This window comes from Anopheles cruzii, chromosome 2, assembly GCF_943734635.1.
Source record: "Anopheles cruzii chromosome 2, idAnoCruzAS_RS32_06, whole genome shotgun sequence".
Lineage (NCBI taxonomy): Eukaryota > Metazoa > Arthropoda > Insecta > Diptera > Culicidae > Anopheles > Anopheles cruzii.
In genome coordinates, this window is record NC_069144.1 from 23,140,812 (window position 1) to 23,374,917 (window position 234,106).

General features: G+C 45.5%; 17 protein-coding genes across 32 annotated transcripts; 12 read left to right on the forward strand and 5 right to left on the reverse strand.

Moving 5' to 3' along the window:
- Positions 1-1,101: 1,101 nt before the first annotated feature.
- Positions 1,102-8,275, reverse strand: LOC128269209 (huntingtin-interacting protein 1-related protein). Of its 6 annotated transcripts, none has more exons than XM_053006609.1 (13): positions 8,228-8,275; positions 7,391-7,559; positions 6,806-7,227; positions 6,683-6,744; positions 5,884-6,612; positions 5,698-5,807; positions 5,387-5,425; positions 4,465-4,978; positions 3,851-4,146; positions 3,006-3,477; positions 2,323-2,570; positions 1,993-2,246; positions 1,102-1,921 (listed from the first exon to the last, which is right to left on the reverse strand). In XM_053006609.1, the coding sequence occupies exons 2-13, from the start codon at positions 7,421-7,423 to the stop codon at positions 1,531-1,533; spliced, it is 3,570 nt and encodes a 1,189-aa protein (XP_052862569.1). In that variant the 5' UTR covers positions 7,424-7,559; positions 8,228-8,275; the 3' UTR covers positions 1,102-1,530. The 6 variants fall into 6 exon arrangements, with proteins under 6 accessions (XP_052862569.1, XP_052862570.1, XP_052862567.1 ...); XM_053006610.1 differs by having other exon boundaries at positions 3,006-3,396; positions 3,851-4,221; XM_053006607.1 differs by having other exon boundaries at positions 2,323-2,558; positions 3,851-4,221.
- Positions 8,276-13,499: 5,224 nt separating this feature from the next.
- LOC128278692 (myosin-10-like) lies at positions 13,500-18,439 on the forward strand. The gene is made up of 2 exons (XM_053017423.1): positions 13,500-16,175; positions 16,957-18,439. The coding sequence occupies exons 1-2, from the start codon at positions 13,500-13,502 to the stop codon at positions 17,284-17,286; spliced, it is 3,006 nt and encodes a 1,001-aa protein (XP_052873383.1). The 3' UTR covers positions 17,287-18,439.
- Positions 18,440-23,793: 5,354 nt separating this feature from the next.
- LOC128267565 (uncharacterized) lies at positions 23,794-25,074 on the forward strand. The gene is made up of 2 exons (XM_053004430.1): positions 23,794-24,379; positions 24,638-25,074. The coding sequence occupies exons 1-2, from the start codon at positions 24,223-24,225 to the stop codon at positions 24,997-24,999; spliced, it is 519 nt and encodes a 172-aa protein (XP_052860390.1). The 5' UTR covers positions 23,794-24,222; the 3' UTR covers positions 25,000-25,074.
- Positions 25,075-66,577: 41,503 nt separating this feature from the next.
- On the forward strand, positions 66,578-82,348 carry LOC128269414 (coatomer subunit beta'). Of its 2 annotated transcripts, none has more exons than XM_053006871.1 (15): positions 66,578-66,682; positions 75,802-76,153; positions 76,242-76,752; positions 76,837-76,970; positions 78,057-78,156; positions 78,281-78,480; positions 79,059-79,161; positions 79,259-79,406; positions 79,501-79,670; positions 79,739-80,142; positions 80,602-80,758; positions 80,824-81,025; positions 81,105-81,239; positions 81,322-81,552; positions 81,628-82,348. In XM_053006871.1, exons 1-15 carry the CDS (start codon positions 66,578-66,580, stop codon positions 81,664-81,666), a joined length of 2,991 nt encoding a protein of 996 aa, XP_052862831.1. In that variant the 3' UTR covers positions 81,667-82,348. The 2 variants fall into 2 exon arrangements, with proteins under 2 accessions (XP_052862831.1, XP_052862832.1); XM_053006872.1 differs by having other exon boundaries at positions 66,656-66,682; positions 81,325-81,552.
- A 324-nt stretch (positions 82,349-82,672) lies between these two features.
- LOC128267661 (small glutamine-rich tetratricopeptide repeat-containing protein alpha-like) lies at positions 82,673-84,418 on the forward strand. The gene is made up of 5 exons (XM_053004547.1): positions 82,673-82,828; positions 82,898-83,437; positions 83,499-83,628; positions 83,704-83,880; positions 83,952-84,418. The coding sequence occupies exons 1-4, from the start codon at positions 82,826-82,828 to the stop codon at positions 83,823-83,825; spliced, it is 795 nt and encodes a 264-aa protein (XP_052860507.1). The 5' UTR covers positions 82,673-82,825; the 3' UTR covers positions 83,826-83,880; positions 83,952-84,418.
- Positions 84,419-90,604: 6,186 nt separating this feature from the next.
- On the forward strand, positions 90,605-108,230 carry LOC128268917 (RNA polymerase II elongation factor Ell). Its single transcript, XM_053006220.1, has 10 exons — positions 90,605-90,736; positions 99,787-100,064; positions 102,141-102,590; positions 102,703-102,773; positions 102,837-102,993; positions 103,071-103,283; positions 104,491-104,679; positions 105,184-105,358; positions 105,446-105,519; positions 105,610-108,230. Exons 1-10 carry the CDS (start codon positions 90,605-90,607, stop codon positions 105,713-105,715), a joined length of 1,845 nt encoding a protein of 614 aa, XP_052862180.1. The 3' UTR covers positions 105,716-108,230.
- An 8,280-nt stretch (positions 108,231-116,510) lies between these two features.
- On the reverse strand, positions 116,511-118,413 carry LOC128278288 (lipase member H-like). 2 transcript variants are annotated; one of them, XM_053016983.1, is made up of 2 exons: positions 118,272-118,407; positions 116,511-118,208 (listed from the first exon to the last, which is right to left on the reverse strand). In XM_053016983.1, exons 1-2 carry the CDS (start codon positions 118,318-118,320, stop codon positions 117,145-117,147), a joined length of 1,113 nt encoding a protein of 370 aa, XP_052872943.1. In that variant the 5' UTR covers positions 118,321-118,407; the 3' UTR covers positions 116,511-117,144. The 2 variants fall into 2 exon arrangements, with proteins under 2 accessions (XP_052872943.1, XP_052872944.1); XM_053016984.1 differs by having other exon boundaries at positions 116,513-118,205; positions 118,272-118,413.
- A 527-nt stretch (positions 118,414-118,940) lies between these two features.
- On the reverse strand, positions 118,941-123,357 carry LOC128278287 (ornithine aminotransferase, mitochondrial). Of its 3 annotated transcripts, none has more exons than XM_053016979.1 (3): positions 123,022-123,357; positions 120,410-120,698; positions 118,941-120,323 (listed from the first exon to the last, which is right to left on the reverse strand). In XM_053016979.1, the coding sequence occupies exons 1-3, from the start codon at positions 123,179-123,181 to the stop codon at positions 119,339-119,341; spliced, it is 1,434 nt and encodes a 477-aa protein (XP_052872939.1). In that variant the 5' UTR covers positions 123,182-123,357; the 3' UTR covers positions 118,941-119,338. The 3 variants fall into 3 exon arrangements, with proteins under 3 accessions (XP_052872939.1, XP_052872941.1, XP_052872942.1); XM_053016981.1 differs by lacking the exon at positions 123,022-123,357 and adding an exon at positions 121,269-121,450; XM_053016982.1 differs by lacking the exon at positions 123,022-123,357 and adding an exon at positions 121,039-121,134.
- A 2,341-nt stretch (positions 123,358-125,698) lies between these two features.
- Positions 125,699-128,289, forward strand: LOC128278285 (heat shock protein 75 kDa, mitochondrial). 4 transcript variants are annotated; one of them, XM_053016977.1, is made up of 3 exons: positions 125,699-125,912; positions 126,008-127,825; positions 127,908-128,289. In XM_053016977.1, exons 1-3 carry the CDS (start codon positions 125,761-125,763, stop codon positions 128,080-128,082), a joined length of 2,145 nt encoding a protein of 714 aa, XP_052872937.1. In that variant the 5' UTR covers positions 125,699-125,760; the 3' UTR covers positions 128,083-128,289. The 4 variants fall into 4 exon arrangements, with proteins under 4 accessions (XP_052872937.1, XP_052872936.1, XP_052872935.1 ...); XM_053016976.1 differs by having other exon boundaries at positions 125,699-125,881; positions 125,992-127,825; XM_053016975.1 differs by having other exon boundaries at positions 125,761-125,842; positions 125,890-127,825.
- A 2,155-nt stretch (positions 128,290-130,444) lies between these two features.
- On the forward strand, positions 130,445-138,050 carry LOC128268733 (V-type proton ATPase 16 kDa proteolipid subunit c). Its single transcript, XM_053005929.1, has 3 exons — positions 130,445-130,730; positions 133,747-133,936; positions 134,577-138,050. The coding sequence occupies exons 1-3, from the start codon at positions 130,646-130,648 to the stop codon at positions 134,779-134,781; spliced, it is 480 nt and encodes a 159-aa protein (XP_052861889.1). The 5' UTR covers positions 130,445-130,645; the 3' UTR covers positions 134,782-138,050.
- A 787-nt stretch (positions 138,051-138,837) lies between these two features.
- LOC128268123 (guanine nucleotide exchange factor MSS4 homolog) lies at positions 138,838-139,487 on the reverse strand. Its single transcript, XM_053005142.1, has 2 exons — positions 139,260-139,487; positions 138,838-139,174 (listed from the first exon to the last, which is right to left on the reverse strand). The coding sequence occupies exons 1-2, from the start codon at positions 139,398-139,400 to the stop codon at positions 138,926-138,928; spliced, it is 390 nt and encodes a 129-aa protein (XP_052861102.1). The 5' UTR covers positions 139,401-139,487; the 3' UTR covers positions 138,838-138,925.
- Positions 139,488-139,645: 158 nt separating this feature from the next.
- On the forward strand, positions 139,646-141,703 carry LOC128278206 (alpha-sarcoglycan). 2 transcript variants are annotated; one of them, XM_053016881.1, is made up of 5 exons: positions 139,646-140,487; positions 140,550-140,773; positions 140,865-140,927; positions 141,038-141,184; positions 141,252-141,703. In XM_053016881.1, exons 1-5 carry the CDS (start codon positions 139,714-139,716, stop codon positions 141,385-141,387), a joined length of 1,344 nt encoding a protein of 447 aa, XP_052872841.1. In that variant the 5' UTR covers positions 139,646-139,713; the 3' UTR covers positions 141,388-141,703. The 2 variants fall into 2 exon arrangements, with proteins under 2 accessions (XP_052872841.1, XP_052872842.1); XM_053016882.1 differs by lacking the exon at positions 140,865-140,927.
- Positions 141,704-141,899: 196 nt separating this feature from the next.
- Positions 141,900-145,349, forward strand: LOC128278694 (periodic tryptophan protein 2 homolog). Its single transcript, XM_053017424.1, has 7 exons — positions 141,900-141,999; positions 142,064-142,176; positions 142,239-144,050; positions 144,112-144,259; positions 144,330-144,729; positions 144,808-145,024; positions 145,094-145,349. The coding sequence occupies exons 1-7, from the start codon at positions 141,982-141,984 to the stop codon at positions 145,347-145,349; spliced, it is 2,964 nt and encodes a 987-aa protein (XP_052873384.1). The 5' UTR covers positions 141,900-141,981.
- Positions 145,350-147,897: 2,548 nt separating this feature from the next.
- Positions 147,898-168,487, reverse strand: LOC128267656 (glycine receptor subunit alpha-4). The gene is made up of 7 exons (XM_053004541.1): positions 168,408-168,487; positions 158,574-158,650; positions 154,027-154,126; positions 152,478-152,632; positions 148,771-149,067; positions 148,428-148,657; positions 147,898-148,359 (listed from the first exon to the last, which is right to left on the reverse strand). Exons 1-7 carry the CDS (start codon positions 168,485-168,487, stop codon positions 147,898-147,900), a joined length of 1,401 nt encoding a protein of 466 aa, XP_052860501.1.
- A 4,447-nt stretch (positions 168,488-172,934) lies between these two features.
- On the forward strand, positions 172,935-174,936 carry LOC128267889 (uncharacterized). Its single transcript, XM_053004838.1, has 5 exons — positions 172,935-173,048; positions 173,116-174,027; positions 174,096-174,347; positions 174,435-174,578; positions 174,660-174,936. The coding sequence occupies exons 1-5, from the start codon at positions 172,995-172,997 to the stop codon at positions 174,834-174,836; spliced, it is 1,539 nt and encodes a 512-aa protein (XP_052860798.1). The 5' UTR covers positions 172,935-172,994; the 3' UTR covers positions 174,837-174,936.
- A 1,887-nt stretch (positions 174,937-176,823) lies between these two features.
- Positions 176,824-177,346, forward strand: LOC128278695 (uncharacterized; the record flags this gene model as incomplete). The annotated part of the gene is made up of 2 exons (XM_053017425.1): positions 176,824-176,949; positions 177,027-177,346. Coding segments are annotated over 2 exons (318 nt in total), but the record flags the coding sequence as incomplete, so codon positions are not given.
- A 683-nt stretch (positions 177,347-178,029) lies between these two features.
- Positions 178,030-186,439, forward strand: LOC128274989 (retinol dehydrogenase 14). 3 transcript variants are annotated; one of them, XM_053013372.1, is made up of 4 exons: positions 178,030-178,233; positions 182,655-182,804; positions 182,888-183,026; positions 185,465-186,439. In XM_053013372.1, exons 2-4 carry the CDS (start codon positions 182,682-182,684, stop codon positions 186,205-186,207), a joined length of 1,005 nt encoding a protein of 334 aa, XP_052869332.1. In that variant the 5' UTR covers positions 178,030-178,233; positions 182,655-182,681; the 3' UTR covers positions 186,208-186,439. The 3 variants fall into 3 exon arrangements, with proteins under 3 accessions (XP_052869332.1, XP_052869324.1, XP_052869317.1); XM_053013364.1 differs by lacking the exons at positions 178,030-178,233; positions 185,465-186,439 and adding exons at positions 182,323-182,425; positions 183,423-184,150; XM_053013357.1 differs by lacking the exon at positions 178,030-178,233 and adding an exon at positions 182,333-182,425.
- The last annotated feature ends 47,667 nt before the right edge of the window (positions 186,440-234,106 follow it).

A 234,106-nucleotide genomic window follows, 5' to 3' on the forward strand; every position in this document is an offset into this window, starting at 1 on the left:
ATCTTTTATAGTTTTCAATACACCTTCAAACTGGTCATCTCAAATGTGGTTCTTCTGGGACGAGTTTTTTCGTGTGCGCTGAAAGAACGGTCGCTGTTCCCTTCCAGCCGTTACTGGTTAGGGAGAATTGAATAAAAATATCTAACGTCGCCATGCATGGTTTCAAAACCGGTCCGGGACCATTCGCTGCGGCGCTACGTGCTACAAGTTTCAGCTTAGAAATGTAGAACTTTCTCGCATCGGTCACCGACAGGCAACTGATCACTTTCGCTGGATCATCCGATGCGATGGTGGCCTGTTGCTACCAGACGGGTGCCTTAGAAACACAGACCCTGTGCTGCGGTTTCATTGAGAACTGAAACATTGACGCCATCCATGTATTCCGTTGAATAGCTAATGAACTTAAGGGTGATAAGATGATATTCAAGTCGCCAACGCTCAGTTCGATCGAAAGTGATTGAACATCGCCCCTCGGGCAGGTGTTCCTGGCGAGTGGTCGTTCAGTGTTCAACAACTGAAGGACGAGCCCCCGGAATGGTTGCTTTATTTACGCGGTCCGATTATTGTTACCATCGGCACTATTGCGTAGCCAGTAAAACGTTCTCAAACTGGTTCCAGTATGTTGTTGTTTTTAGAACCACTGATTTACTCTCTATCGAAGTACGCCATTAATGCTGCATTCGATGAGTAATCTATTTCTGCCTCTTGTTGAAAAATACACTTGTTTACGATTTTATGCAAATCTTTGTTTCAAAACGTACGTCTGTACGTACCATACAGTCTGTTCAAAGGTCCTGGGCCAGGTGGGGGATTTTAAAACATAAACCATCGACTTTTATGAGCCAAACACTCATTTAACAATATTTTCGTGCATATACATTTCTTTCATTATTCACACTGTTAACTTCATCCTGCAATCAGTATCTCATAAATGCGTATCTAAGGCAAAAATATTTGCTAAGGCACCTACATACAAACCGGATTTTTCGGGACCGGTTTGGGGTCACATTCTTGATGCTCAAACATCGGTGCCAACTAACGGCGTTCGCCAAAAAACTAGAATGCATTTTAAAAACAGCCCCATTTTTCAAAAGTGTGCATATTGCCGTGGCTTTTATTTCTTCATTAAGATGTAATTATGATATATTCTTGACAGCAAACAAACTTTAAAACATGATGCTGCGTAAATAATAAATTAACAGTGACATTCTTACGAATATTCATAGCATTCGCGAGGGCGTACAATGCGGCACATCGAAAACGATTTGTTTCACTTTCAGCAGCGCGGCTGGCTTGCATCTGGTGGGAGCGTTAGATTGTATTCTATTAAAAATCGGTGGTGCGGTAAAAGATGCACCTGACTTTAGTGTTTAATCCAATGAAAGCGAAAACAATTTTAATACAAACTCGATGTTGGAAAATCGTTCTATAGGGAACGAGTAAAAGTTGCTAGCAGCCATCCCTAGACAGTTTCAACCCGTATTTCAGTTTTTTTCTCTTGAAAAAGTAGTAATGTCATTTGGAAGTTTGTTACTCTTCGACCGGTTGGTGGTAGTTTTTCTTTCGGAATGAAGCCAATCGCATGCGCTCAACCTGTAGCGCTTGTTCGAGCTCTAGAACCTTCACTTGAATTTCCATCTCCTTCGTTTTAGCTTGATGCACCGTCAGCGTGCCGAGATCAAGATCCTGCGAGTCTTCTAACCGTTGGCTGCAATCTTTGGCGGTGGCCACAACGATTCCCGTCGCTTGGGTGACGTTCTTGGAAGCCGTACCCAGCGCGGATAAATTGCTGCTGGTGCGCGGTGCCTTCACGCGGCTTGCCACTACAAGCTGAGCAGTACAGGCAGCAATTTCCTGGGCAGCCACCACCAAATCGAGCTGGTGTTTTGCTCCGCCGGCCACCGTTTTATTCGCTGCCGTCCTGTGACGCAAAATAAGGTACCATCCATTAGCGTTGCGCAGTAGTGAAAAGGAGATCCAAAGATGACTTACACCAAGAAGTTGGCCCCTTGGGCGACACTTTTTGCAGCTGAAATTAAGCCCTCCGTCCACTGGTGATTGCGCTTGTAGAACTCCTTCGCCGAAGCAGTGCCCTTGCCTAGCAAAACGATTTCTGACTGCAGCAACCGCGACTTTTGCACCAGCAGTCGAATCGCTTGCATGAGGTTCGTACAAGCGTCGAGGATTTTTTCGTTGACTTCTAATTTTATACCAGAATCGGAAGCACGCGATTTCGATAGCATTTCCTGTGATAAATGACACGATGATTTAAACACGATACTACAACAACAACAGTACCGACCACCAGCCACCATTACTTACCTGTATCTGTGAAGCAGCCTCTTCAATGGCTTTATCCATGCTGGAAAGTTCGGATTCAACCATATCGCCAAGATTTTCGGTGCCATCCGTTTGCTTTCCCAGGTCGACGATCATAGTGGTGACTTGTTCCAGTTTTAGCTTTAAATCCTTCACTCTCTCACTGACCGTGTCAGATTCGCTTGTTTTTTGCAGCGCTTGGAAAAGACTGGTAATTGACAGGCCAAGCTTCTTGATCTCTTCCGCTATGCCTGTTGATTGTGAAATAATAACGAAGGTTTAACAAAGGCTTAAAACTACAAAATTAGTCATTATTTAGAGACACATTGCAACATTACAATACTCACAAGTTAGTTTACCATTCAGAGAAATTTAAAAAAATGATGCAGCAAATAAACAAAATTTAACGCGCACATTAAAATCATCATTGCAACTCAGAAATTAACAATAAATAGTGTCTAATAACAAGCAACTAAGTGAACTTTCATGAGTGATCTTTCAATAGCTTTTTCATTTCTATCGGATATGAAAGTAAAAATCAGTTACGATTCATGATGGCTTATAAAAGAGTTTGAGCTATTATAAGTATTAAATTTAAAAAAAAATAAAACGAAGGACGAAAATATCAAATGAATATTATATACTAAATATGGACATTCGATTAGAATCCACAACGATCGACTTACGTTCACCACTCTCTATGTTTGCTGACCGGTTGCAAATGATCATCCCCTGCACGTGGGCGGACGCCAATAAATGTGCTCCGATGATAACTTTCCGAGCCAACGATTCAACGTTTGTCGAATTGTCCTTCAGATAATTTTCATGGACCATTTTCAGTTTCGTCAGCACCTCCTGCAGCTCCTCGGCGATCATCAAAAAGTAGGTCGGGGTACCGCCGGCACCCGGCATTTCGTTTTCACCGATGGCCCGTACTGTAAGCTTTTCCGATGATTTTATGCAAGCCTCCAGCAGGGCGCGCAAAGCGGTTTCACCAGTAATGCGACTATCGGCCAGGGCAGCCTGAAGCGTACCAACTGTCGCCTGCGCTGCTCGTAACCTCTGTTCCGTTTCTTCCTGTTGGTGTAGTAAATCTTGCAAATCAGATTCAATTGTTTCCTTCTCGGAAAGTGACCGTTCCATATTCGCATCTAGACCCTGGTGGTTGGTGACCGTGGTGGTGTCGGATTTTTATATTTTTCATTCGCGCCGCGCGTGAAAGAATGAGGAAAACAAGAAATTATTATATAGGTTCTTAACTTTGGGCACATTCCCAAAAGGCAGACCGGTTGTTAAGCACATTATCTTATACGTATGCTCCAAGCAATTAGGACAAATGGTGATGAAAGTGATGGCGCTCGAACATAAAAACAACAACCAAGCATAAACAACCACGTTCAAGCAATATGATGGATGATGTTGCTAGTCGAGATGCAAATATGGGAAAAGGTAACCACTGCACGTGAAATGCGAAAACACAAACCACAAGCAAATTGCCTGCATCAGAAAATTAGAACCCGCCCCACTTTACCTGATACTTTTCCTCCAGCTCGCGGTACTTGGCATGTATCTCTTCCAGTTCGTGATCCTTTTGTTCGATCACAGACTTGAGGTCGTGCTCTAGCGACTCGAAATCGGACTGTTTTTGGGTGGACTCCGTTTGTAGCAGCAACAGCTGACTCAACGTTTGCTGTCGCTCGTCGGCAATGGTCGCATTTTTCGTTTCAAGTTTGCCAAGCGTTTCGCTCATCTCTGCCTGCAACGAATCGTAGCGGTTCCGTTCCTCCTGATGGGTACGATTGAATTCCTCCTCCTGCGCTGCTTTCGCTGTTTCCAGATGGGAATATTTTTGTTCCAAAGCACAATTTTCCCCCAGAAGTTGTTCGATACGATCAGATAGTTCTGTAATATTATACAATAGGAAAGACAATTATGGCACCGTTCGAGAGGCAAACATGTTAGCGCTAATAGTTTCAAGAACAAATAGAACCAATGAACGAAAACTTACTGGAAATGTGCCGTAAAGTTTGAAAGGTTCGTGAATGCATGTTAACAACAGAATGTGCAAAATCGGTTAGAAGCAATGGTTGAAAACAACCCAAAACATTCGAATGAACCAACGAACGACAACTGATAAGCGCTTACCTTGTGTTTTCTGCGTATTCTCACAGACACTCTGCTGCAGTGATGCTTCCTCTCTTGCATACTGATCAGTCTTTAGCTCCAGGGCTTCAATTTTGCCAACGCATTCCTGATATTTTAAGGTCAGTTCTTCCTTTTCGCCCTGTATTTCCGCCAGTCGCTCCTCAAGGCCGCCCTTTTCGTTAGACAGTGTTTCGCGATCGTGTTGGAATGTCTGTAGTTCGGTCTCTAGCCGCTCCAGTCCGATACGTAGTTCAGCTATCTCGGCTTGCCGAGCGGCTTCCATTTCATCGTACCGACTCTGTAGCGATTCGCACTTTTGTGTCATGGTTTGTAGCTGTTCCGCGATAGCTTCCTGCTCTTGGCGCGCCTCGACCGAGCTTTGCTGTAGTGCGTTCTGCACCAAGGACTGCTTTTGTTCGAGTTCTTCCAGCTGGCACTGGAGCTCCGATTTAGCTTTGTTAGCTTCGGCTGCCGCGGTAGTAGAAGTAGCCAGTTGCTTGCTTATTTCGCCATGCTAAGTGTGACAGACAGAATAAAAAAACGTTCAACGTACAGATAATGTAGATAAGCTAAACGTATTGACCAAACCAGAAAATCAAGCTTTACTATTTAATGTTACTCGTACTCTTAACAAGGAGGACTAACAAGTATTATGCCTCCGGTGCTTATACAATTTCTCACAACTATCCAAAAGGGAAGCCAAAGAAAATTTGATAACGGAATTAAAACCAATTCAATCCTGTATCGCTAATAACTAACATAATTTCTTTAATTTTATGCTTTGTCGAAAAAATACCAGCCTAGCCAAAACCTACTGCTATGGTAACTGGCAATAATATGACGTACTTATGGAGCAAGTTTTGGCGACTTTAAGAGATGATTCGAAACATGTGTTAAGGCATTCATTGGTAACCTTACTAACCTGCACGTAGCAGTTGATCTTGTATTGATCAACTTTCACCTGCGATCAACAAAGCATGTTTTTCAAAGAAAAGATGGTGAATTTTAAGAACACAGAAGATCAACATAAATTCTTGCATCACAGATCAAATGGAATATGAAAAGATTATACGATCAAAGATGGAACATGTCAGTTTGAGGTTTGTTCCTTTACTTTTGTACTACTGTTGCGCGTCAGGCTCCAAATACATCAGGCACAGTATAAATGTGTACCACAGGAACACGGGCCCTAGACTTATTGTAAAAACTCGTGACAAACAAGTGCTTCCTCACCTGCCGCAGAAGATTTACATGCTCGTCGCGAATTTGCGTGTACATGGTTTTAAGTTTCTGGAACTTCTCCTCACTCGTCTTCGCACGTTCTTCTTCCGCTTGCGCCCGTTCTAAGGATGTAAAACAGGGAATCAGTTGGCAAACATGAAAAGTCTTTCTCGAACGGGATGGTTGGGTGGTACGTACGCTCCAGATTGGGTGCAGTTTGAGCCCGTAGTTCCAACTCTTCCTTCTGGAAGCGTAAATTCATAAGCTCGCCGTGACTTTGCGTTAGCTGAACGTTCAGTGCGGCGACCTCCTCCTCCATACGCGTTTGCACGTCTCTCTGTTCGATAGTGATCGACTTAACGTGATTTGACAATCGATGGGTTTCCGTCTGCAGGTGTCGTATCAAATCGTCGCGCTCCTGGATCAAACGCTCCAGCTCCATTAGCTGCGCCACGGGTACTACCGGTGCAACCGATTGCTGATGGTTGTTATGTTGTGGTAGTTCCGGTATCGGTGGCGCAGCTTCGGCCGTGTCGATCAAATTTTCCACCGCCGGCTCTGGTTCGTTGTCGCATGGGTCGCTGTCAGGCATCACGACAACCGGAGCCTGGTAGTTGCCTAAATCACTTTGCATCTCAAAATTTGGTGGTGCTTCCGGCAGCTTCGGCACGGTTATTAGATTAACGAAGTACTGCAAATTGCGCGATTGGCTGTAGAACATCTTCAGCTGGTGGAACAGTGTACCGAAGCGCTGCCGGTGTCCGGTGAGCAGATCCGAAGGCAGGTTGGCGTGCAGTTTGAACATAATGCGCACCAGCATATCGTACAGCGGATTTGAATCCTGTATGCAAGGGATCAATGGAGCCAGCCGACACTGGCCGGGCGAAGTCATGGAACTGACGCAGAACGTCGTGATAGATTTGAAGACTGCACAAAAATGGGAAAATAGTAGTTTAGTATTACACAACACCGTTTTGGTTTCGCCCACAAAACTCACTGGTTGCTTGTAATGCGACGATATCATCCAAATAATCGAATATTTCGACGGCCAGCTGGAAGCTTGAATGATAGATGTTTGTTAAATCCAAATACCAACAAGTTCTTACGTTCTAGTACTTACTAAATATTGATATCACCTTCGCCGATCTTTTCGAGGTCGCCCGACCGAAGCGAAAGGCCGCCCTTTATTCGGGGATTACGGTCGTGGAACTCCAGCTTTGTAACGAGCAGTTTCGTGTAATGTTTTATGCAGATGCCATAACCATCGTTCAAGTGACCCCACAGTTTTCCAGCCTCCAGTAGCATGCCGCGATGGCGCATCGAATGCTGACAACATAGCTGATGGCCTTCGCGCAGAATTTTATGCAGCAGATGACAGAACTTCCAGGCCACGATCCGATTATCCTGTATCGGTTGCCGGATAGCTATGGCCCAAAACGCGTGCCCACCGTTGCTGTGAAACGTCCCGATGATGGCGGCACGAACATGCTTGACCTTGATGGGCATTTCAACATTGCTGAGAGCTTTGCTAATGCTCATATTCTGCAAGGATGAAGAGGATGCGGAAGGCGAAAAGAAGATATAATTACAAGGTGATCGTTACATCATCCAAATTGGGTTATTGTTTGAAATATAAAAATTTCTTTCTTAATTCGCACACACAACACACAACCAACTTGAGATTAGTGAAACACAACCTACTTACCAGGTTTTGGTATTCTTTGTCCGTTAAAGACATGGCTGCTGTGGACTGTTACGACGCGTTTGCTCTTTGTAAATGAGTATAGTGGCAAATGCCCTTCACTAAAGTGCTTCAGTTATGTACAATTTATGCATTGACAGTTGTGAATGTTCGTGTTCGTATTGAGTGTTTGCTGTGTAATGCCCAAACAAAAATGCAAAGAAAAGTTCAGTCCACCTATATGCAGGTGATGATTATGTATCTGTTGTTGCAAAAAGGTAGAAACCAGCTTAGCGCTTAAAACGAGAAAGAGAGAGAGAAGGAGAGAGTGTGTGTGAAAGACAACAGTAAAATAGTAATGATATGTTAGGTTAGTCGGACCAGTTCCATTTTATACCATAAACGTTTCAAAACTATCAATAACAGACGATACATTAATAAAACAACGATCCTCGTTCACTTGTTAACTATTGGACAATTAAATAACTCTACGCTCAGTGTATTCGCGTGGAAAATTCAAAGGTTCTTAATGGATATTGGAACATAATAATTCAGATTATCAGTATTTTTTCTACTACAAGTATTTCCGAAAGTTGTAAATTTATCAAAAACAAAAAATTTATCTTTATGGTTTGACGGAAGGAAAGGAAGGATGAATTCACTAGCCAAGCTAGCAGATAAGACGTCGACATTGATACACAGCGTTATCATTTGTGTCCATAACTTCAGTTCACACATCTTTCGCAAATCGATAATGTGAGTAATCGGTGATTCACGGTACATGTGTGGTCACGCACTTCGAGCACTAAGTCCTCCGACACTGTAAGAAAATCGAAACACAGTGCACTGGATGGAGTTTACTTTTTCACAGCACCAACTGGCTGCAAATTCGTTTTCAAATTGTTTTCGTTTCCAGACTGTATTCCAGATTGTTAAAACTATAATATTCCGTTGTAGTAGCTTCGATCACAACACACAAACTTGCCACGTCCGAGTATGAGGGTCAAATGATGGGCGCAGATGTAAAGTAGCACCAACGCTGTATTTCTTTGCCCGTAAATTTAATTAGGCATTAAAAACGAACTACCGAGCAACCGATCGATCAAAAAACCAATTCGCATTCGGTGGCTTAAACAAGGTTCCTGGGTGGTTATTTCAACTGCTGACACGACAAATAATATCACATTGTTCCTCTGCTTGATGTCACTGTTTCCCTATTCCGGATCAGCTTTGAAACTCACTGAGGGCAACGAACGTTTTTCAACACGGCCAGAATGGTTACTGAAGACATGAGTTCAGCCAATAGAGGTAGGGTACACACCGGTCCAAGCTCCAGATAAATACTCTATCTAATCAGCTGTTTTGCCATTTTGATAGATAGGAGAAAAAGATTTCATTTTAAAAATAATACATACTTCATGGCTTGAACATTCGCGAGCTTGTCAAAAATTGAATAATTTGTTTGCTCCAACATTTTGTATTCGTCTATCATGTGTTACACGAGTTGTTCAGTAGAATTATTGATCCTCATGAAAACGGATGACCCTACCTTCAACCCATCGTGGAAACATGTTCCGTTACGTGTTAGATAGTAATCAAACGCTTCCACAAACAACGAATATGTTGATTGTACTGAAGGTTTTTTTTTTTTTAATTCGGAATCCGGAATTCGAAACTATGGGCGGAAAAAAGTGAATAAGTTTGTGAGTTTGACTGGCGATTCTAGATTGTACAAAAGATGTAAATGTTACTAAAACAACCATCATCAAGACCAGTTTTGCATTGATTTAAAGCCAATGTTGCAATTGCGCTACATTGGCACACAAGAATCATCCACATCCGATGTCCTTATCGACATGTTAGTTTTGTGTTGAAAACCGAAGCGGTTAGACAAGACTTTGATAGTAAAACCGAAATTTTTTGTTGCAAAGTCGTAATGAATCATTACAAACATTAAAGATATTTCCGATAATTTTAATGGAATGGAAAAATTATGTCACAACATGTAATGCAAAATCATTAATTCATGAACGTATCAAACACATAGTAGCATTTCCAGATACTTGAGAGTGTTTTCCATAGTAGAGACATTCAATCTTTAATAGAATGGACTGCTGAATTCTAAAATGGAGTTAACAGAAACAGAAACGCTGAAGCTACGTTGATATTAAAATCAACATTAATACTTCTGGTTGTAAAACGAACTGCCCAAGCAGCAAAGTGAATCCAACAATGTAGCCAACCCATTCACTTTCGCGTCGAGCACTGAAGCGTGGTTTCGGTTTGGCCACAGAAATAGTAGAGCTTCTACCATACTTCCGTTTCCGTTTTGGTTGCAAAACGCCACTTCGATGTCGGCAAAGTGCTGCGTTTACCTCTACGGCGCAATCGGAAAAGCAAAAGAATGGGTTACATCGACATCAAAATAAATCAAAACTGTCCATGGGTTGTAACGATAGTGCTTTGCCCACGTGTTTCTCTTAAAAAAGCAGCCAGATGTCTCACTCTGAAAAAGAATTCATATGAGGTAAAGCTAAAAAATGTGTTTAGTTTAAGTATAACTGCATTTTAAGAGTTTGCCCCAGCATAATGCGGACGCTACTTTTGTAGTACTCGCTGTACTTTTTAGTAATATAACACTCATATGCACCCGTTACGGCGAAGTAATTTGAAAGCTTGGCGTCAGTGAAGGTATGCACTTTCGAATCTATCTTATTGCTTGGCCTCCTACGACGTTTTGCCAGCGAATGCAGTTTTTCTCCTCTTTCATTCGTTTGCACGAAATTCGCTCGAACGTCGCATAAAACCATGGAAATTGGATCTACTTTTCACGATTTCTCACGTCATGCACATTTTAGCTAGTTTTCACACTTTTCCACGCACCCGCTGAAGCGTGCGGTAGTAAACCAGTGCCGAAGGAGAGCGATCCGATTCACTTTCTTGCCAGCCACCGTTACATTCCCTCACGGAGCTATGTAATGCTCATACAGCTGCGACCGTGGAGGTCTTACATGTTTTCGAATATTCGCAGCAGAAGCGAAAATGCTTGCATTTCTAAACCAACACAAATTATGTTTCTAGTCAAGCTCCGCGGATGTTTCAAACAATGCTGCAAATCGCCCATATCGCGTTTATAATTTGTATTAAAATCACCGATTATAATAAAAAAATTCACAAGGTTTACACAAGCTAAAAAAATGATACAACTAGTACTCTTTGAGCAATACCAACCAGAACCACGATCATTGTAGCATTGCTCGACCAAATGATTCCACCATTATTTTTTTTTATCTTTTAGTGACACTCGCAGGCCTATGAATACTAGTTTTTCCAACAAGCCAACAAAATTATACATTTTTAAACTATTTATTCATAGGTAACAGAGATTTACAGAACTACGCACATCATTCAGGCGCATAGCGCATCGTAACAGAATACAAAATAAGTTACATTGGTTTATGAAGAGTCCAGCACAAATAGTTCATGCACGTTTCCGTTGGTTTCGCATTGCAGGACCGGAAGTAACTTCCTACACGATTAACGTGGGTCAGTAAAGCCGCGTATAAAGAAACTGGATCGAGTTTAAAATGCTCGAATAAGTCCGAAGACGTATATTTTCGACGATATGGTGCTAGCACCCGGCGATATCAGCCTGGGTAAGAAACTATGTTTAAAGTGAGTCACACACTCGGCGTTTCTACACGATGTATCATTACTGCGCCATTAAATGAAGAATGTTTTCTTATGTGTAGCATCGTTTTGTGCATTCACTAGAACGTAGAACATTTATACTGACATTCTTGGATAGTCCATTCCCTAGCAGATGTCGCTTATGAGAACAGTATTCCCATTTCTGTGCAGTTGACTATCATCTGATGGCGGTACAATTGTAATCCACTCCATTTAAAATATTATTTACATAAAATTAGTAGACTATTTGCGACTTTCTGCAGCTGACACCGGTAGGACTCAAGGCAACGGCTCGAGGTAAACAATTTAGGAAACGTAATACTCGATATTCGTCGCACTCTCACACATCTCATACGAGGTTTACAAGCGAGGGATCTGGGAACCAGGATTCTCTGACAAATTTTGTTAACGTAAATTGTACAAGTGCCTGTTAGTTAAGAAAGTCAACGACAGACTGTTAGCAGCGAAGAGTGTATGGCAGCCGTAGGTGAATCGCAACCAAAACTGCGAGAAGTAGAAAACTTTTGGGCCGTACCAGATGTTTGACGAGATTTTCCCGTTCGACTTCGACAGACGACTTCCGGTTTTGCAGTACACGCGGCAACGATAGTGACGCCATACTGCACAGCACTGTATCCGATTACCAGACGGAAGGTCGCTGAACGTGATGCAACGCTATTCGTTGGGTTATTCTAGTCCACGAACACCACTATGGCGAACCCCCGCACAGCAAGCACACGCACGTTAGGGAGCGCGCAGCTATTACGACGATGACGGCGCGACAGACTTATGAATGAAAACTGTCCACCGTGGATCACGGTTTGGATGCCCCGAATTTTAATGGTACACTAGGTGACGTATTTCGAATTGGGAAACACTGGAAAGAACAACAACCGGCCAACCGGCCAACCGTCAACCGTGGGCTTAGGTTGCGGCGTGCGTCCTACACATCGAGAATGTCCAAACGACGATCACGCCAACGTGCGCGCAGCAAGGCCCGATACCCAACTCCAAACCCGAACCGCCGAATACTGCGGTTCACCGCCAGCTGCTGGTGCGCACAGCGGATTATACGCTCTATTCCGACCAACCCCACTGCAAACGGGTGTATGGCTGTGAGTGGCTCAACTGGAACCTCTCATGCACAGAACATGATCGACAGCGGTACCGCCTACCCTCGTAATCACCCTTTCCTTCGCGTCGGTTGCACTGTGTTTAGCAACATCCACCTGAGACGGAATGTGTTTCTCCGAAGACGGGCGCGCAGGCGACGGTGACTAATGCACAGCACTGCAACCGAGTGGCTGCAGCTGGTGCATTCAAAATGGGTGTGTACGACTGCAGCAAGAATTACTTTAGCTGCATTGTGACACACAGTGTAACGTTTGTGATTTGCGCTTGGAGCCTTCTGGACCAATAACTGTGCCTGCGATAGTAGCGATGTCGCTCGGTTGCAAGGAATGTCATAAACAAAGAATATCGCGATGTTTGGAAAACATCTGCCTATTTGGTATGCCTATGTGGGCTGGCACGCAATGGACGGCGTTTGTTATCACACATACCATGAACATGACTACCGGTAGCAATTCACAGAACCTCTTCCATAGTTACCATTCTTAAGCTAAATAGACACTTGTTAAAAGCCACTGAAACGTTATAACAATTTAAAAAGCTGAACACAAAACAACATCGTTTCCTGCGATCGTAGGAACAGGAGAAACTGTCAAAATGTGGTTTCAACTGGCGTTTGGAACTCAATTCGCTGGAAGCAATGAAGATATGAAGGAGAGAGCGAGAGAACGTGAGAAAGAGAGGCACAAACAGATCAGCGACGCCTGGTGGTTGGTGTTGAAAGCTCAGATGAAAACAAAGTGCACCACTACACTACCGACCGAAATATATAGAGCAATACATAAAATGTTGCGAAATGGTTAATTGATATAAAGTCCTCAAACCGTTTTACAAAATGTAGGCCAAGTAAACTAAACTTGATACACAAGCCTTTTTTAAAACATCGATGGTTATAAGACCAGTTCCTGTTCCGCTGCGCTGGTGGTTTTCGTTTACTCAACATGTCAGTTCATTCTACAATGTAATTTTTCAAACCAAACCGAAAAGTTCTACTACAACGAGGGCTGATAATAATGCGATGAGCCTGGTATCGCTTGTTTTCCCTTTCGGTTGACAGCTGCGCAGTGTTTACCTTTTCATTTGCTTGCAACGTCATTAGGCCAGAAGCTGAAGCTTTCTGCACAAAATAAATGCGAGTGAAAGTGACTTTTGCTAAGCGTGATTATACAGTTAAAATAAGGGCAAAATCTGAATTTTCGCTTCTTATCTTGCACTGGACACTGCTCCGTTAAAATGACAATCGAATAGGGTTTGTGAGCAGTGTTTTCTGTTTACTGGTGGTGGTTTACCAGCCGTTCCACAAGATCGTGCTATGTCCGAGGGGGCTGACGATGCCACAGATGAAACCACACAGACAAGAACCGAGCTCACGGAAGCCAAAACCAACGGAGCTCGATCCGGTCAAACATGGCACCAGATGCTTTTGCATCCATCGCCCAGCTCTTCACAGCTCTCGTACGGATCCGACACGGTGCCCACCGAGGCAGGGGCACGCAGTCATCCTACGAGCCCAAGAAACGCGCGCCTTTTCGGGGATCTCGATGAAAGTGCCACGAATTATGACTCTGGCAACTTCTCGCTGTCAGAATCCGGTGGCAAGGAAAAGCTGGCAATCGCGGCCAACAGCCAGGTAGGAACTAACGAGGTTCACCAACGGTTTGTACAACTCAACACCGAACTGTACGAGGCGAAAACAGAGCTGCTGGCATACAAGTACAAGTGGAACGAGATACGCAACGAGATCGAGCTGAGCTGGAGCAAGAAGCTGGATAAGTTGCTGGACGAAAAGAATGAGCTGGTGGAGGAATTGGAGGCGTTACAGAAAGACCTTCAACGTCTCAACGGGCCTCCGGTTCAAGGCGATGCGACCGCTGGTCGAGAACTGTACCACCTACGGTCCGAACTGGAAGACACTAGGTTGCGGCTCGATTGCAAGGAGCAGGCCACCGTAGCGCTGAAGCAAACGATAACAGAGCAACACAGCGAAAATGAGAATCTATCGCTAAGGTTAGCGAGCCTGAAAAAGATGCTCAACGAAGCTCGATCGGAGGTGGACAAGGCTAAGGAGTCGAGACATTGGTTCCGTGAAGAACTGCATCGTTGCCAAATTAAAAATGCCAAACTGAAAGAATTCTATCTAACGTTAGACCATCGGTTGCACAGAGAAGCAACGGGAGCGGATACGCTGGATACGATCACTGCACGAAAAGACGCACCCAATGATTGGGAAACGCAACTTAGAGTCTGCCAACAAGCTAAGGAGCAAGCGGAACAGGAATCAATGGAGCTGGCCAAAGAAATTAAGCTACTGAAAAACACGGCCGACAGTCGGATTGCCGAAGTAACGGAGCGCAAAAAGCAGCTCGAAAAACAAAACATCGAGCTTCTTACGATGATCGAGCAACTCCATGCGTCGCTCGCTGACCACCAGTGGCAACTCGGCAAACTTGCCGAAAAGAAGCAGCAAACTACCGATACAAAATCGAACTACGTCACCGAACTAGAGATACGCCGGTCCGAAATCGAAACACTCAGTGCGCAGCTGGCACGCGAGTGTTTCACCAAACGACAGATAGAGGTCGGTGTGGAGAAACTGAAAGCGCAGGTTAAAGTTTTATCGATAAACTTTGCCACCACCTACCAACGGCTGACTGTGCAGGAATGCGACCTGACGGAATTTCGCACACGTAACAGTGAGTTGCAGGATCGTTGTAATCTGCTGATGAGCGAAAAGCAACGGTTGGAAAGTGAACTAGCCATGTGCAGTCAGCAGCAGCGCACTAGCCAACAGCAGCATACCGAGCTTCTGGATGCGTTCAGGGCGATTCAGTCGAAGAATTTGGAACTGGAACTAAAACTAGGGCAGTGTGTTAGTGGTGATGCGGACGACGAGGAGCCGGCGCCTCTGATCGATGCGACGTTGCTACGAAGCAGTGAGGCAACCATTGGGCGCTTAAGGCAGGACATATCGGAACTGGAACGGAAGTTCACACAACAGTCCGCACCAAACGCAAGTGTGCGACCAGCGGGAAGAAAGCGTCACAAGCTGTGTCCTAAGCATGGCGCGAGCTGTTTAAACAGCGGTGAAAAGGAAGATTCCGAAATGCGGGATCTGTGCGTGTTGCTAAAGGCAATCGAAAGCGATAATCGCCGCCGTTTGCACCGATACGAGGTAAACAATCGTACGTTGTTGAAAACGGTTAAAGAGCATGCCCGCGAACGTAAGTTGGCAGAGAAGCGAACCTCTGAACTGGAACAGGAACACGAAAAATGTTGTCAGTTACGGTGCGAAATGGCATCGTTGCGTGAGCGCTGCTTGCTCCTGGAAGCCGATCTTGAATCGAGCCTGCAAGAAGCGACAGGTTTACGTGCAGGAAAAGATCGTCTCTTCAATCTGCTACAAAATAACTGCTTGCTTATGGCCGATGGCGATGTGTGGGCATCGTTGAAACGAGCGTTCAAGGAGCTGCACAACCTGCAGCACGAGCACAAGGAAAACGGTAGACTTCGGGAGCAGCAGGAGGGCACCTCAAAGAAGATCGCCGAACTTGAGGCATCGGTTGAACACTGGAAGCTGGCAGCAGATACACAATCGAACGACGTAGACGAGTTGCGTTCCGAACTGGCCGTCAAATGCCTGTTGTTGGAAGACGCCCACCGTGCCGTGGAGAGACTGGAAGGCGAAAGTAAGTCACTTCAGCAATCTGCATCCTTGGTTGCTGCGAACGAAGCAAGTATCAACGAGCAGCTGGATGAACTGAACCGACTGGTGCGAATACAAGAAATCCGGTTGGAAACGGCTCACGAGAGGCTGAAACTATACGAAGAATCGGATCGGGTTCTAGCGGCATCGAAGGAGCGGTTTTTTCATGACCTACAATCACTGCAAGACGCGATTCTGCAGGAGCGGCAGGAAAAATGCGAACTCCAGGAGGAAGTGCGAGAGCTTCGCCATAACATGGTGAACGCGGTTGGAAACAATTTACAGGTTCGTTTCTACTTCTGTGTTCTTTTATAACCAAACCACGCTGGCATCATAAATCCAATTTAGTGTAATATCTTTGCCATAGCTAAGCCAACGTCTTCTGCTCACCGCGCTATGGGGAATTTGTATGGGGCAAGTGGACATTGATGGTTTCAGGAAGAATCTACGATTTTTGTTATGGAACATTTTATCTTCAAAACATAAACAAGAAATGTGAAATATGAATATTTCTTTTTTATCATATCAAAGAAGGATCTATTATCCTTCGGGCACTCTGAATCATTCAAATTTGCTGCGCTTCACGCGTAAGAAAAGTTGTCTGAAAAGACCTTTTCATTTTGTTCCATTTTAACATCGTGCTTTTATCCTTCTGAATGTACGCTACTTCAAATTCTACTTCTACTCTACTATGCTACTACTTAGTCAAAAAATAAAAATAATAAACCGGAAGGTTGTTGCCACACGCGGGAAGTGGCTCACCGCAATCTTTTGACTTGGCGGAACTACCTCCCGTTCCAACGCTGGCACAACGCCGTAGGCGACAGTTATCGCGTAAAAATGGCAAGGCTCGCCGTTATGTTTTTCTCCCGCCTATTGTCGAGACCAGAAGAGAAATGTTTCCTGCACCACCCCAAGATATGCGGCAAACTGTGCGCGCGAAAGAGCGTCTCGCCGCTTGAGCTGATAATTTATTAGATTCGGTGCAGCGCGATGCCACCTCGTTTGGGCCATTTCCGTCAGTAACGTTTTATTAATTTTTCACACAATTCTTCATATTTTGCAGAAGTTTCATCTAACGCAGAGCTCCAATGGCATCAGTGGTCAACGGTCGGCCTCCATCGCAAGTCCCGATCCGAAGTCGCTTTCGACGCCATCTCCTTCCAGTTTGGACATCGACCAGCTGCAGGCACTTGTGGAGGAAAGCTCCCGCAAGTGCTACACTCTGCAACCGCTCAACGAAAGTGTATCATCCCTCCGTCAGGAAATGGACAATCTAAACTGCGTATTACAGTCTCGCGGTTTTCCACAGCACCAGCAACCAATTCCACGATTCCCCCCATCGCTCATGCAGGAGCTGAACGACGCTACCAACGGTTATTACGGAAGTAGATGAGTGTAGGGAAGGAGCCATAGTGGTTCGAATTGTTGGACACCGAGTGTGTACTAGGTGTTTGAAAGCCTCTAACGATTTCAATATTCCTTCATTTTGGTGAAATAAGTGTTCCTTACGCACATTCTGTTAGCTTTGCTTTCTAGTCACACTTAAGTATTTTAAATTACCACCCTAACTTCCGCAATGTATGTTTCGTAACACTAACAAACCACTTTGTATGTTGGTTTGGCCTCAATGTTTTATTAGTTACATTTGCTTGATTAATGATATATTTTTCCAAAATCATGCAATCGATATTTTTCGACATTCCGACTAGTGCGTAAAGCAAACTGCTTATTAGATCCGTTTTCGATCGTTAGACTATTTTTCTGGCTTTCAACATGCGTGAAAGCGATGTTAAAGTAGAACTGAGCAGTTTACGCAAGTACGAGAACATATTTGCTGGCGCAGTACGGAATCCTAAATCTTCCCAGTAGTGTTGCGTGTCATCAATTATTCGTCAATCGTAGATTAAGTATGGCAAATATCAAAGCCGATATCTAATGCACACAAAATGCGACAGGAGGTAAAGTTATGAGAATCACCAGAATTTTGAATCATACCATAGTTTGTTATCGGTAAGCTCAAGTACTAACACGTTGTTATTCGTTTGCATAGACGCTAGTGTTCCGTTAGTGGTTGTGTTGTCTTTCCTTATTTTGAAATTAAATACTGCGTTTCGTGTTTGATCATCAATCTTTACAAATAAGTCACATTAAGTTTTATTGTGATACGGTGGTATCGTCCGCATGATGTCGATATAAATTATTTAATTGCTATAAGATGATTTGGCGTTGCTTGGTCTATTAATAATTCAACCTTAATTTTTTTTATATGGCAATCCTAATCACTCTCCTTAATTTCACGGACGTCGAAAGCGAATCAATTGCTGTATTATTCTAGGTATTTTTTTTGTTCAAATTACAAAACTGTGCGAATGCTGCGAAAGTATAAAAAATTAAATGTATTTAAGAACCTCTCAGGCACGCTATTGCATGCGCACTACACAGTCATTTGAGGAAGAGGCCCAAAACAGTTTGACGCGCGTAATGTTTCGCATTGAATTCTTTGCTCAATTGCCAGAAGTGGATGATATAAATAAAGTAAGACGTTGACGCGTTAACGGTGCTGGATTTATTGAACTTATGCTAAGACCAATTAATCGCATAGAATACCACCCCACAAGAAGTTGAAAGCCAAGGTAAGGGAGAAACATTTACCTCTTTTCATGCCACGAGCAACGAGGTGCCACACGTGTGATGTGTGTCAATAGTTGCGGCGATGACGGCAAAGATGGAAATCGTATCGAATAACCTACACCGCGATGGTGTTGCCCATGCCGCGATCGGGCGAATGGGTCCCGCATCATAAAGAAAAATGACAGTACGCTCGTTCGATGGCTGCGGTATAGTGCTGGGCGCCCCGTTGGCCCGATTGAACGAAGGCGTTCGATCGTCACGGCGACAAGCTGTTGTTTCTGCGGCGCTTGTTGAGGTTCTGAGGTTTCGAAGACCCGCTCGATCTGCTTGTCCCTTAGCTGACAGTTGATTGAACGATGAAAGAGATCTTGCCGCCATTGCCGACCGGTCAGACGCAGAAAAGTGATCCCCGCGTGGAGGCAGCTGCCGGGGAGGACACTAATAAAATAAAATACGCACAAGCTGCTCTTGGCCACAGGAAAAAAAATAAATAAATCATCGCCTGAAGCCAGCAATGAAGCGATCGACGGTACTAATTAATGTGTGTCTCGTAATGAATTTATCATAAGTTGACAGATTGTAATGGTTCCGGCGGCACTCGATCACCCGATCGGCCTGTCGAGAGAATGGATTATTTTGTAGCACACGATAGCGAGTCGTGTATAGTCTTTTTCTTAACAAAAATATGAAACTACTCTTTACTTCTTATCACAATCATTAGGCGATTAGCTAATCCTTGTTTGATGTAAATCTATTATTTTGATGCGTTCTTTTTTTTTAAGTCGAAGAAAATCCCGCAGTTTCAACAAATATAGTAAGGCCTTTTCGGACCGGTTGTTAAACATCGCAATCACATTGAACACTACGATTCACTCATTAGAGCACTGACTGGAACGACCCATTTCTTGACCTATCCCACTCGGAATCATGGTCAGTTGATCTTAACCGCTCTCCTTTCACCGATACAGTCGGGCTTCATGTGTATGATTTTGTCTCGGATTGTCTTTATCCTGCTCCAAACTTCGAAACAAACAAACACATCGTCTTATGTGCCTTAAAGTCTTACGGAACGATACTTTGTGTTGAACCGGTTTAAAGTTGAATTTCAGAGCGGAGCATGCTTCTTGCAATTTTTTTTCTTCTTCCTCGAACATGCGCGCGACCTGATCTGTAGAGAACGCTTGTTTCGTACTTTTGGGCACCATCGCGAACTACAATGTTACGAAGCGCCAAGCCCACTCGCAAACCAGATGATTCCGTCGATCGCAGCACCAGTAGCATCAAGTACGCTTGGTGGTGAGGGAACCGTGTAGGACCTCCTGAAGACGAGTCACGCATTTCCTTTCTATTCCAATTTTTCCTTTTCTGCAAATTCCACCCGATGCTGCATTCAATTGTTTTGTTTTTTTTTTGTTTTTTTGTCAACAATGGCCACACCTCGAGAGCACGTGAAGCAATAAAACCCACCGAACGCCACTCTATTCCGGGTGACCTTTCCTCGCATTCCGCATCACTTATTTATGAGTCACCAAGTGGGTGAGTCTTATGAATGCAAATAAGAAATGATGGAAATCAGGGGCGGGCAAACCGCTTCAGCGCCATGCCCCGTTGTTTTTTTCGTGCTTTGCTCTGTTCCCTCCTGTAACTGTAGAAAGACAAAGCCCCAAGAGAGTTGCAGGCTCAGGACACCTATTGTGTCCATTGAAGTCTGGACCTTTCTAGCGGCACCCTTTCACTGTGGTGAACCTTGAACTTCTTGGCATCGATAATCGAACACATTATTGGCAAAGCAGCAGAAGTACCGATTTGTTTTTTCTATCTTTTCTTTGATCTTTAAATTTAATTTCTTCAGATTTTGCCCGTGAGCAGTATTTTTCCGGCCAACCGTGGCAGGTTCCATTATTTACCCTCCCACTCTTTGACACAACGTTAAACGCCGGCCAGAGAATGGTGGGCGAATAAAAAACACACGTCTTGAACAAATGCACACCAAGCGCAGACTTCACGGATTGTATCCTTGAGAAGAGAATATGGGAGTCTCTGGACCGCTTAGTTTCAGCACATCGGACCCATGGTCCCGGGGGACGATTGAACCTTTTCCGGTCACCCGTTATGCTTCTATCGCTTTTGGATCATCCAAAATTTCTCTCCAGGGAGTGCACAAGATTCGACAAATTTCGCACATCAGAACCGCTCGCCATTGCCATCGCATTCCCGGAAGATTGTTGGATACTCTGCGCGAACCGGACCAGTGTTATCCCAGCTTTCGGTCTCTACTGTTATGTAATGACACGCTTAAACGTTCCAATGCTGGCCGTACACCGGTAATGAAAGTAAGCGAAGATGCGTTCGACAACCATCTTCTCGAAGGCCAGTTGGGTTTCCTTTACAGCTCGCATCCAGACGATCGGCGGTGGTGTCTTCATGGCGTTACAGACAATTTGGCAACGTTTGTACCACAACATCTTCTGAGAAACAACGTCGAGGACGACCACGAACTGGACGATCCCCGCTAGGTGCTTCTACGATGTGATTACTTTTCAGTTTAATATGACTGGAAACCCCGAAGGACGAACAGCTTTTAAAGCGCTTTAATCATACCACCGGGGATTAAGACATTTACAGGTTTTTTTTAAAGAAATAATTGTGTTGAGAAAGAAAAGAAAGGAGATAGAAAAATTACGATTTCTTAGAAAAAAATTAAAACCATTTCGAAGCCCTCTAATCAACTATAATAAGATATTTTGTACACTGTTTCGTTTGTATTAAACTTTATGGTTCACAAATTTTTCTTCTACGGACTGATCCGAACTAGAGTGACGTTTAAAAGATTATCTGTGTCGGCGTATACTGAAAAGAGCCGGGGCAAAGTAACAGCGGTTTGATGAAATCCTGCCAAATCGCTTTATCCCTGACCTTGGGCGTAGCTCTGGGCCGTTTGGAAAATCGCTTCTTAGTCTCTGGGGTTCACAGTCCACATCGCGAGAGGGTCGGCAATCACCGGAACGTATTACGATAATTGCCGAACGGGATTACAATGATGGTCCCGGAGCACGCATGCCAGTGCGTGCAGCGCTCCTAGGCCACCAGGGGAGTGTATCTGGCAAGATCTGGTTTCCTACCGGAAGCCAAATTGCCTCAGCCATTAACGTGCCACCCTCGGTGAAGTGAATTCGTATCATATTTCTCGCCGAGCACCAACTGCATTCCGGTGGTCTTACTACCTGTTCCCATAATGGCCAGCGATTCCTGGCTTCCCCAACCCGGCTCAGACGGTGGAATGTAGATTTTGATTTTAGCACTTTAGGAAGCCCCGTCAAGCCTAGTAAGCCACAGCCACATGCAATCCTACGCCATTCGGCAGGAGCATTATCCGGCTTGAGTAAGGACCGAGCGTGACATCACAGCAATTCGTGGGCAATGCGGAAAGTTTCTAAGGATTTAGGAACGGAATATTGCTACTTTCCATTACAACAACGTTCATCAGCTTCATTCGTCATCGACGCAATATTACTTACCACATGTTGTTATTGGAACTCTATATTGTTGGGGGATGTTTCGTTTTGAAGTGTATTTCTAGTAGTGTATATGAGAAAAAAAACAATGGAATCATGGTATAATGGTAACAATGGTGTTACCGTTAAAAGTTTCACATAGAAGGGTTAGTTCTTAGTTTCAAAAAGGGTTTTCCAACATCACTTTCAAATTGTTGCACATCCCGGATGTAAATAAGCTATTCTGGACGTGGAACATTTTGGTCTTGTTATGCATCTCGTTACACAAGTGGCAATGCAGGGCCTGGGAAGCATATCAATAAGTTCTAACCAAAGTGCTCCTAACAAAAGTCGCTTAATAAATATAATGTTTTCAAGATGCGCATGGGAGCATTACTCATCAGATGATCCGAAGTGTTAACATGCTTTTATATTAACACACGCCCAGATACTATCATTTGCACACTACCAGCACAATGACTCACAATGGGCAATGCTCTCCGCTTCACACGGAACCTGCAAAGCACTGCAAATAACGCAACGAACGTTCCACTGGAAAAATTGGTCTGCTGTTAGAGTAATCCAAAATCAAAAGGTTTTTCATATTTCGAGTAAAATTAAGTAATCAGTTGATAGCGTAGTTTCCCTCTAGTTATTGCATATATTTTTTCTTTAAATGCCTTCAGTTTATAGGAAAAAGATCGAAGCTTTAGAACTTTACAAGAGCCAAAAATGCTTTTGAGCGGAAAGCGATTAGGTCGGAGAGTATTCTGAATACGAAAAAACAAAGCACGAGCCTAGTTCTTCAATTGTGAAGAAGGCATTAAAAGAGTTTACATCCTTTATAAATATAAACTTTATCGGCCGATGATGTAACAGTTTCCGTGCATGTTTATCACCGAAAGATTCCACAAACTTCCACTTCCTTTTTCTCCGTGTTTGGTACCCAACTCAAATTCACATTGACAGTTCACGTTCACTTTAGAACTTCAAAAATTACAACAAAATACTACCGATGTTGCAATACAGTTCATATTTTTGTGCGTAATTGTACGAACTTCTTGTCGTATTCTCACGAGGTGAGTAAAAATCGGTTAAAATCTTCTCCCATGTCCTAGTAAACAATTGACCATTGATGGGTAGGAGTTGGTAATTAAATTAGTACAACCCTGGAAGGGCAATTTATCCTAATTGAATCCCATAATCAGATAGACATGGTTTTGGACAATAAAATACACACTTGTTCTTATCAATAGTTTTGTCTAGGGAAAGCATTTGCTCAAATTGAAGTACGACAATCAAAGATAACGGTTTTGTTCACAAAATGGAAGTCTGTGCCGACGTTTTTCCTGAAGACACATTTCACACCACACCGTTGATTTTTTGTACTAATATAGAGCGACGCGAGCGCGATAATGCGAAAGTGACCTGCGTCTGACGGAAGCCCGGCGATGGGTTCCGATTTGCGGTGCCATTACTCTCGGAAGCGCTGGTCTAGCTCTAGAGGGCTTATCAACCGCATTAATGTTGCTTATCTTGGTGTAAACGGTGCCCATTGCGGGATCGAAACGGGTGCGTGACGCGATCGCGAGGCACCGCTCCGCGGCACGGATCCAATGAATTTCCAGTTCCTGTCAGCCCGATGGCCATGACGATCGTCGGGAGCGATCTGCGGCGTCCGATCGTCCAATACATTTCGATAATAGCGTACCCGTTACGGTATCGATGTCGTGCATAAGGATGCCGTCATCAGCCATCATTTTGGCTTACGTTATTTGTGCAAAGTGTTAAACGGTTCGGGCAACGGTGTTAGAACATTTGGAAAGTGCGGCGGGGGTGATAAACAGGCGTACCGTAATTAAGTTAACGAGAACCGGCCTGCCAGCTCAGATGCATCACGGGCGGTACTACCGGTGCGATGATCTACCGGATCTTCTCTGACGTGCGCTTAGTGCTAGTATACCCCGCGACCCGCTCGATGTGGTCGAGGACAGCGATGCCAAACAATTGATGTGATGTTCCCAGGGGTCTGAGGTTAGGCGGTTATTTAAACGGTGGGTTTCGAGCCACTGCTCGGTTCAGTTGATAGGAAGACCACGCCAGCTGCTAGTAGTGCGAGCGTGCTAATAGCGTTTAGTGACCCGAAGGTAGCCATTGGTTGTTCAAAATAATTTAAGAGCAGACAAACTTTTGTGAACCCCAAAATGGAGTCAAAACAGTGTTTGCTGCTGGTGACGGTTATGGTGGTCCTTGCGGTCTGTGGAACCGGTTCCGTTAACGGTGCCGCGCTCGGTCGGGCTCCGCGACAACTGAGCAGTCTTCTAACACTGAGCGGAGAATCGAACGCTAGAATAGAAAATGGTAAGGAAGGATACAAACCTTTGTTTCAGACAGTTGCATTTCACCACACATCATTCAACAAACGGCTCTTACCGAAATTTACAAACCAAACATTGAACAATTGAAAAGTTTGACATCAATGGACGGAAAGGAATCGATAATTAATGTTAATCAATGAGAGTCAGACCCATAGCTCTTGCTGTTGCGTGCTTGTGTTCTAACGTACGTTTTGCTTCGTTTCGTTCTCGTTCAACGTTCCCAATCCCAATCGCAACGCAGGCACCATCATCTGCGACACGCTCAAGTGCCCGCCGGAGTCGTTCAAGTGTGTGATCGTCAAGAACTCGACCAAGGACGACGTGAACAAGATCCAAGTGACGCGCGAATGCCTGGATCCGGCCGGTAAGGCGACGGCGACGACACTTACCACCGAAACGTCCAGCTCCCCGGGTCAGCAGTTCGAGAGCTACGCCGAAATCGATAAGAATGGCAACATTGCATCGTTCGACAACCGCGGCAACACGTACAACCACTCGGGCAGTGGTGACATTCACTCCTATCTCTACGAACAGATAGAGGACCTCCACAAGGCAATACTCGATCAGCTGACCAACGCTGGTAATCCGTTCACGGCTACATAAGGTCTTCGGCTCACAAGGTCCGTAGGTGAACCGTAACAGAGGAGGTCAACAATAAAGGCCCACAGTTTGGTAGTGCCCACAACTGGAGTGTTTTTCAATCTTTCTTCCAAAGAACTGTGCACAATTTGTTTAACGAAAAAAGCCAATGAAGTATTTCCGGCACTCTCCGGCATTTCTCTCTATCGTCTAGTAGAGGCGCTGCTTCAAAGTACTTCACCGCCCATCTATGGTCCGGTAGTTTGCTAGTTTTAATTGGAACACCGTCATGTAGAATACGCAGTGAACCTAATGCTTCTGCCCATCGTGGGAAGGTAATCGTTATTCGTCTGCCTCCTCTCAGTCGTGTTCCAGCGAAACGTCATTGTTTTGCGTGGGTACGGCCGGGGTAAGAAATGTTTCTAGGGACTACGAGCAGCTATGATACGGACAAGTGTGGGAAAATCCACCGTGATTGGGAAGTGGCTATCGAGAGTCGCTGATCGCTGTGTACTAATTAGTGACCCAATAGTTGCATCAAGTGCGAGAAGCACTTACTCGCTATTGATATCGCATAGGATAGGGTTTTACCTGGCAACGGATATCGTTGAATTGTTCTGGACCACAGCACATCGCGTTGTTTGCCGGAGAACGGAGAGCAAAAATTACCATAGCTTGTTACTGCAGAAAGAACAAAATGTGATTGTTACTACAATAATTGAATGATGCAGCAATCAACACCACATAAATCATTCCATTTGTATGGAGATTTGGATGCTGATTTGATCATTTTCTAAAGTAACACTATTCAAATTGCTGTTTACTTGTCATAATTTTATTTATCGTGTACTTGATGTTGGTGTCGGTCGGTTGAAGCTATTCTTTTCAAGACGAAGTGCCATGAAAGTCGTTTGTACAGTAGATGGTAAAGTAATTACTTCATTACAGCGCATTTTGTAAAGACTAAGTGCTGAAGCACTTAAACATGAAGCAAAACAAGCTTTTTATTGCATTCCAGCACGATTGGCATCTGGTTCTAAGTGACAGACACACCGTGAATCATCTATCATCAGAGTGGTCATCAAATCCACGCTCGCTGCCATTCTGGATCATTTCATTGGAAGATGATATCGTGATACGAATCGTTTATAATCACCGTTGGGAATTTTCATTGCAGGTGCCACGGAACACTTCCTATTGCGTGAGCAATATCTGAGATCTTTATCCATTTGACAAGTTTGTTCGATGGATTTTTTATTTATTATGTTACGTCTAGAAATATCTACTGTTTTATGTCATTGTAATGTAATTTTGGTCGAAATAGAACTGCACATTAAAGTTTCATAGTATCATATTATTTAGTTATAAATGTTATTAGTTTACAGCTCATATAAATTCGAAGACAAACTGTAAAGCAAATACTCTTATGCCCATAATGTGGTACTGTTTACAATTTTTTAACCCCCTTATCTGTATTGGCACTAGCTTATTTGTTGAAAACCCAGAAAACGAATGCTTCATTAGATATTGAGTGAGGTTGACAGACAGTAGATTGCTACAAGCCAGACCAGGCTAAATCTTTGCAATCTGATGATTTGTGTTTTGGTCATTCTCGAAGGGGGACCGGTTTTTTTAATGTTCCAAGAAAATTGGCCAACCGCGACTGACACAGAATGAAATGGAGATACTTCATGCGACGGTTGACCACAGAAGCTGGGCACGAAGAACAAGCATATTCAACATTGTTCTTAGGCCGGCAGTGAAATCAATAACTTCCCCTGACGAACCCCGCCAAAAGGATTCGAGTTCCAAACGTGTGTGCACTACCGTGGACGAGATAAGAGACACTAACGCAACCATTCGTTATCCGTTGGAAAGAAAACCAAACCACCACACTCGTTCCGTTGTTCACTTGGAAAACGCATCGTGTTTTGTTCGAACCACACTTTGAAGGGTGCGCCAGCACTTGTCGAGGAAGAAACGAAAACCCTACATCATCCAGTTACCGAGTTTCAGAAACACATCGTCCTTCTCGGCCGACGGTCCAAATGGTTCTGGCGCTCTGGGGTCGTCCGGAGACGGCCATTCGCTGCCGTCTCCCTTATCCTTGGTGCCCGTCTGCCCGTGTGCGATGCTGCGCGCGTATCCTGGAGCCTGTGTGTATCGCCGCCGCTGGTGTGCGTGTGTGGGGGGCGGCCGGCCGGCCAAACCTGTCGTTGCGCTATAGCCGTCCTGCTCGGAGCGAATTGCACGCTCTGGTTGGCTCGCCGGTTCCTGGGCCCGGTCGGAAGGAGCCGCCGGGTGGTGGTAAATGGAGCCGTTGTCGGAAATCTTCCCCTCGGTCGCACGCACACTGGCACACACACACACACACGCGGGGGGGACATATGATTCAAGCGGACCCTGGGGAGCATCAGCTAATGACGATGATAGTCGGAGGGGATACTTCGTTACTGCTAGGGAAGCGCGATGATTGCGCTGACGGCGAGCGGCGAATAAATAAAAAGGGGGAACCACTTTTTTGGTGCTCGCTTTCCGTTTACATAGGGCGGTCAACTCATAATCTTCTCGGTTCCCTTTTTGGCCGGCCTCCGCCTGCTGCGTTATCTGCGGCCAGCTCCTGGATACCTGGTGCCGTGCCGTGCCCACATACCCACATATTTTGCGATCATTTGCGCACACCACGCATCGCGCCGCGATTTTCCGTGCTGCTACACAAACACGTGCGCAAAGACGCCACAGCATAGCACACCCGAGCGGGGCCGACCGACGACGCCGCGACGGCGAGCGATGGACCGGGCCGGACTCAGCCAAACGAATCAAGTCAAATCAAAACAAAAAGCACAGATGAATAGTTCCCTTTTCGACTGCGGATGAGTGCACATCGCTACATGTGTTCCATGCGGCCCCGTACTTCATCGCTGTCATCCGTCGTCGATGGCCGTCGCCTGTCCGCAGAGTCGCCGCTGCTAAACGGAGTGTGAATCGCTGACCACCGGCCACCCGGCTGGAGTGTGTGTGTGTGTGTATGTGGTTGAACTTAGCCCTTTTTGGAGAAAATGCGTTGCACTTAAGCGATAAACACAAAAGCCAAAACAAACTGCTGGGCGAAATTCTGACGCACGCCCCAAAAGCACCCGCGTCGTCACGTGTCAACTCCGCGAGTCGGCGAGTTCTTGAGCTTCGCGCGCATTCTGCGCGACGCTACGAGCCGGCTAAAGAAGTGAAGCTTTTCCGGCCGGTATTCGATCGTATCCATCACTTGCAGTGCTTGTAGTGCACCTTAGGTCTAAGTGTTTCAAAGTTGCGGCTAGCTAACCAGGACGCATGTAGACTCCATTTGTGCCGCAACACCAAAAGATGAATTAAAAACGTCGAAACAGACCAAACGGTTTTTTTCTAGTAAATGGTGCGTAAGGTGCAAAGTTGGTAAAATATTTTTGTAAAGCACATTACAGTTCAAGGACATCAGATCCTCGCTACGACACGAATGGAAGTGCAACAGTGCGTTTGTGTGCGATCGGTGACATAATTTTACGATCTCCATTCTCTCCATACTGTTCAATGTTAACTTCACTTTGATATATAACTGTTAACTATAACGTGAAAAACTTTCAAATAACGGTAGACAGGACATAGCAACCATTGCACTATTATTACGCAGAAAATATCGTAAGAGACATTTATAACGTGTGGTTTAGTGTACCTTTTTGTGAATCTCGCCAGTAGGGTGGGCGATAATAGCGGTAAGTAGCAAATATTTTGTCAAAGTTATTAAAACAAAAATGTCAAGGGTAAAAAAGCCCCGCGTTTTTGTTAGTGCGGATGCTTAATGGGTTTTAGCATTTTTAAGAATATTCGGTTTAAAACATGGACTCTGAACATTTCTTAAATATGTTTTACCTTCTGTTTCCGCGGATCTTTATGGAGTAAATTTGAGTCAGGCAGGCGAGTTCTTCTATAATCACACCCACCTTAGTTGGTGCAGTTCCAGTTCAATGCGGCGTCGGATAGTTCGGCTTAATTTTTCACACTGTCACGCAATGTTGGCTAGATGCGCATCCGCGGAGGTCCGTATGTAAGTTCATTCAGCAAACTGAAATAGTTGAGCAAACCACATTATGACATACCGCAGCGACCGATGGTGTTGGTTTCGATGTGGTTTTTGAATTATTATTTTCATCACTATATCAGCACGAGTTGACCACCGAGTTGGTGGTCAACTCGCATCGGACAAAGACAGCAAGCGGTGAAAAGTCTGCGAAGCTGCGGTCCTTTGGTTCGAGGCTATTTAGCATTCGTTAATACACGCAGGCAACACTTTCAGACGAAATGGGTAATGAAATGCGTTTTACGATGTATCGATGCAGCGGGAAGGAAAGTGCTTTGGGAGGCCGACGAATGGGTGGCTTTTCGCGTGTCGATCGCCTGTAAAATGAACGAGCATTAGGTACAAAATCTGACTGTCGAGATGCGTATAGTCGTTTGCTATTTTAGAATAGGGTATTGAACTCACACGCGACAATGTTAACTTACGAGCTATTACTAACAATATTTTTTTACAATGGCATAATATGCTAGCCGAACTTCCAAACTTCATAGCTCCCAAATTTGAAATCTGCTTAAAAATCTGCTTCGGAATGCTTAAATTATTCCTGACATTCGAGGGATTCATAATGCATTCGCATTATTTAGCAATGTGTCAGTAAAAATTTCATCTCGGATTTCAATTGAATTCAACCAAGTTGAACCAATTCTTCAAACATTCCTTAGAAGACGGCATGTTAAAATATTCGATGTGTACGATTTGATCTATAGTTTTATTTTCGTATACAATTTACCTTTTGTATGTAAGATTTAGTGTTTTTTAAGGCATTATAAAAGAAACAAATCTTTTAAAGCTGTATCCGAAATTATTCCGTGGATTATCCTGTGAAACCGAATTTGACTTACAGAATCAATATCTCGTATTAAATGATTTTAGAAAAATGAACAGCTGAACAGAAACTTGTTTCTTTACATCAATCTAATTCTAATCAATCTGTCAAAAATTCTCTTGATTGTTAGTTGTTTACTCCTTTACTCCATTATTTGTGTAAGCCATTATAAAACTCCAAACACAAATGAAATCTGCACTCATTCTCTGCCTGGTGTTTCTGGAACTGAAACTATACCAAGCTGGTCCATTTATATGAACTTAAGTTCTTTCTCAGTTTTTACAACAAAACAAACCAAACCAGTTTTTTAGTGACTACATAAACCAACAGAATAATGTTTTTGTTTCACAGCCCTGATATCGGCAACATAAGCTTCAGTACTCAAGTTAATGCACTGTCAGGGATCGAATTGACGCTTGTCGCATAGAAAGCGACCGAATTGTCAGTCTACGTTTGACCAAAACACTAAAGGCTATATCGTTCTTTTCTTTCCAATGACGTATTGAGGAAGACGGTTCGCTTATAAGATCTCACTTTACCATTGCTTACAACACATCCATGTCTGAGAAGATACAAAATTCACAGGCATTGCCAGACATAACGAAACAAAATATTGACCATGAGTATATCCTGGCAAGTTCCGTTCCTATTATGTTTATATAGTTGAAAAATTCGTTTTCTATTAAATTAATAAAAAAACGGCTCGTACGAGTAAATAACGAAAAAGCATAAAAGTATTGCAAACGAGATCTCTGCGGATGCTAAAGATTTCCCGCGCTACACAGACCGCGAACGTCATGGAGCCGCCTGGTAGCTTTGAGACACAGCACTTGCACTGAAAGGTTTCTAACAAAATCAACGAAACAAACTAGATTTCGCTTAGCAGCCACAACATGGCGACCGGGGAGCGCCATCAATTTTGTGCCCTAAACGATTCCGGAAAATTATTCCAAAACGCAGCGGGTCCGAATCGCTACGCTGCCATCGTCGTCTGGGGCGTCTAACGATGGTTGGGCGCAATAGATAAAACATATAATTTAATGATAAAGGTTGACAGCGGCTTCATATATAATATTTTACCGCCATCACAACCTCCACCACCACCACCGGCACCGTGCCGGGCTTGTTTATCTTCGCTTTGCCTCGCTTGTGCCACTTTGTTGGCGAACCGTTGTTGGCGTTTGCCGGTTTTGTTTTTGGTGCGCCACGGCAAATGAAACGGACACCGTGTGTGCGCGGGCACATCCGCACGGTCCGCTTGCCCGCGCATGCAAAGGAATCGCCACCGTTCCCGGGATCCATAAATCGCTGTCGCTGAATTATTCGAATTTTTAGTTTTGGTGTGAGTCCCCGGGCCGTGCTTTTCAGGGCGGCCGTCGGATGTGCTCATCCGTTGGATCCCTCGCGGGAAACACTCTGGTGGCAAACCGGGAACGGATGTACTGCAAAACACATCCCTCAAAAGAACCTCCGGCCGACGCTACATAAGTCAAACCGGGCCGGGCCGGGGATGGCGTCCAGTTTGGGCCGGCGGTTTGGCGTGGTTTTTGGCGAAAGTGTTCAAATACGTTACCGTCACCCAGAAGATGCTGGGCCAGGGCGGGGTGTAATAATTTCATCTATTCCATTGTCTCATGAGCACTGTTTGGAACCTTCCACGGGCAGTTTCCGGCCGCAGATGGTGGCAGATCCGCCCGACGGGGGTCCTTTCGGTTGACTTTGGGTTCCGACGGCCGGCCGTTAATAGAATGGGAGTGCGGACGCAGCAGCGGACGTGTCTTGTAGCAACGTCGGGACTTCGCCGGGGCGTTTGTGGTAGACGTGTCGGTAGGAGCTCGATCGTGATGATAGCGGAGCATTTAATTGAAAAGTACGAAATTGTGAGGCATACATTGTACGTTCCACTAACAGACACATACTGACGCTCCCTGTGGTCACGGGAGCCTGATAGTAATTATATAGAATTGTGTTAGAAGCGAGCCCCAAAATCGAATCGTGCATGGAAACGAAATTAGATCTTCACAAACGAGACGTTGACTTTAAAAATATTTTACCATTGCCAATAGAAGAGATCTTTCTTGGAAAGTCCGCTCTTCGACGGCACTCGGCGCCCGCGAGCGATATGGCCATTTTCTGACCGTTTGTTGATTGGCCCGGCACTGTAACAATGCAGCCCACGAGCTTCCGGCATTGTCCTAGAGTGACCTCACGATACTGCGAATGTCCTGAAGCAGGCGGATCGCCTGGTGACGCGCCTATTGTCCTCGCCAAACGGCCGCGTCGAGCCACATATCCTGTGTGAAATTCGTCCTTTTTTCGTGGCCACCACCTTCAGGCGCGGCACCTTTTTGTGGGGTTGGTGCGCCAGCGGAAACCTAGCTCTTGTTTTTCGCTCCACTCCGCTTGGAAAGTTCGCGGAGCTCCAGAGTCGGAGGGTGGTGATTGCATGGCGGGCGTTGGGGTGGGCCCTTTTTCATCTGCCATTGTTTCTGCCATTAACCACGGTCGGCGGAAATGGGGGCGACACCAGTGTCAAAAGCGGGACGTCGGAAGGACTTTGCACGTCGGCCTCCAGTGCTAGGCAAATGATACACGCCAAGTTTGCTATTGAGGAAATACTATGCTACGCAGGAGTGTTTCTTTTTTTCCCGAGAACTCAAACTCGACGTTATGCTGGTTGCGTTATGCTTTTTGGGTGGAAGTATCACATGTGTCAGTTTGGCGGATCAATGCCACATTTGGTCTGGAAAGGGCAGACAACTACAGGACGATCTAAGAAGACTTTGCTGGCTGTTTTGTCTTCCGTCATTCTCATGACATGACCAGCCCACCGGAGCCTGGCGAGGTGAATACGCTGCACGACAGTGAGATAGAAGACGTAAAAGACATGACTGGTACTCATTTCGAGTCTATATATTTCACATCTTCGTTGATCGGCCAACCGATTCGATTACGCTGGAACGTTAATAATGCAACTTTTTGGACCGCAAGTTATCGGAAACGTTCCATCTTCCGAAAAAGTAAGTTTGTTAAGCTTACGATCGTGTTTTGCCGAAGCGTACGCCGCGTTACGAACGAAACAGGTCCTGGCCGCGTCAGCCCGGCCCGAAGAGGTGATAAAATGTGCAATTTTATGCATGCACGGTGCGAAAATCGGAACCATCATCAAAAATTTAAAGTAAAATCTATTTGACGTTTCTCACATGCGAACGCGTGGCGCCAGGCGTTGGGTGTTTCGAAAAATAAATATTTTAACATTTTTCTTTTTCATGCGGTTCCGTTTTCATCATCACCGAAAGCACATTCCGCGCCCGCGTTCACGCTGCTCTTTCCCGTTCGTGTTTGATTTGGTGAGTACCGTGTTTTTGTTTTATTTTGGGAGCATTTCTTGCGCTCGGTGGAAGTCACACTTTTTTGTGTGTGTCCTGCAGCCCAAAATCGAGCCACGTCGAACGCGAAAAGTTCTCTTTCATGCTGGATATATTTAAATATATTTGGCGAGACAATAAAGTTCAACATATTGCTCCTCACGCCGGAAACGCGTGAAGGAAAAACAAAAAGCCCACAATGCAATATTGTACACATTTTCCGTGCCGCACGCTTTTCTTGTACGCCGAAGCCTTCCGTTTTGGTGACATTCGTTCCCGTTTTGCCACCATTATCGGCACCACAATAGTGATTGTAGTGCTTCAAGGTTTGGACCGCCAGGGACCGGTGACAAACGGTCTATTTGCATTTCGACGCGCCCAAACAAACGGTCAGTCGGCTTTTATGGGAAATGATTAATGCCTTATCGGAGTTTTTGGTTCCGCCGACGAACGGTACCGGACTTCGGTTTGCTAGACGAAACCAGCCGGAGCCTCCGGTCAATTATGGGTGTACCTCAATTTGTTCGGGAACCTTGGTGGATCTGTTGAAATAAGCCACCATACTCAAATATTTAGAAGTTTATCCTGGCGATTGACATGGGGAACTTTGAGATAAACTTGTTGGCCTGTAGGCCCTAGGGATAATTAGAGCTTGGCATGCATTGATCAATGTAGTCCGAGCGATACACCACCCGCAAAACCACAACGTTACAGAAAGCAACAGAGAATTAAATTATCTGTGGTGCAGGAACACAGTGTTCGGCGGTTGTTGTGCCAGATAAGAAGTAAGACGCCTGGACTAAGAGACAGGCCAGGCAAGACCAATGTACAATTAATCCGACCATTCGTTTGCATTCATCCGACACCTCAAGTTTAATTTACAGCCAAAGATGCATTGTTAAAGCGGACGGGGCCACGGGAAAAAGAGCCAGCCGGTGGAAGCCGATACAGCAGCACCGGGTATGGTCGGTGTGGGAAAACTTCCTTTACCGTGTGCTGCCGTGGTGTCAATGCCCTGCACCGGACTGTGTGTGTGTGTCGATTCAAGTGGTGACGATTTGCTCCAGTGACACCGACCACGGATCGTAAGGATCGCATCCGGGTGGTATCGATTTTTCCTCACTTCTTTCCGCTCTAAAAACTTCACCCAAAACCATATGACTCCGATCTCGCTCCGAGGGGTGCCGCTGCGTACGCCCCGCACCACACACTGTCCCCGGGTCCCGCATCCTACAACGAATCCGATTCCGCCGAGGAGGCAGTCACTCGCATCAAAATCGTCCTTCGCTCTTCGGTGGTTTATTGGGAAACCGTGTGGAAAAACCAGAAGGGAAGCCACCGGAACCCTTACCGGGCGAAGGTTGGGGCGGAGGGTGGCCTCCGGCAAGCCAGACGGCGGTGTGGCGTTCGTGTTGTCAGTTCGAGTGACAACGCAATCCATCGTTCGGTTCGGTGGCGCTGCGTGGTTCGTGTGAAAGAGAGATAGAAATAGAGAGAGAAAGAGAAAGAGAGAGAGAAAGAGCTGATTGCATTATTCATTAGGTCACTCGATGCGGAACGGACCTGCGCAAACCGAGAACGGCCAGTGTAAAGAAGTGTCAAAAATACAACCAAAACAAAAGCCCAACACGAAACTAATTTCTTCGCTAACACTAACTGGCCAGACGTCGCCAATTGCAGTAAGATCAGCAACGGCCAGGACTGGCCTGCTGGTTGCAGGGCTGAGTCGGAAAATCAGACGCTGGCAGTCACGGGACCAGTTACCCATAGAGTCCCCGATCGACGCTGGCCGCTAAGCAGGAACACTTGTCCAGGAAGTAATCCTGTCGGCAGAGCAACTACCAAAGACACAAACTAGGGACAATCCATAAGCATAGCCCTGTCTGTGTGTGTGTGTGTTCGCGCACACTAAAATGCACAGCACGCGGCACCGGGCACAAACACATAAACTGCTCCGCTCCAGAACCCAACGACGATCGATCGAAAGTAAGAAGCCCTTGTCAGCTGTTGTTGACAGCCCGAAACGGCCACGCGCTTGCCCCGGAACACTGTGGGCCTCGCCTTTGAGGCTAACCTTGCCGTGTCAGGATTATTCCCGGAAAGTGAGGGCCCTTGAGCTGCCAGGGCTCCCAAGGGACGGAGTTCTCCAAGGGCCGATGATTTTTGGGAGCCGTTCTCGGTGTTGGCGCGCGGGCCCAACGGGCGGGATGCTGCCCGATGCCACCCAGTCGCCCGGTCGCCGATCAACGGACCGGTGTTCCGGTTCACGCACCCGGTTCCGATTTGCTTCGATTGCTTTTTGTGTCAAATCAATGCCTCACTGGCGGTTCGTCAGGATTACTCGTTGCTCTTCGTTGTTTAAAGTTCGTCCTGCGAGTGGCTCCGTCACGCCAATTTGCTTACTTTTCGTCGGTTTTTTTTCTTATTTTCTTGTTCTGAAGAGGACAAGTGTAGAGGTGAGCAGTGTAGAAATGTTACTAGTACTTGCTTCAACTATTTACTATTTCATTATTACAAAAACAAAGTCTACTGGCAACGTAGCCCGATTAACATCTAACAGAACTACCTTAGAACAAATAGCGCAACACATCACAACTGGCGAAACGAACACAGAAGTCGAGAAGTGACGAAATAAACTCACAATAAATCCTTTCGTCAGCATTTCGGGAGTAAAAGTTGTTGTGAAAAGTATGGTGATAATAAAGTTGGATATGAAACATTGACATAAAAGTTATTGGTAAATCCAACACAACATGGCCGACACGATCAACTGTATGAGACCTTTCTTAGTTGCGGAATCGATGATGGGACTTAGAAGATTGACGTTGACTGAACTTCTTCATATCCGGCCCGACAACCGCCGAGCGGCCTGCAACAGAAACAATGTTAAACTCAGTGTTGCTTTCTGTAACATTGTGTTTTTGTGGGCTAGGTTGTTGCTCTCGCGCCAACCTCGAGGACTGCGTGACTGCTCTATCAACGGGGGTTAATCGCTTCTCGACTAGTTTGCCACTCAACTAATAGCATGGAATATTATTTAGTACTCAATCAACTTTTTACCAAATGTCTGGGTAATACATATGTTGAACGTTCTATAATTAACTTCATCCCCATCTCAATTGCTAGAAAAATTTCAAATATGCCCATTTATCTCCGCATCACTCCTGAAAAGATTCCGATTCCTGTCTCATTTTTTGAGGGAGAATCGTAAAAACGTCTACCTCCGGCCCATCCTTCCGCAACTACCTCGCGCATTCGGGACCTTCCTTTTTGAGTTTTCTGCAAACTTATATACATTCCCATTACTTACTTGATGAATCGCGGCGCGAGGGCCCTCGTATCTCTCGTACGGCGCTCAAGTGCAAGGTATTTGTTTTTCAATTTGATACTTCAAATCCGCTCAGCGAATCACTTCAAATTGAAACACGTTTACGGTTTTATCAACCTTCATTCGCCGCGGGACTGTCTCCCAGGCGCGGCCATAAGCCGAGCCGAGCTGTCGATTGCGTCCAACGCATCACGCCAGTAATCAACCTACGTTACGCCGGTGAACGGCCTCGAAAACGGTCCGTGGCCCGTGCGGCACTCTAGCAACCGGGCAAAAGTGCCGGATTCGGGAACGCCGGAACGGTCGTCCTCGCCGTGCGGGAAGCAAAGGCCGCTTCGTCCTTCGCTTCAGCCGGTGGCCACCCTCCGTAACGCAAGACTACACATTTGCCGTGAGGCGGAACGAAAAGGCATGCGCGATAGAGTCAAGTGACGGTTTCTGGCCATGGACCCGGCCTGGCCGGGCCTAGCCGGGCCTAGCCGGGCCTAGCCGGGCCAGCCGGGTGTCCCCGTGGAGATATTTTTCCTGTTGGCAAATACCGATTTGATATTTCTCTAGCCGCTTGACGGAGAATGATTCACATTAAAGCCTGGAAAGGCCGACCCAACCCGGACCATCTGGTCGGGGAAGAATGTGCAATAAAAAAGCGTAGAGTAATGCTTTAAGAGCGCCTTTGAAAGATGAATTTGTAACTAAACTACACATTTGTAGTTAAAAGGCACTGTAGAAAGAACAGAAATGGTAAGAAGGTTAATGTCCCTATGTCGATTTGTTACACGCACATTTCTTATATTCTTAACATTTATCAGAAATGGATTAAAGGAACAGCGTTTAGTTTTTAGAACAAGAACAAAACAAGAATTCACGAATTCACGGTTTTTAGTAGCAATCGACGTGCGAATATGTTTTAACACACACGTGAGACACAAATGTACATGTGATGTTCAAAGAAAAGCATGTAGCATTCCGAAGTGATAAGCTTGTCTGACTTGATACCTTTCTCCCTAAAATTAGCAGCAGCAAAGGACATTTATGAAAAATGGATTGGAATAGGCAGCGAAATAGAGAAACGTCTCAGCGTTTCGCTTACTCTTGTCGGTCAGTCACTGATCAGAGCGGGTTTTTGTTTGTTATCAAATTATGTTGATATGCAACCCAACACTCTTGTTAGCACACATTCATTCATCTTGCTCTCCAAAACGACGGCTTTGTGCTCCGGTCGGCCACCAAGAAACCGCAAGGACGCCCAACACCCCGGGAACACAATAATTCGAGTTCGTAACGTCAGATATGCGTCGGGGGGCCGGTAGAGTGGATTTAGTTGGTTGAATTATTTTTCCGTACATAAATCTCGCCGGCCCCACCCGGTCCACCCGGTCGGTGCGGTGGTCATCCTCTCACGACGCTGGCTTCCGGGGCGATGCGGCGGCACCCAGCTCGGCAGCTCGCACAGACACCGGAAACCGGAAAGGAAATCGAAAAACATAAAACCTATTGTGTAGATAAGTTGTTGGATCCAGTGCCGTTTCCGGGCGGCAGTGGTCGAAGATTTGTAACTGCCGCACTGGTGTGGTCCATCCGTGGGGTCCAGGCATCTCCCGTTGTTCGCCCGTTGAGGCCCGTGCATAGAAGATGTGCACATACGTGACTGTGGCTCAAGATCACATGACGCTGACACTTCCTGTTGCCATTCATCGCAAATCTGAACCAGCTGAGTAATGCACGTAGTGCTAACAAACTAAAGTGTGACATAGGCATAGGTATAGCAGGTAAGGGATTGCGTATGGGCAGATTAAACCTTACATATTTGAATCCTGCTTTCAGAGTCAGAGAGAGAATTCGCAGGCGACTGTTCGAGCTGTGTATCATAAATTAAGTCGAAGGCTCATATCAGACTGTCAATCGCCATTTCGGTATCTTAACTATTTACGACCGAAGTGCTGATAATTAATGTCACACGTACGAGTATAGTGTCTCAGAAACAGAGCAAAAAACATTAATTGTTCCGCAATATTCCTATAGTCACCAAGCGGGGACCAGCGGGGACCAGCGGGGGCCAGGTTCGTCGGATATGGAACAAATATCGTCCAGCCGCCTTCGGGAGGAATGCCTTATCGTGAACGGCGATGATGTTGGCGTTACTAACGGCTATTCGGGACGTTTTCCTCTCTCGGCACGCTTCACCTAAAACCCATCAACATCCTTCGACACGCCGTCCGCCAACCGACGTTTGTGCGCCGTGCGATATGGGCGAAAGAATCGCTTCACTGAAATCTTGTTCCAGTCCGTTCCTGCGTTATCGACATCCAGGACGAGGGTTAGCCGTGGAGCACACACAGAGTAACGAACTAACACACACACACACACACTCGGGGTGTGTCTCATGAGAATGATACTATTTGTGTAGGCTCCGCTTCTGAAGGGTTGGGTTCTATTTCTGCGCACAGGAGCATAAGGCCAGCGAGACCGGGTTGATGAAATACTCTTAATAACTTCTGCGATAAAGAAAATTTGCATTCGCAGCGTGCCGCATGATGTAGTCTTCTTACTAGTTCTACACCTCTTATGTCTTTGCATGTTCTTAGGGTCCTTTACGATGGGCCGAAGCTAGGCCGAGAATAGATATTACATTCAGCACTCTTTGGAGCTTTGCAAACGTTCTGGTTTTATTTTCTGCAGGCAAACCTCCATTGGACTGTGTCGAGGTGGAATGGTTACGTATTTTGGTGCACTTTCGAGAGCGTTGCAAAAAGTCTTTTCAATCGCTAGACGGAGCAAGCCTGCGAGGAACTCGTTATCCAGGACCTACTGGTATGGCGTTCGGGGGACATAAAATGGATGCTGGTGTCCGTTTTGTATCGACCTTAGATAAAACGGTTGGCCTTACCGGCCAACGCCATTTCGCTTTCAAACAATTCCGACGCCGACGGGATGTTTCTTGGATGGGTTTCGCATTAAAACACGCAATTACTAGGGACAGTGTTCGTCGTAAAGATTCAACACACACGCGCTGAAACGGATTGTTCTGTGGACGTGATATCTTCACGTTTTTATGGCACGTTTCGACCAAGCTTTCGGTAATAAAAAGTGGATGATCCAAAGTGTAAAAGTTTAATGCCACAGACTTATTTTTATGACAAGCGCATAGATCAATTAAATAAGTTGTTTTTCACAATTGCTGACGGTTGGTTTTGTAATCTTTCTAAGATACACGAACGAACGGTGTGCGATACAATGGCAAGTTGAATATGTTACTTTTTTCGTACTTGATCTCCATATGGATCATTCGTGTTGATCAGAAGAAACCAAAAAGAATGACAGCTTATAAAATGGTAATACATTTTTCGAATTTCGCGCGCCGACACTTGCTTCAAAAACGGGCGCTAAATAACTACTTTCAACTTGCCGACTTGGGCATATTGAACTGGTTTTTGATACAAAAGTGGAATAGAACACACGCACGGTTCTCTTCTTGTAGTCTTCACTTCGTTAAAATATCCTTTATGTTTGAGATCGTAATTCCAATTGAAGCACAAAACAATTCTCACGAACATAATGTTGATCTTCCACAATTACAAGTGACTAATTAAAACATTACTCGACGCTTAACACAAACAAAAACTGCACAGCCCTTTTGTGATGTCTACTTGGCTGCAAAAATGCACGTTTCTACGTAGCATATGACACGGCAACGACTCGTATTCACAACAGTGGCGAGCGTCACATATTTAATGCAATCGTGAAGTGTCGTTGTCGTTGCTGTTATGGTCTTTTCGTTTTCGCGCCAGTCGCGCCAGTGAAAAGGATGCTTCATTTTTGACAAGCCTCACTAATTAGATATCTTGCATACACAGAGACAATCGTCTCGCAATTAACATCCTTTCATAGACGACTTATCACTAAAGCACCATTCAACCTAACGCCAACAGCCCACAGGGGCTTGTTCTTTTCTGGTCTGGCCAGGTTTTGGGAACGGTTTGTGACTGCCATTTTCATTTTTTCAATAAAGGTTCGTAGGCGACAAGGATTTTTAAATTGGAAACCAGAAACGTCCGAGGATTGTCGCTTCTGCGGTGCTTTTCGATATGTTGTTCTTCGTAGTCTTAGGCATGTAATTGTACTATTTTTATTTTGCTTTTTTACTAGTATTAGATTACCGGTTTTCTGTTTCTCTAACAATATTTTCTTCTGTACCATACGACGTTCACTGGATCGCCATTTTTTTTCCTTTTACTATTCACATATTTTTTATTTTCATAAAGCTACGAGAGCGGATCGATAATGCTGCCTGAAACATTCAACAAGCTGGTACGCTAGCTGTTTAGCGTATGTCTGACAACGAAAATGGGAACACGGTGGCCAAGCTCATTACCTTAATGGAGCGTCGTCTGCTACTACAAATGATGAGTGGTTTGATGCTGGGTTGTCTCTGGATAATAAAAAAACCTGCCGTGGCGAAACATACCAATTTGCCAAAATGTAAAAGCTTCTCTCGGGATGTTGATTATTCAAGAATAGACGGATTCCACAGAATCACAAAGTGTGTTTGGCGAGGTCATACTTTTACTCCCATTAATGTGCTCACATGCTCACGCCTTTTTAATGGACGAACAGAGGCCATTTTGATACCAAGCACAGCTGATTAGGACCTTCGTTTCGATGCGAATTGTGGCGAAAGTGTACCTCAATGAGGGGCGGCTTTTCTGCAGTCACTATTTAAATGGTACACCATTATTCACACTCGCGCCTAACACTGACCGCGCTTCATTCCGGTTGGTATCCATGGACCCACCGTAGTGTGTAATTTATTGCTGGTGACGGGTAATTTACCGTTGTTCCATTGCTCCATAGGTAGAAGTAAAATTGTCGAAATGAATTAATCGATGGCTATTAAAATCAATTACGGTTACAAACGTATCGTTTCGGCTGATCCTTTGCCTCACAGTAATACATCACGGTTGTACCGGACGATTCGATTGCCAGATTCAAATTCAATTATACGACACGGGTCCGAGTACAATACAAATTGTGTGAAAATGGCTCTCCTGAGACTTACTGATGGGCTGTAGTACCCAAACCTAAAGACAAAGTACCGCGTTTTCCGTGCTGTAAAATGTTACATGATGGAGTCGTACCATAGCCAGAGCCCTTGTCGTGCACAGAAAACAAATTCTAAAAATCATTAATTATCATTAATAATTAATACATATAACAATTATTATGTTAATAAATTAGAACAATAAAAGCTATAGTCTTAATTTGTAAATCCTTCAACTACGACATTGTACCTCATTCACAGGGTTCAAAATTTACGGTCGTCCATTGGGAAGCACGACCGATGTGCTCTGCTCTCCGGATCTTTTCCGGACTTGGTCCAGCTCGGCCAAGTAGCCATTTTTCAAGAGAAACAATGCTGCCGGGTTCCTATCTTGTCAGGAAAAAGGTCCTTGCAAAAGTAGCAATAGTAGCAGCCGACGCCCATTACTGTTATCGCAAGTTTTCTTCCAAGTTCGCTGCCGAACGCTGCTTCTTTGTTATTTGTTAACATTTTCCAGCCAGCGGCGGCAAAATGGGATATTTTTGATTAAAGTTAGTCATGCGTATAAAATATCAACACAAAATTCTATGGCGCATATCGACCCGGCCGGTCCAGGTTCTCGTTGCCTCAACAGTTCGGCAGGTTTTACGGCCAGCTTTTTATCTTTTCCGATTTTTTTTTCGCTGGGGCATATGTATATATTTTCATTCGCTGTTATGCGCCGTGTCCCGGCGAGAGTCTGATAAAACTCGTTTCCCCAAACAGATGAGCGTTACGGACCGATATTGGTGTATAACCAAAAAGGAAATAGACTGGCAGCTCCCAAACGGGACAGGATGGAACTGTGAGACTGAATATTTCGAGCTACGACATTGATGATGATGATGAAGGCAGAGGAATCAGTGATCCTTTCTGTGTCCCGAGTCAGTGTTTAAAAACTTTCATCGTATATTTATTCACTTTTACTTTTTTTTTTTAAATTGTTGGTAAATACTTTATGTTCAGATAAAATTTCAATGGCCTCCATCATATTTATCTGCAAAATCTTTAGATTTTCAAGGAAAAATGTTAAAAGAGATAAGAAGTGTGTGTTGATCCAAGATTGATTAGCATAAGATACGTATATGTTACTATCTTAAATTTTTCTAACTCATGGCAAGCAATGTCTTTTATTATGTCCAATGAAAGCATTTTTTTTTTAATCAGCTGAGGATCAAAATGCTAACCCCAAAGTATGTTGATCAAGTTTTGCCATCATCTGGCATGCTTGACAGCGGAATACCAGAGAAGCCGTTGTTACTTATTGACCCTTTGAAAAGAGCTGCTAATACTAATTTATTTTTATCCGCAAAGTATTTCAGCAGCAGCCAGGATAGATAGAGGAAATATGATGATTGACACAACATATTTTACTTTTTATGTTACTTTTTCATCGCTCGATATCACTGAATTATCAGTGCACATTGGTCGCGGATTTTCGTCTGTCGTTAATATGACAAAAATCTGGCGTAACTAACGAGAAATAGTACGAGCTTTCTTGACGCTTTCTTCCACATGTAATTTTAATTGGCAATCTTCGATAAAATGCATATCTTAAGTACTCATTAATGTTTGATAGCACAATATCATGTAATGAGCACAGTATTTTACTAAAAGTTCATTCAATCCAACCACCAGTTCGTATCGCTCGAATCGTTAAAAACATTGCTACCAATCACACAATCCTCTACATCCCGTCGGTAACTTTCGGTACGGTCCGGTGGTTGTTACACGGTGGCTTGCGTTGTAATTTTAGTCCAGATACTAACAATGTAGCAACAATGTTAGAGTAAAATTATACAAATCTCTCTGATTGCAAAATACCGTCGGCTTCCGAATAATGTCTCATTAGCATGGCGTTCGCAGAAAATTCGGCCTTTGCCCATTTCCGCGAATAATAGCCTCGAACGCGGAGTTGTTTAAAGTGCGTTACACGACGAGCCGGCCAAAGGGAGTCGATAAAAAGTAATACGTATTGCTGGGTTTGCGAAGCCGACGGGCTCGCCAAAACCCGTTCCGTGCACCCAAAATCATCTGTAGCCGCTGGGGTATGAAAATTTATGTCTAAATCTCTCTGGTGCGGAAGAACGGACTCACGTGGAGTCGCTGAGCCGTTCGATGATCGGGCACAGGCAACCGGCTACCGGCTTGCGCCCAGACCGCGCGCGCCCAGGCTGCCCTTGTCCTTGTGCCCCGTTGCCAGCTCTCGATAGCCGATGTCATCTAGACCGTAAATGGAATAGATTTGGCACAGTCTACTAATCACCGACCCGGGTTACTGAGTGCGGTTCCGGCGAGGGCCGGATGGCCCGTGCACTGTCTCACTCGCTCCGGCCCCAGATGGCCGAATCGATCAAGATGCCTACGAGACCGTCCGCAGCCGCAGTTCGTGTTCTTTTTTCTCTTTTTTCCACTTCAACTTCTTCCTCCATTTTGGGAAACCTTTTCGGGAGTCGAGCGCCGGGTCCCTCCTATGCAACTTAGGCGCTTGCTGATAACACCGGCGATGCTGCCACTGCTACTGATGATGATAATGATGATGATGCTGAAGTAAAACGATGACTCCATGCGCGCGCAGTCCATCGTTCCAGTCTGACTCCCATTTTTCCGACAGACGCGCATCGGGTTACGCCTCAGCGAACCGGAAACAGGAATCGGGACCGCCAGACACGAGTGCACTAATACACCTGCACAGCTCGGCAAGATTGGTGCGCGAGCCAGGACCGGTGTGTGGAAGCGAAACGGAGCCATACAGACCGAGTGAAAGGTCGAGAGCGTTGAGGTAGTATCTGAAGTTCCCGATCCGCCTGTCTATACACCGAGCCCCGTTGGCGACAGTGCGTCCTAGCGCCTGCCAAGCGTTGCGTCAGCTGCCGGAAATCTTCCTCCTCCGTCGGACGCGGCCTCTCGCCCCTGGTGCGCACTGGCAACCGGTGTGTGAAGGACGCCGTTTTTTGCAGGCTCAGGCGGCGGCCCTATTATTGCACGGTTGAGGAAACCATGTGAATCTACTGAAGTTGAAACGGTTGCCGCTCGTGTGAGTTCGGACAAACTCTACGACGGCGACGGCATCTGCCAGGCTGCCAGGCGGCGTTGCCCCTGGTCACAGCGCTACGGCACTAAGTTGGTTTTATAAATGTGTCCTTCGGTAGTGTTCATTTGGCGTTTTTGTTTCTACTAAGCTCGGGGAGCTCATTATCGATACGAAGAATCCGTGCGCCATCCTCATTAGCCAATCGTACGATCGTCTAGAATTATAAACGGTGAAATAATTGAACCAATGGTCGTAAAAAAAGGGTCCTGTGGGCATGCGGATCCAGTGGACGATGCTGGACACAGGAAGTCTAAGTTGGGTTAGTAAGAAGCGAACTGGCCCTTGAAGTTTCGCACAGCATCGGACCGATCGTCACAGTACCCTGAACACGCACGTGGATTTTTGTAATTCGATGGAAGCGATTTGCTATAATTATTCGCCAATTTTTAGGTCACGGTCACAGGTCAGGTAGACCACTGCTATTGCCGGCACGTCCATCGCAATGTTTTTGCAAGGCCATATGACATTCAGTCAAGTAATCATGCCATTCGGTCAGTAATCCGCAGTATGGATCATAGTTGGATAATTACACTGACAGTCGACCGGAATTCTCTGAAACATTATAGAACTAACGAGGAAATGTCTGGAAGTTACTGCAAATAATTCTGAAAGTCAATTCTAAAAAGAGTACATAATCAAGCGCATTTTATCAAATTGTCGGCATCGGCTTTGTCGGACAAGTTTCGAATGTGCCAAATAATCCACTATTAATCCTCAACTTATACAATTACAATTCGGCTGTTACACTTTTAAACAGTTTAGCAACATGGCTTTATGCTTACTAAATTATGTCTGTAGTAACAGCAGACTGGTTTGCAAAAGATTGTCACTGAACCTTCCGCAGACTTCAATTTCAAATATATGCTACCGCATATAAAATTTAAAAACTGGATATAACCCTTTAAATGATATAAATGTTGCTCTACAATGTCAGTATGCGACGGGTATTTGAAGAGCCCTTAAATGGGTTTGGGCAAATCATGTCTACTTGAGGTAGTTTCAATGCCCAAGGCCCAATACATCGATTGTTCGACTGATTTCTGAAAGAACGGAATTACTCCCAAGAATTCTCCAGTAACCTGAAGAATTGCACAACATTAGCTCGGGAAAAGATTTGAAAGATTCGAACGCCGATTTAATGTTGGAGAATCTTTTGCCGACCCAGCTACCCTAGCGAGCGAATCTATTAATTCTGAGCACGCGCCAGCGGAACCGAAAACTGGCCGCATTCCACCAGCCAGGTTCAGTCCAACGCTGACGAGTTGGGCTGAGAAGACCAAGGCGACCTGCGGGCTTCGGTCGACGCTGGACTCGCCACTCGGCTTCCCGACGTCTGGACCCGTTCCGGGGGCGGGCCAGTTGTCTTCACTTTCGAAACGATTCAAACACGAACGCCAACTCCGCCGGCTTCGTTCGACTTTGGCTTGGGTTCCTCCGGTTTCTTTTGCCCCGTTTTGCGGGTTGCGTTTTCCATAACGCGCCGGGAATGCTGGAGCCCCGGACATCGCCCCACGCCAACTGGTGGCGTGAATGGGGGCTGGTGTGAAAGTGGCGTGGAAAATATTTTCCAGCACGCCCATCCGTGCGCAAACGATTCGCCCGGCCCGCGGTCGAGACCGTCGTCCGTCGTCCGTCGTGTGCGTGTCGGAAGCCGGAAGAACCCTGGGCGGGCGGGGAAGGGGCGGCCGTTTTTCACTCTGTCGCGCAACTGGGCCGGATTTTCAGTTCGAGTGCGCCCGACGGCTGTGGTACGTATATTACATAAACATACCATGACAGCTTCCAGCCGAGCGGATCTCCGACGAGGTCCCCGACGAGACGTCCCCAGAAACTCCCAAGTCAGCATGACACGGCCACACGGTGCGAAAGAGAGAGGATGCCGGTGGCGAGCGAAAGAGAGTGAGCTGGTGCGCTGGTGCGCGAAGCGAGGACACTATCCTTGCAACCACCTGGGGAATCCTGCGAGCCGACGACGACGACGATGGTGGGTTCGGGGTCCAGCGGCACCGGCGGGGGCAACACGATGACGTGTTCGTGTGCCGTGGTTCGGATCGCTGCCACATGGACCCAGCCAGCCATACATAAACACACAAACCCGGGACCGCGCCCGGACCGTGCAACATATATCTCCAGATTTTCTATGTGAGTAAGCCCGGAGTTACTCATACAAAAAGAAATTGTTGCGCTTTCACTTTGGCGAGCACCGAGCGGAAACTCATCATGTCCGCAAACCCCCTCGCCGCACGGCCACGGCCGGCGCGCGCGCTCACTGGCATGGATCCTGGAGCCTGTGTCTGAGAGTGTGCGTGTCGTCTCCGTTATCCTTCTCGGCTCGGCACACTCCCACTTTGCTGCGCTGGTTCGGTGGTACTGCGCAGTACTACCACTACTACTAAGACGCGCGAACGTGGTTGTGTGAGTGGTTGGCCTGCGAACAGGACACAAAAACGTGAGCGGCCCATTCATTCAATTTTATCGTTCCGAGGGACGTTGGGCCGGGTTCCGATGTCCGAGTCGCATGTAGATCCACCAGGTCCTGGGAACCACGTTGGGGAAGGAAGTAAACCTCAATGTATACAAACCAATACCACTATCAGCAGGACCACCACAACCACCAGCGCCGGGCGCGTGAGCTGGCCACTTCGTTATGTGCTCGCTGATGTGTGCTGTTTTGAACTGGAACCGCCCATCCGGAAAATAATTTTGTGTTGCTCTCGCACACCCACACACACAGCCAAGGGCACAGGTTGAATCGCTTCGTCTCACTCGGCGCCCCGCGTGGAGCCTGTTCGGAACGCAAAGGTCCGAATGTTGGTTTGGCCCAAGGATTCGCTCTAACGCGTGGCGTGCCTTTCCTGGGCAGGTCAATCGATCCAGCTGGAGAATCCGGTAGCCTAGTCCTTGGGCCGTTCGCACCAGTTTCTACTACATCAGGGGGGCAAGGGTCCCTAAGCCCTTACGGCCACCGCTTCCACAGCACACTGAGATGCCTGCGTTATAGTTCCGAAATGCCGTCGGTACACTTGCGGGCTTCCGGATTGGTTCCGTCCACATTCCACCGTAGTATTGATTAAGGTCACTTGAACGATATGTTTTTGAATGTTTCCAAAAAGCAGTCGGCGACTAGAATGCTGAAAGGAAAATGGGAATTTACCAAAACATGCCCTGGCTAGCCATTTAATTATAGCTAAATGGAAATACAGCGCTGTAACAGGCAAAAAAGCGGATGAAACTTCTTCAGTACAAAACCTGGAGAAGCTGTGGCTGATCTGAAGATTAGTCTGTTGAATTCGAAAGTCAACATGACAAAATGTTAGGAAGTGTTAGAACACTAGGAATTATTAAGAAAGCTCGGAACTTGTTGGAGGCAATCGTAGACTTGTTATGGTGTAAGTTTGAACGTATTCAGAAAGCTTTGAGAAAACTTCTAAACATAATAATATGTTCGGTATCACGTATTTGGATTTTTAATTAGGTCAATTACGTGGTTGTTGCGTGTTGTGGTTTCGAAATTACAGGGCTTGAAATTACAAGGAAATTACACGTTACAGTAACTCAAGTGTCAAACTTTTAGTAACATGTCTGCCATTTTAGAAAATGATTCGTTAAATAACAGAACAACGTGTTGAAACTGTTAAAACTTACTACTTCAGATGGGAGTCATAAAAGATAATTTTGCCAAATTATGGCCGCGGTAATACCCGAAATGTGGGAAAAGGTCATTTAAAATTATCTTATCAGAATCGACTATCATAGATTCCGAGGTAGCAATATCTGAACGATACTGTGTTTCACGAATAGGGGCAAATTTGATTACGGAAATGCACCAAAACTTGCCAAAAACCGGAATAGTACACACATCTTCATCTTCATCTTCCCAAACTCTTCTATAAATGTGGAGGTAGTTTTCCGGAGGCAGCCTTTGGTTTGAGGAAGGGTTTGTTTTCTTCAAACGTCTCACACTGGCACCGACTTCTCGTACCTTACAGGGAAAATCGACACTTCATCAACCAGAAGCCGTGAAAATTCGACACTTAACCACAGCGCGGTGGCCTGCGTTACGTGTGTGACCTCGTTCAAGAAGAAAACTCATTCGGTGTTTTGTTGTCCTTTGTTTTTCCATCATATGCTGCCTCGTTCGCCCGTTTGGTGTTTTTTTTTGTTGGGCTTTGTCCCACCAGCCCATTGTTTGCCTTTCAATGCGTCGACGCTTTTTCTCGCCGACTTTCCGACGGCCTGTTTTAACCCATTCGCGATTGTTTTTCGCGGCGGTTGTTTGCAGCGGTCTGGGCTCACGGGCGCCATTTGCCGGTGGGTGGTGACTTCCGGCTCCAGCGGCGGTGCTGATAGAAAATCCGAAGGGGAAATGAAGCGTAACCAGTGAAGAGTGCCGGTTTTTCCAACTGACATTTATACGCATGACTGAAGCCACAGCCAAATCACGGCGGCAACGACGGCAACGACGACGACGCATGCTGACGGGACCGTTGAGATAGCGCATGCTATCTCGCTCCGGTGCATTCGGGCCCGGACACACAATGAAAATATGAGCAGGCGGCCACAAAACCGGGACGGCATCAAACAATAGACCACACTCCGTACGGTCGAGGCGGAAAAGGTATCGCACCTACCCACGCGAGCCAAAGAAAAGCTCGCGGACAAAGAAATTTCCAGCGAAAAAAGAAGCAAAAAGGAGAGGAATCCAATCGGGACCACTGGACGACCCGCCATTGGTGGAACCGAGCATCCGGGTTTTCCCGGTAGACGGTGGTTTAATTTCCCCACCCACGCCGACGGCACTGCCGGATGCCGCCCCGCCGTATTCTGTATGACAAACACACCGGAATGATAAGAACCGTTACGGTTGGCTGGAAGTATTAGACAAACACGCGCATCGCCGCAAGTATGAGCCAGCTCGGAGGAAATCTAAAATGGCGGACCTGCTGGCATACAGAATAGATTTTACTGCAACCTATTTTTGGTTTTTTTTAAAACATCGCTGCCGCATACACGACACACTCGTTTCCGAGGGACCTTTTCTTACTGTGGATTTGATTTTATTGCGAGCAAAAGACGCGAGATGCTACAATAACAGGTGAAGTAGCAAATTTGATTTCGAAGCAATTGTTAATCCCATGCAAACCTTTAAATTTCTTTCTTAAATTTCAAACCGTCAAAACGATACATAACACTATGACTAAAAAGTAAGGAGAATTTTTATTTTTTGCTTGTTTGTGATCCCGATAAGGACACATGTTTTTATTTCTAAGATGGCATCACTATCACCCGCGCCACGCCATGTACGCCTTTGTGAGTTATAAGCAAATTCCCGTTACTTTTTGGCCTCAATGATGGCGTGTTTTGTTCTTACAATACTTAAAAACCAACGAATTTCCAGTTTGAACATAATTTTGAATGGACAATACAGTTTATGCTCACTACGGCATGGTGTAATAGTGTTATAAAAAGGCTTGAGTAAGACATTGAAAATGTTTAAATATTTTTGCATAAATATCGCAAAATTTTGTCATATGTGTTATTACCCTTAAATTCATTGTGGTCTACTGTGTGTGTGGCTCGTGTCGCGCTTCGTGTCTTATTTGAACCAACGTATGATTGAACAAATCTTCACAATTCACGAGGGTGGTAACAACGATTCATTTATTATACATTAAGATATTATCGACATCATCATCATCATCATCATCGTCATCATCGTCGCTGTCGTCGCTGTCGTCGAACGATTTATCCTTTCTCGTGTTTCGTAGCATTAATTCATCCCCCTTCAGTTCTAGTTTGCCAGCAGTTCTGCCTCAAAAAATCAGGACCACGACCAGTAAAGTCAGGAAAATTCCTAAGCCATTTGCCGTTGATTTTGTGAAACACACACAAAAAAAACGAAAATCAGATTGCGCATTCGGATCCGTAGACCATCGTTCCGCGCGTGGAAGGGATCGGTAAAAATTTCCGCTCCGCAGGCAATAAAGAAAATTTGTAAATTCAATAACGATTGTTCTGACACGTGACCACATTCTCCGGTGCGTACGCACCGCCGACCCGTCGGCGGAAATGCGTACTTGCGTACCCCTCGTCTAGATGACGATCTTTCCGGTCCACCCTTCCGCCCAGTGGCCTGGAGTGGAGTCTGGGGTGATTCCTCTCAACGGCGAGCTACTTCCGCCGAGCCGTCGAAACCATTTCCCCGGGCCTTAATGGCTGTGAAAGACAATGAGTTGACATTGACAGCTAAGCAAAGTGCGATGCGATCTTTGTCGCGGCCAAAGCGTGATAACACCTCAACAATGGGTTTAGTCAATTGCAGCGGAAGTACATAGATCAAACTTTTATTCTTCACCGGCACGCTCGTTGCTTTTGCAAAAGAAAGATTCTTTCTATTTCTTCTGCTTCCGGGCTTAGATTTTTTAAAGTACGCATGGTGAAAAGTGAAATAAAAAGAGAATCAAAACAAAACATATACAAAGGATACAGAATACATGCGAAATACTACTGTGGCTAAAAAATATCTTGAATTCGCTTATAACTCTAAATACTTTGTTTTTCGTATTCGAAAATATTCGAAACCATTTTCAAGACAATCTTCGCGTTTACTACTACCGAAGAAGTCATAATTGTATTTTGATTTTCATTGTATCTGCTGAAAAATTGTTAAAAAAAATTCTCATAAAAATATGAAATCAAATAAGATAATTCTGTTCGATAGTTCCATTGGACTTACGTTAAAACGACACAATTACGCTCCACCACTTATCTGGTCCCAATTACTTACAAACACCAACTATAAAACAACTTCTTTTACAACTTGGCCCGCCCGCCTCCTGCACATTCTGCACCGGTTTGGAGGAAAACGAAGATAAGAAAATTTCGTTTCGCAAAATCTTTCGCTGAAAATCGTTCGTTTCATCGAAGCTGAAAAGCGAAACATGAAAAGGTCGGCGCCACCGTCCTCCAACAGAATTGTGAAAGGTACCAATTTTCCGCTCCGGCATGAGACGCTTTTCGCAAAAATACGTTGCTATGCGTGGCGCTGTAACTTCACACCATTCCAGCGTTCCAATCGGGTCCGTCAGGTTGCGCACGGAAAATGGGCAAAAATTGTCGGGAAATACGTGTTGAAAAGCGGGCCCCCGAAAGACAAAGTTGTCCTTTATTCACTCCGGCGCGGTGCGCGAACTGCGAAACTGCTTAGTAACGGTACGCTGGTGGCGAAGAAAGTATTCTTCGCATTCAGCGCCCACCGACATTTCGTCATCCTTTCACCATCTTTCGTGTCGTCAGTTTTCTGGTAGCGAGTCTCCTTTTTTGGCTTTTGATAAGTTTACAATATCGGAGTGCTATTTTGGGCCGAATACACTTTGATAACGACGCTAACGACGTAAAGTATCACTCTAGTATCTGGGGATCCTTTTTTGTGTCAGGCACTGCAGGCCCATTAACTGTGTAGTGTTTGGCTTAGCTTACCAACGTCACTCAACGTCACATATCAGAGAATTTTGGAAAATTATTGTGCACCATAAAAACTATACGTCTGGTTCGCCATTTTGCATACAGTCATTCAAACCTGATATCCCCCGCTCAAAATATTGGCAAAATTGATTAACCTTTCACAACAGCGATTGATTCTTTTCGTCCTTGTTTGAGTTTTAAAATAACCTCACGCCACCGTCAACAGCACTTAGTGATGTCACAAAAATATTGAAATCCATTCCGGTCTTTGACAGTTATCGGGGGGCCGTGTTTTGTTTTTAGGACAAGACAATTTGAGCGGAGCTTTATTCCACCAGATTGACATTCATCACGTGCCGTGCCGAGGAGTCGAGGTAATTACGGGGAAAAGTGTCAAATTCGATCAAGCTGACGGCCGACCCTGTCTAGCCCGCGTCTCGGGAGGTTTCCTCAAAAATTGTCGATAATGCAACGGGATTCTCGGCCCATCTTCTGGGCCAATGGGATCGATCAAGCAAATGAAGCGGTGAGCGGACAGTCTTGACGCAGGTTTACCGAGCACGGACCAGACAGTTCAATTGTGGAGTGAATCAATCTTGTGCCTCATTTGGTTTTCCAACCATCTTTTGGGATTGCTCTCAGGAGTGTGTTGAAAGTGGCTGTAAAACGATCCCCTGGACGCATCCCACGTGGACAGATAGGAACCTGAGTTCGGTAACATTAGTTCGGGCATTCGGGCGTTAGTTCTGGTAACAAATCTTCAAATATTAATATGTTTCAAGGCAATCTAATAACCTACGTAGCGTACTTTAGAATTTGCTTAAAATGCAGTCCAACAACAACAGCGGCGTTCGAAGCCGTACCTGTTAATAGAGCCCTCGCTATCAACGTATGAGGTGCCCGTGACAGAAGTAATCAATTCCGCCACCCCTTGCTGATGGGTTGGCATCCTTCTTCCTAGAGCGAAGACAATCTCGCCTTTACGCCTTGGACACAGCCTGTGCGAAAAAAATGCCTCCATACTCTGGCGGTGCGTCTGGCCAAAGCCCCGAAGATCTCACAAGTGGATTAAGGTACGGACGTGTAGGAGAAAGATTCCTGATTCCGCAGTCAGAGCCTACCGGCGGCCGGGCGATGGCGATGAAAGATAAGAATGTGCTCCAGTCCGGGCCCCGGGAATTGTCCATCATCTGTGTTACTTTAGCTGTGGTATCAGGGTATCCGATTTGTCAATCTCCGCCCTGTCGCCGTTGTCGGGAATGGCGAATAAGTTGTTTCGCTTTCGTGTTTATACTCCGTTGCTGTGGCCGATGACAGTAGCGCGGGGTTGAATTATTCATGAGCGTACGCCGAGGCGTTGGTTGGGAGTCGCCGTGTGGCCAGATGTTTGGCCCTCGCCGCCCGTCGGCTGCGACAACATGGCGCTTTGCGGTTGCGTTCGGTGCCGGATGTTTCGGGATAAACAAGCAACCGGCGACTTCGGGCGCGTCGAAAAGTTACAGCGATTTTTTGCGATCCTGGTGTCCATCCTGGTGTCGGTATTCTAACCTACAAAAATGAACCAAACTATCGAAAACGAGCTTAATTCTCCTTTCGGAACCTAACTTGAAATAATCATGCTACCCGTTTTGGACCACCAACGGTAGTAGTGGTCGAACATTTCATGAGGTCGGCCCCGAGTCGGGCCAAGTTTCAGCACTACGTCACGCAACGCTCAACTGATAGACTCAACAGCTTCAACCGCTGCTTCTGTTACACCTTTTCGAACATGCATCCTACATGTGCTCTGTGGCTCCCTGTCGGCGGCGAACCCTGGCCTGGCAGCCAGCGTTACCAGTTGTGGCATCCTTGCTGGCATCCCGCTACCACCCGGCCTCGGGCCCCGTTCCCACCCAGCGTTACAGCACATACCATCGATCGGTACGATACCGTAGCTTCGCCAGTTCGGAAAATCTCCCGTCAAACCGTGTGTGTGTGTGTGTGCTGGCTCCATCCACCTGTCACACTGTCGACTTCGCTTCAACAAACCAACCGAAGGCGTGGTCAAACAAGCGAAACCAAACCCATTTACATACACACAGGCAGGCAGGCAGGCAAGCAAACAGCGAACAACAACACTAGCAGCAACAACCAACAACGCGCAACAACAATGGCCAAAAACAGCAGTTCCACATTTTCTGCTATCTCGCCCCATGCGGCCACGGTCTCTGTCTCACCGACGGCGAGGAGCGCTGGCTGTGAGGGTTCGACTGCCTCCTTTCTGCACTGTCGCCCGGGTCCGGGTTTTGCTCAGAATCTCGTTCCGCAGACGCCAGCAACACTGGACCCGGGACGAAGTAGTTGCTCCTGCTCCTTTTGCGCCATCTCGACAAGAGTGACCCGCAACTTGCCACCCGACAGAGCCGGAAAATGCAACGCGGTGCGGCTGATGGTGCTTCGGTGTGGAAACATCGTACACCGCACATCGGACTACAGGATCCTTCCTGGGATGCGGCTTGTTTCTGGTTGCCGCCGCGCTACTTTGCAATTTGTTGAAAGCTACTGCCTCGGCCACCAGCGGAAACTTCGCGCACAGCGGACGAAATGTTCACCTGAGATTATTCATTTTTATGCTAATCATAAACATGGACAACAAATACTCGGGATTCGAAGTCAGAAGTGTCGGCGGGATCCAGACGCAGTCACTCCCAAGTTCAGGATCACTAAGGACTCAACTTTTCTAATTCATTTGCGCAACTTATTTCGCAGAATTTTGACTTCCCGCAAAACATGCTTGCACATTAGCGTCGAAACGTGTCAAAAATGGTACAGGCATGGCCAACTCCGGGGCTCGGTCTCGATCTAATGCTGTGACGCAGCGAACTAGGAGCGAGAGCGAGTTCCAGGTCTTACGTAGATGATGCGAGTAGGCGTATCTAATGGGACATAGTTTTACAAAGTTCGCCCGTCGGTTGGCAACCCGAAGGTAAACTGAGGGCGCATACACGCCGGCACCAGTCCGGGGTCGGTTCTCGAGTGTGGACACAACAAAAAAAACCAGGATGGCCAACATGGGTTTTGTTTTTATCTGGGGTTCCGTATCCTGCCAGAGTTCCGATAATGAGAGTTTGCAGAGTGCATGTACCGTTGTAAAACACCGGTCGCGTCTACGTCCGGGCTGCTGCTGCGAAGCGGTTCTGGGCAGTAGCCGTGGTTGAAGCCAGTGGCCGTTTCTCGTTTACATGTTTACCATCGTTCGGCCGGAGCGATCGGACCCGTTTGTACACCAGAACCGAACAGCTGAAGTAATTGGGAGACATTTTCAATCGAGAACACACGTTGGCACTCTACGTGTCGATTGTTCTGCGGAGCGGCTCTTGGTTGTTACATGCAGTGTGCTGCATTTCCAATAGGAACAAAGTCGATCTTTGTTTGGAAAACCCGATTGGATTTTTCTGTGCACAAGAAACAGAAGTTTTCGGGCCTGATGCTTAATAGCAACCAAACAAAGGCAAGAGCAACAAGTTCCAGGTTCCAAACAAAGTTCGAACTGGGATTTTTCAAGCCGCAGGATCCAACAGGACGTTATGTTGGCGCCACTTTTTCCACTAGCTGAGGGTCTCACGTCCTGCTGGAGTAGCTCTATAAAACAAAAAACAAACAATGGAATAATCTTCAAACAAAACAGACACACAATTGGAAGGACCGAATAAAATAACTTTTTAAATCCGCTTATCCACGATGTTGATGGCGAAAGCCAAATGTGGACGCTCCGTCGCAGATTTATACATGTCCCGCCGCTATGCGTGTCTAGCCATCCGTAGAGAGCCCTCGGGAGATATGAGCGACCGGTTTTGATAGCGACACAAAAATATCCTATCTCGTCCACCGGTTCATATGTCCACGTACGGCCGCCAATAGGAGAGCACGGGCAAGAGATCGAGAGATTGGCTGGCTCCATTTTCAATTTTCGATTTTCCTCGTTTGGTTCGTTCGGGAAATTGGTGTTGCTGGTTTCGGTTGGTTCGGCTTTTTGGGATTTGAGCGTCAAACAGGAAGGAAACCGGTACCGTACGTTCCCGGTCAGGTCAGCACCGGACACCGGACGTGCGTTTGGGCTCTTCACACCCAAACCGTGGGGCGCGGTGCCCGTTTTCCTGCGCCGCATTTTCCACACTATTGTTCTGCCGAACGCTGATATTGTTCGGTCCGCGAAAGCGATGGCAACGACAATCGGAAAAGGAAAAGCCGGAGCCCCCAACAAATCCGTAATCAATATCGGGCGGCAAACGAACCAACATGAAGGATTATCTGTAAGGTGATTTTTTATGAGTTCGCCTCGCCTTCGCTCAGCATAGATATGGAATTGTTCCGCCTGCACGCCACACATTTGGCCCTATGTCGGCTGTCAGCAGGGCCGTGTGCGTTCCATCACCCAACAGGCTCGATATTTGTTTTCGTCGCCGCCGGTCACGGCGCCAGTGGGCCTTCGGGATGTGCCGGGCTTTGAAATTATTTCGTTCGTTCGCAAAGCGACCGAGGACAACAAAAGCCAGGATTATGTCCTGGAATCGGTTCGGCATTATTTTACCATCCGTGCGCTTAGCTTGGCTCGTGTTTTTGGCGGAGATGGTTGTTGTTAAATATTTTGTGAATTATCAAACTCCACGCTACGTTTTACATCTAATTTAAATATACCTTACCGCTTGGTTCATATATTTCTCTGATTCAATACTAAACCTTTGAGTGAAGTAGATAACTTTTACAAACCCATCCTTAAAATGCATTCACATAAGTCTGAGGCTTAACAACCGCCTACAGTCTCTAGAATGTAATACTCTCAGAAAGTGACGGATGACCAAAGTCTCTATAATTAAAAATACAACAACATTTTCAAGTCCTATTTTTGTAGAATAATTTGATCAAAATCAGATTGACTATAAATAAAGTTAAGTATGATAACAAAGGATCGAAAATATTTACCTCTCTTATGTTTCAATGTTTATTAGTCCTGATATCTACATGTTTTCTGGTTTGCTTGCATACGAATGACGTTATAAAATAGATTGTTGAAGTTCTCCTGATCTTCATAAACCTTAATAAGCAATAATTTGGCCCAAACATGTCCATAAAGCGGAAACTAGTCTGTAGAAGAATAGTATCGTACTATTGACTAGTCTCAAACCATTTCATATGGACCATGTTTCTCAAGAAAACTAGGCGCACATGTCTGCCGAGGGCCGTTTGCGCAAAAGACATCAACCACAAGGAAGGTAAGTCACTTGGTTTCGAATGGAATTCGTACAGGAAACCAGTAACTCAATAGAAAATCACCAACTCGGGGTGGTGGAGGAAGCGCATCGGTAAGATTTTACAGGGAGGTCATTAAAATAAAGCATAATACACACTTCACCTAACGAGAGTAGCGGAACGGCCCAAAAACGTGAACGCAAGCGTGCAATCCTACCGCGTGCCAAACTCCTCTTCACTTTCGCAGGGCCGCCCAAGAGCTCCGGCGGAGTTTATTGATATTTTTAATTTGTTTTAAAATATTTCGTCTTCACTTGATCCACAAGTTTTGCCTTTTACGTCCGGGATCTCCGGGTCCTTTTAGAGGTTTTCTTCGGTAATCATAATGGCGGCGTGCTGGCGTGTAGCGTGGCTGCCGCTGTTTCGCGGTCCCCTGGAGGAGATACGGCCGTGGAGATCAAAGGCGAACTGGAAAATCAAAGGCATTTCATTTTATACTGCTCGCTCAAATTGCTCCTTAAGGACCGTGTACGTTCGTCCGCAGCGCGCTGATGGCGACCTGGGCCACCGGTCGTCCTGATCCCCGGCTGGGGTTCTTCAAAAGGAGCAAGCGGTCCGAGCCCTGGCGGCAGCTACGCTTTCATCCTGATGAAACCATCCTTGGCGGTTGGGATTGGGCTGTGTGCTGTGAGACCTTGGAAAATGATGTACACACACACACACACACCGCTGAGGATCGTTAAATGCGTACAATCTCGTTATGAGCGTTTCTAAAGTTTTCCATACGAACGCGACCGACACCGGGCATGTGGATGTTGGTCCGGGTCACCAAGCGCAGAAAGCTCTCCACCGCCCGGTTCACCGTTCGTTGGGACCTGCCGTTAAAAGGCCGTCAGCATCCGGAGCGAAGGAACCGAAGGCAGGTCGGAACAGGGGGAAGCGCAGTTCTCGTTGGTCCTTTGTGTAGCCGTTTCCTGTTTATGTTATCCCATTAAATTTTATGATTGATGTTGTCGCAGTTGTCTCCCCCATCTTGCCGTGACAGACGCCGCCTGTTTCATTGCTTGATCATGTGCCGACTATTTAAAACTCGACGTTACTAAGGCAACGGGCAACGCAGCGCTATGTTCATCATTCGATGGAGAAAGTTTTGCAACATGTCTGCAGACTGTTGACCAAGTGTTTGTCAGTTGTCAGGTCCCAACAGATTTCACCGTATTGTGGGGAAAACCACGTCCATAGTAATTCCAGTAAATTGGCCTATCGGAGACACATTTTTATATTTTCAAAATACATTTGGTCACTTGCGAATGCCAACACTACGACACTGCGACATTTTACTACGCTGGTGTAGAAAATGTAAATTGTTTTTCTTATTTTAAATTGTCACTTAATCGTTACCAATAGTAAACAATAGTATGTGTTTACGGCTGATACCGTCTACTCTTCGAAGGGCAACTCTCTACTTAAAAAGCTCTTCCACAAGTCTTGAGCGCCCGGGTTGCGACTCTTCGTCGCTGTTTACGCATCAAAACCATCATTCGATGTTATTACTAATTGAATTAAAACTACCTGGTTCCCGAATCTAGTTTAAATATGCTCCACGGTTGTTTTCGATGCAACTTGCTTCTCTTTAATAGACTTGGCCACAGTAACTCCAGCCCAAAATGTCTTGCAATTGCGTCGCTTTGGCTACTGCACTTGCAAATGTTGGTACATTGATTCGAAAGCCATGGTTCCATAACTGTACGATGGTTCAAAGTACTACATATAAAGTTTTGTCATTCGTTCGTGTTCTTGTCCTTCAAGTGAGACGAATTATTTTATGTACAATGAACGCAACGCGAATTGAAAATACACAGTACAGCTCCAGCGCAATGGCGGTGCTGGTGATTGGTGAACTTGGGTACGGTTGTGCCATTATCGACCAACAACCAGTTTCTCGCTTCACGTTGGACCTCCACCATGGGCTCCAGCATCCGGACCACAAAATGTCACCACGCACCGGTTTAAATGTCAGCGAAGTGGCCACAGCCGTGTGTCGCTTTAATTTCATCACCACCGCCACCACTGCCGCATCAAGTGTGGAGTGCAATTGGGCCGGGAAGGTTTAGTGTCCAGGTGCGAGACTTCGGAATTGGATCGGATTAAATTGAAATTCAGCATCCCGCGCCCGGCGGGGCTCCATCGTCCCGGTCCATACCAAATCATCATGCCAGCCAACGATGCACAACCTCATCACGCATGCACATATTTCTGATTGCGCTCAGCAGCAGTGAAATGAATTACATGGTATTATATTGATAAATCGAGTTGTAAACAAATAGCGAAAATATTTATGCCATTTAAATATATTATTCAAATTTTCGTGTCGTTTGCCAGGAGCGTGGGAGGGTTGAACGAACGGAATATGAGGCACACTATCAGTCGATTGCACTCATCGATGATATGTTGACCTACCTACCACCGTTCGATGACCGATGCACATTGCTCACGGTTTCAGCTCATTCCATTCGCCCCGGCCACCGTCGGCGACAAAAGTTCGAACCTCCCGGCATCAGTCAACATTGGCCGGGTCTGGGCTAAGGGAACCGGACCAGTCCAGAACATAAATTATGACTGCTCCAACATAATAATGTTGACATTAAATTTTTTAAACGACATTAACATATCTGACAGCCATTACGATTTAATACTGTACTCCGATTTTATGCCATTCAACCGCCGGTTGCGGATTTTGGCGCGTTTCGTGAGGCGGTCGTGGGGTCGGTCATTAAATGTGCTAACAGTCAAATAGGTACCCGGTCCCGGTGAGGCTCCGCCATATCTCCACCGATCACCGTGCCGATCATAACTTTTCCTCATTAACGATGTAAACTGCCACCGGCCACTGCGATTCCATTGTGGTGTATTTTCGATGCGATCAGATGGGCCTTTTGTCGGGTGGTGAAAGGATTCACAGGATATGTTAATGAATCACTGGAACGACCAAATTGATGGTATAAATTCCTATTAACGGATAAAAGCCAACGGATAGGGCACGTGCTAGGTTTTGTTCGTTCAATTGAACATACCAAAAAACACTACCAATATGCTGATAGATATTAGAGGTGTTTAGTTGTGATTGGGGATTGAATTGAAGTGTTTTGTGACATCATTGCAATCGGCAGATGATAGCTCTATTTAAACTGGTATTCGAAAAACGTTTGAAATACCGTTACAATCAAACCTTCCACAGTTTATATAAAAAGTATGCTTAGAAATTCTGTGCCATATTTTCGTATATTTCGGGCTAAGGAGTATCAACATAGAAAAAAATCCGAATAGTAATAATAGTTCTTTGGTAATTGTTGTATTGTTACACCACGCACAAGTTCCAACAAAAAGGACTTTCTTTTCGTTGATTTTTTTACGCAAACAACGGATATTAGAAAATCTAAACATTATGAAGGGTGTTTTACAGTGATCCTTGTAAATTACAAAAACCAGGGAAAAACATCAACCTTCAAGCCGACTTTATTGGCATTTTGGCAAGCAACTCATCGGCTACAAAAACCCAACCTACACTCATGGTCTTCAACTGGCCACGGCCATTGCCGTTCAGGCTTTTCAGCGGATCATACTGAACGGGAGCATCTGTGCTTCCCATTTTATCATGCCAGGAGATCGTTCCCGGTCGGTCGCGGCTGAAGTTCGGAAGATCTGCAAACGGATGAGTGCACCTTGGTCCGGGTTTATCATCGCTCAGTACCGGTACCCTTTATCTGACTGCATCCAACCGTAGATAGTAGCGCTGGCAACTAAACACACACACACACACGCTTGCATGCTAGCGCCCTAGTGTCCTAGAGGTACGGATGGCTGTTATCCTGCTACAGGAAAGTACACTAATGGCACCATACGATGCACACCGCGCGAGTACATCCATCTTTCCATCCGCAGGTCCAGCGGCAGGTTGCGGTCCTTGGGTCCACTATTTGAATGGTTGTTGGTTGTGCGTATTCCGCTTCTCGTTGAATCTTCTCGTCGGGTTTTATTTATGTGCACTGAAAAGCGCACACCGAACGTCGGGACTTCCGTAACGAACTGAAGCTGAAAGAGGCGGACCGGCTTTTATGAGTAGCATGTAATGTAATACTTTATGCTGCCGACGATTTTATGCAAAGGAAAAACACAACAACAATACGAGCAGCATGAAAAGAGCACACCATTTTTGTATACTTTCCCATTGCCGCTCGGTCATTCTGATATTATTTTTTTTTAATCCAATGCCTTCGCTATCGTACCTGGCACGTGGGCGCCTGGTGTGGGGTGCTTTTGAAATCCTCACAGCTTACACAAGTACAGTTATGCTATTTTGCCGGTCGCGGAAAAGCTTCGGACGAGTAGTTTGTTATGTTGGCACAGTGCTTTTGCACTCGTGGAAAAGAATATCGGCCCGGAAACCTCAATTAGTTGGTGCAGCATCAGAAAAAAGGAGTACTATGGAATGTACCGATGTGCAGTTACGCCAAATCGGCTTTCGTTCGGAATGGGTGTTACGTGCTAGTTTGCCAATGGATCTGCAGTTCCATTTTGCTAACCGCCCAGACCATCATACTGTCATGTTACCCTGTCACTGTTACTGATACTTACTTGTTATTATATATGATGGGTCTTTTAGCCATCCTTGATTTATTGTCTAAGTTAATTATAAGCATTGCTGTAGGACACCTTACTTTGGTTCCTTTCAAAGAGAATTTTAATTACTCAAAGCATTCCACGAACAGCTTTGAATAATCGCCTGAATTGGTACGCCATCCCTTACAGTTATTGTGAGACAAAAGCAAAACTTTTCAAATTCAATCGATGACAATTCGCGCGACATTTGTTCACGCATTAAAACAATTTCAATCATTGTTAGTCATGCGCCCAGCGTCGCTCAATCTGTTTCAAATGGAAGCCGAAAAATCATAATGCACTCTGCACCATTCACGAAACAATAGAACGTCATTCCTCGATTCCGTTCAGCATGACCCCTACTCAACATCCTGGTGATCCACAGCGGAAAAAATGTTCTGCCTTCCTGTTTGCTAAATACCGTTAGCGAATTCACAGCGTTACACGCCATGACAAGGACATCTGAGTGCGACAGTGAACTGCACGTTCACAGAATTGCAACACCGCTGGGCCAAGGCCGGGGATTATCGTCCAGGACGCCCAAACAGCCTGTTTTAGTGTGGCAGTGTGCATACGGGGGACTTCCTGTATTGTTTTAACTTATCTCTTTTTTGTACGGATTATATCTGACTAAGAGCCCAATCACGCAGATCAATAGGGAGCCATCATATTGGCGCGGCTTGGGGACTAGCACATGTCTCAACCGACTGGCTGCAATCTTTTTCGGGCACGTTACAGAACAATAGTGCGCAGACTGGCCAAAATTTTATTTAACATTATTTTCTACTTTAAGCGGATATAGAAAATTTACTTCATAAAGTTCTATGGTATGTTATAAAATAGTTACGTAGTATAATCCTCAAATAGTTTAATCCACAAATATATAATCCTCAAACTGACATAGCGTTGGTAGTATTCATTATTTTAACTACTCAAAAGGCCATAGTTGGCTTTAAGTTAAAATTGTTAAACTGTGAAATTGAAGATCTTGGGAACACATTTGTGATTCGTTATAGAGATGATTAACCTAAGCTACCACGTAAATTTTGGTCAACCTATTACACCGGAATTTCCCACTGTAGAGCGACAAGAGAGAAAAAAACCACATCATGTGTCAGAACGAGTTGAAGGATTCGTCGCTGTTCTACTTTTTGCTTTGTCTTTGGTGATGTGAGACCGTTTTCCTATAATTCACGCAAACCTATAATAGCAGGCAGAATACGCTGCTACTGGGGATTGCATTGTCCAAAGTTTGGTCCATTCTTTTTTTTGGCGCCAATTTGCTGTAAATGGCGATTGGCTGTGTGTTTGCTGAGGTTCGAAATGGTAGCGTGATCCGCCATTGCTGAAACAGTTTGTGTGTATCATTGTTTGTGTACCCCTTCAATTGAGGTGGATAATTTAAATCAATGCATTGTTTGTTGTACGTTGTGTTTTGTTTAATTGTTGATAACCTGCCCCATTCGTTTATGAATTTGTTAAGCGAACTATCGATAAACGATTGATACAGGATGTTCTAGATGTTCTCGGCGTTCTACGGAACAAAATGGTATACGAGAGCATAATGAAGTTTGTGGTACAATATTTATGGAAATTAAGCGAATATGACCCTATCTTCCACTTCACTGAAGCACCACAGTTGCAAGTGTATCACTTATCCCGAAACATAAACACTAGACTTGAGACAAAAATGTTGTATCCTCGCTTCCCTCGCCCCCACCACGCCAATGGCTCGCCCTGCTCTCGCTCCAGAGGGGAACAGAAAGTCAACAAGATGTAGTTACATCTCTTCAAGCATGCTCGAGCCCGGTCGGTTTTCCCCCTTGTTGTGTGTTGTGATAAATTTCTGGTAAAATTGTTCGACGTTCGCCATGGCGTCGCGAACAATCGCGCACCCTCCGCGAGGGACCCAGGGGTGAGATAACCACTCCGCTTTCGCACGGTATATGTTTTAGTACATATTAATAAACACATTTTATCCACTCACCCAATGACCGGGTGCAGCACTACACATTAATAAGGACATTTGTTGCTGTCCGCATTACAAGCAATCATCGTTCATTCGGCGCTCCCGAGGAAGGGACAGCGTGCAGAACAGGACAGACAATGTTTCTTGCCCTTCGCATTGCTTTCATTAGCATAAATTAAAACTTGCCATTTTCTGCATAATGGCACATCGTACATTATTTTTGTACCTTCAGCAGAGCCCAGTTCGTGGTTGGGGCTCCCCAATTGTTGTGGTTAAAAAGCAACATTTCTACTGTCCCACAAATTTACATTGGTTAGAGATTTTATCTGGCATGTTTTTGAATTTTTGACACTCTTTTTATCGATGAAGCGAAAACTCTGATGAACGATGTGAATATTAAACACTGCACGTGTTTTGGACATCATAAATCGGCATGAATTACGAAAGTATGGCAAACGGTGCCACGCGTCATCTGTGCTCGATCAGACCTCTAAGCCACTATTCTTGGACCATTTCTGGTAATCCCGTTTAAATTAATAAATACAGTAAAACTCTTCAAAGAACCGGTGAAGAACCAAATTGAAAGCAAAATTATTAGCTGATTGGGGAATTTTGTCAATAAGTGTGATGAAGTGACCTGCCCAAATTGTCTGCATTACCTGGCATTTTGTGCTAAAAAAAATTAAAAAATTTAATACATTATTCTTTTACTCTATACAAACAATCTCGAATCAGACAGGATCACGTTAGGACAGTACAACGTCCATCGGATCTGCAGTAATCTGCACGAAATCTTTCGAATTTCTGTGTGTTTATAGCAAACAAAGCGTTTACTTTTGAAGCGTAATCTCATATCATTTATTTATTTCCAATTAAGTCAAGTGGTGGTTCAACGGGTCAAGTGGCCTAGTTAACATTTAGGTATATTCTATTGATATGAAAAAACTTGAAACTTGTAACTTGAAAAACTTGAACTTGAGATACACAGAGTATCAGAATAAAACAGAGAGCGCAGCATAAAATAAGGGTAAAAGACGTAAAAGTTCATGCACTGGTTAATGGACATGTTGAAGGTCAGTACTAACGAAGCGGGATTATGTGTTCTAGCGATGTTACTTAGTGGGTCGAGACTAGGGTTTTTCGATAACCGATTCAAGTAAAATTTGAAACAGTCAGTAGCCCTGGGTTTCTGGTACGATTGCACATACGACTATTCAAAATGCCTGTTTATACGAGCGGTTTTAAATCCGAAAAATACGGAAAACAGATTGCTGATCAATCTCCTGTGGATCATCATCATTATCAGTAGCCATTTCAAACATACAACCGCACATCACGTGCGGACGCCAGAATGTCTGTTATCCCAGAATGAAGTGTGTTAAGAGTCTGGCAATAGACAGACCAAGAGAGTAAATTAAAAATGAATAATATCATCCAACTGTTTATTGAGCCAAGCTGATCCTCATACCGCAGCAGCACCTCGCTTGCGTGTGTCTCTCGAGCGCCAATCCCTTCCCCGAGCGACACTAATTGAATTTGCATACGGTTCTGCAGGCGAACGGCGGCCGCACTTTCCGTCCACAATCCTGGCGAATGTTCCCGTCATCTCGTCGGGGGCGGCCGTCGGAGCAGCCGTTCTCTACCGTGTGCGCCGTCTTTGGCAACGAGGGTTCCGCGTCCTCGGATACCACTGCGCGTTAGGCAACCTTCACCGGGCCCGAACCCGGTTTGTTATCGATTTCGGTGGACATGATGCGTAACGCTTGTTGGTCCTGCGCCTTTCGGTTCTACGCTGTCTAACCTGGGACGCGCTGGGGTGTTTCGGTCGCTCCTCTGGCGCTGGTCTGATTTCGGGAACCTTAAAGTATCGCACGGCCCACCAGAAGCCGGAATGCAAACGGCGAACAGGCAGTTGTAGCGAAAACTGCTGGCCACAATTAGGACGACCGCAGAAATTCCGCGTAGCAGATTCCAGATAGCACGCAGTTCTAACAGTGCTCCCTCCCGGCAACGGGGGTTTTTCTCGTTACTTACTCGTTACTCGTTGTGGTATTGTACATTTTTTATGCTGTTTCGTTCCGAAAACTATCGCCCACCATGCGCGGCATCTGAACAAAACTATTATGACATTTAGTGAATTATGGCAGGAAAGCATTATTCGGTTCCTTACTGGTGACTAAGGCCGAGCTAGCTCGCGAACCCTCGCGGGTCGGAGAAAGTTTATTGAATTTTATTTTCAATCAGCAACGAGCAATAAATTTGTCCCGGAAACGGTGTCGCGTAAATGGAGTTAACCTTCCTCAGAAACACTTCTGGAGTATTTTTTTTTTTTCATCGTGATTCATTCCAGACGTAATGTTTTTTTTTGTATTTACTTTTTGCACTCTTTACAGGAGCCCAGACTCGGATGCGCCATCTCTATTCTGTACACCGGACGATAATTGCTTAAAGCGAAATTTTCGCATCGATATCACGCCATGGGACACTTGCGCAACAAACAACGCCGTCATCAGGCCAAGGAAGCAGCATTGCAGCGCGAGGAAAGATTGCGTCGATTGGAAGAAATGGATCTGGCGAATATGGTGAGTCGAGAAGAGTCCTGGACGGCTGTAGGCATATTCACTTTTATTCTAAAAATTGTTCATAAGATACTAGGAAGAAAAAAAACGTATAGTCATATTAGTGTTGAGTAATTACTTGATATTTGGAAGTAGCATGATCATTTATGGCACACTTCTACGAGATTGTTTTTCTATTCTTCGCCTCTATCGTCTATATCTATATGGTGGCTAATTTGATCCGAGAAAATCCTGTTTTCTAATGCAATAATCATCACACTCACGTCGAAAGCTGCTATTAATAGGCAGGGTTTGGTGACACGTTCCCCGTTGAACTATCCACCCTCGGTCGTCTCGGTAGAGTGCGCGCAGAAATGCTACGAAAGGAACGGAGCAGTTGGAAAGTGTAGGAAATGGCTCAGAAAGGGGTCGCTATCGAAGGCCACGTGGCGGCTGTCGTTTTCAAATTCTTGGTTAAGCTGTGTTCCTAAACGACCGAGGGACGATTGGCCCGCGAATTGCATGAACCCAATGATCCAAATGCCAAAGGAAAGGGGAAAAAACGATCGTCTACCATCGTCGTCACATTATGCACAACCGGAAGATTATGCTTTATTCGTACTGCCGAGGACTACGTCGCTACGCCGAACTGGAACGTATTGTGTTTTACACCTGTCCCAAGACCGTCAGTTTGGGAAGATCGGATAAGATTTATGTCTCAAAGTAGGATGGGTTGATTTGCCAGATAGTACCTTAAACACATTTTAGCGACTCTGCACTCGAATGCATACCAATCAACACCTGCAAACAGGATTCACATTAAATCATTTCATCAACAGTCGCGCATATTCATGCATTACATTTCACTTTGTCTTACTACACCGACTGGCAGAACTATGTGCCCAACTGGTTTGCATGCTGAACGTATAAGAAATACTACTTCAACCCCTTCTTCGCTACTTTTTACATATATATTTTTCTTTTTACATTTAGTACACAGTTTACAATCGGAAGGAGATCTATAAATTTAGAAAACAATTAGAAATGCTACTAGAAAATGCCCGAAATTTAAAAACTGTATCGAAATAGAATGCTACTTCAGCTGCGACTGCCACATACCAGACACTTGTCTGAAATTGTTTTAATTACCCGTTCCTTAAGTATCGCCTCCTCGTTACCGACAGTCACGAGACATTTGGCACTTTGAGCACGAAAACGATAACGCCAATGAGCGCCATCCCAAGCACAGCAACAAGCAAATTGGACGCAAATTAAATCACTTGTTTTTTATTGTACCAACTTATCACATTACACACGTACCTAGGGGTACGGTGCGGGTTTCTCGCGTCCGGAGAAACCCATTGCGATCATCCCAGTATCGAGTAATGGCACCCCTCCCCTGAAGTGCTTTTCGGCAACACTTCCGGAAAAAGGGAACAGGTTGTATTACCCCGAGCGTGCGTCCGTTTCCCGACCGCTCCGGTGCTAACGCTAATCCTCCGAACCGTGGGGTTTCGGCGCATCTTCCCACCCACCAAGTGCGAATGATCGGCCATTGCCGCTGCGGTGTAATGCGAGAAGCACTCTGGGTTTCTTTTGTTTTTGTGGGACAAATTGAAAATAGCTGTTTCCTCAGGTGATTTTCCCTGGGGGGTGTGTGTGTGTGTGGCACCGACCGTTTTGGGGCGAAGTCTGCGTGCCCCGGAAGTGGCCCGATACCTTCCATCGGTAGCCAGCCGGCTTGGGATAGGTTGTGGTTTTGCGGTAGCCGAAATCCGGAGGGAGGTAAGGGCCGTGGCGTCGGCACTGGAAACCCAAGCCAGCAAAGGTGCCACTTTGTCGCTTGCCTGACGCTGTCGCTGGCTACATCTCGGAATTAGAAGCGCGCTTGCAAAGCCGGGCCGGGAAAGAGGGACTTCTGCTACCACACCTAGGCGCTGGTAAAGTTTGTCAGACAATGAGCGCGATTGCCTGTCGGTCGGAAAACTTCTTCCTGTCTTTTCGTGGGTTTGGGAGGGATGTCAAAGGACAACAGCCGTGGTTGCGGGTATCACGCCATCACATTACTTTGCTCATTTGAATAGGCGAGCAGCACGAATCGGTCCGTGATGATAAAAACCAGCTCACGCTCGACGCAGACCCTCTCGGGCTGACGCAAGATGGCGAAGACGGCCGGACAAAGTCGGGCAAAACAGTCCGAAAAACCAGACCACATTGGTACGGCCCCTCGGTGGAAAACCGAGCCGATGTACGGGACGACAAAAACAAACACAAATGATGAATCAGGTCGCAGCGGGACAGAAGCGAACAGAAGGTCGGGTTTTTTTGAAGGGCGGCCACCCTGATAGAATCCAGGCGATACCAGCCAAATCTAATAAATGCGTCCATTGATCTAATCTGGAGTGTACCGCCGATCGACAGCGAAACGGATGGGCGGGAAATGAGCGACGTAGCGACGGAACAGGCTTTGATAACAATCGGCCGTCTCGAGCGCGGATGGGAACCATAGTATCAATTTTCGCTAATACGATTTGGTGGTGGAATAGAAAGAGGGAGAAACCTGAGTAGGCGGATGGGCGAGGGAATCGATGGTCACTTGGAAGCGTGAAGTAAACCGACGGGAGGTCGTGGAAGAAATTGCTGACCAGAAACGATTTTTAAGGTATAGAGATAAGTTGTTGAAACATTGCGATTGCTTAGCAGTGGTAATTGAAGTAGCTTTATCCATCAACAAATCTTCTGCAAAGTCACAAATATGTAAAGAGCAAAAGAGGCAAACTAAATTGGATTTTTTCAAGAACCAAATATCCCGCTTTGAAGTTACCCGTAGCATAGCCACCAAACATCAAATGGTTGTCTCAAAGCTATGCAAAGAGAGAAAATTTGATTGACTTTACTGCAGGTGACGTATGTGCCATGTTGCATATCAAATACCATATTTCGAGCATAACGAACGCCATATCGCCCGTGCCACCGTGTTCCGTGTTCGTAACAGATAGTCGAGAATTGCTACAAAAGTTTCCTTTGAAATGATGGCATCGCCTACTGTTGTTTCGCTAACCGCAAAACAGCGGCTTATGTTAGGAAACGTCCCCGGGGGGCATACAAGTCATCCCGAAGTCCGGTGGATACAACTAGCAACCACGTGGCCCTCTAGGGGGTCACGTGCCGACGATCAACACCTCCGTTTCAGGGCAGACTCGCAGTACCGCTCGACGGCTATTATTTTTCCACAAACTGTTCACCGAAAAGGGATTTCTGCCGGGAGAACCCATTTTTGAGCTTGACGAGGTAACGTACGGTGGTGTGGTCGGTACAACATCAAATGCCCTTTTTTAAAACATCCTCAGGGGGCACGGCTATGCTTTCAGTTTTATTTAATTAGTTTCAGTTGTTTGCCGTTATCCTTACTTTCATTGTTCTGTGTGTTACCTTTTCGGAGCGAGCCTCGGTGTGCGTGCTGCGGTTTTTTGTTGAAAACGTTGCCGCTGTCTTCGTCCTGGCGACCAGTGGTCTTGATCTGATCGAAAAAGAAACCACTGATTCTTGATGTTTTCCTTTCCTGCCAAGCTGTACTGGAATTGAGCGAGAATGCTGAGAATGTGTCCCACAAAATATTGAACGAAGCAGACGAGCTGTCCGATTCGACTAGTGGGTCTTCTCGTGTGAAAAACGGTACCTGCAGCATGGTCAAATGGTACGACAATGTGGTATGTGCCATTGGGTTGGCATCGGTGTTGGAAGCCCGCCACCAAAAACATTCCACGGCAACGTAAAGTGGCCCCCATACTGGGAAGGGCGCCAGTGTTGTAGACGAATTGTTGTATCGACGAACTGTGTGTGAGCCAACGCCATGGTGAATGCGGGTGGGTGACTAGCCGGAGATGATGAATTCCTGGCGTTTGGCGTGCTAGAAATACCAAAGATACCGGAAACCATGGTAATGACCAGGGTATAGAGCAACACATTCCACACTAATTCAAATATCTAACATGCAACCGAGCGAAGCCCCGTTTGATGCATCCATTAACGAATCACGAGGGAGCCTGGCAAAAACGGGTATAATCGAAGAATGGTTCTGTTGGGTAGCACACGAGATATCACGATCATCGAGATCAGACACTTATCTGAACACTAAGCATTTCAAATGCAGGGCAGGACAGGACCGCTTGGCGGTTGTAATTGTCGGATAAGTAAATACACATTTTGATCCAAAAATCCGATGAAGCTAGAACTTTCACACATGAAATTAAGGACGAATTCAACTTTTCCTTCAATTGGCAATCTGTTTCACAAACTTCATCGTTTGCTGTTCTCATCTAAATGGAAAGAAATAGTTTCAATAGACAACAAGAGTCTACGATTCTTAAGAGCTATAATATCAGCGGTGCGATTAAAAACAAAAACATAAATCCAATTATGTTAGCTTGTTAGCAGCTTTAATCGCGTGACTCGCTTTAAGAACTACACCACGTTTGTTAATATAGTTGTCGCTTTAAGGTCGCTACCTCCTCGGCCAACCCAAGTGTGGCCACTCTGGCAACAATATTACATTGTTAAACAATCTTCTCCTCATGGCTGCGTCCATTAAACACAGACCACCGAGGCTACTTCCAACAGCTTCCTACAGGCAGCAGTGTCTCGCGGTGCACCTGTGAACAAAATGACTACTTACTTCTACCCTCCGGCAAGTGGATGCTGCGAGCGATTTCGACAACGGACTGTGGCCGCGCGCAAAGGACATCTTCTGTGCGAAAGTTCTGCATTTGCAAATTTTGCGACACAACGAAAGGGCTACACCACCCGGTGGCAGAGATTCCATTATGTGGGTTGACGAACAATGCAAAATCGATTATGCTGCAGCAACATTGTTATCGTGCTAGGTGCTGCTGTAAGCACCAGAGCCTTCGCCAGTCAGGGAAATCAGGGCCAACAATGGCTTTGTGTATTGCCAATCCCTTCGAAGACCCGCCTTAGGTACGCCGTTCCTTAACTCTCAAGCCGTCCCCACGAAGCAAGCAAGAAAAGTAAATGTTTAATACTAAAGTTGCTTTCGTCGAATTTCTGGAAGAGGAACGTCAATTGGCAGTGCACAACCCGCGTTACACAAAGATCCTCAAGTTGCCGGCACTTGTGAGCGGAGTTGTATGAACCGGAAAGCGTCAAATCCGCAATAGAGACACCTTGGACAAGGTGCGCGATTTATAAAAATTCAAATGGCAAAAAGGTGAAAAGTGTTATTGTTCCGTCCTGGCGGACAGGACCTTTAGCTTTCGCACGGATGTTTTCTGGTTGAGTTTGCTGAACCGTCGTTGTAGCGCCAAATAGCGGATTTTAACAAGCAGTTTAATTGGAAAAGTTCCAACAAATCCCTGCCAGAGTCCATATTTTTCGCACGGTATTCTTCGAACCGCGCCCGGAACTTTCCCGCGTGCCGGTGGGTTTTTGCCAAGTACTTTATCGTACTTTTTTGCTTCTTTGCCTCCGCAGCGAAGCCAAGTTCCCGGACACGTCCAATGCGGCCTAGGGGTTGGAAGCGAAAGTAACGCGATGGTCTATACTTTAATGACAGAACGACGATAAATTTCTTTAAAGTGACAATAAATTACTGGCGATGGCCATAGTATTAAGTTTAAGGAGGGCCTTCCGGTGTTTTTTTTCAACTGCATACCACGAACCACGTTACAAAGAAAGACCTAATGATCATCGCTTTCATCGGAACAATAAGTGAAAATCACTATTTCGTAAATAGAAAAGGTCTCCAGCTTTATAGTAGGTTGCTATTTATATGTTTGATTTTTTAAGGTTCTCTAAGGAGATTCCTTACCGTAGGTTTTCAAAATGTTTTAAAATAAGGACAAGAGATATCAAGAAAGACTTCACCATGTGCATCCAATAGTGTTGTCAGCAAACAAGATACTCCAACACAACACGAATACAGTAGCTGCATCTTGGATTCAGATTATTAGCAATCAGATTCTGTCGTCTCATACCCAAACACATTCCAATTGCGTCATGTTCGCATCTGGATTCCCCTTAACGTACCTCATCGCGCCCACCTGCAGCGCAGTTACTGTATTGATAATAATCTTACCCCGCTGGGCCGCAACGAAAGTGTTCATCTTTCGACTCCAAAACCGTCCCCGGAAGACGTGAACGAAGCATATCAGTTCAGGTCAAATACGGACTAACGGGCGGACGAACAAGCAAAATCATTCGGGCAAGAATTGGAAGCCGGCAAAGATTCCCGATAAAAAGTGCAGTAATTAAAAGAAAATTCCAACCAAAATATTTAATGGTGCTGCGTATGCTGGGCCTGTCAACATGTCATGGCCCTCAAAAACAGCATTTTGGTTAGCTTAACATTCGTTCTTACAGTGACCCACGCAGTGCAAGGTTTGTTGAAACCAAGCATTAATGCATATTTTGCAAATAATGTTTTTCACTTATTTGGAGCAACACACATTGCAGCTCTTTCTCTACGTCGGAAACATTAATCTGGTAAAAGTCTATAAAAACTAATCTGCTTGTCACTTGTCAACACGATGTCCTGTCCGGCTTTGGGACTCGCTAACCAAAGCAACATTTTATACCAAGCTGTGCATCTTATTATTATATGCAAAAACGAAGCAAACTGGTCTGCCTGAGTTGGAACCATCGAGATCGCTGCCATCCGATCCAGCATCAAATTGACCCTAAGAGAAGAATACGCAAGCGAAGCATCGACCAGCGATCGTATCAAATATCTTCCACGTAATGGCTTGTTATTAGCTGGTGGTTTTTGGACGAAAAAGAATATCACGTCAGCAGAACGTAACGACGTCCTGCCACCCAGTTTGACAATTGATACGAGTACGATTTTTGGGCTACAACCTCGTCTTCTTTTGTTTCACATTATTGACTGTTTCATGGATTTTTTCCCGCGGCGTGACCTTTAGGCGATGAGTCGGGGACAATGTGCTATGCTACCTCAACATCTAGCCATTACAGAAAGTATATTGTATATTTTGTTGAACTAATCACGATGGGATTTGTAAATAACTATTTTCAAAATTTTATTTGCAGGAGTACAGATTTTGAAGGTGTGTTTCAAATGCATTGTAAATTGCTTTCCATGAGTTGAAACTGTTTGTTGTCAATAAATTTCAAACAGCATCGAAATTAATCATGTGACATTGAAATTAAACAAAAATACTGAGAACATGATTCGCCGACTAATTTCATTGAAAAAACTGGTTGAACCGCTATGAACTTAAGTTTGTCTAGCGAAAAGTCGAGAGGAGTATCAAAGGGGTATCGAAGAGCGCTGATGCGAACGATGCAATTTGCACAAATGAGTAAACAGCACAGAAAAAAAATCGGAATATTTCCTTTCGTACTGTTCTCTTTTCGGTAACTTTTAGTGTAATCTGCTTACTTAGACCCACAGGAAGATCGTGTAGGGTCCTCGGAGCAGCAATATCATAATAACAAACACTTTATGTTGCGAAATATACGAATTAGCGATTCAGAACAGTTGAACGGTTAGATTAAAATTTTGAAAATCGAGCATTTGCCCATTCGCCACAGTGCTTGCAGCGCCCCCTAGGTGTGAGTTTTGTCTCGCAGAGCGTTTATCAACACACTCACCCGAACGCTAAACCAAATTTGATATGAAAAAATAAACTTGGCATTTACTCAGATTCATACAAAAAAACGGTTAAATTTTAAATTACGAAATTACAACTGCAGTGTGAAATTTCGGCTCAAACTCGACTCGAACTCGAAATTTCGAACTCGAATTTTCGAACTCGACTGAATACAAAGCAGTCACACACACACACAGAGAGTGCGCAACATTCAGTAACCGCGTTTGACGTTTTCCGACAAACTCGTTTCAAGCCACGTCTAAGGTTGTTGGGTTTTAATGTCGGTGCGATTTTTTATATAAAACAGTGTTTTCTTTTATCTGATTGTAGTGCAATTGTTGAAAAATGGTTAGTAATCATCGAATGTTGTCCGCGTGGGTGAAGAAAAGTGTCTGTGAAGCACGGCCACAGTCCGTGGTGGAAAAAAAGTCCTTTCTTGTCGGCCGGTAAAACGATGAACTGCACTTGCTCCAGCGAACGTTCTCGGTAGCAGGTCGCGTGGAAAAGCGAATAACAGAATGAAGAACTTGTGCATAAACCTCGACTCCGACCGATTGATTTAGGTGTTATTCCCTGTATGATTGCGAATACGATGAGCAAACCATCGCATAGTTACTAGTCCGCTTGTGCATTAAACGAGGATTCGCTAAACTCTTTAACAATATGTGCCCTCTACAAAACGGTATCACTAAGCCGTCGTGGACCGAAACTGGAACATCCGAAACTGACGTAGCGCTCCGTCGTCATCGGTGTATCGTCATTCGTAATGACCACAGAGGCAAACAGTTGTTTATAGCTGCGATAAGTGAAGTGGAAATATATTGCATTTGGTTGACTCGTTCTAACTTTACGTGGGGATTGCGAAATATCTCAATCACAAAAGACGCAAAGAAATACAAATGATGCAAAAGTGTTTCCAAATTTCTCGAAAATGTAGAGCAATGACTTCACGGCACTTTTGAACTAAACTGAGCTTCTAAACGAAAACGCACTCTCTCATTGGTCATTGGACCTCCATGGTTCAAATGAAATATACAACAAATTGACCTAAATGATTATTCAATCTCATTTCGGCTCATTTTGTGTGTTTTGTTTTCGTACTACTTTACTTATGTATAGTATGCATTTAGAGTAAATTTAGAATCATTTTAATTATCATTAAAATACTATGTACGAATTGTTTCGGCTGAATTAATCGATTCAATATTGATGATTCAACTGAACCAACCAATGCCACAGTGCCGTCGGCTTTTATTTTCATTTGTTTCTTTTTCTCAATTTAAGCGTTTCACATATTAATTGTGTATGTGTATGTTTTAATACATTAAAATACACACACGATAATTGCTGATGCATTTTTTCAGTATTTTTTTATAATTTTCAATTATGTAGACACGTTTAATTTCGTTTAATTCTTATTATTGCTTGAAAAAATCATTTATCCATTGTTTAGGTTGTATAAATATAGTACGTGCTTTTACATTTTATGTTTAATATGTTATATTCGCTCTCAAGCCCCTAAGATTGGACATCAAAAGACGACTTACGTCGCGGTCGGACCGTGTGAAGTCCGCGGATCTGCACCCGACGGAACCATGGGCGCTGTGCGCGCTGTACAACGGCCACGTCCACGTGATGAACTATGAAACACAGCAGCTTCTGAAGGACTTTGAGGTGTGCGATCTGCCGGTTCGTTGTGCTCGGTTTGTGGCCCGCAAAAATTGGATCCTCACCGGTTCGGACGACATGCAAGTGCGCGTCTTCAACTACAACACACTGGAAAAGGTCCATTCATTCGAGGCGCACACCGACTACGTCCGCTGCATTGCCGTGCACCCGACACAGCCCCTGATTCTAACTTGCAGTGGTACGTGCGGGATTGGCATAGGGTGCAAAACACGCTTCGCAGGTCTAGGCTTAATCGCGATTTGTTTTGCGTTCCCCCTCCCTTACAGATGACATGCTGGTAAAGTTGTGGAACTGGGAAAAGCTTTGGGCGGTGCAGCGAGTTTTCGAGGGTCACACGCACTACGTTATGCAGGTTGTGTTCAATCCGAAAGACAACAACACCTTCGCAAGTGCATCCCTCGACCGAACGGTGAAGGTTTGGCAGCTGGGATCAAACGTTCCCAACTTTACGCTCGAGGGTCACAATCAAGGGGTCAACTGTGTGGATTACTACCATGGCGGCGATAAACCGTACCTCATTTCCGGGGCCGACGATCGGATGGTGAAGATCTGGGACTATCAGAATAAAACCTGCGTCCAGACGCTTGAAGGCCACACACAGAATGTGTCGGCTGTGTACTTTCACCCGGAGCTGCCCATCTTGTTGACCGGCTCAGAGGACGGTACCATTCGCATCTGGCACTCGGGCACCTACCGGTTGGAGACCTCGCTGAACTATGGCTTCGAGCGTGTCTGGACGATTGCTTGCAGGCGTGGCACTAACAATGTTGCTTTAGGGTATGTATCCGCCAGGTTGTGATGCCCATCTCAGCTAATCGTTTCGAATTTCGTTTGCGCTCGTTCCATTTTAACCTTTCACAGTTACGATGAGGGATCCGTCATTATCAAGATTGGGCGAGAGGAACCCGCCATGTCGATGGATGTCAATGGCGGAAAAATCGTGTGGGCCCGTCACTCCGAGATGCAGCAGGTCAACCTCAAGGCTCTCCCGGAAGGTAGGTGAAAAGTTATCATTTTAACTACGCGCCGACTCTCCAAAACATCCTTGAATGCATAAATATAATGCACGAACCGAAAGTACTTGCATTTTCAACCTTGCTTTCCGTTTACCCACCACCCGCCAATGAAGGGAGAACGGGCTCGGTTTTGTGTAAGAAGGCTGGTGAAGTAGAAAGGTAAAAGGGTTAAGCGAAGGCTGGAATGTTGCATTCGCTTTGTCTCATCTGTGGGAGTTTTACCTCTCAGCGGAAGTAACAATTAGGCGACTGACAAGTGCACGTCTTTCCGCGTATGTCCCGTCGCTTGCACAATCATGTGCATTAGAATGATTAAACTTCCATTCTCGCTGAATGGGTGCATAACTCGAATTGTTTGAGGTCAAACCAGCAAACAGAAGTTTTTTTTTTTTGTAAACAGCATGCAGTCCTGTGCAGTCTTGTAATGCCGTTTAGTTTGAAATTCGTTTGCAGTATTGTTTTCAAACCGGAAGTTGTATAAACACAGATTGTTTTAAAGAAGTTCAATTATGCTAATAAATTCTTGTAAGAATGTAACTTTTTGGATGATATTTCAAAAATTATTAGTGACTTTAATTTATTAGCTTTTTATGCAAGTTATACGTTATTTTGTCCCAGTTTTTTACAAGAATTATAAAATGCCTACCTGAATAATATATTATTCATTTATGGGTGTCTATTTCAATTTGTTTAAGAATTTGAAATACAATATTGTTATATTAGGATATGTTCTCCAAAATGATCAAACGTTATGTTTACCTTAAAATGATCCAACTGTTAACAGGTTTTGTGAGATGTCCTTTTGCGACTCGACCCCGCTTAGTGGGTTGAGTCTCCTCAGAGTTTATTGTAATTTTATTCTTTTGTTAAGTGAAACAAGCCCTCTAGTCACAGCGTGATATGCACCATAAGAGCGGGTGGTGTGATAGTGCGATGTGGGTGCTAGTTAATGGCGATGAATTATTCACCGGCTGCATTTCAGTAGAAGCTTTGGATGCTTCGGTTGCTGAACCTATGAACACTGAATCTAATTTTTGATGTTGATGTTATTTTCCTTTCCACTAGGTACGGAAATCAAAGACGGAGAACGCCTCCCGGTGGCAGTTAAGGATATGGGAGCGTGCGAAATCTATCCGCAAACGATTGCTCACAACCCGAATGGAAGGTAAATCTTCTTCCCTCGGTTCTTACAAGTCGAAACGGTCACCAAAAGCAAACCGTTCAAAATCATTCCATTTCTTATCGTCTTTTCGCACTATTCACGATGTTACGTGCTTGTGAACCAACAGATTCGTGGTAGTTTGCGGCGATGGCGAGTATATTATCTATACCTCGATGGCACTACGGAACAAGGCGTTCGGGTGCGCTCAAGAGTTTGTGTGGGCCTCGGAAAACAGCGAATACGCAGTGCGCGAATCGGGCGGCCAGGTTAAGTTGTTCCGCAATTTTAAGGAACGCAAAAGTTTCACGCCAGACTATGGGGCAGAAGGTAAGTTGGTATTCGTTTTCACTTCTTTTTCTTTCAATTTCTTGGACGATCATCATGTCTTTTACGTCACTTGTGTGTCGGTTGGCTTTGATTGGCAAACGAATTTTGGTCCCAATCGTTAATTTAAAACCCAAGATCGCTATTAACTGCTAACGCCTTCCGATGCAAACTATAATAGTAAAACAAAAACATCAATTGAATGTCACCATGTACTAACAAGTGGTTGCTGAATTAGGCTAAATTTCACATATTTTCTCTCTCTTTCTCCCTTTCTATTTCTCTCGTTCTCTTTCTAACACACTCTCTTTCTCTATCTGTTATTTCCTTTTCGCCATTTGCATCGACTGCCAATGGGTTTTTTGTCTGTACTAACATACGCAACATAAAACCATGTTCCACTATTTGTAGAAGGTATTTTTACATTTAAATTTGCGATTAGTTTAAGAAGCATGACGTTTCTCCTAGCCCCAACCCGCAATTGTCCTCCCATAGTTCTGCACGTGTATGAAAGACTCTTTTGATTTTGATTTCGGAAGTGTGTTTAATCATTTATGTTTTCATCTACATCCCTAATATAGGAATTTTCGGTGGTCAACTGCTAGCAGTCAAAACGTCGTCCGGTCTAACGTTTTACGATTGGGAAAATTTAGAGCTCATCAGAAGAATCGACATACTACCGAGGTAAGATGTAATGGTTATTACCATTCCCTCATCCCTTAGCACTAATTGTTAATTTGTCCTTGGTGCTGATTATGGCATTTATTTCGACTCTACCTAGACACGTGTTCTGGAACGAAGCGGGAACATTGGTTTGTTTGGCCGCCGGAGAGTTTTACTTTATACTGAAAGTGGACATCGCTATGATACAGAATGCTCTGGCCACTAAACAGCAATTGAGCGAGGATGGCATTGAAGAAGCGTTTGAAGTAGGTTTTACCTTTCAATTGTTTCCCTTAAAAGGAGATCCGGCCAAGTCTTATCAATTGTGTACGTTTACTTTTAAACGTGTCTTAATTTCAGGTACTTGGAGAAGTTAATGAATCGGTGCGTACGGGATTATGGGTTGGCGATTGTTTCATCTACACAAACTCAGTTAACCGGATCAACTACTACGTCGGCGGAGAAATCGTTACCATCTCGCACCTGGACCGAACCATGTACCTTCTGGGCTACGTACCGAAGGATAACAGGTACAAATTTGAGCACGATTACTTGCATTGCTTGAATTATACTGACGATTTTTGTCACCCGACCACAGATTGTACTTGGGCGATAAGGAGCTGAATGTGACGAGCTTCGCTCTGTTGCTTTCCGTGCTCGAGTACCAGACGGCTGTGATGCGACGCGACTTCGAAACGGCAGACCGGGTGCTGCCAACCATTCCGAAAGAGCACCGCACCCGCGTGGCACATTTCCTCGAGATGCAAGGCTTTCGTCAACAGGCGCTGCAGGTGTCCATCGATCCCGAACATCGGTTCGAACTGGCGCTCAAGATAGGCGATCTCGACACGGCTCTGGTGCTCGCCCGGGAATCAGACAGCCCGCAAAAGTGGAGCCAGCTTGCAAGCATTGCGACGAGCAAGAATAAATTCGATCTCGTCAAGGAATGTCTAACGAATGCGAACGACTATGGCGGTCTTTTGCTAGTGGCTACCAGCTCCGGTAAGTGCGGTTATCTGTGCCTTTGGCTAAATACTCTTGCCATTATCATTGCAAATGTCGCTACAACCCTAACAAACTTAGTTGCGCCTTCAAATTATTGTCTTCTGTTGGTTCCCGGCCACTCGTTTCGAGACAGCCGAGGTTTATGTGGTTCTATCGCACATAAATTTTACCACCGGATCAAGGCAACTGGGACACAATGATCGTAAATTGCTATTCCTCCGCATATTGTGCGCCTCGGCGAACAAAATGCTTCCTCCTTCATAGTCGATTTCGTAATGATATACAGTACATAAAGCGTAATGGGAAAAGCATTGGTCGCCGGCACATGAGCGCCACTGTCGCATATATCAATCGTGGCACAATCGGGAAGAACAATCGAAACACATCTAATGAATGTTCGATTTGTTGTGTTTTTTGCTTATTCTCCTTATCTGACCAACGGAACGCGCTTGGCAGGTGATAGCGATATGCTTCGAAATCTCGGCGAAAACGGTGTCTCCCAAGGAAAGTTCAACATTTCCTTCCTCTCCATGTTTTTACTGGGTGATTTGGAGAAATGCTTGGAAATCCTGATCCAAACCAATCGGATACCGGAAGCCGCGTTCTTCGCTAGGTAAGTTTACTCAAAATTCTGATTCTCGAAATTATTTGCAATTAAAATTGGGACAACTACCGCAGGACATATATGCCGAATAAGATTTCATACGTGCTGGAAATCTGGCGCACGGAGTTGGCCAAAATCAACGAAAAAGCTGGCCAGAGCTTGGCCGATCCGCAACAGTACGAAAACTTGTTCCCCGGATTTTACGACTCGGTGAAAACGCAGCAATTTCTTCTGCCAGAAAGGAGTACACTTTTGCCGGCAAATGCAGCCACCAAAGTAAGATATGATGAGAAAATGGACATTTTCTCAGTTTTACTATCATTACACTTACTTACACACACATTCACTTGTGCAGGTACCACTGAACATGGATCGGACACCGATGGATGAAATGAAAGAAGCTGAAAATGAGGGACGATTCGATTACAATCCCAGCACATCGGGGGCTGACATCGCAGTTACGTTGTCCAACGGTGTCCTAGCACAGCTGGTAAAATTTCGTTTCGATGCCGTATTTTGAACATAGTTTGGCTTTTTTCTAACAAAGGACTGTTTTCCTGAAATGATCTCAGCAGAGTATCGACAAAACCGAGCCGGCTTCCGTTGATAACAAAATCGGGGAAAGCACAGCTGTCAACATCAGCTCGGAAAAGATGTGTCCCACCGTGTCGTCATCAACAGGCGGAAATGACGATTCGAGCGCGGGAATCGGCTCCTCGTTGCACGTGAAACGGAAGACCTCGCTGGATGATTTCGAATCGGAAATCGAAGCTCTGAATCTGGATGATAACATCGACACGTCGGTCAGTATCAGTGAAGCAGGAAAATGTTATCTTTTCTTTAATATTAAAATTAAACTCAATTTTTTCGACTTCCAGGACGTAAATATAGACGACGTTGAGCTCAGTGACGATTGAGCTTTCAAGAAGGAAACACCCTTTCAGTATCGACAACGTTGGAGAATTTAGCAAAAAAGAGTTTTTTCGTTTACGTTTACTATTCCTTCACACATGCACATAGCTGATTTGCTGTCGGAACACCTAACAGGATCGAACGAGAGGCACCATCGCGCGTGTGTGTATATAACCACGTTCCGAATGTTAAATATCGCCAGGGAAAGGCCATATCGCCGTTATATCCGTTGCGAAGCAAGTCGCACTTCTAATATATGCTACTATTATGAAAAAAGCCCTTGAAAATACATTTCTTGATCTTTTTAAATTTCTAATTTCATTAAATCGGACCGGGGAAAGTTAAGAACTGGTTGAAAGGAATTGCGGAATCATAGAACCATATTCACACGAAACCTCACACGAAATCTGCCTGTAAATCTGCCATTGCGGATTATTTTGGTACCTTTATCTTCATTATCACTTTTAACTTTTATACACACACGCCAGTGTGCTACATGCTTTGGCTTTGGGTTGCAAAACAACAAAAATAGATCCAAAGTTCAAAATGCTGAGTAATTGTTGTAAAACAACACGGTTGTTATGTGACGTTCAGTTCACCTATGTTCTTGTGTATTGGGCCTTCGAAAATGTATGGTTATGATTTATTTTTAACAATCCAAGGAAATAACATCAACCTGAAATGTGCTCCTCCTTTAGAACTAAGGAAAAGCGAACGATCGTTGGAAAACGGTACTTCCACGTTCATCAACATTTTATTGATATACTGATTAATGTTGAGTAAGAAAAAATTACTATAAAACAATAAAACGATAATGAAAATTTGTCTATATATTCTTGATTTAGGTCCAAATGCTTTTTAAATAAGGTAAGTTTGCATCATTTTGTTTAAGTGCTTCCCTGTCGGTAGTTACAGATTCGAAGTCGATCTGGCAACACTGTGCACAAAGAACTGTCAAAATTTGATTACTGGCAGAATATCAACAAAAGAGTTCCTTCGTCCGATTCAGAACTTAAGGTTGTGTTGTCCACTTTAAAGAGCAGAAAAAATGAGTTTTAGTGAAAATCAAATTTCAAATGGCTAGCTAATTCCTATGGCTAGCTCTTTGCGTTACTACCATTTAAGAATTGTCGAGATAAGCGGAAAAAAATCTAGACCGATAAAATGGTATGTTCCGTTTGGGGCCTTTCGGTGAACATGCCAGATGAATACTAATTATTGTTGGTCCTCTCGCAGACACAGGCAAACGCCACGAAACCGAAAGCGACTCCGCCGGAAAAGGAAGGCGGCAAGAGCAATTTAAACTTGACTTCCGACGAGCTAAAGGAAGAAGGGAATCGGTGTGTGAAAGCCGGCAATTTTACTGAGGCCATTCTTCACTATACGCACGCCGTAAAGCTAAGCCCATCAGATGCTATATTGTACAGCAATCGATCGCTGGCATTTTGTAAACTCCAGCAGTACTACTATGCGAATGAGGACGCCGAGAAAGCTATTGTACTGAATCCCACCTGGGCGAAAGGTTACTATCGAAAAGCCGAGGTCAGCATGGGCGTGGGACAGTACGATACGGCTCTGTTGTCCTACGGGAAGGCATTGCAGTTGCAGCCCCAAGACATGGGTATCATTCTGGCAGCGAGGAAAGCGGCCTCACTTAGCAACGCAGACAGACTTGAGGAGAAACGAGCTCCGCTGATCGGTAGCGCAATTGGATGTGTCGTTGGGCTGTGCATCGTTCTGGCAGACATGCTTTTGACGGAAAAACCTGCGATAAAGGTATTTCGCCGTATCTCTGTGGACTGATGCACGATGCTAGCTTCTTTTTGTTATCTTGCAGTACACCACATTGATGATACTCGTAGTTCTGATTATCGCAGGTATGGGATTTGGAATAGCAAAAATGATAAGATACTACAAAACACAGCAACGGAAAGGTTTGCTTGAACCCCCGCTCGATCTGCTGGAAGGTATGCATCCTCGACCCTTGGGCCATCCTATTAATATTCTAATTGGCATCGTTTGAAATGGTTCTCGATTGATAGAGTTTCAAAAAACAAAAGACGACATCAATGAAGATGGGTCACCGAGCGGTGAACAAAGGCCTGTGAGAAATCGCTACACAAAAGCGCAAGCAAGGCAACGGCTTAAAAAAGCTAAATCTTAGTTATGACCCCTTCTGTGTGGCAACATGTCTTATGAGCCCTAGACATTGAAGACAGGTAATGGTTGCTGACACCTTCATTGATCCTTGTACGGTTTACTAAATATTTAATTTCGTTTCCTTTTTTAGATTTTATACGACTCTGGCGAACAGCCGATGATGGGTCAAAACTAGTGCACATAACGATTCAGCACCACAGATCTTACCACGGCATAACGAATAATTTGGCGGTTTGAAGTGTTTGTTTAAGACGTCTCGTCTATCGTGTACGAAGAGGCATTTAGATAGGCAGTGCAATAAGGCTTCATCGATTTACGTATATGGGAATTATTAGGTCGGGATTTCAGTTCAATATATGGCATTAAGTTTACATAGCGGTCATTCTTCGAAGGTTTTTTTACATCACAAGGCAGTAAACGCCACCACAATGCCGATACATCGGACCAGAAATAAAAGAAACAGCTTGCGATATGTTGTTCGCACAAGTGCCTGGTACGATATCACAACTAGTTGCTCTGTTATTAGTTTGTCCTTTTGTTGATTTAAAATAGTTTTCATATTCATTCTAATAGTACTGTTATTACAACAATGTTAGTAAAAATGGTCAGTATTTGCAAGTATTCATGGTGAAGATCTGATTTTTTTTCAACGGTCGGTCAGGAATATCATTTTGTTTTCATAGCTCCTTGTCAGCTGTTGTTTTTGACATTAATAAGCGCTACTCTCCATCCGTCTAGGGATGCGTGACGAGCAGGACAGGTAAGAAGATAAAATGCTGATTGATTCACTGATTCGATTGCATTAATTCATGGTGATGAAGATGATGCAATGACACGGCTTGTTTTTGAATGCGAAGTGTAAAGCTAGACGATTCGGCGGTGTAATCTGACTGCTATAGTGCAAAACGGATTTATGATTGCCGGAGCTCACCGAAGGAACTCGGCGGCGGCCACACACCTCTCACGTTCTGCGTATTTCATTCGCAAATACATCGCGGCGAATCACACACATACCGTCAGAGAGACAGGCAATCGTTTCTCTAACCTGTTTAGTGAAAATATTTTACTACCGTGGCAAGTGGTAAGGTGGCGTTTTGGTTGGGAAATATTTCTTCTTACGGATTCCGTCTGGAAAAATATCGAATGCAAAAGTGAGGAAACCATCCTGGCAGCGAATACCATTGGTTCTGCGCGAAGGCCACTGGATTACTGAAGGAAGTTTCTAATGTCGAGCGAACCTCCAAATTCGCGATGCTCAATCCGTCCATTGAAACGGCGCTGGGCGATGGGCGCTTTGGTGAATAAACCAAATTTGGCAATGAGGTGATGGAATTTCCATAGCTCGGGACATTGGCGAACTACAATACACATCAATTAGTGGCCAATTTGGTGTGCGTGCGTTTTGTTTGGCGAATACTTGCGTTCCCCTATTGGTCTGTTGGTGGAGTGGTCTGTTGCTGACTAATGCAAGGGGTGGACAAAAAATACGTTGAAAATATGCCCCAAAGTGACTGGCCCTGGTTGTTGTGTTTTGTTGAGATTTAAGAGCCGTTGCAGGGAATTAGTAGTTCCGTCAAATGATGGAAAATGTCCAGTGACATAAGCTGATAAGCGCTATTGGAGCGCACCACGGAATACATGCCCTACGAACGGTGGAACGCGTAACCCACCGAGTGGAAGATTCCACCGTTTTCGGCTGTCATACCGGTGTCGAGAATTTTGACGTCGGAACTGTGTGCCCAGCAATGCGGTCGCTTATCGCCGCCTGTCTCTTTGCTCCTAGTTTGCCCCAAAGCGCTCGAAGGCTCAACAACTTTTCCCAAGACTCAGCGCTCCCTAAACCCGGTCCACACGCTGCGATTTGTCTGCACAGACAAATCGTTGCGTCTGGACTGCCAAATTGCAACGATTCCGGTCGTTGTCGACCATCGACGCAGATCTAGAAAATCTGAGCAAACGAGCATTGATATCTGTCCAATTTCCATACGCTACGACAAATCGTAGTGATAAATCGTAGCGTCTGGACCGGCCTTAATCGTTGTGCGTGAGCAAGTGTGCGTTCGATGTTGGGGGAGAATCCCTCGTCCGCGAGCGCTGGTTTGCGGTGCTGCCGTGCGCCGCGTGTGACGTTGACGTTAGTGAGTGTCGAGTGGCGTGCGGTGCAAGAGAGTGGAAGGATTTTGTGTTACGTTCGCTCGCTCTGTGCTCTGTGCTTATCGGGCAGGAGTTGTAACGTGTGTGTTGTTTGCGTGCTAACAGGAAGGAGGGTTGCCCGTGCCGTGTGCGCAAAACTCCAAGTGCAGCGGACAGTGAAAGACCCGTAAAAAGAATCGGGTGGGTAAATTACACCAATTCGTGACACATCCCGCGGTGTATCGGTATTATTCTCGACAAAGTGACGGTCTTGTTGTAGAGTTACCAAACGTGCCGTTAATGGATCACTGTTCGCCTTGTGTAATGAAGCAGTAATTAGGAAACACAGTTCGTCGCCTAATGCCGGCCCTAATATGGGGCTGGGTTTTAGCAAAGGAATCCTAAGGTGGTTCCTAATGATTCACTGTGCCGTGTTGCGGGAGGCCACCGGGATTGGTGTGTATTGGCACGAAAACCGATGTTGTTGTGTAAGAGTGACAAAGAAACCTTGCACAGAGTTATGTACCTTGATCGACCGCAGGCGAGAGAGAGAGAGGGACGAGCTGCGAGGGCAGACACCTGGCCAACGGACTCTTTACCTACCCCGAAGAAGAGAGCAGCACAATACCAAATTTTAGTTCACTGGAAACAAGGAAGAGAGCGAAAAAAAAACGGACATACGAAATCTAGCGATCGAAGTAGAGAAAATCCCCATCGAACAGTGCCGATAGGTAACCGATCTAGTTTTCGTCGTCGTCGTCGTCGTCGTCGTCTTCGGCTTCGGCCTGACACTAGATCGGGTTTTTATTTTTTTTTCCTTCGTTCCTTCAGCTGCTTCGGCTCCTCGTGTGCGTGCGTGTCCGATTTCCTTCGGCCGTCTTCGCAGAGTCTGCGTCATTGTCTGCGTTGCCCGTTTCGGTCCGTTTGTCTAGCACGTTTTTGTGGTTCGCCGTTTTTTCTTTTCTCTTTTCCGTTTCCCAACGTATTTTAACACGCTTGTGTGTGCGCGAATGTTCGTGCCCCGATCGTGCGCGTATGTGTAGGCAATGGTGACCACACTCATAGGTGGCTGCAATATATGACCTCTTGCGTGGTTCGCTGATGTATATTTTGGTCAAACAGTACATGAGTGAGAAGTTCAAATGTCAAAATAGTGGATGATTATATCCGGACTTCCGGAATCACGCGCTTGCAAGCATAAAGACCCCCGCAAACCGCTAACCGCATCGAGTTTCAAACATCTCTTGCGCTGAGACTTGTGTAGCAGCAACCGACAGGTCGTGGCAAAACGGTGCGAATGTGTGGGTATTTGGGCTCTACCGTGTGCGTCGATGTAAGCGTGCAGGGGCAGTGCGTCTCTCTAATCATACGCCGCACCGCGCTGTTGTGTGTGCCACTTACTTTTCGGGCTCAAGGCTGGAGGACTACAGAAATATTTTCTGCTTTTAAGATTAATCACAGAGAGCAAGCAAATATATGCAGGTCACATAGGTGTAGTCTGTGGCGCACCAATCAATTACGAGATGAAGGGACGAATGATAATTGCACAACCCAAGTGGCAAAAATTAACGGCTCAAATGTGCTCTCATTCCGTTTCGTTACTGTCCTCATTGCGCTACTATCCCCCATTCGTTGTGGAGTGCCTGCCATACTACAGTTTACGCCTGCTGGCATATTGGCAAATGATATTGATATTGCGTCAACCCTTTCTGAAAAATGTGTCTACTAAAGGTGCACAGCTTCAGTCACGTGTGCTCTCGGGCTCTGCTGTGGTCTGCAAAGACACAAAAACTCGTTCAGTGGTGCTGTTCGAATTATGTTTCGAGTTAGTCTGCAGGGTTAAATCTTATTAAGGAAGATTTAATACATGCTCCGTGGACGCTGCATAGTTAGCTGTGAATAATCATTTTTTTGGTGATTACTGTGAAAATGTCTTCCAAAAAACTTAGTTGCAAAACAGTTGTTTATGTAAACAAGAATATCTAACCAAATTACACCAGCAGCTCTCATTTAGCGTAACACTGGCAGTAACCTGGATTGACGTGACATGATGTAGAAGAGACCCTTGCAGCACATTCCATGAGCCGTACTACACTTCACAGCTACTGGTGTGCTATTTAAATTGTTTTAGACAAGCGAATTCCGCAACGACGAGCCACGGAAGAGAATTTTTTCGAGACGCGAGATCGATTTCGACTGTTAGGTACAGGATTGTGCAGGATTTTCGAACCATGCAGCACAGGATGACATTACAGATTGATCCCACCCGTTTTCACAATCCCCTTTCTGCAGGAGAAGGAGCGCAATGTTTAACGGGCTTACAATCCTGTATCCTTTTGCACATGAACCCCACGACAGCGTCTATTTGTTGTACACATTTACATTTTTGGGCACACACTAGTCGGGCGAGCGCTGAGTGTGGTTTCGATTCAAACGTGTGACACACTTTCACGCACACCCGTCCGTTCGTTCAACTACACGATCGCAAGACGGGCGCAGTGCTCTTGGTGAAGCTGCTTGGTGACCAGTTTGGTGAAAAGAAGCACCTTTTTCGTGGAATGTTAAGATTGTAGTAATGAAGAAATAGCCAGGGATCAGTGCTGAGCCCCCGCTCCATTGTGCGGGAAACATTGTGTTCGATCAGTCGGTTAATCGGTTGCAATAGTCGTAGGGAATCAACCAATGCCTAGGTGGGGATGTAGGTGCTACGTATGATGAAAACGGCAACGACGTAGTTTGCTCATCATCCTAGTAGCTGCGTGCGGTTCAAATCGTATGCAAATCCTATCAAAACAGAAACGTCAGAGAGCAACTAAAGAGCGAGTGAGAGAGAGAGGCCACAGGTGAGGGGGATGTTGTGAGTGGGAAAAAGAGAGCCGTTGTAAGGTGGGCAATAGCGTGCGAGTCAACAAGGACTTGATTTCATTTCATTGTTCTAAAATAAGAAACACGTCTGCCAGCGCGCACCAGGGCAGAAGCTGAGAATTTTGTTTGTTTTCGAATCAGTCACAACCGTAAAACACTCTTCTTCGTTGAAGTAAAGAGTCAACTCAAGTCGTTCCTGGTTGGTGCTCCGGTGGTTATAATATAAAGCTGTCGTCTGTGCCTACTGTACAGTAGGAGTGTGCTACTATTTTCGGTGCAAAACGTGCATTTTAGAGCGCAAGGGCTTCCAGTTGCACAAAGAGTGCCGTTGATACAGGTGCAACATAGAACGGTGTGCAATTTGTCGTCGTCGAAGGAAAAATAATAAAATTAAGTGCTCCGGAGGTCTGTTTTACGATATTTGCGCGGTGTGTGTGTGTGCTTTGGGGGAGAGCAATGAGCGCGATAAGCGAGCATAGAAAAGTCGTGTGTGTTGAGAGTGTCGTACGAACACCGCGGTGTGTGGAGGCCTCTGGTGTGTTTGGAGCGCACGCGCTGTTGCGCGTGTGTGCTGTGCGTGTGTAGTGTGCGTAGGCACGTGTACACTACAAAACAGTGGCGAATAGTGCGTTCCTTCAATGGTGGTCGGATGGTAGAGAGCGAGCGAAAAGGAATGTTGTGCGATTATCGAAGAGTAAAACCGAGAGATGGAAGGAAGAAAAAGTATTGCATCGAAAATTTAACGTGGCAAAAATCAAGACAAGTGATGCAGTGGCAGTGGTGGCAGCCAGAGCTGTTTAGCAAGAGAGCGAGAGAGCGAGAGAGAGAGAGAGTTTTCCTGTGAGAGAGTCTGAGGATCGCTGATTTTTAACAACAAGCACACAAGCAAAGCGACGAAACACAGAGCACAGAAGCAGGGGCAGGAGAAGTGATCTTTCCCCCCGTACACACGGCATCAGTCCCCTAGAGAAGGACCGCACACTGTGGCTGTGGCCTCTCCGAGTGAACGTCGTTTAAAAGAAAAAGAAAGTGAAAGAAGTCAACTCTATCAACAATTACAACACAACGGCACAACACAGCGAAACCTGTGCACGCACAATGTGTCTCTATCTATTTTCTTCTCTTTATCTCTCCCTCTCTCTCTCTTTTTCTCTCTCACTCTAGTTGCCCTTTTAGTAGTGTACCTTCGGTGCGGTGTACGGTTCGGTGTCACGTACCACAGTTAACCTGACGTCTTTACCGTCATCTCGCGCCTTCAGCAACAGCCAACTACTGCGAAGCATAGCAAGCAGTGTATAGCAACAGCGTTCAGAGCGTGCTCTACAGTAGTGTGTACTATGCCGTGTGTGTTTGTGTGAGAGGTTCGTGAATGCTATTGTGGCGTGCGGGTTTGTTGGTGCTGCACGACGGTGCTGCTGGTGGCCGCTGCTGGTCGTCGTCGTGTGCCGTAACTCGCCTTCGCCTTCGCAACTTTTGGCCACCGAAGCTAAAAACCTGTCGCCTCAACCGCCGCCGCTCCCCCGTCCCGCCGGAGAAGGTTGTTGATGGTTCGGTTCGGTACTTTAAACTGCAACACTTGAGCCTTGCAAGCAAGGGCTTCTCGTCGGCCGGCGCGACTTTCCATTTCCACGCACACACGCAGACGCCCAAGTCACCTGTGGCAGCACCGCACAACAACCGTCCGCGCCATCCCGTTATCAGTCCGCCCGCCGCGGAAACGGTGCAGTCGCAGCGACAGCAGCAGGCAGCCAGCAACAAAAACAATAGCAATTACAGCAACTCAAGATGGCTGCTTTGTCTGCTGGAAGCTACGGATTGTCACAGCAGGGCAGCTTAAACGATGAGAATAAGGAGCTTATTTTTGTCAAACTAACCGATTCGGCGCTGCGTGCCATCGAGGAATTCCAACGTACTCAGGTAAGGTGGCCTTTGTAAGCTACGGGTTCTTTTAAACGATGTTTCAATTGCCCCCCACTTTTGATCGAAATACAGTTTTGCTACAGGCAATCTTTATCTCTATGGCAATTTCGGTCGCTTTTGGTCGGTACAAAATGTTTCACATGCCACCTCAACTGTTCGGCACAATATCAACAAAAAGAGAAACAGCAACATGTAAAGTGCATCAGGTATCCTATAGCAAGAGATTGGGGGCTGCTGCTCCTGCAAATGCCGTGCTTGTCGGTCGGCCGTGGTTTGGCACTTTGACATTTTCAAATATGCTCCATCGTCGTCGTCGGCGTCGTTGTGGTCTGTTGCTAACCGGACCGATTCTCTTTGGATTGGCAGCATTTTTTCTCCCACTCCTTCTCCTGTACCGCAACACGTTCAGGCATAACTAGGTGACAACTCTAGCAAAGTCAGTCAGTGATCGGTGGGGTTTGGCTCCGGTTCTCTCCGGGTGTAAACCCTTTGATGAAAGTTGTTTTTCATTTGCCTTGCTCACGAAACGGCAACTTGTTTCCCTATATTGGCTAACAGTTCCTTAAAATGTTGCTGAATACTTGAAGGAATGCAAAACGTCTCGGTTGGAGGACATGGTTCGTCTCTGTGCGAACTAAACAATATGGAAAGCCTAGATCAAAATGATCGTATCCAGTGCTTGGCAGCACAAAAGCTGTTAGTGGCCGGGAGGGAAAAAAAAAAGAAAATGTCAGTGTCTCAGCTAAGGGTTATGCAGCAGCGACGATCTGTGATTATGGCAATCGGCAGTGGTGTAGTTTTGACATTCACCAACAGTTCTCCACGGACTTGACGGATCGTGAGGAAAATGAAAGTATCAGAGCCAAGGTAACCTGAGCGCCATCGACTGACGCCCTGCGTTGCCGTGGTACAAGCAGCAGCAGTGTGCCTGGCGGCGGGTTCCGGGTTTCCTTGGGTGCGGCAGTATGGCAGTGATGCCCTTGGGGGGTGGGGGGCGATGGTATGCATTTTTAGACGGGCGCAATGGTTACGTAACACGTAACTAACGTGCACAAGCGCGCGCGGTTAAGGCAGGCTGATTTTTTTTTACTTAATAGTTCCAGCCATGCAAAATCGTTACAATCGACGATTGCCTTTCGGCATTTTTCATGTCTTACGGCAGTTGTTTTGCGGTTCTTGAATTTAAATATCAATCAGCATGATCAGACGCAATTCACAGGTCGCTTTTGGGGCAGATCTTGGTTATCACCTTGGTTTATCAGCGAGATCTCTGTTTGCAAAATAGTGTCTGGTGCTGGTGGAGTACGTATCTTAGCTAATAGTGTGAAATAGAATGACATTTAAAAACATTTGATCACACGAGGTACTTAATTCATTAAAATCTAAAGTTTAATCGAGGTATTTTTGGTGATTTGACCGTAGATCATCCGTCTGTGCTGCGCCCCGATAAATGGTTTCTATGCGAAAAATGTCGGTTCGAACCCTGGCAGTGCATCAGCTTGGGTGCAACATTTAAACTTGGGCTCTGTCCGTTCTAACAATAGATTCATAATAATCACATATTTAAAAAAAATCGTGCATATTGAAACTGGCTAATACTGAATGTCGTATAAAAGCTTGATCAAAAAGGATTTATCTCCATTGTTCTCTTTACAAGATACACAGTATTTGTCAAACGACCTAAACAAAATGCTACAGTTCACCCCTCTTCCAATGCAACACGGCACAGACGTCTAAGTTTTCTTGACTAGTTCCCCTCGGGGGAATTTTAAACGGATTCCACCATATGTCTCGTTCGCGAGATGCTCAATTGGTGGTGTGCTCCGTACCTGCATTTATCTTACATCCCTGGTTCCCCCAGTCAGTCAACATGTTTGCTCCTGGTTCTCGTTTCACTGCATAAAGTTCATTAACCGCTAGAAACACTCCAGCGGACCTTCGAGAATAGAGAAACCTAAGGATCTCAATCTCGGTCAGGAGTGTTTGGCAGGAATTGTAAGGGGAGTGATTTTTTTGAAGAACCTCTCGATTTACAGATTTTTCCATACAAGCAGGAATAGTTTAGTAAGAATGTTTTGTACCTTATGATATAATTGATTTAAATTTTTGCTCAGGAATAAATTTTTTTGTATTCGAAATGGGCCATTCTTGTTGTTTCGTATAGTGTTTGAGAGTTTGAGATACCTCATTATGCACAAACTAACTGCATATTCGAACGTAAAAGTTTTCGTAATAAGAATCAATTGTTTGAAGAAGTCAAATCTTAAAACGGCACCCAAAGAACTCATTATCAAACTTTATCTAGTCTAAATCTAAAAAAATTGCTGGTATGATTAGCTACGAAGTATTGAATAGCAAATGTAATATGGTGAGTTGAATATGAAACAAATGCAAACGAAAACGACTGTTAAAAGATACAATTATCTAGGAAGGAAATTCATTTTTTGATTTTGACCTGAGATAAGGTAAAAAATTGTTGATGAACATTATGAATTATATGATGTGCATTTGTTCACAAACCAATCTCACGCAATTTTACTTGTTGTCGAGAGAAGATTATTTTGGAAACATAGTTGAATTGAATATCATCTGCGCTGTATTTTCCTAATGATAGACAATCAATCAAATCTAATAAAATATTTCGTTCATCCATACATTTCATTCAACACAGAAATTCAATAAAACCGTTAGTTTACTCAGCTCTTGTAAACGAACGAGTTAGTTCGTGACATAGAATATTTAAAATGAACTACGATTACAAAGCATACTAAAGTAAATCTTCCCCAATAGTTACGTATAACAATTTTGTCAATCACGCAGGTGTATTCATATATCAGATTTGATTTTTTTTAACTGAACATCTTATTAATATTTTTTTTCAATTTCACCATTAGTGTGTGATTGTATTTAATGTACTGATGGGTTGATTAAACGGTGTTCCGTGGATGAAGTATCTATACGAACGAACCACTCAATTTTAACATTTATCGAAGCATATTTCGAAACAAACGTTGAACTCTCTTTTGGAATTTTAATTCCGCGCTCTCGCTATGTGCATTAATTTTGATTGAAAATATGTTGCCGCTAAAGAAGGAGAACCAACCGTAATGCTCTGTATTCTGCGGTTGGGCGTACTATCGTGTGAAAGGGATTAAACTATAAAACACCGTGAAAGGACTTGTCCAAGTTTATTGTCTCACCTTAACGGCGGTAGCATTAGATAGGGAGCGTAATCTCAATCAACCGACTTTAACCAAACCTGTGCCTCCTCCTCCGCAACTGGCAAACCGGGCTTGGCAGCATGCTAGTCAAACGTAACTGTACCGCGCTGACCACTATTGGTGGCCAGAGGTCTCTTAGCTTTCGCTGGCTAGTTGTTGGTAGGTGGATGCGTTTGCGTAACATAAAAGCCACATCCACGCCATCCGCGCGAAACATAACACATTTCCACGGCCTAGTCTGTAGGACTCCCAGAGGCGCAAAGAGTTTACCTTCGGTTCGGTTTCGATCGAAGGGGTTTTTGGGTGATAAGTTAAATAAAGAAGGCTAACCCGTGCAGCAATTTGCAACGCCGCAGTTCTCCAGTCTGTCTACACAGCCCTGGTGGACTATCGATGGAAGGCGGAAGGCGTGGAAGTTGAAAATGATAGTTGAACAGCGAACACAATGGGTTATGCTGACGGGTGCAGCCAAGGGCTGTGGGGGTATTCATTTGCTTCACCGGTGTGTTTGCGTTATGCTTCATTTGCCCTGCTGGTTATGTCATGTAAACAGCGATCGCGTAAAACCTCCAAAAAAGGTATTTTCGTCTACCTATACTCACTTAAGATTCACTCTGCACAAATCCATGCAGTATTAGACACGAAGGAAATTTAATGGATGATCCTCTTTCTGCAATAAAATAAAGAAATAAAAATATATAACCTTACCAGGGTCGGCCAACTTGAATGAGGTGTGAACGAGTTTGAATGACTTATATGCTGACTCAACCTACATCGATTGCTTTCGATCGATCGATCGATCTGCCGAAAAATTATTGCCATAGTCATATCAATTTATCAACACATCGAAACCGGACATCGGCCGTTTCGAACGAACGAACATGAACTGTTTACGTTCTTTATGTGTCAGTCAAGAGAAAATCCACGGGAATCTAGAAAGAAAAAGAGAAAATTGTAAAGAGTGTGAAACTTCCGAACCTTTCCTTGTACAAGACTGAGCGATGCCTAGCCTTGGCCACCAAACCTCGTGTAAGTCCATTGGCTATCACGAACACCACATCATGGCGAAGGTTGTCAGTAGCAACTCTATACAAAAAACAATATATGATCCGCAAAATTGCAGCGCGTGTAGTGAAGTTGTCGATGTGCTATTTTCATTGGTAATTGGCTTTCAACGAGGTTGGTTGCCAAGGTTCGGCATCTTTCAGTCTTGTTTTGCTGTTGAAAAGCTGCCGAAAAGCTGCCGAAGTTTTCAGTCAGATCTTGTAGCATAAGTGACATAAACTTATTAAGTTAGTTGATTGTAGATGACGATCTCATGTCATTATTTTTTTAAAGAATGATAAACTACGGACGTTTTAACGCTTGAGGATAATCTCGTAACATTCTTGTAACTGAGATACCGTTAATACTGCTGTGGGATATTATTGTTGATATAGTTGCCACCATTGTGTTTTAATCTGACATACAATCAGGATGACTTTTGAAAGTAGTAGTCTTTTTCAAAGTATTGTTCAATTTTTGTTTTCAATATCAATTGAGGTAGGTGAACACTCATGCATAAAAAATTTGCCTCAAAGAAAAGGCAAATAAGGTACGTCTTTATTTTTCTTACTGATCGTAAAAGTGACATGCTCCAGTTCTTTATTCAGAACCATGATTAATCATAGAACTGTTCGCACTTTCTTTTATCTTCAACACCGTTTTCCAATTGACATTGTATCAGTCTGCCGGTGCTAACGTGAAATAGTGCGACACGACATTCAATTTTATTTACACCTATACGCTAATGGCTTATAGATAAGCAAGTGAAAACAAGCGCACTACTGCTTTCAGCTCTGGAATGCTCAAAAAGGTCGTTTTCTTGTGGCGCACCAAAAGAAAGTGATTGTGTTTTGTGAATCAACTGAATTTTGCGAACGGTTCCATTCGTGCTGCCTACGAATGTATACCATATTCGTATTTCGACCGTCTGTTCTTATCCTGACTTGAAAGCCTCTCCTTGAATGCATAGGGTTTGATTGGTACGGCTCTGTACGTTCTAATAGCAAAAAAAGTCTCGTCTATTGAAAGAAGATGAAGGGATGCAAAATCAGGTAGCAAAATATGCTTCGAAAAAGTGCAGCTAGTGCAAAGAGAGAGTGCCTTTTATTTTTTGTAACTGGAAAGCGGAAACGCAAGAGGGCGTTTAAGGTGGTATACGTGCAGCGTATACGAAACCGAAGCATCACTTCGTTTTTGGGTAAGACCGTTGAGACCAGATGTTCATTTCTTGTAAAATAAAAACATGCAAATGTACATGCAGGTGTGCTGAGCTGTGCCCGCAATCTTTACGTGGCAGAAATCGTAGTAACGTAGCAAAAGCAAGTGGTATCTTTAGAAAAGATCTGTATAGATCTGTACGCAAGGAGGTCGGATGTCGGTGATTTTTTTTATGCAAAGGACATATTGGACATGTATATGTATCTAACGCTACATTAATACTGTACAATCTAAGAGATGCTGCACACCGATACTGTACAAATACAGGTACATTAGTGCCTCTACATGTACATTATAGACGTTGAATAAAGCCAAAATCAGAAAATAAAACTTTATTAAGAAAGACATAAACTGTCACTTATGGAACAGTCGAAACAATAATCAAACAATAGGTGTACGATGTACAAAAAAGTAATTACTCGATTAACGAATTGCATGTTTAATATGCTCTTGTGTTTGAATTTGGTGGTAGTTGGTTTTTGTTTCTATTGCAACAATAAAAAATGGTATCCCACGCATTACGGAAACGGCCACACTTAATGCATCTTCTAACTTCAGGCAGAATGTTGAATTTGTGTACATGTTGAATCGAATTTGTTATTATAGTGGGGGGATTTTCCTTACTAACCCCTAGTACCAACTTAAAATTGTGCACCCAAGTTTTCACATGGTTCGAACTAACGTCTTTCGCAATCCACGAAATGGTTGAAATTGAACCAGTCAAGTCCCCAATGTAGGTAAACACGAATGTTTTACGTGGATATATTTCGCAATTTGCATGGATAAGGGGTTGCTGTGAATACGGGATATGTCGTTTGTTGGTGTATTGACATAGTATCGCACACACAACAACTGCTCGTGTATCTCACGGACCGAACTCAAGCAATATGCGTGTCGAACTACATCCGGCTGGACAAGCATCCGGCCCCGGCACCGGTTTTGCTATTGTGAGGTGTGGTGACTAATCCGATTAAGATCGTTATGAATATTCGTAAGTTGCGATTGCTTGTGTCTAATAGACCTAGGCGCCGTTGCTAAACGAAATGGAAACCTATCCAAAAGCTCTGCCTTTGAACGTCGTGTCCCCGTGCTAAAAACAACTACAAGCAACCTGTTCTCCATTACAACTAAACGAGTTTGTGGGTCACTTTGTGCAGTAGTGTATCCTTCTTCGGTGTTTGCGAAAGTTGGTACGATAGACGATGTAGGTACAGCAGGAATTAGGTAACTCGCCAATAATCAAAATTATACTTTGCAGAGGTCCAACAGTCTTAGCCGGCAGTTTTACGGGGAATGGCGTTAAGCGTAAAGTTGGTGTTATGATCATTATTGAATTAATTTCTATAAAAGAAATATAATTCAATGGCTTCTGTAAAAACATATCTGTCAACATGTTTAGGAAGTTTTCAATTTAGTATGAATACGTCATTCATCATTGTCTCATACCATGCTTTTTATGTGACAATTTCTTTTTTTATTGTTTAACGAAAAATGTCAAGTTTATTATTAGTATTATCTACGGCAAAAGGATTTAAAACAATCCCTTTAGTATTATTGCTGGTTTTTTTTTGGTAACGAAACCAGATCGCGAGAGAAGAAAACATCCACGATAATATTTGCTGTTTCCGGTGATACTTGACGTTTTGCGGTTAGGGGGTGATAAGATAAACTTCGGGTTGCCTGCGCGAAACGTTGCCTCTTCTCACTCTGATTTCTCTCTAATGCGTTTCGTTTACTAATACTTATGTAATTTGTCAAAATAAAAGCTAGTAAAACGTTTTCACACCGCGGGAAACAAAACTGCATAAACATTTTGAAGGTGGGGCATTGGCATTTGAAGGGCATTTTCGAAGGTTTGAAGGAACATTTTCAGAAGCGATAATTATGGGAAAAACCATAAATGCCCAATCAACAAGGCATAGACATCTACCTTTGCAGCATGCAGCATAGAGTATAACTTGACCTATATGAGATACAAAACGTATGGATGCATTTATAGCAAAACAAAGTGTATGTCTGGTGACTTGTCCGTCATCCGTCTGCGGCGATCATCCGTCTGCGGTGCACCGATTAATCGGGTTTCTTGCAAAAGGCGTCAGTTCGAACCCAGACAATGCATAAAATTGAGTGCAAAACTTAAAGTTGGCCTCTGCCCGTTTTGAATAATAATTTAAAAAAATTTATGTTTAAGTATACAAAATGTAGGAGTCTACTCATTTTTTCCGATAAAAAATTTATACGCTGAAGGAGTAAACAAATTTATTTTGAGCACAAATAAGAAAAAAAATCAAGGCGTTGCCCAGGAGCTGCCCTTCCATCGCGTCTTGAGCTTTTCTTTCGACCTTCAGTTTCCGACTGCTAAACGGAATCCATTTGTTAAATAAAATTGGAAATTCGAAAAATCAGCCATTCTCCCTTACATTCGTAAGGCTCTCTCTCTGTACAAACCAAATGAGGAACGACGTCGCGGTAAAGCGCGGTCGCCGCCAACCCAACCATTGTAACGATCCCGTTGTGTACCCCGCACGTACCCCAAGGTTGCGGTTATAAAAAAATAAATAAAGTAAAATTGCAAACAAATACAACCGCGTGCGCTGCTGCTGCGCACGCGCACTAACCTTCAAACCAGCATTCAATGACACTCTTCGTTTTGATTAACTTCGTTTCACCGGCGCGTGTTTTACGTTGTTTTTTCGTTGTTTTTACGATGGTGGTAGAGATCTTTTGCGCACTGTTGTGTACCACCAACACACACCAGCGCCCGAACAGCGCTTTGCTTTGAGACACAATCCCCGTCGCACTTCGTTTTGCGGTTGTCGTTCTGCCAGCAATACAGATTACTTTACGCATCAGCTGAATTACTGCCAGCATCGAAAAATATAAACATATCGAATTGGTGGTTGTACAACGATGAAATTAAAAGTTATGTAATATGCTAGACAATGGAAAACCCGGCTGCAGTAAGGATACATCTGGTGCAGTCCAACGCGTTGTCAATGAGTGGCGTACAATAAAAACATCATACTGGTGAAATAATGTTAAGTTTTCAATAATAATTCAATAGGAAGTTGGTACGGATACAAATGATGGTGTCCGTACTACTAAAACAGCACAATTTCACAAGTTGAGGTGCATATTGTTTCGAAATCCAATCAATAACGTTTAAATTAATATCTACAAATTCATCCGTTGAACTTATGAGTAACGAAGAAACAGATGCAGGAAGACGTATCCTGCGTTCGCGGAAGGAATCGTGTTTTGCTTCATCAAACATTTCTAAATGATCGTTGTTAGGACTGCAGCTAGTGTTGTATAATTAAGTATGTTATGATTGAGTAACACTTTTCGTTGCATGATGCATTGAGTAGCAAACCAGCAGCAGCAACATAGATCATCGAGCTTTGCTGACAAACGATCGTATGCGAATCATGATCATGCAAACTGAACAGATTTTACAAATTGCCTTGCCGCAAACAAAGTGGATAAATGAAGCACACAAATCTTCCCAAAACGACGTATTAATCTTCAAACTTTAAAATGACGTATCCTTCTTTCCTTTTGCAGGCTAAGCTTGGCAGTTCGTCCGGTAACCCATCGATACAATTCCTCCAGAATGGGCAAGGGTGCCTATCGTTTCCTTCCGGTGGTAACAATGTGCAGAAGTTTAACTTCTCTATCACCGACTTCGACACGGGTTCGATCGAATGCATTCAGCAGGCTCAGGGCCAGCTGCAGAACATGGGCCATATTCCACACAAAATGCGGATACACGCTAACGACGATGTGTACGAAACGACGAGGCATCGTTTAGCGGCTGCAGAAGAAAATCAAAAGAACAAGTGGTAAGTTTTTCGTCTTCTTTCGTTATGGAAAAAGCTCCGTGGTCACTTTCGTGCTGAAAACGGGTTATTCACTAAGCTTTTGCACCGTTATCATTTTATAATATGGAACAATCAGACATTATGCTCGGAATGTTTAAGAAATCATCCCAATATTTTGTGGACCGGATCCGTACGGTGCGTTACATTTGCATTAAAAGTACACTTTAATCATGGGTCCCCGGATCGGATCGGAGTGAAAATACACTACGTTGACAAAATAAAGCTCTCTCTCTCCACACACACACACAGTGCGCTCGTTACATTGCGCAACTGTGATGTGACGTGATCGCGACGATGCTGTGTGTCTTTACTACTTTCGCTATTTTCGTCGTCTGCAGCGATCGCGCTTACGTTGCTGCACTGCGATGGTGTGTGCGGTGGTGGAAATTTTCGTTCGATTTTGGCTTCATCATGATCCAAACCAATTTTGTATATGTGTGTGCACGAGACGCAATAGTTTTATACTGCGGGGTTTCATCGGAAAAAGGGGGGCCATTGCGCAAACACGACGAAGCACTACAGAAATGGGAAACGACAATTGAGGAGGGCCTTTCACCATCTTGTTGCTTATTACTACTGCCGTGTAGCAGCGTGTTTGACGTTGCTTCACCTACACTTGCGTCTCAAAACGTGGCCACAGGCGCGCTATGGGGGACTCCATCGAAATATAAGCAATCGAAGAACGAAAGAGAAAATGGGGATTTTCCAATGTCTTTGCGCGGCTGGAACTGGAACGGCGCCATGTGGAAGCTTTGAAAAGTAGTGAACCTAAACTAGGTAGTGAGGCTCTCTTGCACTTCCCATCACCCCGTTGAACCGGAAATGTTGTAGTGCGAAGCAACAGCTTCATCACGAAGCTTTGAAATTCGTACCGAACGTGGTGCTGCGTGTAACGAACTGATCATAATCGTACCGGTTTTTACCAGCTAATCGTATGTTTTCACTGAAATTTTTATCTATGCCGAGCAAACATCTGGCTTGGCTACAAAACAAATCTTTTAATCTTTACAGCTTTCGGCCAGTATCTATCTATTTATTTGCAAACCTCTTAGGAGCGTTTGAAGTGGGGCTACCGATATAGTTAATTCAGGTCAAAACAAGCACAGTGCTAGCACCGGTTTATTCACTGCTAATAGAGTAATAGTCCTATTGTATCGTTGAAAGTAAGTAAAGAGTAAAAAATACATACCTTGAAAGTCAATAAAAATTAAATTTGAATTTCTACAATTCTGGGACATAATACAAATTGGCTTATTTTGAAATCAACACTGCAATCGAATGAAACGAATTCTGATGCTTAATATGAATCTCTGATAATTCTTATGTTTAAAACACATTTCGAACGTTCAGGACATCACTATCGGAACGGCATGAAGCTTCTCTTTTGGCACTTCTCAGTCCGGCGCGCCAACTCGAGCAGTTTTATTCGCAATCATTCTATGCAAGAAGGTTAATAAGAAGTTTGGCATTTAAAAAAGGATCAGAAGGTCACTACCACCATCGTTGGCTCCTTCGCTCCCTTTAGATGTGGGTTCTTTTCGTTTCTATCAAGGTCAACCGGAGCACCCTTCCCCGAAGCGGAAGGAAGTGTAACTTTGCCATCATGATGCAAAATAGTAGAATGCTCTTGAGGGTTTCATTAGACTTTTGAGGCCACAACAGAATCACCGTTTATTCTGATGCCATTTGCAAACTGTGATGCAGTAGTTAACCTTCGAGTACGAATGGGCAAGATTTGGCAATGGGAAAGTAGCAATGGCAGAAGAAAAAAATCACACAGCCACACACACACGGCGTACCTACATTCGCTAAGTGGGTCAATGCTACGCGATAGGTTCAGAGAGGAATACTTCATCAACGACCGATACACGCATTGCTGATGGCTTGAGGTTACCTTGCTGCGATTTGCTTAGCCCCTGCCTGCCTATTGGTTCCATTTGTTGCAGAGAAATATGTTGCATTAAATCTAAATTCATAAGTATAATCAACACAAATGATTTGAAATAGTAATGCATTCGTTTTTTCGTTTCGTTACAGCACGAGAGAAATCAAGCCTAATCAAACAGATATCGGGCGCAAAGTGAAGTTAAAAAATCCAACCATCCGCAACATTCCTAGTAATAATGCAGTCATAAGCAAACGTGATTCTATATATAACAACAGTTCTGTGAATAAGGCATCCTCTGTAGTGGCGAACCAGCTAACGTCTAATAATAATCTAAATAGTTATAATAACCTAGCAACATCACCAAAACTAGTTAAAACCAATGGCCTGCACCAGTCGCAGGTCTTGCAGCAGCAGCCTCAAACTCAGCAACCTCAGGTGCAAGCGAAGCCCGGGTACCAGCACACGGTCCAAGACCCTCCTCATCAACCGCAACAACAGCCGGCGGCACATCAGAAGCAACTGGATAATGGTAGCGCCCAGAATAGGGTGACGAACGGGCGAAAGACTGGCAACTCGGAGTACACGAAATGCAATATTAAGTAAGTAGCATACCTTGCATCCTAGTATCTTAGATTCTATTACACAACTTTCTGCCGGAGGCAAAACTCATGTATTTTTCTTTTTCATTTCGTTGCTGATCAACAAATTTAGGGAGCGATTGATACATATGCTTGCTTTGAAACCGTACAAACGGGCGGAGCTAATAGTTAAGCTACAACAAGGTAAGTGAGACACCCCGTGAGATGGATTAATTTTAATGGAATTCTTCTATTAATTTCGGACAGACGGTGTACGTAAAGAGGAGATGAAATGTACGCAGCAAATATTGAAAAACATCTCCAGCGCGCGGGACGGTATACTGATACTGCATCGGAATGTATGGAACGAGGTTCAAGACGACTGGCCATTCTACTCGGAGCAGGATCGCCAAGCGATTAAGCGGTAGCGTCTTTTGTCGCGATGAAAAACCGTGAACGTTGAACACTCACGTCGGTTCCCTTCGTTTTCCTGTTACATAGGAGAAGGCCCCAGAACTTAACGCCTCCGCTCAGTTCCGATGGAGGATCTTCCACTTCGGGCCAGAGCCCATCTAGTACGCACAACGGCAACAGTCCGCAGTCGGGAAGCAAAAGGCCTGTGATGGCGGGCAACGATGAAGTCGGATCTACACCGACTGCCAAAAAGCAGCGAATTAGTCACTACAAAAAGGATACCCATCCGGACCATATGAGGTAAGGGGGTCGTTGGACAGTAAACCTATGAAAAATGTTAGCGATGGGAAGGATTGTGAGGGTTTACACCGTTTTCGATACAAACATTCGAGCGATTACTTGTGTTTTAGAAGAAAGAGGGAATATTTTTGTGTACAGTGTAAGCTGCTTTTTGTTACTAAACAACAGTGTTTGCAGGATTGCTGCTGCTGCTGCTGTGCAGATGACGAGCAAAAAGCAGGATGATGGGATAGATGATGTAAATTTGAATAAGGAATCATACACCTTGTGGTCAGAGCTATTATTTCTCTTTTCTCTTCTGTTCTTCTGGTGATTCTGAATGATTACAAAATTCTGTTGCTGCCCCATATTTCTACTACATTGTTTCTCTTTGTCTACCACCTTTGTCCTTTGTCCCCATCGTCACCAATTGTGCCACCGTTTCTGACTGGCGGCATTGACGGACCGATCGCCCGTCTGTACAAACCGCGCGTAAATTCGTGTCACGCGTGTACAGTAGTAGACGTGGCCTAAATGATTCCAGAGACTCTAGCAATATGAATCCACGGTCGAGGGACAACAACGATCACAACAACTTCCACCACAACCACCACCACCACCACCACCAACATCATCATCATTCCATTCGTCCATACTACGGGTAACTATTGGTCGGAACAAACATTGTGGATAGGATAGGCCTAGGCGGCGGCGGGTGGCTCTGGCGAATAACTTCGTTTTACTTCTTGGTGTTGATTTTGGTTATTCTTTTTTGTTGTTGTCGTTTGGTCAATACGACACATTTTGTTTTGCTCTATGGCGCATAACATAGTGTTGTAGAAATTCTGCTTACAATTATTCCACTACAACTCGCTTTCGTCGCTTTTGTCTGTAATGAACTCTGGGTTTGGTTAAAAATAAGAAACAAATGAGATAAATCTCGGAAATCTTGGTGTAAGCTACACGCGGGCGGGCAGTTCCCTATACATGTATTTCATAAATGACGCAAAGATTCCCTATAGGGAACCAGGGAAATTAGTTTTTTCTTGACAGAATTTGCAGCATACATAATCGATATTTGTGCACTATTTAACGATTATTTAACCATTACAACACTGAATAGAAATCGCTTCTCAATCATTTCGAATCAACCAACAAGAAAACAAATTCATGCGTACGCTGTAAATTTGTTTTTTCTCTTTCTTTTAAAATCGATTCATTCGGCTAGGCCCAACCTAACACCAAATACCCAGGATAATGAAGATGGTGTTAGTTTGAGTTTCTCGCTGGTATCGAACGATGTTGCTAAACGGATAGAATCATCGGTGTGTGAAACAGAACCTGAGCGGGATCCTTACGAAACGGGCTTTCTGGATGGTGCGCAGCAGATAAACGGCAGTGGAGATGATGATTTTGTGTAAGACTAATAATAATATATATGTATATGCTTTATATCTACGCCCATCTAACTATTTATTCCTAACATGGATAACACTAACCGGCTGTTAGTATCTAAATACATGTTTTGGTCAAAGCAACTACTTTTAAACAAATCGTGCAACTTGAATTTTGAGTTTGTTTCTATTTTATAACCTTTTCATAAATGTACCTAAATTAGCTTTTTTTAAATGTTTTGTTTTTGCAGAAAACTAATCATTTAAAAGTGATTTCAAGTAACATTTGTTCAAATTTAATAAGTAAGCTGGAGCTAATATAATAGCTGGAAAAATAATTTAAAAATAAGGAAGACAATACAAGAGTTTAAAAAATAATATGTTAAACAACAGTTTGTCAACTTTGTGCTTTGGAAATGGTGTGCTTTTATAGACTTGACTAATATCTTTTATGTTTTTTCTAACAGAAAGCAAATTCAATCAATCATCTAACGTTCGTTTTTCTTCCACATCTTTCGATTACTCAGTAATCAATTCACTAGGATAACCTCGGTGGAACAGCGGCGTAGGTACAAGACTGAATTTGACAACGAATACAAGGAATACAGGCGGTTGCACGGGGTTTTGGAAAATGCTTCGAGAAAGTTCGCGCAGTACGAGGAAGATCTGCAACATGAACCGAAGGATACGCAGCGATACAAGGTATGGTTTGAGTTTGCATCGTTGGTGCACCATTTGTGTGAAACTACAACACATTTAGTTTAACACTTTTTGCTTTCAACGAAACAGGATATTCAAATGAAAATCATCAAGGAGTACGATAGAAGTATTAAAAATGTCAAATTTCAACAGGATAAAGAACGGTAAGTTGTACAATTGATAGCATTGAAATCGCTCAAGCTACTAGAAGGTCGTACAAATCCGTTGAATCTGTTTAATTTAACCCATTACAGATTTAATTACCTTCACAAGAAACTATCACACATCAAACTGCTTGTGCGTGACTATGATAGCTCTATAACCAACGGCGGTTTATATCGGCCGCAGGAGAATTACTGACGATTGTTGAAACTCATGAAGCGTTCGTATTTCATATGTTGAAAACATTATTTATTGTGAAGAAATACTATCACTCGTGTGCAGTCGACCAGCTTTTAACCTAGAATCGTTGGCTATGATGAACTTACTACTCTTTTCAAGTCCCCTTCAGTTGCGCGGTTATGTGTTGGTGGAAGCTATTTGTTTGCTATGGCAGCGTTGAACAATCCAAGAAAGGTTTCTATTTTATTGTCCTCTTACCAATGGATATTGGCATTTCGCAGTCTTAGAAATCACATGTGAACTCATAGCAGAAGCATTTATCAGTTAAAAGTCGTTACAGCAAACGAGTCTGAACGGAAAACAGTCAAGTGCTTAGCAATGGAACGAAGGAAAGTTGAGCATACAAAACCAAAACATTGATTTGGCAATTTTTCATTATTTTGTTTTTTAATAAACACAATAGGTCAATTAAAAATTACATTCTACGCAGCACTTCCGAGTCGGACCTACATCATCTTTTCTACTTGAATGGATTAAAATATTACAAGCGAAAAAGGTCTTCTCTAGGTGTGTTTTGCAATAAATTTACATCTGATTCTTTGCTACTACTCTGGTTAATTGTCAACAGCTTTTAAGCATAGGAAGTTAAACAGAATTGAATGTAGAAGGAAGACAACAAACGAAGCTTCCCTTGTTATGTTTGTATAATGAATGTTTTCTATTTATTCAAGAAAGCTTTTTTACACTTTAAGCTGTGTCTATCAACAAAGCTGAAAATGAAATAAGAATTTCTAATTTTTATTTTTATTGTGCAGCACGATGTACTCTCTTTCTCTCTCCCTCCCTCCCTCTCTCTCTCTCTCTCTCTCTCTCTCTCTCTCTCTCTCTCTTACTCTCTCTCTTCCTTTAAATACATCTCTCTTTCCTTATCACTATTGTCGCTGTGTGTTGAAAGGATCGTAACTGTCGATCGGAAAAAGATCGTAAGTGCGCACGTTCAACGTCACTCGAGAAATCCTGTATTCAGGTGATAGATACAAACGCAAAATGATTACAGAGAAAACTAGAAAAGACGAAGTCCACGAAGAAAGTCGAGAGCTAATAAAAATATTAGATTAGGAGGAGCTGGTGGGTAAGAAGAAAAGGGTATTAGGTAAATAGTTTATTTTGTTCTCTTTGTTAGTTAATTGGTTATCTATTCCTATCTCCGAAAGATCCTAGTAAATAGAGTGTCATACACTGGGTGACAACCAGACAGTGGAGTGAAGGACTGCGTGCATCACCATCGTTTCGAGACCGCGCTTTCCAGCATGTGCACATTTATTCCTAGCAGAATTTGGTTCAATTACTACGTTCCGTTCAGATAATTGGGACGAGTGATAATGGGTGCACTGAGACAAAAATGTGGCGGAACGATGTGCATTAGTAGCGGTAGCTAACAATGATGATGTAAGAAGACGTTGTCACAGAAGATGTACTGCAAGCGATTAGCAATAGTTGTGGCCGTAGTAGCAGTAGCAGTAGTGGTATTTCAATAGTAAACTTATCATCTCCGAGAGAAAGAAAAAAAAAACAAAATCATTATTAAACTAGCCGCACGCGCGCCATTTTGTTTATATTTGTCTTTATTATTTTGTTTGTATGTAATGTAAGTAAAGATAGGGAATTGTGCGTATACCTAGGACATAAGACGGAAAACGTTTAAAGGAAACGGAGATATTAGTGCCACTCTGAAATGGAGAAAAAAGAAAAGAAAAACAATTGCGCCAAGTTGTACGCTCCTCTGACAAAACGTGGAGCAATAAAAATATTACAATGAAGAGAGAAGAGCTCGGAAACTGCGGAGCAAATGTTTGTTGCTGTATTGTGCTCAAGAAATGCCAATTCAAATAGCTTGGTATTCAGCTGAGGTGCCATTGGTGCAGCTTGTAACAATGAAGCATATTCGCGAAGAATAAGGTAAAGCTCATGTGAAACACGATTAACTACTGACATTAGAGGAGAGAGCGAAAGTGAAAAGAGGAAATGCGAATTGCGCGCTAATATCAATTCAATGATCTGAGAGATATTGTACAACAGTCCTTATCACGTTACCGCACATTGCGCATATTCGTTACGTTTAAGTTTTGGTTTCTGTTTTGTTTCGAAATTTGTCAGCTCCAACGTGGTGTGGATTCTGACCTGTGTTCAGTGAAGTTCAGTAAATAGTGCCGCCAGCAGATAGTTGTTTAGTCCGACTAGTAACAACGCAATACGTGCTCAGACGCAATGCTATAGAGAGCATAAATGGCGGGAGAGCAAGCGTATCTGTGCAAACACATGTAGCACATACATGCTCTGACACATATATGAATTATTTGTTAGTCCATTACCGAAATGAGTATATTTTTTTCATTTAATTACCACGTGTTTTGGTTGATACTGTTTTATAAACATTTCTACTCGTTTCAAGTGTGTGAGTTTGCGTATGTGTGAATGTATGTAATATATAGATATAAATTAAACATTGGGCTCGTTTTGACGCAAGCAAATACGTAGCAAATTTAGACTTTTTGTTTCTTTTGTTGACTAAACAGTTTCTTTTTTCAGTTGGCATGTTGATTGGTTTTTGTTTCTGTTTCCTTTGGTTCGTGCTGTTCTAAAAAATCCTTCGAATCAACCGTGAGTCGTCGTCATCATCACTACTCTCTTCGTCGCCCATCACAAAATGGTGTTTTGTGCAATGAAAACGTTATCACAGCTTAAATTGATGGACACGATGCTCAAAAGCTGACTTAAAATTAACTGAACCAATATGAATTCGATTCGATAGAAAAAGCTCGGGAACGCTCGGGTTTTGCTATCAACCATTTACCCCACCACGGTGGATCGTTGAAGGCGACGACAAGATGGCGAACGTAGATCGAAAACTTCAAAGAATTACGCAAAATGGCACGGTGATGATGCAAATGCATTTTATGTGAGAAAACGAATAACAAAATGGCACCATGTTTTTACGGCAAACTTTCCAAAACAAGGGTTGTGCATGATTGAGATTGTATAGAAAGTACGGTTTTTACTTCCTGGTGTTGATGATTTTTCTGTTTTGAAATTTTAATTAACGTATTATATCAATTACAAGAGGACGGTATCCGTAAAAATGTGTTACAGATCAAAACAATATACAAGTGCCAAGAATGCTTGATTCTTGGAGACAAAAGCATTCCCTCCTTTCTATTAATCCGTCAGCAGTGGATCGCACGCCTTCAATGAATCAACACAATTAGCATATACAAAAGAGAGACGGTAATCTCTTACGATCGAGTGATTCAATAATCAATCATTGATAAATACAGAAACATACCAGCCTTCAGCGTCCATTTGCGTGCACAAAACCATGATCCGTTATGAGCTCATGTGCGTAAAAAAGTTTTGAAATAATGCAAAATTATATACATCGTTCGTTCGTGATCAGCAAACAATCGTAGTGCTGCACAGTGGAAAAGGGGGACGATTTAAATGGGTAGACATTTTTCAAGTCGTAAGAAGGAAGGGTCAATTGAAAATAGAATGATAAACCATCCACATTTGAAACAAATTGCCATCACATAGAAAAGCAACTGCAACGGTCTCCTACTTCTGCCATAATCCATTGCTAGAACCAATATTGGATGGTATTAAGTTAAAAGTCTTTTTTGAACTATTCCTTCCGGTCTTATCCGCCCATTTGTGCATCATTGAACCATATCGACAGTGACAACATGAAGAAATGTTTTTAGGAAACAAAGCACATCCCTCAAACGATCAAAAACTTTTTTTAAATATGTTACAATCGCATATATGTATAGTTTTATAATGTGTAACAGTTAATCGAACAGCAATTCGCACAAGACAGTGGAAAACGATTGCATTCGTAAAACGGAATTAGAAATCGAACTGAACCTACACTAAATGGAAGAAACTGTAGAGAAGTACCCTACGCATGCATGTTATTTGCAAGTGATTGTTTTGCACCATGAAATCACAGCTAAAAAGAATTATTTTTCCACGACTCTCCACCAGCCTTTAATAGGCATGCAGACGATGAGTATTGTTGATCAAAAAGAGTTTCAGCATCACAAAAGTCTCAAGTTTTCTCTCCTATAATGATGCTGGTATTTCAAAGAAGTGCGCAGAAACATCTACTTTTCCGCAATTAAGTTTCGGAACGAATGGAGCGCAGGTTGTAGTTATAAAATATTGATTTCGTTCATTCGCATTCATTAGCAACCACAATCTGTTTGGCCCACCTACGAGGAGCTACTGGTTCGAGCGGACGAGTGGTTCGAGAAGCGGACACTCATGTTGCTGTATTTCGCAATATATCCTCAGTTCAATTGAGATCATAATGATGGTAATTTTATCGGACGTTTGAAATGAGGAAATCGTTCATATGAAAATATGCCAATTACCGTAACCACATTTTTCAATTTTAAACGTGCACTAGTAACTGCACGTAAATGAGTACGAAAATAATGTCACGCTTATCATTGTTACAAGTGCCGGCTTTTATTAAATCCAACAGAACTTGGTGGGGCAAAGATACCTCACCCAATGTAGATGGATTGCCCACTTTAGTTGTACAATTTTTATCGATACTAAATGGCTAAGCACCAGCCTAATGTGTATTCTTGTAAAAAAAAACATTTTAAACAAGTCAATGTCTGAGAATCGAAAAATTTTCCATACCTTCCAAACAATTATTACTAACTGAGAAGATTGTAAGATGCATGAGGAGGAAGCATCCAACGTCTTAAATGTTCTATCCAACAAAGCTACTTCATATTCAGTTTAGGTACGTCTGCAATATTCTTGGAGTAGTTGATAGTAAAACAAATGAACATTAAGTAATGGAACTAAGAAGTAATGGTGAGAACGAAAATCGAATATCTGCAGCAAATAATAAAAATCATTCAACTACCAAATTAATATAATATCGCATGAATGATTCCTTTCGTAGACCACATTATCTATACCGTATTACGTACCGTAACATGAACCATTGTTCCATTACGTTACAAGAACGGGCTCAACCAAATGCACTGATACAGAGTGCGTTGAGCATACTAAACGTTGAGTATACAAAAACATGACATAAACAAAACTAAAGATAATCAGCACAGACAAGAACTGTATGTTTTCAACTTTCTCTATCTTATCTGTTAAAGAAGCTTAGAACGGAATGCGATTATATAGATTTTCACCAGATGACACAAAGAAGGGCGTCAGAAGTTCTTCAATACACGAACAGATTTAGAAACGAACGGACCAGATTTGCCAATCATCGCCGAAACAAGTTTAAACACTGGAACTGTAGGGAAAAAGTGTAAGCGAAATTAACCTTTGCCTGGTAACTGTATAGCATAGTTTGTAAAGCCTTACATAATTCAACAAAAATAATAGTCATAATCCATGTCTCCGAAGAAGAATCCGCGAAGAATAAGCTTTTAAGGCTTATTCTTCTGTATGTAGACCAAGGGTGAAACTTTTTTCTTTTTTCCATACATGTTTATGATTAGTGTTATCTCCATCAAGTTACGAATGCCGCTCGTATCGTTGAGCAAATGCGATTAGTATTATCAACTGGCCAAATAATATCGGAATGCGCAATGAGGCCCCGCTATTAACTTAACATCATTACTATTGCTTTCCTTTGATGTTGTCTATCAAGATGGAACCAATGCATATTTATGAATGATTTCATACGAAAACTTTGATTATAATTTGAGTCTCTCCAAACTAACTCACATTGAAACGGTAAGCTACAATTGTGTTAATGAAACATTTTTTCGGTTTTCATACGGTCTATTACCGGCACCACGCACAATGTTTCGAGGGAGTCTGCATCCATGGTACCGAAGACAGACAGGAATGAAAATAAGTTCCTGGTATATTTGTTAATGTTCCTTGATACGCTAGATGCCTAGAGGCTGGTGTTGTTGGCCAGTGGTACACGGCATAGGGCTTCCACTGGTATTCAGCTTGAATGTGTCTGCATTGAAGCTTCTGCTTTCGGCTAGTCGAAAATTTCCAAACGGCACTGTTCCCCACGATCAATCGTATCGTTGTGTCAAATGCACCAGTTTTCGATTAAGTTAAGGGGTGCGAATGTCGGGTTGTCCTATGTGGTTTGAATATGTGTGCATTGTAGGGGTTTGAAAGTTCTTCGTTATTTAGCGACGGGCCACGCGGAAGCATACGATGCTTCATTCGCTTTGATGGTGTTTACATCCCTGAGTGTGCTTTTCAGTCCGAAATGTTCGTTCAATAATGCCTATTTGGTCGAAACAATTTTTTTTTTGTCAAATATATGATATTTTTAATGCCCATTAAAAAGGTTTTGAGTATTTAGGTTGATTCTGTTGATTGGTTGGTTGTTAGTTTATGTAAAAATGTACCTATAAAACGAGTAAAAAAGTGACCAAAAGACATTTATATTATTTTTGCCTCATGTTAGTTTGCTAGATTTTGGATTAGTAGAAAGGTTAATAAATATCCCATAACTCCAAACGATTCTAGATTGCATACGTCGGTAAATTTAAATTTATTTTAAATACTACAAAGGAATCATATCCTGAAGCCATCTCTGGGACCAAAAGTTGGCTTAAGTTTCCAAAAAATGAACAATTTCGTCGGAGCAATAGGTGAAGGTTAAGGCATAAACTTTCTAAACTGAACGCTTCTAACAAAAGCAATACAGTTTTCTATGTTTGTGCTAGCTAGCTAGCGACTATATAAGAATAACTATCATTTTTTTTTTTTACCATTGGTGATCTATACGAGTTTACTATAATGGCTTTCAAGTATTTCAGTCACTCGCTCAATATTTTCTTAGCGGGCGGTATGGTCCAATTTTGAATTCCTGCTACTGAAAGTGTTTGCGATTTGTTCCCCTAACCCCATACGAACCACTAGGTACATGTATAGAACAAGGCTGAGTGTACTTTTCTTGAAAGTGTGCAACTGAACACAACATTATTGTAAGAAAATACTACAACGGAATGTGTCGAAAACTAATATGGTGGCTGTTTTATTCTGAGTGGCAAAAGTTTGATTATGGATGAATGTGGTTGTGAGATTTGAATGTATCAAACCATGTTGCAAAGTAGAACAAAAAAAGATTTTTTTATAAAAAAGCATACTTTACTTTTTTTTAACTTGAGAGCATAACATCGTTTTTGTTCGACGGAAAAGATATCAAAAATCTTTTCAGAACTAGTGGGAGAGAAGCAACTTTATGTGGTTATTTCTTAGAGGATGAATAATTGCATCACAGAAATGTAGAAGAAATATAAAAAGCGTAAAGTGAAAAGATGATGAACTGATTGCTTTTTTATTATTGATACTAGTGCTTTCTCCCATTGGTTTTGACATCTATCTGTACAGATGTTAGGTAGAGTACGATTTTGAAAAGAATAAAAAGTTTCACTCTTCCGCTATCATCATTCCCTTCACTTCCCTTCACGAGATGAGCATCTCACCTTTCATAGTTTCCCAATTTTTACGTTTTTTCGGTAAGAAATAGCTTCGTGTTATCTCTTCCGGTCTAATAGTAGTGGCCAGACGACATGTTTTCCTGCGAGAAGTTACGAACATAGGTGTAACTTCCGCTCAACGAACATGTTTTCAATTAACAATTACGACCTGGCAACATCCAACATATTAATCGACAGAGGCCACAGCCAGCAGAGTCCTTTGGTGGTAGGGCAGAAACACAGAGTCTGTATGAAGCTGCAGTTTGCGAGAGTTTGTTTTGACAAACTAGTCGTGGGTATCAAAACGAGAATAGTGACTACAATCAAATAAGAAACAAAATTTGAAATTTGCATTTGTATCAGAAGAACGCAAACATTTCAGCTACGAAATATCTCATTTTATCTAATCTGGTAGTCTGTACCGATTGGCTATGGAAGATTTCATGGGATGACCAGCAACAGGACAATGATGATCAAAGTTGCATGAAACCAGAACTGGGAACGAAACAAACACAACTGAGCTAGAAACGGTTCCATGCACACATTTGTGAGCTGGAGAGTAAAAACGAACACATTAAAATAGGAAAAAGTCATATATTTATTGAAAGATTGTTATACATGCATATACATACATATATATTTATTGGGGACCTTTTTGTGCGAGAATTGCAAAAGTTCAAGTTGAGAAAGTCATAACGTTCTGTACCAAAGTAGAAAAAAAAATATCCAAATCTGTGGATTAAGGAAACAAACGGAAATTTATCGATAATAATACAACACAGATCCACAGATGCAAACAAACACACGTGCGCGCCCAACGCTAGTAACAGACTGAGAAGCGTATACAAACGAAAGGTCATTTGGAAATAACTATCAATGCGAGCGAAATCATTCCAGTTGTGGAAGATTAGTGTGAAATGGACATGGAATATGGATTACCGTTACTAGGACCCGCAGGATACACCTGAAATTGAACTACTATTCGTGACTGGAGAAGAGTGAAATTTGTATAAATTAACACGGATTACTACGGTTAATTTTTCTGCTTTGCCGTCGTGTAAGTTGGGCATCTGGTAAGAGCTACTGGCAAGATTCTGTCGAATGGAGCTCACTGAGTAAATAACTGTACTATTGATATTATTCATTATAAAAAAATATTTATATACCGGAAAGTTTACTGATACGGCATTGCAATATTTTCGTATAATCAATAATCATCTATAAAAGTTACACCAATTTACTATTATTGAGTTGCAGAAGTTCAGTTCCAAGAATACAAAGAAATGCATACAGTCACCTGCAGCACAATAAAAGAATGATGATGGAAGAACGATTTTAGAAAGTGTACTTATCGTAAAAAGCAATGTTTTGAATGCCCAGTTGCAGCCAATTGAACACAACGATGAGCAAACAACCACGTTACTTACGAAGAAGGGAATTTTAAGAAAGAAGCTCCGTTCTTACTGTATGATTGAAAGAATGAATGCTTATGCCATAAGAATTATACACGATAACACGGTAAAAAGACTGAATTATTGTTTAGTGTTGGTGTTTGTGACGGTTAGTTTTTTGTATATGTTGTTACACCCAATCAAGCAAATTGTCCATTTGTTCTTAGCTTGACATCGTTTTATTCACCAATCACCTAAAAACTTAATCTTGCCAATTATTTGATCTTTGTTCTTTGAATAACTCTTATCGCGAACCTTTTATTTTAGAATTTTTTAGTTTAAAAGCTTAAAATGTTTTATACGCTGAACACACAGCCACTGTAAAAGTGGAATGAAAGAAAAATGCCTATTTATATACTACTGGAAATAGATAATTAAAGTAAGGATTTAGAAATTGGTGAGGTTTGAGGTAATTTAACTTTTGCTATTCAATGTTTCCTACCTGGCAAGATATTTCTTTAGCCCACATTCTTTCTTATGCATAACTGTCTTGTAATTTTTATTTAATGAGAATATCGTAAAATAATCACATCCTTTTAGGTTTTCATAGCTCCCTAATGGCGATCGGATATACAAAAAAAAATCAACTAGGTGATAAGTGCATCAAATTGTTGGTCTATCAACAAAAGTTTTATCGACATGTGTCTTGCCGTTTGCCAATCTATTTCGTGGCATAGTCATTTTTCGTTTTCCTTATACCTCAAAAAATGGGCTGAGCCGTCACACACTGCTGGACTAGTAAAAAAGTTCATGTAACACCTATTAAGTTTGGAGTTGTTTGTTTTTTACCGATTGTTTGTTAGCTTGTTGATTGATTGGGGACACAAACTTTGGCTTCACGAACCAGAAGGAAACACTATCATTATCACACGTCTGTTTTGAAATATTCATGAACAGTGAGACGTCCGAATTGATGCGATGAATTCATTCAATCATACAGTCTGAGCTAGCAAAGAAAGAATCAATTGCCTTTTCAAAACGCCCGTAGCATTCTTGCAACGGCCATAAAACTTATCGGATGCGAAGACGCAACGGAATACCATGCAAAATTCGACGCAAACCATTTAAATGTAAATCGAAGAAACTGAACCAGTCGGATAGCTAATAAGTCGGGAAACGATCAATCCAATGAGTAATATATGACAAATCATACACTGATACACACGCACACTCACTCACTTTTGAAGCAGTCAACCAGATTCTAGAACTGGCTCTTGTTCAGTGTGTAAAAGTCGGTGAGATGGGCGATTAAAGAAGCAACAGTATGTACGTCTAAATGGTAAGAGCTAACATGTATGAAAACCATGAACGCTAAGAAGCAGCAAAAACTACAAAAACGTGGAGTTAAAACTATCACTGAACATATAAGCAGTCTAATCTAATAAAAGATTAAGGCAAGAAATTAAAAAATAAACAAACACATAGGGAAAAATACAGATGCAAACCTAAAGCGAATTAAAGCAAAAACAAAAATAAAACCAAACTAAACGAAAACTAATCCGAAAACTAAACGAAAGTAAATCGGAAAACAATGAACAATGACATGGAAAAAATACGCTAAGCGTGAAAAGTCTGATATGATGAAACGAAGTGCGAGCGGTCGATAGTGCTACTACTACTTCAGAGTAGTAATAATATTGATAAAAATAATACTAATGATAAGAAGCATCAAACCAGCAAAACTGAGACAAAAAAGAAGAAAAAAACAAAAATTGTGCATATTTTTGGTGTAATTGATATTATGTGAATAATATTATATATACATATACATACATACATTATGCAAAATTTGAAAATAATGTGAAGAAATTGTTATATATCATGCAGCATACAAAAAATACAAAAAAAAAATGAAGTATTCGATGGTTGTGTCCAGTGCTTGTTCATTGTGTGTGGTGTAGCATTGATTGATGACAAGTCCGGGGGAATCCCGCGGGAATCTCCATGCGGATTAAGGGAGAGCTGATAAACCAACATACTTTAATTGCTGAAACTCCGTATTATTTCTATTATTATCAATTAAATATAGATGCATAATCGGTGGAATATTTACAGTTTATTAAAGACGCAATCATTCTTTATGTGGTGGCACTCAATAACACCAAGCTAGGTCTTGTGTCAGCCAAAAGCGAACGAAATATTATCACACGAGGATGGGGATTCCAATGGCCTTTTGCTATGCAATGTAATCATGAGGCTCAGTTTACGCAAAACCGCAATTCCGTGAAAGGCACACTACACCACTTAACTAAGCCGAACGATCAATGTCATCACCGAGTTGTGAGACAGTACCTGAGAAAACAATCTTTGTGGTTTTTGTGTTACGTTACGTTAGAACGTGCCCACCAATGCACATTGTCACCTAAAGTTCAGTAAAGTAGCTAAACGTTGAAAAGCGCTGACGTTGCTAATTGAAAATTAATTGATTACTTTTAACTATTAACTACCCAATTGAGAACAGCTCTGTACAATTACCTACTGTCCAACGATGTCAAGACCATATTTAAGGTGCGACCCCCGCTGAGTTATCACGAAGAAATGGTTCTTTGGCGGAAGTTGTGATGTAGTAGACGCCGGCCGGTTTTGAAGCTCTCCAGACCAAGCCACCGAAGGCGGCACTACTAGCCCTGGTGCAAGATGGACCAAGATTGTCCAGATCGTTACAGCGGCTGGCGTAGTTGTTACGCGTGCTGAGCGACTCTTTGAAGAAATCCACCGCTCGCTGGTGGCTGCAAGTAAAACTGATACCACAGCCCGGTTGTGCGACTCCTCCGTTGGGGTAGTAGTCGGCCTGGCCAATGTTGCGGAAGAACCCCAATGCCTTTCCATTTGTGTGGATGATCTCGACGTACTGTGCGTCTTCCGCTGACAGTCTATGGTTCGGCTTCTTCACGCGAAACAGCGGTGAGGCTGGATCAAGACCAACGATATAGCCGATCTTTCCGGCCGTAACCTTCTTTCCTGCTATACCGGCAATGTGTGCCCCAAGACTGTGGCCTATGATGCCGATCCAATCAACATCCGCATCCAACCCCAACACTAGGTTGTCGATCAGCTTGGCTACTACCGCGGCCACCTTCGGCACCCGATAGCGAGCGACCGGGTAGATAAACGTGCTGGCACCCTCCTCCCAATCCACCGCTATTACGTTGTTGTGCTCCTGCTCCAACAGTGCTTTGGCCAGTGGATCGATCACCACCGAATCCGAGCTACCTAACCAACCATGCACGAGAATAGTTGTTGGTAGGTGCCTCATGAAACCGGCTAGCTCTATCGAGTTGAGCTGGTCGAAGTGAAACTGAGTCCTTGTACCATTTTTACTGTACAGATAACACTTCACGTATTTGGCCGCATCGTAGTGTGTGGCATTGTTCCTACACTCTCGCACACCTATTCGAGTCATAGGCTGAAAATTACCATCCTGGTCCGGGATCTGCACAGTCTGCTGTGGCTCGCCCTGCTCCGATCGTAGCACGATCGCCGGGGGAATTAACGAGTCACCTTGGTTGTCCTCGTCGTAATCCATGTCGTCAAGATCGTCATCCGCTGACTGTATAGTAAACGCTACTGACAAAAGATATTTGAAATGCACCGTTTCCTCAGTTTCCCATGAAACTTTGCTACACTCACCTCCCACAGTCATAACTATTAAAAAGAATAACAACACAACAAAGTTCATGTTCTTTCTATTTCTGATCTGACTGGCACAGTTGAAGCGAAAGTACAACGGGGAACCGTTTGGAACCTACTGCTACATTCGATGTGATCGGTGGTTCAGTATGGACTGATTACAGCACGGCGGGCCGGGCAATCCCGCGCTAGGCTTTTCAAGCATCAGCCTAGATTGATTGATTGATTACCGGCTGGGGAAGTTGAGAATGTGCTGCCATTTTTAAACCCCGTACCCCGTATTTGTACCCCGTGTGTGTGAATATAATTTAATCAAATAGTTCGATGTTTTTCGGATCCTTTCTTACCGGATATCGTTATGTTAGAGGCCAGCGGCGTGACAAAGATGAGTGTTATTATTTTGTTAGTTACGCTAAAATCCAAGCTATATGGAAGTATGTAAATTCTGCCTTCGCATAATCTGTGATTGCCCAAATTTGTTATTAGTGGGAAATAAGTAACTGCTTTTGCTTCAAATGAATTCAAATTGTTGTTTAAATTTTAAATCAAATTTGCAAACCAAATTGCATAACCTGCAGGAGTTTTATACAATAAAACTCTAAAGTTTAAACTAAGAAGTGGTGAAAAAATTAAAAAATTGGTGAAAAACTCGGAATAGTGGTGTATAACTTGACACATCACCGAATTGTTGTAAACTAGCTTTATTTATTTAATTTGATGATTTATTGACATTATTAAAGTCCTTATTTATTTCATTTAATTCAGAGATTCTTCAGGTACTTCGGCTCTTTTCATACTACAATGTTTCCTTTGCTTTTGAGCTGATCAGTCTCGCCTTTCTCGGGCGTTATTCAAGCTATCGTTCGCTTAGGCCCTCTCTTGATTCAGTTAATTCAGTAGTACATACTTCTTCCTTTTTCCCTAGAAGAGAATTTCAATTACCTCATGCAAAATTGCTTATGCAATTAGTACAAAAATCAATTCTGTTTTCTTCCAAACGTTTTTCCTATAACTAACCCAACATCGTTCCGGAGGCTTCTCAGCCACATTTTTCAACGCGGTCGTCCTTACTTCTTCACAAACGACATAATGGTACTTTTGATGATGTTCAAACAGTCGTGCAGTTGTTCCTCGTCAATGGTCAGGGGTGGTGCGAAACGAATAATGTCACCGTGCGTCGGTTTGGCGATCAAACCGTTCTCCTTCAGTCTTACGCACACCTCCCAGGCATCGAAGTTCGGATTTATGACGATGGCGTTCAGCAGTCCCTTGCCGCGTACGATCGAAACTACATCGGTGGGTAGCTCGCTCAATGAGCTGCGTAACAACTGGCCCATGCGTTCCGCGTTCTCTGCCAATTTCTCGTCGATCAGCACCTGCAGAGCAGCGATCGCCACGGTGCATCCGAGCGGATTGCCACCGTACGTCGAACCATGTTCACCGGGCTGAATGCACAGCATCACCGGGTCGTCGGCCAGTACGGCTGACACCGGATAAACTCCGCCGGAAAGCGCTTTCCCGAGAATTAGTACGTCCGGTCTAACGTTCTCGTGGTCAACTGCCAACAAGCGACCGGTCCGGGCGAGACCCGTCTGTACTTCGTCGGCAATGAAGAGCACGTTGTACTTGTTGCAGAGGTTGCGCACAGCCGTCAGGTATCCATCGTCCGGTACCAACACCCCGGCCTCGCCCTGAATCGGCTCCACCATGAACGCACAGACATTCGGATCCTGTAGTGCCTTTTCCAGCGCCATCGTATCGTTGTACGGTATCAGCTCAAAGCCTGGCATGAACGGTCCAAAGCCAGCGTAGCTTGTCGGGTCGGACGAAGAAGAAACGGCTGCTAGAGTGCGGCCCCAGAAGTTGCCCTCGGCAAATACGATCTTCGCTTTGTTGTCGGGAATTTTCTTAACCTTGTAACCCCACTTGCGTGCCAATTTGCAAGCCGTTTCCCCTCCCTCTACACCCGTGTTCATCGGTAGCACTTTGTCGTAGCCGAACAGTCCGGTCACAAACTCTTCGTACTCGCCGAGTACGTTCGAGTAGAACGCTCTGTAAACGATATAGAATGTACGTAAAGGATATAGGTTATTGTCGTTTCTTCACGATTGGAGCCGGTGGAGTCGGCGGCTGCATACCTGGAGGTGAGCGTCAGCACCTGCGCCTGGTCGGCCAAGGCTTTAACAATTTTCGGATGACAGTGGCCCTGGTTAACCGCCGAATAAGCGCTTAGAAAATCGTAGTATCGCTTGCCTTCGACGTCCCACACGTACACTCCTTCGCCACGGGCCAGAGCCACCGGCAGCGGATGGTAGTTGTGTGCTCCGAACTTATCCTCACGATCGAAGACGGCTTGTGATTTGGGCCGCGGCTTAACCTGCGGTGCCGCATGGCCGAAACCATTTTGCTGGATGGCACTCATTTTAACTGAAAAAAGCGAAAGTAAGATAAGTTGGTAAAAATGAACAATTTAATACATAACGGAAAATCTGTAAAACTATACTGATCCTACTAAGAAGTTCAAACTATGCTGAGCCTATTGTGTTGCATATGTATTAAGGCTAACTTCCTCTATCAAAAAGGAAAATTTTAGTAATAAGCTTTGCAACAAGCATGCTTTTGCTTAATGCTGCTCACTGTTAAAATCTGCTCATCAACATATCTACACTTTGCATCACATCAATTCTTAATCAACGCCAAGTTCAATTAATTACACACACAAAAACCGTGCTGCGAGATAGAGATAAAAACCACATTGCAAGCGTACATCTTTTACTAGTGAATAGTGTCGGGACATCTGCATTTTAATCGACCACTTTCACCAATTTTCTGAAGCACAAAAATCAGTCGTTCGACACGATCAGGCCATGAGACGAGCTCACGCTTCTTCATTCAATAATTTGTATGAAGGATTCTTTTTCATCATTGATGAACAACCAAAATACATAGCCATCAACAGGTACGACAAAACAATAAATAAATAAAATAAAATCCTACAGCAGACACAATATATTGAGGCAAACGTCGTCACACAAGTCACACAAGAGAAAATTTTGCACACTTCTTCACGCAAAGTACACAAGATCAATACTGATAGTCGGCGGCACGAGGTGCTACCGGTTAGCGCGATCCATATCAAGGGCAAATCAGTTAACGGATGCTGTGCATGTTCTTCTATCGGGTCGTACTTTTCTGTGACTCGATCAATGCTTGCAGTGCTTCTTATGCGCCGATGCTTATCAACACCAGTGGCACAAATAAAACAATAATACAATAATATAAGACCGGCAGGAGCCTTGGTAAAGTTATAGTTTAGTCTTGCCCGAGGTGTCATTTGTGCAGGAAAGGATTACGACAGCGATTGTGCGCATGGCTGTACCACATTGATTGCGTGGTCGCAAATTAATAAAAAAAAGAGTACAATTTTATAAATAGCTCATAACCAGATGCCAACAGCGACAGGCACCATTCTGCTAGTTGATAAGGAACTAGGAATTTTTCCATTCGAAAGCTACATTTTTCGTATAGTAACATAAATGTGCGTAACCCACCATTCCTCCTTCATGGTGGCATTGTTGGTCGCTTATTTCCAGGGCAGGACTGTAGAGACAGTTACTTTTGTTTTAACAACTTTCTTACTAGTCGTGGAGATAAGGCACAGCCCGAACGTCAATGCTGGTCAATAAAGGGCGATTGTCGATGCCGCATGTCTGAGCCACTTTCGGTGCCGCCGGAGTCAAAGGTAATTGTCTGAAGTCTGAGTGGAAAAGTTTCATGTGTGACTTAAGATTATGCTGGTCTTTCTCCGCGGTAGTTGGGCGATAACGACACGTGCTCACGTCAATGGCCTGAGCACCCAATTTTTATTCCACAGCGTCCCAGAAACACGTTCTCGTGCGTAACGGACGGAAACATCGACTCGTACGGCATATCAGGGAACTTTTTCATTATTTTTTTCTAACATTTGATAAGAGTTCGAACTGAGAATTCGCAGGGGAGCTTCCCATAAATAAATCAATGATAATGCTACAACCTTGCCCGATAGGACCAAGGATGTTTGCGGACGGTGGCAAAAAGGGGTATTGTTGCTTTCTCCGCGCACAATCGAAAATAAAACAGATCTGCTTACGAAGAAGATTCAATCGTGTCTATCGGTGCTCACAACAGATTCACAAGCTGCCATAACGCCTGATGTGTTACTGCATCGATATTTAATCGCGAACAAATAATCGCCTTGTTAACTACGGTTTTGAAATGGCCTATCTTATGAGAATACCGCTAATACAAAAATAAATACCATGTTTGTGCGTGTACTTCAAGTTCATTAAAAAAAAAACAAATGTCGCTGTAATCGTTTGCTCGCGTTCTTATGCCGTGCACCGTTTGAATGCATAAGTGGGTCGTGGCAGAACATATCAACAGCTCTTGAAAAACTTAGGCAAAAATATCCTTTAAATTTTATGGATAAATGCTATGATGATTAAAAAAAATGTATGATTTTATGACGCGACTAAACTGTAAATCTTAAAAAAAAACATTAAAACCGGTACCGGTATTTGTCAGCTTTGGGTTATTTCCGTTCGTAAGTCACAGCAGACTCTCTCACGATCCTAAGAGAACGTTGAACATATTGCAAGTCGCTGTGTGTGTTTTCGCGTAGCAGTATGCGCCCCCGCATAACCTAAGTGGGTCCAACCGGTTCCTCGAAACAAAAATATGCCAAAAAAGAGAAAACCAAATCCGCACTCACCGAATGCATCGCGCTGACGAGCCAAGAGTCGATCGTTCACCGGCGACGGTCGGCTCTGATGGAATCTGGCGATCCTCTGAAGCGGGACCGCGTTTTGCGTTCGCGACGCCATCAGCTGCTCGAAGCAGATTAGTTCCGTTCTACGCACTTGTCGCAGCATGATTGTACAGTTTACAGTGCAGCACTTGAAAGCTGGGCGGTCAAATGTATAGAGACGCAGTAAGGGCCTCGGTAAACACTTGGTCAGTTGTGGAAAGATACTCCTGCCAACCTTTATAACGCAAATCGGTTAAACACTCTACACAACCACACGGTCACGCTCCCGGATTCGTACTGATCACCGGACGGTAGAAGCGGCACTGTTTCATGTGAACGGGCCTCCCGAAATTCGCAGACATATATACTATCAGGTCAGGCAGGACGTCACCGGCGGGCTAGAAACTGTCGTCGCAAACAAAACGCTATCGCCGCACCGTGTCCTTATCGGGGACAGATTTTCGGGAGAAGAAAGTAAGGGGCTCTTCCTCTCTAGTCGTTCGATGATTGGTAATAGGTTCAGTGGTATCTTTATAGCGCTATCAATTCGATCCAGGACAAAGAATGACGTTTTTTGGAAGACTGCTATTGCTAGGCCGTTCGCGCCTAGTTGCACCTGGTCGCGTGTTTCCGTGATAACGAATCAGCAGCACCCCAAAATGAACCACGCGAGGAGCTGCAGCATGGTGACAACAAAATATTGCTCCACAAAGATAACTTATCATCTGATCTAGCAATTCATTTCGCATGTTGCCACCTAACCAACTTGTATGCAGAGGGCAAGCAATTTTGGGCCATTAATTTTTTTTTCGATCACGAGTGTGTCGGTATGTTATCTGCTGTAAAAGATGAAGAAATAAATTGTACATATCTGTACAACTAACAATGATGTTGAGCGTTCATAAAATATGATAATGATTATCATAAAAAGCTTCACACTGTATTGAATATTTTCTAGGAACCAGTCATCGAACTATGCAAAGTAGAAAACACCCTCAGAAGAGAGTCACGTTCTATTTTAGACACCTTGTTTACGAAAAGCGCGGTCACGATTTAGAGAGAGAAATATATCTTTGAATAAAATATAATTTTTCGTTTCAATGTAACAAACATTTGATTTCTTTGAAACTCATCCGATTTTATAGTTTAATACCTGGTATTCGGAGCAACCGTTGTAAAAAATGCAAAGCGCCTTTAAAAATGCGAATCTCCGTTCAAAATTTTTTACATTTTACATTTCGTTTTGTTTTACATGCTTCATTTAGTATAAGCTGTCGAAACATTGGCGCCCTCACAGTCCGTGGTGACTTCCGGAGAGAGTGGCAAATGCACGTGAAGTGGTCGAAGCGAAAGAACCGAGGAGGAATTAGTTCGCATTCTGTGAAATCTGTCCATAAGGACGTTGTTCGATTTGGGGCATTTAATATTTGCTTCTCGCTATCAGACAGCACCCTTGACGCTCTGGCTTCCACGATGGCCTCAGCAGTACCACAAATTACTTCATGTACATCACGAAATTACTTAGTATTTCACGAGGAACGTACATGGGTACGAAATACTCTCGTCACGGAGGAATCTTCAATCGAGTTCACCGGTTAACCGCGATGCAGGATAAGGGCCCCTTCCACACCGTATCTTCAGGGGCGAAAATGAAGCAGGATATGTACCAACGAGAGGACGGAAGGAGTCTTTGGGACTGCGTTAACGGAAAGGACCTACAGAAAAAAATTCTATCGATATACCGACTAGTAGAGCGACTTTGGTTTAGAGAATCTTCTTCTAACCGCCGAGTGGGCTTTGCTTGCCATGGAGATGATGTTAATCTCTGTCCCGCGCCAATAGATACTAGCGAAAGAAAATAAATCTTCGTGTTTCGGTTGTTCAGCTGTAACGGTCATTCGGCTTTTCGTAAAACGGTTAACACTCCAAATTTCCCTTTTTCCGCTGCAATTGAAATATTTAAAAGGGAAAGCGGCAAAATAGATGCGTCTCTTTTGCTCGCTATCGCTTTCTCGTTCTTGTCCATACGAACTCTTGCCTTCGGAGGGGAGTTCATGCTAATCTCAGCCTGTGGTAGGGGAAAAAACAGAAACACCGTATTTGGAAGGGGCAACATATTACAAATTAGATCGCGTGGATGACAACATGAAACTAAATAAAGTAGAAGTGTCGGAGGACATTTTTCATAGAGGCGAAAAAAATTAAGTAATAGAGCTTTTAACGGACTTATTTTCATATGTTGTTGAGTAGATAGTTGATCGGCGACTGCTACTAACTAATTGCTACTCGAACTACTTTTTTAATATTTTCCCGATGCGGGAACCATCCTGTTTCTCCCCCTCACCAGGGGCCTGTATGGCAGGGCAGGGGGCAGGAGCGCGATGCATCTTTTATACATAAAATATGCATATTTTATCAAAATCTTGGAAATTTAGCATTTTTCATCCAAAACTTTGCAATTTTGCTTCAAATTTAGCATTTTTGTTCGAAAACTTTGCATTTCCAAAACGAAGAAAAAACAAACAAGAAGAAATCAAATTTTCGAATTTCGAGAATTGAACGTCAAAAAAACATAAGATATGAAAATGTCAAAACAATTTTCTGTCCCCGGCGGTCTTTGATTGCCTCAGTTCAAATCTAAGCCGCGTGTGATTTGTGTTCTGCCTCGGAACACCGATTGTTTATCGCCGAATCGGATACACAATGAGCGCTACAGTTGGTTTGTTGCGCCTACAAAGGCTAATCCGTGGTTCGTGTGCGCTAGCGAGATGTTTACAGCCGAACGGTAGTCATCTATTGCCACCATCGGCCACTTTGTTGCGTGGTAAGGAGCTGAGTGCCTTTATTATTTCCATGTTTCGTCCGTGCACGTTCCTTCCGAAGGGATTACGCAATCTGCCACCCCTTCGCTAAACACACGCTTCCCGATTTCAGTTCCAAACACATTCAGTGACCGATTGCTCACTACGAAAGTGGCCGAGGATGCATCATCGGGCCCTTCCGGTTACCACTCGATCATACGAGATCAGGAAAAAGCGGTTGGCGATACTGATCGGCACGAGTTTCAGGCCGAGACACGGATGCTGCTTGACATCGTAGCCCGCTCGCTGTACTCCGATAAGGAGGTGTTTGTCCGTGAACTCGTTTCCAACGCAAGCGATGCGCTGGAAAAGTTCCGTTTCCTCTCCCAAACGTCGGCGAGTGCGGACGAGTTCGTTGAGGCGGATCGGGCACTCGAGATTCACATCGGCACCAACAAGCAAGAACGGCAGCTTACGATCCAGGACACCGGAATCGGTATGACGCGTGACGAACTGATTGCCCACCTAGGAACAATTGCGCGGTCCGGTTCGAAGCACTTTATCGAGCAACTGAAGGAGAGTGGCCAGGGTTCGCAGGAAAATGTACAGAACATTATTGGCCAGTTCGGGGTTGGGTTCTATTCCGCGTTCATGGTAGCCGATCGGGTGGATGTTTACACACGCTCGGCAAAGGCTGGGGCCGGACCGGGGCTCAAGTGGTCCTCGGACGGCTCGGGCACGTTCGAGGTACAGGAAGCGGAGAATGTGGCCATCGGGACAAAGATCGTCATTCACCTGAAGGCGGACTGCCGAGAGTTTGCGGACGAGGACCGGATCCGTGAGGTGATCCGTAAGTACAGTAATTTCGTCGGGAGCCCTATCTACCTAAACGGCAAGCAAGCGAACCAGATTCAACCGATCTGGCTCATGGAACCAAAGCAGGTTACTCCCGAGCAGCACAACGAATTCTATCGCTTCGTAGGCAACACGTTTGACACGCCGCGCTTCGTGTTGCACTACAAAACGGACGTGCCGCTGAGCATCCGTGCACTGCTGTACTTCCCCGAGGGTAAACCGGGACTGTTTGAGATGTCCCGAGATGCCGACGTCGGTGTGGCGCTTTACACGCGCAAGGTGCTGATACAATCGAAGACGGAAAATCTGCTCCCGAAGTGGTTGCGCTTTGTGAAAGGCGTGGTCGACTCGGAGGACATACCGTTGAATTTGAGCCGCGAGCTGCTACAAAACAGTGCCCTAATTCGGAAGTTGCGGACCGCCCTCACGAACCGGGTATTGCGCTTCCTGCACGATCGGTCGGTGAAGGAACCGGAAAGCTACACCAAGTTCTACAAGGACTACGGGCTGTTCCTGAAAGAGGGTATTGTAACGAGCCAGGAGCAGCAAGAGAAGGAAGAGATCGCCAAACTGTTGCGCTTCGAGACGAGCAAGGAACCGGACAACAGCGTATCGCTGCCCGAGTACTGCCAACGGCAGGCCGAAGGTCAGAAGGACATCTACTACCTGGCAGCCCCGAACCGGACACTAGCAGAAGCGTCACCGTACTACGAATCGTTGAAGAAGCGTGGCCTCGAGGTCCTGTTTTGCTACGAGGCGTACGATGAGCTCGTGCTGATGCAGCTCGGCATGTATCTGGGCAAGAACCTGGTGTCGGTGGAAAAGGAAATGCGTCGCTCGGACGGGGCCAGTGCGCAGCAGGACGAGCAGGCTGCAGCAATAGAAGGTTCACTATTAAAAGCACAGATCGACGAGCTGTTGCCTTGGTTGAAGCAACGGCTGGCAGGGAAAGTATCCACGGTCAAGACGACCACCAAGCTCGACAGCCACCCATGCGTCGTGACGGTGGAAGAAATGGCGGCGGCTCGACACTTTATTAAAACACAAAGCCACAACATCAGCGAAGAAAATCGGTACGCGTTACTGCAGCCGCAGTTCGAAATAAATGCCAAGTGAGTAGATTTGTTGGTGCCGAAACGGCAAAGTCCGTTTTGTTGGGAACCCTTTTTCAACTAAACTCTCTTTCCCGACCAGACATCCCATCATCAGAAAGCTCCACAAACTTACGTCCAGCGATCCAGCGCTAGCGGAACTGCTGGCGAAGCAACTGTTCTCGAATGCGATGGTGGGCGCGGGCCTGGTTGACGATCCGCGCATGCTGCTTACCAGTATGAACGATTTGTTGGAAAAAGTACTCGACAAGCACTAGTTGAGATTCTTTGCTAGCTGCAAATGATTGAAGCAAATACGATTGGTGCGGTGTGTTCATGCAATAAAAAGCGTATAAGTAATAGTAGGATGGCTTACATTGGCCTCGTGCATTTGGTTGATAAAGGTGATAAGAATGACAAACAATAAAATGAAAGAAGATTGAGTAAATTTTATCAAATTTCCTAGAAACGATTGTTACTCAAAATCTAGCAAAAATATCTATTGCAAGTGTTGAATAAACAAAAATTTATCACTACAACGGTTTCAGTCGAGAAACATAATATCAAAGTTTTCCGAAATGTTTGGGAAATTCTACAACATTTGTTTTAAAAGCCTTGAAACCTAAACACATCAAACGATCAACATTGTGTTACCATTGTTGCAAGTCGTAAATAGGTAAACTAGCGTAATGCTATCTATTTCTTATCTCAGGTTTGTCCTCCTGGGTGTTAAAAATAATCTGGGCTTTTCTATTAAATAATCATTAGCGACAGAGGGAACCGCGATCTCACATCGCACTTGCTTAAATTCTGCGTGATAATCAAAACGGACTGCCCCATGAAATAGTTTTGTTAATACAATTCACACTCTTTAACGCGTCCGTTAACAATGCTTACAAGGCTTTTAAAACAATGTGGTCCATTAAATTTAGCTTCCAATCGTTAATTATCACACTATTGACTGAGAACGAGACATCGGAATTTATATCATAAAATTGAATAGAAATACTCTATTTTGGACCCGCACCAAAGGAACATGAGATGCATAACAGCATAATTAACTTGTACCTAATCGTTCTGTAAAGATGTTATGCAGGTCATATGATGTTAACTCATTGTTGGTACGTAACCGGCAGCCGGGGTCGATGTCACATGCACAGCACCGCGAACAGCAAAATCGTAGATTCCCGCTTACGCGATACGAAGGCTACGAAACCCAGAAACATTATCAATCTTTTTTATATTTTATTTGTTTCGCTTAGTGATTCCTTAAAATAGGTAGAAAAGGCCATGGACATATGCCGCACTGGACGTAAGTTTGGCGCCATGTCCAACTCCACGAGGTTAACGGTGGGGGAATGCTGATGCTGATAACTTGCTAACAAGACAACGTGAGGCCTTAACCAAATATTGCAGTTCGCTGATATGTGTCTTGTGATGATTAGGCCTCAAATGCCTTAGATCTGAAATATTGTTACCCAGATCGAGAATAATTTTTCTTTCGTGATAGCTTTCATTTTCCAAATATGACATTGCCGTATAAATTTCAAACAACGTGTGCTGTCATTCTTGCCTATTTTCTAAAGCTATTATTTGTTTCAGCGATTGCTAATAACGTCGTCGATTCATTCGATGCAGGGAATCATTTTAAACATTTGAATTGACAATATTTGGTGAAAAAAAGATCTTCTGGAAAATGTAAAATGTATTTTGAATTAGGTTAACAAAGCTGGTCGCGTGCGCATTCTTCTTGGAAGGAAAAATTTGCCTAGCCGCACACTTTCGTGTCATGTGCTTGTCAAGTTGCGAAAGCGGAGCAGCACTTGTAAGAAGAATTGTTGTAGGAAAATTGGTCCCTTCCATCGGTCGATATTCACCATTTGGCGCTGTCTTGATTGGGATTGCCGTACCGAAAGTTTGCTTGCACGATTCGCACGATGCACACGCACACAGCGTTGCCGCGGCAGCCAAACACGCTCAGCTTCGCACACACCTTCGGCACTTTTAATCACGATCATGTGACTCACTTATCACAGCTGCAATTAAAAAGCTCGTTATCACGCATACTCCACTGTAGGTTTATTGTGCCGAGGGTGGAAGCAATCGCATGAACGATCTATCAAAAAATGTTCAGCGAATTGCGAGACGCAATTTCGCACTCTTTTTGCGGCATCCTTGAACAGTCAATAGTAGTGAACGTATGAACATCCTAATCGGAATTGCCTTCGATGCTGGGCATTGTTCACGCCTGTTTTCTACATCTAGTTCACTGATTCAATTGGAGTCTAACCAGATCATATGACCCTTGCTGGAAGCAGTAACATTCGTTTCTGGCACGTGTCGACCCACAGAGATGCTGCGCTGTTTTGCGAGCTAGTCTCAAATAAAGGCAGACACTATCTTTGCGGCCTGTAAATGCTACATTTATCCAACGGGATACTACCGATTCCGAGAAAAACAGATCCAAGCCCGTTCGCCCATTGGGCCATTTTCGAGCCTGCTTGAAATTGTCCGCCAAACTCCGGCGCGGTGTCAAAACGGTGTGTGAGCGAGTGTGAGTGCCATCGCGGAAACTCACCACTGAGCAAAAGTCACGAGTGTTTCGTGTACACGGTCGCAGTTGGCCATATTTGTCGGAGCACCGGACCAGTCGATTCATCAGTTTTGTACCGAGCGTGTGTTGAGTCAGTCGTCTCTAGCCGTGCGTGTCCCGAGAACTGTCTCTCTCCTTGTGTACCACCATCACCAACAGCAGCAGCATAAAGTGACCAGCAGCGCTACACGTTTGCAAAGGACCCGCGTTCAGAACTAGATCAACAAAAACTACCCACACATTCTAAAATGGCAGCACCATTGCCGGAAGAGAACCCCGTCTACTCGCCCTTCTTCGGAGTCATGGGCGCAGCGGCTGCTATCGTTTTCAGCGGTAAGAGGAAACTACTGGGCCCCCTCACCACCACGCCCCACTGATGAGATCGATTCCCCGGGGCAGCTACACTTTCCACGGAGCCGTGCTGAGTCGGTAGTTCTTGTTCCGATAGCTCGAAATCCGCCCAATTCCGCCGTATTCCGCCGCTGGCTGCTGCCAATGCGTTACCGCCCCACCCCTTTCGTCTGTCTTTTCCACTCTCGCCGTGAAACGGGTTGTGGCAGACCGCGGTGTAGGAATATCGTCATGTGAGCGCAATGTGCCCTCACCCATGTGTGTGTGTGTGTGTGTGCGTATACTGTGTCGTGCTTATGTGTGTGTTTGTGCGCGCAAGTGCCCTCGTGACCACTTTTCGATTTTTGCGCGATTCATTCCGTGTGCTCTCTTGTGCAGGCTTTCCTTCGGAACTATGGCAATCCTTTTTTCTTCCTGGCCCCCTTTTTTTAGACGGAGGCCTTTGGCGGGATGTATGGGCGCTGCGCCCCTTTTCCTTGCAATTGACCAGTATTGTCACAACATTTCATGCGAAAATGGTGACGAAAATTCGATGTAGCGAAACTCTCCCATGCGAAGATGTGTGCTGCGTGAATTTTGGGTATGGCTATGTGTGGGTGTTTCACAGGCAAGCGCAAAAGGATGGAGACGTGGGGTGGCGCACAGTTTGCAAGGAATGCATCTAACAAGTGCGTACAGAAATGTTACGACTTTGGGAGAGGATGCCTCGAGCGAGAAAGAGTGGCCAGCTTTCGCTGTGCGTATGTGCATAGGAAAACCATACGAGAAAGAGAGAGAAGGATGGAATGTGCGACAGTACTATCCTTTTAGTCGAAGGTGCTGTGCTTTTGGGAGCGAAGGAGCTCGTCCGCTCTCGTAGTAGTATTGCTCTGCTCATTGGCTTGATTATTATTGATTTTGGGGCCAAGGACTACCGCGCGTAATGGAAGGAGAACAGGAAAAGCTCACTCTCTTCTCTTTTTCTCTCTCTGGCGCCCCACAAACACCACTGTACATCATCCGTGCTTAATCCGCTCCCCCGAAAAAGGTTCCATCGATTTTTCTAAGATGACCGTCCGGAGACGGCGGAAGCTGCGGTGGCGGCAACACCATCTCTTGACGAGGCTCATCACGAAGGGTTTCTTGTAGGAAAGTTCTCCGGAATGTAACAGGATGCTAGCCACCGATGCGTTTTTGATCAGTATCATGCAATAACCCGACCACATGATCCATGGCCTTAATCAGCAATAAATGTGTTCGCATTACCCGCCACCTGACATATGTTTCCTAACATACTTTGATGTGGACTCCTCTTGTTCCGATTCAGTACGACCCGCTCACACGATGAATCGTCTGAAAATTCGAAGAAAAACCGGACCCCGTTGAAGCCCATATCATTTACCCGGTCAGAAGAGTGTGTGTGGGATGAAGGATATCGATTTTTCTTCTGCTGTGGCTTCTCGCTCTCCTGTCGCTGGCGTCGTGACCCGAAATATCCCCTAACCGAGTTTGAGAGTGTTCCAATTTCAAAGATCGAACTACCGTACATCCACGGAATGAGGATGAGAAACAACAGAAGAGTTGCTGGAAACTGTCCTCCCTTTTACCGTGTGACCGATTGAAACGAAGGCATCGAATTGAAACGGAAGGACATTCGCTCTCACAGAATTGACCCCGAAAGCGGGGGATTGCTGTGGTTGCGGTCCATTATGAATCCGTGTGACGTCACTCGGTTCCAATTGGCATTTAGGTGGCTCGTGGCTCTCGTCGGTATGTCGGCGGATGCCACAATGCGCGGGGTGTGCAATTTGTGCGAAGTGTGGAATAATTACAGGGCTCTCGTGTAAGGGCTTCCCGCTGGTTCCGCTAGAGAATTTTCCTATTCATGTGTGCATGCACGCGAGTCACGATTGTTTGGCCACAACTGCATAGTCAGTAGCCGTTTGGAGCATTCGAATCGTGCTGCCGAAATTGGCTGGGGATCGCGGAACCAAACCACGATCGAATTTTGCAGCAAAATCATACAATTCTTCAAGGAAAAAGCGTCAGGAAGTTCCAGCTGCTATCTGGTTGACGTACACGGTTCCCTACTTGCTATCTTGCGCGTAGTCGGGAACTTTGCGATTTCAAATGTTCGTGGCGATTGTCTGCTCGCGAGTCATATGACCACTCGCGCAGCGTGACTGATACGGTGACGATTCGCCGTCCGCCGCGTTGGATGGATGATCATGTGAACGCGTTTTTTTCTCCAGCACAACTACCAGCACATCGTCACATGACATTGCCACCATCACGGACACAAATGTAGCTTGTCACGCACCTCACTAGCGACCATTAAGGCGGGGAGCGGGTGTTGCTTGATGGTCCACCTGTTGGGGGGTCGGGGTCCATGAGCGGCGATTTCTTCAGTGCGATCTTCACGTGATGGTATTTCATTGGCCCAACTGGTGTGTGTGTGGGGGGAGCGGAGGGGTGGGAGTGTACTAAGCGTCATGTGACACGGTCTGACGGGGGGGAGTATCGAGAGATATGATCATGGAATTTCCATTTTGATCATTTTTTCACTTTAACCAATCCACATGTGATCGTCAAGTACGTTTGTCAGTTGATTGCTAAAAAGGTGGCGATAGGCGATAATGTTTCCCATAGATTTCCTGTTCTCTTGGAGCGGAAGTTTGTTATCACATGCTGTTGAATTGTGGTAGCCGCTTGTTACTGGTGACAGCATCCCATGCGGGCGCTGCATTCCAGATTACAGTACCATGCACGACGGATGTTTTGTTTGTCGGAATCCACCATTTTCCACTCCCATTTCGAGAGCAAGATCCATAAAAGTCAAAGGAGGCTGTGGTAAAGTATCCTAAGGCTATTCTGGCAGCGGTTAGCTCATTTGCCCTTTTTTGGTTTCGTTCTAAGATCGTTATTGCACCGACACAACAAAAGATTCAAAACATTATCTCCGCTAAGCCTGATCAAAATGTTTTTACTAATTAGCCATTTCTTAACCTTCTTACTATAGCCCTTGGTGCTGCTTATGGAACAGCTAAGTCCGGTACCGGTATTGCCGCCATGTCGGTGATGCGCCCGGAGCTGATCATGAAGTCGATCATTCCCGTTGTCATGGCGGGTATCATTGCCATCTACGGTCTGGTCGTTGCTGTGCTGATTGCCGGTTCCTTGGATGAGCCACTGAAATACCCACTGTACAAGTAAGTATTGTTCCAGTGACTATCGACTTGTGTTTAAATGAAAAATTGATTGTCTTGGAGCCTTATAAGGAGTGCACCTTTTTTTACCTTCACCAGTGTTCGATAACTGTTTATTTATGTTTGGAGCAATGTTTCGATGATGGCCTCCGTTCGTGTGGCTTCCATTGCTTACGCTCTTTTTGGTGCGAATATCCTGCATCCTGTGTATTTTGAACATTACAAGAGCGCGCGGAAGCGTTATATATGCAAAAAAGAAGCGAGAGAACGTACGTTGTGAGAGAAAATATGGTTAGACTCAACGTTGTTTTTGATGTCATATTACATTGTTCATGTTGTTTGATTGCATGCTCAGCAAATGATGCCATATTCTCGCTCTCGTCCGTGTTTTCATGCTCTATATGACTATTTATAGATGGTACAGTTCGTTGTTAGACATACGGATAGCAAAAGTGGATGATTATGGGCCCAAATAAAGCTTTCTGGAAAATAGTATTGATTAAAGAAATAAATCGACTTGCTAAAGACGTTCTTGGAATACGTTTCAATTTGACGTGGTTTAAAATTATACATTCAATTAAAATAAGCGGTTGTAAATCTTGTCAAAGACAATAAAGACTAAAATAATGTTTTCTCGTTGCAGGGGCTTCATTCATCTCGGCGCCGGTTTGTCCGTAGGCTTCTCTGGCTTGGCTGCCGGGTTTGCCATCGGTATCGTCGGTGATGCCGGTGTCCGCGGTACTGCCCAGCAACCCAGACTGTTCGTCGGTATGATTCTGATTCTCATTTTCGCCGAAGTCTTGGGTCTGTACGGTTTGATTGTCGCCATCTACCTGTACACGAAATAAGCTGGCAGCGGTCGGTGGAAGTCGACGAGAGAGGGTTACAGTCGGAGGGTAAGGGTAATGCTTTAAACATCTCCCAGCACTCTCTGACGTAGTAGTTGCGCCAAAAAAAGAAAAAAAGAACGAGAACAAACAATCACGGTACCCGAAACAACAACACCAGTAATACTGTGGCGGGTTACAACAGCAACAACAAGCAAACAATCGAAGAAGATGCAGAGTATGCAGCAAAGTCTAGATGGAACCTATCATCGTCATTATTGCTGTTATCAGCATAGTGGAGCATGCCAAGGGGATGGGCAAGCTTACGTGACGCTAGACATGCAGAACTTCCTATTATTATTTGGCGCGATCACCATCAAAACATCTGGAAGACATCTTGCAAGAAACGGATAAGGTATGCATCAGAGTAGCTGTGGAGAAGATCGGGGGCTGCTGGACCATCAAGATACATACCTCACACATCATCTGAGGATAAAGTAAAGCAGAATAACACCGAAACGAATGTGACACAAAAAAAGATGTCTAGTGCGTGAGAGAGACAAAGAGAGCACACGAAACATCTGTGCTGAAGAAAACTGCTTGACAATGAAATGCATCCTACGGCGGCTCCTTATTCTCTCACGCAAACAATGGCCAATAATACATAACACCTGGAGGAGCGCTCATTTGATCATATCGAGCAACCTGTCATCACTGAGATATGAAGCGTAAAGGGACAGATACCGATAGCGGTATGGTAACCAGTTATTGTCGTCGATCAAGGATCCTGTGTGCTTGATCAACCCGTTCACAGACTGTCCACTTTGGTGGTGGGCGGCGATGTGAACTGTGCGGATACATGTACCCTTTTCGGAGCTGTCTGGCGTTGGTTGCGCCACGCACGAACCATACTTGCAAAACTTCCGGAACTAAAGCAAAAGACTATTTGTATTTATGTAAAAATAATGTGTATTTAATTGTAAACTTAATTTATGTACATGTAAATTTTTCCACACATTTACACTCTCCTCCCAGCCATCAGCGGCACTCGCACACGCTCGCAGACACACACACAGCAAGAATCTGAACTCGGTTCTAAGGGACCTACGATCTTCCATTGCTCCGACGAGAGCTTCAGTTTGGAGTGTATTTTTTTCTTTTCCGTTTCACCGGTTTGTGGAAGCCAGCAATTGGTTTAGCGAACGACTCCACATTTAACGTGGAGTGGCGCCACATTTTGTTGTGGTGCAAATATCTATTTTCTTCGTCAACCGGTAGAGAAGTAAACCCTGGTGCGGCTCACATCCTTGTGGGTGGCAAAGTTGGGCAATCTCCGTTTCATGTTTTTCTCAAAACAGCTTTCAAAAGGAAAAACAACAGCAAACGAAGAACGAGGGATTTGTTGAAGTATTCGATCATTTGATTTTACGAAGAGGAGTTGGGTGTGTGTGTGTGTTTGTGTGTGCGAAAGTGGCAAGTAGTAAGTGTGTTGTGTACTATTGAGCTAAAATTGAACACTTTTTTGTCACTTCATTAGTAGAAGCATTAAAACGAAAACAGACCCATCAATGGTGCGAAAAAACATCTTCGAGCCGTAACAAGAGAAACAACTACACGGAGGAGTTAGGTCAGCGGAAGAAGAGTCAAGATCAAACCACCAACTAGCTTCCTACCTACTCCAGTGTCTAGCAGGAATGGAATAACAAGAGACTAATCTTGTAGAAGGGAAAACAACAGAAGAACTATCATATGCGTTCGTTACACATGTTCGTTACACAAAACCACACATAAGCAAATGTAATATTACCGATCATCATCATCACTGAGCGACGAAACGATTATTGCCTAAGTCTAATGGGAACAGAATATGTTAACTGAGAACGGGATTGACATCAACACGCGGTGGTAATCCACGAGCAACATCTTTAAGATCTGGTGCAATTACATGCCGGGGGCCTTTTCTGGGGGACCGGTGGAGAGGTTCTTGCTGCAAACCCAACAGCACATTCTGCAACAAAACCTATACGACCTCTACCAACCAGTTCGGCAAACACATTGTTCACTGTATGGCGCAAAGGACGAAGATTGTCTATAGACGAGAAAGATAAGAGGGAGAGAGAGAGAAAGTTTAACATCGTCCACGTTATTGTTTTATTTTTCATGGTATCTTCACTGAAAACAACAAGAGAGAGAGAGACACACACACACACACAAGTAAAATAAAAATGCACACGCATACCTTATACGTATGATAAAACAACAACGTCGTAATCATAACAGAGACGAGGAGGTCCTTAGGTCCTTAATATCGTATGCTGTATATAGGGCGAGGGCGATCAATGAAGAGAAGATCAAGAAAGAGACACACACACACACCGATACAAAACGATAATCAAATGCTCTTCAACATCTGATGTGCTTGCTGATGGTGAGGTGAGTTAAGAGCAAATTAGGGTTCCGAACAAAACGGCAAGATGGCTTCCCTTTGAGTGCGCGTGGTACGGTTCGCCCCTTTTTCGCTCGTCTAGATGCTGAGACGAGAGAAACACGGATGTGGAAGCCATTTTCTCGCTTTGTCCGCCGGAGTGCACCCCTTTTTATCCCCACCGCACAGGCACATGTAGAGCAACGAACATCCAGCATAACTGGTACAAAAAGCGAAGGGATGGTGCTAACTCAACATCTTCTACGGCTCCCTTTCTTCCTGCACTGAACGGAAGTGTACGGAAAATGCAAAAAAATATGGGTCAACCAAAATGCTGGAACATCAACAACATCTGGAGCACAGCCCATCCAGAGAGACCCTGACAGGAAACGGAAGCTTATTAAACATATGAATGGGTTGTGGGAGAGAGTGGAAGCGAGTGAGCGGCGAGGAGAACAGTGAGAGCAAATGAGGAAGCTTTAAAAGTTAGTACACGAAGATCCAGCTACTAGTAGCTTGCCGCAACAAATACCTACTACCTTACCGATACCATCTAATTACTTTTATTGATAAGTTAAAGAAAGGAACCACGATTTAGTTGAAAGACAAAGTGAGAGAGCGAGCGACAGACGGAGAGACACACAAACAAGATCAACACAAAGAAAAAGATAACCCCTTGGAGCTCTAGTAATAACACGGGGCGTGCAAAGCAAAAACCGATTGCATTAATCTACCGAAGCAAATGACAATTGCGGACATCATCATCTGTTAAAGAGGAGACACACGAAAGAGAGACGACGGGAGAAGATATTCAATGAAAAAGTGAAAAAATATGAAAATAAAAAAGAGAAAACAGAACAAGGAACCTCTACGCCTGTTGCTTTATTACGATATTGTCATTTTCTCTATTTTAGCTTTCTCTTCAGCTGTTTATGGAAATAACCCTCACAATTCCACTCAAACGACATACGGTGTTGAGTAGTAAACCATTGAGCTTTTGTTGAACACAAACTTTATTTTCTTGCTGCAGAGCGCACGCGGTCGGAGAACAAAGAGCGAGACAAAATGACAATGTGTTAAAAAATTAGCTCCGTTTCTCCCGGGTTTGTCTCTAATACTCCCTACGCGTTTTCGTTCTGTCCTACGCGTTTGTTACTTTCCTTCAGTGCGGTCGTTCTTAACATACGGTTTATTAATACTATATTGAATGTGTATCCGTCCAAATCCGTCTCGGACCTCTTCTCGCGCATATTCAACTGGACGGCTCATTAGAGTAAGAAGTTTTACTCTGGGTTCTTTTACGGGTCGCCCCCGACACGTACTGTCGATATGGGAGGTTTTATTACCCTGCGAAGCCTCGCGGGGTTCATAGCATCGCTACTGATGTTTTTATTGATTTGAACTCGATTTTTTTCCTAATGTGGTTATGAATATGTTTTAAATAATAAAGTTTTTTAAGACTTAAACCAGCTCTTATTGAAGAGTTACTTCGTTCGACGAAAAACCTCGCCTTTTCCAGATGTTTCTCTCAAAAGCCAGCCAGCATAAAACGATAATTGACTATTTACAAAACGAAAACGTTTGCCTTATTGAAAAACATAGTGACGGATTGTTGCGTTCAATCAACGCTTTCGGGTGGATTTGGGGAAAGTTCCTGTGATCGTGGGAGTTTAGAACATTTTATTAGACACATGTTATGCCATTTTGCATCACACCACAAAACGACCGTGTCGGTCCCACTTATTCGTGTTTTACTCGTTCGAGGGCCACATAGCATTGCTTCGTGTCTACATCATAATACCCAACCGGCCCTGCTTCACAGTCGGCGCATATCAAGTACTTCTTGTTGTTGACCGTGTTGCTGAATCCGATGTTTTCGAATATGTACATATCCTTGACCATCCAAAAGTGTTTCAGTTTTCGGCACGCGAAACCCTCGTCGTCCTTTGCCGTCGTTTGCTTTTTCTGCCGCGCTTCCGGGAGTTCAAACTGAAATCATGTGATAAAGATACGAAAACAAAACAAGGGTCAAAGCTAATTGGGCGCGGGTACGCGACGTTCGGCATGATATTACTTCAATATCCGTGTAGTCCGCATTTGCCGGTTTCAGCATCAAGGAACCGCATCGTTCGCACTTTACGCTCGTTTTATTGCGTGAACTTTCATCGACCAATTCTGTGTAGGTGGGCGCGACTAACGTATCTTCACTGGACATGCTGCTGTTGGGGGAAAAACTTCGGTTTAAGTTTTCCAAACAGGAATGTAACAAAGCGAGGATGAAAAATGAACGTTGGATGGAAAGTGTTTGTTTACAAAGCAACGAACTGTCATCTCTAACTGACAGGCTGTCAGATTGATCCGAAAATATATATATTTTTTTCAAAACTCCGCGCACATGCGCAACGGACTACTTAGTAGTTTTGCATTGTTGTTTTGCCTGACATCAAATGGAGCAAAAATTTTAGATCCAAGTAACACACTACATCATAAAGTTATTGTAATTTATTGCAGAGTCGTTTATGCTGTGAATGCAGGCTAGAGGTTACGTCTTACTGCGGTGGATAGTGATGAAAACGTTGGCCTTAGCTTTGGTGCTGCTTCCACTGTGCTGTGGCACCGAAACCATCTACATTACGGACGATGTGTCCGTTTCGGAGTTCTTTTCGTTGCGTATCGAGCCGCGCATGTTCAACTGGACATATGAAGGGCTTAGTGAGCAGTTCCACTATCGATCTTCGCTCGAAGGTTACCCCGAATTACCGTCGTTTATACGTTACATGTATAGTAAAGAGTACCATTCTGGGTTCCTCTACGGCACGCCACCGACACGTACTGCCGATACGCGGGTTCCGATCGAAATTATCGCCCTCAACCGGATGTCGTACGAGACGAAGCGCTTGGTGCTGATTCTGGCCGTTCATCGGAAGCAGCAGCCTGCAAAACACGCTATCCAAATGAAGATCGACAACCTAAATTGGGTGCACATGATGGATCCGGGCCGGATCGAGAATATCAAGAACATTTTTCGCAACGAACTGTGGCCCGAAAGTCGGGCAGATCTGCACATCATTTTCATGGATTCGGCGGTTAAGCTGGGCGCCAGAATGCCGCTCAGGCCGCAGCAACGCGAAGGGGTCGTTGTGCATCTTGGCAGTCGGGCCGACTTCTCGGGACGCATGCTCGACCTTCAGGAGGAAGTGAAACCACTGTATAAGATTGCCTCTTGCACGTACAAACGTACGTCGGTGCAGACGACATTCGAAAACTCTGGCTTTAAGCTAGATTGGTGCGCTTTCCGTTTGGTAAGTCTAATGCCAAAGTAGATATGGGCAGCATATTCATGACCATCTTGTCGGTTTTACAGACGACAGCTGCCGATGATGACATCACGGCGTTGCCACATCATCCGAATGAAAGCCTCAGACATGCCGGTTCTCATGTGGATAAGTGGGATGCACCGTTGAAGTCAGAAATTCCGGAGCGCAACTACAGCGACGAGGTGGCCATTTCGTTCGCCATCCCTGGCATGATTTTTGCCCTGCTAATCTGTGCTTTGACCATCATTCTGTGTTTCCAGCACGAAAAACTGTAAGCAGCATCTTGGGTTTCTGTAAAGATGACTTTTTTTAGCTTTTGGTTTCTCTTTTTATCATTTATCTTATTTTTGATTCCACCACAGGCAGGATGACGATTCAGAGTATTATTTCAATCATGTTTTCTACATTTGTTCAGACTTCCTTAGGTAACGGAATCGTGCAGACTCGTTCAAACGTTCCGTGTCTTCGCTCATTACTGTTTCATGTTATTTCTATTCTTCTACTTACATGTGGTTTCATTTAATAACGGAGATAGAATGCACAAATCTTCCCGAAACGAGTACAACATGGTGCCGTCGAATGTGCAGATGGTGATGATGCACTGCTCACCGGACGACACTCACTCCACGATCAAGCTGAAGAGCTTACGAGATGCCCCGTTCGATGATCCTCAGCGTCTAAGGTGTGTTGAATGGTCGTTTGCTACCGATTCAAAAATGGAAAGTAATCTGTTCCCTCCTCCTTTTAAGCCCATCGGATAGCTACTATCGCGAGGGAAGTCCTCATATCAGCAACATGTACATGCGCCCGAAACCACCGCCGTACAAGATGACGGGAAACTCCGGCTCTCCGACGATGAATCGGGGCGCCGATGACGAGATATGACAAGTGGAGCCAAGAATTTTGTTCTGCTAAACCCGGATGCGCACAAACAATCGTAGAACGAAATTCGAACCACGAACTCTGCCCATGATGGTGGAGTTTTTCGAAGGAATTGATAGTCGCAGTTGTAGCTATTAGTCGTTGCTTCGCCAGCAAGTGTGTACTCAAAACCATTTCTCTTCCGGTAGCATATCATACAAAATAACCGCCGGAAAATATTAGTGTGCTTCATATGATTGAAGTTCTTCTCCCGGAATCGGAATTTATGCATGACAGTTTATCGTTCAATTAGATACGAAAGCAATAAAGTTTAAAGTGCGACCGATCGAAGCTGGAAGGCGTACTTCGTCGTTACACCACCCAAGATCGTTACCAGCGTGACACAGACCGTCACGCTGCGTCCGTTTAGGAACGGAACGGAAAATGGAACAAAATGGCATGTGTTGGTGTTCATCCGCAATACTGTTCATTTTACGGCCACAACATACAACTGTCAAACTAACGCGCACATGGCCGCTCTGTTGCGCCGGTAGAAAGAGTAAATATACCAAATGTTGGTGGTGCTTTAATTGAGCTGTTTTCGCACCTTTCTACAACATGAAGTTCGCATACAAGGTAAGTAAAAGGTATAGTTCCAATGGTGCATTCTCAGCTTCGTGCTTTTTCCCTTGGTTTCCAGTTCAGCAACCTCCTCGGAGCGGTGTTTCGGAGAGGAAATCTTTTGTTCACGCCCGATGGCTACTCCGTGATCAGTCCGGTGGGCAATCGGATAACAATATTCGACCTAAAGAGGTACGCAGATCTCCCGGCAGCAGTTTGCGGGTTAAACAAGTGGTCGTTTCCTTACCTTACAGCAACAAGTCGTCCACACTGAGCATCGAAAGCCAGTACAACTACACGGCCATCGATCTCTCGCCCGATGGCTGCCTGTTGGTGGTGGTGAACGAAATTGGCGAGGCGCAGATGATCAGCATGATCTCACAGACCACCATTCATCGATACAAGTTCCGCACTGAGGTTAAGTGGCTGCGATTCAGCCCGGACGGTAAGTATTTCGCGGCATGCGTCAACACGGCTGTCCTGGTGTTCCGCACGCCGGGTGAATCGTCCGGAACGTACGGTTCGTTTGTGGTGGCCCGGGCCCTGGAGGTGGCGTACGATGAGACGGTTTTTCTCGACTGGGCACCGAACTCGAAGTTGCTGGCAATCGGCTCAAAGGATAACACCGTGCGGTTACACAATGTCGTGTACCTGGAAACATTTCGCCCGTTCGTACTCGGTGGCCACCGGGCAGCAATAGTTGGGTGCTTCTTCGAGGACCGAACACTCGATTTGAACACGATCAGTAGCGACGGTCAACTGATGCTGTGGGAGTGCGGGATGGATGTCGACGATCTACGTATAACCCGGGCCCAACTCGAACGCGAGGCAGAGGGCACGCCGCGCATTAAAAAGGAGCGTCAAGACGATGTAGACGGTGGCGGAGAGACGGAGAATTTTTCGGCCGATAAGGATTACGAAAAAGAAGGTCCTTCCGGTGTTGGAGACCTGCCGATGGAGCACCTGCGCGATGCCGGTATGGCAAGGGACGGTGAAGAACGGGACGCGCAAGGGAAGGTGATTGTGGGCTTGAAACGGCATCCGTTTTTCTACAAACGGCTTGCGCGCCACTTTTTGGGCGATGAACCGCGGAAGGAGAACCGCAGCGCGATCGTCAGCGCGGCCGCGTACCATAAGCAGCTGCGGATTCTCGTGGTGGCCTTTTCGACAGGGGCATTCTACCTGTACGAGCTGCCGGACGTTAACATGATCCACTCGCTTTGCATCTCGGAGATGAGCATCGGCTCGGTGGTGTTCAACAACACGGGCGACTGGTTGGCACTCGGTGTATCCGAACTGGGCCAATTGTTGGTTTGGGAGTGGCAAAGCGAGCAGTACATCATGAAGCAGCAAGAGCACTCGCAGGGTATGAATTGCGTAGCGTACGCACCGGACGGGCACCAGCTGGTGACCGGAGGCCACGACGGAAAGGTGAAGCTGTGGAGCATCACGAGCGGCTTCTGTATCGTGACGTTCAGCGAGCACACGTCGGCCGTGATGGCGGTGGAGTTTTGTCGGAACAAAAAGTTTCTCGTCAGCGCATCCCTGGACGGGACGGTGCGAGCGTACGACGTGACGCGGTACCGAAACTTCCGTACCTTCACCTCTCCCGAACCGGTCCAGTTTGCGTCGGTGGCGGCCGATTTTTCGGGCGAACTGGTCGCCGCAGGCAGTCAGGACTCGTTCGAGGTGTACCTGTGGTCGATGAAACTGGGCCGCCTGCTGGAGGTGCTGAGTGGCCACGAGGGGCCGGTGGTGTCATTGGCGTTCGCACCGATCGCTTCGTCGTCGGCGATGGTGTCTGGCTCGTGGGACCAGACGGTGCGCATCTGGGACTGCCTGGAAGCGTCCGGAGCGCAGGAAACGATCCACCTCGGCTCGGACGTGGTTTGCGTCGCATTTAAGCCGGATGGTGAGGAGGTGGCAGTATCCACGTTGAACGGTAACATCACCGTGTTTCACGCGAAATCGGCCGCGCAGCTTGCGTCAATCGAGGGCAGAAACGATATGGAGGGAAGCGTCTCGCAGCAAGATCTGAACACGGCTCAGAGGAATCTGCTCGGAAGGTGAGACAACCTGTGATCATCACAAAACGATAGTTTTAAATTCCCAGTACTCGCTTCCCAGAGCTTTTATGTCCATCTGTTACTCGGCCGACGGGGAGTGTTTACTGGCCGGCGGGAAGTCGAAGTACGTCTGCATCTACAACGTGAAGGAAGCGATTCTGTTGAAAAAGTTCCAAATCACCCAAAATCGAAGCCTGGACGGAATGGATGTAAGTATCTGGCATGAAGGCATGATCTCCGTCGTGTGGAGTACTATCTGCGTTCTGGCGTTCGTTAAAGGAATTTATGAACCGCCGCAACCTAACCGAGTTCGGCAACATGGCGCTGCTGGAGGAGCGGGAAGAGCTGGAAGGTGGCAACGTGGCGGTGCGGTTGCCTGGAGCGAAAAAAGGGAACATGGCGGCTCGAAACGTGAAACCGGAGGTAAACGTGCTGTCGGTACGCTTTTCGCCCTCCGGTCAAACGTGGGCCGCCGTTTCGAGTGAAGGGTTGCTAGTTTACGCTCTGCACAAGGGCATCGTGTTCGATCCGTTCCAACTGTCGACGGAGGTGACACCGCGAGCGACCCGTGAGTTGTTGTACAAGAAAAAGGACTACGGTGGCGCCCTGCTGATGGCATTGAAGCTGAACGAACCGAGCCTCCTGCAGGAGGTCATCGAAAGTGTGCCGTTTAGTGACGGTAGGTGAAGCAAATAGGCGAACCGAATAAGTGACAATCCCCGTCCCGTAATTGACTCGCTTCCTACTGCTGTTACAGTGGAGTTGGTGCAGGAATCCTTACCGGACGAGTTTGCGCACCGGACGTTGCAGTTTGTTGCGAGAACACTTGGCACCACGCGCCACGTTGAGTTTTACTTGCGCTGGTCGACCGTGCTACTAACACGCCTGGGGCAGGTGGAATCCTTGCTGGACACGCAAACCCTGGTTACGTTGCATCAGAACCTGAATCACAAATATGATCAGCTGAACAAAATGTACGACACGAATCTGCCGAGTCCGGTGAACGATTGTTTATTTGTTTCTCTTCTTTCCCCAAATTGCAGCTGCGATTTTAACAAGTACACCTTGCAGGTGTTGAAAAACCTGTCTGTCTCCAATAAGGCAACGAAAAGCACACCAGCCAATGGGAAGGGGCAGGATCACAAAGATGCTGCGGCTGAGCGGGTGGCAAAGGAAGACGGTTCCTCGTCGGAGGACGAATTCGAATTAATGCTGATGAACGAACGTGCCAAGCGGCAATCTACCGACGAGGACGAGCAGGATCTGGACAGTGAAGCGATGGAAGCAGACGATCATTAGCGAGCCAGCAACCGATATAAGTATTCTCGGTGTCGCAAGAAAATAAAAAAAAAGGTTCTTATAAGAATCGATGATTGGGTAATGATGGAGTTCATTGATTTTGGTTTTGTTCGAATTTATGTTTAATCGATTTCTTTCATTCTTAAGGAAGATCTTCGGACGGTCGATAGTGGTGTTTCGATCAGTTTACGGATTTACTATGTGTAGTCGGCCGTCTTCCAGTTCTCTCTTGCCCCTGTCTCAATTATTGGTTTCATGAACGTCGCGCCCTAATGTTGCCGTGGCTGGGTGCCCTATTCAACGCCAACTGTGCTAGTTATAGGTCCCCCATTTTTTTAACCTCTCACCGTTAAAGGGACGCTGTCAGCGCTTCGAAGGTGCCTGTAATTGCAGTATCAAGAATTGAGGTACGTTAAACCCAACGTTATCGAAATCTATCTAACAGAGCCCAGAAGGGAACGTGTGTTTGCCGTCTTTTATCGTTTTCCGATGCTTCCACCCCAAACCATATTTGGTTACATAAGTTAAAAATAGTAAAAATTGACAAATGAAAATGAGATACCTCGGGTCGTCGGTTCGGTGCTTCTGCTTATTAGGTGCTCGTCCGGCGGTCTTGCTATTTCAACCTGTTGCTTTTCAAACGACTTCCACTATGCTTGTACGCTGCATGCCGAAGCATGGTTCTTGGGGGTTTAAAGCTCCATTTTCTATGAATGGTATTCTTTTATTTACACTGCTCACTGTATCTCCGTGGTTATATTGTTGAAGGGTAATGTGTTCACTTCCTGTTTTGTAACAACTTGTTATCGTTTCTTTACCTTTACAAACCCTCGGTGTTTTGTGGTTTGGGCGATTTGAAGTTTTTTTCTTCAGTTTATACTCTACAATCTCTTTGATATTGTTTCGGTAATTAATAGGAAACCATTTGTAAAATGTTAAATTTTCGGTTAGTATTGTTTACCGCCGCTCGCTTTACGGTAGAAGCTGGTGAAAGAATTGGGACGGTCGCCACAGCCGTAGTGAGGTAACCGTTCCTAAAACCATTGTGGTGCCTTTTAGCCGCCGATTTTGGCGTAGCGACGCGTCGGAGCTGAGCCTCATCAGCAGCATAGTTTTGAAGTGTGTTGCATTTAGTAGATAGTGCATGTGTATGTTTTCAATTTTCTTTCTAGCTAATGTTTATCACAATTCCATGTTATTTTTCTTTCTCGTTTTGTCGCTCTCACTCTCCCTATCTGTCTGCACAGCACGCCACAATAATTGTGATGGTCACACATAACCGCAGTTATGTTTCAACAGTTTGCACATTTTAGCATTTCGCGTGTTTGTCTTTCAATTGTTTGTAACTCTTCATAGGAAAATACTCTAACGAGCTCCGACTGCCGTGACCGATTAACGATTACATTACACATGTTTGAGTAAAGTGGAATAAAGTTTTTCTTCTTCCGAAAAGGCACAGCGTTTATGCTTATATCTTAATATTTTCACTACGCAAAACATAACGTGAACAAGTGTTTGCTCGTTGTAGCTCTAGCCTGCCTGCTATCTCTTCTTCGGTTTATGGAATTCAGTTTATTGTTTTGTGCTTCCGCGTTTTGGTTTGTCTCTGGCACTTCACTACAGCATTAATTTTTGCGTTTTCCAATTTTCACTCTTCAGCTGTCTTAAATAGTATAAGGTACTTATTGCTTTCACAGCGGTTAGAACCTACCAATTGTATAAGAACGGCGGTAATGCACTAAATGCTATATAGTATGTTTGCTTGCAGCATAGCCTTGCGGTGCTACTGCGGTCCCCCTTCCGGAACCGGAAGGTAATTATAGATTATATTGTCCTTGCAGCCATCGATGGCGATGGTAATGAGACAAGAGCCTAAGAAAACGGGCACGTTTTCGCGGTTTTCCCTTTTCCGTGTCCTCCAACATGAAAGCATGCTGTTTAGTAATTCTATGTTGTACGGGAAGCAACCCGATAAATATGTTTTACAGTGAAATGTTGGCCGTCGGAAACCGAACGGAAACTATGCTTGATTGAACGGAAAGTCTTCAGAAATGGCTAGTTAAAGTGTCTACAAATTATACCATTCCTAGTAGCTACGCATAACACTTGAAGCAATACATAAACAATATACCATTTTTACACTTAGTAAAGCTTTTCAAATATTACTAAACTCCTACCTACAACTTTCTCTCTCTCTCTATCGATGCGCTGGGTGTGCGAGAAGAAACCAGTGTTTATTAGCTTATTCATTTGCTTTTGTGCCGCTGAATTTCGAATTCGTTTTGCTCCTGAAGTGCGTCACGTTTCGTGCTAGGCTACGGGAAGTCCTGTCCTGTCGTTTACGGTTTTGTCTCCCTGTGAACCGGTGGAACTAGAACTGAAAGCACGGCCTTGAAGGCTTTGAGCCTCCTTCTACTTGAGCTCGCTCTAAAAATTTCGATTCTGGTGTAAAATCTCGAATCTGTAGTCTGGTGTTCGCGTCATAAGGCATCACAATCTTGATAAGGCGCTCGCCGGGTCCGACCGAGCGCTACGGGTCCGGAACCATCTAGGAGGTTTTGAAAATCAGTATCGGCCAGTAGAGCACGACGAAGACGAGAAACAAGCCCGGAAAGACGATCCGCGACATTTTGTCGATCTCACGCCACATGATCTTCTCGATGCCGGTGTCGGTGTCGGTCCAGGCCACGGACAGGATGCTCTGGCGCCGGGTTGGCTGCTTCGTCGGGGGCGGTGGCTGTGGTCCTCCGTTGCCCTGTAGTGACACTTGGCCCGGCGTGGTCGGCGTTTGCGTTGGCTTCCGGGGCCGCACACTCACCGTTCCGCCCTCCCAGTTGGCAACCGTGCCCACGCACTGGCCCTTCTCCATCGCGCTGATGCGCATCGGCAGCACTTTCGGGACCTTGTTGACTTGGTACTGGTATTGGACGTCTAGTACCTTCACCACGACGAACTCGCCCAGGGCCGAAAACACAAACAGCATGCAGCCGGCCATCCACAGATCGAGTGCCTAAAACGGGATCCGCCCGTGTGTGTCATACGTGTGTCAGCGATGTGTGGCACCCGCAGCATACCAACCTTGACGTAGGCCACTGGTGGAATATCCGCCCGCATCCCGGTGAACATCGTGACAAGCGTCAGCATGCAGGTGACGAGCAGCGTTACCCGGCCCGGGATCGCATCCAGCCCGAGCCAAAAGCTGAACCACGACAGCATCACCACGAGCGAGGACGGCGCGAACGTCTGTATGAGATGGTGACCAATCTGACGTTCGAACCGGAAGTACACCGCGAGCCGGGAGAAGTTTCCTATCGATAGAGAGAAAGAGTGGGAGAGAAAGAGAGAAATAAAACCAGTGAGCTAAAGGAAGCGCTGAACCGGAAGATCAACACCCGAGAGCGTACTAATGCCGGCGACGTACCATACTTTTCCGGCATGTACCCGTCTGTCTCCTCGAGCTGCAAAGGTCGGCCGAGGTTGTACTGCAACAACTTCAGCTCCGGGTTGATCGTGACGCCGTTGTCGGCCCACTTGAGCCGTATCTTCTGGTTGTGGTACGAAAAGCTCTCAATGTAGATCGGACAGATCTGGATGTCCATCGGGTAGAGCTGGAACTCCATCTGGCACGCGATGATGGCGTGCATCATACACGCGTACCGAACGGTCGAGTTTTTGTACAGCGTCACCGACGAGAACTTGTGCGTGAGCGTTGCGATTTCTAGTGATCGATCGGGCGATCGGGTTGCGTTCGGCCAAGGACAAAGAAACAGAAACAGACAGGACAGGGTTAGAGCCGCCAGGCAAATGGCATCGGCGTTCGTTTGGTGCGCTGGACACCTCTGGTCCCGGGTCTTGTAGTCGATTGCGATTGACGGATGACTGGATGAGTCGAGAGATTGGAGAGTGTAAGACAAAAACTCACAAAAAATCTAAACGAATTTGGCAACCAATAAGAAACAAACATCGCCAGCAGCTTGCGCTCGGTAACGGTCTGTCGATCTTGTTCCGCTCTAGTACTTTGTCGTTAGGTTTTGATCTTTAGCAGTAACAAAATCTTTCTCAGTTCGAATATCAAAATATTGGTGGGATCCGTCGTCAGGCAGTGGTGTTTGGACAAAAAAATGTTTAATCATATGGTGATGTCTCGACAATAGGAACTGATGGGCACTGTTTTTGTGGTACCCGATTCTAGTAGTACGAACGAATCAATCTATCCAACCCAATAATAAAATCCAACTGGCTCCGGTTCAAATGTCGGACAAGGAATGCCCAGTTATCTGACTCATAGGATCCTTTGCCCGCTTTCATAAAAAAATCGGAAAAAGAAAATTCGGTAGCCTTAAAGCGAAGATCTGGGGGTCAATGCAGCTTATATCAAGATACATAAACATAGGTTGAAACCATTTGTATGTTGTAAGCTGGGAATGGTAATATCCCAATTTATTGTAATTGATGCGGCGGTCGGACCGAAAGTAGGAGTTCAGTTATAAATAAAGGGTTCAGTTATAAGACTAGAAACGGTTGAGATTTGTCGACACTTTGGCTAAAACTTTCAACAAACATGTTTCTCTACATCGAGCTCGATGATTCAAATGGCTCATACGTTATTTAGTTGATTGTTTAATTTATAAGAGCCAGACAGACACAAGTTCCCCTCAATGATAGTATTCGTTCTAGTGATCGTTTCATTGAAAGCGCAACTTATAAAAGCAACACATAACTGCTTGAAACAACGGAAAGCCATGAAGTTCTACGGGGCACAACGACACATGTAAAGCAGAAAGCAACACTTGGACCGAATTACAGAACTGTATCGGCCACTTCACGTTCCTTAGGTTTGCGCATTCAGCAGCACCAGCAGCAGCAGAGCAGCTACAACAGCAACAGCACATTGCAAATCAGCGTGATCCTCTCCGATGAATGACAGGCTGTGGGGTTGAGCTATGTTAATAAGCTGATGGATGTTGCCTCGAGATTCACGGGGTATCGTGTGCGGGGTTTTGGGATTTGGATGGAAAACGGATGGATGGATGACTGTGTAATGTGTGGTGTAGTTGAAGGATGCAGCTGTTTGTGCTTCCAGAGTGTGGATGCCGCAAAAGTTCCAGGGCTTGGAGCCGCCATTCTGACACTCACCTTGCAGTCGCATGGAAGTCATGCAACTTGTCTTGCCACACAACACCCTATTCATACCCTCATTTATAAAGGTCTGACCTGCGAACGATGATGGTACACGAGAGGTGGTGGGTGAGCTTTCGAAGGGTTTTTGTTTTGGATGTTGGACACAACGTAACGGCACACACCATTACTTGCGCCGTTGCCAAGGTGCTCCAGAGGAGGAAGGAGAGTATTACCTGGTCAGAAGGATAGTGGCTTTTTGCTGGTGTCTAGTGGCAACGTTGCTCAGCTTTTATAATTTGTATGTTTTGCATGTCTTCGTATGTGTGGGTGTTGGAGAAGGTGGATTCAAATTTTCTAGTCCACTACTTTGCTGCTGTTGCTGCTGCTGCTGTGGTGTGTATGTGTTTGTGTGTGTGGTTGCATTCTCGGAACACGGATTGGGGAAGGATGCGAAGCGGAAGCCACATGCAACCAGGCATACAATTATAGCTCGCCCAAGCCTGTACACTACTGGTTGTCACGTCTGTTCACGTGGCGTGTTCTGTCCGCTTGTCGTAAAATCTATCCAAAGTCTCACGGAATCGCCAGTCCCATTAAAGGACGAAAGCACACCAGAAGCAACGGCTTATCTCGGCCTAAGTACACTACAACTACGGACCGGAAGTTTGCCTACCGCCAACGCCGACATGAACAAAGAACCCATTAGGGTTTGTCTGGGCTCTGGTGGGATCGGGTTCGGTTATTAGTATCTATCGACGACAAGGTCAATGAAAATTAGCCCACGCCGTCTGAAGGTTTTCCGTGGTGAACCCTTGGCATTGTCCAGGTACAGCGGCACGCGCCCTTCAGGGAAGGCCTACCAGCACACAATCAATAATGCTCCGGTGCAGCGTGCACCGAGCCCACCTCTATTTACACACCGAAGAAAAGAAAGAACCTTTGATACAATCAATACAGAAGGATCGCCGACCGGAAGAGGAAGGAAGCTCGAAATCAATTCCCCCTGAATCGGTGAAGCCAAGGTAAAGGTAAATTGCACGCAGACATCGCATGGCGCGCGCGCTCTCGTGCAGGTCACGGTCTACTGGCGTAATTTACTGAAACCGACCCGAAGGGCAACTGGCGCCACTGACGCGGTCCAGAAATAGCGGAAATGTTGGTCCGGAGGACGAACTTCTCTGAGGTGCGGGAATTGTAGTTAGCTTGTTAACTAACGCAGGAGTAATTCGATCGGCAATCGCCAAAAAGGAAGATTTTTTTGTCCTAAACATGTTAATCTAGTTTTTATCAATTTTTGGCAAGAATTGAAGTCATTCACCTACTCGATGGAATAGTCATAATATGTAAGTTGATGTAAGTTGTAAGCCAAAACTGATCGGTAGTTGTTTGCATCAGAAAGCTACATAGAAATCCATCTGTTTGTAACACTGGCCTATTGCTCAAGACTTCAGATTCCAGCCATGTTTGGGAATGAGATATAACTCTACATAAACTCGACTTCTTTGGACAAGTTTTTTTTTAACTTTTGGGGGCCTTGTGTATAGCAGAACAAGTTTTAGTAAACCAAGCTTCCTACTAGCTTTGATGCGTCATGAGGCCAGAAGCACAATTTTAATCATTCGTCTTCTAATACGTCATCTACTAAGCGATTGATACGGAAACCCACTGGATAAAGAGTAGTGACAGAGAAGCTGCAGTGTGTATGGTGTATGCTGGAAGGTTGAAGCAAAGCAGACAAAAAGGTGTTAGGCGTTACTAGCGTTACATCCGAGCGATTACACTCGGGCCAGGATCGAGCCAGTCCTGTGGTTGCAATGCAACTCCTGTGAAAGTCCCCATACACAGGTTCAATAAATAGGACAAACAATCATGGCGCCCAAAACCTGGGGTCTACAGCGAAACGCGAAACTAAAGCTCGCGAATACGCGACTGCGTAGCGAATAAGCGCCGTGGTAAGTCAGAATGTTGGCCAGTAACGTGTGCCCTCGGGGGAACCGTGTCGCTTACCTGAAATCTTCGAGTTGAGAAAGTACGGATCCGGTTGCCATAGGTTATCGAAAAACTCCGGCGGAAGTATTACGTGATCGTCGCCCTCCTCGAAAATGTCGTCGTGCAGATCCAGCCGCGACTCGACCCACTTCTGGTGCACGAACATGTCTACCCTGGGGGGCGGGGAGGTATAGGCGCCGAAGGGGCAAGGCCACCCCACCGCGGTTCGTGATGCATTTTTTGTGCGGTGCGGGATTGTTTGTTGTTGGGTCCATTGGGTTGGTTTTTTTTTTTTCAAATTTCATTGTTGTTGTCGGGGTCCGTCACACAGGAAACGGGCCGCCAAATGCCCGGAAACGATTTGGCCACCGGTAGAAGGGTAGTAAGGAGGAAATAAGGCGGGAAAAGTTGCATTATTAATCGATTTTTTCTTGCTCGCTCGTTCGCTCGTTCGCGCTTGCTTTCGGGGCCATGGGTGGTGAATGGGTCTAGGACTAGGCCGCCATTGCTTGTGGTATGTTGGTGATTCTTAATGTTGACAGCGTTGGCGATATGATTTTTCTAGGTGGTTCTGTGGGGTTGTGGGGATCGGGGCAGGTTAGGGGTTAACCGCTCTGAGTGGATGAGGTGCATTCCGCGCATTCGGCAGCCTTCGACTTGACGCCAGCCAGTGGTAAGCCAGCGGAATTCAAGCGAGCGATGACGTTCCTGTCGCACTATTCTTCGTTTAGTTCCCTTCTTGAGCGCTTGCAGCTCTCGGTGCACTTCTGTGACAATGACTACCCCGACATCGCCCCGAACGGCTCAATTTGCAATTGATTTGGTGATTTTGCTTTTTATTTTTAGCACTTCGGCGCGATTGGCCCGGTGATTGGCGCGCCATGAGCCACTTACCGACCGCGTCCAAAATCCAAAGGGTGTTGCGAATTGCGGTGCTCCAATTTTTTGTTCGGTGGCGTGCGTTAAACGCTACCTCTCTTGGAGCAGAGGGCCAACCTATAACAGGTTGTCGGCCAAGTAGCAAAACAAAAATTTAAATCCTACTACAATCCATCTTTTGATTCAATTGCTTCGTTTTATAGAATGTTCGCTGATCGAGTGTGCAACGCTCGAAATATCTCAGCCTGAGCCCAATTGGCAAACAACATGGTTCGATCGTGTAGATAAAAAAAGAATCCCAATCCAGCGAGATGTTGACACAGGGTTTGACTTTACTTTAATTCTAGTTCCTGCTGCAAACAACCGGGTTTGTTTGTTTTTTGTTAAAACAACAGCCTCCTGTACGGTTTCCTGAATGGCGTGACCTACTGCTGCTGGTGCTGGTATATTGATTTCTCTGGCAAGGCGACAGGAACAAGGATTTGGGGCAGTGGGAGTTGGGTACATAATGCGCTACCGGGTGTAATGAGTGCATGTTGGTGAAAAATTCAGTGCGCTCTAACGGAAGGGAAGTCCCGGGGGCGGTGTGCTATGAGTGAGTGGCCGGCGTTGGTGGTGGTAAGGGGGAAACGGGCCTGTAATAACTTTGTTGGAGCGTTTGTTTATTTGCTTAGCTGCGTTCTGATACCTAAAGTCCATATCCTCGACATTTATGGAATTGATATCTACCACGAATATACTGAACTCTACCACGACCGGGCTGCCCTTTCGCGACGGTGGCCGAACCTCTGGAAGTAGATAGAAAGAAAAAGAAAGAGAGAGAGAGAGGGAGGGAGAGAGAAAGAGAAAAGAAGAGAGAAGAAGTAATTAATGCGCCAAATAAGAGGATAACCCGTCTGCCGACATGTGATCGGACAGACGGAGGTAGCTGGTGCTGTCTGTAAAGCAGAAAGTCGATTGCGTTTGTGATTTCATTTCCATCTAAACCCCGGTTCTCTGAGGCTAAAAATAATCCAACCATACTGCGTGTGTGTGGACTTCCGGCTTTCCGGTTTGGCGGTTTATTTCCGGCGTCCTCGGAACGCGGTACGCAACTCGCAATTTACGGCACCTAATTTGCATCGCCCCGTAACGCGCCTCCAAAAGTGCTTCTCGTCCTCGAGGTTCGAGGTTGCCGAGGTGTGTTCAACGGGTCCTTGAAAACTTATCACTTTCTCGCTGTGTTCCAGCCATCACACCCGCATCGTAAATCTCTGCCGAACGTGTGGCCAGTAGAGCCGGGCCGGTGCAAGTTGCACATTTCCGAAATCGTAAACCATTTCCGAGACCACGTCGTCGTGCAGAACGTGCGAAGTGCATTTTAATAGGCCCAATTAGAAGTGGACTTTCCAGTGAGTCAGTGCGGAACCAGGAAAACGGGTCCGGTTGTGTAGAATGGTCAAGCGCTGGATCGGTTGGAATGAAAGGTTTCGCGATTTTCTGCATTTCTGCATTTTTAAATTAAATATATTTCTTCAATACTAACGCCTACCTAAGCCAGACCCAAGTCTGATGTCTGGCCACGAGGCTTTCTGCCCTAGGGCTCAATATCACGATATTACTACATTCACAGTGTTTGAGGTCGATAGAGAAGATTTGAGCTCTAGGAATAGCTAAAGAAATTGCGTCGGATCAGGACAACTTTGAAGGGGATGAAATAGATTTAGAAGAATAATTTGCGCTCGGTACTACCGTTCGATTTAATTTCGTCAGTTGTCCCTACCTGGAGGACGTTACGCCGGCAGTTGCTGCGCGACGTTTTAAACTTCCGATCTGATTGGTGCCAAAACCTAATTTGAAATGGCCAATTAATTTAGGAATTGGCAGTTACGACTGAGTAAAAAAAAGTTCGAAACGCATAATCGTACAAATCGTATCCCCGTATGCAGCGAGAAAAAGTTTATAGAAGCGAAACTTTCAAAATTGTCAGCATGCCAAAAACGGTTGTCCCTGGCATTACCACTATCGAAAGTGTCCAACTCCGTGGTACTTCGTAGTTCCCCCCATTCGGAGATCCAACCATAACGGCGAGTGTTGCGAGTTTCCATTCAATTTTCTCCCAAAGCCCTCCAAAGGGCAGACCTACATAATTCTCCTAACTTTCATTTTCGGTTTTTTGTGTAGACATCTTTTTCTGCTCTGCTGTTGCTGTTTGTTTAGTGCTCAATTTTCCATCATTCACCGTGTGTGTCATAAATCAAATGGACAGCCAGGAACAGTCGGACGAGCGAGCGTTTCTGTGGCGCGCTGCATGTCAATCATAATTTCGACACACGGACGGGTTTCAAGTGCATTCGGGGAGCAGTGAGCGGGTTTTAATAAATTTGCCGCGTTTTAGTTGAAGCATGGACGTCTCAAACGGCCTTTTGCTTCGCCATTTTTTTTTATAAAAACGCGCAAAGGGCTTTGCTGGCGGCGGCGTTGGCGGATCGATCGGTGGCCTCTGATAAGCGTTGTCTTTTATTGGTTTGATTAGTGCCGGGCGTAATCATTGTTCATATTAATTACGGTGATAGAGTCGTTCACGATTAGCGAGCGTGTAACGGGTAAAATATTTTTTTTAATGTAACAGGGTGGTGACACTTTCAATATATGAACAATCTTTAAAAATAGTAATACTTTCATAATAATGTAGTGTTTATTAAGTTGATTCTTCATTTCTAATGAAATAAAATTTTAGTAAATACTGTTTCGTCGTTTGATACTTCCAATTCATTCAACTATTAAGAATCGTGGCTCGTCCGTAGATCATAATTTGAATTGTTTTCGAAGGCAATTTGAGCCAAATTCAGCTGGCGCGAGTTTTGCCATGCATCTACCGGATAGCTAGAAGGGAAGCCGATCGTATACGTCACCGCGAAGCCGGATCGTCCGAAACGCCGGACCATCGGGAAATGTGAATGAAATAAGGTGTGGCAAAGCACTTCGAGAACAGCTAGTTAACTAGTAAAAATGGTTGTTATTTTTGAATAATTTAACTAACAAAAACTAACTTTGATGAGTACTTGGTTGATTCAAGTTCATGTTCTTTTCGAGTAGTTTAACTCAGTTTCTGTCAGGTCCGGACCATAAAACTGCGGTTCCATCTGCTGTAAAAGATAACTTGAACTTGATGTCTTGCTCACGACGGCCTAAAAGGTTTGCTTTTCTTTTGTTGATAATTCACTTTCCAAGCTGGAGTTCATCAATATTAATGCTCGGTTGCAGTGTTCTGTGTTCGTGCATACTATTTATTTTATTTAGCCTATTTCTCGTACTGAAGCACGGATTTACCATCCAGTAGCTATTCATTTATTGGTAGTATGTTTGTGGGTAGTATGTTTATGTTTTTGTGGGTGTTGTTTGACTCCTTTCGATTTAAAAGAAAGCCAACACTAATTCCATGTCTTGCATTATTTCGGAGCGCTTCTCGGAAACAGAGCTCACGCTGCAGACCCTCCGTGATCAACGTCATAACCTGCAGCCCAACAAACATACAGCTGCACAGCTATGGCCTTTCGCGAGTCCCATGTCCGCGTGTTACAAAAAACATTTTTCTATCACGCTAGAGCTACAGTCCCGGGGCCTCGGGGCTCGAGTCGTAATTTCGGTCAGCATTATTGGGCTCTTTGGTGGGGATTAGTACACCGATCCCCATTCCGGGCGACCCCTCGGGGAGTGGGATTTTGGCCGCCAGCGCGTACCTTGACGCGTGGGGGTTTCCTGCCGGCTTTTCGCGGTTTGATTAATACATGATGCAATGCAGACGAATGGATTATGTTGTCAAGTGGCGCAAAAATTGGCTTGGTCCGGGGTGTCCCCCGGTTGGTGGCCTGAACGAAGACACCTTTTCTCGCATTCGCTCCTTTCGGTTGCGGAATACAGCTTCGGTTTTGGGCTGCTCCTGGCTCGTTAGGTCCTGCTAGGGCGGCTAGGCACGGCGGAGCAGGATTTATTTGCACCTCACCCACAGAAAAGAATAATCGTTTCGGAAGTAACAACTAGCGAAAGAATAGCGTCGGTGGCGGTTGGTTGGTTACCGTGTTTAGTTATTGCATTGTGCGCTGTGGAGGTGCGTTAGAATCACCGCTAATCGCTTTTCTTCGGCTTTCACTTTCTCTCTACAAATAAGCGAACGGGATTATTGTATTAGTTTGGCTTGACAGTGAAGTTACAAGACATGGGACGATAACTTGTTTGTTATTAATACTACTTCACTTGGTCTTCCTATTATTCAGTTCAATTCGTTTTATTTCACTGCCTTCACTTTGTTTTTTTCTCACTTTGCATTCTTCCGTTTTGTTTTCGGTTCAGTTTATCTTAACCAAAAGCACGATAGCTGTGGAGCTGATTTTTCCTTTCAAAGGCGCCCGCTCTGGTTAACAGTTTTTTAACTCATTTTTTTTAACAAAATAGGCTTTGTGTTCATACTGGATCCTCAGGACGAGTTTTCGTCATATTTCTTCGAAATTGGCCGCCAATTTTCAAGTCCCTGGGAGTGGGTTCCGTATTGGTTTGAGAAGTGTGTGGTGAAGTGGTCCAAACATACGGCGGGCAAGTTGTTGGTGAAGATCACGAAATACTTCTTCGCCGTCATGATCTGCTCGTGTCTGTCGTCCTGCAGCGTGATCTGGTGGGCACAGGGAGCACCGGCCAGCCCGGCCAGCACCGTGCCCAGGATGTCGTTCGCTTGAGGGTCTTCGACCTGGCGCATACACTTGAGCTGGTACACTTGGTCATCGCGGCAGACCGGATGTAGCAGTTTCAGTGGGATAGTGGGACACTGGCGCCTCGGACGGTAGATACCCGTGACCCCACGACGGAACGAATAGGTGCTCCTCAAGAGCACATGAAATGGCCACCAAGGGCAGCAACTGCACTAATCCCGTTCGCGACATCGAGTTCGTAGCGACCGACCCACGGAACAGCTCTCTCAGTGCCTGCCACGAGGGGCGTTCGTTGTCATTATTTTAATTCCAAAGTTTCACCCAACATCCTTCCGGCGCCGGGAAATGGCGCCGCCATTTCGGAAGTGCAATCAAGTAAATGGAACCGAGCCGCGGCGCAGCGTCGATGAGTTGCGCGCTTGGAAACGGATATCCTTGGGACTGGTGTTTGAACCATTACGCGGGCGCTTTAATTTTGACATCAGCGGACCTCGGCGGTGCTGGAAATCCGGCTCTATAAATCAAACACGGCTGACACTTTGGGACTCACCTTTGACATAGTCTTCCGGCAGGACTACCCGTGGTTTGAGTGTGTAGTTCTTCGCGGCCAACACCTGCCGCAGAACGCTGCAAAGAGATACCAAGAAGATTGGCAAAAAGAGAGAGAGATAGAGGGAGAGAGAGAGTTAGAATACGAATCTCAAAATGGAGGGGTCCCACAAGAAAATCCCGCTGCGGGTGGTGCTAATCTATCAACTAATGCTAGTAATCAATTAGCCCCCACTTTAAACGGGCTGTAAGCTGTGGAAAGAGAGAGCCCCTGCGGAGAGCCGGTGGTTTGGTCCAGTTGGGCAAGGGTGGCGGTGGTTTTATGGCCATTTCAACACCTTCCTAACCGAGGGGCTTAGAAAAATGCCATCAAGCAGAGGCCTCGAAGGTGGGCACACAGTAGAGCCAGGAGGCAAGGTTACCGAAAACATGATATTTATTTTTGGACTACAGTCGCACCCCGCGCATAGCGGGAAAAACAAATAGGGAGAGTTTAGTGCGTCCCACGTGACTTCCATTGTACGGCTAGGCAGTACAATTTTCTGGGTATTTGTGGTTGGTTGATTTCAGACACGTTTCAACACCAAAGCGCTGGTTTGTTCCAAAACAAGGCTCTGAAAATTTTTCCCATTTTCGGCTGAGGTTTTGGCCACTGGATTTTTCTGAACTAGGAAAGTTGAACTACGAGCACCATTTTCACCATGTATGTTCTCCTGTGATTTTTGTCTACTTTCTGAACTAAACTCATTGATTTAGTAAAGACCTGGAGCTCACGGCATCAACTTGAATCGAGAACATTGATATTAAATTTTGAACAGTTGATAGAATGTAGTGCACTAGACTCACCAGAAGTTATGCAATTCGTACTTAATATGTTTTCTTGTTATTAAATAATTAATTTAACAATTAAAATTGATGAACGCTAAGAACAATTAAAGCTAATGAGAATCCTGCATACTAGAGAACATAATTTTATTAGTGTCTGAAACATGGCTGAGGACACGAATGTTATTACTCATTACACGTGATACAACACTGTGGGGTTTGGTGGGTTTTCCCGCTCACTATTGCTTGAGGCATAGCTTCACAAACATCCGCATGGTACGCCTTGAGCCTCGCCTTTGCGTGGTGCCTCGAACACCCACCAGGTGTGGCCAGGCTCCTGAGGGACCTTCGCCTGCTCGTACCAACACCAGGGAAAAGAATTAACATAAAAGAATGAATGAAATTCTTTGTTTGTGCACCTCGTCGTCGTCGTCGAAATTGGTTCGCTTCAGGACGAGAGCTTCCGATCGGTCAACCAGCGGCCAACGCGTGGTCAATTTCCGGGCAACGCCAGCAAATCAAATATTGGAAATCACGCAGTACACGGAGAGTGCGGTGCCCAATTGGGCGGTGCCAAACGCGACCAGACACCTATTTGAATATCATGAAATAGTTGGGCAAGGAAAAGCTTGGGTGAGGGAGAGAAAGGGAACGAGCGAGTGCCTGTGGACCTCGCCGAATGGTAACCTCTTGACAAATGTGTTGATATTTCGGGTGACAATCATAATTTCCCCGCTCAGGTTGGCTGCGCTGGTCGTCATCGGTGAACCGGAAGTGTGTGCTTATTCGGTGGGCAAGCTTCATAGTGGTTTTTTTTTTTTTTGTTCGGAGACGACGCTCATGAAAACATCATCAGGTCAATAGGATGCAACGCAATCGCTGAGGGGCCACTTGGTGCAAGGACATGTTTATTCATAGATCGATCTGAATGGCTGATGTGTTGGGTTCGAGTGTCGAGCGAGGTGCCGAAATCGTAAACGAGCATAATGGCATAATCGGCCCCGACTGACTAACCGCGCGATGAACCCGATGATCAGCCCGACGATTGTCGTTGAGCTTTGATTATCCTTCACATAGGAATATTTTTGTTACGTAGTTCTTCGATGACGTAGTACGGCGGTAAGGATTCATCGTAATCGTTTCGAGCCTCGTCGATAGCTTTTGCAGCTAGCTTTGGTTTAAAAAAAGCAGCGAAAGTAGCACGTAATAGTTTATTTCGTTTTGTCTGATGTACTGGAAAGTGGTTCAAGGTTCCAGATTATGTGGATGCTTAGCACAACAACAAACTTGCTCGTGTGCTCGTCCTGACTATGGCAAGAGTCAGTTCCATTCCACAACATTATACCATTTTCAAAGGATGTGATAGAAGTAGTTGAGCGTGTTTGAATATGGTTAATTATTTTCGTATCTTTGTTCATTAGTTACTTTCAGGTTTTGCCTGGTATTACGTATTCAAACTGATAAATGTGTGCTGAACAGTACCTTTCGGAAAGAAAAGTGTCAGTTGTGTCCTTCAAGGTAAAGGGGAAGGTAAAGAATGGTACTAAAAGAAGTTAAGGAGAAAGAGGCCAGTTGCCGGACCTTTTATTACATTTGTTTTAGGAAAAATCTTTCAGTTTGTCGGGTTAAACTATCGGACATATCTTCAAAAACAAAGTTAATAACTTAAGCCTTCGTGAGAGGGCAGTAAATGAAATAACTAACTATGGGTTCGTAAAATGAAAATGTTAGCTGCACACGGAGTATAGCGAAAAAACTTAAATACCTGGAGTTGCATCTATGTGCTCCAGAGAAGATTGGCTTGGCTAGGATGGTTGCTTTTTCACAGAGCCTCCAGATGCATTATGATTCTCAGGACCACTTCAGAAACGAATAATGACTCGAATAATGGAAGGCATTCCTCTCTTCGACGGCTGTTAATCAACGTAAAATATTTCAATTTCAAGCCGATGATTAACATTATCACGAGCCAATGTCAACGAATGCATTAGGCTTGTGTTTCGCCAAGGACTTGTAGGAAGAATCGTAAGCAAAGAGAGTCCAGAAGTGTCTTAGCGCGATCTGATTAAATGTGGTGCTTTCTTGTAGTTCAAATTGACTCGTCCAAATATCCTAGTGCTATCGTGTGTAATATGTGTGTTCCAAGTATCAAAAGCATGATGCAATGATCACTATTCTAACTACTTTCTCTTGACACCTAAAGATAAGTCATAATGAGTTTCGTCGTGTGTTGAATGTTTTTCTTCGGCTGGTCAGATTGTCCGTCGCGTATGTGCCAAAATCGTTTCTCAAAAGGGTACGCAAGCCAATTCCAGCATGTCGAATACCAATGTTATCGCTGATTGAACATCATGATGACGGATGATAAGTCACATTTGAACTGCTACAGCTACAGCTTAACATGACACCATGGATTTCAAAGACTGGAACAAACAGACATATCATTGGAAAATCAGTGATTAGATTGAAAATCGCCTTCAACGATCCGGTGGATCGTCGTCCTGATCTACTAATTCACTTAAGCTTCACGGCTCGCTTCACTTTCGGGACTAATCGAGTGTCGATCGGTGAACACATGTGACCATATTTATTATTATCGTTCGGGTTCGATTTTATTACATGCAAAATTCAATGCTTGGAGCCGTTTAAACACCCGCTGCAGTGTAACCATGACATTAAGGTGGGTCATTTATGGTTGCCATCATCTCGGGTTTCCATGGAATCCGAAGAACAAGTGTCTAATCTGCTGGCCCTCTTAATAGGCTGGTTCGAAGTGCAAAGGTCCCAGAAACCAACAGACGAAGGTGTAGGTGATTGTTATCGATTATTCCTAAATTTTGGACCAATCGAACCGCCCATTCGCCATTTACGTGAGTGGAATCTTGGACTTTAAGAAAAAAAAACAAACACACCCAGAAGTGCCGGCCGTTTGTCCACCAGATGGCGCCTGCTCGGTGCCTCAGTGCTCGGTCCTATTTGTGGGCGTCCGATATGAATGTTGCGCTTTGGTGTGCCCGTCCATTGGGGGGATTTTTAATCAAAATAAATTGCATTATCAGCGGCACGAATCTGCTCTGCTCATCGGAGAGTGTGCAACATTCTCGCACTTGAAATGAGACTGAAAAATGAGGGGCACCCGGTACAACAAATGCCCTCCTGGCGGCCTGGCTGATGGCGTTCGAATCCGCAGCCACTCATTCGGAATCACGCTTTCGGGGATAATGGGTGTGTAGTTGGCAGGCACTACCGCTGGGCTGGTTTATGTGTTTATGCGAACAATCGTGCGCACAAAATGCGCAAACATCGTCGTGCGGCCAACGGCGACACGCGATGATGGACCCGGAGATAATGATGCCCGTTCGCAACAGAACCCGGCACAACGGGTTCGTTCGACGATCTCGGTTCTCGGAGCAGCTGCAGTGAACGTTTAGAGCAATTATTATTTACAAGCCGCCGGGGCTTGGTTGCGAATATATGCACCGAAAGGATGGCATTTTCGATAATTTGTCGTTTTATTAGACTAGAAACAGAGCCTGAGATATCGGTGATTTTGCCGGTCAATACTAGTTTTGAGGTGGCGGCTAGAGATCTCCTAATAACCTTGATTTTTAGGCATTCGTGAAACTTATGTCAAAATATGTTATGCAAAGAAAATATCCCAAAAGCGGAAGGTTTTGTTTTTACACGTTTCGCATCCCATCATAACATTCCGAAGATGGTGATACTTTTGTTGTATTTAAGGATCATTAGAGTAAAATAAAAAATTTACAATATTTCGAAGTTTCTGCCAGCTTACAAGCTGAAACATGTAAAGATACTTAGAGCTCTCGACCGTTTTATCAATCTAAAAAAACTGGACATTGAAGTAATAAATTTTTGTTTTGTTTTAGAGTCGTTCAATTGTCCACTTTAAGTGCAGAATGCTATTACATACAAAAATGTCAAAGAAAAGATTTCTTTATTATTATTAGAACGGACAGAACCGTATTGGGCACCAATTTAAAGTTCTACACTCAATTTGATGCACTGTCCGGGTTCAATCTGACGTCTTTCGCATAGAAACTGATTGATCAGTGCAGCGCAGATGAATGATCTATGGACGTACCCCAGAGGACAGTGGAGTTAACCGAAATCAAAATTAAACAAATTAGTCAAACTTGTCGGAATGAAGACTGGATAAAAATTTGGAATAGATTGGGAAAAGGCGGTTATCCTTCATGCTTTCCAACCATTCGACACCTTTCCAACCATTTGGGGTTAAGGTAACAGCAGTGAAATTAGCGCACAGCAATAAAGGATGCCTCAATGTGGCTGGCCTTCTGCGAACGCTACCGTGAATCGCTACGACTGCCGTGCTGTAGACAGTCCCTTCCCTGCGACCGCGGTTTTATTATGCTTGGGAAGCGAAGGAGGTAAAAGACCAAACCTCCCAACGGTGTCGGCTCGCGTGAGCGTTTTTTTGGTTGTCCATTGTTTTTATGGTGAGCACGGGAAACCCTGAAACCAGGAGAAATCCCGTCCTCGCACGAGAAAGCAGTTTGGAACTTTAATTTTTAGCGCAATTTCAAAAAAACCCACAAGCTCTCCCGCTTGACTCTCAAGCATCGGGGTTTCCTTGCATCTTGGAATGTTTTTGAAATGTTTTGGTCCTTAAAAGGGAAGCAATCGCCACACGGCACGAACGCGGCGCCGTGGCAAGGTTATCTTCGTTCGATTTATGATTTTGCACGAACGATGCTCAGCGTTGAGGTCGAGCTAAGTATTTTGTGCCCAAACAGCCCCTTAACGGGTTGCCCAATGTTGCGCGTTGCACTGAAACCGGACCCCGGCGCCACAACGAAATGGCCCCCCAGCTGGCCCCACCTGTAATCAGCTGCACCGAAAAGTACACTTGACGTGTGTACTTTTCGTGGAGCAGCGAGCCGTGGCCGGCCGGAGCCGTAATTTGGGGTGGTGTGTGTCCTGGAGTGATGTGAACATGATGATGTATGTTTCCTTTGCATGCACCGGACCGGCGACCGGGCCCTCTGATAAGACGACCGTCTGTGCCGGTCCCTTCCAAAAGGCGTTGCGGTCTTTCCCGGCCGACTGATATTCAAATCGCGCTCGGTCCACCCTCGCTTTAGGATGGCTCTTGGCATGGCTGTAGCGAATAGGAAAGGTTGGTCCATAAATTAGGTGGTTGGTTTGTTGGAAGTGTTGCCAACTCCGATCGAACCTTGGTCAGTTTGTCAGCGAAGGTTGAATGTACAATTCTACAGTAAGTCATTTTCAATTTTTTGCTGTGTTGTTTAAATTCAATTTTTCTTCCTATCGACGAAGAGACAAAGATTGGTAATTGAGTTTCTGGCTATTTCCGTCTTTATCTATTATGTTGTCCCTCTTTTCGGCGCTGTTTCTCTATTTGGGTAATGTTGATTAATTATATCAAATCTATCGTTTATTTACACCAATTAATTTTTCATTGTTTTGTTGCTTAGTTGTGCATTGTATTAGTAAAAAAATTTAGAAGTATTTAGCAAAAAAATCCCTACGAACCTTTAATTTTTGTAAGCGTTTCTGTAGCATGTTTTGAACCTATTTTCCTATTTCTTGAAAGTTATTGGGACAACTCTAATGCTCCTTCATCCTTCACTGTTGGCACATTTCTCAATTTTGATTAGGTAATTTGAAAAGTAATTGCCTTCATGTGTCCTACCGCTCACAGCGAGCTGTAAATCAATCAAATTGACGGGTTCGGCGTACTCTGCTGGCCTGGTCGAAACCTCAACTCGAGTTATGCAGGTCAGTTGAAGGGTTTGTCGAAGAAAGTTTGTTTTCTTCCGTGGAACCGTGTACTACGGTTTATATCCACACTTTTGGATAAACAGGACCAACGGCGGACTAACAGCCATGGAGGTCTTTTTCCAGTCCTAGTATTACGATTCAATGGTGTCTTTTTTCTTTTTGGAATAGTTTCATAAAAATGGAAGCAATTTATAAAATGTTTATTAGCTGGTTTATTTTTGACACTAGCCAGACGGTACTCCTGAAAAGCCAAAGCCCCAATCTTGGCAGCCTGAGTCATTCGCTTTTGAAACTTTAAACAAGACACACTCATTCACACAACCTTTGAAGCACGCCCAAAACTCGAGCAACATAGCGATGCTCTTGCGAAAGATGGTTTATAGTGCGCGGATAGCAAACGATACAAAATGGAAACGGGACCAATAAAAAGGGTGCCTCATAAAAGCCGAATCCAAATCTCAGGTTTTGTTGCGTCCAGCCAGGAGCGAAAAGCGATCCACTGGCCAAAACCGGTACCCTTTCGGTGGGAGATCCGCCGGCGTCAGCCTTTATTTGCCGTCATTCGAAACCGATTGCGCCCCGGGACACTAAAGTTGGCGCCCGGCATGACCCCGCATGACGATACCGTTGGAGCCAAAACTTAAGAGCAAGAGCCCGGACGATCAGAGCGGACTGTTTGAATAATGGAGGTGCAGTCATTGGCGTATTGGCAGCCTAGCGTATGGTTGGCCATTTTTGAAAGAATCCCTCTTAGACCCGGACGGGTGGCGTCGAAGTCGAAGATATCTGACGTCTGACCATCGTCTGGCAGACATCTTCGGGTGTGTTTTGTACCCATCGTCGGTGTCCATAAAGTGCTCAAGGGAACGCACGAACGCCAGAACGCCTACCGAGTACTGCAGAGGTTTTTCATTCGGCCTGTCACATTAGCGTGGATCCTTGAGCGTTGGCTGGCCCGCTGGCTAATGTGTGCGGGGGTCTCGATGGTATATTCACCAGCCATCGAACCCAACGGGGCATGCATCCAGCGGCCCGACTTCCGGGTACGCATTCGGGTAGGTCATGGTTCCGGTGACGCTGCAGCGTTGGAAAACGTTGGTCCGGACTTCACTCCGGGCCCTTGGGTGGAGGAAATGGGCTAGGAATTTAACATAAACCTTCACCGGGCGTACGACAGAACAAAAAACAACGACACACCAGCTACACCGTCCATTGTTACATGGGGGTTACGCAAAACGGACCCAGCCCAGTGTGGGGAACCCTTGCCAGGTGAACTTGGTGGATTGAGCAGTGGTGGAGCAGGTCAAGCTCGGCTCCTCATGAATTATTTATAACGAGGAACATTTAATTCTTCCTGCGCTGCGCTCGTGTGTTGGCGTGTGACGGTGTGTTTACCCGTCACCGGTTCGTCTATTGGTTTTCGTCGCCGGCCAGTTCGTATGTTTATGGAATGCGTCGTTCCTAAATAGGTGTCTAACGTTTATGGCTGTTTTCTCAATTTTCCCAACGGCTTCGCACCTGTTTTTGAGGCACGAGCCCTGAGCCGTGTACGTAATTAGCACTGAAGCGATTTGGGTGCGGTTATGTTTTCCGCATCCGTTGGTCACCTTTTCCAAAGCTCGCAGTTTTCCAGAACCCGGGGGGAAGAGCCGTGGCCAGCTTTAGGTGGTCTACAGAACGATTAGCAAACAGTCTGGTCTGAGGCGATCGACACTGTCGCAGGCAGGGCACTCAGACTAATGACTTCGACGGCTAGAAGAGGCAGCCAAAAGAGAACTTGACACGCGGGAACCCACTCGAGTCAGCCCGAAAGTGTCACCAGTCGTCCCCAGGGGGGGCTGCTTGACGTGGCCGAAAGTCGCGCCCCATCGGGCAATTGGCGAGGACAGAGGCCGACTCTAGCCACTTTGCCATATGATTCACGCCCTCTTATGGGGCCTTCTCTTAGGCGGCCAGAACGGGCAACCAGAATAAATAAATTGCCATCGGCAAACCCCGATGATAGACACCGACAATCGGAACATCGAAACCGATTTCGATTCTTCGCCATCCACCTACACGGTCCACTTGGCAGGAACCTTAAGGAAGTGGTGCACCACGGAAAACCGATAAAAAAGAGACCAACATTCCGACACATCGTGACGTGTCCCCTGTCCGGAGCCGGAGTCCGTCCGGACTGTGGCTTCGAAGGTCACAGCCCTCGCGCCGTCCGTCAATCATTTGTTCAGCAGGGCAGGGCGGTCGGTCCGGGGTATCCGCTGATTGGTAATCGAACCCTTCGAAGGGGGAAGCCTTCCAGTACTGGCCTTGGTGCTTGCTGGAAGGAGCCACTTCCGTTTGGCCGGTCACAGGTAACGTGCAATTTGAAGCCATGGAATTGATTATTTTTTTAGCCCTCTAAATCGCTCTAATTTAGTCCCGATACACTGCGACGTGTGCCGATGGCAGCGGTACGCAACGGAAATCCTACTGGCGGCAGGATCAGTGGCAGGGGCTTGTAAGCATCCGGTCTGCTTTTGAAGGTCGATCGTTGGAGAAGTATTCCTTCTTTTTTGAACTGATCGTGGTTTGATCGCTCTTTTGGTCGCTCTTTTGGCCAGTTTTATATGTGGACGCCGTCAGTGCACTTCATTTCCCGTTTTATACACTAAATGCACAAGCTGTTGACGTTTGCCAGCCTCTTTGGGGGGAGTTTGTCGAGAAATGTAGAAAGAAACCTGAGTTTGGTTGAATCTGCAAGCATCTGCTGCTTTCAATGAACTTTACCTTTGTAAGTTATTATTGTATGTGCCTGTCACTAGAATTCCGAAGGAGTCGCATCATAATCGGTTCGATCGCTGTCAACCACAGAAAACTCGAACCCTGTTCAGTACATGCAAACCCTCTAATCGTTATATGTGTAAGTCCAGTGCCTATTGAAAGTGAACTTGAAACAACTTGAAACAACTTGAAACTTATCTAAACTTTCCTCAATGACTAAAATATCCTAAATGTGACTAACGCAGTCTTCACAGTTAGTTGCATAAGAAAGGTTCAAATGTTGGGACTTATTTGCCACACTCACTGGTTATTTATTAATAATTATAGATTCGATGCAAGGCAAGATTGAAAGAGGGTTTGGGAGCCAAAAATCTAATATCTCGCGGGCTCCTCCCCAAAGTTATGACGAAGGTTACGAACTATGCGATAGAAAAGTAAAGTTCACGTCAAGTTCATCGCTTACCACAGCATTAGCAGCAGTAACGCCAGGAGGATCGATGTAGTACTGCGGGGCGCACTTCCGGCCGCGAATGCCGCGGCCATTTTGTACTGCGCTGTAGTACCTCCTGGTACCGCCGGAACCCTGTGGCCTGTACCGTGGAGCCACCGTCGCCGTCGGCGCCGCCTCCGTCGTTTCCGCTGGTGGTGGTGGTGAAGCAGTCCCCGCAGCCGTTGCTGTGGCTGTCCTGACCGGCCGAAGGAGGATGGTGCGGTGGTCCGATTGTGAGGGTTTATGATCATTTCATGGTTGTGTTGAGTTTGCACGCACCACCGCCCACCTTCGGCCCCGGTTGTGCGCCGGTTGGCTGGAACCCACTCTGCGATCCAGGATGCTGGCCGGCGCGAACACACAAGATCAAAAACAACAACTCACACGCTCACTCACTCACTATTACACAGCTAGGTGCTGGAATGATAGAAACCGCTGCTGCAGGAGTTACACAATTAGATACGCATCAGCAGCAACACCGTAACACTGGACAGGAAAGCCAGCTCCACACTCGCGGACCGAAGATTCCAGAACCGACGGCTGAACATCACCCGCGAGTCGGAAACGGACCTGTCACGTCTTAAGCAGATCGTTCCGCCGTCGCACGGCCAATTGCTCTTGAAGTCTACCGCACCAATTGACCATATCACAACAATCTTTCAGCGCGCGCTGAACACTGATCGCGTGCACACACCATCGGACGCGCTTTAGTTGGGCCCGGGCCCGGTTCTACCGAAGGCAAAGTGATTTGCATCGCCTCGGAACCGTGCGACACCTATGTGTTTTTTTGAAGAAGATGACAGCTTCACTGGTCTATTGTCGTTCCAAACTGGGAACAGCTCTGGTATCGGACGACGACGAAGTGAAGAGGAGCTACTATTTATCTTGGACGGCAGAAGTCGGGCGGCCGGTCGTTCATTTGCATAATTTATCACCTCGCTAGACGACAGACAACAACAATAATCACAGACGTCCTGAAAGGCCCCTAATAACTTGGGGGGCGGTACACACAGAGCCCGTGTTAAGTGTGGGATAGCTTTACACATGGCACACAAACCGGGACCATTTTGGGGTCCGGTTTCAACCGTATGCAACAGGCGTCACTTGGCGAGCGGAAGAGCATAAGGGGTGCGAATGTTTCATCCGCACCTAACAGGACAGATTTCTCCGTACCAGGAGCTCGCCGGGCACACGGTGTGCACTTTCTTTAATTTAATAATGATTTGAAATTTATGGGATTCGCTCGCGTGCCATTGCGCGACGACATACGGTCGCCGGATCGGAATCGTGCTCAGGACCAGGATCGCGTGGCCTGGCTCTAGCCTCACCATATTGAGCGTGACCCGAGTGACACAGTGACGTAGTTTGTACTTCGTACTCGAAGGTCGCCACACGAAGCCCAGGTTTTTGGACACGCTCTCCACCAAAAACTCGCCAAGACCTGATCCTGTCCTTGCACAGTGCGGCAAGAAAGTTGTGCTTTTTTCCGGTGTAATTTTGTTTGTAATGTTTTGTCACGCGTGTGGACAGGATCCTGGTGCGTTATCCTGTTAGGGTTAAGCCCTATTTGAGTCGAGTTGTCTTCTTGTTTCTTGGCTCCTGTTTAATGTACTGTTTAATTACTTTTACTATCATATTGCGAGCTTTGTATTCGAATTGGGGCTTGGGTTGGGGTTTGTTATACGACAGGCACGCACCAGCTTCCATTACGAATTTAGAGCAGCTCTTCATCCTAAGCAAGCGTCACTTTGCATCGTCGACACGCGTTCCTTGTCCATTCAAGTCTCTCCCACTTCGGGTGGAAGGCCGAACACAATAACCGAGAACAACATTCTTTTCCTGTACGGACATACCGTCCCGAAACCGGAAGGTTATGTTGCTCCATTTCGTGTTAGTCCTGATGCTCTGTTGCTGGTGGTGGTGGTGGCTGCTCGAATTAGTGTTCATTCGAGCGTTTTCAAGATACCACTGTGCCTGCCTGATTAAAGAGTTCGGAGCACGGCAATGCTGAATCAAAATAGCATCTCCAATGTTCAGCATTGGGCTGCTGGGGAATGAAAACTGTTAGCAGTTCTTGAAAACGAAGCGGTTTTTGGAAGCATAATCGGCTTCGGAACTAAACCGGAACAGACAACCGATTGTCTTAACCATAATAACCTCTTTTTCAACTGCCGAAGCCGATAAATAAGGTCCAGTCCATTCCTCTATGATTACACCAACAACAAACTGCAGAAACGTTGCATCGCATATGGTAGAGAAAGAATTGGGAATCCTCGACCAACGGTTCTTCAATGTCCAACTAATTATCTCCCTAGAGAGAGGGGAAAGAGAGAGAGAAAGAGTGAGAGAGCCTCGCTGTACTTCAAATCCGTGCTGGATTTCCTGGTCTCCTCGGCACACCAGCCAACTAAGCTACGAAGGGCCACCGAGAGTTCGTCTAACGAGTCTCTGCAGTCCTATCGAATTGCGCGCGCTCGTCTGGAGCGGCAACAGTGACAGTGTGGCTGAATTGAACCAAGTCGGTAAGTGACTTCGGGGTTTGGATGTTGTTGCTGCAATTACATTACTATTTCAGTTTTGTAATCGTCACATTCCGTGCAGATCGGGGTACTGGACCACAGACACAAACTGGGCTTTGCCTTGGCAGATCACGGTCGGTTTCCGTCTGTTGGCTAAATAGATGATATTTTACCGCCCCCGGTGGGTTTGAGGGTTGGGTCGGCAAATGGGAGCCGGGTCCCTATTTTTAGGTTCCCCCCAATCAATACTTATTATATAAATTGGAACTTCGCTTTGCGTTCGATGCACCTTTTGCTGCATCGATTTGATGTCATACCGAGCAGTGGCAGTGGCATTTCTGGACAGCCCGGTTTGGAGCCCGTACTCGTACCATTTACGACCCGAATTCGGCTCGCTGTTATCTCTGGGACTTTAGAATCAAATATAATCACACTCTCAATTGACTTTCGCTCAACTCGACGACAACCAATTAAGTGCTTTTCACTTCCCGTCCGTTCGGTGGCTCACTTCCGCCCTCGAGTTGAGGTTCCTATTACACGGCCGTTGCGAAGTTCCGCTTGCGAATGGCACATCAGCACACCACACTCGTTTGTTGTTGGCTTTGATGCTTCTTGTTTGTTTTTCTTTCATTTCATTCACTGGTCGGCGTCGTAAAGCCGACTCCAACCGGAAGCTACGTGCTGCAATCAAACACGCATCGAACGGCCCGGCTCTGCGTACGCAGCCAGTTGGGACCACCAGGCGCCTCCATCTCCATTCGTGCGTTGCTTGGCTGACCGGTGGTTCTCGCGGGCTGACGTTTAATTACCAGCTGCTCACGGCACCGACTACTGGCGGTGCCCGATTCGCGTCGACTTCAGCACATGCCCGGCGTAGAACCACGTGGCTGTTTGAACATTCGAAAGTTCGCTTACGTTACTCGGCGGATCGTGGGGTGGCTTGGGTTTGGGGAGTCAACAGAAGCAGGCAGAGGTTCCGGGGTTCCGGGAGCCGAACGGATCACAGGGTGGTTCGTGGGAGCCGAACAGAAACACAGACGTTTCACAGGTTTTCGGTGGCCACCGTTGAACGCCACGACGGACGGCAAACGACTGGCCGGATCGGCTGACCGACCGACCGCAAAACCCTAATGAAGCTCGGGTCGAGAGCCTTCGGTACGGCCATGTGCTTCGAATTCCGTTCGCGCTTGGTTCGGGTGGCCCGATCATGTGTCCGGGTCGCGGGAAAGCTTCGAGTGGCCGGTTTCCGATTTGATTTTGGTGTCGGTTTGGTTACCGTTGAGGACGGTTAAGCCCTGTCGGACGAGGGCTCGAAGGCCGTAACTGTGTTTCGCGTTCACTGCCTAGTGTTCAACTTCTGCGTCGAAGCACGCTGAAAACCGTCTCCAGATCCAGGACCAGATCGCCTTAGTAGTTTTCCTCCGCCTTTGTAGATATCGTTAGTCGTCGATAAGATGATCTGAACTGAATGTTGGCAGAAGCCTGTTTTGCTTTTGTTGAAATCGTCGACAGAAACCCCACTACAAGCGATCAGAACCAAGTTGAGAAAACCAAGAAGAAAGCTTCATCAGGACATCGCTCGAATGAAGAGATTGGCGCTGGAGCTGGGGCCTTATTTTGAGGTAAAAGAAAACCGTTTTACAAAAGTGGTGTTGAAAAGTTAGAGTGGCGCTGGAATGATTCTTTGGCTCTTGATGGAGAAAGCCTATTTTGAACAAAAAAAACCGTTTTCTTTCTTAGAATCGGGACTTTTCAACCCATGTGTTATTTCTTAAAAAAATACGTGATTCACAATAGAAAACCTAACACCAGTGCTCGCGAAAAACGTAAACACTATTACCGGTCGAACGTTCGAGTGGTTGTAACCTGACCTGACTTGAACTGATTAGACACACGGATCGCAGATCGAAAGGGCGTGTAGGGTAGTCGATTCAGTTGTCCAGCGGCGCTTATCAGGAGCTCCCGTTTCAATACACCGTGGCGCGCATAGTGTTGACAACAGTTTTGTGAGAATCCAGTCCCCAAACCGCTGGCGAACAAAATGGAATTTGCGGTAGCGCCCGGTAGCGCCAGTATGTGCCATATGCTCGATGAGGTGAGAGAAATTCAATGTGTGTGAAAGTGGGCCGCTTCTGAACCAGTCGTTTGTGCTCCCCCGACAGGTGCTGTCCCTAATTTTTGACCATCTCGATGTGCTGGACCTGAAGAGTGCGTCGCTCGTCTGTCGGAGATGGGCACAGTTGACCTTTGCGGGGCGCCGCATGAAGCGACTCTGCCTGAAGGTGGATGCTGTGGCGCGGGATCGCACTGTTGCGCAGGACTTCACTGAAGTATTGCTCAGAAGTACGCGACATTATCGTCACGTAGTGTTCGCGCGCAATGGCACATATGGTCCTACGTATTTCTTACAGCTGTTGCGTAAGTTCACCGGCTCGATCCAGACGCTGCAAGTGTTTCCCGAGTGGTCGCTTTCCTTGCAGGACCTAAAACTGCTCCTGCTGGAAGTGCCCTATCTGCGACGATTCTCTCTCCGGTCGGAACTGCGCCACGGTTACTGTGTCGACGTTGGGCGGAAACCCGGCGAATGGTTGCCGGTGCTAAAGAAGCTTCAGCATCTGCAGCTTGCCAGGGACAGTAGCTGGTTGCAGTGCGACGCGTTCAGTGTGCGTACGATCGCCCCCCACTTGGAACGGCTCGTCATGGACTGTCACTCAGAGCGCGCGCTGGAAGTGTACCGCCACCTAAGTGGTCAGTTGAAAAGCGTGGAAGTTGTTTTCGTCCAAAGTGACTATTTTACTCGCTTTTCCGAGTTGTCGTTCCCGTGTCTGGAAGAGCTCGACTATTACTGCGACGAACGAACGTTACAGTTCACGGACAACGGGACGGTGGAGAGTGCTGGTAGCTTCTTTCGAAGGCTTCCCAAACTTCGCCAGCTCACTCTTCGATGCGTGGCCCGCAAAGTGTTGCTGCAATCCATCATGGAGCACTGTCGCCAGTTGACTTCGCTCAACATCGTAACGAGCCAAATGGAGAAGCACGCGCTAGAGCCGCTGGGACGGCTGAGTAAACTTAAGGTAAGAATCGGCATCGAGGTAATAGTATCTAGCGCCATGACCTTCTCAACCATTTTCTTTGCTTGCAGAATCTTCAATTGGACGGTTTCATGCGGTTGCACAGTTTTCGCAGGTGCAAAGCAGTTCCCTCTCTCGAATCCGTTCACCTGAAGTCGGTCTATTTTCACGACCCGTTGGAGTTCTTCCAAAGTCTGTTTCGGGTGGCACCACAGCTCTGCAGTTTGAACATTCAGTTTTCGATCGTAGACGATGAAGTGTTGCATTTCATATGCTACCACTTTGCCTGCCTCCAGAGCCTCACATTGGAATGCTGTCGAGAGGTAAGCATCGTGAAGCAGAAAACCATTATCATTAGGCTTACTAGAATAATGCCATTTACCACGGCAACTTATTCCCGTCCATTGCAGCTTACAGGCGAAGGTCTGGCTAACATTGATCAACTAGCACAGCTGCGCCATTTTCAACTAAGCTTTCTGAGCATCTCGGAACGAATGTTTGAATGTATCCCACGTAACAATGTTCGCTATCTGTCGATCATTTGCTGTGACCGAGTAAGTGCGACCTAGGTGTTTGGGTTCGTTGGGTATGTGAATAGATTTTTCAAATTTTTCCTTCATCTCTGACGAGCGAAGACGATGGACGATGGCCTCCGGAAGATACCTGGAAAATTTCCTTTTCTACGGCGATTGACGATTCGAAAGTGTCCCCTGGTAACGAACGACTGTATCGAAAGGCTCCGGATGCTGATGCCAACGTGTACTATCGAGAAAAATGGGCAACATCTTTATCCAGTTTACGTTGGATTATAAGTGAAAAGAAGTTCTGAATACCGAGTGTCGACTGATACGAAGGTGATATCGACCCGGGAATATGGAAAGAAATAAGACACAAAATAAATGTAGCATTACAAACCGAAAAGCAATGCAAAACAACCTGTACACACAAGCTAGTATGTAGAGAAAAATGGTGAGCCTTATGTGGCGAAACTCGTGCCCTATTGTAGATTTGCTCTGTTAGACAGTTGGTGCAAGGAAAAAGATACTATATCTGTGGATTGAAATCAGAACAACAAAGTTAGACATAGTAGTCCCAGTAACTTACGTGAAAGGGTGTTCGTTGGTGCAACGAAACCGATAAACCACCGCAGGCCGCTGCCAACGGCTCTGTCGGTACAAAATCGCTACAATTTCTTGTACGGGTAACATTTCGAGTGGTTCATTGTTTGATGATTTCCAGCAGTACCCTTAGATTCGAGTAGTTTCAGGGCACCGGTCTACTGTCAAATTTCCTGTATAGCCAATAAACGTAAATAAACAGAAACAAATCGGAACAATTTCAATACTCCGAAAAAGTTTATACACGATGGACGATTTGCCAGACGAAGTAAGCCTTTTGTTAGTTAGATAGTTTGTTGGGACTTTCGAAATCATTCTTACAATTGTTGTTTTTCTTTCAGATATTGGGAATGATTTTCGATGAGCTTGATATGGTTGATCTGAAGAATGCTTCGTTGGTCTGTAGTCGATGGGCAATTCAGGCATTCTCTGGACCAAGAATGGATCGTGTGAAGTTGAAAATAGATTTTAGAGTTAACGACGCACAGGACTATTATGAAATGTTTCAAAACAGTACACGATGTTATCGCGTTCTGGAGTTACTGTACAACGGATATCGAAAGGGGCTGACTTACTTTTTTCAGCTCTTACGCATGTTTACAAACTCCATTCACACAATAACAATTTGGAATCATTTTTTTATTACTTCCCACCAATTGCGAATGATACTGGTAGAAGTTCCGAACGTTCAGCACCTTTCGATTCTTTTGGAACTGTGTTTCGACTTCGAGCTGCAAAACAAACCGATCGAACCATTCCCAGTACTTACGAAGTTAAAGTACTTGATGCTCAATTGTAAGGGTGTTTGTAGTGAGTCGTTTAATGTGTGCGCAATCGCCCCCCACTTGCAAAGACTCAAAATGGATTGTGACACGGAGCAGGCACTAAATGTTTATAGACATTTTAGCGGTCAGTTAAAGTTCATTGCGGTGTTTTTTAAGACAGACGTCTTTCACCAGCGGTTTTGTGAACTGCGCTTTCCATGTTTGGAAGTGCTAGATTATTGGTGCGATGACATACAATTCAGGCGCCGAGATATGATTGAAAGCCTTTGCCAGTTCTTCCAATGTCTACCCAATCTTCGTCAGCTCGTTTTTTGCTGCCGTTTGCCAGAGGCTGTTCTGCAAAGTATAACAAGTTACTGTCGGAAGCTAGTTAGGTTCAACCTTCGAACTGACTACTTGAAAAGAGGATCTTTTGCATCGTTGGCGCAGCTTACCAAGTTAAAGGTAACCAAGTAGAATGTTAAATGCCTATGGATAGGAAATGCCTACGTTCTACATTATTGTTATCAATGATATACTTTTGCTAAATTTGTGATTGTGATTTAATTTCCATTTTTTCGCAGTGTCTTGAATTGTACGATAGGCTTGAAGCGGATGTGTTTGAGGGATGCAAAGAGATAAAATCTCTCGAATTCGTTCATTTGAATACGTCGATGGTCGATGATATGTTGTACTTTTGCAACCACTTCTCTGAAGTTGCTACTAATTTGTCCAGTCTTACAATACGTGAGAGTCTTGTAGACGACGAAGCAGTACATTTTATCTGTTACAAGTTTCGGAAACTTAAATTGTTGTCCTTGGAGTTCTGCCAACACGTAAGCAATTCATTCATCTTGAAGCCAATCATTTTCCTTTGTTATAATTTCCTCCATTTGTAGATTTCAGAGCGGGTTCTTTTGAAGATTGATCAGCTACCCGCGTTGCACGTACTTGAACTAGGATTTCTGAACGTACAAGATGAAGTGTTTGACTACATTCCCCGCAACACTGTTCGCCAGTTATCGATAAAACGCTGTGGTCAAGTAAGTACAATGTCTATACCTTGGTTGAGTATGCATGATGTCTTTTTGATTTTTGACTTTTAAATCCCCACGAGAAGATACGCGATAATGGTCTTCTGAAGATTCCGGATGCATTTCCCTCGCTGCAACGGTTCAAAATAACATCGTGTCGGATGGTCACTGAAGCGGGCCTCGAACAGCTCCATGCCAGAATGCCAGCGGACACAATCATACAGGTTTACGGTGCAACGACGCTGCTTACCATAAATGACTTTTTTCATCGAGTTTGAATGTGAATGACAACGCCAAATTAACTAGATACTACGAAACAATAGATATTGCTTATATATAATAATAATATTGTTATAGAATCTTGCAGTGCTGCTCATCAGATAATACGCCGCGATTGGGTCTGTAGAGTGTACCATCTTGTTCGTAACTAATCTTAAACTAATCTTCATAATTCGAACACATTGATCAGTTGCAGACGCTATGATTACATTATATAATGAATGCTTGAGTCTATTTCTCGCAATAACTATAATAACACTATACTATAATAGAAAAAGTATGATAAATTGCCTGTGTTCTTGCAGATTTTGGTTTAAGCATCTTTTCCAGGTTCGTATCTGAAGATAGAGCGCGGGTTTGGATAAGCTACTTGTACAGGTATTGCTTGCGCCCCTCTTCAACAGACCTTGAACGTGATCACCAACGCTGGGGAAACTTAAATACCAACTAAGGGGCAATTTAAACCAATAAATAAACATCAATAAAACTACACCAATAAAGTACAAATTTGCTGAATGGTAATATGAGGTACTAGAACCTGGCCGGTGTCGACTTGTCCGTTACTCTCCCAGCGATAATGTACAGGCCAACAGTTCACCTCTTTTGGTTGCATGTGCTAATTGAATCACCTGGAAAACGTGCGTTGTTCGCGCATTTGTGAGCGGTTCCGCGGCCGCGACCGTGTAACTTGAAACTCTCTCGCACTCGTCGTTTCTCGCGCTCGGCTGGTCGATCGCCAAGTAATGCGCGCACCGCACTTAGCTTCGGGACTGTGCACGAAGCGATCGTCAGTTCGATCGAGGCATTCGGCTGGAGAGGAAGTGCACCTTTTCCGCGGAAGTTTCCGCGAAGTAAATTACCCGTGTTTTCACAGGTTCGAAAGCGTTTAACGCCACAGAAGAAGCCGCGTACTTCGATACCAGAGTGCTGGAGTAGTATTCAAAGTGTTCGACGAAAGCGTGAGAACCCAGAGGATAGTTGCCGCTCCCACGGGGTGCAAAAAGTTGCCAAAAGGTCAGTGTGTACAGGCAGAAGCAGGACCATTTTTAATATTTTTGGGCGTTTCTCGAATCTTAGTCCGCGCCAAAAATCGATCAGTAGAATCTGTTGCAAAATCAGGCGTTCAAACAGAGGATCGTGTGCGGGTCACATTTAATGCTTGTAGACTGTGTTGCCCGCGTTACTCCAGTTTTTAAAAACGGTTTAGCGATCGGATACATGGTTGCTCTCCCTCGGGTGCAGAGAATTTTTGATGAAGTTGATTACTTGCCAACGAATGTTAGTTCTTTTGGTTGAAGACGATTCAAATTCTTTAGTTTATCCGGCACTAGTTGGCGGATCGTAAATCCAACATCAGAGAACAACATCGAGCATAAAGAGAAAGCTCTCACCACACACTCACACACACGGACAATAACCGAAAGATAACCCCCTGGTGCACCCGAGTTCGGGTGGAATGTAGGAAATGGGAACCGAAAATGGGTCAACGGGACTTTCAGTTTTCGCCGTGTTTTCGTATTGCCTTCTGTTGTGGTTCCCGTTCACACTGTGGTGCGCCCATAACCATGCTTGCGGGGCCAGCAACCTCGATTGTGTTTCGAGCGACTAGACGACTTAGATTGGGTTTTCGGTGGCCATTGCTTGGCTGCCGGAGGGCTACATGCTGAAGGGCACTGTTACGGGGTCGACGGTAGACGATTAATGAGCAATCGAATGGGATTTCTGCGACCAAGGCAGACGACAGGTTCAAGTCTGTCATTCTCAGGCTCGTAACGCTTTTCGAATATCTCGATGTATTATGACATGCTGGTAACTTACCAGCGGGATCATATAACTTCTTCGGAGATTGATGGCAGGCTATTAAGTTGGGAATGCGAAATCAAAGACGTCTTCGTGATCGCTTCGAAGGCCACTCACTATGACCCATGGTAGGTTTTTGGGGAATTTTTCAATCCCCATCGGTTGCGCATTTATCATCCAGTCCCTGTATCTAGAAGCAACGCCTTCGTGGAGGAATTGCAAGGTGGGCATACGCCTAGAATGCGGATTATTTTTCTAACGAGCATCGATCAGCGAGCCCGGGTAATCGATCATCTACGAAGTGGAAGTAGAAATGATAAGTTCGTGACTTCAACAACACTGATTTTATGGCAGATGTACCGAGAACTGGTAGAACGGGAGAATCAATTAGCATTAATGTGGTGGAATTATTGCGATGGCGTGTCGTAGTATCTTGATCGCTGATCGTACTCAACACTATGAGGAAAACCATTGTTTCTATCATGTGTTATTGAGAGTCGCTAGCTTCCAGACAGTTCCAAAGTCGGCAGTCGGTATCGGTATCGGTATCCAAGTCGGTATCTCAGCGATTATTTTAATCACGCCGTCCAGCGTGATTCGTTACGATAGCGTTGGGCGTTGTCTCAAAAACCTAAACCGCTATGAAATAATCGAAACAAACTTAAGTCGGATCAACAAGATAGTTTTCAATGAAGAAGAATACCAATATTCTCATTTACGCACAAAGATTTACGCAACCCAACAAATAAGATCGAACCTTGTCAGATGGTTTCAGGGATGGAGGCCAAAACACATCTATGCGCCGGCCTCGATAAGTCAACGATGAATTTCGATCGCTTTCTCTCTTCACGACCGATCGTCTAAGGCCGTTTTAATCTCGAAAGGTTGTGAATGCCACCCATTCGCTGGACTTGTCTAAGCTGGCGGGACGCGTGATTTGGTTGATTCGTTTACGTAATGTGTAGGACCCCTATTTCAGTGTGTTTTTCGTCGAAAACAGCACGTGGAAGTATTGAGTAACCGACAGTTCTGCCCCCCAAAAGCTAGTATCGTGATCGTAAACTCGTTTTCTCACGAAACCCTTTCCGTGGTACGTTGAGCGACTAGTTCCTGCGATCTGGGAGCATTTCGTCACATTTATTTGAGGCACTGTCAATGGCCAGTCTTATGCCCGGCGGTCAAAGATCGCTCGAGCGCTGTTAGTATAGCTCTAAATAATTCGAACGATGTTTTAACACTAGATATACCACCGTTTTCAATATACCTATTTATACCAGACCAGTCAAAATGACTGGTCATGTGAAAAATTGCTTTTTATGACTTCAAGTGTTAAAAAAAAGTCTATAAAAAAATTAAAACAAGTTTAGTAATGTTAACTGTAAACGATAAATGGATTTGTATACATTTTTATATAACAGAAAACATTTAATTTTTATCACTTTGTTGGACACAATTTCTACATAAGAACGTTATCTACTACGTTGCCGAACTACATAAGAATGCCTTCAATTTTGCTTGCGTAATTTTCCACTTTTTCCTCAAAACTCTAGAGGCTTCTAACTCTGTACAAATTCGTATATATTCCAAAATAATTGCACACATCAATGGTCTGGAGTGCCCAATCTACTGCCCAATCATATTCTGAGCAACAATTGCCCTTTTTGGCCTAAATTTGTTCATGGAATAAGGGACCAGTCATTTTGACTGGTCATGGTATAAATCTCCAAAAAAAAAAAATTTTTTTTTTTAACATATATAAAAAAAAGTTTATTTGTGAAATGTATTCTATGCTTAGAGCTATTAAAAGTCATAACATCATTTGGGGAAAAAAAAATTACATGTAGTGGAAATTTGCCATTCAAACTGCCCGACCAGTCAAAATGACTGGTGTGGTATATCTAGTGTTAATAGGGGGTGCCTCTGAAGTATATTGCGTAAGAAGGGCTTATCCAATAACCCCGGCGACTCATGCATATTGATGCCACATTTAAATCTCATTCAAAGAGCCTGAAGAAGGGATGTAGGCTTAGAGAGACATCGATGTCGTGGGCCGTCGCATCGCGACTTGTCCGTGACGTAGTTTGCCACACTGACGAACGGTTATTATCATCAAACTTCCATCGTCAACGCCTATCCCAGTTGTGGAGTTGATGCGTCAAAGTGCCATTCGAGAGTCCTTAGATTGTCCAAGAGCTCTACGTTAGTGTTTATTTGTTGATGTCCATATCCTCTACAAAAATGGAACTGCTGGTAGAAGTGGATTCTTCTACAGTGCGTCTTCCTGCGCACAGCCAATCAGAATCACAACATTAACGAGCGGCAAACATGACACGCAAATTGAGGTGTTGGCCGCGGTTGACGTTCCGCTGAATGGGGTGCGTATGACGACTTACGGTGTCCGAAGTTCGATATCCGCGTTTCGGTAATCTGGCCGGGTTTGTGCTAGGGCCCATAGTAACAGCATTACGCCAGCCGATACCCGAGCATCGGAGCCAGCAACGCAATTACTGCTAATTATGACTCTGTACCACGGCGAGTTCTGCCGGGTTGGGTCGACGGGAGATCTGCCGAGAACTCGCCAGAGTACTCTCCATTGGGGGCCACATTAGCTCTGTGTTTTTTGTTGTTACCACCACTTAGCATGCACAGTTCCATAAACGATTCCAATGTTCGACTTTGCGACTCAAGTTCGTCAAGTCAAGCACTGGACGAAACGCGTGGTGAGCGGGACCATTGAAGCAACCCAACAAAAAAAACCTCAGTTCCCAAACCTCAATGATTCTTTGTAGTCAAGTGCAGTAGTCACACGGATGGCAGTAAAATCTCGCTGAGTGCGTCCCCACTTGATCATCCAAGAAACTGCGCAAAAAATGGACGGCCAAACCTTAGGTCAATATTGATCGGACGATGCCGGACGGCTCGGTTGGGAAAGAAGGAAACAATTGTTGATCTTCGTGATCATCATTCCCCGCGATGAAGATGCAAATCAAAACGATCCTAGGAGGAGTCTGCTGAGTAATAAATACGGCTCTGCCCGTTCTTTAAGAGTAAAAAAAAAAAAAAGGAGTCTGCTGAGTTCTGAGAAAAAAATGAGGGTGCTGATGATGGTGCTCAGCGGCCACCCTCTCTGCTTATGGGGTAATAGATACGACCAGGGGAGGTGGGTGGGTAAAGGGTGGGTTCGACCATCCCATCTAATCCATCATGATCGCTCGATACGAATCTCTTTCGACAGCAGCAAGCTGAGGTGTCCAATACTACTTGAAGTTCCTTTGGCCGTAGGAAGATAAACAGTGAACGCTCAAGAATGTTCGAGAATTTGCGCTTTTTTTAGCGGACGACGCTCTTGGAGTTCTTGCTGCGTTAGGTGGCGATGAAAACTTTTTCTCCTATAGCTAACAAACTGGTAAGGCATCGACCGGATGTACATATTTATATGCTGGTTAGCTGTGATGCCCCTGAGAGGTGGTTGAGGTGGTCCCTCCGTTTCTTATTTTTCGTGACGCCATGGCCATGTAAATAAACGTTTGAACGTCATGAACGACTTAGCCGTATGTTCTCTATTATGTAGGTGTTTTAGTAGCAAATAATTCTAATAAATCTTTACATTTCTGGTGTACTTGCTTCCCTTCTAGCCACTTTCCACATCTCATACACAAACTATGTCCCTACTCGGGTTCAACGATCCACTGACGGCAATCGCGTCCGTGATCACGGGCCTAGCGATCGTTCTGTCACTAATCAAATACTATCTGTACCTCACCTGCGGGCACTTTACCTCGGCAGTAAGCATTACCCCGGCCGGGCAGGCCAAGTGACCAACCTGTGTGACAAACACTTCTCCTCTTGACCCTGTTTTTCTTTGCAGCGCAAAATGGACGGCAAAACGGTCATCATTACCGGGGCCAACTCGGGCATCGGCAAGGAGACGGCCCGCGACCTGGCGAGACGGGGTGCGCGTGTTATTATGGCCTGCAGGAACATGGAGACGGCCAAGCAAGCCAGAGGTAGGTGATCATCCGATATCACTGGTCGAGTTCAAGGTCGCATGATCATGATAGTGTAACGCACTAGTAAAGATAGTGTACGAGCTAACCCGTACACGGTGGTGGGTCGGTACTTCACAGTAGCACTAATCTAACAAGATCTTCCCGCATCCCGTCGTTCGTCTCCTTGTGCGTTTTTCGCTCCTCGTTATCGTAGTGCTGTGTTTGTTTCACGTCTGTTGTACAAAGCGTTCTCCCAGTCGTGGACACTTCATGAGCTTTCTATTAAAGTTCAACCCGACAACAGTGTAGCTCCTGCATGCTCCTGCCAACTGTACAGATTCCAAACCACAACCATCTGTGAATACCTGTGAATGATTGTGGAGATCCGATCCCGATTCCGATTCTTCTCCGCAGATGAAATCGTGAAGGAAACGAACAACCAGAACGTGGTCGTGCTGAAGCTCGATCTGAGCTCGCAGGGCTCGGTCCGCGAGTTTGCGGCCGAAGTCCGTCGCACCGAGCGGAAGCTGGACGTTCTGGTCCACAATGCCGGCTTCGCCGAGACGTTCCGTAAGACGCAAAGCGTTGATGGACTGGAGTTCACGATGGCCACTAACCACTACGGGCCGTTTCTGCTGACGCACCTACTGATCGACCTGCTGAAGCAGTCGACCGGGCCGGGCCGGATAGTGGTGGTGGCGTCCGAGCTTTACCGATTTGCCTCGGTCAATCTGAACAATCTGAACCCGTTGCGCAGCCTGCCGGCCTACCTGTACTACGTATCGAAGTGCGCCAACATTATGTTTACCCGCGAGCTGGCCCGCCGGCTCGAGGGCACGGCCGTCACCGCCAACTGTCTGCACCCCGGCATGATCGATTCCGGCATCTGGCGCAACGTGCCCTTTCCGCTCACGCTCCCGATGCGCGTCATCAAAAGCTTCTTCAAGACGAGCGTCGAGGGAGCGCAAACTTCGCTGTATCTCGCCTGCTCCGAGGAGGTTCAGGGTGTCACCGGCAAGTACTTCATGGACTGCAAGGAGGCTGGCCTCAGTGCCAGCATCTGCGATATGGAGAAGGCCCGCAAACTGTGGGACGAGTCGATCAAGATGGTCGGACTGACCGACAGCGATCCCAAGATCTAAAGGATCGGCTGCCGAATGTGTGTTATTCCGTCCATAGAGTTGACTTAATAAATATCACAAGACTACCGTTGGTAGGCGGTTGAAAGTCCAACCGCTGATAGTCCAACTCGATCGTATTATCGCTCTGGCACCCACCTCTGTGTGTTGATCTTAATCGTCCATGCCCTGCAGAGTCTGCGCATTTCTCTCTCACCATCGAAAAAGCCGTTCCGTTCCACCTGTGCTTGTGTGTGTGTGTATGCTTGGCTTTCGTTTGACGCTTTATTGTCGTTTTCTCTAACCTACTTCCCAACCAACGGGGCGCGATTGAAAATTGCGATTCATCGTGGTGCTGTTTTTCGCTGACACCGCGGAACGATGGTCACAAGCTGCGTTCTATGAGTGTTCCATTAAGAGTCTTCAGACGTGATAAGCAACAAACCGATGGACTACGTCAGTTGCAACCGTATCCGTACCACTTTCCTTTGATTGCTCACCTTTTTTTCGGGTCTGTTAATTATTAGATATCCGCCGAGGTCCAGCAAATTCATCGCTCATAATAGGTTGCGTAGCGGGAAAAAAGAAACACTCATCTCACTGCGTCTTACGCAAACACCAGCAGAAACAGCTCGTTTCTACATATTGGTTTACACTCCATTGGTTTCATCACGGTGTCCTACCATTCATTTTCCATCATTTTCTATGGTCGCCAAAAATTTATTTTTATACCAAAGTGTCACGCATCGGGCGGTTTGTTTTCGAATGTTGCGCTCCGCTGAGAATATTTCGGCGTGCAAAAAGCGAGGAGCGTGAAAACTTTCACCGAATTATTTCACCGAAACTCAAGCGCGACACACAGAAAAGAAAATGCATTATGCAACGTGTGCAGCGCGCGGGTTTTGGACATCAAATATGGCCCCGGTTTTGCTATGCGCGTTATCAAATGACTGTTGATTAGTTTTTGGAAATTGGAAAGGGAATTAGTTACATTAGGGTCCTCAAAACACGACACTCTCTTCGTCACGCCGCCGTGAAGCCTGGTCAAACCCCTGAATCCCAGTGCTGTCAGTAGGCTGTCAATTTTCAAATGTTGGTAACATTAGCCAGCGAAGCGTTTATTTTAGCGAAACAAAAACATAGCAGTGAAAACCTAATCGTTCGCCAAAAATATGTGTATTTAGAAAGTTTGTCATCATTTATTTGCCTTTTTAATACCAGAGCTTGTTTCACACAATCATTCACGGTAGTTATGCAATGCTTGGGGTAGGCCATTAACGGATTATCCTGGCGGTTTCGCGATGTTGCGCTCACGCTTTCAAAACACTGAACTTGCAGAAGAGATCGTGGCGGAAACGGGCAACACCCAGCTCATCATCAAGCAGATCGACGTGAGTTCGCTCGCCTCCGTGCGAGCGTTTGCCAGGGAGATTGTCGCGGCCGAGCCAGTGATCGACGTGCTCATCCATAACGCCGGTGTGGCGCAGGCGTACAACAACAAGGTGACTGCCGATGGGCTGGAGTTCACGATGGCCACCAACTATTATGGCGTGTTTCTGCTGACGCACTTGCTGATCGAGTCGCTCAAGAAGGCCGATCAGGGCCGGGTGGTGATCGTGTCGTCGAAGTTGTACCAATACGCTTCGCTGAATCCGGAAAACATCAACAGCATCAACCCGGTCAACTACTTCTCGCTCTTCCCCGTCCACCTGTACAGCCTGTCCAAGTTTGCCGAAATCATGTTCACGCAGGAGCTGGCCCGACGGCTGAAGGGTACGCGTGTAACGGCCAATTGCCTACACCCGGGCGTTATCGACACTGGCATTTGGCGCAATTTGCCCTTCCCGCTCAGCTTACTGTTCAAGCCGATCAAGATGTGTTTGCGCACGCCGGAGGAGGGAGCCCGCACCACCATCTTTCTGGCCGTCTCGCCGGATGTGGAACACATCAGCGGACAGTACTTCCGGGGCTGCAAAGTGAACGAGCTGAATCGTAGGGTGCAGAATGTCGCCAAGCAGCAGGCGCTGTGGGAGGCGTCCAGGAAGCTGGTAAAGCTAACGGATGTCGATCCTCAGATCTAGACAGCGGGTGGCACCACTTTCCCTGTCTCTACGACGGGCTCTCAGTTGATATTTAACTGTAAAGGAGTATATTCGTGTGGAAACTTATAAACGAAGCCAGTATACGAACACACACCATATTGCATATTGTGTACCAGTGAGTGGCGATGATTTCTCAAATGATGCAACATAAATCTATGTCTAAATAAATGTAAAACTGTGCTTTGCCACAATTGGTTGCTTCTCCTTGCACCCGTGCTCAGGAACATCCTCGGATCGGCTTTCCTTTTGATTCTGACTGTGAAACGAGATAGAAAACTGGATTTTGTAAGTACTATCAGCATATCAACCTATCAGATTTAACGCCTTTCGTCACTATCAAAAAGGGGCTAGAAAGGATTAAGCGAAAACATTTATAACAGGAGAACATGCATGGGCTTCCCCTTAAAGTGCTGACGAAATATTGTGGATTGGATTTTAAGCAACCAATGCTTTGCGGCACAGAGTGTTCTACTGGCAACGACCACCCCTAAGGCGCCTTCATATTCCACCATTATTCCCGTTATAACGACGACCTCATGCTAATACTTTCGTTTTAATTTTAGCAAATGGAGCTCGTGCAAAAGCTGGTCGAGATTCGAACCATCCGCCAACAACCGACAGTGCTCACAGTCAACCATAATTTCGCCGTTAATCATTAGCATAGCTCGATGAAAAGTCGCCGTTGCGCCTTCATGGCAGCTGTTGACAACCGTCAACGAGCGTTGCAAACCGATTCAATCTCGTCCCGTGGTTCCAAACCCGTCAAACTGCGTCCCGGAATGCAGACGGCCCCAAAGCTCCAGGCAATCGCGCGCGGTGCAACACCAAATTGATTTTGTTTTCGAGTGGCAGCAATGCTGCGGAATGCTCCTGGCTGGCTAGTTTGCTGGTTCAGTGGCCTGCAGGCCCTACCGCTCGGTGGCCTGGGATCGGAAGCCCTTTGCTATTCGCTGGTTTCTTCACCGAAAACCACGGTGAAATGAATGGGCTTATTTTGCGGATGGTTCTATAAATGAACGGGAAGCACATTTTCTATAGAGGTAGTTATCCCCCGCCATCGGCGTGACCAAAGTTTCGCACTCACCCGATCGTTCAATAATTTCCACTAATCCGCTGCTGCTGCTGCTGCTGCTGGTGAGCCCGCCACTTAATGGGGCAGAGTTGGAATTACTCTTACTTTTGACACTTTATGAAACAGCTCGGCGAGGAATAGTCCTGTGCCTTGGTTGGACCACGGTGCGGAATGCAAAGTTTTTTAATTGGAATTTTTCGCAATTTGCAAACCCCTCGGAGGAAGAAGCCGGGATTTCTTTCCGCCACCGGGAAGCGGGACGCTGCATACTTCTTCGGCACTTCCTGGAGTGGTTGAACGGCGCGTACCACTGGAACTGGACCAGATATTGCAATTGGAACCGTTGTTAGCCGGTAATCGCCATCATATTCAGGGGTGGTACTATTTTTTGTCACTAGAAACGGAGAAGAAACAGTGGACGTTACCCGAATGTGAAGGAAACGTCCATCGTCCAGAAGAAATGGTCCCCTCAACTCGTGTGATGTGTGCTGCAAATGAACTGAAGCATAAATTTTAAATTAACTCTCTCTCGCTCTATGTATCGTTCGGTCACACCTCACATTGAGGACATTGTGGTGCTGGCGACAGTAACGGCCACAGAAAAATTCATCAGACGACCGTTCAGTGAAATTGGATAGCTTGAACGCTACACACGGTCAACTGTACAGGTCGTTGTTTGCACGGGAAAGCTTTCCCTGTTTGCCCGGGACCGTAGGATCCCCGGACGAGTACGGGAACAGAAGTGTCCCAACTTATCACCCGGATCCGTAGATACCTCATTTGACGCCGCCGGCCCGGATGCTCTGTGTTGCTGTGACTCGGTCTGAGAAGTGGTTGACCATCGTTAAGGGCACAATTTGCACGTACACCGAGGTGTAGAGTGCAATTCACATTTTTGGTGCCGAAGTCGTGAGCCCGCACGTATGCTAATGGAGGCATATTTGGTAACAAGTGAGGGTTTTTCTTTTTACTGCCAAAGAACTTACGTTTGTAACCGTAATTACACAAGTTTGGATTTCTTTTCCGATGTTTCGTATTGAAATAGGTGAAAACGATAGATTTTGTGTGATATTAATGAGGTTTCATAGTTCTTTTTCATATTTTTCCGTAAACTTAAAGAACATTTATGTACCAATTGAACATGGGCCATGGTCATGCTCTTTTTGGTTTTGTCTTCAGTGGCATAAAGTGGTCTTCCCAGACATTGCTCCACAGGGAACCTTTCCTTTACGCTGACACATTGCCAGGACGAGTAGACGAATTATTTCTGGAAATTAGTAGCAATCAAGAATTAGGTCACAAATCTATTGGTATTGCAAATAATTCCTGATTGTTGAATTAATTATAAAGCTTTTTGGACTTCGGACTGAAATACTATTAAAAATGCGATGTTAACAAAAAAACCTAGATTTGGTATGTTTCCGTTTAAGCATTTCGTTACTCAACGGTGGAAGGTCCCCAAACATAATGCCCTTTTTGCATAAATGCTGAACGGTAAAAGGACGCACGTTGTGGAACCGTGTGGACGGTATGCCGAGCTTCATCTGGACCAACCTGGTTGCCATCGAGGAGCATACATTGCAATTGTAATTTTCCGTTACCAAAGGCCCAACCAGGAATCAGGACACCGACCGTGCACCGGTGGTTCCGTTACAACAACGATACGACAGCGCGAGCCAACGAACGAGTGAGAAGAGCCGAACGATCAAATATTTAAACATTCCCATCACGAACCTATCCCAATCGTTATCGAAACCAAGTGGCAAAGCAATCCAATTCCGTGGTGCCAGTCTGTGCTTCGAAGGATAATGCTCACGCAAAAAAGAGGGAACGAACCCGAGATCCCGAGTTTTGGCGGCAAAAAAAGATGAAATGCAAACAAGCAAACAAACAAATTGTACCGTGCGGCCGTTGTGGCGATCGACCCGGTGCCCAGTGGCGGTGGTTGTGGTTCGCTCGCTTCGAAAGGGCGCACCCGAAAACTGTTTGGGGAAATTAATTTCCATTGCTTCGGAACGAACCGATGGCCGGTTTGGGGGTTTCCGGGGTTTCCAAACAGTGCGTCCCATCAATAGGGTTGATGGGACAACAAATAATATACAATCCTTCTCGAACTCGGAAGGGTGCTATTGTTTCACCACTCGCCCAGCGGCCCGGCTCTATACAAACTATTGAATTGAGAGGAGTTATACGACACAGAGCGGAGTTGGTTGGAGTTCCTCGATTCGATCCGTGAGCCTGATTTGGCTGACCCATAACAATTACCTCCAATTAGCGGTGGTTGTAGGAGCTTTAGGTGCAGCACGAAGAATTCAAATCACAGAATTGAGGGGGCTTCTTGACGATAACCCAAAGTCAGCGTTTTTGTTTGTTCCATTGGCAGTGACTGAGTCCTTGCCACGCGCGTCCCTGAGGGTAAGCCATAATGAGGTTCACTTCGCATTTAAGCTTGTTAAGACCGAACGTCCGGCAACGATACCGGCCGGCCAGGCTCGAGAAATTTATTGCACCAGATGTTGTTGTAGCGCCCAGCAACGCAGCACCGGCACTCGTCCTTCCGGCTAACCGAGACATTATCTCAAAAATATGCTTTTTGCCACCCTCGTCGACGGAATGTGGTTTACGTCGATAAGAAGCCGTAGTCGTGTGGTGAAAACGGGGAAAATAAATGGACTTTTCATGCTTCCTTCAATCCTAGAGCGGTTTGTTTGGCCTTTGGGGCGGACGTTCTCTGGTGCTTCTTGGTTTTGAGGCGAACCATTTAAGCGAACCGAAACAGTGGCCACCTTAAAGCGCGTTAATTCATTAATCTCTCCATTTTTGGTGCTTCCGTCGGCTTTGCGGCACCGATTCACTGTCTTCCGGACTGAAGATTATGAAAGTACTGAAATTGTCGTGAACAGAACTGAGGACACTAAATTTTGCTTAGTGTTACTTTAAAAATGCCCGCATATTTCATAATTAGAAATAGGATCGTAAGCAGAGTTATGAAATGGAGTCCAGTCGTAAGTCAGAGGACTTTAGGAAAGCATAATTGTGCGGTGATTTTTGGTTTGAGTCTCTCGTTTTCATTGCCAGAATGATGGCAACCGCAGCGCAGCTGCCTACTGTTAGTTGCGGTGCTTGGTTTTGAGACTTCCGGCAAAACTTCAGCAAAAATCGCTACAGATGGTGCCAATCAGGAAGCTTTGAAAAAGGTTTGTCAACGTGGGAACGAAAATTTATTGTTAAAAATATTTGCAATATGATATCTAATCATAGAATCATCTAAAAAATCTAAACTCTGCTGTACCAAGAGAGCGAGGAAAGACTATGGACAACAGGAACCATAAAATATTTATTTACAAAAGTGGTTATTCCTTTTCCCCAGTAGCGACTGTGCAGAGTGAGCTGCTTCGTACGTGAATAAATGAAATCAATAGAACAATAAAAGGTCCTCTCCTGATGCTGGTACCGAGATAATTTAGCAACAGAGCGTTAAAATCGGTGCGTCTCGAGCGGCTGGCGGGCATATAATAAAACTATTTCACGACAGGACATACTAACTAAGTATGGCATCAAAAGGTCAGACAATCTTAGGCAACGACCATTCTCGTTGTGAATAATTAATTCGTTTCATTTCATACCTTGATTGCTCCCACGTTGAGTACTTCGGATCGACTGGCTTAGGACAGTTAGGACCGCTCTGTTGAGAGGCGATAAGTTACTGTTTAATTAATTTATGACAAGCTATGTGCCCAATCGGAATCTGAATCGGGCCATGCGGTGTTGATTGGGAATCATTCAACAAGCAATGAAATATACATTTTTTGTAAGTTGCTGGTTTGTATGAACTTTTCAAATAGAATTGTCCATTAGATTCTTTACACGTCTGCACCATTCAGTTGGGCGTAAGGGTCCGGTTCGGAGTCCTCTGGGTGAGTTTGCTTAAGACCAGAATACTTGACCTTTTAACCACGGAAGAAAGCTTTCTGTTTGTTTTCTCTCAAGATGCACCCGGTAGTAGACAGAGAGTAATGCAATGGTAGGATTGCCGGTGAGTAGTTGCCACATTTAATGAGCATTAAGCAACGCAACCATTCAGAGTGTTAGTTCAAAAAGAGGTTCTAGTGTTTACACTCCCAGCACCCGTCTGTTGCACCAGTTGGACGATTCTTGTGCGCTTGTCATGAGCTTTCTTGATTCCTGAGATGGCAGCTGACGAGCTTCGTTCGTTTGGTTGATGTTCCGTTTCGTTCCGTTCGATTCTGGATTGTATCCGTCAGGCGTCAACCGGACGATGGGACGGTTCTGCGGTTTTGATGGTTTCTGGAAAGTAGTTTAACACATCAAAAGGCTTACGGAGCGGAAACCAATTCTGTCGATTGGTCGAAAGGTATCCAGCCCACCACCGGTCGATTATCGATCAAATGTTTATTTCTTTTTTGTCGTGAACCTTTTCTTGAGCCATCCCGGCCAGGTCGCTTTCGTTTGAAGTGTTGTCCGGAAGTCATTTCATTCGCAAGTAAATCATTATGTCGATCCCTAGAATCCTGCGGACGTGATAGTTGTGCCCTTTTTTCGGGACGGATTTGTGCTCTTTTATAAGCCACCAGTGATCGTTTGGTTAAATTCCTTTATTCGTTGTCGGTTCATCAGGCATGATTACATGACAGGTTAGCCTTCTTGTGGAGAAAGATACTTAGATACACATTTTTTCCAAGTAAATCTACGTGCGCCCGAACTCTTCAGGTTGATCTTTTTCCGGCGGAAGATCGAAAACGGTAGCCGAACATCCATTCGGAAATAAATCTTTTATTACAGGCTTTTTTAGCATTGCCAACCAGAAATGGGTCAAAGAGATGAAGAAAGTATGTTACTTTTTCTATAAGCTCGCTTGAAAGTTTCTGGGAAATCCTAATTAAGCATATCGTCACCAGGTCCTGGGCGGATCCGGATGTCGGAACACTCAAACGAACTTTACTTCTTATCCATCGTTTGGGCAACCGGCAATGTCCGGAATCGCCCTGATTGCGCGCTGTGAGTGATAATCGCAATTTCGCTTGGAACCACCTACGGGAAAATCGGGTGGAAATAGGACCGCTTCACGGGCACACCCACTCTGAGACACGGCATCCTCCCGTCGACGGACTCGTCTTTGGCGACCATAAATTATCTTAATAAATCGTTCCGCTTCACTGTGCCGCTCGATTCGGAATCCTGGGACGCGGGTGGCCGATGTCGCAGATTGCTGGCGGTTCTCCGGTTCGGCCAAGAAACATGAGCAGCAGCCAGGGCGATGCATTAAATTTGCGCTTAGACCAACGCTTTCGCTTTGGATCTCTCGTCGGTGCGTCAGAAAGGTTTACCACTTTTCGCCTTTAAGATGTACCGACCGAGCAACCGAGCTTCAAATCGGAGGCCCAAAAATGACTGGGCCTGTGACCCAACGCCCTGGATGGGGCACGTTGTTAGGCATCATCGCACGATATATATGGCACAATTATGGAAATGAGCCTGCGCCTCCGGTGTGCCCTGCTACCGGTGCTACTTGAGCCGGCCCAGGCGAGTAATGTTGCAATTAAAAGTTTGTATGTTGGGTGTAAAATTCCACTTGCCGGCGCATTTGAAGGTACACCGTGTGCGACCCACCAGGCACAAGAAACGGTTTGCAGATCGCTTTGGGGCAGGTTGTTAAATCACGTTTCACCAGAGGGCACTTTCGGGTGGCCGATGTATGCTGTTAGGCTGATTGTAGCGTTGCAAGGGACTCCGTGCTACATGTCGACCATACCGGAAACCGAGAAACGTGTTGAGTGAAGCAGTGAAAACGGTTGTCGTCACGGTTCTGGCCGACCTTAAATCGGAGGCGATGATTTCAATCCTTTTTTTCTTGATGTCATAAATTTGTAATTTAATTATGTTCCGTAGAATTTAATTTTATTTGTATTATTATGCTGCAGACTTTGTCCGAATCTACAAAGAGCTTCGATAAGAAAAACACAATTTTATGCTTTGAAATACACTTTATTATACCTAGAGCTTCTGCTAAATCTCTTTCAGTCACTCGACGATTTTCCAATACGATATCCTGTATTTTTCTCACGATATCAGGTGTTGTTACTGTTTTTGAACGTCCTTAATGTGGATCGTCTTCAAGGCTTGTACCAACTGCAATTGTAACTGTTAAATCGCTTCCTAACTGACACTTTTGTTCTGAAAAGCCTGTAAAATATTTAAGTGGTCTAAGCAAAAACCCCAAATCCCTTTATTGTGAACGGCGGTTTCGGCATGCATTGCTTTATTACATCCATTTAAAGCTGGGATTGTTTATGTGAAAGCGCCACCTTTACATTTGATGCGCATGTTTGGTCGTCCGGTCCACTTCCGACCGCCGGGCGCCAGGAGAATGCTTTTAATTATTTTAGTGCATCACCAGCAATGCAGAAAAGCGCGCGGCCTCGGCGTCCTCGCTGCGCCTCGGAACACGTGCCAATGGTGCCCGGTGCAGCCGTCGGCCACAAAACGATGACAGACTGTAACTGAGGCGAGACCGAATCTTGGGTCGACGAAAGAAGACGACGTCCGTAGGACCCCTCTTCCCCGAATATGTTGGACGTTTTCTGCACGTGATTCGGCGAGCTGCGCGCTTTCCGCAGCTTTGTCGGAGGATTCATGACAACTAATGGCTGTTCTCCTCGCCGATGTGTTGGGCGCGTCTTGTGAGGTGCCTTTGTGCCGGTGTCAGCCCGAGAATGAGAAACGTCCGAGGGGGTGACGAAGAACGCCGTCCGTCTGCAATTCTGCTGGAGGAGGGCATCATTTTTCATTCTTATCACCGTGGCAAGGTTCGCGTCCGCCGCCGCTGGCAGCTCATAATTCCCACACTGAGCCCCGCTTACAGGTGACGTGGCAGTGTGAGTCCTTGTGCCATGTGTCGGAAATGGTCACTGAGAACGGAGTGCCACCGTCGGACTATGGGCTGACACTTCGAGAGGAGTATTATTTCTCAAATCAATATTAGTAATATTTTAGGGGTTTTATGAACAGAAGACGCATTTCTTATTAACGTAGTATGAGCAAACACGAACAAAGTATTGTTATGATGCATCATGCTCGCAACATAAAAATCTTGCCGTTGGTTGGTGATGCTGGATCCCCGGTGTGCAGCATGGGGCCTTGCTCTGGTGTAGGTGACTCCGCTCATCAGCATAAGAAGCTCGGTTGTTACTCCCATCTGGTACGGTTCTTCTATGCGCTTGTGTGCGCGGCCGCCGCCGCGGCAGCCGCACCGAGAATATGTTATCGTTTGTTCACCTTGTAGTTTGTTCAGGATTTGTTCCTGGCCCGGCTCGGTCCTTCTGGGCGGGCGGCCTGGATGAAGATATGAAAGATGATGAGGAGAGTGACGATGCCGATGATGACGATGGCCTGGCCCCAGCCTGGGTTTAGGAGCTTGGAAACAACGGCACAAAAATCCCAATCCCGAGCCATGCAGCACCCGCGTTGGTGGTAAGGACGAGCGAAGGTTGGCGTGAAGAGAGTGAAGTCAGCATATGTAATGCCGTGATAATGATGTTGGGAAAGGGCGTTGCGGTTTGCGATAAGCAGGTAATGAGTGGGCGGGCGGCTGGTGCAGACTTTGGGTGCTCCACCGGTTTCCGAGTTCCCTGCGCTTCGGTATTCCGGATTATTCCTATTACAATGTGCTGAATTGTAATGTGTAATGAACTTCGAGTAGGGACGTTTTCAGCGGGTTGATGATTTAGGGCATCGCCACCTATCATCCTGTCCTGCCTTATCGATGATAATGGTTCCATTCAGTGCACTTTTTCAGGCAAATGTTTACCATGGTGATCCACTCCACTCGTGCGTGAAAGTTAAACATGAGCATGAGATGAAGAATAAAATGTCGGTGAAACATTGGCTTGGGAACGGTTATTACTCCCAGTATGAACGTGACAGTGATTCGAGTCACCACCCAATCGACACACTTGTTCCCAATCGTCCAGTTACTGATTTGTGGAAGCTTAACAAAAAGCTATAGTAACGTAGCTTTCGATGGCGTCTCTCGTCAGCGCTCCGTGGTGAATAGAAAGACTTTCGGAACGAAATTGCCGTACAAATTCGCTACCGAGCTCCACAGCGAATCAGTCAACCGTGCTGCTCACTGGAAAAGTGCTAGTGAGCTAGTGCTGGCGACGGAAACTTCTGATTGTTCGGTCCGGACATTACGGCCGAGTGTGCAGCAATGCAGGCGAATCAGAGCTCAGTTGAAAGGGTTGTCCTCCGGATGGTGTGAAGTGATTTCTGTCAGCAGGGCACGCTCAAGCATGAAACTGCAAGGACCCGAAACATATCGCTTCGTTATGCTGTAGCGATGAAGATTGGAGCCACCCGAAGTGAAGGTGAGGAAGTGAACAAGGAAAGGAGGCGACAACCAAGGTGGTTGTCGGTGAAGGAAACGATTGGCCATAAGAGTGACACACCTTCAGATCGCATCCGGACGACCGGCACTTGATGCAGCGGCCCAAGTAATGGTCAACCGACTCTCAGCAGTTCGCTGTGTGTCTACAGTGTCCACTTTTCTTCGATCAGGAATGGCATTGCGCTTCATTTCTAAGGAAAAACAAAAGAAAAGCCGTAATGGCTAGCGGATCGAACTCCGGAAACGATTTCGATAGGTCCGTATTGATAGGCTTGAAGAAGACATTAATGTAGGAAGTTGCAGCATCAGAATAAACCATCAACATTTTGACATTAACTTTGATGACGTAGAAAAGTGGTAAGTACCCTAGCGCTAGCGAAATTATCATCAAAACTAATGGGGCAATGATAGTGTCGGTAATGAAACGGCTAGAAGAGAAATGGAATTGTTTCGCACATTTTCAAAAGAATTACGATGCAACGGCCATCCATTGGAGTGTACTAGTTAGTCGAAGAAAAACTATAAATAGGCAATGGCTAAATGATAGGCCACTTGGTCACTTGATAGGCAATGATCCTTTTCGGGGAAAACACCAAGCGCCTCCATTGAACGTGGCGCCTCCATTTTATAACACTTTTGTTTTTTCCTGCCTGCGTTTCTACGGAAACCAAACCAGCCGTTGTGCGGTGGCCATTAAACTTTGACATTTCGTGCTGTTTTGTGCTCGCTGGAAAAATATTTGCAAATATTAAATACAATGTTTCAAACAAACTTCAAAATAAACTGGCATCACTTGCCAGCTCGCTCGGTTACCTTGACTTACTCTCGCCGATATTCCACGGGTTTGTTTACATCGCTCATTCGCCATTAGCTCTCGCCAACAGCTCTGCGGTATCAAATGCTCTCCGGCTCACTCTCCCGCGCTCCGTGTTTACTGTTTTCCGTGGCCGTAGTGTAATGTAAAGGCCGGTTCACACGCAACGATTTGACTGCTACTTTGGTCTGTGCAATCGCATCGCACAGACCAAATCGTAATGTGTGTAGTACAGCGAAATTACACAGATTTTGGTCGTTGTCGACCATCGCCGTAGATCTAGAAAATCTGAGCAAAAAAGCATTAATATCTGTCCAATTTCCATACATGTTTGCGTGTGTTGATGGCGGTATGACATGTTGATTTAAAAGTTTTTAAAATCAAAAGTTTTACGTGAGAATTATTGCTTCGTTTTAAAAGCCAATTCCTCGACCACTGTGACCGAAAAATATTCTTGGCACGTTCTATTTTTTGCTTTTTAACCAAAACGCACAATGCCAAGGAACACACATTCACACTGAGCACAATGTTTCGGATCTGCGATTGCAAATCTTTATGAAATCGTATAGTGTGGACGCAGATTGCTACGATCCGATAACGACTTGGATCTGCGTCGACCAAAGTAGCAGTCAAATCGTTGCGTGTGGACTGGCCTTAACGTTAGCAGCTGCCCGGTGAGCGAGAGAGAGAGAGATTGAGAGCAAAACGGATTCAAAATAGTTTGCGGCGTGATGTTTTCGTTCAGTTTGCGCCGAGAGTTTTAACTGTTCGCAACGTGGTTCGTCGGAACAGTGAGTGATCGGAACTGGTGTGCTGCGATAGTCGATCCGCCAAATATTGTGTGGTTAGTTGGCGGTTTTTTGGCATGTTCATAGTGCACTAATTTTCGGAGCAGTTAGCAAAGCGCTTGAACGCAGTGGTATGAACGGGCCACGTTTTAAAAATAATGCGAAAATGCTTTTGTTTTAAAATTTGGAACAAAGTTAATCTGTGAATCATTATAAGCCGTATAAGTCGGGGAGGGTGCGCGTAATCTTAACGTTGTTTACTTCAGATCCCGCGAATGTTTGGCTGCTCCTGTTGTGCGGTGTTTTTCTTTTTCCGTTTCACGATGAAAGCCACCGGATTTGATGTTAGCACCGGAGTAAAACTTTCCCGCCAGTTGCGCCGGGCGACAGGTGGACAGGCGGACATGGGGAGAATATTAAAAGAAAAATACGACCCGTGCAAAAAGTGTTGGCCCCAAAAACTTTGCGAACGGGCCCCGTTTATTTATTCATAAACTATGTGTCGTTTGCCAGATTTGGCGGGCGTGCGTCGAAAAACGTCGGCAGCGAGATTGGAAAATGCGATCCGCTCCTTGCGAATCGTACAGTCCGTGTCGTCGTTGCTAATTGGTGTTGTGTGTGTGGCGGTTTTGGTTCATTTCCTTTTCGCGGGAGTGTCGGTGTCCCGGTTCACTCAGTGGATGCCGGTTGGTACTGAAGTCCCTTTTCCTGGGTGGTAGTACAATGTGTCCGTGGGTCATTTACGTTTATTACGCGTAGTCAACGGCCGGTGTGGAACAAACACAAAAAATATTTAAAGTCAACTGAGGCAGTCTGTGAGACCGAATACGGTGGGATAAAAGTGAGACAGAGCAAGGAGGCTGCCATATTTTTCAGTGTGCAGCGAATGTGAATCAAACATTAAAACAAACTCGTGGCCCGAGACCAACAGATGCTCTTGGCGTGTGTGGGATATTAGCATGTGAAACAGTGTGGTTGTGTGCCAGTGTCAAAGGGATGTGTGTTTTAAAACAGTGTCTAACTAAAGCGGAATATTCAGTGGAGATGGGAAATGAAACAACAGAATAATTCCCAATTAAAAATAATTATTTCTTTCTTTCTTGTGTATAGGTAGTGTGAATAAAAACGAAGTGAAAACTAAGTGTGTTGTCTAGAAACGGCGGGTGAGTTAATCTTTTTGGAGAATAGACCATTTCTAGCGAAAGTAAGTACTTTCCAAATCAATATATCAGTATCGGGACACGCAGCACATTATCTATGCCCGTTGCCGGGTTTTACTTTGCAATGCAAATATGAATCCATGTTTAATTATTATTCGTCCACGGAAATCCGAAGTAAAAGCGAGCCTTACTGTTATTTGACTGCATTCGGGGAACTAAGAGCGGGTTAATTAATTAGCAAAGAAGCAACGGCGTAACCCGACGCCGATGCTAAATTCCAAGCCGTCCAAATGAATCAGACCAAGAGAATCAGGCTCTAATTGGCATTTCTGTAGCTCCAGATGATCGTCTCCGTAAAGCTCGCTGATGTGTTGAGATGTGGAAAGATTTTAATGTCTTCCCCAAATGATCCAGCCATCTGGTGGTGGCATGACATTGAGAGTTTCGCGAAATTTTCGAAGCGAAATCGCCCACGCCAGATTATCGATCTTTGGCTGAAATCTAAATCCACTAACTCCCAATTCGTTTGTGGCACTTCTATTACCGAAACATCAAACTTCAAAGCGAGAAGTTCCCAAGAAATCTGCCCACCTGAAACTGAATGCAGGGAAAGCTGGCAAGAAGTGGGGGTCTTCTTCGATTCTGCGGGAAAACAGCCTATCGTCTGGTTTTTGGTGGGCTCTCATTGCGCCCCGAAGGGATATCCATCGTTCAGATGCAACCGAGACTGAAGCCGCCCACTAATGAATTATTAATGACGGTCGCCGAACTGGCAAAAGCATACGCGCGCGTGCCCGCGCCATTTTCCAAACGTCAAACAACAGTGGTATGTAAATCTTTACCCTGCCCGTCCGCAAGCTCACTTCCTTCGGCCATTTCGTGGTCCGGCGCGAGGTAAATGGATTCTTGTGTCCCGAAAGAGGCTTCAATTAGCTACGTCAGGCGATCATCAGCGAGGATTGCCAGGATTCGCGTCAAGTTTCGCTAGCATATAAATTAGTCCCCGGCCCGTCCGTGTGTCTGGCGATTCCGGAACTGGGGGCCGACTTTTCGCTAAATTACGCTCCACTAATTATGGAACTTCCACAGCCAGACAGCTTCCGTCACACTGTCTGGGACGAGTATAATCATGTTTTTGGACGGTTTTCGGTTTTTTCTTCGATCTTGGTTTAACTGTTTGGCTTTCAGCCTCAACTCACGGCGTGCGCTCAATGTTGGTTTTATGCATTTTATGTTTACAATAACTCCGCACATCGGCGGCCGAAAGTGAGGCAGAAGCTGTTATTTATGAAGGAATTTTTTTATGGTATCTTGGGTGCTCCTTTTTCGACTTATGACCGCCTTCTGGTGGGTATTTTTGTTTCAAATCACGTCCCCGTTCAAGCTTAAGTGTTCTGAGAAAACCGCCTCCAGTGTCTGGAAGAACGTCGTAGCAATAAACTCCATTCGGGCTCCGTACCATCTCGTTTCACGAAGGACCAAAGTTTAGGTACGGATGTAGAAGGAGTAATATTCGATTTTCTTATTCCTCGGATAAAATGAGTATCCTTCATCAGCCACGAGGGCTGGTAACCTTTTTCTTCTTCTTTTATTTCGTGTTTTTGTTGATCGACCCGGAGCGCTTCACGCACTGTTGCATATCTGTCAAGTGGTTGGTACCATTTTTACGACTTAGGCGGGTGTGCTTGCGGGGGCTGCGTTCTCCGTCAGCAGTAAACAACCTAATCGAATGAAGACGGAGGTTTGCCGAAAGTAGCCACAGTTTTTCGTTTATTTTCTGCGCTTTTGTTCTAGGCCACTAGAAAGTACCCACGCCAGCGGATAATAATCCGAGGGAACACCAAAGATCAGATGTGTGCGCGGTGCGTATTGTGTTTGCGTAATCGTCCGCTAAATGAACACACTGGGAAAAACAAGTGTCTGCAGCAACTTCCAGTCGGTTTGGCAGAGTGCCGGGCCGCCGGTTTTTTTTTCCGTAGACCAATGAGTAATAATACGAACTAAACCGGCGGAGTGCAGATCAGCTGTGGTGATAATCCAGTTATCGATGGACCGTGAGCCCAAACGGGCACAGCAAAAGAATCCAGGACCAATCCCCATGGACGTGGAGTCCTCCGTTCGTGCCACACATCCCCTGGCGGATGAAGCACTAATCGATAGATTAGTTGTGGAGAGGGTCGTGTCCTTGGGATGATGGCCGAGCCATGGGGTCAGGTACTGTAAGACGGATCACTTGGGAGACAAATTGATTTTTTCCCGACATTCAAGTATCTGAAGATCTACTACATGCCTCTCTGAAGTACTTATCACTTCCAACTCTCCTTTTCAAATACTTTTATCACTTTGTCTGGGATTTCTGGACCATACTTTTCTCAGGGCTAGTGTTGAAAAAGAGTTGCACGGTGATTGACGTTGATTGATTGAAAGGATCTCAGCCCAGGAGATTCCGGAGTGTTTTAAATGTAATTTGATTTCTTTTGTGGTTAATCATTTTAGTGGAGCATAGTTGTGATGCGATGTGGAACAAACCAAGCCGTCGTCGTCGTCGACCAATCAACGAAAAGGCCTCGGATTCGGGATTTTTCGGCCAATGCTGTACAGAAGGGTGCAATAACGTGTGGCCCACTATAAAAAACATAACATAAATCGCTGTGATTGGAATAGAGAGTCTGACGAGTCCGGAGTGCAATCGGTGCGGGAGCCTATAATTCCCAGGGGTGCCGTTAGGAAAACATAAACTTGCGAGATGAGAAAAGTAGCTCCTCGGGGTTGTTTGTATGGTATTTGTTTTCTTCTTTTGCTCTGTGGGTATCCTCTCAGACCATTCGATGGAATCGAGCCCCATCCAAGTGCGGGTTGCCCGAAGTGGTCCCATCGAAGACCGGATGTCCGGATCCGGGCGATAGTTTTCTTTCACCTCCGTTTCTTCCACCGACATTTTCTTTCAACCATTCTGTGACACTTACAAATGCGTACCACTGATTGCGCCGGCCAAAACCGACCGATAGTTCCTTGCCAACTTCGGCCGGTTGGAATTGAAATGTTGATTACCAAAGATCACCGTCTCGTGCATTTGTCGTCGTCTGTCATCGTGGGGAATCGGATGTGGGCGATGAGAACGACGACTACGACGGCGCCAATCATCATCGATCCATCGGCACTTTGAAGTTCAAAGGTCTTCCCCCATTCAACCACGTCCAATCAGGGCGCAGTCGGTCGTTTGCTAAATCACACGGAACCCTGAACTGACGGAGATACTGGACGACACGCTTCTCGCCCTCGCTTCAGTAGTCTCGCACGCCATCTAGAGCACCATCATCAGCACTGTCATCACGCCGCAGGAGTCGCTGCAGGATGTTTGCTGCTTTGCTTACTTTTCAAACACCGACCGACTCCTTGTGAACTCCCGCTGGCTGGTGGTGGTTCCCGGTACCGTTGGGGGATTCTAATTTAACTCACCGTCCGCTTCCTGGACCGGGAACCTGCCGGAGACTACTGTTTGCTGTCGGCGACAAAATGGTATCGTACTTGTGCTCTTAGCGACGACGCTGGTAGGACGATTGAAGTCGAGAACGCATTAACAAATAACAGTCGGACCATTCTAGAGGTAGTTGCCGTAAATGTCATACGTGATGGTCTCCGTTTGAGCGATTGACTTGCAGTATGTTGATGTGATGCAACCAGCAAACGCTCGTTTTGCCCATCGGCTATTGACAATGTTTGGATACCTTCATTTAGGAGCCTCCTAGATGGGAACTCCTTAAAAATCGGCTGGGGGTAGTACCTCCTGAGCGGTTAGGGTCAAGTTTGACTCTCGGTCAGAATCAAACTAGATTAGGCTCGGAAAAACGGCAACTCTCACAAGGACTTCCGTCGGCTTCCTGACACACACGGACTTTGCGATACGTCCGCACGGATGTCATACGACTCGTACTCGTAGCTCCAAGAACCAGGCTGACGACTAAAAGTAGACCGACCAGGTCTTGCGCACGGGTAAATGCGATAATTAAATTCTGACCAAACTAGTTTCAAACAAGCCACAAACACAGCCCATGCGGTCCGGCCCCTCCACGTGGAAGGTTAAGGCTGGTAGTTGTCTTGGAGCGGAATTCGTTCTTTTTACTTAACATCTTGAACTGGTGTCGCTGGGAACCCGGAGGAGAGAGAGAGTCACTTGACCAAACCCACAACAGTACATCCAGCTGCTAATCGAAATGGTTCTCGCCTTCGGGTGGTTCTAACCATGTCCAGGCCCAACTTTATCCTGCTTTCTGGTTGCGCTGCCCAGGAGTGCTGTGGGAATCCAAGAATCCATCTATTCAGCAATCTAATCAGACGGACGCTAGCTGCTCTGATCCACAGCTGTCACCGAGCCAGGTTAAAACGGGTTGAAGACAGCTCAACGTAGAACCCGGCCACACTCTGCCGGGTACGTTATTCGATCCCCGTTGCCCCATGCGTGACGCCAGCTGTGGTTGGTTTGCGCGTTTTGTTACACATTTCGACTCGTTTCGCAATCGCCTCGAAGCGTGTGCCTGTCTGTGAGTATGTGTGTTCAAGGTTAATCGAATCGCTCAACCACCCGCTCCCTGTGGGCGTCACGCTGAGCAACGACCATCCCTTCTTCTTTTCCATCCGCCGCGTTGCTTCCGCGAACCAGAGTTGTGTAACCGTTACCGTAGTTCGCAACAACGCTTAACATAGTCCAAATGCACACAGCAGTAAAAACTGAGATAGATGAATCCAAAAACATCGACCGCGCGAAACGACTTCCCTCCCGAAGGGGGGTTGATGGGCTAATTTTCCTATTCGCTCGATTATTTTTGCTATCCAGTGGGAGGTCAAGTTCAATTACCCTTACGCTGATTATACGCGACCTCCTGAATCTATCGTGTGTGCCCTTGAATGGCGTTAGATTTCGGAGAATCGTCCAGAATCCCGCTCTGCGTGCCAGCCCAAACTCGGAGCAAGTTGCGTCATGGCAGAGTTGGACTGAAGTTTCTCCGGGAGCCAAGGCAGCCTAGTCACACCTTGGACGGCGGGCCAACAATGAAGCACCACAGACCGCGGCTAATGAGCTTCTGGGCTGGAATCTCCAGCTGCGGTCAGACAGGACACGACTTACGGCTACGGTCGGGTTGGCTTGTCAATGTCTGGTGAGCAACAAACCATGACGGGGCACGCGTGTACTGCTGATTCATGGCTGGCCACTTGACCTCCTTCAAGGCCACCGATGGGAGCTTCTTTAGGATACTTTCAACTTTGTAGAGCCCGCACCCTGGATTACTCTTTCCGTTTTTGAAGTTACCAACATGGCGGCGGCACAAACAGTCTGTATCATGTGGTCATCTCGGGACCAGCTGGACATCCAATACGAGATGGTTGGTGGATGGTTCAAAACTCAGGTTTCAGGTTTTTGGAAGTCAACAGGGCCAACTTTCGAACCCAACCCCGTGTATAAGTTCCTCTTCTTTTTGCTTCTCAGTCTCAAGTGACCGTAACCGGCAAACGGCGAAAAGGATGGACCGGAAGTGAATCGCCACGGAACCAGAAAGGACGCCACAAGTGCTTGCCACACACAGGCGGAAAGATCACAGAATCGGCGGGGTGGGGGGCAGGACGGAGGGCGCAACTTTCGTCCGGTTCGACGTCGTCGTTCTGGCTGTGTCGGGATCGGGATATGTGATGTGAGCCCCACGATGGTTCAAACTGGCCAAAGCCAAAGGATGCTGTCCAAGTCTGCTGGTTAAGCTTGACAACGTGTTGACGATGTGCGAACCTTAAAGATACGTTTCGCTGTGGTCCTGGAATATTGATGACGTTCTCTTTGATTTCCTTGTAAGTTAGTAAGAGTGATGTAGTTTTCGCTTTTTACCAAACGTTCGACATAAGTTTTCAATGTTTCTTACTTACTTTTGGTCCTATTTTCTTATTGTTTAATCACCTCTTTATCTTCCTATTTTGATTGTATTATATCTTATTTTTGTACCAAAAATATTGTAACTATTTTGCAGGGAAGATCGGAAATGCTCCATTTCTAGATATTGGAATGGACTTTCAATCTATGATTAGTACCACTAGTAACTAATACTGTTTTGTTGGAGAAGATGGACCGTGTGGGTATAGCCCCAGCATTCGGTCGTATCCCTAGTCACTTGCCTCAATTTGCAAAGTCCACCAAAACATGCTCGACTTTGAGTACATCGAACGGAAAGTACACAAATTACAGGAGTCACTGGGCGAAAATTATGGACTAAAGTTAGCTCTGTATCGGGATGTTGATACATCATTGAGAACCGTCCCCTGTAAGTGTGTGTGTTAGTGTGAAATGTGTTAGAGTGATTCTGTTTTGGTGACGAACTGAATACATTTTGCATTGTAGCCGGGTGTGGCGTGCATCGGGTTCATCAACGGGAAGACGTTCACTTCTTCGTGCGCCGGTGCTATATTAATTGAATCCACCCTCACGGACCCCGTAAAATAAACGCCGCTGTTGCGTGTCGCATATTGCCGCGAAAAAAGTTTTCTGGCTAAAACACCCACACCCGATGCTCTGAGAAAGGGCGAAGGCCACTCTGCCGGAAAGAAACGGATCCTTAAGAAGCAGGCTCCAAGTCACGCTCCGGTGGCCGTTAATGGAAAGCTTCACAAGTTTGGGAGTTGTACCTCGAGCCGGTACTTCGATTTGCGAGTGTTTTTAGGAAAGCTTCGCTACGGCATAAATATGCAAAAACGGAGCAGCGCTACGGAACTGCGTGAAGCCGCTGTCAACAAGATGCGACACGCCCAATGTACAGGCATGGATCTGTTTTAATACTCATTACAAGTTCTCGAATAATCCTGAGTCATCTCGCGCTTCGAGGAATCGCTGCAGAGATTAAGACCACCAACGCTGCACCAGGCCAGATCCTAGGCCAAAGGCAGCTTGGCGAAATGCGCGTAATCAGTTCGGTTGCTCGAAAATTATCCAAAATCTACCCTTTCGAACCACTGCCACACCGAGGGACGAGATCACCCCGAGAATAAGGGGACGACCTACCGGCCTCGGGACACCTCGTTTTGCGCGTAATTAAGTCGCGGGGCCTTCCTTCCGGCCGACGGCCAAGAATGCGAAAACCATTTTCTCGCGAAGTCGAACGCAAACTTTTGCATTAATATTTCGGGCGCTCTATCGTGCTCGGAGCTCGAAGCAGCAGAGATCCAGTAAGTTAGTTCCGGGCATACTTTTCACCCCGATCGCGCGCGCGCGCACTGATTAGCATAATTTTAAGCAGCCATCTCGGGCAGCATCGCGGCGTAACTTTACTCTTAATTCTTTCCTCAATTTTGTTCCTCGTTTACCGTTAGCGAAGGGCCGACAGGTTGGGCTGAGAGCCTAACCTAACACAGCCCTGCCCTGCCCAGCTGTCACATTAATGGACTGCCAAGTGCGCCCCAAATAGCTGGTGCTGAAACGTGTTTTTCTGGCAAAATGGCAACACACGCACGCACGGCCCGCCCGACGTCAGTCGAAAGTGTCGAATCTCCAGACCCCTGGCGGGGTGCGTTCTTGGGGATACAGATTTGATCCCGAAAGCACCGGGCCGGTTTGGCAAGACCGGCTTCTTGGAGGGAGTGGGTCAATGACCTTTACGGTGGCTCCAAGACCGGTCCCGGCGAATATGTGTGTGTGTGTGTGCGCGGATGGGAAGCGGAATTATAGTTTTGTTCTCTTGTGCACGTCGTCGTCGTCGTCGTCGACTTTCGGGTTCGTTGGCTGGAGTCTGCAGGTCTGCCCACTTTTGCGGGTCGTAATCATATGTTGTTGTCGGCAGTGCGGGGCTGGCTGGACATTTCATAAATTGATGACTTCGTCGCGGTGAAGCTGATGTAGTTCAATTCGGCGCAGATTTACCAACGGCAGAGAGGGTAAGAGAGAGAATTAATGAGACAGGGAAGCACTAGTAACTGGGACTGAACACATTAGATGGTGACGAAATGACCGTTCTTGGCAACAAATTATGAAAAAAGAAAGAAGATTATCCATTACTTCCATTCGATCGTGACGTGAAAGTGACGATCACAATGCGAGTGGTCTGATCTGCTAATGGGGTTTTTCGGAAGTTTAGCCCATTCACATCTAGCTGCTTTCTTCGGCCTATCGATTCTGGGTCAATGTTTAGGCCTTACTTTGATGTTCATAATGGTTCAGACAGAAAAACCCCATCGCAGTAGCATCACTGGCATTGGAGACCCAATGTGTGGACAAAATGAAGTGTGGCACGTGCGTTATTAGGATTTTTTGTTTCGGCGTGTGTTTTGTGAGACCGGCCTAAGTCGTGTTGAAACGTCCACGACATAACAACCGAAATGTGTATGTGCCCACTGCTTGTTTTTGGGCATTTTTCCGCCAATAAATGGCACTCACTTTGATGCCAGACTCAAGCCAAGCGATTGAGGACCGCCACTGCATGGACAGTCCCTGATGCCCAAAGCATTACTGTAATCAAGTCAAATTCTCGTGTAACCTAACAAGTCCTTCTTGTGAGGTTATGGACCATATTTGGTAAAAAAAGACCAATAACTCCTTTGCTCTGGTGTCCTGTGCTTTTGGGACTTGGAAGCCTATAAATTTATTTTGTGTTAAAATATGCGTCAATATGCGCAAAATTCTATTGGCAGATCACAAATCTAGGGTCCCTAAGATTGTATGAAATCACCTATTTTTGTTCGGGGAAGTGGGACACATTTTACAATCATTTTATCACACACAAACACACACACGTTAATGTGCTTTCATTTTGGATTCTCGACAATTCTTTGGATCCAGAGTAGCGTCCTGGGTTCCTCGTTTGATTAATGATCTTGGGCGTAATTTGGGGTGAAGAGATTAATCAAACAGCGGCGCAGAGAGCGGAGAGTTTTGCAAATTCATCGATACCACGGTCCGCGACGGCGAAACTCCCGCCGCGCACGAATCAAAAACCGAGGGACAATGTTGAGCATATGTGCGCAAAGCATACGCGAGCGAGGTGTATCTATCAATCAGCATAAAAAGTAACGATGGCTCATCATTTATCGACGACGGCTCACTGTTTATGCGGCTAATAAACTGGCAAACGGTTTCCATTCATCATCGGAGGCACTCGAACGAATGAAGACTGTAAGATGGTGTAAAACTTATCAGTACCATCGTGAGGACAGTGTAGTAGCATTTTGCTAGCGGTGATGAATGGGCACGATAGAGAAAGTACCAGTTAAAGGTGTCAGAACATGATCTTAAATTAAATGGACTAAAATTAATATGCTGTTGGCGGCCAGCGATTTGAATGTCCTACCGCAGTTTCAGATCATTTTGTATTTAACCAGTTAAGATTTCCGGATACTTCAGGATTGACAGTAGCTTAGGGAACGAGACGACCCGATCGAGTTACATTATTTTTGTCTTAAGGGTTGAAATCAGTATTCGGAAAAACGCTTGACGGAGGACATAATGAATATGCACTCGCATTCAAGGACAGTCTGAAGAAACGCCGTAGCATGCTCTTTACTCGAGACATAGTTATGAATACAACAGGAGTTAGGAATGAAGGAGTTCAACAGTAACAGATAAGAAGAACTGAAAAATCTTTCACATCAAACAGTGAACCTAAAAGATGAATAAAGTATCCAACATTGATTTGATCTTATTAGATCTTACAAGGAGGAGCCAGTTCGACCAACCAGTAGTAGAAACTTGAAAATTAAATTAGCGAAACGATGATCCTTCCTGATGATCCTTCCTTTACTGAAAGTTGATTCCAATTAGACTAACTGTGATCTCTGACCGACCGTTATCGTTATCAGCTCTTAGCGCATAAGTAATCAACTCACAGGGGTTAAAGAGCAAGAGAAGTAAAATGCGGAAAACGGTTCTCCGTTTACGACGGGCTTCCGGAAAATCTCACCGCCAAACCAAATGACCATTCGCGTCGCTTCGCGTGTGGCCGTCGATCTGTCGGAAGTTTCTCTCCCTTTCCCCGGGGTTTTATTTTTCCGCGCGAAGCGAAAGACCGACACTCTCACGGTCGGTCGTAATCGATGGCCAGGACGGGAGTGTCATCAAACGCAGCCGTGTCGGACTACATCTCGAGAGTATCCTCTTCACAGCCACGGGAACCGCCTTAATAACTCGACCGCGACCGCACCGTGGTATGATTCCTTTTGATGCGCCTTAATAAATTTTAAACCCTCCGGTGTGAAATGGAGAAATGAAGGCAACGGCAAGATGACGACGATGATGACGGGAACTCGGGCAAGGTCCAGCCAGGGTGGATAGAACCGGCGGACATTAGGTGATAAAAAAGCGGGAAAACCGGCCAACCCGTGGATGCGGGAAGAGCGAAATTAAATTATGCAACACGCGACGGATCTGGACGGAGCGTACTTCGAGGTGGCATTGCCCCCTTACCGCAACGCCCAAAGTCTGGAGCGCCTCTTACCTTCGAAATAGTTAGCAGAACCCCGGGGACGGAGTTGCAAAGGAAGAACGCATAAAATGAAAGGGAATGGAATGGAAATGCCAACTCCGAAAGCCATTCCAAGTCATCCGCCAGTGTCTAGTGCGAAATGAACCATGGTCCTTCCCCGACCGTGCCTTCTTCCTTCGCATCCGGCTGCTCCTAGTCCGGTGGGATTCCGGTGGATGGAAGAGTGTCGTTTACGGAAGTCCGTAAGTTGGTCCGAACGCTGGAAATCCACTCAATGAAACAAAGAAAATGATGATAGATAACGATCCGGCATCGCCCATCGCCCTTTTCTCGGATGGCCTACAATCCCCAGCTCTCGGTCAAAGAAGAAAACGGCTGGTTGTGGGTTGTGTTGTCAAAAGGACTGGACTTCCGGTTAAGTTACGCCACGAGCCGAGAGGCATATCCTTCTCGTTTTATTTTATTTCTTGTTTTGCTCCCTCCGTTGGCTGCCCAAGTCCATAAAGCTCTACACGCACATACACACACACACACACATACAAACACACACGGGACCATCTGGCCGGCGCACGGTACGGTGAGCATGAATCAATGTTCCGTCGGTCGGACTTTGCGTCGGAGTTTCTGTTTCTTTTTCCGGTTCTCTTTCAGCCCGTTTCGTTCCGGTTCCGGTCCATCCGACCCGGTGCGATGAAGCCTGAAGGACACGGCCCCGTTGTCGAGGTTTGGAATAACCACAGAAGTACATTCCATCGCAACCCACCACGGCTGTCGGTACGCAGTCTGACTTCTGCGGGCAGATACGAAACAAACTTGCCAAGGAGTTGGCTGCTGGGGACAGACAGAAGCTGCGGTCATGCGGCTGCTTCCGTACACCTCACCGAGTCCAACCCTCTGCGTGCAGGATGAATTAATTTAGGAGCTGACCAGCTGACCGGACCGCCCTTTTGCGCCTACCCGCACATAACTTTGGCTTTCCGGCATTAATATGTAATCAGGACTCAGGTGTCCCTCTGCCATGGTGTCGAAGAACCGACGAACGGTCGGATCTATCGTCCGTGTCCTATGTTGGCCTATGTCCTATCCCCCGATGAATCCCTTAAAATGAAAAGCGGCACTTGGAATGCATATCCCGGTCGACCAGATGCCGGGCCAGAGTTGCCAAAGGCCACATCTTTTCGCATTTTTGGGCGAAAACGAAATTCTGAAGAAAGCACCGGCAAGCGCTGTCCATAGAATGCTAATGTTTGCATATTATTGTTGAGGCTTGCCGCTAAGAGACCGTGCATCAGGATGCACACCATTATACGGACTGAGCGAGCCCGTAAGCTAGTTCGCTACATAATTGATAGTTGTGGTTGTGGACCAAACTTTCCACGAAACACGAGATACGTCTTCAAGTACTGAATGGTGGAAAATGTTAATTGTATTGGGCCAGCCGTGTAGCTTTATGTACTGGGACCTCACCTTGAATGTTTAGTGTTGGTCGTAAATTGGTGATAATTGGGCTTGTGGGTATTGGTGGACAATTTCTCTGCGGTTTTACGTAGTTTTCGAAACCGGTTTGATGACAGTTTGAAAATGAATTCTAAAACCGGAAGTACCACTCTTGAGTAGCAGTAATGGTATTTCCCAAAGGTTGTCGGTGCGCAAGCAAAGTGTCAAATAAACCTGATTCGGTGGTATCGATACGTTTGTTGTTCGAGGAGCATTGAGAACGTTTGTTCAGGACCCTCGGAATGGTGGCTTAGTGTTTCATCGTACGCAGTTGAACCATTACTACCCTTTTCGGTTATAGGTTATATTCGGTCTATTAGTAATATAACTCTTTTTTATATTTTACTCGGATTATCAATAAGTTGATAAGTTGATCAGAGCGTGTGGTATGGTAACTGTTGTGAAACGCCATTGACTTGAGTACAAAGTGGCTCAATCGAACTTTCCACGAAAGCTAGCTTTAGCTCTTTGCCCTAGAAGTGTAATCAAAAATGCCTCAATTACTTCGTGTGGATAAGTAATAAATTTTTTTATCAAACACAGCACTTTTGTTTCCTTTTGGAATGCTGGTCAAACGGTTTGCGAGGATGGATTGCTCTAGCTGAAAGATAGTCTCCTGCCAGTGGCGTTTGCAGATGCATTCAAGTGTAAATTGGAAATAAGCAGTTTAAGAAAGTAATCTTTTAATATTAAAATGCATCTCGCTTCGCCAGAGATTTTTTTTAGCACTTGCCCCGGCAGCCATCAGCGAAGCATGGGTTTAATTTATTCATGGAGAGGAGCAGAGTTTCTTCGCAGTGTTCGCTCAGCTCCGCTCGCCTTCCGTAAGGATCCTGTTGCATGGGGTGTTTGGCATTTGTTTTTCATTTTGTCCGAAGAACCTGTCCCGGACCTGAGCCGAGAATAAAAAATAAGTATCAACAGGAAGTGATGAAACCAAAAGTTGGCCTTCGCTGGTTCTGTTCCCCGGAACCGGAAACGATCAAAACCCTTCCAGGGTGAAGATTTGGGGCCAACCTTCTCAAGAGGGTCTCCGCTGTCGTATTAGATTTGAAAAAGGCTTGAAAATAAATCACTACAAAGTGTGTCGCGGGACATCGTGGGCCTGCAGTTCTCAGCATCTTTTTAGGTGGCTCTCTCGCAGGGAAGAAATGCTTGCTTTTTGACGTTATTGGAGAAAGGAGTCTGAGGATCAAGACAAATTTGCAAGAAGTTTGCCAACGCACGGAGGTCAGTTCACAACAGGCCAAGCAAACTCCTTGCTATTTTCATTACTATTTTCCTCCAATGGAAACCAATTAACCTTTGGCCTTGTTTCGGATCGCGGGGTGGCCATATTCCAGACCGTCGTTGCTGTCCACCGCTAACTGCTCGAGTCCGACGTCCCGATTGCCAGTTTCGCCAATTCCCAGCTGGGGGAGTTCATCGTCATCGTCCTCGTCGAGAAGGATAATGTGCTTGGGGGCCAAAAAGGGCTCAGACCTTGACGGTGGCCACCAGCTGGGCTACCATCTCGTTCCAGGCCTGCTCCCGGTTTTAATTAAATTAGCATCTCCAGACAATCGCCGGCGGACATCCCGCCGGGCCCGTCCCGGTTCCTGGATTTGCTAGCAAGGACCTTGGCTCTTGTGTCTAGTTGCTACTGCTACTTCGATGCAGTTCGCTCGCCGTTTGTCCGTCCGCGCAGTTAGTTTGGATTTTAATTCCAACGCCGTTCCGGGAAGGGCGGTGGTGTTTTTTGTTTCGCCCGTGTCCGGCACTGCCCGACAACAGCAGGCCCGAGACCCGACCTCTAACCGATGGACACACTCTAGTGCACAAATCCGGTTTGCACTTGCAAAACAGAACACACCGACAGTCAACCAGTCTGCCGGGAGTGGTGTGAACATTCCAGGATTAAAACGGTTAAAAAGTGGGGCACCCCGTTTACTGGTCATTCTTTACAGCCGATCAGATGCTTCCGTTCCTGAAGTCGGGAAAACTCCCGTCAGTAGAAACCATTGAGTAGACTGAACGCTGGTGCGAGGATTAACGCGTAACTAGTTTTACAATTCCTCCCGGGCAGTAGGATTGCAATTTATGTAGTGCATAAATATGCATACCGTGGCCCGAGTTTTTTGTATTCCGCTCCGCCAACAGAAACAGCGTAATCGAAACCCATTCAAGCGAACGTGATGTAGCTGTGTCTCGAGCGCTTTTGGTGACTGGTCGGTCGGTTCCGAGGAACTTGTTCCGGCGCAACGCAACGAGTGGCTGATAAATTGCCCTCATTTCGAATACTAGTTACTCGTTTTGGGTCGACAATGGAACGCAATTCTTAGTCGAATTTACGTAGTTCGATCGCCATTTACATGGCGCAATCGATGATCATCGCCGAGGGAGGATTGTTAATGGGTCTACGACCTACGAATTATTCTGAGTATTCTGAGTAGACGCAACTTAATTAATTAGGTAATTGGATTGTCTTTTGTTACTTAGAATCTGATAACTTGCCTAATATTCGCAAGAGCTCAGTCTTGGTAAATAATTCGAATAAAAGGGTGAAGCAATAGCTCAAATATCCAAAGGGATTTTTGTCACTTGTGTAATTAGAACCAAACTTTTCAACTTTCTTCTTCTTCTTCTTCTTTATCTTCTTCTTCGGAAACAACCGCTGAGCGGTCTTATCCTGCACCTGAGACAATGTTAATCTCTGGATGCTTTCTGTAACAGTTCGTTTTACGGGCAGGGTTGTTAGCCCCGCGCCAAACTCCCTCTCCCGCCCCCCTCTTCGAAACCATGGACGGCTGCGTGAGAACCGATCCAGGGATTCGAACCACGGCCAGTTGCGTGACAGCGAAGAGCACTACCGACTGCTCTATCAGCGGGGGTTTCAACTTACTACCTAAATAAATTCAATGAAATACGTAAAGAAAATAAAAATCAATGTAAAAAACTAGGAAAACTTATTACCAAACTTGTAGTTCCTTTTAGTTATCCGCCTTTTCTGAGGCGAAGGCAAGTTTTAATCGACAAATTGAGTCAAAGACAAGACTGATCGAAATAGTTCATAAAATAGTTTTCGAAGTAAATCTAATTCGGAGCCTTCTAAAGTGGCTTCTAATAAACAAGCCAATTTAACACATAGAAAACAAAATAAAAATATTCAAAAATCACACTCAAGAGCGCACTTCAAAAACACTTAAAAATACGACCGAAACAATACACAAACCAAACGAAATTAGTTAAGTTAACATAAAAAGCAACTTCGAAGCTGGCCTACTCCTTTAAATTCGATTCCGTTCGATTGAACGCATCGACAACCAAGAGCCCCAATAAATGTCAGGATTAACAGAGAAGGCCCTGTGGAAGGCTGGCGTTTGATGTGTGTTCGTTTATCTGCACCAAAGCGCCCCATTCATTATCTTGGTTTTCCTATTTTTTTCACAGGCATTGACGCGTTGCCCGAAACAAATTATCAATTTCGCTCGGCTGAACCAACCGAGGCAAGGTCCAACCAACCAACACCAGCAGGGTAAGTCAAGCTGCTACAATGTTGCTTGTTCGTTGTTTTTTTTTCGTTTAGCGCACACTTTTTTATGACACCTCAGCATTGGAAGCCCATCGGATCGGGATCGGGGATGTGCAGGATACTCGCAGGACATCTCTTTTTGTCTCGGGTTTGAATGAGGCCGTTGCTGTCGCAGTGATCCGACTGTGGGTGCATCCGATGCAGTGGCGATAATTCGTGCCGAACGACCGGCAAACGTGTCGACGGCAAACGCCGTCCCGTTTTGCTTACAGCTACGCCGTGCTTACAGAGTGGCATTCGGCAAAAAATAGGACCTCACACACACATTTGGAGCCGACCCACAACATCATCGAGGGGCATCGATGCGTGCGAATAAATCAACTATGGCATCGGGCTGTGTTTTTATGCGGCCGGAAAAAATTGAAAGTTACGCCACTCTCGGGCCATGGAAACCCGCGAGTGCATCGCGCTGCACAGTTTGATGCACTTTTTGGGACCCCCCGATCCTGCGGCCGATGGCCGATGCTTGGGCGGAGGACGCGCGGCGCGTGCGATTATTCCATTAGGGTGAGCTCATTCGCACAGCGCACCCATTTTGTTCGTAATAAAAAGAACATTCCTCTTTTTTTGGTCGATTTTTTATGTTTCATGTTTTTCCAACAAACATGCCATTTACCATGTTTTGGAATGTTGTGTGTGTGTGTGAGGGAGAGAGAGAAAGAGCGAAACTGACTGAAGGCAGTTTGCTCGAAGGCATCACTGCCAGGAAATGGCAGTTCGTATCATTAACCCCACAGCACGGCGCTGGGTGGTAGATTTTTCCGACGCACGAAGGAGCGGACGGGGCGGCCGGAATGTGGTTGTATCGTAGCCTGCGGTCCCAGGGCCAAGGGTGTTGTAAACCACCGTAGTTGGAGCGGTAATCGAGTATTCCACGAAAACTCCGGAAAAACCTGGCCTCACCGGGAAACTCTCAACTGTCGGAGGGCCACTTTAGACGAAGCCAACAAAATTTTCACCCTTTCCATCACCCACTGGCACCCGCGCTTTCCACCCTACGGCTGCATGTTGTGGTTTGCCGTGTGTGGTTAACGATTCAGGTATCAAGATTTGGCAATGGACTTTAATTAACCGTCTCGCAGACCGTCGGCCGTGGCTCACTGGGTGGGAAGGAGTGGAAAATTAAGGCATTCCACGTGGCTGGGTTCGCCGGGCTACTGCGCGACTAGGCAGAGTCGGAATGTGTCCATCGTGGCCCGCGCATTCTACTGCCTTTTTTCTGTCCGTTATGTACTCGACGACGGAAACTGTTGGTCGACGAGACAAAATAAAAACCTCGGTGGGGGAGAAGGAGTAACGGTGAGCGAAATAAACATTTGTTTACAATTTCCGCACACACAGGTTACATGCTCCACAATCCTTTCCATCGCATCGGCGATCAGCGTTTGGGCAAATATTTGTGCCCACGGAACAGATGTTTCGACATGAGGCAATCAAAAATAGCTCCTCGCGGCCGTGTTCGAGACGAGTTGGGAAAACGAAGCGAATGCATTTTGATTGTGTGTGTGTGGAACAAGGTAAAATCACAATTTTCACTCGGTGCGTAAAGTACGTTCTTGATAATGAATTTGATTCAATTTGCAACTGTTCAAAAAATGTTCAAAATTTTAAAGATTGATAACGGTAATCCTAGATTTAAAGAACATTGTTTGGCCGTTTATTCGTTGCTGTTTAAATGCAATAGATAAGAAATATTTAAAAAATCTTAATAAACAATATAAAATTAACACTTGCGAGATGTAACTTCCCAGTTAGCATTTGCAGAGCCAGGAACGGTTAGCAAAAAGTGTATGTTTCTTTGACGAATGCTCTTTTGGTGAATATCGAACCATTATTTAACATGATCCGGCGCGGATTGAGTAACTCTCAATTAAACCCAAATTAATCAATAATTGAACAAAGAAACAAAAATTATACACCTTAATGATAACTACGATGCGATGCGGCAAAAGAAAGCACAATTGCACAAAACTAGAAAAAGAAGTGGAAATAAAAGTGACTAAAGTTTTCACCACTTAAAACTCTAATCAATCCACCCACGGGCGATGATATGCGCCACCTAATTAGCTGTGCCATCGCATTTGAATGTGAGGGCTACCATAAATCATGCTTACGCTCATTATTATTTCCCTCCCTTCGTCGTTCTCGATGTGGGCCTTCCTCTCGGCGAGATGGAAAGTGTTTTTCTCTATACACGCAAAAAAAACATGAAAACCCTGGGTAGACTCCGGTGGTGGTGCCGGCCCCAAAATCGCCCCCCGTGCGTCCAACGACCCGCTGCAGGTTGTTGAAACACGCACGCAACGTGAGCATATGTATGTGCGCGAGCGATGGGAATGTAATCATAAATCGCTAAAGCAACTGTCGTTCCCGCCCTGCGACGAGAAAGAGAGGCAGAGAGAGAGAGAGGGCACCATTTAATGCAATGAACCGAACATTATGTAATTTGGCGCGTTTAGCAGTGAACTTGTAAACTAATGAACATAATCGGGGCCGCCGCCACATTATGCTCGCGTGCATGCCTGGGAGGCAGTCGACACGGCAGGCTGTTCCAGCGCCACCCGCTGGCTGAGAAAATCAGTGTTTTAATTTCATTTAAAATTTTCCGGCGCCTTCCCAACAATCGCCAACTCGCACGATCGTCAGTGGAGCGAGCTTTGAACGCAGCCCACAGCAGCCGCATGCAACGTGGTTTCGGTGGCCAACTAATGGGAACTTTGGTTTTTTGTTGTCGATTGTTGGGGACGCGTATCTGTGCTGGAGCGTGTTCCCAAGAATAGGTTCTTGTTCCCAAGAATCGGAGTCGGACAAGCTTGCAAGGACAAGCTTGCAGACACCTTATTGGGGAGCGAGCTTCGCAACCAACCCAAACATGACGAAGGCGACGAAGAAGAGGCTCATCAAATATGTCTTACACGGTGCCAAACGCCGAACCGAAGGTCATTCCGGCTGTTCGCCACAGCGTCTCCAGACACACCGGACGGACGGAGTCTTCCGAACCGCGGATACTGCTTTTTACCGGTGGTGCCGCGGCGGCCGTGCCGAGTGGTTTGTCCACATACTCCACGGTTGCCGAATGATGATCATTTGATCAGTTATCCTCCACGAAGAGGTGCATATCAGACGAGAATTGCTGCTGCCAGATCGGTGAGGTCATCGTGCTAGTCAAGTTTGCGCGGTGGTTAAAGTTAAAGGTTGCTGCTGACGTGCCGCATCTGCCGAGGAAGAACCTACGAAGCGCTTCGATTCAGTTCCCCTAAAACGACGTACATTCACTTTCTAGCATGAATTTATGATCGCGTCCTCGCCGCCATTCCGATGACGGTGGCGCAACTCACCGGTTCCATGCGCCATTCACGTTCTACTGCCATCTGCCTGCCACGGTTGACATCGCTCTGTGCCCTTATCGCCGCCAGCATACCCCAACCAGGCTAGGCTACCCAGAGGACCCACGCACCTGGGCATCCCATTTCAAAGCCGTCTCCTTCCCGGACTGCACTCGTGCGGACGAGGCTCGTAAAATCAGGGTACCTACTAAGCGAGGCCGCGCTATAAACGGATCCGATTGCGAGTGCCTCAAAATGGTGTACGCTTTACATGAATTTCCTATCCCCAAGCCACTGCGGGCAAATTTTATTAGCACCTCATCAACCGTTTCAGTGTCAATTCGGGGCCGTAAAAATGGCGATGACAATCATTCCGGGTCTGCGGAACCGTTTGTGTAGGTTTACAAGAACTCCATTCCAGTGCAAATTGGAGGCCTGGCCACGTTTAGATAGGCTCATTAGCTGATTGGTAGACTGTTGATAGGCACAGTGGATAGGTGAGCCTTACATGAGTATTTATTGCAAATTTGAGAGCTTAGCAGTTGGAACGGTTCTTCGATTACGCGCCTTGATTGTGGATTCTATTTCTGGAGAATTCCTTTCAATTAAATCCCAAATTCAGGAATATTGGAAAAAATAATTTACCGAGCCTTACGCAACAATAGTTTGCAATAATCGACATTTGTGGGCGCTTCAGCTCCGTTCACGCTTCAAACAAAACGTCTAATTGGCTAATGGCAGCGAATCTGATCCTTTGACAGTGTTCGTCAGAAGCGAACAAAGTCACTACGTTTTGACGAATTGCAGCAAAAAATCTTATTAAACTAATGTTTTGTCGGCAACTTGTTCGACCTCGAAGTTCGATGAACACTGGTTGATGTCTTTCATTTCTTTCGATTCTAGGATTCTGGGATGGCTTTTGCGATCCCTCATCTTCAATGTTTGATGTTGAACCTTTTAGAATAGCATAGAATTGCCTTTTCTGGCTGGGTTTTGTTTTTTCTCCCGCCGAGTTTGCCTATTAGCAGGCCATCAATAATTCTTCATTACATTCGCAGCCAATATAATCGAGTTTTAATTTTCGCTAAACCCATCAGCCAGCACGGGCGTGTCAATAAAAGCCCTCCGGGGACGATCATTAATTTTTATCAACCGCATCACCGCAAGCCGCGCCGCGCTCGGTCGTAAAGCTCAGCTGGCATAAGAAAATCGTAACCGAATCCAGGGTAATGAATCGAATTGATCGTTTTTCACACCGTCGAAACAGATTTATTCGCCCCCAAGCCCCGGCCGGTGGGTGATTAATGCTCGCATGGCACGTGAGTTAATCCTTTCGGATTGTTCCGGCCGGTCCGCGTTAGTGTTTCCCGTCCGCGAATCAAACGCAAAAAGTTACACGCACCACTAAAAATAGGGTCCTCCGGCAATGTCGGGCGGGGTCGGTAGGGTCAAGCCCCGCGGCATTCGGTTGGCACGAAATTAAAATGCAAATGATGCGCCGCCATGATGATGGGGGAGCGTTCATTAAGCTGCACATTAAATCGTCGGGTTTTTTTGCATTGTTTGGGTGATAAAATAATTCAACGATTCGATGAGTCGGAATAATGGTCCGCGGCCTCTGACGGAGTCCCCGGAAGCTGATCCTCCGGATCAATTGTTGCCCTCAAGATGTGTACACTCTGGTAGGCGTACCATATTCGTCTGCTACGCGACCATTATGAGGTTTGTGCGATTGAGAATTGAGTGTTTTATTTGATTTCGGTTTCAGGTATTGCATCCTTCTTTATGAGAAAACAATACTCACAATTTTGATGTTGTAACATTTTTTGGTTTTTATTGGTTCAGCCGTAGATTGTTTGCCCTACACTCGTGATCAAGTGCCTTCGATATTTGTCGTTAAGGATTCAGGACGCACCTTACTTTTCGTTTTGTATTAACTCACAATAACACAAAACATTTCCAAAATGTCTTTCGAATTTTTCCATCCCCGTAACATCATGTCAGTAAAAAGTGGCCAAATTTATCGATTGAAAGTCGCTCTAAATATTCTGCACTTAATTCAGATATTTAGTGCTCCACGTATTGCTGATTCGGCATTTCATCAATTCCTGATTATTCCCGTTTTTTGTATAATCAATTCAAATTTATGCCAAAACATGCACCTACTTTGGGTTTACTGTAGCCGAAAGCGTTTTTTTTTCACGCCTTTCTTCCTCCAATGTCTTTTTTATTTTTTTTTAACGGGTGAGTACCGTTAAAAAAAATAAAAAAGAAAATCGAACCTCTTTTAGTGCGTGGGCCGAAAATACTTGAGCGTCCCCCTCAGAAAAGATAAACCCCTCCGAAAGGTGGTTGTTATCCCGTCGAAAAGTGGCTTTTGATTACTGCCCCCGGCATCACTCGGTTGCTGTGAAGTGTCTTCGAAAAGTAATAAAATCTTCCAGGCTTGGTCCCAGTCCCCGGAAAGGGGTTCCCGGGACGGCTAATCGGCAAAAAGGGTCGACAGCCAATCTATATTCAATCATTTCTTCCATCATCTCGGTGTCAACAACCGTGGCACCATTTCCTGGGTAGGACGACGGCTTGACGCGTGACGGGTGTGCGACCCCACAGCTCTGGCGTCATCTTCGGCTCGCACTTGGCAGATTATCACCGACGGGAGCAGGACCGGTCGCAGGACCCTTGTCGGTCGTCGGTCTCCGGGGCGACGTATTGTTTGCGTATCTTGGCTCCCCTTGGCCCTCCGTTGTGGGGGGCCTACGCACACCAATGAACACATCGCGGCCACTAAAAATGCAGCCGCCCGAATGGGTCGTGAAATTTGTTGCCCTCCTGATAAGGTTTTATGAGTTTCCCGGGTGAGTGTTTGTGTGTGGGTGCTGTCAAAGGAGAGGCCCTTAAGGAGAGGTTCAATGCCTCGAATGGGTCCCGCGTGTCTCCGAAGATGACACCGCCGTGCAAGAATCTATTGTCGCTCGTAAATTAATTGGCTGTAAAAAGGTGGTCCTGGCGCCATTCGGGGTGTTCTCAGATTTCAACCGCTCGGTGGAGGCTGGGCGTTTTGTTTCCGTGCTGCCGTCAAAGATTCCGAGCTACAAACGATCGGTTCGGTGGAACGGTGCCACCGAGGATGGCCGAGGTGATGGATGGTTGGTTTTCACTTTTGCCGTGTCGGTCCGTAATGAGAAATTATCAATCATTCTTCGCTTTACCGCAGCATATTTGTTCTTCCCCCCGGGGGGTCGGCTGTCAGCACTTCCGGTCCCTTGGCGATAAACAAGATGGAGAAAGAGGATCCGGGGATGGAATGATGCGGCCGCGTCAGAGGAGTCTGTATTGCGTGCGCGTCGATTGTGAGAAACGTTTAGCTTCACGATAATTTCGTTTTAATGGCTAATGGCCACTTTTTTATCACTTTTTCCCATCTACTGTTTGTCTATTGTACAACTGTTAAATGGTGATGGCTTTATTTGAATGATTTTGCTCTATTTTTATGTGCTTTTCGTGTTGACATTATGGTTTTTTTATTTGCTATTTATGTGTCTGACTTTGCTTCGCCCTTATCTTTTTGTTCTTGTTTCTTGTTTAGTTTCAACTCCATATTATTTGCTTGTTTTCATTTCTGGTGTTTTAAAAGCCTTACTGTCTTTTTTGTTTGCTTCGTTTTAGCTTGAGTACAAATAAATCAGTTTTTTCATAAGTTTGTTTTTATAATAACTATTTTTAGCTTTCATCTTTCTTTCAATTTCATCATGATTTGTACAATTTTTGCTTATTCCTTGAATAGTTAACAAATGTATGAACGTTTCGTTTTCTATACTTTTGGAGTTAAAATAACTAACAAATAAAGATAATAATTTAACTAACCAACTCATAATTTATCTATGTTTTCTACTACATTTGTGTAAGCCTATTGCATGCATGGACAAAATCGGTGAAGCGGGGCGACGACCCCGCCCCGGATTCTCCTTTTCAAACTTTCTGCTTCTTTCTGCGTCTTTTACGACATCGTATCGGATTGATGGAAATCAATATTTGTCTCTGTTTAAAATTTGGTGGCCGCACCAGGTCGGGATATTTCTTTGCGTCAGCATTTTGGCCACATTTCTTTGCCGGTGGCGCCGCGAAAAAACGAAAATTTGACATCGGATCATCGAAGCGTAGGCGCGGAAGGCCTAGCCGCGGGCTAGGATTAAGTCGATGCTTCATAAACGGATCCGCCCTTGGAAGACGTTACCTCGCCGGTTTCCTTCCCCTCCAGGGCTGACGTTAGGCCGCGTTTACTAGGCTTGCGGCACGACCCTGCGACGGATTTGCCGTTGTTTTGTTGCTGACGGCGATGGAAACTGCGAACGCGAACCGCACCATCCGCCCCAATCGGGGAATCAATATTGATAAATTGATTTTCAATTGATTTTGTTTTTTCCACTGGCGCTACGGTGAAAAGCAGGAAACCAAATTTCCGAACGTTAGGTCTCATTTATTAGGCCTCAAAAGCGGAATCCTGATCGGCTGATGGTTTTTCGGCGAGCATGTTTGACATTCGACAGGTTTGACGAGATGTGTAACCGCTGTGTGTTTTGCGTTGTTTGTGCAGTTGAAGATTTGGCGGTCGAAAGAATTAGCGAATACTGAGTTGAGTGCCGTTCCCTTCCTGGAAGATTATTTTTGTTTATTTAGGCTCTTTACTGGTCTTATTTAACTACTTTTCTCTTTCAATGACAGAATATTCCTTCCCTTGTCATTGTTTGGGTTAGTTTTATGATTTTAACGTGTTTGCTACTCCTTTTTCATGCTGAGTTTTTAACATTTGCCCATTTTTATTACCCTTTTCCACTTGTTCTTTCCTTCAGTTCTTTCTACTTTGATTCCATTCAATCTAGTTCTGTTATCTTTTCAACTTCACTTGCACACTATTGCCCAAGTTTAAGCTTTGCTCCACGTTTTCTGGCCGCCATCATCCTTCGCTGCCAGTTTGCTGGTTTTCCTTTTCCACCACATGCTCCACGCCATAGCCAGCAGACTCGGTAAGGCAGAAACATGCCGTACGAAGTATTCCCCGGCACTAAAGCGCATCGAATTAATGTAGGCAGGCCCTCGTCCATTAACCGAATCCGGCAGTTCGTAACCGGCGCCGATCGCTGACCGCCTCCCGCCCCAAAAGGAGTTTCGGGCCGACGAACTGTAGAAATGGGAAAACCTCGCCGGAAGATTGCAATCGTCCATTGGACCGCGGCGCCCACCATGCCAACGAACGTCGAGGGAGGGTGTTGTTGGGGAGGGTAAGCAAATTCGAGTCGGACACATTCCCAACAAGGGCCAGCGCAGGGCCACCGAGGGCTCGTTGTGTGTCCATCTTTAGTCCAACGAACCGAACGCGAGCACGTGCCCCTATGAGGTGTTTGCGGTTACGTAACCCGCGCCCGCGAGCCTCCCTGCACTGCCCTGCACTACCCTGCCCGGCCGCCTCACCTCGCCTGCCGAAAGGGTTTTCGTTTCAATTTACGAGGTGTCACTTCTCACAACTCCGCCTCCGGTCGTGGTGGTGGTGGTGACAAGAGATACGATGGTCGGCGTCGAAGGTTGTGTTTACCGTAGGACTGACCCTGACCCAGACAGCGCGGCCGGAGGGCTGGTGCAGAATCTTGATGGGTTTGTTTGGTGCGAGAACATATGCCCGGCCGCACATGTACGTCGACGCAGCAACGGCTCAACTGGAGCTGCTGCTTTATGCTCCATAACAGTCGCTCGGAATGCGGGTCGTGCGGGTCATCTCAGCTCGATGTTGGCATCTGATCTTCTCCGACGGTTGGTTTTTTTTTCTTTAACGGCTCGCTCTTTGCCGAAGCTTGCGCACGGTTCCGTGCGGTTATGGAACTGGAGCCCTCCCGGCCGTCAGAGATCGAGACGTGCCAAGCTGCGATCTGCCGAAGGTTACTCTGGTGCCAGAGTTGGTGTGGTGTTTGCATTAGATAGCGGGCCGTGGCAACGTTTTTCAGCGAGTTTACGATGGGCCGGGTCAGGTTGGGTGGTTGTGGGATATTGGATGCCTCATGCTTATGCTTATGAACCGTACCTTGAGGGAGCGGGTTTGCCGATCTCTGATCTCTGGCCGTCGCCGGTATTTAATTGAAAAATATGCTTATCTAGTATGTTTGTTTTGGGACGAGTTATATGCATTTGTAATGGGATATGGCTAACATGAAACTGTTTTGAATATGGTAAATTTCGTTCTTTGATCAGCTCGGTAAACAGTTCAGTTGTCAGGAGAAAAGTGCACCTTCGCAGGGCTACAAATATGAAAATTTGGATTTTTTGACAAACTGTTCAACTAAATTTTAGAAGAATGAGTCAATTCAATAAATCTATTCAAAATAATGGTCTTTGTTAGATACGTATTTTTAAACTTGGTTTCCTTTTATGTAGTGTAAAAAATGTGCAAAATTTTTAATGCATTGGAGTGTGTCGTTGAGCAAATCATTGTTTAATATGAGTAATTTGCTATCTTGGCTTCATTCAAATTGAATCCCAACAAATACAAAGTAAGTCTTGCAGAGGGATTTTGTCTTCCGGTCAATTTCGTCAGTTTTCCGAGAGATCAAAAGGGTTTTTTTTCATTTAGAAATGACATCCTTAAGTTAAGGAAACAATAAATGGTAATCGGTATGGTAGCAGTGTAACAGTGAATACTTAGTGAACACTGTCAAGATACATGTCGGGTTGGGTTTGAATTAAACCTAAAATGAATTAATTAATTCTCTATGGTTATATTCTAACTTTCCGACACGGCATTAACGTATCTTATAGCGGCGAAAGTCGTGTAAGTCGTTTAAACGAAAGATTGCAGTTTGACGAGACTGATGCCATTGTCCATATCCATCGAGCTCGGTGCGTTGAAGGACTCGATCCGCAGCGAACTGCCAGTTGCAACATAACTCTTGCTTAAAATTAGCTTCGAACAGTAATCCGCGTCGTTCGGATTCGCTGCGGCCCAAGGAAGGACCGCCGGGCCATAAATCCTCTCGCCACTGCAATATGTCTTGCGTTCGACTAGCGCGTCGTGCAAATGTCCCGGCCGCTACTGGTGCGTTCCATTTTTCTTCCCTCCGGCCCAATACATCCCTCCCCGGTCGGTGCTCCATTGCATCCTTCTATTGGCTGGTCGGCCGGGGTTCTGGAGAGTGTAGAGCGCACCACTACGATTACAACCGTCGCCAACCGTCGTAATGCATATTTATGCTAATGTCCTCTGGTGGAAACATAAAAATGACTAATGTGACCAACTCCTTTCGCCCGTGTGTGTGTGTGTGACGTACGCCTTCCGCACGCCCGAATGGATGGGCTGCGAGTGGATTTTTCGAATTTCCACGCGCGTAGCGGAAAACTAATTTCCACGCTGTCATTCATTGGCTCACCGCACCGCGTGTACGTGTTTGGGGACCCGTTCCAGGGTCGTCTGGGCAGGCTGGCGACGGTGGCGGTGTAATGCACCAGTCTGAGAGCTGCAGCAGCAGCAATCAACGTCCGCCCGGGGACCAGCCGTGGCTTCAGTGCATCGATTCGATTCGAATTTCGGAGGCATCGGGGGGGGCGACCCGAAATCGAATGTCAGGCAGCTCACCTCTGAGGAAGTTGTGGTCACCAAACACTGTGGCAAAGCCCCATTCCGGTGAATTATTCATCACCAGTTTCATCGATAGACGAAGGGAAGCAGATGGAGTACGTGGAGCTCATATTTCGTCCCTCTACCGTTGAAACGGTGCATTCGCGGCGGGCTTTCCACAGGAGCAGGTTTTGAGGTTATGGTATGGCGCCGATTGGAGCCGTCCGGAAACTCGGTAACGGAGCAAAAGCGTGTACCCGTGTTTGCCACCTAACCTCGCAATCTTCGACCAACAGCGCCGCCGCACCGAAACAAAGCGAGAGCTTGCGACAGGAATCGGCAAATTGCTTCATGAATTTGTCATACATTAGCGGGCGGACTGCCGACGCTCTTGGAGACACTTGTCGCGATCGCCCGACAACGACAGCGACGACGCCGCGAAATCCATCTCCTGCAACCAGGACGATGTCTCCGGAGGATGCCAATCCAATTTCGCAGCTCCTTCAACTTCGAGTCCCCTTTGAACCCTTACGGGGTCTATTCCGGGCGTCTGCTGGGTCGGGTTATTTATTGAGACAAGGTAGCCATCACGACGGTATCTTTTGTCGGATTGGCACTGGCGATACTGAAGTGCGCGTTCCTCGAACTTGTTACTAGTTGCTACAAATTGGAGGAAGCTGTGAAAAATTGGCAACTTGTGAGACTGGCGTCCGGTTCCAGTACACGTCCGCATTGGTTTATAGGCATTAGACAACCACAAAGCGACTTCGCCGACCTCTCTCGGTATGCTCGGACTGAGACTTCTATCTGGCGCAAATAGTAGCGTGTCAGTGTACGCGTCGACTTAATGTGTACACCGGAGGCGCCCGGACTAGGTCACCATATGATGCCGGCAGCCACGACGGGGACACGGGGGCGACGGGGCGACACGTGTGGCGTTTGCATTTCAAGGCCAACCGGTTCCAGACCGGCCAGCCAATCCGGCCCAACAAGCTGATCTCAAGTACATTTCGTACACCACCCCGATAGTACACCAACTGCCCACTAGATGGCCGCGAACCGGAGAGCACTTCGGAAGTTTCGCGTCTTTCGCGATGAGGAAGCAATAGAGTGGGAGTACTCTGCTTCAAGACGGGACGTTAGTGACTTCGAGTCACACGGAACGTCTGGTCTCTGTTGGAACTTGCATGTACACTACGGCCAGAAGCTCATAACTCCACTTCTGGTTGCTTGTCCACATTGGAAACCCTTCCACGGATTCATCCATCTTTGTAGACATCACGGTGCAGTTTGGTCTCAATCAAACCCAGGGTACACCTGGACCATTATGGGGAATTGCAACGCGTTTTCAGAAAGCTTGGGAGCTCTAGACCCTCTAGAACTTCTGGAAAACATTCGTGTTGAAAGTCAGTATCGGTCGTGAGTGACAACCTTAGCCAGCTTTTCACGCTTGAACGGCCCAAGTTCACGGTAGACAGATTTATGAAGCGATTCTACACTCAGCACTCCGGCATGCTAGCGCTCCCCGATCCAACTCATGAAAGGATCGTGTCGCGTGGCGCTTCGATCGATTTGCTCCGAACCCCCAACGTTGCTTCGCCCTATCTTACGACGCCGACAATCGGGTCAAGTGTGTGGTGCATTGGTGCGGTTTAAGAGTGTAATTATGTTTATGGGATTTATCAAGATCACCTCCTACGAAGCCAGCGTGCGATGTCGCAAACGCGGACGCACCTCTTCGCTTTGTCTACGACGCCGTTCAGTTCAGATGCCGGCGGAAGCGGACGCGCTTTAATGCGTTTGTCGTCGGTAAACGTTTCGCAACGCGCGCGCGGCATGTTATCAAAATACCATTAGGATGATCTTTGGGTCCCGAACCCCGAACCGAACCTGAAGAGGATTTATCGGCTGTGACACATTAGCCGGGCGTCTTAATTGCGCATCGCATGGAACGGAAGAAGGACAAGCCGCCGGTGATGGCTCCTTTGCTGGATAGTCGAAACGGTCGGTGAAGGTGCCAGGCGCTAGTGATGCGCACTGAATGACACTCGTGAATGGCGGTAAACCTTTTAAGCGATGTGACTAATAAACTGATCTTTCGCTATATACGTAAAGGTATGCCAATATGTTTGGGTAATGAAAAAACAATAGCAAATTTATTCACGCTTCAATAACTTTCACTGTAAAGTTTGCTTTGAATTCCATAACATAAACTTTACGCATCTTCCGTTTCTTCATTTTCATGAATTCGGTTTTAGTAACTTTGTTTGATTAATTTTCCTGTACGAAATAAAGTGTTACATGTTTACAGATGTAGAAGCGTTGATGTTTACATTCGTCAGTTGCTACTCTTTACTGTTTTTTTAGTATTGTGTTTTATTTTTTCTTTGAATTAAATTGAGGTTGAAACATTTTTGCTTTGTTTTTAATTTGTAGATCTAGTTTTATACTTGGCACTGTCTTTTCTTTTTCAAATGATTTTTTTTTAATTCTTTTTGCTAATAAGGCTTTTAATTGTCTACACGTTTTGTGGCATTTTACACTTAATGATTTTGTACAATTTTTCATTCACTACAGATTGTTAAATTTTAGATAATTTATTTTGGAAATGTGTAGAAAAGTTCTGTCAAAAAGATTTGCCTTTTTATGATACCGCCATAATTTTTAGCTTTTAGCTTTTAATGAAACCTTTCAAGCGTTTATCAAACGTTCGTATTTATTTTGTTTTTCAATATTCTTAAATACGCCTTGGCCACCCCTCGAGTTCATGCTCATGTAACACGGTCGGGGATGCCATTGGAGGCGCACAATATTGTCATTTCGAAATAAATTATCGCACGGGGATGCCACAAGCCGTTGTCACCTCGGTGTCGGCCTTTCGGTCGGTACTTCTCACACGTCTCGGCGAAGGCCAAGGGAAGCGACCGATTCGTCGCGCACTGTGGCCCACCGCCTCACGGACCTCGTCAGCTGTTGGGGCGCCCCTTAGGCCTTAACCTAGCTACTCGAGCCGAGCAGCGAGCAACGCGCGCAGTAATCATCATTTTAGGAATGTTGCAACGGGCCCCCGTCGGAGGATGAGGTGCTTATTCTTGACATTAAAAGAGTGGCCGAGCGAGCCAGAGAGCGAGCACTGCGGTCGCTGGAAACCGGGTGAAGAACAACGTCGTCGCCGCGCGGCTAATTTAAGCCCATTTCCAGTCGGGGGCTCGGGGACGGACCAAAAATCGGTTCGACGGGGGCACACGTTCGACGGATCGGGCTCCGAGCCGTGGCCACGGTGAAGAGCCTTGCCGCAAGCCACCGTTTACAGCCCGCTCTCGTTGCCGGTGTGTCTCGATCGATCCAAAATGGTGCACAAAGTGTGGTTTCATCCTGTTTAATTAGCCACTCAATTAGTGCATCCAACTCGTTGGCCACCGGTGGCGTCAACCAAGGGCTGCCGAGTGCGATTGGTAGGCTGCCGGTGGCAAGATTTCCACCTGCACCAACAATGGCCCCGGGGAACTTCATTTTCCACTTTTTTTGCTGTTTCATACCCATTTATGAGCTCTGCGCGGCGGAGGTGCCGTGGCGTACTTGACCGTGAAATATGAGCAATGTCAATGCAACGGCCCGCCGGGTGAAAGGTAATTGTGGTTGTGTGTGTCCAGCAACCGATTCGAATGTACTTGGCCGGGCCCTCCAAGTAGCTGTGTTGTGTGATGCGAACAGGCAGAAACCTTCCAAAAGAGGCCTCGCAGGGTTACGAGTAGGAAAATGTGCTTTTTAGGAAGTCCGCCCGTGGTTTATGGGGATGTCCGAGGTTGTCCAACACAAACAAACAACTACTGAACGCGTAGTGCTTCTTAAAAATGAACTTTATTACCCAACTATCCAACTTTTGTGAATAGTCTTTTCAAAATGATCGTTTTATTCCGGAGACGCTAGTTTAACTGTATAGAATTAGGAATTTAAAAAAAATCATTTTCTTGATTAGTTTCACCATGCAGCTTTGCTTTGTTTGTTTCTAAAAACTTTTATTTGATTATGTGAACTTCAACTACTTTAGTTGTCGCGTCTAGCCTTCTTTGGAGCAATTTCTAGCAATAGATTCCTCGCTATTTATACGCCAAATGTTTCGTTGCGCCTTTTGGCGTAGCTTGGAAAACTAAACTGAAAACTAAAGGCTTGCCCAGCTTAAATTGGAAATGACACATGTCCTTACTGAAACGGTGCACTTTCTGCAGCAATTTGACAATTAAATAAAACATGCCTTAGTTTTCTCATTTACACTGATTAATGGTCGCCACGTGGTCAATAATTGAGCTGCTCCGGACTGCGGGACACACTCGGCAATCAATAACCGGCAACTCCTCGAATCCCCGGTTCGACCAACCCACAAATATTGGGCTACAAATTTTGGGTTACATTTTAGGCCAAACCGAGTTGAGCTCCGATTAACGAATGGCGTTGGCAACGAGGACGCTGTGTGACGATTGTTTAACAACACAACACAACAGCATATCTGCGGTTTTCTCCGCGGTGAGGCCTTCGGAACCGAGGTCAATACTGCTCCAAGAGCGCGTGGCGAGGAAGCATTTCCCGGGGAAATTTATTGCCACTTTTCCGTTCATTACAGATATTTCGTTGCCAGGTTTTTTTTTGCGCCCCATTTGGTGGTGAAAATCCACGCCATTTTCCCGACTTTTCCGACCCGGCATGGCGCGGCACGCATCGCCGACGGCGGACGGGGTAATAAAGTTGGGAAAGATTTCCTGCACTAGTTCCCCGACCTCAACCGGGCGCGGGGGGGGGGAGATAAAAAAGAAGTCACTAAACGTACGTACGGGAGGGCACGAGCACAAGAGCCCCGTACGATTACCGTTTATCGGAGTCATGCGCAGTTTCCGGCTCGGACGGGAAAGGCCAGTTTCGGTTAAATCGGAATTACCTTTCGCGGCGAGGCTCCTAATCTTTCCACACCCGATGGGGTGGTCCGAGGAAACCAAACCCAAACCAAACGCCCCGGGCCGATAAATCTGTTGCCATAAAAGTGCCAACCGACGGCTGGCTTTGGACGAGTGGGGAGGGCGACGGCAATGGCTGCCTGGCGGGAAACTGGATAAAAATGCCAACAAAAAGGGCTGTAAAAGGGCTCTCGGGCTGTAGTGCGGGATCGTTACTTTAAATGTAACGTTCGTCACGTTCCGTTGGTTTAAAGTGAAACGTGACAGCACACAAAGTCTCATATAGTATTGAGAATCTAAGGATATTATTGGCAGGTAGTTAAGTAAAGAGAATTTTCGCACATGACAAAGATTTGGCTTGTAGTATTTTTAAAAGGTGGACAGTTTTTAACAAAACATGTTATGAATTTGGGCCATGTTATCTTCGGAGGCATTTAGCTTTGGCCACCTTTTTTGGATAAGTTTGCAATTTTTTTTTGTGCTACTATAAATTTTGGATAAATTTGTTACTATTGTTCTATTGTCGAGCGGATATTTCCTGGATTAGGTTTGTATTATGTCACAATATCTTCAGATTAATATGTAGAATAAATATCTGCTTATCATCAACGTGTCAACAATATCAACAATATTTAAATAAGGTTAGTTGCAGGGCCCAATAAGGTTACTAATAGGTGGCCGAATATTCGAAGGGTTCTGGCAGGCAACAGGTCTTTGTACAGTCTGAAAGGAAACTATTCCGTCTCGTGTCGGGACAGTTGAAGCTGGGGCTATACTGAACCTTAGTAATCCCATTACTCACATACGCATCTGAGACATGAATTTTGTCCAAACCTGATGAAATGCGCTTTGCTGCGAACGATGGTGTTAATCTCTCGGGTCTGGCTTGGTCCAAAATATCCTTCTAGGTCTATAATAATCCAGAGGTCCGTATAAGTACTTTCCTGCATTTAAATCTTCTCTTTGCCTCGAAATTGCCTCTGGCGAAAGCTGAGAGAGTTGAGAGACTGAGAATGAGTAAAAATGAATTCATTCCCTGTGCCAATCGAGGCCCTGGTTCTAGCAGTTTCAAGTACTCCAAGAAGTTCTTCCAGGGATCAAAATCGAACCACCTCAAACCTCGCAGGCAATTCCAATCAACATTCGGTGCACTATAGACTTGAACCCAACCAACATCGACCATTCGTCCGATAATCACCCAACAATACCTCACGCTGCCGATGAAGTCGTCGCCGTTGGTTCAAATCGGTTACGTCCATAATGCGGTGTACTTTTCTGCACAGGAATCTCGTTCGTTGGAGAGCAAAAAACGAAGTTAAAAGAATCTCAGCACCAAACAGCCTCCCCACAATCCGTGGGGCAACAGCGCAGGGATCGCAGGAAGACCTCCTCTGTAAACCACAAACTACGGGTACCACACAAAACTTTCGAGCACACTCTTTCAACTATCGCACCGAGCGGCCAATCGATGAGCGGTGCGGTGCTCTCGAGGCTTCCTCCCTTCCGGAGGAACCCGGATCGATTTGTTTCGCTTTTCGGAAAAGTCTTGCCGGTCGCCGGTGTTGCTGGGAGTGAGCCTCCCCCCGGGGAATGGAATGCCGCCAAAACTCCATCGTTCGGAAAACAAGGCCCCGCCGAAGAAAATCAATTACCCAATTAGTAAGTGATTTCTGGTGGAGAAGGCTACAACTGACCCGATGGCGTGCCTCCGGACTGGAGGCGACTCCCACCTCGCTGAAACCGGTTAAGCGCCGTCCGGACCGTGATTTGTTCTTTGACTTTGAGCACCGACCGGCCAGGTTCCAAACTGGTTCACCACCGCATGCTGCTCACTTGTCGTTTGTCGTTCACTTCACTTTACTGTTTCCTGGCACCGTCGCCAATCGAATCAGCAGCTGGGACTTCTGAAAAAGGCACACACACACGCGCGGTGACCACTGGAGCGGGAAGGACGCGAACAAGAACTTCTCCCCTGCGGGACCGGTTGCTTGGCCCGTTTATTAGTGCACACCGCGATGCACCGCGCACGGTGCACTGTGTGTGGGTGTTGAGCTCGTGAAGGGAGTCGAGCTCACCCTCTGGGACACCACCCCCCTGGGGGTGGTTCTGGTGTGCAGGTTCACTCGGCAATCTGGTTTCGATCTACGATGTGGGCTCTGATTTGATTTCTGCATTACGTTTGGTACTATTCACGGACAATCTCGTGTGTTTGTGCGGGTCTTTGCCTTGTCGATCTGACTTATTCTTGTTTGTTGCTAACGACCAGTCAATGGCAAAGTAATTGGTCGCTCGGAAGAATATAAAATCATTCCAGAAAAGAGCTAAATGGATTTGTTCTTGCTCGTGGCTCCAAAGTTTATAGAAACAGCAATCATATTACACAAAAAGAAGGAAAACATGTTAACAAAAGAGTTAATCAAAAAATCCGTAACATCGATTTTAAAACATAAATCGAGTTTAAAATCGAACTTAAAACATACAGCAGCTTACAAAACATTAGATATACGAAATGGCACAGAACATTCAAAAGCAATGCAAAATTAAGAAATAAAACAAAATTGACACTGAAACAACTGAACAACTGAAACATTAAATTAATTATTTATCGTAGTTGGATTGTTTCAACATCAGATAATACAAAAAGATCACAAAAGTATATGTTAATCGTTGACATTACTTTTATAATTAATCTCAAAAAGAAAGTAAGAAAGCATCCTTTCCCATTCTATTTTCAATTGTTTTACTAATTTCGCATCTTTTTTCCCATTATGTTCCATTATGTTGCACTTTTCAATACTAGAGGGAAATTTACGGTTTCGTTATCTGTTTTCCTTCTTTTATGGCCTATTTTTTTGCAATGGTACCCACGCGGGCACACGTGTTGTATGAAGTCCACCTTATAATAATCCACCGCAAAGCGTTGTTGTCCAACGGACAACAACGATTTTCCCCCCAGACAACGGGTTTTTATGCTTTGACTTGCCGAGGAAAAACACTAGGCAACGCAAAAACATACCACCCAACCGACAACCACCTCGGCAGTGGTTGCGCTGCCGTCATTCAGCGACAGAAAATAACATATTTTAGGCGAACCCGTCAGTCGGTCACCTCTTTCCGGCAGCGGCCGATGGGGCTGGAAAAACGCAAATGATTTTCATTTGAATGTCAAATATTTTCGCTGCCTTTTCTTTGCCGGCTCTTTTGTAATTGCGGAAAATGGTCCGGCCCCATTCTTCGGCAGAGCGGCATGGACGGGGTTCCCATATTTTATGCCACACCTGTCCGAGGCCGGCCAGACGGACGGACGGACGGACGGACGCTTCAAACCAATTTCTCGACCCCGTTTTTTCTTTCATTCGACCCCCGAGCGAAGCCTCTCGGAAAGAAGGAAAAATAATTATAATATAAATGGCGCGTCATTGCTGGTGCCACTCGGCGGGTTTTTGGGCCGGCCCCGGGCAAAAACTTCGACCCGACACCTGGACCCCCACGACCGAGCGTATCCTTTCGCTGCTCGTAGAGCCGGCCCCCGCTGGACGGTTCGTTCTTCGTTATACTTGACCTCAAAATAATAATAAAAAAACCGAGGCTAACCCATCACGTCCGACTTGTGACCTTTTCGAGGGAAAAGCTATTTCAAAGCAGGGTTGCTGAAGTGGGCTGGGAAATTTTTCAAAGAAAATTCCAGTCACCCCAAACCTTAGACACGCCATTCCGACACATATCGTTTCCATCGATCCACACGCCGACAGTGTTGGGTCAACAAAACAAAGGCAGGAAGTAGCCATGGCCTTCTTGGGGAGCCCATCAACCCTTGCCGATCGGCCCGACTCGATTGATTGATAGAAGTCCACCGACGATTTTCCGGTCGTCTGGGCGCGGAATCCGAAATGTAATGCGAAAAGGTGCCTATCGGAGCCTTGACCGCGGCGGGCCCGTTATCTGCAGCGCGAAAGGACGGAGCGCACACGCCAAAGCCTGGCCGGCACAAACGCGTGGCGTGTCTGGTGACGGGCAAGGTCTCCCCCGGGCCCACTGGAAGGTTGTTGCTGCCGTTTTCCCTGCCGCTGCGCCGCTGTTGGTGAAATATGGCCCGATGCACACTGCACTGCGGATCGATTACGGCGGGGCCCCCACGGAGAGGGCCTCTGCAGCGGTCCCTGAACGCCGCGGCCGCAGAATGGCTGCGCGTCCTTTTGAAAGGGCCCGCGAAAGGGATATTGCGCAAATAAATCACGGACCG

Bases quoted from the DNA above. Each gene is read 5' to 3' on its own strand.
- LOC128269209 (XM_053006605.1), bottom strand. From the start codon at position 7,423: ATGTCTTTAACGGACAAAGAATACCAAAACCTG. The intron at 5,808-5,883 runs GTACGTACCACC...TTACATCCTTAG, and splicing joins AACTGCACCCAATCTGGAGC to AACGGGCGCAAGCGGAAGAA. The intron at 3,478-3,850 runs GTAAAGTGGGGC...ACCAACCACCAG, and splicing joins AGCTGGAGGAAAAGTATCAG to GGTCTAGATGCGAATATGGA.
- LOC128278692 (XM_053017423.1), top strand. From the start codon at position 13,500: ATGTCCGAGGGGGCTGACGATGCCACAGATGAAACCACACAGACAAGA. The intron at 16,176-16,956 runs GTTCGTTTCTAC...CATATTTTGCAG, and splicing joins CGGTTGGAAACAATTTACAG to AAGTTTCATCTAACGCAGAG.
- LOC128267565 (XM_053004430.1), top strand. From the start codon at position 24,223: ATGGAGTCAAAACAGTGTTTGCTGCTGGTGACGGTTATGGTGGTCCTT. The intron at 24,380-24,637 runs GTAAGGAAGGAT...ATCGCAACGCAG, and splicing joins GAACGCTAGAATAGAAAATG to GCACCATCATCTGCGACACG.
- LOC128269414 (XM_053006871.1), top strand. From the start codon at position 66,578: ATGGGACACTTGCGCAACAAACAACGCCGTCATCAGGCCAAGGAAGCA. The intron at 81,240-81,321 runs GTAAAATTTCGT...AAATGATCTCAG, and splicing joins ACGGTGTCCTAGCACAGCTG to CAGAGTATCGACAAAACCGA. The intron at 81,553-81,627 runs GTCAGTATCAGT...TTCGACTTCCAG, and splicing joins ATGATAACATCGACACGTCG to GACGTAAATATAGACGACGT.
- LOC128267661 (XM_053004547.1), top strand. The intron at 83,438-83,498 runs GTATTTCGCCGT...GTTATCTTGCAG, and splicing joins CGGAAAAACCTGCGATAAAG to TACACCACATTGATGATACT. The intron at 83,629-83,703 runs GTATGCATCCTC...CTCGATTGATAG, and splicing joins CCCGCTCGATCTGCTGGAAG to AGTTTCAAAAAACAAAAGAC.
- LOC128268917 (XM_053006220.1), top strand. From the start codon at position 90,605: ATGGCTGCTTTGTCTGCTGGAAGCTACGGATTGTCACAGCAGGGCAGC. The intron at 102,774-102,836 runs GTAAGTGAGACA...AATTTCGGACAG, and splicing joins AATAGTTAAGCTACAACAAG to ACGGTGTACGTAAAGAGGAG. The intron at 105,359-105,445 runs GTATGGTTTGAG...TCAACGAAACAG, and splicing joins AGGATACGCAGCGATACAAG to GATATTCAAATGAAAATCAT.
- LOC128278288 (XM_053016983.1), bottom strand. From the start codon at position 118,320: ATGAACTTTGTTGTGTTGTTATTCTTTTTAATAGTTATGACTGTGGGA. The intron at 118,209-118,271 runs GTGAGTGTAGCA...ATCTTTTGTCAG, and splicing joins AATAGTTATGACTGTGGGAG to TAGCGTTTACTATACAGTCA.
- LOC128278287 (XM_053016979.1), bottom strand. From the start codon at position 123,181: ATGCTGCGACAAGTGCGTAGAACGGAACTAATCTGCTTCGAGCAGCTG. The intron at 120,699-123,021 runs GTGAGTGCGGAT...CGCTTTTTTCAG, and splicing joins TCGTCAGCGCGATGCATTCG to TTAAAATGAGTGCCATCCAG. The intron at 120,324-120,409 runs GTATGCAGCCGC...TATCGTTTACAG, and splicing joins GTGCTGACGCTCACCTCCAG to AGCGTTCTACTCGAACGTAC.
- LOC128278285 (XM_053016975.1), top strand. From the start codon at position 125,761: ATGAGCGCTACAGTTGGTTTGTTGCGCCTACAAAGGCTAATCCGTGGT. The intron at 125,843-125,889 runs GTAGTCATCTAT...CGTGGTAAGGAG, and splicing joins GAGATGTTTACAGCCGAACG to CTGAGTGCCTTTATTATTTC. The intron at 127,826-127,907 runs GTGAGTAGATTT...TTTCCCGACCAG, and splicing joins CAGTTCGAAATAAATGCCAA to ACATCCCATCATCAGAAAGC.
- LOC128268733 (XM_053005929.1), top strand. From the start codon at position 130,646: ATGGCAGCACCATTGCCGGAAGAGAACCCCGTCTACTCGCCCTTCTTC. The intron at 130,731-133,746 runs GTAAGAGGAAAC...TTCTTACTATAG, and splicing joins GGCTGCTATCGTTTTCAGCG to CCCTTGGTGCTGCTTATGGA. The intron at 133,937-134,576 runs GTAAGTATTGTT...TTCTCGTTGCAG, and splicing joins CTGAAATACCCACTGTACAA to GGGCTTCATTCATCTCGGCG.
- LOC128268123 (XM_053005142.1), bottom strand. From the start codon at position 139,400: ATGTCCAGTGAAGATACGTTAGTCGCGCCCACCTACACAGAATTGGTC. The intron at 139,175-139,259 runs GTAATATCATGC...ACATGATTTCAG, and splicing joins CGGACTACACGGATATTGAA to TTTGAACTCCCGGAAGCGCG.
- LOC128278206 (XM_053016881.1), top strand. From the start codon at position 139,714: ATGCAGGCTAGAGGTTACGTCTTACTGCGGTGGATAGTGATGAAAACG. The intron at 140,774-140,864 runs GTAAGCAGCATC...ATTCCACCACAG, and splicing joins TGTTTCCAGCACGAAAAACT to GCAGGATGACGATTCAGAGT. The intron at 140,928-141,037 runs GTAACGGAATCG...TAACGGAGATAG, and splicing joins ATTTGTTCAGACTTCCTTAG to AATGCACAAATCTTCCCGAA.
- LOC128278694 (XM_053017424.1), top strand. The intron at 142,177-142,238 runs GTACGCAGATCT...CTTACCTTACAG, and splicing joins ACAATATTCGACCTAAAGAG to CAACAAGTCGTCCACACTGA. The intron at 144,260-144,329 runs GTAAGTATCTGG...CGTTCGTTAAAG, and splicing joins GAAGCCTGGACGGAATGGAT to GAATTTATGAACCGCCGCAA.
- LOC128267656 (XM_053004541.1), bottom strand. From the start codon at position 168,487: ATGGCCGCGGCATTCGCGGCCGGAAGTGCGCCCCGCAGTACTACATCG. The intron at 158,651-168,407 runs GTAAGCGATGAA...ATCTCTTTGCAG, and splicing joins TTACTGCTGCTAATGCTGTG to CGTTCTGCGGCAGGTGTTGG. The intron at 154,127-158,573 runs GTGAGTCCCAAA...ATCTACTTCCAG, and splicing joins GCCGGAAGACTATGTCAAAG to AGGTTCGGCCACCGTCGCGA.
- LOC128267889 (XM_053004838.1), top strand. From the start codon at position 172,995: ATGGAATTTGCGGTAGCGCCCGGTAGCGCCAGTATGTGCCATATGCTC. The intron at 173,049-173,115 runs GTGAGAGAAATT...CTCCCCCGACAG, and splicing joins TGTGCCATATGCTCGATGAG to GTGCTGTCCCTAATTTTTGA. The intron at 174,028-174,095 runs GTAAGAATCGGC...CTTTGCTTGCAG, and splicing joins GACGGCTGAGTAAACTTAAG to AATCTTCAATTGGACGGTTT.
- LOC128274989 (XM_053013357.1), top strand. From the start codon at position 182,393: ATGAAAACTTTTTCTCCTATAGCTAACAAACTG. The intron at 182,805-182,887 runs GTAAGCATTACC...TTTTCTTTGCAG, and splicing joins GCGGGCACTTTACCTCGGCA to CGCAAAATGGACGGCAAAAC. The intron at 183,027-185,464 runs GTAGGTGATCAT...CTGAACTTGCAG, and splicing joins GACGGCCAAGCAAGCCAGAG to AAGAGATCGTGGCGGAAACG.